Source organism: Lonchura striata, chromosome 1 (assembly GCF_050655825.1).
Source record: "Lonchura striata isolate lonStrDom1 chromosome 1, ASM5065582v1, whole genome shotgun sequence".
Taxonomy (NCBI): Eukaryota; Metazoa; Chordata; class Aves; order Passeriformes; family Estrildidae; genus Lonchura; species Lonchura striata.
Genome location: NC_140703.1, coordinates 117,713,463 through 117,994,499, shown reverse-complemented (window position 1 = coordinate 117,994,499; position 281,037 = coordinate 117,713,463). Strand labels below are relative to the sequence as shown.

Below are 281,037 nucleotides of genomic sequence, written 5' to 3'. Positions count from 1 at the left end.
AGTTGGTTTTAATGTAGTTGGTTTCCTATTTTGTGGAAGAAAGCAAAGTGTTCTGTGTCTTTGCTTTCAGGGAACTCAATCTGAATCACAGTGGAAGGAGACAGTACTTTAAAAATTTAGGTTTAGGTTTAGCTACAGATTTAGGTTAGATGTTGAGAAAAGGTTCTGTCCTTTTTTCCAATCTTTTAGGGAAGTTAGGAACACAAGTACTTTCTCAGTGGGTGTCGTTTTGGGTCTGTTTATATGCTTTGAACAAGAAGCTCTTTATACCCTGGTTTACTCTTTTCCTGCATGAACTGTTGGTCAGCTTTATGTTTGTTTTAACGTGTTCTCTGCATTTATCAAATATAATCACCCCATTCATGCTGCAGCAAGGTCTGTGTTAGGTGAGACCTTGTGATGAAACGAGCAAAATGTCAAGACTTCATTTCCAGTTCAAGACTTTCAAACTCCACAGGCCCTTCTGCAAGAGCTGAACCTTCAGCTCAACAAATTTAACTCATCACCCCCTGATAGTGAGGGGGTGAGGGCTCATCTGATGCCGAGTTTTGCACAGTTAACTGTGGATTCACGTGGTGGGTGGCCAAGCACTTCTCCCCATTTTGCCTCTTTGCTTCTTATTAAATAAGAAGCCCTTATTAAACACAGCTGAAATAGCAGGACTGAAAAAAATAGGTGAGCTGGGGCACAGGGCAGGGAGTGAAAAGTGGGAAGAGGAGAGAAAAAAGCAGAATTTTACCCAGACTAGCTGGGGCTGCCCCCGGATCCCTGGCAGTGCCCAAGGCCAGGCTGGACACTGGGGCTGGAGCAGCCTGGGACAGTGGGAGGTGTCCCTGCCGGGGTGGAATGAAATGAGCTTTAAAATCCTTTCCAACCCGAACCATTCTGGGATTCTATGATTAAACCCAGGCTTTTTCAGCACCTCTTTGCTGTGTTTTTGTTCCCCAGGAGGAGAAACGGCCGAGATGCCGGGGATGTATCCCCCCGGCGAGTACGACCTGGCCGGCTTCGCCGTGGGGGCCGTGGAGCGAGGGCAGATGCTGCCCCAGCTGGACAGGATCACTGAGGGGGACGTGGTCATTGGGGTGGCATCTTCTGGGGTGCACAGCAATGGCTTCAGCCTCGTCAGGAAGATCGTGGAGAAGTCCTCCCTGGATTTCTCCTCCCGTGTCGGTGTCTCCGGGGATCAGACACTGGGTACTTCCTCCTGAGCTTCCCAACAGCTGGCACAGTTATTTTGTCTGGGCCTTTGAAAGTTTTCTCAGGCACAGAAAGGAAAATCATTCCATCTTTAGCGTGGTTTCATCTTCTTTTCCTGGGAGTGACATGTGCAGGGAAGAAGACGGGAGGGGGATAAATACTTAATTATGGGCTAAAAAAAAAAAAGAGGTAGAACTTTGTGCTCCTCTCTAGTACAATGCTCATTACCATCCAAGTTGCTGTTTTGAGATTTCCCCCATTTTATATTGATTCTCATTTCTCTCCATGCTTTTTCCCTCTCCCCTGGGCAGGAGAACTCCTGTTAACCCCAACCAAACTCTACAGCAAGACTCTGCTGCCTGTGCTGCGCTCGGGCCACGTCAAAGCCTACGCCCACATCACCGGAGGGGGCCTGCTGGAAAACATCCCCAGAGTTCTCCCAGAGTCCTTTGGTGTCATTTTAGGTGAGAGAGAAGGAAAGCTGTGGAAAAATCCTCACGTTAATGTGGATTGCTGGGGAAGCCTGTGGCCACACGAGCTGATTTGTGCTCTAGGAGCTGGACTTGTCTGTCTAGAAATGTTTGAGTTTTTCCTTGTACCTGAACCAGAGCCAGTCAAAACTCTTTGTGGTGGAAAGTCTGCTCCCCATTGAATTCCCTCCCCTGGTGGTGTTTGGGATTTGATTTCTTAGGACACTTGCAAAAAGAAAACAACCTTACCACCAATCCCAAATCAGCTGTCACCACTTGCAATTCCCTACAAAATTACTGCAAATTAAATGATACTCATGAAGTTTTCAATTAGCATTCAGAGGTGGTTGTGAGCTCAGGGCAGCTCCTGCTGTTTGGCTTCATTAATGCTCAGCACGTTCCCCTCAGGTGTGCTGGAAAGGGGGAAGGTGAGGCATGGAAAGGGAAATGGCTGGCACAGGTTGTGAGAGCTCATGGGGTTGTACCATAAAATAAGGAATTAACAGGGAGTTCTGAACTCAATAACTGCACATAAATAATTTTCCACTTGTCCACTGATAAATATTCATGTGGATGTGCACCTCTGCTCTGGAGCCAGGCTGGGAGAGCTGGGAATGTTCAGCCTGGAGAGGAGAAGCTCCAGGGAGAGCTCAGAGCCCTGCCAGGGCCTGGAGGGGCTCCAGGAGAGCTGGAGAGGGACTGGGGACAAGGATGGAGGGACAGGAGCCAGGGAATGGCTCCCAGTGCCAGAGGGCAGGGCTGGGTGGGAGATTGGGAATTGGGAATTGTTCCCTGGCAGGGTGGGCAGGGCTGGGATGGAATTCCCAGATTCCCCTGGATCCCTGGCAGTGCCCAGGGCCGGGTTGGACACTGGGGCTGGAGCAGCCTGGGACAGTGGGAGGTGTCCCTGCTGTGGCAGGGGTGGCACTGGGTGGGATTTGGGGTCCCTCCAACACAAACCAGTCTGTGATTCTATGAATCTGTAGAAATTGTGATAGAACCATTTTAAAAGAGAACATAACAATGGAGAAATTTCCTAGCCTTGGAATTCCTTTTCCAGTGCCTTGTCCAGAAGCATTTTTGTGCTGCTGTAAATCATCCTTGCCTGTTTGGAACTGGGGCAGTGGGGGATTTTTGTGACAAATTTTTTCCTCTTAATGCCCCAATAATTGTAGTCCATTGGTAGCAATTTCCACTCTTGATCTGTATTTTCAATTCTCTTCAGATGCTCTCACCTGGAAGATCCCTGAAATCTTTTGCTGGCTCCACAAGGAAGGGAACCTCTCAGAGGAGGAGATGGCTCGGACCTTCAACTGTGGGGTTGGAGCAGTGCTGGTGGTGCAGAAGGACATGGCCCAGCAGGTCCTCAGGGACATCCAGGCACACGAGACCGCCTGGCTCATCGGCAAAGTGGTCTCCCTACAAAAAGGTGATTGCAGCTTGATTTTCCTTGGGGGAAAATTAATCAGAAAGAAAAAGCTGAGGGAAATTCCCTTGCTTGTGAGTTTTCATGAGGTGAAAATCTCTTCACTGGCACTTCCCTGACTTTTTTGTGGGGGTATTGAACTGACAGTTCATTAATGTCTTCCATGGGTGCTTTTCTCCTCTCTCTGTTTCTCCTTTTACTGATACTTTGTTTTGCTTTTTTTTGGGTTTTTCCTTGTAACTTCTCAGGCTCTGACAACGTTAAAGTCCTCAATCTCCATCGGGCCCTGCAAGCAAACAGGTCTCTGTGTGTGCAGAGCCATATCCAGGGCAACATCCAGACAGGCAAAATGAAGGTTGCTGTCCTCATCTCTGGAACAGGTGAGTTCTGCTCTTCGCTGCAGTGGAAACCAGACTGTGGAGAAGGGAACTTCAGCTTGGATTTAAAATCCCTGCAGTTCTCCATGGGCACTCTGGTAGGCTTCTAACAGGCAGGAGAGAGGTTGTGCCTGGATTGATGTCAGTCACAAACCTCTTTTAACCTCTGCTGCAAGCTGAATTGCATCTGTGTTCAGTTTGTCCCCAAACCTCTGCATGAGTGGGAGATTCAAACTCCCACTCTGGTGCCCTGTAGGAACAGCAGCATCATTTCACAGCGGGATCAGAATTTCTTCTTGCCATGTAGGCACTCCAGCTATTCTATTTCCAGTATTCCCAATCACTAAGACCACCAATCCAGTGCTATAAATTACAGCTTCCAAGTGCAGCTGCCAGGAAAGCCTTCAGCTGTCTGAATCAGCTCCCAGCAAGATCAATTAAAAAAGGATTAATGTTTCATCAGAGATGTTTGGTTTGGTCTCCCCCACGGTGCTGCTTATTTAAAGCCTCTTCCAGCTGTTCTTTCTATTTATTCTCAGTATTCTATTTTCTCTCCCCCAGGCACAAACCTGGAAGCTCTCATCAACAGCACAAAGAAAGACACCAGCTATGCACAGATAGTTCTGGTTATCTCCAACAAACCTGGTGTGGAGGGGCTGAGGAAAGCTGAGAGAGCTGGGATTCCTACAAGGGTGAGCATTTCCTTTTTGTAATTAGCCGCCATTGGCTGGGACTCCAGCAGGAAGGTGCTGATGAGTTTTAGGGGGTAACACATGGGCTGAGAGGGAGCCTTGGCTTTTCATTTTTGTTCTGTTGTGAGCTTGTGCCTAGGGGCAAAGTAGCTGACAGTGAAATCCTTCCTTTTCTCCTTGTCTGCCAGCAATCCTGATGCTTTGGGGACAGTTGTTACATTAAACCAGCGGAAAACTTTCAGTTACAGCTTAAACTTTGTCAATTGTTTGACTGCTGGGCACACTGAAGTACCAACCTATTTTATGTGAATTTAATTTTAAAATGACCTGGTGGTGCATTTGAATGGACTAGAGAGGTCACACTCAGTGGGACCTTCCTCTGACTCCCTGGATATTGCCTCAGGTTCTCCAGGAATCATTCCCAGTGCTCCCTGAGCTTCCATGAATGTTGTGTGCCTTGCCTTTGGGTTGCAGATCTGAAATGTTGTCACTTAGAAACCTTTTACTGTCACTTTTCACTGCTGAATATGGACACAGGGACATTCAGAGCTTTGTTCCTTGAATAGTGCTGGGATCTGTGCTGGTGCTCCAGCTCCTCCTTGGGAGGACACAAAGGGCACGAGGGAAATGTGATGTGAGAATCACAGGCACAGACTGGCTTGGCTGGGAAAGAACCTGAAAATCCATCCAGTGCCAACCCCAAGGTTTTTTTTTTATTGGGGAAAAAGCCAGTGTGGGAGAGCTGATGGCCCTGGGGGTTCAGCTGTGAAGGGAGTGGTGGGACAAGCACAGGGACAGAGCCTGCTCAGCCCAGGGCTGGGCTGGGCTCTGCTCCCAAACCCTGCTGTCCCTGTCTCCTGAGCAGCCCTGGCTTTTCCCAAACCATCCCTGGGCCCTGATTAACAGGTGCTTCTCTTGAAGACTGGGTGCTCTAAGTTAGGTAGTGCTGCCTTCTTCCTGCCTAAATTAAGGGATATATCCTGGATGGAAAACACACAACTCAGGCTGGGAGAGCTGAGGATGTTCACCTGGAGAAGGGAAAGCTCCAGAGCCCCTGCCAGGGCCTGAAGGGGCTCCAGGAGAGCTGCAGAGGGACTGGGGACAAGGATGGAGGGACAGGAGCCAGGGAATGGCTCCCACTGCCAGAGGGCAGGGCTGGGTGGGAGACTGGGAATTGGGAATTGCTCCCTGGCAGGGTGGGCAGGGCTGGGATGGAATTCCCAGATTCCCCTGGATCCCTGGCAGTGCCCAGGGCCAGGTTGGACACTGGGGCTGGAGCAGCCTGGCACAGTGGGAGGTGTCCCTGCCATGACAGGGGTGGCACTGGATGAGCTCTGTGGTCCCTTCCCACCCAAACCAGTCCAGGATTCTGGGATTCTATGATTATGAGGTAGGGGCTAGTTTAAAAGTTTGTGATTAGCCTTTTTCCCAAGCTTTTCTGGTATAGTTTTTGCCAAGATTCAACTCCTTATGACTGCCGGAGGCCTCAAAGTGGGTGAAATCTTTGGATGACTTCAGGATGGCTTAAAGCCCTGCATTTGTAGGGTGTTCCGTGGTGTCCAAGTGCTGGGATCAAGGTTGGGCTTATCAAGCCAAACCTGTTTGTTCCAATGATCCCTTTCTGTGGGGAGGAGCACAGGCTCCACTCTGTCTCTCAGCTGTCCATTAAGGAGCTGTTCTTCTTGCTGGAATTGCCACCACATCCCTGCTCCTGTGTTTTGGGCTGCCCCAGGTGGTTGAGCACACGAGGTACCCGAGCCGCGCGGAGTTCGACAGTGCTGTGGACAAAGTCCTTGAGGAGTTCTCGGTGGAGCTGATCTGCCTGGCCGGGTTCATGCGCATCCTCTCGGGTCCTTTTGTCAAGAAATGGGAAGGTGAGCACACCTGGGGGGGCTGTGCATGTGCACAAAGGCATTGCAGAGGTGGTCACCAGGAAAAAGAGAGATGCCACCAGATGAAACAGGATGGTCTTCAAGGTCCCCTTCCAACCCCAGCCATCCCAGGATTCTGTGAAATGAGACTCTTCCCCTCTTGTAGGGAAAAGGATGAAAGAGAAAAGCAGTGCACTTGTGCAGAGGCTGAAGGAAGCCAAGGGCAAACACAGGTCTGGTAGCCTTTGATTTCTTAGAAAATATTTGTAAAAAGGCTGTGAAGACTTTCAGCCTCTGCACATGGGGGTGCAGGGCAGAGGTAAGCACCCAACCACTGAGGAATCCTTCCCCTGACAGAGGAACGGCTCTGGATCCCTGTAAAAACCCCAAACTGAGCAGCATTTTGCAGTTTTGGGTAACAAGCCCTGGCCAATCCCAGGCTACGTGTCAGGAGCTGCCTGAGTCCATGGGTGGGGTATTCCACAGGCAGATCCAGGCTGTGCTTGCTCAGAATATTCACAGTGTCTCCACTCTACTCATCTTTTAGTTTTCCAGCTCTTTGAGAGGCTGGTGACACCTTCAGGGCCTGCTCTCCTGCCCCAGCTGTTATTTTCTCTCCTCCTGTGTTTCCTAGAGATCCTAAGCACACAGAGCAGCTGCTGCTTGCTCTGCTTTGGGGCCAGGGTTACAGCCTGGTCAGCCTGTGCCTTGCAGCTTTCACTGCTCTTTGGTGACTTTTGTGTTCCTCTGGGTGTGCCAGGAACACTTCACACGTGAACTACTTTTCAAACCTCTCTTTAAAATCAGTAGAGCAAAGCAGGCACTCCTGAGAGGCCTTGCTGTGGTTTTGAAGCTCTCAGGTGAAACCAGTCAGGTGAATTGGTTTTGTTTGTCTCCACTCAGGGTCCAGAGATGGAAATGCCTGTGCTGTGGGCAGCTGTCAGGAAGAGACAGAATCTCTCACTCCAAGGGATGTGTTTGGAGAAGAAAGTCTATGTAGAGGAGAGAAAAGAACTTCCTCTAGTGCAGAATCTTGTACAAATAAAGGATTTTAGTGCCTTCTGATTCAGGGACAGAGCACTGATCTTTGTCCTGCACACTGCAGGATTTGCTTTACCTGCATGACTGGTGTGAGAGAAAAGGAAAGACTTTTTCCAGACAGAAGAGTTAAACTCATTTTTTAAATGTCCAGAACTGGATTGAGCTTGAAAACCTGAGCTGGGACCACAAGATGTGAGCTCAGACATTGAGCTCAGCTCAGGGAGCTGGGCCAGCTGCAGGACCCTGTCCTGGCCACGCCTGGCCACTGACCCCCCACCGAATTACCCAGGAAGAATCAATTCCTGCTGCTGCTTTGGTCAAAGCTGCTCCTTTTTCTTTCTCTCTCACTCACAAGGACACGGAGTAGCAGTTATGAAACTCTTTCTTGCTTAAGAGCCCTGAAGTGTGAATTATGGCTGTTAACAAAAGACAGGTTCAAGTGTTAATTGTGAATGTTAACAAAGGACAGGTGAAAACAGAACTAAACAAACCCAAGCAAACAGGAACCCACGTCCCATTCTGATGGGAATTGAAGGCAGAAGAGCAGGGTGGTGTTTCCAGCCAACTGTCCCTGAAACCTTTCGGGCTCAAGCTGCAGGGAGGGAGATGCTGATGCTTAAAAAAGACTTTTATTTAGATATAAAGTGTATCTGAGACATTGTTGGACGTCAGGTGGGACATTTGCCTCCTGTAACTTGCCCAGATCTCCATGAGCAGAGAGTCCCCGTGGTGCTGCCAGGAAGAGAGGAGAGGAGAATGGAGATAATAGAAAGAATTAAATAAATAAAATAATGGTAATAGAAATCCTGGAGCAAAGGAGGCTCAGGGGGACCTTGTGGTTCTCACAGCTCCTGCCAGGAGGGGACAGCCGGGGGGTCGGGCTCTGCTCCAGGAACAGAGACAGGAGGAGAGGGAACGGCCTCAGGCTGGGCCAGGGCAGGCTCAGCTGGGACAGCAGCAGGAATTTCCCCATGGAAAGGGTGCTCAGGCCCTGGCAGGGGCTGCCCAGGGAGCTTTGCAGTGCCCATCCCTGCAGGTGTCCCCTGGAGGTGGCACTGAGTGCTCTGGGCTGGGGACAAGGTGGGCATGGGGCCCAGCTGGGACTCCCTGGGCTGGGAGGGCTTTGCCAGCCTCAGGGACTTTGTGATCAAAGAAGAACAAGATGCTGAGGGAAGGGACAGCTACATCAGCCAATTCGTCATTATTAATCCCTGGGGAAATGTGTTTAGCCATTAATTTTAGCTGCACTCTGCTGTTTCAGACACAGACACTGCAGCACTTGGGGCTGGCTGGCTGCTGGCGTCTTCAAAACTTGTGAAAAATCCTATTCACAAATTATTTTGTTCCTTTGTTGGTTATGGCCCTTTGAGCAGCCTAGAAGTGCTAGAAGTCAATAACCTCAGCTCTGCTCTCCCAGGGAAAATCCTGAACATCCACCCGTCCCTGCTGCCGTCCTTCAAGGGAGCGCACGCGCACAAGCTGGTGCTGCAGGCCGGGGTCAGGGTCACGGGCTGCACCGTGCACTTCGTGGCTGTGAGTACCTCTGCAATCCTCCCCTCTGGACATCTGCACCTCCCCGCCTCTCTGTAATCCTCCACTTCCAACATTCTCCTCTCAGAGCCTCCTGGGAACAGCCCAAACCCTTGTGTTTGGTCGCCTGCCCTCTGTGTTCAGAACTTTCTATCTGGAGGAGGTGGAGATTTGATTGTGACCGTACAGTGCTGGAGTTTGCTGGCTCTGAAGGAGGACTGGAAATGGATCATTTGTCCAGTTTAAGCTTTCCCTAAGGGAACTTTTTCCCTAAGCATCCCACTGCTGCCTTCCACCCACTGGCGTGGGGGAATAGTTAATATAAGGCCTTGGCTAGACCAAAGGCTTTGTTAAACATGGCCCAAAGTTCCTGGATTTTATCCTAAACCTGCCTTGTTTCTTGCTTTCAAGAAAAAGAAAAAAATAGAAACAAACAAACAAAAACCCCACTGGAAATGGCACAGGATTTGTTAAGGAGTGATCTGATGTTTGTGGGAACAGAGCAAAATTTGACAATTTATGCTGGTCAGACCCTAAGTAAAGAGCGAGCAGAGATCTCTCAGCTTCAGAGCCACGTTTTTTCAGGCCAGGGATCATTGGTTCCCTTTTGGTCCCTTCTCAGGGTTCAAAGGTCTCTCCTCTGGCTCGCTTCTCCCTCTGCTACTGGAATCTGTCTTGGGATTTTTACTTTCCCTTGGAAAAAAGAGGGTAGAATAATTTTTCCTGATAGAAGGGAAAACTGAATTCTTCTCTCTATGCCATGATTTGGGGTTTCTCTGTGTGGCAGCTCCTGAGGAACAATTCCTGCTCAGCAGGGATCTGTCCTAGCAGTGTTCCAGGGAAGATCTCCTGGATCCCTGTCCCATGTAGCCCTTGGCTCATTCCCCCTCTGGACTGAATGTCCTGCCCAGCCCAGGGCTTTTCTGGAATAGAACTGTTGCTCCCTGCTGTTCTGCCTCCCTCCTGCTCTCCTCTGAACCCTTCCCAGACTACAGTCAGCCCCAGCACCTGCTCTCCCCATCCCACCATCCCAAATCCCAGTTCCTGCCAGATCCCCGAGGCACCGGGGCACCTCCCCTCCTGTGCCAGCCCCGACCTTGCCGTTGCAGGAGGAGGTGGACGCCGGGGCCATCATCTTCCAGGAGGCCGTGCCGGTGAAGCTGGGGGACACGGAGGCCACGCTGGCCGAGCGGGTGAAGGAGGCCGAGCACCGCGCCTTCCCCGCCGCGCTGCAGCTGGTGGCCAGCGGCGCCGTGCGCGTGGGCGAGGCGGGCAAGATCTACTGGAAATAGAGGCGAGCTCCAGCAGGGCCTGGCACGGGCCAGCACGGGCTCTGCCCTTCCCCTGCCCCGCACGGTTCAAGGCTCAAATCCCAGGAAAGCCAGCAATGGGAATTTCGGGGCTGTTCTCAGAGGGTGCAGCAATGGCTCCTGTGAGTGCCTCCTAATTTTAATCACTTCCTTGGCCAACGTTTAGGTTCTCTTAATTGCTTTCCTAACAACCCAAATGCAGCCAGGTGGATCTGAGCAGCCCTGGGCTGGACCAGAGACAACACTGGAGTCGCTTTCATACAAAATCACAAGCAATGGCCTGGTGGCTGGGAAGTGCACAAGCCTTTTTCACGTGGCCTGTCTCCAGCAGAAGCATTAACTGCCACCTTTGCCAGGTGGGGAATATGTGGAAGTGCTGCTGAATATCCAGCTGTGAAGATGCTGCTGAATATCCAGCTGTTTGCCAGCCATCAGGGCTGTTCCCTAACGGGGACACTCCTTGTGCTGGGCAGTGTTGCTGAGGGAAACTGCAATGGAAGACAGACAAAGGCAGAAACCTCCACTCTAAAAACCTCATCAGACCAGGAAATCTGGCCTCCCAAAACACCAATAATTGGATTTTTCTCCATTTGCTTCCTGGTTTGATGGTGGTGGATCTCATCTGGCCCAGACTCGACACACCCTTTCATTTCCAAACCTGAACCTGCTGTCCATCAGATTCCAGCAGGATTCAGTGTCTGCTGCCCTTTTTCCACAGCATTCCCATGTGAATTCCCATAAATTCCCCTCCAATTTATTTTTTTATGTGAGTAGAAAGACCTGACACAAAGCATGTCCTTGGCTTGTGAAACATTCCTCAGGAATCCTGAAGTGCCTTTATTCTTGGACCAGTGTTTTCACCTGGAATAACACTGAGGGACACCCAGGAATTATGAACATTTGAAAACAACTGGGGGTTTTGTGCAGCTCAACACTTGTGGTTTTCTTTTAATATTTTTTTCATATAGTTATGAAACCATTTTTATGTTCTTACTGAAAGGATCAGGTTTCCCACACACAAAGCAGATGAGGTGGTTTGGAGTTCTCCTTTAGCACAGAGAAAGCTGATTTTATTCTGGGTTATGATGTCCTGACAATAGTCCCATGTTGGCATATTTTCCGTTGGGATTTGAAAAAATAATTTGAAATAAATTAAAAAAAAATAAAATCTATCTACAAGTATTTCCTTGGAATTGATTCCCAGGGCTGTAGTGGGGAGGAGGGAAGGGGCTGTACATGGTGTGCGTCCGTTGGTTGGAGAGGAGGTCACACAGCTCCAGCCAGGGAAGGCAGAGGAAATAAAGCCTTGGAGGGGTGAAATCACTGCCTGTGCAGGGAATCAATACCACATTATTGATCAGAGCAGTTGGATCACTGCCAGAGAGGCCGACAGAGAGATCTCTCCAAATCCAATACCCATCTCCATCACAGGCACCTTGATCCAGATTCTGATATTTTGCCATGTGAGCCTGATGTGAAATGGGATTTCACAGAATCACACAAGGTTTGGGTTGGGAGGGACCTCACAGCCCACCCAGGGCCACCCCTGCCATGGCAGGGACACCTCCCACTGTGCCAGGCTGCTCCAGCGCCAGTGTCCAACCTGGCCTTGGGCACTGCCAGGGATCCAGGGGAAATCTGGGAATTCCATCCCAGCCCTGCCCACCCTGCCAGGGAACAATTCCCAATTCCCAATCTCCCACCCAGCCCTGCCCTCTGGCACTGGGAGCCATTCCCTGGCTCCTGTTCCTCCATCCTTGTCCCCAGTCCCTCTGCAGCTCTCCTGGAGCCCCTCCAGGCCCTGGCAGGGCTCTGAGCTCTCCCTGGAGCTTCTCCTCTCCAGGCTGAGCATTCCCAGCTCTCCCAGCCTGGCTCCAGAGGGGCTCCAGCCCTGGAGCAGCTCTGGGGTTCCTCTGGGCTCTCTCCAGCAGCTCCATGACTTTGTTGTCCCACTCTTGCAGCAGCAGGTTTGGGATTATTCTGGGAAGCTTCTGCTGCTCTGCCACAGAAATGGATCCCTTGGAAGGATGAGTTCCCCTTGGAAACACCAGATCAGTTTTACAGCTCGAGCCCTGTCCATGTTACACATTTTCTCCTTTACAGGTTTAAAAAGAGAATGAAGGAATTCCAAACCTGAAAAGCCAGCCTGGCTCCCACCATGGATTTTCTAAGGGGGCGTAACAAAAGCTAACATCTCAGGGGAAAGGCTGGGAACCGAAACTTGGGATACTGAGACATCCAAGAGAAGGACATGGAGGAGAAGGGAAGAGGAGGGAAAATGAGCAGAGCCCGAGCCCCTCAGGGACCTGCCCAGAGCCCTTCAAGGACCTATCTAGACCCCCTTAGGGTCCAGCCCAGATCCTCTCAGGGATCTGCACAGAGTCTCACAAGGTTCAGCCCAGAGTCCCTTAAGGTCCGACCCAGATCCCCTCAGGGACTGCCCAGATCCCCTCAGGGACTGCCCAGAGCCCCTCAGGGACTGCCCCAGATCCCCTCAGGGACTGCCCCAAATCCCCTCAAGGACTGCCCCAAATCCCCTCAAGGACTGCCCCAAATCCCCTCAGGGACTGCCCAGATCCCCTCAGGGACTGACCTGATCCCCTCAGGTTCCCCCACATCCCCTCAGGGTCCCCAGATCCCCTCAGGGACTGCCCAGATCCCCTCAGGATCCCCCACATCCCCTCAGGGACCCCCAGAGCCCCTCAGGTTCCCCCAGATCCCCTCAGGGTCCCCCAGATCCCCTCAGGTTCCCCCAGAGCCCCTCAGGGACTGCCCAGAGCCCCTCAGGGTCCCCGACATCCCGTCAGGGACTGCCCTGATCCCCTCAGGTTCCCCCACATCCCCTCAGGGTCCCCCACATCCCCTCAGGGACTGCCCTGATCCCCTCAGGATTCCCCAGATCCCCTCAGGTTCCCCCTGATCCCCTCAGGGTCCCGCCCGGAGCCCCTCAGGTCCCCCACATCCCCTCAGGTTCCTCCAGATCCCCTCAGGTTCCCGCACATCCCCTCAGGTTCCCCACATCCCCTCAGGTTCCCCCACATCCCCTCAGGGACCCGCCCAGAGCCCCTCAGGGACCCGCCCACATCCCCTCAGGTTCCCCACATCCCCTCAGGTTCCCCAGATCCCCTCAGGTTCCCCCAGATCCTCTCAGGTCCCCTCAGGTTCCCGCACAGCCCCTCAGGGACCCGCCCAGATCCCCTCGCGTTCCGGCGGCTCCTCGGGCGAGGCCGCTCCGTGCCCCCGCTCCGGGCTCATCCCGCGGCTCTCCCGCCTCCTCCAGCACGTCCTTCCGTGGGCTCCCAGCCAGGCGGCCCCGCTGGCCACCAGCTGCAGGGCCAGGGGGAACGCCCTGAGCTCGGCCTCCTGCAGCCGCTCGCCCAGCGCTGCCTCCGGGTGCCCCGGCCGGGGCAGCGGCTCCCGGCGGATCGCGGCGCCGGCGCCCGGCTCCTCCTGCGGGCACAGAGCGGGGCAAGGGCTGCGGTGTGGCCGTGCGGCAAGAAAGGGTTTCGTCTCCTCCTGCCAGCAGGAGAAATGGGAAGAACCCACCCCAAAATGCAAGGGGAGAAGACAAGGCTTCAAGCAACCCCAGCTGTGCCTGGTCTTTACCGGTGACAATGCCACCCCTTCCCACAGCTGTTACCGCTGCCTGTTTCTGCCCCCAAAAAGAAAAGGAAAAAAGCAAATTGCTAACTTCCTAATTTTCCCAGTTCTGAGGCTACTCACCAGGACGAAATGCACAGTGCAGCCTGTGACTTTGAATCCACTTTCCAGGGGCTCTTGCTGGGCATTTCCATCCTTGATGAGTGGAAAAAGTGATGGAGAAGCATTCAAAATTTTCCCTGGACATCAGTGTGAGAAGAGAAAAAAAAAAAAAAAAAAAAAAAGGAAAAAAAATAAGATAATTTGAACAGAATTTTCTTAAAAATAAAATGAGATGTGATCATCAGTCCAAACCCTGAGCAGCACTGCTCTGCTCTGGGGGAATTCTGCTCTTTCAGAAGCATGGATGCAGCAACATTCCCAAAGGAGCCTGTGCAAGCTGTCAGTGAGTGAGTAACTCCTGAGCGAGGCCTCAGGAGCTGATACTGCTCACCCCTCACTCACTTGGGGCACCCACGGAGCTGTGTCAGGGTGTGCAGGGCACCACGGGAGGGAGAAATCCCTCCTGGGAATGGAGAAATCCATCTTTCTCCCATTTTTCTCCGAGTGGGAATTGCAGGGGCTCAGAGTTCAGCAGGACTCCCCAGCACAGCTCCCTGGCAAAGGATGGGATTGAAGTCCTTCCCTGGGGAAGGCACAGAGCCACCCCACGGCCCCACTTTGCCCCTCTCTCACTGCTGAGGCAGCACAAGGGGTTCCTTGGCAATCCTCAGCCAGAATCCCAATACAATCCCACTGCCAGGGGGATTGGAAGCAGAATCCCAACATAGCCTCACTGCCAGAGGGAAGCAGAATCCCACATTCAGAATTCCCAGACCAGGATTCTCACAGCCCCACTGCCAGAGGAAAGGGAAGCAGAATCCCATATTGAGAATTCCCACACCAGAATGCCCACAGCCCCTCTGAAAGAGGGAAGGAAAGCAGAATCCCATATTCAGAATTCCCACAGCCTCACTGCCAGAGGGAATGGAAGCAGAATCCCATATTCAGAATTCCCACAGCCTCACTGCCAGAGGGAATGGAAGCAGAATCCCATATTCAGAATTCCCACAGCCTCACTGCCAGAGGGAATGGAAGCAGAATCCCATATTGAGAATTCCCACACCAGAATTCCCACAGCCCCACTGCCAGAGGGAAGCACAGGGTTTCCTTCCTGGAATGTCAGCAGTGCCGGCAGGGCTGAGGGATTTAATCAAAGGACAAGGAGCTCTGGCAGTGGAATCCTGGTGAGACCAACCAGCCCTGCTTTAGTTTCTGTTTTCCATTTAATTTCTTACCTTTCCATTTTCGGAGAAAAGGGCTGGACAGAACTCTCATGAACCCTGACAGACAGATGAGCTCCACAGAGAATTCCTCCAGGACTCGGTCAATGGTGCTGTCGAATTCCGAGCGACTCCCGTACAATTTGTGATCAATCACCTGGAGCAGTGAGACACAACAAAAGGTGGGAATGGGCAACAAGTGAGGAACAAACCAGATTAATTCCAGGATGCTCCATGATTTGAAAGGAGGGTGCAGTGAAGTGGGGTCAGTCTTTCTGCCATGTCCCAAGTGAAAGGCGGAGAGGAACTGGCCCTAAATTGCACGAGGGGAGGTTTGGATTGAAGATTAGAAACAATTTTTCCCTTTTAAGAATGGTCAGGCATGGAATGAGTGGCCCAGGGAGGCAGTGGAGTCAGTTGGCCAGGCCCTCTGGGTAAGGGGAGGAGGAGGTCCTTTATTCTTGCCCCACCTCCCATTTTCAGCCCCCCAGGTGAGTGCTGATTCCTGACTCTCCTGAGGACCTGCAAACAAGGGGCTCACAAAACTTTGTGCCCTTACCTGTGAAAATGTGAGTGAATTTTGGTATTACTTTTTTATTTTGAAAAATATCATGTGAATCCAACCCAGGAGCTGAAGAAACTGCTTCAGAACCCTTTCCATGCAGGGACAGCTCTAGCAGAGTTTATTTCCACCTGTGCACAGCTGTAAAAACTGCTCAAACCCACTTGATGTCAGAAGGGGGAGTTCCTGCCTTTGACATCCCGTCATGGAATGTTCTCAGACAATGCTGATGGTCCTTGCCAGGGATTTTTATGGAACTAGCCAGAACAAATTCCTGTCCCAAAGAGCTGCTTTGTGGCCCACAGGCAGGAGAAAACTTGTATGGGACTGGGCACAATGTGAGACACAGGTTTTCATCCTGGAGAAGGTTCCAGGAAGAGCTCAGAGCCCTGCCAGGGCCTGGAGGGGCTCCAGGAGAGCTGCAGAAGGACTGGGGACAAGGATGGAGGGACAGGAGCCAGGGAATGGCTTCAAATTAGGATTTGATGGAATATTGGGAATTGGGAATTGTTCCCTGGCAGGGTGGGCAGGGCTGGGATGGAATTCCCAGATTCCCCTGGATCCCTGGCAGTGCCCAAGGCCAGGTTGGACACTGGGGCTGGAGCAGCCTGGCACAGCGGGAGGTGTCCCTGCCCACGGCTGGGGTGGCACTGGGTGAGATTTGAGGTCCCTCCCAACCCAAAGCATTTTTGGATTCTGTGATTCCAAGGAGGGATAAACTCAGGAGACAACACATTCCTGTGCTCTGCAGAACCTGAAGTTGGGCTTATTTCAGCCTAAGCTTGAGGCTCATGGGCTACAGTTTCAGACCCAAATAATCCATTGAAATCCCTTCCCTGGCATGCAGCACTCACTGCCAAGCTGGGAAAAGGCGCCAGAGCCCAGTGAGGACTCCCAGCTCTGTGCTGCATCCAGGGGAAAAGTTTTACTTTGAAGTGAAACCTCAACGCTCAGCAAGCATTTCCTGAGCAGCCACAGGCTCAGCAGCTGGGAACGGAAAGGAGAAGGGGATGTGTCCTTACTGTTACAGATGGATAATGAGATGATTAGCTCTCCCAATTAAGGGATGAATACTGTGTGTATATTAAGAGAGGCTTTGTTGATGTATAGTTATTATTATTTAAATGTCCTCTCTTGTTCCCAGAGTCCCCTTTTTCTCCCCCTCTGCATTGTTCCCACCTGGGTTGTTTAGGACAGGTAGAAAGAAGCCATGTACATACACCCCTTCCATGGGGCAGCTGGGAATGGAAAAGCTTGTTGCTGGGGGAGGGCATGACAACGCCTGACCTCCAATCAAGTTACAAGAAAGCAATCCACCGAAATACAGCAAAGAAGAGCTGACTGACAGACTTTGGGAAGGGCTCGGGGTGGCTGATGCAACCCCCAGGGGTATAAAAGACTGAGCACCCATCTTGAAGATGAGCCAGCCACCCACGAGGCGGTACCCGGGTACCCACGAGGGCAGCTCCCAGCGCTACAATTTCCCCTTATTTAGTCCTTGTGCTGTAATTTTTGTTGAGGTTTAACAAAGGCTTGAACACTTTCCGAGTGAGCGGCCGCTCCCGGCACTCACCCTGGTGGGGATCCCGGCGCGGGCGGCGCTCCGCAGCTCCTGCACGCCGGGTCTGTTGGAGATGACCAGCACCAGCTGGGCACAGCTGCCCGGCTCCCGGGCGGAGCCGATGAGCGCCGGCAGGGCCGTGCCTCCGGCGGGGAGAGAGCAGAGCGTGGGGGACACCTCAGCACCCACGCTGGGGAGTCCTCCGAGTCCTTTCCCCTCAGGGAAATCCCAGAGCCCTGCCTTGGAGAGACTTCAGTAGAGTTCACCCTAGCTGGAAAGTACTTCCTCGTGGAGTCTTGTACAACAACATGATCCATCCCAGTTCCCTTCCCCGTATGTCCCAAACTCTCCTGGTTTCTCCTTTCCCTGTTCCCTCACTGGCTGTGGTATCCCTGGTGGGTGGCCCCATCTTCCCTGTAGGGCGAGGCCCTTTGCCCTGCCCCTTGTGCCATCCCCTGCTTAAACCTTGTGCACAGCACATGGGCTCATCTTTTGTCCCTGGTTTCCCTTCAGCCTGCTGAAATAAACCTCGCTGGAACTGACCCTGCAAAAGGCCCTTCTGCCCCTCTTGGCTGAGCTGGCTGTGGTATGTTATAGATACACATTATAATGTTGGCTTTTCACAAATAGGAAAGTGGATTCTATATGTGTGGTGTTAAAGCAACTTTGTTATAAAGAGGTGGTTTTTATTTCTGTTGGTAATGAAGCTCAGTGCAATAGCTGCTATCAGTGTGCCTGTGTTAAAATGCCTGCTGGGATGGGATAACACCCAAAGGACACAGGATGAGCACACCTGGACAGATGTGCCAGCCATCAGCACTCGCCCTCTGAAGGCAGTGTGGGCCAGGGCCCAGAACTGGAGGGGATGTAAAAAAGGACTAAAAGCACAATCAAAGAGTAAACATGCTCTAAAAAAGTGCCTCCAAGAAGATAAAATAAACAATTCTTGGAACGTGTAAACTTTGGGGAGAAGTTTACTGTGCATAAGGGTTTATGAATATGCAAAGGGCTGATGTAATGAAAAGGTATTTAAGGGGTGTCCCCGAAGATAAGGGGGTGCTCTTGCCCGAGTAATAACCTTTGCTCTGTGATCCTTGTCTCCCATTGTCCTTTATTGAACTTTTACATTTTCACAGCAGAGTGAACGTGCTTTTCACAGGTGGCTTGACTGTCTTGCCTGAATGCCTCCCCAAGCAGCTTTTCCTGGAGATGCTTAATGGGGATTACAGGCAGCAGCACCCACCAGCCAAACCCCACTCTGCTACACCACAGCCCTGGGAGGGGCTCTCAGCTGCTGCTTGGACAAAGATCTGCTGGTCCACAAACAGGACTGAGGGTGGGGGCACTGATAAAGCTCAGTTTTTAAGCAATGCAACACAACTCCTTGACTTGCAAAGTGAAACCCTGGACTTCGAGGGGTCTGGAGATTCCACTGGAAGAAAGGCCAGGTGGACACACCTGAATCAGCCTCTCCTGTGTGAGGACATTCTCTGTGCCAGGACAAGTGACAACTCACCTGCTCCAGAGACAAGAACAGCCACCTTCACCTTTCTCTTCCCGGGCTGGGGCTGGATCTTGGCAGTGCTGGCGTCCAGCAGCTGCTGGGGGCTGCTTAGCTGCAGGGCCTCTGCAAGATTCTCCACTTCAATGTGAGAACCTGCTCCAAACACATGAGAAAATAGTTAGATTTTACCTTTCCTTCCAAACTTACTTGATGTAGTTTATTAATAATGTTTTAACGACAGGAAATTGTGCCTGCAATGAATTTATGCTGGCACAGATAGAGCTCCAGAGGGATCCCCGGTCTCAGGAGCCGTGCTAGTCTCTGGTGTTACCTGCTCACAGAGTTGTTCACAAAGGCCCAGGCATGGCCTTTGCAAGGATTAGTCCCATCTTTTATACCTCCCATGTTGCAAAAGGACACTAAAAATGAGCTGAGGTGACATTTTGGCTGTCCAAATTCTTGGGTTTCCAGAGGGATTTTGGTTCATGTCCTGCTGGTTGTCAATCAGTGACACACCAGGATTCAGACTGACCATCACCACACATGACTGTACAAAGCTGTGGCCTCTCCTCAACCTTTACTCAGGTCTGTGTGAGCTGGGAATGGCTGGACAGTAGGGGAGCTGATCATCATGAGTGTGGAAAAATATGCCCTGATTTTTGGAACAATCAGCACAGGGATTCCCTGAAGCCTCAGGGAGGGGAAGAGGTTATCCAGGTGCTGCCACTCTGAAACAAGAACTCATTTCTCATTTATTTAATACCGAAATGTAAATGTGGAGGTGTCCAGCAGTCTCCAGCTTAGTGAAACAACAGGAAAGTGGTGTGAACTACACAGACTTTGGAACAGGGAGTCTCTTCAGTCCCACAAGGGACTGCTCACCTGTGTGACAAGGGGAAACCACCTTCCCAATCAGCCAGGCCTCCTGCTGCCTCTGGATGTCCTGGAGAACGTGCTGAGCCAGCTCCTTCTGCACGACCAAGACAGCCCCGATCCCACAGGGAAAGGTCTGAGCCATCTCCTCTGCAGAGAGGTTCCCCTCCTTGTAGAGCCAGCCAAAGATTTCAGGGATCTTCCAGCTGAGAGCATCTGGGAAAGATTGAAATTGGTGTGTGGGCACCACAAATGTTTGTTATTATTTATTATTTACTGTCTGCAATGACAGTGATGTGTCACAAGAGCTGGTAGAGAGCAATTCTTGCTGCCACAGAATCCCAAATCCCCGGGGCTGGAAAAGCCCTCCCAGCCCAGGGAGTCCCAGCTGTGCCCCATGCCCACCTTGTCCCCAGCCCAGAGCACTCAGTGCCACCTCCAGGGGACACCTGCAGGGATGGGCACTGCAAAGCTCCCTGGGCAGCCCCTGCCAGGGCCTGAGCACCCTTTCCATGGGGAAATTGCTGCTGCTGTCCCAGCTGAGGGGACCTTAAAACCCATCTCAATCCATCCTCTGCCATGGGCAGGGACACCTTCCACTATCCCAGGGTGCTCCAAGCCCCAGTGTCCAACCTGGCCTTGGAAATTTCTTTCTTTCCAACTTCATTCTAGAGAAATACAACCCAACACACCCAAGACACCTTTCTTTCCCCCTCCCTACTGTATTTTTATACTCACATGAACATGGTTTTCTTTAGTATTTCAAATGTCTAAATTCTTTTCCCAGTTTTGGCTTCATCAGAAAAAGTCCTGCCTTACTCACAGATGTCAGATGTGGTGGGGAGGCTACCAAAAAGTGCATTAAATGTGTATGTGTGTGTGTGGATAAAATAATGCAAATTTATTGCCCTACCAAACCTCAGTATTTGGTCAAAATGTTTTGTTTGGAGAGGTGTCCTGAAGAACTCAAGATCTACTCCAACACATTTTGTCCTAGAGATGTGCTGCCCTTAATCTTCTCTGGAATTTCCCTTCTCCAACAAACAATGGGGCTCATGACTTGGAATAGGAATGGTTTTGGGAAGCACCCACCTGGGGCTGTTCCCCTCTGCAGGGACGTTTCTGAGGATTCCAGCTGCAGCTGGGAGGTCAAGGCCGTGCTGGGCCTGAGTTCTGTCCCACAGGAGCACCTCAGGTACTCACCCAGGACAGCGCTGAGGTGCTCGGGCAGGAGTCTGGAGATGCCCCCCAGGAGCCCCTCGGCCGTGGGGGCAAAGCCCTTCACGTGCCCCGAGCGAAGGACGGGCAGCAGAGCTGGGCTGAACATCTTCCCTGGGGTCAGCAGAACATCTCCTGCAAACAACAGCCTCAGCTCAGTCCTGTTTTAAAACCTCAGGAGAGGTTTAGAATCAAAATACCACAGACTGGTTTGAATTGAAAGGGAGCTCAAAGCCCACCCAGTGCCACCCCTGCCATGGCAGGGACGCCTTTCACTGTGCCAGGCTGCTCCAGCCCCAGTGTCCAACCTGGCCTTGGGCACTGCCAGGGATCCAGGGCAGCCCCAGCTGCTCTGGGCACCCTGTGCCAGGGCCTGCCCACCCTGCCAGGGAACAATTCCAACCCCATATCCAGCCTAAATGTCCCCTCTCTTCCCCCTTGTCGTGTCCCTCCATCCCTTGCCCCAAGTCCCTCTCCAGCTCTCCTGGAGCCCCTTTAGGAATTGGAAGGGGCTCTGAGCTCTCCCGGAGCCTCCCATTCCCCAGGCTGAAATCAATTAATTTATTTCACAGGCCGTGGGGTGTTTTTGGGAATGCTTCCCTGAGCAGGTTCTCTCCCAGTCCTTGCAGCAGGCCTGGGGAAGGAGGCAGGGGTGCTGCAGGAGAGCAGCGGACCCCAAATGCTGAGGAGCCCGGCCGGATGGGAGCAGCCCTGGCCCTGCACAGCCCGGGGAAGCAGCAGCGCCCACCCAGCGTGGTGTCCCCGCAGCTGCCCGGGGCAGGTGAGGAGCAGTGCAGGGAGGATGTCAGCAGGATGCTCCGCACCACGCCGAAGGCGCGGCCGTGGATGGCGGCAGAGCCCAGCCCCAGGAGCGCGTCCCCCTCCTCGGCTCTCTGCAGCCCCGGCAGCCTCTGGCCCCGCTCCACCGCGCCCACCGCGAACCCGGCCAGGTCACAGTGGCCCGGGGGACACGGAGCTGCCACTTCTGTCACCTCCGCACCTGCAAGGGGAGAGAGCGGTCAGCACCTCCTGCTTCTGCTCGTTTTGGACTCCCAGAAAGGTTTGGGTTGGGAGGGACCTCAAATCCCACCCAGTGCCACCCCTGCCATGGCAGGGACACCTCCCACTGTGCCAGGCTGCTCCAGCCCCACTGTCCAACCTGGCCTTGGGCACTGCCAGGGATCCAGGGGAATCTGGGAATTCCATCCCAGCCCTGCTCACCCTGCCAGGGAACAATTCCCAATTCCCAGTCTCCCACCCAGCCCTGCCCTCCCTCAGCTCAAAGCCATTCTTGTAACACCATTTTAAATTTATGGCATCTCCTGAAGTCAGCAGCACATCCAGGGACACACAGCCCAAGAAGATTCAGATATCTTATTAAATTCTTCTTGGTTTCTTACTTCACCTCAAGACTCCAACAAAACAAAGCTTCATGAAAGAAGTGGTTTTGTCATTATTGTTTCTGGTACTCACATGGCACCTCCCTGAGTATGGGAGAGGGCTTGAAAATATTAACATTGTGGAATGTGAGGCTTCCAGTTCTATTCTCCTTTGTTCAGGGATAAAGAAGGAAGAACAAGGATCCACGTGCACAAACACTAAACCCCATCTTTCTGTGCTGACCCATTTTACAAGAAGGAAGCACAAATTCTCAACTGTTTTTTTCCCACCAAACAGAAACCAACAATTCCAGGGCCACATTCTGCCTCTGCCTCCTGCCAAGTCCATTCCTCTGGTGATAAATTCAACCTCAGCCCCTTCACATCTCAGAGGAGAGGAGGGTCCATACCCAGGAAAGCACAGCCTGCACTCCTGCAAGCCTCAGCTATTCCTTCTTTGATTGTCTCCATCACCTCAGCATTGAGTTTGGCACAGGCCAAATGGCTGAGGAAGAAGAGGGGCTCAGCCCCCTGGGCCAGGAGGTCGTTGACACACAGAGCCACCAGGTCCTGCCCGATGGTGTCGTGTCTTTTACAGACCTGGGCAACCTGCAAGACATGGTGGGAACGAGAAACAGGCAAACTCAATTATTCATCAGTGAAAACAGCAGAAACCTTCTTTTCTCTGAAAGGAATCACTGCAGGACACACATGGAAGATAGAACCTGGTGCATTACCTGGTTGAAATCAAGAGAAAACAGCTAGTTTTCTTGCAGACAGAAAAAGTAAAATCTGTTTTGCTGTTTCTTTTAATATAAATTCAAATTTCAGCCATAGCTACCTAGAAATTGTCATTTTGAGATGTTTTTTTTGTTTGCTTTCTGGAATATTATCACAGAATCATGGAATGATTTGGGTTGGGAGGGACCTTAAAGCACTGCCAGGGATCCAGGGGCAGCTGCAGCTGCTCTGGGAATTCCATCCCAGCCCTGCCCACCCTGCCAGGGAACAATTCCCAATTCCCAATCTCCCACTCAGCCCTGCCCTCTGGCAGTGGGAGCCATTCCCTGGCTCCTGTCCCTCCATCCTTGTCCCCAGTCCCTCTGCAGCTCTCCTGGAGCCCCTCCAGGCCCTGGCAGATCTTTGGTCAAGCACAGACAGTTCCCTCAGGGAAGTTCCTGTCTGTTTTTAGAAATCCTCAGGGTGTTTGCATTTCACAAGTAATAAAACCTGGCTCAGGTGTTGTGGCTCCCATGAAGTTCTGACATTTCCAGCTCTCAGGGGTACCCTGGAGTGTCCTGCTCAGCTCACAGGGCTGCCATGGACAAAGGTGACACAGGGATCACGGAATTATAAAATCAGAGAATTATTTAGGGTGTAAAAGGCCTTTATCATCAGTGGATAAACTTTCACTGACACAGCTCCAGCTGTGCAGAAAAGCCCAGGTTAGAGGGATGGGCGAGGGGAAAACCTGGATAAACACCACTGGATTCCAAAGGGTGAGGGAGCAGCACCCAAACAAAGGCTGGGCTTGGATTCCTGATTGATTTCCCTGGCTGCTGGATTTAGGAGTGCTATGGAAACAGGCACCCCACGGCCTTTGTGCATGACACCACCTCCCTCCCACTGCTCCAGCAGCAATCCTGGCAGGCAGCAGCCAACCTTTCCTTGGCCAAGGAAGAACCTTGGGAGCACAGCTGGGGATGTCTCTGTGCCAAGCAGTTGGAACAAAGACCCACAAGAGCCTGCAGCAATCACTTTTTCATGCTCAGAGGTGCCTGAGGGTCTGAGACTGCCAAAAACCTTTGGGATGACTCTGCTCAATCTCCTGCTGTTCGTTGTCCTGGCATTAAAGGCAGAAATCATTTGAAACAAGGGACATTGCTGTGCTTGACAGTGAAAGGAGCTTCAGATCTCCTGATGGTTGAAAACCTTCTGATTTAATAGATAAATAAATCTCCAGGTCAACTTATCCTGATTCAATACATAAATATACCCCTGGTTCAATTTGTCCCAATTCTCTACATAAATATATTCCTAACTCAGCTTATCCTGTGTGCTCTTGGCTAATTAAAATTCTTTATTTCTCAGCTTCTTTAATGTTTATTTCTTCCATCCTTCCTTTCCCCAGTGCCCTGGCAGAGGTACCTGTTCTCCCTCTCCACACACACTGAGCCTGCCAGTTCTCATTTCAACAACTCCCTGTGCTCCTCCACACAGATCCTCCTCGAAGCCAATGGAACCTCTAATTTAGAGCAGAAATTCTGGGCTTTAGTGCCTCAGGTTTGCAGCTACATTTTGGGCTGCTATCATTTCACCACAAAATATCCACATGCCCAGTGAAGTATGCCCAGGCCTTGCACAAATCACCATTTTCCAAGTGCAGGTGCCCCTGTGGTGGGCTCAGGAGTGTTTGTAGAACTCAGCAGGGTGCAGGTGGTGGGACTGGAACACTGCAACAGCCCTGGCAGCTTGTTGGAACCCTGGCTGCTGAGAATTTCAGACTTTCTGTGCCACCAAACACTGGCCCCCAAGAGAACACTGCGTTTGACCTGAAACTGTGGAGAAAGCTTCCAAAATTAAATGATAAAACTGAAATTATGGGTGCATCATTTAAATAGAATTGTGTAATATCATATGGTAAAAAACCTACAGTTTAAAGTTTTAGCATATAGTAATAGATATAAAACAAGATAAAAGTTTTTAAGCAGAAGCTACTCCTTCTTCTTTACCTTCTTCTTCACCTTCTTCATAGGTTTAAGCAGTATTGTGTAATTAGATAAAAAAATCCACATTATGAGTCACTAGTTAGTTACAAAGTTAAAAGTAAAACTAATTTAAGTGTAATTTCTTAATTAGACACTTTATCCTTAAAAAACCTTATAGAAAGAGAGATACGACTCCATTTTTTACCTTGCATTGTAAAACTCACAACTTGTAAAACTGTAACATAAATAAAAAACTAATAAACATCTTAGTCCAAGATACAACAAGATACAAACATGTAAAGAAACAACATAAAGACATCGAAGTCAGCAAAGAAAAAATCAAATACCAAATAGGGAGGATAAGGAAATGTCTTAATCTTAAGGCTTAAGAAAAACTCTTGTAAAACTATAGGGAAAAACTCTTTTTCCCTATAACAGATGAAAGTATAGAGAGATGAACGTGATCAAACTGATATCAAACAAAAGCCTCCATACCAAAGTTAACAGAAAATAAAGCAGCTGTAATCTAGAGGAAGCTTAAAAAGAGAAAGAGGGGAAAATGATAAGACCCTATACCCCCAGAGAAGAAGTCCTCTATTCCCAGAGATAAAGATGATTTTAGAAATCAATAATAATAATTTAAAAATCATAAAAATCAGCAGCAGGTGACATCAGCTTTGCTGCAGAGGAGCTGCCAGTTACAAACCTGCAGTTTGGGGCCAAGGCCCTTGGTCTGGGACACCAGGATGGGATCATCATAACCAGATGCCCTCAGGTCAAAGAAAGCAGCAAAGCCTCCTCCTTCTGAGCACCCCCCTGCCAGGTACAAACACGGCATGGACTGCATTTATGGGAGATAAAAACCCCCCAAAACTCTCTCCAAGAAAAGAACTGCAAATTATCCCCAAATCCCTGGGGCTGGCAAAGCCCTCCCAGCCCAGGGAGTCCCAGCTGGGCCCCATGCCCACCTTGTCCCCAGCCCAGAGCACTCAGTGCCACCTCCAGGGGACACCTGCAGGGATGGGCACTGCAAAGCTCCCTGGGCAGCCCCTGCCAGGGCCTGAGCACCCTTTCCATGGGGAAATTGCTGCTGCTGTCCCAGCTGAGCCTGCCCTGGCCCAGCCTGAGGCCGTTCCCTCTCCTCCTGTCCCTGTTCCTGGAGCAGAGCCCGACCCCCCGGCTGTCCCCTCCTGGCAGGAGCTGTGAGAGCCACAAGGTCCCCCCGAGCCTCCTTTGCTCCAGGGTTTTAATTACTATTATTTTATTTATTCACTGATTTCCATTATATTCCTCTCCATTCTGCACCTCTAAGAAGCACAATCACCTCCATGGCAAGGCAGGCATTTTTTAATTAATCATGAGAGGAGTGGCAAGAAAAAAATCAGTTTTCTTTCTTTGTGCTGATGCAGGCCCAATTTCCCAAGCTCAGTTTCAATGCCACAAGTGCATTGCCCAACCCCTAGGGATAAAAAAACCAGTATACTGAGGGAATTCCCACATTCTTCCCACATTCTTCAGTCCTACCTGCCCTGGAGCCTCTCACAGCAGATGTTTGTGGCAGACGACTCAAAACCTCCCTGCTTCCAGCTCCCACGTGTCTGTCCTTGTACACCAGGGCCCTGTGGGGAGGCAAGGACGAGCTGGCAGCAGCAGGGACCCTTCTGCAGTGCCCAGCAGAGGTGGCCCAGATGTGAGGGGCAGGGAGGAACATCTGGGCTGCGCTCACGTACAGGGGCTGGCGGAGCAGCCGCAGGCCCCGGTGCCCGATGTCCCTCCTGAAGGTGGCCCCCTGGAAGTGGATGGTGGCCACGCCTCTGTTGGCTTCTCCCAGAGCTTCCATCAGGTCCTGCCTGACAGCAGTGATGGACAGGACTCTGCCACCACTTGTCACCACCCGGCCATCCTTCAGCGCTGTGCCCCCGTGGAACACCTGCAGCCCCAGCTCCTTGGCTTGCAGAAGCCCTGCAAGAACAAAGGGGATCCTCTGAGGCTTCTGAATTGCATTCTCTGCCGACAATCTCAGAATTAAGGTGGGAAGAGCCCTTCAGGGTCATCCAATTGCACCCCAGCCCCACCAGCATCACCCAAACCCTGTCCCCAGGGGCCACACCCAGGCTCCTCCTGAGCACTCCCACAGACAGTGACTCCAAACCTTCCTGGGAGCTCATCCCAAGGTCTCACGCCTCCTGAAGGGAAATTCTCTTTTCCAATCTCCAGCCTGAGCCTCCCCTGGTGCCATTTGAGGTCATTTCCTCTCCTCCTTTCCCTTGGGACACGGCAGCAGAGCCCGACCCCCCGGCTGTCCCCTCCTGTCAGGAGCTGTGCAGAGCAGTGAGGTCCCTCCTGAGCCTCCTTTTCTCAAGCTGAGCCCTCCCAGCTCCCTCAGCTGCTCCTTCCAGGATGTATTTTCCAGACCTTTCCCCAGATCCTTTCCCTTCTGTGGACCAAACACTGAAAATTGAAGTCTTGCATTCAGTCAAGGAACAACAGAAATTTTCACCTTTGCTTTTTTCTGAGAACCAGCATCACCAGTGAAAGACATCCCACTGCACGGGCCCCAGGAATCCCCTTCTGAGCCATCCACTAAAGCATCAAGGAATTCCAGACTGGTTTGGACTGGGAAGAACCTCACAGCCCGTCCAGTGCCACCCCTGCCATGGCAGGGACACTTCCACTGTCCCAGGCTGCTCCAACCTGGCCTTGGGCACTGCCAGGGATCCAGGGGAATCTGGGAATTCCATCCCAGCCCTGCCCACCCTGCCAGGGAACAATTCCCAATTCCCAATCTCCCATCCAGCCCTGTCCTCTGGCAGTGGGAGCCATTCCCCGTGTGCTGTCCCTCCATCCCTGGGAATTGTCTCTCTCCAGCTTTCCTGGGGCTCCTCCAGGCCCTGCCAGGCCACCCTGAGCTCAGCCCAAAGCTTCTCCTGTGCAGGTGAACAATCCCAGCTGTGCCAGCCTTTCCTGCCAGCAGAGCTGCTCCATCCCTCTGCTCATCCTGGAGCCTCCTCTGGGCCCTCTCCTACATGTCCACATCTGGGACACCCCAAAAGTAAAGCAAGAAATCCCACAGGGACAGAAATATGGGATGCAGGAGCCACCACACATATCCCTGCCCTGTGCCAGGAAAGCTGTGCTCTCTCTGGGAGCTGTGGGTGATTTGTGCAGGGTTTTCCTGCAGGAAATCACAATCCACAGCCATTTCCTGCCTGGATTCTCCCCTCTCCCTGACATTCCACCTTCAGTGCTGATGTTACCTCTGCTCTCCCCCACTATTCCATCCTGTCCCCTCCACACAATTCCCTGCAACACCTGGAGCTGGTGCTCCACAAACACTCACAGGTGGCTGCTCGGACACAGGGAAGCAAAACTGTTCAAGGTTTGGGGTTTTTTAGATTCCTATTTTGAGGGAAGAGAAGAGGAGGAACTGCTGCCATCGCCTGGGGAAATGAGAACCAAGCACAGTTTTCTCCTTGCTACAGGCTCAGGGGATTCTCCCCCCTGGCCCTGCTGCAATCCAATCCCTTTGCATCCTGTTTTAAGGAATACTCAAGAAGAGAAAGTTTGCCAAGACATTAAAAGGAGAGAATCACAGAATATCCTGAGCTGGAAGCACACACAGGGATCACCCAGTCCCACCCCTGGCCCTGCACAGGGCACCCCAACAATCCCACCCTGGAAGCATCATCCAAAAATATGTGATTCAGTGTGAAAAAGAGAATAAAAACTAATAAACCCCATGAAACTCTGAAGTGGAAGATAATAACGGAATAATAATATAAGAATTCAATAAATAATAATAATTATAATGATAACATTATAATTAATAAAATAAATACTAAAAGATTATAATAAATAAAGCAATAATAAAAGAATGGATTGAATTCCATTTATTTGATGTCTTTTTCGTGATTAACAAGCAGGGGGTCAGAAACCCTGCCAGGGACAAGGCACCAGAGCATGACCTTGTCCCTGGTTCATGGAGGGTTCCCAGAGAGAAAATGCCAAAAATTGCTGCCAAAATTCAGGAGCCCTGGCCAGGAGCTGAGACCAGGAGAGGGTGGGACTGGCAGGGCAGGAGCTGAGTGGGCAGGAAATGGTTCTGCAACAGTTCCCTCTGTTTATAAACATTGCAAACATCTCAGGAGATCCTGAACCAGGAGTACTGAACAGAGGAAATGGATATTGCATACCTGCATGAATCCTGAATTTCTATATCCAACATCCAAATGGACATTGAGTACCTGCAGGAATCCTGAATTTCTAGATCCAATATCAAATGGATATTGAGTACCTGCAGGAATCCTGAATTTCTACATCCAACATCCAAATGGATATTGAGTACCTGCATGAATCCTGAATTTCTATATCCAATATCAAATGGATATTGATATCTAAATGGATATTGCATACCTGTATGAATTCTGAACATCTATATCCAATATCCAAATGAATATTGAATACCTGCATGAATCCTGAATATCTTTATTCAATATCCAAATGGATATTGATATCTAAGTGGATATTGCATACCTGTATGAATCCTGAATATCTGTATCCAATATCCAAATGGTATTGACATCTAAATGAATATTGAATATATCTGTAGAATCCTGAATATCTATGTTGAATATATATATGGATATTGAATATATATTTCTAATAGCTGTATGAAGATTGAATATCAGTGTCAAACATCCATATGATAATTGAGTATCTGTATCTAACATATGCATAGATATTGGATACCTATGCAAATACCAAACATTTATATCAAATATCTATATTAATATTAAATACCTATATCAAATATTCATATAAATATTGAATACATATATATAATATATATGAATATTTAATATCGAATATCCAAATGAATATTGACTATCTATAGCTAATGTATCTATATAGAATATCTATTCTAATACCTACATGAATATTGAATACCTATCTCTAATATCTAAGTTAATATTGAATACCTACATAAATACAGAATATCCCAATGCCCACCTTGCCCAGACTCTGGAGCCCTGTGAGTAATTAAATAATTAACAAGCCTCCAGAGTTACCTGTTACCTCCATGCCCTTGTCAGAGTCTCCTGGGTATCCTGGGCTGGCCATGACCACACACACAGCAGTTCTGTTCTCCAGCCAGGCTGGCATGCAGCTGCAGAGTCTGCCATCAATTGTTGCTTGAATCACTTCATACAAATCATTTTTAAGCAGAGGGAGAATTACCTGTAGAAAAGTTTTCAGAGTGATGTAAGTTAATTTTTATTTTGCTTGCTTGTTGACATTCACCTTAGGGAAAATTCAGTTGATGGAATACAATCTGTATGTGCCAAGCCAGTAGAGTTGGAAACTCTGGGTTTTAATTTAATTTGCAGCATCTTTTGGCACCAGTCATAAATTTAGAAACATAAGGTGTGGGCTTCTGTAGAAGGAACATTAATTTAGGTCCCTCCCATTCTGATTCTAGCCAGAAAAACAAAATCTGAGGAACAGATTTTTTAAACTAATAAAAAAGCTCACGGGAGCTGACATAATGTTAAGTTACCTCAGATGTTCACATCCAGATCTTTCCCTAGAAATAAACTACAACAGTAAGAGGTAAAAGAATGTAGCATCTTTAATTTTCCAGTGTGTTCCACTCACCTGACACTGGGGGTCCCCAAACTGGCATTTAAAGTTTAAAACCTTCACCCCCTCTTTGGTCAGCATCAAACCTGTTTGCAGCACACCTGGACACAAAGCCAAGAAAATGAACTTAAACATTTCTTTCTTTCTTTCAAGAACTCTGTTAAAATAAATATTTTGGAACATTCTGCAAATCAGAAGGCGTTAGGGGCAAGAGTTCTGCAAGCCATAAGAATTCCCAAATATCCATAAAGGTGACAAGCAGCCACCAGAGGAGCAGGGCACCACAGTTTAAACCCCACAAAGTTCTCTGGCATCGTGCACCCAACTCCATCCTTACTCAACTCCCACTCCACTCTTACTCAGGCATTGTAAAAAAGGCCCCAAAAAGCAGAAGCTGAAGATGTGGGTGGGAGCCCAACTCTTTGGAGGTCTGAGATCTCTTCAGTGCCAACAGCAGCCCTTGGCATCAAATGACACCTGTGGGCACCTGCCTTTCCCAAAACAGCCTCTGGATAAAGATCTGGAGAAAATGGACATTGTTGTATGTAGGAGTGAGCAGTACTGCAGGACTGAAGTATATGTTCTGCCCTGAACTGCAAATAAATCTGTTTTATTAAAAAAAATTTCATAAAATCGTGGTGTTTTAAGGAAACGAGGCCAAAGTACTCTCCCAAAGAGCTGTGAACCAAACGAGTGGGGCTTAACACTGCATGAAAAATGAGCTGCTGCTGGGTTGTTTTTTTAAATCAAATACCATCTGGCATTGAGAAGCAGCCTCTGACCATGGAAGTGGCCTGGATAGGGGCTTACCTTGGTTTTCAGCTGCTCACTCACCTACATAGGCTGCTCCTTCTTGTCTCAAGCTGTCCACGACGTGCTGGAGGATTGCACTCCTGATTTGCTCTAGGAGAGCTTCTGGAACCTGACAACCAGAGGAAAGCCACGAGGCAGGGCTGGGGCAGGAGCAGGGATGGGGCAGGAGCAGGGATGGGGCAGGAGCAGGGATGGGGCAGGAGCAGGGATCCAGGGGCAGCAGCAGGGATCCAGGGGCAGCAGCAGGAGCAGGGATCCAGGGGCAGCTGCAGGGATCCAGGGGCAGCTGCAGGGATCCAGGGGTGGGAGCAGGGATCCAGGGGCGGGAGCAGGGATCCAGGGGTGGGAGCAGGGATCCAGGGGTGGGAGCAGGGATCCAGGGGTGGGAGCAGGGATCCAGGGGTGGGAGCAGGGATCCAGGGGCAGCTGCAGGGATCCAGGGGCAGCTGCAGGGATCCAGGGGTGGGAGCAGGGATCCAGGGGCAGCTGCAGGGATCCAGGGGCAGCTGCAGGGATCCAGGGGCAGCTGCAGGGATCCAGGGGCAGCTGCAGGGATCCAGGGGCAGCTGCAGGGGCTGTACCTGAGGCACGGGGCACAAGGCTCCCATCCCTGCCGTGGTGGGGCCCTGCTCCCCGTCCAGCAGCCGCTTGTGGGGCTGGGCCGGGGGCATGGGGGCCACGGTGACACCGTCGGTGAAGCAGGAGCACTGCGGGGAGAGACACAGACACAGCGGTGACAACACCCTGGGCACGGGGCGAGGCTCAGTTCTGCTGCAAAATGTAGAAATTGCAGAAGCCCAGACTGCAAAGGATATTAAATCCCACCCAGTGCCACCCCTGCCATGGCAGGGACACCTCCCACTGTGCCAGGCTGCTCCAGCCCCAAATCCAACCTGGCCCTGGGCACTGCCAGGGATCCAGGGCAGCCCCAGCTGCTCTGGGCACTCTGTGCCCTTTATGCTCTGAGTAAAGAATTTCTCAGAATCAATTTAGATCCAATAGGATCCGATTATTCTGCTACAAGCCCATTGACCTGAAGGATTAATTGTTTCTTTCTCATGTTTAAATTACCAAGAGAAATGGTGGCTCTCATTACAATTCCCTTTTGATGAATCACATTTTGAGTCACATGGACACATGCCTGTCCTCTGGCATGTGAATAGCCTAAAAGAGGCACTAAATATTAGCACAAAGTTACTGATGTAACAAAAAATAACCAAGGCAGATTTCATAAAAACAAGTTTCAGGTCACTTTATGGGACAAAACCCCCACATTTCCCCCCTAAAATAACCACTGCAATGTCATTATTAATGTAGAAGAAAGATCTACTGACAACATGCATTGGTTAGCATGACACAGGGCTTAGATTGCATGTTATATATATGCAATAGGTATACATTTCTCAAGGTGCAAATAAAGCAAACAAAATTTAAACAATAAACTTGTGTGTTTATACAGAAGCACAGCAATAATGCCAAAATATAAAAGCACATCACACCATCAATACCTACAGAAAGTTCTTCCCCTTGAAGCAGTTCTTCAATAACAACCATCTCTCCAAACATTCTGTCCTGTAAAAGACAGAACAAAACAAAAGAAACCCCCAGTGAGCAGATATAAATCCACTGCCTAAATACTCTCTTAATTTTCTTTTAACAAACAAAAAACCAATGTGTATGAGGAGTGCCAGCTTGCTTGAAGGCCAGCGGGGAAAGCCAATGGAATTTCATTTGGATGTAAGGAGGCAACACTGGAATATTCCTTATCAGGCCTGGGAGACAAGGAACAATTAGAATTTGGAGGGGCAGAGAAGTGGCACCTGAGGCTGGAACAGAAGTTCAGTCACAAAATCTCCCAGCCCTGCCTGGGGGACACGGCTGGAATCTGAGACCCAGGGAAACTCTTGAGTGGAACGACCAATTTCTCCCAGAAATTCTTACCCCCTGCAGCAGGAATGACAAGCTCCCAGAGTACAGAGCACCAAGATTTGCACTGGCAGGGATTAATTAAGGATTTTCCCACCTGCATAATCTCCTGGACAGCTCTGCAGGCCTCCTCCTTGCTGGCTGCAATGGTCACTTCTTTCCTGGCCGCTGGCCCCCGCGCCCGCACCACCCGGGCAGGGAAATCTGTGCTTTAAGGGAAGAGAGGTCAGACATCCCTGCTGCATCCAGGGAATCCAGGGAAGGCACCACTCTGCTCCTGGAACCCCCCCACACTCCCACTGTACCGCCAGAGTTTCCCCACTTACTCCGAAACACAAACTAAATCCAGAAGTTAAAAAAGAACAAAGCATCACGCTGGTAATAAATGGATTTTAACTTCACCCGCTCACCCTCTGGCTTGTGAGCAGCCAAATAAAACATTTTTTGAAGGGCTGAATTTCCTTTTTCCTGAAAGAACACTTCACTCTCCTTTCCACACTATGATTTCTGTTAGGTTAAACCTCAACCCAGTTTATACCACCCAGGCTCCCACCCCTTCTGCCCATCTTGCTGTGCACACCTGGGACAGTTTTCCCTTTGGAGCCTTGCACTTGCTGACAGAGAAGGTGTCGGCCTTGTCTCTGTGTAGCAGCAACATAAACTGGGTGTTCTTACAGAGCAAAACCAGTGAAAAAGTTGGTTTTATTCCCAACCTTCATAAAAAGGGTTTTATTAAAAAAACTCCACAGGTTCCATGAGTTTATCCCACATGGAGCACTTGGCAGCAAGGACAGGGAGTCTGGGAACACACCCACAGGCAAGGAAATGGGACTGTTCTCCTTTAGTTATGGATATCTGACCAAAACCTTCCAAATCATCCTCAGAGAGTGTTTTGCTGGCATCTGTCTGGGTAGAAATTATTCTTAGCCCTTAACTAACTGAAAGATTCATTGAAATATTTTCTTTATGACAATTTTTTGTCTATAAATGACTTATTGAGTATCCTTAAGGAGCAGGTGGAAAAGAAGAGCTGGGAATTCAGAACAGAAAAATCAACCTGCTGCAGTTCACAGAATTGTGAAATCATGAAAGGGTTGGGTTGGAGACACCTCAAAGCCCACCCAGTGCCAGCCCTGCCATGTCAGGGACACCTCCCACTGTGCCAGGCTGCTCCAACCTGGCCTTGGGCACTGCCAGGGATCCAGGGGATTCTCTGGGAATTCCATCCCAGCCCTGCCCACCCTGCCAGGGAACAATTCCCAATTCCCAATCTCCCACCCATCCCTGCCCTCTGGCAGTGGGAGCCATTCCCTGGCTCCTGTCCCTCCATCCTTGTCCCCAGTCCCTCTGCAGCTCTGGAACCCCTCCAGGCCCTGGCAGGGCTCTGAGCTCTCCCTGGAGCTTCTCCTCTCCAGGTTGAACATCTCCAGCTCTCCCAGCTGGCTCCACACCTGCACCTCCATCAGCTGTCTCTAATTACAGTGCTGATTAACCCACACCGTGGGAAGCTCAGGTGGGAGGCAGAGGAGCAGGGGTACCTGGTGATGAACCTGCAGGCCTCCTGGGGCGTGCTGAAGGCTCTCCAGCGCGCCGTGGCGATCCCGTGGCGCTCCAGGAAGGCTTTGCTGGAGCTGCTGTCCGAGGCCAGCTGGGCTGCCCTGGCCCAGGGCCCGAAGCACCGAACTCCTGCTGCCCTCAGGTCATCCACGATCCCTGAGCCACAGAACAGCACAAGCACCAAGGAGGCTCTTGGGGAGCCGGGCGGCAAAAGGGGATTCCCTTCATCCCTGTGTTCCTCCTCCCTTTGTCTCAGGTAATTCATTCACCCTCCAAATGAGGTTCTGAATATCCACTCTCAGGTAATTCATTCACCCTCCAAATGAGGTTCTGAATATCCACTCAGGTAATTCATTCACCCTCCAAATGAGGTTCTGAATATCCACTCAGGTAATTCATTCACCCTCCAAATGAGGTTCTGAATATCCACCCAGGTAATTCATTCACCCTCCAAATGAGGTTCTGAATATCCACTCAGGTAATTCATTCACCCTCCAAATGAGGTTCTGAATATCCACTCAGGTAATTCATTCACCCTCCAAATGAGGTTCTGAATATCCACTCTCAGGTAATTCATTCACCCTCCAAATGAGGTTCTGAATATCCACTGACCCTTCTCAGCCTCTGGTTTTAGGGCTCTTTATCTCTGTGCTTTCCTGAGCACTCCCACAGTTACCCCCCCACCCCCCACCATTTTAATTCAACCTAATTATATTCTTTGATATTATTATGTTACATTCATTTATTATATTATATTATATTATCATAGCATTTATTTCTTTTTTCTATCAAATTAGGTTTATTGAATGATTTTATTAAGTTACCCCCATTTTAATTCAACCTAATTATATCCTTTGATATTATTACGTTACGTTCATTTATTATATTATAATATTATCATACAGTTTATTTATTTTTTCTGTCAAATTAGGTTTATTGAATTATTTTATTAAGTTACCCCCCATTTTAATTCAACCTAATTATATTCTTTGATATTATTATGTTACGTTCATTTATTATATTATAATATTATCATACCGTTTATTTCTTTTTTCTGTCAAATTAGGTTTATTGAATTATTTTATTAAGTTACTCCCCCATTTTAATTCAACCTAATATATTCTTTGATATTATTATGTTATGTTCATTTATTATATTATAATATTATCATACCGTTTATTTATTTTTTTCTGTCAAATTAGGTTTATTGAATTATTTTATTAACTTACCAGCTGCCAAAAGAGCTTCTGGGCCGACTACCACAAGCCCAATGTTGTGGTCTTTGCAGAACTGGGTAACGATAGTGTGATTGCTCACTAATACAGCTGGAAAGGAAAAATAATTAACTGATGGCTGTAAAGCCTAAATAAGGGGCAGGAGATGAAAATGTCTTTTTTCCATCCTCCTAAGAGTGTGATTAAAATCATGAAGCAGCCCACTAAGGGCAAAGTAGAATATCAATGTAATAATAGCAGAGTCCAAAAGGACCCGGGAACAGCTCCAATTTGCACAATTTACTGTTTTTAATACATATCTGCTAACTGATTAAATCTCTTTTACTTGCCATATGTAATCAAGATATATTTTTAAAAGCTGCTTATCAGAACAATAACAATTCAACATCACAAAAAAGCGGCTTATCATAACAATAACAATTTTAGCAATAACAATTTTATTTTTTAAATTGGGAAAGAAACTCAATTTCAACAGCTGAGTAAAGATTCACTTAAAGCATTGGATAGTGCAGCTAAATTTCGCTGAGCAGCCTGGGCAGACACAGAGATGTTTCTGTTCAGATTTAAGAGCTTTGAGCCCTCTGCTTCTGGGTTAAGTTTCACTGGAATTGGTCACAGAATTCAAGCACAAACGTGGAAGAGATGAGGTGTGGAAATGCAGTAGCCTCGCTAGCTTAGGCAGCAAGGCTAAAAACAAACAGGGCAGGGTGTTTTAGGAGGCAGCTCTGAAATTCAGAAACAAAGCACAAAATGAAGAAGGAATCTGTGCCCTCAATCATCTGTGGCACCAGTAAAAGACAGCAACTGGTACCTGCCCAGTTGTTTCGGGGGCAGCCTGTTGGGACCCCAGGAGTGTCAAATCCTCGTTTCCCAGCTCATGCAGCCAAAGGAGGAGTCTGAAATGTGTAGGGTCGAGTTCTCAAGGTTATTTTTCCTTATCTGTAACATTCTTTCTCTGACCTGCCCTGTCTAGAAAGGAAGCCATGGCCATCTGCCTCTTGCCTTAGGTGGGGTTTACATTATATATTCAAAATTACTGTACTATATTTACAATATTGTGCCAATGCCGATCATTTATGTTGGACAGTGTGTCTCTACCTTAAACCAACAGAAAAGTGCCACCATCACACCAAGACATGGAGGGCAAGAAGAAGGAGAAGAAGGTCAGGACATGCCCAAATTCCTCCATCTTGACCCCCTGAATTACATTCTAAAAACCCCAAATTTCTACTTTTCCACCCTGTGTTAATCCAAATATCACACTGCTCAAACCCTTGTGGCTTATAATTCCTCATATAAACTTGGCAACCTTTTCCATGGGCTAAAATTGAAGCCACAAGTATTTTTGACTTTGTGCCAGGGTCTCCAAGCCCCGTGCCAGGGTCTGGAGCCAGCCAGGGCAGCCAGAGGGATGTGCTGGGCTCCAACACAGCTGGTTTGTCCCAGCTGCTGCAGTGCTGATTGCTTGCACTGGGATTTCACCCCCTTCTTTTTACCTGAATTGGAGATTTTCCTGTTGTCAGCTGTGCCTGCGTTTCCTGGAGCCACAAACACGTGTTTGACGTGTGGGGACTGGGCCAACTTCCAGGCCAGGGCGTGCTCCCTGCCCCCGCTGCCGATCACCAGCACCCGCTCAGCCATGGCCCTGCGGAGCACAGCAGCACCACTGCCTCACCAGGGAGCCCAGACAGAGACATCCCACCCACTGCTGCAGGTTCCAGGTGATTTTAACCCCGTTTGTGGCACAAAGGTGCTCGTAGCCACGGGACACGGTGGTTGTGCCAGCAGTGCCACTGGATGGACACAGAATCCCAGAGTCCCAGAATCCCAGAGTCACAGAATCCCAGAGTCACAGAATCCCAGAGTCCCAGAATCCCAGAGTCACAGAATCCCAGAATCCCAGAGTCACAGAATCCCAGAGTCACAGAATCCCAGAGTCCCAGAATCAGAGAATCACAGAATCCCAGAATAATGAGGCTGGAAGAGACCTCTAAGATCATCAAGTCCAACCCATGCCTAACACCTCAACCAGACTATAGCACCAAGTGCCATGTCCAGTCTTTTTTTTAAACACATCCAAAGATGGTGATTCCACCACCTCCCTGGGAAGACAATTCCAGTGCTTTATTATTCTTTCAGTGAAAATTTTTCCCTAATATCCAACCTGCACCTTCCCTGAAGTAGCTGGGGCTGTGTCCTCTGGTTCTGTCAGTGCTGCCTGGTGGGAGAGACCGACCCCACCTGTCTTCACCTCCCTTCAGGGAGTGTAGAGAGCAATGAGGGCACCTCTGAGTCTCCTCTTTGTCTCTATAGGACACGTGAAAGCACAACGTGAGCCACCTGCTATTTGCAAGGTAAAGAAGAAAGTTTATTCCCTGACTCCAACTTTTATACTTTCCCAAAGGTGACATTGGATTGGAGAGTGAATGAGCCACCTCTCCAAAGACATTGGACAAAGCACCAGTACATCAAGTTTCTCCACCCCCATAAAGGAATGCAAAACAATATCTTGTTTATAGAAATTGTGTGGGAAAGTTCTCCAACAGAATGTAAACTCAGAAGGCTTTAGAAAATCTTAAGAATTAGGGTGACACCTCTTCTCCAGGCTGAACAGCCCCAGCTCCTTCAAACATCGGTCACATCAGTCACATCTGGTTGAAATGCACACAACAAATGGGAATTGTCCCCACTTGTTCCAGCAGAGTCAAGATTTCATCTCTTAAGCACACACAGATATGAAATAATTGAGTAAGTTTCATCGGGTCCTTTGTACAACTGCGCAGGACAGGAATAAAAGTGTCATACAAATGCTCTAAAAATATATTTTAATATATTTTATATGTATTTATTTCTGAACAAAAATAAAGAAATCTATATCTAATAAACAAGTGGTAATAAAATATATAAGACAGAACTAAGCAATGAATATCTGTATAATGAATAACTATATAATAAATAAATGTGCAAAAATAAAAATGTAATTGTTGATCTTCTTTTCATATTTAATATAAACATATTTCAGACTGAATGCTGTGATTGGTCTAGAAGCTTTTAAGACTGCAATCATGCTCGGCAATAAATGGCAAAGGCAGATTTTAGGACAGATTTTATCCATGGTCAATTGCTTGGAGGACACTTCAGCAGAGCAGCACATTCAATAAAAGACAACTGTTCATCTCACTGGCACACTGACATTTCAAGCAGTTCCTCAGCAATATTTTGTGGCAGATTAGTTTGGATTTATTTCAGAAATGTTATCATAGGTCACATCTGCAAACTTAATTTCTCCCTGTATGCTGCATGTGGACAAATGTCAGAGAGAAAAATGCATCTCTGAATGTGACCTTTAAGGGGGGTGTTAATGGAGAAACCAGTCCCCAGCCAGGAGAGAGATCATAAATTAAAGGTACCACAGACACCAGCAAGTGCTGCTGCCTTCTCCTGAGGAATCACAGCCCCTGGGTTTAATTCATTGTGCAGCTTCCGAAGGCAAACGGGAGCTAAATGGTGACACTGAGGGAGAATATTCCAGGCAAGATGTTCATAGAGCTGTGATACAGCTAGAATTGTGCTTGGAGCTCCTGAGACAGGATTACACCGCCTTAGCTCACAAAAAAATCCAATTTAACTCTCTCTGTTTCATCGCTCTTGAATTGCCCAAGTACAAAGTCAGGAATTCTCAGAGCCCAGCTCCTGGAACTGCAGAGTTTTGGGGGTTATTTGCTTTTAAATTTCAGCTATTGTGCTCTAGGAGTACAAACACAGAACACATGCTTCATGCTCTACCAGGGACAGACTGATTTCCTTGCAAAAGACTTTTCTTAGCCTTTTTGTTGGGTAACAATCCAGAGTGTCAGGCATTGTCCTTCCTTTTGTCACTGCCTGAGAAATAATCCCTGGAAGTGGCTGTGAATATGAAGATGTGTTACAACTGCTCTAACAAGGGCACCAATGCTCTCTGCGAGGCTCTAGTATGGTACAACAGTTATCAATAAAAAGGAAAGTGGTTTTAAAAGCAATTCTCCCCTCCCATCCCACCCTGCCCATAATCTCACAATTCTGTGAAGTTTGTAAAGAAGAATGAATTAAAGTTCCCAACTGGGAAGACAGTGAGAGTGAGCAGTGCCTCCAGCCCTTTGGGGAAAATTCACTTTCCCATTCCACCTCCCAGGGAGGACACTAAGGAAGTTTTTTGCAAAGCCAAGCAAAACGTGCTGGAAGAGAGGAAATTTGGTCAGTAAGCTGGACCAGGAGGGAAGGCTGGAGAGAGGGACAGAGCTGCTGGAGAAAAAGAGAACTTCAAGGACTCCTGGTGCTGGAAGAAAGACTGGAGAGGACGTCTCAGCGGAATTATTTCCCTTACCGTGTCAGACTCTGCTGTTTGCCCACACAAAAGGAGTCCTCCAGAAGGATCTTCCTCCAGCTCCTGCTTCAGCTCCAAATGATTTCTGATCTCCTAAAGCACAGCATAAGAGGTGGAAGAGGCAGCCAGACCTGCAGCTGTCCTGTCCCCCTTGATCCTCCACCGTCACCGGAGGATCCCCAGCAGCATCCCCTTGGTGCCTCCCACCCTTCAAGTCCTTCCAGTCCTCAGTACTGTGGATACTCCTCTCTCTCCCTCCATCCTCCTTGGTTAAGGTCACAAACAGCTCCTCCCACCAGCCTGTCTGACCATGGAAATAGGATTCAGCCCCAGAGAAAACGCCCCAGGGACAAAGTGTCTCAAAGCTGAGCTCAGCACTCAGATCTCATGCAAGAACAACTGTATATCCCCTAACAGGGGAAGGATCTCAGAGAGGCAGACAAAAAATTATGTTAGAAAAACTTAACAATTTTGTCACTTGTTGCTCTCATCTTTTTGAATGTTTAAATTTGTTTCCTGTGATCTTCTTTGTTTTGGGCACACTGAAGCAAAACTGAGCAGCATCAGGGAAGAACCAACAGCTGGGTCCAAGGCTCCACAATGGTTGTGGAACTCCCGGAGGACTCGCACGCTTCAGCCGTGCACAAAAGCTCCTCTCCTTTCCGAGGCTGCACGGCAGCACACGGGGAGTAAAATCAGAGTTCCTCCTGATTTCCTGCACTTGCCCTCCATCATTTTTCCAGCACCTTCTCCAAGTGCAGGGAGTGAGAGGAGACAGATCAAGTGTGGTTCTGGACAATCTGTTTTCTCTCCAATTTTTCCACTCCTGGCTCAGCTATGAAGTGCCGAGCTGCAGGTGGGAGCACACCTGATATCCTGCAGGCCTCTCCTGTGGGCTGGAGACCCACGGGGCAGCTCCAGCATGAACAATTCCTTTTCCCATTGCAGGAGTCTCCTTTGGTGTGGAAAAGACAGAAAGAAAGAAATTTGTCATCCTTCAGTGATTCCTTTTTAGTTTTAGAAAGCAGAGAAGAGGAGGAGAGGGCCTTGGAAAGGAACAATCCTTCTGTAGCCCCTGCCAGGAGGGGACAGCCGGGGGGTCGGGCTCTGCTCCAGGGAACAGGGACAGGAGGAGAGGGAACGGCCTCAGGCTGGGCCAGGGGAGGCTCAGCTGGGACAGCAGCAGCAATTTCCCCATGGAAAGGGTGCTCAGGCCCTGGCAGGGGCTGCCCAGGGAGCTTTGCAGTGCCCATCCCTGCAGGTGTCCCCTGGAGGTGGCACTGAGTGCTCTGGGCTGGGGACAAGGTGGGCATGGGGCCCAGCTGGGACTCCCTGGGCTGGGAGGGCTTTTCCAGCCCCGGGGATCCTGGGGTTTGGGAGAGTTCTCCCAGCAGAGAGAAAAGGCAGTCCCGGAGAAAGGCCCTGCCCTGGAGCAGCAGAGGAGCAGCCCCGAGGCTGGAGGAGCCAGGAGCGGGCTCCAGGCACGGCTGCTCAGCCCTGAGCCCTGTGGGGCTGCCCAGCAGCAGCAGCAGCAGCAGAGCCCCAGAGCTGCGCTGCTGCTGCGCTGCTGCTGCGCTGCTTTGGGCTCTGCGGCTGCCCAGCCCCGTGCAGCTGCTGCCGCAGGGATGTGCCAGGAGCAGCACAGAGCTGCTGCTGCTGCCTCAGCTGGGGCTGCAGCGGGGGAACCCCTCCCGCCCGGCCCGGGGCTGCTGGAGGCAGGCAGGGCTGCAGGAACAGCCCCGGCCCGGCTCCCCGGCCACGGGCAGCGGCAGAGCGGGGCTCTGCTGCCTTGGCTGTGCTGGCTGCACAGCCCTGCTGCAAAGGGCTGCCCGGCACAGCTCTCTGCCAGCCGGGCTCAGCCTGCGCCTCCCGTTTGCCTGCAGAGAGCAGCGACAGCCCTGCCCCGCCGGCCCGGCCGGGAACTCTCCCGCTGCCGCCGGGGCTGAGCCCGCGCTGCTCGCGGGGCGCTCCGGGGCTCGGGCTGGGACAATCCATCGGCACCTCGGGGAGACAGGACATGGGATCCGGGCACTCTGCTCTGGTGCCCTACAGACTTTATTAGAAACACACAGGTTCTTCAATAACGGGAACAGCGTGGGGTCATTAGAATGCATTGTGATTACAACACATGGTACATTAATGTTTTTATTTCATAACTGTGAAAGAAATATACAATATATAATAAAAATAAATTATTTGCTAGTTTTACTTATTCCTTCAATTTTCTCTTCTTATATAAATTCTTATTCTTATTCCTCATCTTACTATACTTCTTTGCTACTTCTATGTATTTTTATATTCCTATTTCTAATCTTCTTCTTCTTCTTCTTCTACATATTTTAAAATCCTTATTCCTATACCTATTCTTCTTATACATATTTTGATATTCTTATTCCTATTCCTAGGACTCTTCTTCTAAGTATCTCTGAATTCTTATTACTATACATCTTCTATCTATTCTTAAATAAACATTCTCTGTCTTGTCTTTTTAGTCTTCATCTTTGTCTTCTTCCTCTTTGCTATCTTCTCCATCCTATTTGTCTTCATCTTCTTCACTGTCTTTGTCTTCTTCATGTGATAGGTCGTCCTCCTCTTTTTCACAATCTTCGTCTTCTTCATCTGATAGGTCGTCTTCATCTTCTTCATTTTTTTTCTGTGTCATTGTCTTCAACTTTGCCTATGTCGTCTTTGTCGTCTTTGCCGTTGTCCTGTAGTGGTTTGTGCTGAGAGTCTGTTCCAGGAGCCTCTGCTTTGTGCCCCAGAAATGGTTGCTGCACCTTCCAGCCCGGGGCCGGGTGTGTGCGGGGCAGGGATGGGGGAGCTTTGGGCTCTTTGGGTAGGCATTTTCCAAGCCCCACTGCCCAGGCCTTCGTGGCTCTGCCTGGTTGGGTTTTGCTTGGCTTGCTTGGCCCATCCAAAGGCTTTTCTCTTCCCTGGTTTGGAGGAGCTGCAGCAGCAATCTCTGAGCCCCTCGCGCCGAACTGGACAGCTGCTGCTCCGACACAGAGGAGCGGGACTGTCAGGAGTGGTCATCTTCATCTTCTTCCTGTTCTTCACCTTCCTTCTCTTCCTCTTCTTCACTATTTCCCGGGTCTCTTTTACTCCTCAGAGCGTGGCCTGAGGCAGGGACAGCGGAACAGCCCCCGCAGCGCCCGCAGCGCCCGCCTGAAGCGGGAGGGACGTTTCCTGGGGGCAGCCGGCTGCCCGCGGAGGGCCTGGGCTCCCAGCCGGGCAGGCCGGGGGCTGGGGGGGCTGTGCGGGGCAGGCGCCGGCCCTCGGCTGCACGGCTCCTGTGCCGGGCACTCAGCCCAGGCCTCCCGAGGGACGGGCACTGCCAGCCCCTCTGACACACAAACTGTCGATTTTTGGTCTTTGCCATCTTCCGGGGGCAGCTCCAGGAGGCTCACATTGTCCCACTCGTCATCCTCTGGGCACAAGGGCTTGGCCAGGATGACGCGCTCTGGCCAGTTCTCCTGCATGAGCCCCGTGTTGCTGTTGTCTTCCCAGCTGGAGAGGCCTGAGGGTCTGCTGCCATTCCCTCTGGACACATTTAGGCCAATGTATTCTTCCCAGTCCGAAAATTCTTCACAGCTGACAACATCTCCTCTGGACAGCACTCGCTCGATGCATTCATCGCAGTCTGAGGGGTCTTGGGAGCTGCTGACTTCTCCCTGGGAAAGGTCTTGCTCTAAATATTCTTCTGGGCCAGAGAGGTGGTGGCTCCTCATGACTTCCACACCTTCCCAGTGGGGCAGATATTCCCCCATGCACTGTTCAGAGACAGATGCTTTCTGGGAAACTATTGAGTCTCCAACCAGGAAAGGCTCCAGGTCATCCATGAATTGCCAAAATTTCATTTCCCAATCCTCGTCATCTATGCTGTCCTGCACTGCCATCCCTGACCCCACTGCTGCCTCCTCAGCAGCACCAGCCAGGGCAGCAGCTGCCGGCTCGGCCTCCGTGGGACTCTGCAGGGAAGGAGAGGTGCTGGTCAGGGCAGGCTCTGCCTCTGCTGCCACCTCTGTGCCCACGGGGCCGGCAGAGCTGGGCCCCTCTGGGGGACAAGGCTGAGGCTCCTCGTCCCTCCCTGGGCACAAGGGTCTGTCCCAGATCTCAGAGCTGATGTTGTGTCCCCATTGGGGCAGCTCCTGCCTGCTCACATCTTCCTCCCTTTGGGACAGCTTTCGCTCACTCACATCGTCCCACCGGGGCAGCTCTTGGGCTGCAGCGTCTGGTCCTTGGCACAGCTCCCTGCCACTGCTGTCTCTCGCTTGGGACAATTCCAGCTCTCTCCTGTCTTCCCATTGGGACATGTGGGAGAGCACACCTTGTCCCCATGCTGAGAGGTCTTGGTACCTCTCACCTTCCCTCCGGGACATCTCTTGGGCATCATCCCCTTGGGAATCCTCTGGGACAATCAGATCTCTCTGCAGGGACAGCTCGTGGCACCTCTCGTGTTCTCCCCATCCCGTCTCCTGCCGCCCACTCACATCTATTTCCCACTGGGAAATCTCTTGGGTTGTCACACGTTCTTCCCTCTCCCACCCCTCTTGGTACATCTCACTGTCCTCCTCCCACTGGGACAGCTCCTGAGCTCTGATGGTTTCTTCCCCTTCATAGAGCTCTTGGTGTGTCCCCCCTCTGTACTGGGAAACTTCCCAAACTCCCACACGTACCTGGCCTTGGCACAGCTCTTGGCTGCTCCAGGGTCCCCGCCAGGACATTTCTTGGGCTCCTGGAACTCCTCTTGGGCGGGTCTCTTCCACATCTTCCCTCTGGGAAAGCTCATGGTCCATTTTGGCGAAGAGCCTCTCCTCCTCCTCAGTCTGTGACAGTGGCAGGACTGAGCTGCCCACTGCCCCTGACCACGGCTCGCTGGTGGCTTCCAGCCAGCTGGGCAAGGTGCTGTGGGACCGGGAGGTGGAGTTGTCTTTCTCCTCTCTGCTGTCTCTGTCTGTCGCTGTCGGCCGCTGTCGCTGTCGGCGTCTGGCGCAGACAGAGCCAGGGAGCTGCGTCCTCCTCAGAGAGCGGCTCTCCTGGGACTGGGCACCCCAGGGCTCTGCGCCCCTTGGAGACCCTCAGCCCGGGCGGGGCTCCCTGATGTCACAAGGGTCTCTGGCCACCATCACGTCCCACATCACAAAGGGCCGTGACACCATGTGCCGTGTCACAAAGGGCCAGCCCCGGCACCCCAGTGGCAGTGGAGCAGACAGGAACCTGTTGCTGTTTATGTTTATTTAATTAAATTATTGTTAAGTGGTACATTCTGTTGACTGCCCATGTTTCCACCAAGTTGTTTTTTTTCCCTAAGTTGTATACCCCCTTTAAATGCGTCCCACAAATTATTCCCCTCCCTTTGTCCCAGTCCCTTCCCTGCCTATCCAGGTAGCCCTGCCCCTTTTTCCTGAATGTTCCCTGCCACTGAGCTCCAGGGCCAGCCCCTGATTGAAACCCCCACTTGGAAATCCCCTAATCCAGGATGCCCCATTGGCCCCTGTGCCTTTCCCTCTGGTCCTCCTATCCTGATTGTCCCACAGTGTTGATGTAATCCCCTCATTCCTGCCCTGTGGATTCCCTGTTGCTTTTCTGTTTGTGCCCACCGCCTGACATGGATCTGAGCAAAACCCCTTGCAAACGAGGGTGAGGGGCTCTTTTTTATCCTGCTCTCTGTCTTATGAACAAAACAGGCTGGCCATGACACTTGGCTTAAACTATATACGGACATTGAAATGTTAATTTCATAATTGCTCCTGGGAGTCACCTACACCCCCACCCAAACTAGGACTGGAATGCAAAATAACCCAGTGGAATCATGGGAGGGGGTTTTGGGGATGAAAAACACCCCAAAATGAAAAAGATGGGCACAGTGGAGGGGGCTGGATGGGTGTGCTGGTTGCAGAAAAGGGAACCCCATCTCTAGTCTGAGTTTAACCTGTCACTATAACCTGCAGAGGATCAGATTGAACTGGGCTGTGGGAAGCAGGCACAAGGAACCAGACAATCTACCTGGTTTTACCAGGAGGGCAGGAGTGGGGTAGCTGCTGCTGGATCTTGGCAGCAGACTCTGCACATCTCCCCACCCTTTGGCTACCAGTGTGCCAGGAGGAAAGGATAGAGGTCTGCTGATCGTGACTTCAGATACAGACTGGACACCTCTTCACCTCCGGCTACCACTGTGGCACGGAGACTGCAGGGACAGACTCTGCACGCCTTCTTACCCTTCGGCTACCGGAAGAAGCTACAACACCCCCCTGCCGAGGTGACTTTTTAATAAAGAGCTGAACACTGATAAAAGCATAGACCCTGTTCATTTCAAAAACCCCTTGCAAACGAGGGTGAGGGGCTCTTTTTTATCCTGCTCCCTGCACCTCGAATAAACTTTCCCCGTGGAAGCTGAAGGCAAAGAGGCTCCTCCTTCCTCCCTGGCCTGGTCCCTGCCGTGGCTGTAACAGCGTGCAGGGCAGAGCTTGCAGCTCTGCAGGTTCAGCCGTGGGCAAAGCCCAGTCCCCGGCTGTTGGCCGGTCCCGCCGTGGCTGCCGGAGCGCACAGAGCCAGCCCGGGTTCCGGGGGCTCGGGCAGGAGCTGGCCGGGAGCATCCCCGGAGCGGTGTCCTGGCGGGCCCTGCTGTGCCCCGAGCCCTGCGAGGCTTCGGCCCCGCTGGCCCACGGCAGCCCGGCCCCGCAGTGCCGAGCCCTGGCCGTGCGGGCTGCGCTGCCCAGGGCACGAGGAATTGGCCGCACGGCCGTGCCGGGGGCTCGTGGGCAGCGGCTCCAGGAGCCGCGGCAGCCCGGGGAGCAGGGGTGTCCCTCAGGGCTGTGCCCGGGCCCCGGGGCTCGGCCCTGCCCGCAGCAGCGGCACCCGGGGGCAGCGAGCGCGGCCTCGGCGGCCGGGCAGGGCGCGGGCAGCCGAGCGGGGCAGGGGCAGCCCCGAGGCCGGGGCCGTGCCCGGGCACCGGGCCGAGCTGGAGAAGCGGCACCGCCAGAGCCTCCTGCGCTGCCGCGGGGCCGGGGCCCGGCCGCTGCCCCCGGCCCGGGGCAGGGCCCGAGGCAGCGGCTCCTGCGGCTCTCCCCTCGGCCCTGCGGCGCCAGGGCACAGCGGCCGGGCCGGGGCTCGCTCCCTGCTGCCGGCCGGGCGCTGCCGAGGGCTCCCCGCCCGCCGGGGCCGGGGCCGGGCGCTGAGGGAGCGGCGCCGCCATCGCTGCCGCCCTCAGGGGCTCTGAGGGGAGCGCGGCTCCCGCCAGCCCCGCTCCGCCCGCACGGGCAGCCCAAACCTGGAGCACAAAGACACACGGCGCTGCCATTGTGTCCGTGCCCTTCCAATGCACCCGCACAGCGGCCCCGGGGCTGCGCTCGGCCGCGGCAGCAGCGCTCCAGGCCGAGCTCTGTGGGATGTGACACTAAACCCACAGGCTTTAGTCTGCTTGGGAGAGAGAAGTGAATGTTTCAGAATCCTTGGGATAGAAAACCGCTTTTGATTTCACCATTCTTTCGTACATTGGTCTGAAAAAACATCATAAATACTAAACCGGTGTAATTAGATGTCCATGTGGGCCAAAAGCCGTCAAAAGTCTTAAACAAGTAGTTAGCAACATTTCTACTGACAAAAGATTCAATAAAACTAAAAGCTAGGCTATAAAAAATTTACACTGTCCTGTCACCTGTTGCTCTTGCCTTTTACAACTTTTAAATTTGTTTCCTGTGCTCTTCTTTATTTTGGGCACACTGAAGCAAAACTGAGCAGCATCAGGGAAGAACCAACAGCTGGGTCCAAGGCTCCACAATGGCTGTGGAACTCCCGGAATACTCGCACGCTTCAGCCGTGCACAAAAGCTCCTCTCCTTTCCGAGGCTGCACGGCAGAACACGGGGAGTAAAATCAGAGTTCCTCCTGATTTCCTGCACTTGCCCTCCATCATTTATCCAGCAGCTTTTCCAAGTACGGGGAGTGAGAGGAGACAGATCAAGTGTGGTTCTGGACAATCTGTTTTCTCTCCAATTTTTCCACTCCTGGCACAGCTATGAAGTGCTGACCTGCAGGTGGGAGCACACCTGATATCCCGCAGGCCTCTCCTCTGGGCTGGAGCCCCACGGGGCAGCTCCAGCATGAACAATTCCTTTTCCCATTGCAGGAGTCTCCTTTGGTGTGGAAAAGACAGAAAGAAAGGAGAATTCCTACCTACCCCCTCTCTCAATGGCTGCAGAAGTCCTCAAACTTCCTTCCCGCTTGTCATGGTTTGACATCGGCACAATGCCAGTGCCCCCATGAAAATGTAACCTGTCAATTGAATGGTGTGAAATGGAATCGAGAACAAAGCAAAGCAGGCCGAAGCTTAATAACAGGAAAAAACTTTATTAAGCTACTAGTATAAAAGAAAGAAAGGAAGGAAAAAAAAAACACACACAGAGATCAAAATGAAAACCTTGCAAAGCATTCCTCCTCCCACCACCCAAATCCAACAAACCACAGTGAGACACAATCTGGACCTCAATCAGGTTTCCACCCTCCAATCGATACTCCATCCATCGAGGGAACAGAGTCTCTCCAGTGCCACAGACCCCCAAAGAAACACAGCTGGAACACCCTGTGCTTCCATGTCACACATGGCACTGCCCGGAAAAAAAAAAGTTTGCCATGGTGACCCTTCTCCTTTCCATGCACAGTGCTCTCACCACCAATGCATGGATGGACAAACTGCTTTCAGGATTTTTCCTTTTAAGGATGCACTGCCAAGAGGGGAGAAAACAACAGTTCAGTCTTTCATTTTTTGGGACCACATTCCCCCTGGGACCGAGGTTCCAAGAACTGAGATCTTCTTCTCTCCTTCTCTGAGGACAGGGCGCACCACCACAAACCCCCTAATTTTCCTCTGTTCACTCCACTTCTGTCTTTTCCCAGCTGATGCAGGTCTCTTGATTTTGCTCTGGCATCCTCCTAAAATACAGTCTCTCCTGAAGGAGAAGATTGGTTCAGTTTGTGGCCAACAGAGGAAAGTCCTGCCAAAAGCCACTCCTTGTTCCCCTCCCATCTAGAAATTCTCCTTCTAACATCCCAGGGTCCAAGGTGTCCCTCTTCCTCTCTTTCAAACTGAGGAGGGGAAAAAAAAAATTCACAAAGCTTTCATTTCTCAAGGAAGGGTTAAAAGTCCTGACTCCCAGGGATGGCTCGATGTCCAGATTCTCCGACTCCCACAGGCAGCTGGGCACCTTGTGTCTCCCCCTGCTCCTCCTTCCCCACAGTGAAATTGCTGACAGAACTGCTGCTGTCTCTTTCTCTCTCCCTCTCGGGAGACAAACTCTAGGGGGGGGGGGAACAGAGACATCCCAGATTTCCTCCACCCTTCCATCTGCAGGGGCCAGCCCGGTTCCAGTCCCTCCACCCTTGGGATAACCTCAGTCAGGCCATGGGCCTTCCCCTCGCCACCCAGCCACGGCCGGGCAGGGGAGAGTTCTGCACTGCACGCCGACCAGAACCAAAGAGAGCCAGTTCTCCTGGGAATTCTGCTTTTAACCCCTCTGTGTTCCCAGAGGCGTGTCCACCTTCAATTGGTCAATATCCAAATTGACCTCTTCTTTCTGGAAAAATTCTTTTTCCATGTCAAACCACGACACTGCTGCTCCCACAGAGAGAATGCTGGCCTAGGGACTCTCTGCTGTTGGATTTTGGGCACGGGAGGAGGGACACACTTGGATGCCCCTGTGGACACAAAAAACGGGCCAACATGAAGTCCCAAATATTTGTGTGGGATTTGTCATCCTTCAGTGATTCCTTTTTAGTTTTAGAAAGCAGAGAAGAGGAGGAGACGACCTAGGAAAAGAACAATTCTTCTGTAGCCCCTGCCAGGAGGGGAGAGCCGGGGGGGGAGGCTCTGCTCCCAGGGAACAGGGAGAGGAGGAAAGGGAACGGCCTCAGGCTGGGCCAAGGCAGGCTCAGCTGGGACAGCAGCAGCAATTTCCCCATGGAAAGGGTGCTCAGGCCCTGGCAGGGGCTGCCCAGGGAGCTTTGCAGTGCCCATCCCTGCAGGTGTCCCCTGGAGGTGGCACTGAGTGCTCTGGGCTGGGGACAAGGTGGGCATGGGGCCCAGCTGGGACTCCCTGGGCTGGGAGGGCTTTGCCAGCCCCAGGGATCCTGGGGTTTGGGAGAGTTCTCCCAGCAGAGAGAAAAGCCAGTCCCGGAGAAAGGCCCTGCCCTGGAGCAGCAGAGGAGCAGCCCCGAGGCTGGAGGAGCCAGGAGCGGGCTCCAGGCACGGCTGCTCAGCCCTGAGCCCTGTGGGGCTGCCCAGCAGCAGCAGCAGCAGCAGAGCCCCAGAGCTGCGCTGCTGCTGCGCTGCTGCTGCGCTGCTGCTGCGCTGCTTTGGGCTCTGCGGCTGCCCAGCCCCGTGCAGCTGCTGCCGCAGGGATGTGCCAGGAGCAGCACAGAGCTGCTGCTGCTGCCTCAGCTGGGGCTGCAGCGGGGGAACCCCTCCCGCCCGGCCCGGGGCTGCTGGAGGCAGGCAGGGCTGCAGGAACAGCCCCGGCCCGGCTCCCCGGCCACGGGCAGCGGCAGAGCGGGGCTCTGCTGCCTTGGCTGTGCTGGCTGCACAGCCCTGCTGCAAAGGGCTGCCCGGCACAGCTCTCTGCCAGCCGGGCTCAGCCTGCGCCTCCCGTTTGCCTGCAGAGAGCAGCGACAGCCCTGCCCCGCCGGCCCGGCCGGGAACTCTCCCGCTGCCGCCGGGGCTGAGCCCGCGCTGCTCGCGGGGCGCTCCGGGGCTCGGGCTGGGACAATCCATCGGCACCTCGGGGAGACAGGACATGGGATCCGGGCACTCTGCTCTGGTGCCCTACAGACTTTATTAGAAACACAGATTCTTCAATCACGGGAACAGCGTGGGGACATTAGAATGCATTGTGATTACAACACATGGTACATTAATGTTTTTATTTCATAACTGTGAAAGAAATATACAATATGTAATAAAAATAAATTATTTGCTAGTTTTACTTATTCCTTCAATTTTCTCTTCTTATATAAATTCTTCTTCCTCGTCTTACTATACTTCTTTGCTACTTCTATGTATTTTTATATTCCTATTTCTATTCTTCTTCTTCTACTTCTACATATTTTAAAATCGTTATTTTTATTCCTATGCTTCTTCTACATATTTTGAAATTCTTATTCCTATTCCTAGGACTCTTAAGTACCTCTAAATTCTTATAACTATACTTCTTCTATCTATTCTTAAATAAACATTCTCTGTCTTGTCTTTTTAGTCTTCATCTTTGTCTTCTTCCTCTTTTCTATCTGCTCCATCCTGTTTGTCTTCATCTTCTTCACTGTCTTTGTCTTCTTCATTGGACAGGTGGTCCTCCTCTTCTTCACTGTCTTCATCTTCTTCATCTGAGAGGTCGTTTTCATCATCTTCACTGTCTTCTTCATTTGACAGGTTGTCTTCATCTGTGTCATTGTCTTCAAATTTGTCTTTTCTTTGCCGTTGTCCTGGAGCGGTTTGTGCTGAGAGTCTGTTCCAGGAGCCTCTGCTTTGTGCCCCAGAAATGGTTGCTGCACCTTCCAGCCCGGGGCCGGGTGTGTGCGGGGCAGGGATGGGGGAGCTTTGGGCTCTTTGGGTGGGCATTTTCCAAGCCCCACTGCCCAGGCCTTTGTGGCTCTGCCTGGTTGGGTTTTGCTTGGCTTGCTTGGCCCATCCAAAGGCTTTTCTCTTCCCTGGTTTGGAGGAGCTGCAGCAGCAATCTCTGAGCCCCTCGAGCCGAACCGGACAGCTGCTGCTCCGACACAGAGGAGCGGGATTGTCAGGAACGGTGATCTTCATCTTCTTCCTGTTCTTCACCTTCCTTCTCCTCATCTTCTTCACCTTTCTCCATGTCTGTTTCACTCCTCAGAGCGTGGCCTGAGGCAGGGACAGCGGAACAGCCCCCGCAGCGCCCGCAGCGCCCGCCTGAAGCGGGAGGGACGTTTCCTGGGGGCAGCCGGCTGCCCGCGGAGGGCCTGGGCTCCCAGCCGGGCAGGCCGGGGGCTGGGGGGGCTGTGCGGGGCAGGCGCCGGCCCTCGGCTGCACGGCTCCTGTGCCGGGCACTCAGCCCAGGCCTCCCGAGAGACGGGCACTGCCAGCCCCTCTGACACACAAACTTTCCATTTTTGATCCTTGTTGTCTTCTGGGGGCAGCTCCAGGAGGCTCACATTGTCCCACTCGTCGTCCTCTGGGTACAAGGGCTTGGCCAAGATGACGTGCTCGGGCCAGTTCTCCTGCACGAGCCCCGTGTCGCTGTTGTCTTCCCAGCTGGAGACTCCTGAGGGTCTGCTGCCATTCCCGCTGGATGTGTATTCTTCCCAGTCCGAAACATCTGCACTACTGAAGGCTTCTGGGTGCAGCATTCGCTCCATGTATAAGTCCCAGTCTGAGGATTCTTCGGAGCTGCTGAGTTCATCCTCGGAAAGGTCTTGCTCTAAATAAACTTTCTGGCCAGAGATTTCGTGATAGCTCATGACTTTCTCACCTTCTCTGTGGGGCAGATCTTCCTCAGCAGCTCTGGACGGGGCAGCAGCTGCCAGCTCGGTCTCCATGGGACTGCCTGGGGCAGGAGAGGTGCTGGGCAGGGCAGGGGCTGCCTCTGCTGCCACCTCTGTTCCCATGGTGCTGGCAGAGCTGGGCCCCTCGGGGGGAGAAGGCTGGGTGTCCCCCTCCGTCACTGAGCCCACAGGCTTTTGTCCAGCACTGGAGCTCACATTGTCCTCCTTCTGGGACAGCGCTTGGACAAGAGAGAATGTCTCCTGGCAGAGCTCTTCCTCACTGTCGGATTCCCAGAGACTTGCCCAAACCAACGCCTCCACGCTGTCTTCCTCTGCCAGCACTGCCCCTCTCCGCTCTGCCACTGCCCACTCCGGCTCCTCCCCGGGAGCCGGGGCTCCCAGCGGGGCAGACGAGGGACTGGGGGGACTGTGTGGGGAAGGTACCGGGCTCTCTTCCTCACTATCAACATCCCAATCACTGTCAGAAACCAAGGACTCCAGGCTGTATTCCTCTGCCACTGCCCACTCCGGCTCCTCCCCATGGTCCAGGGCTCCCAGCTGGGCAGACAAGGGGCTGGGGGGGCTGTGCGGGGCAGGCACCGGGCTCTCTGCCCTCTCTGCCGGGCCTCTTGCTGCCCCTGCTGGATCCTCCCTTTCCCCCAGCTGCCTCTGTTCCTGCTGCCTCCATCCCTGGATGTGCAGCAGTGCCCAGCTCAGGATCCTAGCACTGATGCTCCAGGCCAAGTCCAGCAGAGCCTGGCTGCAGCCCGGGGCGCTGGGAGGGGCAGGGACCGAGCTCTGTGTCCCTGCTGATGGCAGCTCCTCCCTGGGGGCAGGAGGCTCCGCTGCCTTTTCTGCCTGAGGGACAACAGGCTCAGGGGGCTCCTCCTCCTCCTCAGCAGCTCCAGCCGGGGCAGCAGCTGCCGGCTCGGCCTCCGTGGGACTCTGCAGGGAAGGAGAGGCGCTGGTCAGGGCAGGCTCTGCCTCTGCTGCCACCTCTGTGCCCACGGGGCTGACAGAGCTGGGCCCCTCTGGGGGACAAGGCTGAGGCTCCTCGTCCCTCCCTGGGCACAAGGGTCTGTCCCAGATCTCAGAGCTGATGTTGTGTCCCCATTGGGACAGCTCCTGCCTGCTCACATCTTCCTCCCTTTGGGACAGCTTTTGCTCACTCACATCATCCCACCGGGGCAGCTCTTGGGCTGCAGCCTCTGGTCCTTGGCACAGCTCCCTGCCACTGCTGACTCTCACTTGAGACAATTCCAGCTCTCTCCTGTCTTCCCATTGGGACATGTGGGAGTGCACACCTTGTCCCCATGCTGAGAGGTCTTGGTACCTCTCACCTTCCCTCTGGGAATGCTCTTGGGCATCATCCCATTGGGAATCCTCTGGAACAATCAGATCTCTCTGCAGGGACAGCTCATGGCACCTCTCGTGTTCTCCCAATCCCATCTCCTGCCGCCCACTCACATCTATTTCCCACTGGGAAACCTCTTGGGTTGTCACACATTCTTCCTTCTCTCACCCCTCTTGGTACATCTCACTGTCCTCCTCCCACTGGGACAGCTCCTGAACTCTGATGGTTTCTTCCCCTTCATAGAGCTCTTGGTGTGTCCCCCCTCTGTACGGGGAAACTTCCCAAACTCCCACATGTACCTGGACTTGGTACAGCTCTTGGCTGCTCCTGGCTCCCCGCTGGGACATTTCTTGGACTCCTGGAACTCCTCTTGGGCGGGTCTCTTCCACATCTTCGCTCTGGGAAAGCTCTCGGTCCATTTTGGCGAAGAACTTCTCCTCCTCCTCAGTCTGTGACAGTGGCAGGACTGAGCTGCCCACTGCCCCTGACCACGGCTCGCTGGTGGCTTCCAGCCAGCTGGGCAAGGTGCTGTGGGACCGGGAGGTGGAGTTGTCTTTCTCCTCTCTGCTGTCTCTGTCTGTCGCTGTCGGCCGCTGTCGCTGTCGGCGTCTGGCGCAGACAGAGCCAGGGAGCTGCGTCCTCCTCAGAGAGCGGCTCTCCTGGGACTGGGCACCCCAGGGCTCTGCGCCCCTTGGAGACCCTCAGCCCGGGCGGGGCTCCCTGATGTCACAAGGGTCTCTGGCCACCATCACGGCCCACATCACAAAGGGCCGTGACACCATGTGCCGTGTCACAAAGGGCCACCCCCGGCACCCCAACGGCACTGGAGCAGACAGGAACCTGTTGCTGTTTATGTTTATTTCATTAAGTTATTGTTAAGTGGTACATTCTGTTGACTGCCCATGTTTTCACCAAGTTGTTTTTTTTCCCTAAGTTGTATACTCTCTTTAAATGTGTTCCTCAAATTATTCCCCTCCCTTTGTCCCAGTCCCTTCCCTGCCTGTCCAGGTAATCCTGCCCCTTTTTCCTGAATGTTCCCTGCCACTCAGTCCCTGGGCCAACCCCTGATTGAAACCCCCATTTGTAAATCCCCTAATCCAGGTTGCCCCATTTGCCCCTGGGCCTTTCCCTCTGCTCCCCTGATCCTGATGGTCCCACAGTGTTGATGTAATCCCCTCACTCCTGCCCTGAGGATTCCCTGTTACTTCACTGTTTGTGCCCACCGCCTGACTTGGATCTGAGCAAAACCCCTTGCAAATAATGGTGAGGGCTCTTTTTTATCCTGCTCTCTGTGTTATGAACAAAACAGCCTGGCCATAACACTTGGCTTAAACTATGTACGGACATTGAAATTTTAATTACGTAATTGCTTCTGGGAGTCACCTACACCCCCACCCAAACTAGGACTGGGATGCAAAATAACCCAGTGGAATCATGGGAGGGGGTTTTGGGGCTGAAAAACACCCCAAAATGAAAAAGAGGGGCGCAGTGGAGGGGGCTGGATGGGTGTGCTGGTTGCAGAAAAGGGAACCCCATCTCTAGTCTGAGTTTAACCTGTCACTATAACCTGCAGAGGATCAGATTGAACTGGGCTGTGGGAAGCAGGCACAAGGAACCAGACAATCTACCTGGTTTTACCAGGAGGGCAGGAGTGGGATAGCTGCTGCTGGATCTTGGCAGCAGACTCTGCACATCTCCCCACCCTTTGGCTACCAGTGTGCCAGGAGGAAAGGATAGAGGTCTGCTGATCGTGACTTCAGATACAGACTGGACACCTCTTCACCTCCGGCTACCACTGTGGCACGGAGACTGCAGGGACAGACTCTGCACGCCTTCTTACCCTTCGGCTACCGGAAGAAGCTACAACACCCCCCTGCCGAGGTGACTTTTTAATAAAGAGCTGAACACTGATAAAAGCATAGACACTGTTCATTTCAAAAACCCCTTGCAAACGAGGGTGAGGGGCTCTGTTTTATCCTGCTCTCTGCACCTCGAATAAACTTTCCCCGTGGAAGCTGAAGGCAAAGAGGCTCCTCCTTCCTCCCTGGCCTGGTCCCTGCCGTGGCTGTAACAGCGTGCAGGACAGAGCTTGCAGCTCTGCAGGTTCAGCCGTGGGCAAAGCCCAGTCCCCGGCTGTTGGCCGGTCCCGCCGTGGCTGCCGGAGCGCACAGAGCCAGCCCGGGTTCCGGGGGCTCGGGCAGGAGCCGGCCGGGAGCATCCCCGGAGCGGTGTCCTGGCGGGCCCTGCTGTGCCCCGAGCCCTGCGAGGCTTTGGCCCCGCTGGCCCACGGCAGCCCGGCCCCGCAGTGCCGAGCCCTGGCCGTGCGGGCTGCGCTGCCCAGGGCACGAGGAATTGGCCGCACGGCCGTGCCGGGGGCTCGTGGGCAGCGGCTCCAGGAGCCGCGGCAGCCCGGGGAGCAGGGGTGTCCCTCAGGGCTGTGCCCGGGCCCCGGGGCTCGGCCCTGCCCGCAGCAGCGGCACCCGGGGGCAGCGAGCGCGGCCTCGGCGGCCGGGCAGGGCGTGGGCAGCCGAGCGGGGCAGGGGCAGCCCCGAGGCCGGGGCCGTGCCCGGGCACCGGGCCGAGCTGGAGAAGCGGCACCGCCAGAGCCTCCTGCGCTGCCGCGGGGCCGGGGCCCGGCCGCTGCCCCCGGCCCGGGGCAGGGCCCGAGGCAGCGGCTCCTGCGGCTCTCCCCTCGGCCCTGCGGCGCCACGGCACAGCGGCCGGGCCGGGGCTCGCTCCCTGCTGCCGGTCGGGCGCTGCCGAGGGCTCCCCGCCCGCCGGGGCCGGGGCCGGGCGCTGAGGGAGCGGCGCCGCCATCGCTGCCGCCCTCAGGGGCTCTGAGGGGAGCGCGGCTCCCGCCAGCCCCGCTCCGCCCGCACGGGCAGCGCAAACCTGGAGCACAAAGACACACGGCGCTGCCATTGTGTCCGTGCCCGTCCAATGCACCCGCACACGGCCCCGGGGCTGCGCTCGGCCGCGGCAGCAGCGCTCCAGGCCGAGCTCTGGGAGATGGGACACTAAACCCACAGGCTTTAGTCTGCTTGGGAGAGAGAAATGAGTGTTTCAGAATCCTTGGGATAGAAAACCGCTTTTGATTTCACCATTCTCTCGTACATTGGTCTGAAAAAACTTCATAAATACTAAACCGGTGTAATTAGATGTCCATGTGGGCCAAAAGCCGTCAAAAGTCTTAAACAAGTAGTTAGCAACATTTCTACTGACAAAAGATTCAATAAAACTAAAAGCTAGGCTATAAAAAATTTACACTGTCCTGTCACCTGTTACTCTTGCCTTTTACAACTTTTAAATTTGTTTCCTGTGATCTTTTTTATTTTGGGCACACTGAAGCAAAACTGAGCAGCATCAGGGAAGAACCAACAGCTGGGTCCAAGGCTCCACAATGGTTGTGGAACTCCCGGAGGACTCGCACGCTTCAGCCGTGCACAAAAGCTCCTCTCCTTTCCGAGGCTGCACGGCAGCACACGGGGAGTAAAATCAGAGTTCCTCCTGATTTCCTATACTCGCCCTCCATCATTTTTCCAGCACCTTCTCCAAATGCATGGAGTGAGACGAGACAGATCAAGTGTGGTTCTGGACAATCTGTTTTCTCTCCAATTTTTCCACTCCTGGCACAGCTATGAAGTGCTGACCTGCAGGTGGGAGCACACCTGATATCCTGCAGGCCTCTCCTGTGGGCTGGAGCCCCACGGGGCAGCTCCAGCATGAACAATTCCTTTTTCCATTGCAGGAGTCTCCTTTGGTGTGGAAAAGACAGAAAGAAAGAAGAATTCCTGCCTTCCCCTCTCTCAATGGCTGCAGAAGTCCTGAAACTTCCTTCCCGCTTGTCATGGTTTGACATCGGCACAATGCCAGTGCCCCCATGGAAATGTAACCTGTCAATTGAATGGTGTGAAATGGAATCGAGAACAGAGCAAAGCAGGCCCAAGCTTAATAACAGGAAAAAACTTTATTAAGCTACTAGTATAAAAGAAAGAAAGGAAGGAAAAAAATCCACACACAGAGATCAAAAGGAAAACCTTGCAAAGCATTCCTCCTCCCACCACCCAACTCCAACAAATCACAGTGAGACACAATCTGGACCTCAATCAGGTTTCCACCCTCCAGACAATTGATACTCCATCCATCGAGGGAACAGAGTCTCTCCTGTGCCACAGACCCCCAAAGAAACACAGCTGGAACATCCTGTGCTTCCATGTCACACATATGGCTCTGCCCGGAAAAAAAAAGTTTGCCATGGTGACCCTTCTCCTTTCCATGCACAGTGCTCTCACCACCAATGCATGGATGGACAGACTGCTTTTAAGATTTTTCCTTTCAAGGATGCCCTGCCAAGAGGGGAGAAAACAACAGTTCAGTCTTTCATTTTTTGGGACCACAGTCCCCCCCCATTTCCCCTGGGGCTGAGGGTCCAAGAACTGAGATCTTCTCTCCTTCTCTGAGGACAGGGCGCAGCAGCACAAACCCCCTAATTTTCCTCTGTTCACTCCACTTCTGTCTTTTCCCAGCTGAAGCAGGTCTCTTGACTTTGCTCTGGCATCCTCCTAAAATACAGTCTCTCTTGAAGGAGAAGATTGGTTCAGTTTGTGGCCAACACAGAAAAGTCCTGCCAAAAGCCACTCCTTGTTCCCCTCCCATCTAGAATTTCTCCTTCTAACATGCCAGGATCCAAGGTGTCCCTCTTCCTCTCTTTCAAACTGAGGAGGGGAAAACAAAATTCACAAAGCTTTCATTTCTCAAGGAAGGGTTAAAAGTCCTGACTCCCAGGGATGGCTCGATGTCCAGATTCTCCGACTCCCACAGGCAGCTGGGCACCTTGCGGCTCCCCCTGCTCCTCCTTCCCCACAGTGAAATTGCTGACAGAACTGCTGCTGTCTCTTTCTCTCTCCCTCTTGGGAGACAAACTCTGGAGGGGGGGAACGGAGACATCCCAGATTTCCTCCACCCTTCCATCTGCAGGGGCCAGCCCGGTTCCAGTCCCTCCACCCTTGGGCCTACCTCAGTCAGGCCATGGGCCTTCCCCTCCTCACCCAGCCACGGCTGGGCAGGGGAGAGTTCTGCACTGCACGCCGACCAGAACCAAAGAGAGCCAGTTCTCCTGGGAATTCTGCATTTAACCCCTCTGTGTTCTCAGAGGCGTGTCCACCTTCAATTGGTCAATATCCAAATTGACCTCTTCCTTCTGGAAAAATTCTTTTTCCATGTCAAACCACGACACTGCTGCTCCCACAGAGAGAATGCTGGCCTAGGGACTCTTTGCTGTTGGATTTTAGGCACGGGAGGAGGGACACATTTGGATGCCCCTGTGGACACAAAAAACGGGCCAACATGAAGTCCCAAATATTTGTGTGGGATTTGTCATTTTTCAGTGATTCTTTTTTAGTTTTGGAAAGCAGAGAACAGGAGGAGAAGGCCTAGGAAAGGAACAATCCTTCTGTAGCCCCTGACAGGAGGGGACAGCCGGGGGGTCGGGCTCTGCTCCCAGGGAACAGGGAGAGGAGGAAAGGGAACGGCCTCAGGCTGGGCCAGGGCAGGCTCAGCTGGGACAGCAGCAGCAATTTCCCCATGGAAAGGGTGCTCAGGCCCTGGCAGGGGCTGCCCAGGGAGCTTTGCAGTGCCCATCCCTGCAGGTGTCCCCTGGAGGTGGCACTGAGTGCTCTGGGCTGGGGACAAGGTGGGCATGGGGCCCAGCTGGGACTCCCTGGGCTGGGAGGGCTTTTCCAGCCCTGGGGATCCTGGGGTTTGGGAGAGTTCTCCCAGCAGAGAGAAAAGCCAGTCCCGGAGAAAGGCCCTGCCCGGGAGCAGCAGAGGAGCAGCCCCGAGGCTGGAGGAGCCAGGAGCGGGCTCCAGGCACGGCTGCTCAGCCCTGAGCCCTGTGGGGCTGCCCAGCAGCAGCAGCAGCAGCAGAGCCCCAGAGCTGCGCTGCTGCTGCGCTGCTGCTGCGCTGCTTTGGGCTCTGCGGCTGCCCAGCCCCGTGCAGCTGCTGCCGCAGGGATGTGCCAGGAGCAGCACAGAGCTGCTGCTGCTGCCTCAGCTGGGGCTGCAGCGGGGGAACCCCTCCCGCCCGGCCCGGGGCTGCTGGAGGCAGGCAGGGCTGCAGGAACAGCCCCGGCCCGGCTCCCCGGCCACGGGCAGCGGCAGAGCGGGGCTCTGCTGCCTTGGCTGTGCTGGCTGCACAGCCCTGCTGCAAAGGGCTGCCCGGCACAGCTCTCTGCCAGCCGGGCTCAGCCTGCGCCTCCCGTTTGCCTGCAGAGAGCAGCGACAGCCCTGCCCCGCCGGCCCGGCCGGGAACTCTCCCGCTGCCGCCGGGGCTGAGCCCGCGCTGCTCGAGGGGCGCTCCGGGGATCGGGCTGGGACAATCCATCGGCACCTCGGGGAGACAGGACATGGGATCCGGGCACTCTGCTCTGGTGCCCTACAGACTTTATTAGAAACACACAGGTTCTTCAATCACGGGAACAGCGTGGGGACATTAGAATGCATTGTGATTACAATACATGGTATATTAATGTTTTTATTTCATAACTGTGAAAGAAATATACAATATGTAATAAAAATAAATTATTTGCTAGTTTTACTTATTCCTTCAATTTTCTCTTCTTATATAAATTCTTCTTCCTCGTCTTACTATACTTTGCTCCTTCAATGTATTTTTATATTACTATTTCTATTCTTCTTCTTCTACTTCTACATATTTTAAAATCCTTATTCCTATTCCTATGCTTCTTCAACATATTTTGACATTCTTATTCCTATTCCTAGGACTCTTAAGTACCTCTAAATTCTTATAACTATACTTCTTCTATCTATTCTTAAAGAAACATTCTCTGACTTGTTTTTTTAGTCTTCATCTTTGTCTTCTTCCTCTTTGCTATCTTCTCCATCCTATTTGTCTTCATCTTCTTCACTGTCTTTGTCTTCTTCATGTGATAGGTCGTCCTCCTCTTTTTCACAGTCTTTGTCTTCTTTATCTGATAGGTCGTCTTCATCTTCTTCATTTTTTTTCTGTGTCTTTGTCTTCATCTTTGTCTTTGTCGTCTTTGTCGTCTTTGCCGTTGTCCTGGAGCGGTTTGTGCTGAGAGTCTGTTCCAGGAGCCTCTGCTTTGTGCCCCAGAAATGGTTGCTGCACCTTCCAGCCCGGGGCCGGGTGTGTGCGGGGCAGGGATGGGGGAGCTTTGGGCTCTTTGGGTGGGCATTTTCCAAGCCCCACTGCTCAGGCCTTTGTGGCTCTGCCTGGTTGGGTTTTGCTTGGCTTGCTTGGCCCATCCAAAGGCTTTTCTCTTCCCTGGCTTGGAGGAGCTGCAGCAGCAATCTCTGAGCCCCTCGAGCCGAACCGGACATCTGCTGCCCTTACACAGGGGAGCGGGACTGGCAGGAGAAGTCATCTTCATCTTCTTCCTGTTCTTCACCTTCCTTCTCCTCATCTTCTTCACCTTTCTCCGTGTCTCTTTCAGTCCTCAGAGCGTGGCCTGAGGCAGGGACAGCGGAACAGCCCCCGCAGCGCCCGCAGCGCCCGCCTGAAGCGGGAGGGACGTTTCCTGGGGGCAGCCGGCTGCCCGCGGAGGGCCTGGGCTCCCAGCCGGGCAGGCCGGGGGCTGGGGGGGCTCTGCGGGGCAGGCGCCGGCCCTCGGCTGCACGGCTCCTGTGCCGGGCACTCAGCCCAGGCCTCCCGAGGGACGGGCACTGCCAGCCCCTCTGACACACAAACTTTCCATTTTTGGTCTGTGCTGTCTTCTGGGGGCAGCTCCAGGAGGCTCACATCATCCCACTCCTCGTCCTCTGGGCACAAGTGCTTGGCCAAGATGACGTGCTCGGGCCAGTTCTCCTGCACGAGCCCCGTGTTGCTGTCGTCTTCCGAGCTGGAGACTCCTGAGGGTCTGCTGCCATTCCCTCTGGACACGTTCTGGCCAATGTATTCTTTCCAGTCCGAAAATTCTTCACAGCTGACAACATCTCCTCTGGACAGCACTTGCTCGATGCATTCATCCCAGTCTGAGGGGTCTTGGGAGCTGCTGACTTCTCCCTGGGAAAGGTCTTGGTCGAAATATTCTTCTGAGCCAGAGAGGTGGTGGCTCCTCATGCCTTCCACACCTTCCCAGTGGGGCAGATATTCCCCCATGCACTGTTCAGAGACAGATGCTTTCTGGGACACTATTGAGTCTCCAACCAGGAAAGGCTCCAGGTCATCCATGAATTGCCAAAATTTCATTTCCTCATCCTCGTCATCTATGCTGTCCTGCACTGCCATCCCTGACCCCGCTGCTCCCTCCTCAGCAGCACTGGACATGGCAGCAGCTGCTGGCTCGGCCTCCGTGGGACTGCCATGGGCACGAGAAGCACTGGGCAGGGCAGGGGCTGCCTCTGCTGTCACCTCTGTGCCCATGGTGCTGGCAGAGCTGGGCCCCTCAAGGGGAGAAGGCTGGGTGTCCCCCTCCTTCACTGGGCTGACAGACTTCTCCTCAGAGCTGGAGCTCACATCATCGTTCTTCTGGGACAGCTCTTGGACAAGAGAGAATGTCCCCTGGCAGAGCTCTTCCTCACTGTCTGACTCCCAGAGACTTGCCCAAACCAAGGCCTCCACGCTGTCTTCCTCTGCCAGCTCTGCCCCTCTCCGCTCTGCCACTGCCCACTCCTCCTCCTCCCCGGGAGCCAGGGCTCCCAGCGGGGCAGACGAGGTGCTGGGGGGACTGTGTGGGGAAGGTACCGGGCTCTCTTCCTCACTATCGGCATCCCAATCACTGTCAGAAATCAATGACTCCAGGCTGTATTCCTCTGCCAGCTCTGCCCCTGTCCACTCTGCCACTGCCCAGCCCGGCTCCTCCTCCTCCTCAGCAGCTCCAGCCGGGGCAGCAGCTGCCGGCTCGGCCTCCGTGGGACTCTGCAGGGAAGGAGAGGCGCTGGTCAGGGCAGGCTCTGCCTCTGCTGCCACCTCTGTGCCCACAGGGCTGACAGAGCTGGGCCCCTCTGGGGGACAAGGCTGAGGCTCCTCGTCCCTCACTGGGCACAAGGGTCTGTCCCAGATCTCAGAGCTGATGTTGTGTCCCCATTGGGACAGCTCCTGCCTGCTCACATCTTCCTCCCTTTGGGACAGCTTTTGCTCACTCACATCGTCCCACCGGGGCAGCTCTTGGGCTGCAGCGTCTGGTCCTTGGCACAGCTCCCTGCCACTGCTGACTCCCACTTGGGACAATTCCAGCTCTCTCCTGTCTTCCCATTGGGACATGTGGGAGTGCACACCTTGTCCCCATGCTGAGAGGTCTTGGTACCTCTCACCTTCCCTCTGGGAATGCTCTTGGGCATCATCCCCTTGGGAATCCTCTGGGACACTCAGATCTCTCTGCAGGGACAGCTCGTGGCACCTCTCGTATTCTCCTCATCCCATCTCCTGCCGCCCACTCACATCTATTTCCCACTGGGAAATCTCTTGGGTTGTCACACGTTCTTCCCTCTCCCACCCCTCTTGGTACATCTCACTGTCCTCCTCCCACTGGGACAGCTCCTGAGCTCTGATGGTTTCTTCCTGTTTACAGAGCTCTTGGTGTGTCCCACCTCTGTACTGGGAAACTTCCCAAACTCCCACACGCACCTGGACTTGGTACAGCTCTTGGCTGCTCCTGGCTCCCAGCCGGGACATTCTGTGGTCTCCTGGAACTCCTCTTGGGTGGGTCTCTTCCAAATCTTCCCTCCGGGAAAGCTCACGGTCCATTTTGATGAAGAGCCTCTCCTCCTCCTCAGTCTGTGACAGTGGCAGGACTGAGCTGCCCACTGCCCCTGACCACGGCTCGCTGGTGGCTTCCAGCCAGCTGGGCAAGGTGCTGTGGGACTGGGAGGTGGAGTTGGCTTTCTCCTCTCTGCTGTCTCTGTCTGTCGCTGTCGGCCGCTGTCGCTGTCGGCGTCTGGCGCAGACAGAGCCAGGGAGCTGCGTCCTCCTCAGAGAGCGGCTCTCCTGGGACTGGGCACCCCAGGGCTCTGCGCCCCTTGGAGACCCTCAGCCCGGGCGGGGCTCCCTGATGTCACAAGGGTCTCTGGCCACCATCACAGCCCACATCACAAAGGGCCGTGACACCATGTGCCGTGTCACAAATGGCCAGCCCCGGCACCCCAGTGGCAGTGGAGCAGACAGGAACCTGTTGCTGTTTATGTTTATTTAATTAAATTATTGTTAAGTGGTACATTCTGTTGACTGCCCATGTTTCCACCAAGTTGTTTTTTTTCCCTAAGTTGTATACCCCCTTTAAATGCGTCCCACAAATTATTCCCCTCCCTTTGTCCCAGTCCCTTCCCTGCCTGTCCAGGTAATCCTGCCCCTTTTTCCTGAATGTTCCCTGCCACTGAGCTCCAGGGCCAGCCCCTGATTGAAACCCTCACTTGGAAATCCCCTAATCCAGGATGCCCCATTGGCCCCTGTGCCTTTCCCTCTGGTCCTCCTATCCTGATTGTCCCACAGTGTTGATGTAATCCCCTCATTCCTGCCCTGAGGATTCCCTGTTGCTTTTCTGTTTGTGCCCACCGCCTGACATGGATCTGAGCAAAACCCCTTGCAAACGAGGGTGAGGGCTCTTTTTTATCCTGCTCTCTGTCTTATGAACAAAACAGCCTGGCCATGACACTTGGCTTAAACTATGTACGAACATTGAAACGTTAATTTCATAATTGCTCCTGGGAGTCACCTACACCCCCACCCAAACTAGGACTGGAATGCAAAATAACCCAGTGGAATCATGGGAGGGTGTTTTGGGGATGAAAAACACCCCAAAATGAAAAAGATGGGCACAGTGGAGGGGGCTGGATGGGTGTGCTGGTTGCAGAAAAGGGAACCCCATCTCTAGTCTGAGTTTAACCTGTCACTATAACCTGCAGAGGATCAGATTGAACTGGGCTGTGGGAAGCAGGCACAAGGAACCAGACAATCTACCTGGTTTTACCAGGAGGGCAGGAGTGGGATAGCTGCTGCTGGATCTTGGCAGCAGACTCTGCACATCTCCCCACCCTTTGGCTACCAGTGTGCCAGGAGGAAAGGATAGAGGTCTGCTGATCGTGACTTCAGATACAGACTGGACACCTCTTCACCTCCGGCTACCACTGTGGCACGGAGACTGCAGGGACAGACTCTGCACGCCTTCTTACCCTTCGGCTACCGGAAGAAGCTACAACACCCCCCTGCCGAGGTGACTTTTTAATAAAGAGCTGAACACTGATAAAAGCATAGACCCTGTTCATCTCAAAAACCCCTTGTAAACGAGGGTGAGGGGCTCTTTTTTATCCTGCTCTCTGCACCTCGAATAAACTTTCCCCGTGGAAGCTGAAGGCAAAGAGGCTCCTCCTTCCTCCCTGGCCTGGTCCCTGCCGTGGCTGTAACAGCGTGCAGGGCAGAGCTTGCAGCTCTGCAGGTTCAGCTGTGGGCAAAGCCCAGTCCCCGGCTGTTGGCCGGTCCCGCCGTGGCTGCCGGAGCGCACAGAGCCAGCCCGGGTTCCGGGGGCTCGGGCAGGAGCTGGCCGGGAGCATCCCCGGAGCGGTGTCCTGGCGGGCCCTGCTGTGCCCCGAGCCCTGCGAGGCTTCGGCCCCGCTGGCCCACGGCAGCCCGGCCCCGCAGTGCCGAGCCCTGGCCGTGCGGGCTGCGCTGCCCAGGGCACGAGGAATTGGCCGCACGGCCGTGCCGGGGGCTCGTGGGCAGCGGCTCCAGGAGCCGCGGCAGCCCGGGGAGCAGGGGTGTCCCTCAGGGCTGTGCCCGGGCCCCGGGGCTCGGCCCTGCCCGCAGCAGCGGCACCCGGGGGCAGCGAGTGCGGCCTCGGCGGCCGGGCAGGGCGTGGGCAGCCGAGCGGGGCAGGGGCAGCCCCGAGGCCGGGGCCGTGCCCGGGCCCCGGGCCGAGCTGGAGAAGCGGCACCGCCAGAGCCTCCTGCGCTGCCGCGGGGCCGGGGCCCGGCCGCTGCCCCCGGCCCGGGGCAGGGCCCGAGGCGGCGGCTCCTGCGGCTCTCCCCTCGGCCCTGCGGCGCCAGGGCACAGCGGCCGGGCCGGGGCTCGCTCCCTGCTGCCGGCCGGGCGCTGCCGAGGGCTCCCCGCCCGCCGGGGCCGGGGCCGGGCGCTGAGGGAGCGGCGCCGCCATCGCTGCCGCCCTCAGGGGCTCTGAGGGGAGCGCGGCTCCCGCCAGCCCCGCTCCGCCCGCACGGGCAGCGCAAACCTGGAGCACAAAGACACACGGCGCTGCCATTGTGTCCGTGCCCGTCCAATGCACCCGCACACGGCCCCGGGGCTGCGCTCGGCCGCGGCAGCAGCGCTCCAGGCCGAGCTCTGTGGGATGTGACACTAAACCCACAGGCTTTAGTCTGCTTGGGAGAGAGAAATGAGTGTTTCAGAATCCTTGGGATAGAAAACCGCTTTTGATTTCACCATTCTCTCGTACATTGGTCTGAAAAAACTTCATAAATACTAAACCGGTGTAATTAGATGTCCATGTGGGCCAAAAGCCGTCAAAAGTCCTAAACAAGTAGTTAGCAACATTTCTACTGACAAAAGATTCAATAAAACTAAAAGCTAGGCTATCAAAAATTTACACTGTCCTGTCACCTGTTGCTCTTGCCTTCTACAACTTTTAAATTTGTTTCCTGTGCTCTTCTTTATTTTGGGCACACTGAAGCAAAACTGAGCAGCATCAGGGAAGAACCAACAGCTGGGTCCAAGGCTCCACAATGGCTGTGGAACTCCCGGAGGACTCGCACGCTTCAGCCGTGCACAAAAGCTCCTCTCCTTTCCGAGGCTGCACGGCAGCACACGGGGAGTAAAATCAGAGTTCCTCCTGATTTCCTGCACTTGCCCTCCATCATTTTTCCAGCACCTTCTCCAAATGCAGGGAGTGAGAGGAGACAGATCAAGTGTGGTTCTGGACAATCTGTTTTCTCTCCAATTTTTCCACTCCTGGCACAGCTATGAAGTGCTGACCTGCAGGTGGGAGCACACCTGATATCCTGCAGGCCTCTCCTGTGGGCTGGAGCCCCACGGGGCAGCTCCAGCATGAACAATTCCTTTTCCCATTGCAGGAGTCTACTTTGGTGTGGAAAAGACAGAAAGAAAGAAGAATTCCTGCCTTCCCCTCTCTCATGGGCTGCAGAAGTCCTCAAACTTCTTTCCCGCTTGTCATGGTTTGACATCGGCACAATGCCAGTGTCCCCATGGAAATGTAATCTCTCAACTGAATGGTGTGAAATGGAATCAAGAACAGAGCAAAGTAGGCCCAAGTTTCATAACAGGAAAAAACTTTATTAAGCTACTACTATAAAAGAAAGAAAGGAAGGAGAAAAAAAGAACCACACACAGAGATCAAAAGAAAAACTTTGCAAAGCATTCCTCCTCCCACCACCCAACTCCAACAAACCACAGTGAGACACAATCTGGACCTCAATCAGGTTTCCACCCTCCAATCGATACTCCATCCATCGAGGGAACAGAGTCTCTCCTGTGCCACGGACCAACAAATATACACAGCTGGAACATCCTGTGCTTCCACGTCACACATGGCACTGCCCGGAAAAAAAAGTTTGCCATGGTGACCCTTCTCCTTTCCATGCACAGTGCTCTCACCACCAATGCATGGATGGACAGACTGCTTTTAAGATTTTTCCTTTCAAGGATGCCCTGCCAAGAGGGGAGAAAACAACAGTTCAGTCTTTCATTTTTTGGGACCACAGTCCCCCCCCAATTCCCTTGGGGCCGAGGGTCCAAGAACAGAGATCTTCTTCTCTCCTTCTCTGAGGACAGGGCGCACCAGCACAAACCCACTAATTTTCCTCTGTTCACTCCACTTCTGTCTTTTCCCAGCTGAAGCAGGTCTCTTGATTTTGCTCTGGCATCCTCCTAAAATACAGTCTCTCCTGAAGGAGAAGATTGGTTCAGTTTGTGGCCAACACAGAAAAGTCCAGCCAAAAGCCACTCCTTGTCCCCCTCCCATCTAGAATTTCTTCTTCTAACATCCCAGGGTCCAAGGTGTCCCTCTTCCTCTCTTTCAAACTGAGGAGGGGAAAACAAAATTCACAAAGCTTTCATTTCTCAAGGAAGGGTTAAAAGTCCTGACTCCCAGGGATGGCTCGATGTCCAGATTCTCCGACTCCCACAGGCAGCTGGGCACCTTGTGGCTCCCCCTGCTCCTCCTTCCCCACAGTGAAATTGCTGACAAAACTGCTGCTGTCTCTTTCTCTCTCCCTCTCGGGAGAGAAACTCTGGGGGGGGGGGAACGGAGACATCCCAGATTTCCTCCACCCTTCCATCTGCAGGGGCCAGCACAGTTCCAGTCCCTCCACCCTTGGGCCTACCTCAGTCAGCCCATGGGCCTTCCCCTCCCCACCCAGCCACGGCTGGGCAGGGGAGAGTTCTGCACTGCACCCCGACCAGAACCAAAGAGAGCCAGTTCTCCTGGGAATTCTGCTTTTAACCCCTCTGTGTTCTCAGAGGCGTGTCCACCTTCAATTGGTCAATATCCAAATTGACCTCTTCCTTCTAGAAAAATTCTTTTTCCATGTCAAACCATGATACAGCTGCTCCCACAGAGAGAATGCTGGCCTAGTGACTCTCTGCTGTTGGATTTTTGGCACGGGAGGAGGGAGAAACTTGGATGTCCCTGTGGACACAGGAAACGGGCCAACATCCAGTCCTAAATATTTGTGTGGGATTTGTCATCCTTCAATGATTCCTTTTTAGTTTTGGAAAGCAGAGAACAGGAGGAGAAGGCCTCAGAAAGTAACAATCCTTCTGTAGCCCCTGCCAGGAGGGGACAGCCGGGGGGTCAGGCTCTGCTCCCAGGGAACAGGGAGAGGAGGAAAGGGAACGGCCTCAGGCTGGGCCAGGGCAGGCTCAGCTGGGACAGCAGCAGCAATTTCCCCATGGAAAGGGTGCTCAGGCCCTGGCAGGGGCTGCCCAGGGAGCTTTGCAGTGCCCATCCCTGCAGGTGTCCCCTGGAGGTGGCACTGAGTGCTCTGGGCTGGGGACAAGGTGGGCATGGGGCCCAGCTGGGACTCCCTGGGCTGGGAGGGCTTTTCCAACCTCAGGGATCCTGGGGTTTGTGAGAGTTCTCCCAGCAGAGAGAAAAGCCAGTCCCGGAGAAAGGCCCTGCCCTGGAGCAGCAGAGAAGCAGCCCCGAGGCTGGAGGAGCCAGGAGCGGGCTCCAGGCACGGCTGCTCAGCCCTGAGCCCTGTGGGGCTGCCCAGCAGCAGCAGCAGCAGCAGAGCCCCAGAGCTGCGCTGCTGCTGCGCTGCTGCTGCGCTGCTTTGGGCTCTGCGGCTGCCCAGCCCCGTGCAGCTGCTGCCGCAGGGATGTGCCAGGAGCAGCACAGAGCTGCTGCTGCTGCCTCAGCTGGGGCTGCAGCGGGGGAACCCCTCCCGCCCGGCCCGGGGCTGCTGGAGGCAGGCAGGGCTGCAGGAACAGCCCCGGCCCGGCTCCCCGGCCACGGGCAGCGGCAGAGCGGGGCTCTGCTGCCTTGGCTGTGCTGGCTGCACAGCCCTGCTGCAAAGGGCTGCCCGGCACAGCTCTCTGCCAGCCGGGCTCAGCCTGCGCCTCCCGTTTGCCTGCAGAGAGCAGCGACAGCCCTGCCCCGCCGGCCCGGCCGGGAACTCTCCCGCTGCCGCCGGGGCTGAGCCCGCGCTGCTCGCGGGGCGCTCCGGGGCTCGGGCTGGGACAATCCATCGGCACCTCGGGGAGACAGGACATGGGATCCGGGCACTCTGCTCTGGTGCCCTACAGACTTTATTAGAAACACACAGGTTCTTCAATAACGGGAACAGCGTGGGGTCATTAGAATGCATTGTGATTACAACACACGGTACATTAATGTTTTTATTTCATAACTGTGAAAGAAATATACAATATGTAATAAAAATAAATTATTTGCTAGTTTTACTTATTCCTTCAATTTTCTCTTCTTATATAAATTCTTCTTCCTCGTCTTACTATACTTTGCTACTTCTATGTATTTTTATATTCCTATTTCTATTCTTCTTCTTCTACTTCTACATATTTTAAAATCCTTATTTTTATTCCTATGCTTCTTCTACATATTTTGAAATTCTTATTCCTATCCTAGGACTCTTAAGTACCTCTAAATTCTTATAACTATACTTCTTCTATCTATTCTTAAATAAACATTCTCTGTCTTGTCTTTTTAGTCTTCATCTTTGTCTTCTTCCTCTTTTCTATCTGCTCCATCCTGTTTGTCTTCATCTTCTTCACTGTCTTTGTCTTCTTCATTGGACAGGTGGTCCTCCTCTTCTTCACTGTCTTCATCTTCTTCATCTGAGAGGTCGTTTTCATCATCTTCACTGTCTTCTTCATTTGACAGGTTGTCTTCATCTGTGTCATTGTCTTCAAATTTGTCTTTTCTTTGCCGTTGTCCTGGAGCAGTTTGTGCTGAGAATCAGTTCCAGGAGCCTCTGCTTTGTGCCCCAGAAATGGTTGCTGCACCTTCCAGCCCGGGGCCGGGTGTGTGCGGGGCAGGGATGGGGGAGCTTTGGGCTCTTTGGTTGGGCATTTTCCAAGCCCCACTGCTCAGGCCTTTGTGGCTCTGCCTGGTTGGGTTTTGCTTGGCTTGCTTGGCCCATCCAAAGGCTTTTCTCTTCCCTGGTTTGGAGGAGCTGCAGCAGCAATCTCTGAGCCCCTCGAGCCGAACCGGACAGCTGCTGCTCCGACACAGAGGAGCGGGATTGTCAGAAGCGGTGATCTTCATCTTCTTCCTGTTCTTCACCTTCCTTCTCCTCATCTTCTTCACCTTTCTCCATGTCTCTTTCAGTCCTCAGAGCGTGGCCTGAGGCAGGGACAGCGGAACAGCCCCCGCAGCGCCCGCAGCGCCCGCCTGAAGCGGGAGGGACGTTTCCTGGGGGCAGCCGGCTGCCCGCGGAGGGCCTGGGCTCCCAGCCGGGCAGGCCGGGGGCTGGGGGGGCTGTGCGGGGCAGGCGCCGGCCCTCGGCTGCACGGCTCCTGTGCCGGGCACTCAGCCCAGGCCTCCCGAGGGACGGGCACTGCCAGCCCCTCTGACACACAAACTTTCCATTTTTGATCCTTGTTGTCTTCTGGGGGCAGCTCCAGGAGGCTCACATTGTCCCACTCGTCATCCTCTGCGCACAAGGGCTTGGCCAAGATGACGTGCTCGGGCCAGTTCTGCATGAGCCCCGTGTCGCTGTCGTCTTCCCAGCTGGAGACTCCTGAGGGTCTGCTGCCATTCCCTCTGGACACGTTCTGGCCAATGTATTCTTCCCAGTCTGAAAGTTCTTCACAGCTGAAGACATCTCCTCCACACAGCACTTGCTCCATGCAGTCTTCCCAGTCCGAGCGGTTTTGGGAGCTGCTGACTTCTCCCTGGGACAGGTCTTGGTCGAAATATTTTTCCCAGTCAAAGAGTTGGTGATAACTTGTAACTTCCCCGTGGGGCAGATCTTTCTCTGTGCATTGTGCACAGTAGGATGCTTCGTGGGACAGCTCAGGGACTCCAAGCAGGAAAGGCTCCAGGTCATCCATGAATTGCCAAAATTTCATATCCCAATCCTCGTCATCTATGCTGTCCTGCACTGCCATCCCTGACCCCACTGCTGCCTCCTCAGCAGCTCCGGACGGGGCAGCAGCTGCCGGCTCGGCCTCTGTGGGACTGCCTGGGGCAGGAGAGGCGCTGGGCAGGGCAGGGGCTGCCTCTGCTGCCACCTCTGTGCCCACGGGGCTGGCAGAGCTGGGCCCCTCAGGGGGAGAAGGCTTGGTGTCCCCCTCCTTCAATGGGCCCACAGACTTCTCCCCAGAGCTGGAGCTCACATCTTCCTCCTCCTGGGACAGCTCTTGGGCAAGACAGAATGTCCTCTGGGACAGCTCTGGCTCTATTTCTCCTTCGTCTTCCTCACTATCGGATTTCCAGACACAGTATGAAGCCAAGGACTCCAGGCTGTATTGCTTTGCCAGCACTGGCCCTGCCAGTGCCAACACTGACCACTCCGGCTCTTCCACAGGGGTCAGGGCTCCCAGCGGGGCAGATGAGGGGCTGGGGAGACTGTGTGGGGCAGACACTGGGCTCTCTTCCTCACTATCAGATTTCCAGACACAGTATGAAGCCAAGGACTCCAGGCTGTATTGCTTTGCCAGCACTGGCCCTGCCAGTGCCAACACTGACCACTCCGGCTCTTCCACAGGAGTCAGGGCTGCCAGTGGGGCAGATGAGGGGCTGGGGAGACTGTGTGGGGCAGACACTGGGCTCTCTTCCTCAGTGTCAGATGCCCAGACACAGTATGAAGCCAAGGACTCCAGGCTGTATTGCTTTGCCAGCACTGGCCCTTGCAGTGCCAACACTGACCACTCCGGCTCCTCCCCAGGGTCCAGGGCTCCCAGCTGGGCAGACAAGGGGCTGGGGGGGCTGTGCGGGGCAGGCACCGGGCTCTCTGCCCTCTCTGCCGGGCCTCTTGCTGCCCCTGCTGGATCCTCCCTTTCCCCCAGCTGCCTCTGTTCCTGCTGCCTCCATCCCTGGATGTGCAGCAGTGCCCAGCTCAGGATCCTAGCACTGATGCTCCAGGCCAAGTCCAGCAGAGCCTGGCTGCAGCCCGGGGCGCTGGGAGGGGCAGGGACTGAGCTCTGTGTCCCTGCTGATGGCAGCTCCTCCCTGGGGGCAGGAGGCTCCGCTGCCTTTTCTGCCTGAGGGACAACAGGCTCAGGGGGCTCCTCCTCCTCCTCAGCAGCTCCAGCCGGGGCAGCAGCTGCCGGCTCGGCCTCCGTGGGACTCTGCAGGGAAGGAGAGGCGCTGGTCAGGGCAGGCTCTGCCTCTGCTGCCACCTCTGTGCCCACGGGGCTGGCAGAGCTGGGCCCCTCTGGGGGACAAGGCTGAGGCTCCTCGTCCCTCCCTGGGCACAAGGGTCTGTCCCAGATCTCAGAGCTGATGTTGTGTCCCCATTGGGACAGCTCCTGCCTGCTCACATCTTCCTCCCTTTGGGACAGCTTTCGCTCACTCACATCGTCCCACCGGGGCAGCTCTTGGGCTGCAGCGTCTGGTCCTTGGCACAGCTCCCTGCCACTGCTGACTCCCACTTGGGACAATTCCAGCTCTCTCCTGTCTTCCCATTGGGACATGTGGGAGTGCACACCTTGTCCCCATGCTGAGAGGTCTTGGTACATCTCACCTTCCCTCCGGGAATGCTCTTGGACATCATCCCCTTGGGAATCCTCTGGGACAATCAGATCTCTCTGCAGGGACAGCTCGTGGCACCTCTCGTCTTCTCCCCATCCCATCTCCTGCCGCCCACTCACATCTATTTCCCACTGGGAAATCTCTTGGGTTGTCACACGTTCTTCCCTCTCCCACCCCTCTTGGTACATCTCACTGTCCTCCTCCCACTGGGACAGCTCCTGAGCTCTGATGGTTTCTTCCTGTTTACAGAGCTCTTGGTGTGTCCCCCCTCTGTACTGGGAAACTTCCCAAACTCCCACACGTACCTGGCCTTGGTACAGCTCTTGGCTGCTCCTGGCTCCATGCTGGGACACTTCTTGGTCTCCTGGAACTTCTCTCTGGTGGTTCTCTTCCACATCTTCCCTCCGGGAAAGCTCTCGGTCCATGTCAGCAAAGGTCCTCTCCTCCTCCTCCGTCTGTGACAGAGGCAGGACTGAGCTGCCCACTGCCCCTGACCACGGCTCGCTGGTGGCTTCCAGCCAGCTGGGCAAGGAGCTGTGGGACCGGGAGGTGGAGTTGGCTTTCTCCTCTCTGCTGTCTCTGTCTGTCACTGTCGGCCGCTGTCGCTGTCGGCGTCTGGCGCAGACAGAGCCAGGGAGCTGCGTCCTCCTCAGAGAGCGGCTCTCCTGGGACTGGGCACCCCAGGGCTCTGCGCCCCTTGGAGACCCTCAGCCCGGGCGGGGCTCCCTGATGTCACAAGGGTCTCTGGCCACCATCACGGCCCACATCACAAAGGGCCGTGACACCATGTGCCGTGTCACAAAGGGCCACCCCCGGCACCCCAATGGCACTGGAGCAGACAGGAACCTGCTTCAGTTTATGTTAATAAACTGATAATATATTTAATAAAACAAAAGCTATACCCTTTAAAAAAAAAAAAATCATCTGTAATTATTTCACTGGTTTTTCTGGCTTTTTTAAACATGCCAATTTCTTGTTTCCTCTCATCTGCTTTATTTTGGAAACATCGAAGCACAACTGAGCAACAAGAAGGAGAAAAAGAACACATTTGTACAAGGCTTCTGAATCAAAGTGGAACAAGTGGAGGACTCACACGCTTCAGACGTGTGTGCACATGTGTAGAAAAGCACCTCTCCTTTCTGGGGCTGCATGGCAGCACACAAGGAGTAAAATCAGAGTTGCTCCTGTTCTCACAGGAAAAATGCCTCCTGTGCACACACACACCTGCTGCCACCAACTTAATGAACACAAAACAACAGTGGATTCCAGAAGCTGGCACTTGGTGTATCCATTGTGTCTTCTCCCCATCCCATCTCCTGCCGCCCACTCACATCTATTTCCCACTGGGAAATCTCTTGGGTTGTCACACGTTCTTCCCTCTCCCACCCTTCTTGGTACATCTCACTGTCCTCATCCCCAGGCCCCTCCTCTCGCTGGAGCCCCACCGGGCAGCTCCACCTTGAACAATTCTTTTTCCCATTGCAGGAGTCTCCTTTGGTGTGGAAAAGACAGAAAGGAGAATTCCTGGCATCCCCTCTCTCATGGGGTACAGAAGTCGTCAAAACTCCTTCCTGCTGCTCCCACAGAGAGAATGCTGGCCTAGGGACTCTCTGCTGTTGGATTTTGGGAAGGGAGGAGGGACACACTTGGTTGTCCCTGTGGACACAAGAAATGGGTGAACATCCTGGTCCAAATATTCATGTGTTATAGAGCCATCATGGTTGGAAGAGACCTTCAGGATCATCCAATGCCACCATCATCACTCCAAACCATGTCCCATGAGCTACACCCAGACTCTTCCTGAACACTCCCAGAGGTGCCACTATCTCCCTGGGCAGGTCATCCCAAGGCCTGACCAATCCTCCAGGGATTGTTTTTCTAATCACCATTCTGAACCTCCCCTGGTGCAACTTCAGGCCATTTCCTGCCACCCCTTCCCTCTGTTTGGGCAGTGCAGATCGACCCCCAGAGTTTTCTGGGGAGCCTGGCAGACCCTGGATGCACTGACCCCATTCACCAGCTCCTTCAGTGCTCTTTCCATGTCCTTCCCAGCCACCTTCCCCAGGGTGAGCCACATTTTCAAGTCATGCCATGAATGTTCAGCCACAGCTACAGAAATTTAGGGCAGCTTCAGCATTCTTCCTCCCTCAGGGCTGTGCTTCCCCAACCAAAACACTGGGCACCATCTCCACGAGAAGGAAGGATTTTATTGTTTTCCTGGGACAGGATTCCCTGGGAATGACCAGGACATCTCTTTAGACAGTCTCTCTCATGATTTTGGTGAGTTTCTGGATCTTGGACCTTGTTGACATGTCCACGTACTTCTCCCCAATATTGACAATCATGCCACCAAGGATCGATGGATCAGTCTAAGGAAGGAACATTGAACAGAAAGTTGTTTAGCAGGAGTTTGTTACCATCGGATACAAGTTCCACAGTAGCAAAAAAAAAAAAAAAAAGCTTTTCAGAGGGCCTTTTTAGAGATGATTTTGCTGTCATTGCATTCTAAAGTGAAGATTTTAGAAACTAAAACATCATCATGTCTACAAGAAAGCACAGAACTATGTAACAAAGCAACTAGATTCAATAAAATATTTTTGCTTTTGTAAAAATCAGAGACACAGAAGCTCTGAACATGAACTTATGATAGTTATTTGTAAGTCAAAAATCCAGACCTTAGTCTCCAGCTTCAACACCTCTCCTTTGGCCAAGAACCCATTCAGAACACTTTTCAGTTCAGTGAGGCTGGCATCATCCAAGGGCTGAAAAAAAGAACAGATGAGCAGGAAAATGAATTACTTTAAAATACTCAAATGATAAAATGATAATAAATTATATAATAATATATACTCAAATTATATGATACAAATTTTCTCCTCAGGTCCCTTTGAAGACACATTTCCATCATAACAGGGATAAGCCAAGGACAGCACAGGAACAACAACCACTTTGTGCTCTCCTGATTGCATGAAACATCTTCATGTTAGAAAAAAGAACAGGGGCAGCTCTATGCAGACCAGCCTGACTTTTGTCAGCCCCTGGGTTCACACACAGGAAGGAAAGCTGTGAGTTGCTGAGCTGCAATGGGGTGAAGAGTTTTCATTTTGGAACAGGAACTGCGGGGTATCAGCGCTCTCTTTGCAGCAGTTTGTTCAGCTTGGCAGAGGTGAGACACTCTCACTGCTCTCACAGCAGCTACTTCAATCTCAGAGCGCAGCCTGAACTGGGAGAGGTCTGTCCTTTCTCCCACTCCCTGCTGCCTGGATGCACAGCTCCCCAGCCCACCTGAGCCGTGGTGACCGTGCACACCACCTCCCCTCGGAAGGCGCTCATGATCTTCCCGAAGGCAGAGACGATGCCCGGGGTGTAACGCAGGCGGCCGTTCTCAGCCAGCAGATCTGCAAAACAGCCACGCACCACTTCACTTAACCAGCTTTGTATCTGGAAACTGATAAGCTAACCACTCCTATGACTCCTTCCCGTTTTTCTGGCCAACACATTGCCTCTGGAAACCTCCCTCAGTGCCAATTACCCCATCACAGAGAGGGATTAGTAAGAGAAACTAGCAAACCCCTTCTGCCACCATGACTTCTTTAGGGTAGTTTTTGGTTTTTCATTTTATTTGTTACTATTTCTCACCCTTCAAACGCAGTGGGGTAATTATCAGTTACTCTGGACTTTAGTAAAAGGAACAGGGGAGAAAAAGCCATCATTAAGTCTGATCTCAGACTTCAGGGGTTTTGCTCGCTAGGAGAAATTGAACTCTGGAAGTTGCTCTATTCTGGCCCCTCCATCAACTACTTTCCCACTGAAATTACAGCACACCAGAAAAATTCTCTGCATGCAGAGCAGTTTCCACCATGCTGGCAGTGCCAATGCTTCTCCGGCTTGGACACAAAGCATTTTCACACCCAAAGGAAGCATTTGCTACTTGTATCAGCCTTAGCCACCTAATCAGTGGATGTCTCCTCTTTTCAAAATACAGCCACAGAGGACCCTGGATCTCTCTCCCTTGTAGTCTCCCCTTGAGCCACTGCAACACTGCAGGAGCAGGAACAATCTAGATCTCTGCGAAAGGGATCTGAGTTCGGAGTCACAGCCAAGTGCTCCTCAGCACCACCAGAGGCAGATCCCAGCAGCCAGCAGCTGGATGGCACTGCTGGGATGCTCTCCTGAACCCAGAGGTCACTCACTCATCAGGTTGACAGTGATCGGGGACATCTTCTCTCTTGCCAGGGCGTCGTTCACAGCTTTTTGTTTCACTGAGCTCTTGGTGTGAGGGTTCATCACCACGCTGGACAGCTTGGGGTCCTTCAGGAGACTCTGAGGGGATACACAAGGATGTGACAAACGCCAGGGGTTTTCCTGGCACCACAAAGCCCACCTGGAGCAGCCAAGGCAGGCAACAAGGGCATTCCTGTAATGACAACAAAGAGCTCTGGAGCTGATGGCAAGTGAAATGGCAGCTCCAGCTGGAGAATCAGGGAATGGTTTGGGTTGGAAGGGACCTTAAAGATTGGGTGGACAGAGACACCTTCCACTATCCAAGACTGCTCCACGCCCCATTAAACCTATCCCTGGACACTTCCAGGAGTGAAGCAGCCACAGCTTCTCTGGGCACCCTGTGCCAGGGCCTCCCCACCCTCCTAGGGAACAATTCCTTCCCAATATCCCATTTAAACACCAGGGTCACAAGCAGGCAGTGCAAGCCGGGAGTCTCACAGGTCACAGGAGCAGTCCCACAGCCCCATCCCTCCTGAGGAGCAGCAGGGAACCCTCCCCATTCCCACCCCTGGGAGTTTTGGCTGTGGAACACCTTACCCACACCCGGGTCAGCTCCTTCTCCACCTGCTCCAGCTTCTTCTGCTTGCTGGCTGCCGAGTAGAGGGCGGTGGCATAGCGCCCTTCCAGCCCGTACACCTGGATGGGCGGCTGCGGGAGCCGGGGCGGGCACTGAGCGGGGAACCGGGGAGAGACCCCCTGCCCCCGCCGTGGCCAGCCGGGAGCCACCGTGCACCCCGCCCTCACCGTGCCCACCCCGGCCACCCGCCTGCAGCCCCTCACGACCCCTCACCCTGCCACCTCGACCAGCCTGGACACCTCCCCTAAGCACCTCGGGGACTCCTCGATATCCTCACGACCTCCACCTCCTCACCTCGACCAGCTTAGAGACCCCTCCCGCTCCCCTCAGGACATCCACCCCCCAATCTTCACCAGCCTGGAGACCCCTGCCTCTCCCTTCAGGACACCCAGCCCCCAATCTTTATCTGCTTACAGACCCCTCCCGCTCCCTTCAGGACATCCACCCCCCAATCTTCACCAGCCTGGAGACCCCTCCCGCTGCCTTCAGGCCACCCCAGCCCCTTATCCTCACCCCCTCCCCTCACCTTGACCAGCTTGGTCACCGGTCTCGCCGCCGTCGTACTCAGCTGCCGCACCTGAGGGGGAATAAGGGGGAGAAGAGCGGGGTCGGCGCAGCCCTGGAGGGTCGGAAGGAAGGGGATGCTGGAGGGTGGGAGCCGGCGCTGTTCTCCCCAGAGCCGCCCGGGCCCCGCCGCCCCCCAGTTTCACCTTCAAGACGAGCCCGGCCGCCGCCGCCATCTTGCCCGGCCGCCCCCAGGGTCACCGCGCGCTGCGCAGGCGCGGCGGGCCACGCCCACCCCGGCGCCATTATGGGTGTCTCTTATGCCGCGGGGCACGCTGGGAGCTGTAGTTCCGCCGGGCGGCGCCTGCGAGCTGCGCGCCCCCTGCCGGGCCATCGGGGGAGCGCAGCCCCCGCGCCCGGCCGAGGTCCCTGTGACACCAGTGTCACTGTGTCACCAGTGTCATTGTGCCATCAATGTCCCTGTGTTCCTGTGACACCAGTGTCACTGTGCCACCGGTGTCACTGTGACACCAGTGTCACTGTGTCCCTGTGACACCGGTGTCACTGTGTCATCAGTGTCCCTGTGTCCCTGTGGCACCAGTGTCACTGTGCCACCAGTGTCACTGTGTCCCTGTGACACCAATGTCACTGTGCCGCCAGTGTCCCTGTGACACCGGTGTCACTGTGCCATCAATGTCCCTGTGCCACCAGTGTCCCTGTGGTGTCCCTGTGTCCCTGTGCTGTCCCTGTAGTGTCCCTGTGGTGTCGCTATGTACCAGGTGTCCCTGTGCCCCTGGCATCCCTTTGTCCCCAGTGTCCTTGTGCCCTCAGTGTCACTGTCCTTATCCCCCTAGTGTTCCTGTCCCCACGGTGGCCCAGTGCCCTCCGTGTCCCTGAGCCCTGCTGTCCTCCATGGACTTCTCCAGCATGGGTACTTCCCACAGGATTGGTTCTTCAGGATCAGGCTGCCCCAGTGTGGGTCCTTTCCATGGGGTCATTCCTGCAGGAACTTCTCCCTTTTCCATGGGGTCATTCCTGCAAGAATTGATCCTTTTCCCATGGGGTCATTCCTGCAGGAACTGCCCCAGTGTGGGACCCTTTTCCTATATGATCTCAAGCCCTCCCACCAAACCTGCTCCAGGGGGGCTCCTCTCCTCACTGGGCCTCAGATCCCTGCCAGGAGCTGCTCCAGGGTGGAATTTCCATGGGATTACACCTTTTGTGCATCCCCTGCTCTGGCGTGGACTTCACCAGGAGCTGCAGATGGATTTCATCTCCTCCAGGGCTGCAGGTGGACCTCAGTTCCTCCATGGATTGCAGGTAGATCTCAGTTCCTCCACGGATCTCCAGGAGCTCCAGATGGATTTCAGCTCCTCCATGGATCTCCAGGGAGTGCAGGTGGATCTCAGCTCCTACATGGATCTCCAGGAGTTGCAGGTGGATCTCAGCTCCTCCATGGATCTCCAGGAGCTGCAGGTGGATCTTAGCTCCTCCATGGATCTCCAGGCTGCACCTCAGCCCCACCTGTCCCTCCATTCATGAGGAGCATCCCACAAGTTCTTCCAGACTCAACACTAGCTGTGCTTCCCTCCCAGAAACCTCCAAAACCTGGGATTTATTTCCTCCCCGTGGATGAACTCCATTCCAACACCTCCCAATTCAAAGGACCTTCCAGGTGGGACATACAGATCTGTCCCTCTCTCTGGTGACCCTGAGCAGCTCGCTTAGATCCCTGAAATACCTGGAATGGTTGGCTGATGGATGGATGGATGGATGATGGATGATGGATGGATGGATGGATGATGGATAGATGGATGGATGGATAGATGGATGGATGATGGATGGATGGATGGATGGAGGATGGATGGATGGATGGATGGATGGATGGATGGATGGATGGATGGAGGATGGATGGATGGATGGATGATGGATGGATGGATGGATGGATGGATGGATGAGGGATGGGCTCGCTCCAGGACGCCAGGACAGAGTTCCAGTGGGGCTCAGTGTCCCAGCGGGAATAAAGAAGTGGCTCCAACCTGATTTATTTTGGCTGTCAGGGTTTAATTCCCTGCTCTGTCCCTGGCTGCATTCCGGGGTGACTCTCCAAGGCACAGGGACGGGTTTGAGCCTGGCATAACTGAGACACAACTTGTCAGGCTGGGAGAGCTGGGAATGTTCAACCTGGAGAGGAGAAGCTCCAGGGAGAGCTCAGAACCCTGCCAGGGCCTGGAGGGGCTCCAGGAGAGCTGCAGAGGAACTGGGGACAAGGATGGAGGGACAGGAGCCAGGGAATGGCTCCCACTGCCAGAGGGCAGGGCTGGCTGGGAGATTGGGAATTGGGAATTGTTCCCTGGCAGGGTGGGCAGGGCTGGGATGGAATTCCCAGATTCCCCTGGATCCCTGGCAGTGCCCAGGGCCAGGTTGGACACTGGGGCTGGAGCAGCCTGGGACAGTGGGAGGTGTCCCTGCCATGGCAGGGGTGGCACTGGGTGGGATTTGAGGTCCCTCTCAACCCAAACCCTGCTGTGATTCTATCACTCTGCTTTTCAATATCTTTAAGAACTAAACTACTGAGAAAAGCATGTCTAAAATGTAGAAAAACACTTGTTTTTATTTAATAAAAATGTGGGGTTTTTGATAATGTGCTCACAGTGAAGTTTTCAAAATGATTTATTTTAAGCATGTATTCATATCCCAAATTATTTTATTGTTATTCCAGGACACTCTGTGATCTTGCAGTGTTTTAATAGACAGAAAATCTGACTTTTTTAGGCCAGGGAAGTCACCGAGTGCTGTGGGCACTTTACTGAGCTGGGGATTGGGTCAAAGTCTGATCATGCTTTCAGGAATTAAAATCAGAGCACCTTTCACAGGTTAATTTTGGACAAATAACATCCCCCAGATGATAAAGAGTTTGTACCTTGATGCCTTCCACTGGAAGGAAAATTTAAGCCTGGATAAAACCTGTCCTTGTATTTGGATATCTGTTACAATAATGGACTCCTCCATTGTCACAGATGGGAGGGGTTAGGAGTTTTTTCCTCCTGCAAAGCAATTAAATAATATATTATAAATAAATATTGCCCCTTTGCCATTTCCCTGTGTCCCTGGTTTCAGTCTGGTCACTTAATGAACAAGGTCAGGAGAAACACCTGGAAGAACATTCCCTTGTGGGCCTGTCCCTTTAGTGCTTGTAGGGTTGTGACCTTAAAGTGCTCATTTTAATCATGTGGGGATAGAAAAAATATCCTTTTTTTGTCTCCTGCTGAGTCAGACCACAACTGAGACCATGCAAAGTGTGTTTTATTTTCCTTTCACTGAGAACCCTCCAGAAAGAAGGTGACAATTCTCAGGCCATGGTGGTGCTGGGGAGGTGTTTCCCTCAGGGCCCTGCTTCAGGAGGTGTCCCAAAATCTGGAGCAAGGCTTGTCCAGCTCCACAAACAACTCATGGCATGGAGAGGTGGGAAGAGGAGGTTTTTAACAACCCACCCGAGGTTTTCACAGTGCCACAAAACCTGCTGGGTTCACCCTGCACCGGGCCAGGTCTTTGGAAAGGACCCCAAAAATCCCTCTAATGATTAAACTCCTGAGCCCAGGTTTGGAAGCAGAAAACACCAAATGCTTCTCCCCTTCACCTGAAACCTGAGCTCTGTTGTTCCCCACCTGTTATTCAGGAATTTCACCTGGCTCTGCCCGGGACTGGGCACCTGGGAGTCCCAGAGGAGCCAGGCTGGAGCTGGAAACAACTTCCTGACCAGTTCCTCTGGAAAAAAAAACCTTTGGTGTTTACCAGCAGTGGGGGAATTTTCCTCTCCTGCTGCTCCAGTTCATCCCAGAGAACCTGGCCCCAAAAAGTCAGGGCTGAGCTCACCCCGTCACAACCATGGGCTTGTTCCTGCAGCTGCAGGAGGGGTTGGAGGGGCTTTGTTGGGGTGGGGTTTGTTGGGTTTTTTCCCTCTTTCCCAAGGGTTCCAGAGGCACAGCTGGTGCTGGATCCAGACCGGGGGTGTTTTCCACACTCTGCCCCACAAGCGTTTCCCCTTGGGCAGGTAAATCAAGAGCTCCCTGGGGATGGAGCCTGTGCCCACCCTCCAAACCCCCCCTGCCCAGCACGACCTGACTCATTTCCCCATTCAAAAAGGGTTTTTCACTCAGTGGCAGGGACAGAAAAACTTTAATTTTATTTTTTCCCCTCCAAACCGGAAAGAATGATTGAAAACCCACAAAAACTATCAGGGGAATTCCAAACAGGGGCAATGTCAGTTGAGTTGGGTGACTGAACTCTCTGCCCTCAGCATCACCACACTCCTCTAAAAGCTCTTGATCTGCAAAATCAAGCACCTCAAACCACATTTTCCTGCCCTCCCAGGGAAGTTTCAGGTTAGTGTTGTTTAATAGGAAAAAGATTCATTGTTATTATTTTGTTGTGCATGTGATGCTTCCGGGGGAGCTTGTGGTGGTTGCATTTATTTTCCATGCAACCATTATAAAAGGGGGAGAAACCCATAACCAGGTGCCTGTGGACTTTAAAAAATAATCTAAATTCTTTTAAGATGCTGCAGAACACTCAAAAAAAATAATTTAAAGGTGAGCTGGCTGGGGGAATAAACACTGACTGCAAATCTTTAACTAGGAAAGGTGATGTGGGTCCACTTGGATTGTCTTAGAGATTATTTGATTTATTTGTTTGTCGTATGAGTTTGGCCATGAAATATCAAAGGTAAAAAGAACTGTTTGCGAAACTCTGAGAATAACAGACATGGGGTAGGTGGTACCAAGAGCTGAGTGTCACCATCTCCCCCCTTGGCAGGGGAGCAGGCAGAACGTGGCCCTGAGGCTCAGGGGATTTGGGATCTATTTTCAGCTCCGCTTTGGACCTGCTGATTGGCTTCTAATTATTCCACACCTCAGTTCCCCCATCTGCAAAAAAAGCAAGATACCAGCATCCTTTATAAATAGCTCTCAATTCTGTTGTTGGAACACAGTTTATTAATAGCAGTGGTACCTTCTCACACACGCTGCCAGGGGGAAAAAAAATCAAAAAAATCGTCGTAAATTCACAAATGTCACTCAGATTATGGAAATGTGCAAGTTGGCAGTGGGGGAAATAAAGCAGAGGAGGAGCACCAGGCCTGGTTAGATATTAGGGCTCCAGTTTGTTCATTGCCACAAGAGGGAAGCCAACACTAATAAAATAACTTTATTTCTGCATTAACTGTGGTTATTGTGGAGGGGTTTACCCATTTCAAGGCTGTTGTTTGTCCTCTTTCCTCGTAGCAAACTTGCACTTGATCATATGTCAAAACCCAGAGAACATTATTCCACATTCCCTTTGGTCAATGTCCTGTGAAATGAATTTCATGGATTTGCCTGTTTGAATGGCAAATCCATAAAGCTGAAACAGAAAGTTGGGACAAAACTGAGCTGGCTGCTCTTGTAGTGAATTTTTAAAAAGGCCTCATACAAATAAGGGGAAGTTTGGTGGCTGTGGGGCATGAAAAAATAAAGATGGTGTTTCCCCTCCTGTGGCTGAACATGAGAAATTAAAGACTAATCACAGCCAGAGGTATTTTTAGGAGTTTTTACACCACAGCAGTGACAAATTAATTCAGGAGGTCTTCTGACTCTTGTTCACAACGTGTGTGAGCATCTTCTCTGTGGATTCATCTGTTACAGCAAAGCTGCTCTCACTGGCTCTGCTGAGACCACGGGATCTGCAGATGTGGGGGATTTATGGAGCAGGGAGGAACCTGTGAGAGTCACCCTGGCTCGGGTCACACACTGATGGCATAACCCTGTGGGTCAGGATTTGTCAAAAAATGGTCACCCAGATTCCTCTGGTGGATCTTTTCCTGGCTGTCCTCTGGATCTCTGGGAGATAGGAACATCTGAGAGTCACTGTTGGGGTTTCTGTAGAGCTTTGGAACATTTCTGTCCCTCACAGAGTGGTCAGGCCTTGGGATGAGCTCCCAGGGAGCTTTGGAGTCACTGGAATTGTCCCAGAGGAGTCTGGATGTGGCCTTGGGGACAGGCTTGGGGTGATGCTGGTGGGGCTGGAGTGGCCTGAAGGGTTTTCCCAGCTTGATTCTGGGATTCTGAGAAGATCCAGCAATTCCTAAACTCCACCTCAGGGCAGGTTGGACAAGTCAAAGTCTCTGGTGCTCAGCCTGGAGCAAAGGAGGCTCAGGGTCCCTCATTGCTCTGCACAGCTCCTGCCAGGAGGGGCAGGGACAGGAGGAGAGGAAATGGCCTCAGGTGGCACCAGGGGAGGCTCAGGTTGGAAATTGGGAAAGAAAATTTCCCTGGCAGAGTGGCCAGGCCTTGGGATGAGCTCCCAGGGAGCTTTGGAGTCACTGGAATTGTCCCTGAGGAGTCTGGATGTGGCCTTGGGGACAGGGTTGGGGTGATGCTGGTGGGGCTGGGTGATCCTGGAGGGCTCTTCCCACCCTGGTGATCCTGGGATTGCTGGCAGTGCTCAGAGATCATAATTCCTGGTGTTTGGAAGTCAGGGGTTTTGAGGAATGGCAGAAAAGGGAAGGCAAAGGGGTGCAGAACATCCCCTTTGGTGAGGTTTCCTGTGAAGACCCTGAGGATGTTCCCTGCAAGGGCAGAGAGGGAATCAGGGCAAGGTTGGGAAAGTCACAGACAGGGATTGCAGTCCCCAGAGGACATTTGCATAACGAGCTGCTTTGTGAATTCTTTTTTAATATCTTTTAGGAACATTTTGGGTGTTTTGTTCTCCTCCCCTTCACAGCAGGCAGACATTAAACCTCTTCCCTAAAGAATCTGCTGGGCTCAGAGGAATTATTAGGCTGAAAAGGGGAAACAGCCAGAAATGTTCCCATGGCCCAGGTGAGCAGCCCCCTGTGCCACATTGCTCAGGAATTCCCACACTCCCATCCCTTCTCCTTCCCCCTGGTGCTGCTCCAGGCCTCGTGGATGTGTTTAACTCTGAGGACATGAGCAGTCACACTGGGGAGATTCACATGACTCAAACCATGCACTGGCATAGGGATTTCCTGAATCAAGGGTAGGGGAGAAAATGGCCAGGTTAAAAATAATGCCTGGTTTTTGTCCCTGCTGCCATGCCTTTGACACCAGTGGAATTGTACAGGCCTGAGCGGGGTCCAGCTCCCTCACCTGCCAGTTTCCATTGCTGTGTTTATGGAGGGATAAAAGTCAAGTGTGTGCTTGGCTGGGGGGAATTCAAATCCCTTCGTGTCCTTCAGCACAGGATTGTGCCCGTGGAGAGCTGTTTTCCCATGTCCCCATAGCTCAGATGCTGTCACAGGGGTGGCTGGGGTGACAAAATTGGCCTCTCCTGCCACTTCCCTGCTCCTGCCCCGTGCTGGGATGCTCTGTGACCTTCTCAGGGCAGGAGCCCCTCTTGTCTTTCTTGGGCTCTGGCTGCTTCTCTTTGCATCCTGCACCAGCCCTGCTCTGTTTCAAACCACTGCGAGGTGAGAACTGACATAAAAATGTTACAAGGCACTGCAGAAATCTCTCCTGAGAGCATTTCTCCCTCTTTTCTGTGGCCAGGTACCCACGGGGGGCTTTTTGGAGTCCCCAGACTTTGCCACAGAGACTTGAGCAAGGCCAAACTCACTCTCACGTGCAGCTCCCCCGTGTTTTCCTGCAGATCCCAAAGCGTGTGCCACACCTGCTCCCGAGAATTCCCAAACCTGGGCAGCGGGGAGAGCGAGGGGGAGAAAAACCCACCCCAAAGCATGACCCCGGGCAAAGCAGGGAGAGCGAGGGGGAGAAAACCCACCCCAAAACACGACCCTGGGGCAAACAACGCTGTGCACCCAGGGCTCCCGAGGGATCTCTGACAGGATCTATCTTTAGTCCCACAGTGAGTCACACCATTGTGATGTGACTTTTCGGTTTGTGGAGGTATGAGCCGGGCCATGGCACTGACGGCGAGCGGGAGCATCACGGGATGGAGCTGTAAAATTCCACTGCTCCCTCCTCTCCACCCCAGAGCCCAGCGGCAGCGAGCCGGCGGGCGGGGTGGCACAGGGGTGGCACAGGGGTGGCACAGGGGTGGCACAGGGGTGGCACGGCTCGGCACGGCGGCACGGCTCGGGGTGCCCGCGGCTGGACCAGCCCGGCGCCGGCGCTGCGCGGATGCTGCCGCGTTGCTAAGCGACGTCGCCAGGCAGGGATGCTCAGGGATGCTCCCTCCGACACGCACGGGGTGGCCGAGCTGCTGCCCGGCGGTTCTGCTGCAAAAAGATCCGGTTTTTTGCTCGCCAGAAAGGCACAGGGGTGCTGCCCCCCTCCCGGGTGGGATGGGAGCCACGGGATGCCCGGGACACCAACTCCTGCCTGGCACAGGGGCTGGGCAGCTTGGGGAAAATGGGAATAAACAACACGGGGGTGTGACAGACAGACAGACAGACAGACAGGGACCACCCTGTAACACAGAGCCCCTACTAATTGTTCTTTCACGGATTGATGGGATCACCGAGGGTGGAAAAGCCTTCCCAGACCATCGAGATCCCCACTTTGTCACTGAGTGCCACCTCCAGCCCTTCCTTGGGCACCTCTGGGGTGGCGACTCCAAACCTCCCCCCTGCCCCTCTGTGAGTCCCACGTGTTCGTGTACACAAAACCCACAGACACTGACTGGACACTCTGGGACAGTTCTGAGGCCCTCAGGACGCCAAACCATTGGATGATCCCACCACAAACCAGTGGGGATTTTTTAGCCTGATGGGCGCGGTTTTGGCAGAGCCTCCCTGCCGAGCCCCCTCCTTGAAATGATTCCAGAACCAGCTGCTGCACACAAAAAGAAAAGCCCAGTCCCATTGTGGAAGAAGCTGAGGGGTGTTCTAGAAGCAAAGAGCAGCCAGCCTGGTGCCCAGGGCCACAGAGAGGGTGGCACCTGCAGTGTCCTGTCGCAGGGCGGGAGCGGCCTCTGCTCAGGCCAGGCTTGGAGCACAACCGAAATGCCCACGGCTGAAACGTTCATTTTTTGGGCAGATCGTGGCTGGCAGCAGGTGGTGAGAGGGGAGGGATGCAGAGGAGCTGATAAAAGGCAGCAGACAGCTCCTGGCACGTGAGCCCGGCTGGGTTTTTCCGCTGCGCAGCGTCGGCCGCGCGCGGGGCGTGAGCCAAGCTGGGAGGGAAGCAAGGGAGGAAAACCACACTGGCAGCATCCACAACGGTCTGGGGACAGAGATCAGCAGCTGCCCTGCCCTCGGCTCGCACTTGGAGACACCCCAGCACCAGCCAGACCTGGGGCTGCTTTGGATAAATTTTTGGGGAGCAGCAGTTTCGTTGCGGCTGAGCCCGTCCTGTGCCCGCACAGCCTCCTGCTGCGGCGGGTGGAAGCGGGGAAATCAGGTACAAGTGTAAAATCATCTCCTGGTTCAGGGGTGGGTTGGGATGAAGTAGATCAGAGCAGATTCTGGAGGAGCTGAGGCGCTGCAGAAAGCGCTCTCGTGGCGCTCAGTGGCGTTGGGCCAAGAGCAGAACAAAGGCAGCCACTGAACTTCCATTTTTCACCAAATTGCAGCAGACTGAGGCAGATTTGGCACTCGAGGCTCCTCAGCCCCTCCCTCAGGCTCCTCGAGCCTTGTTTCTACAAAAGGCAAATTTAATAATTCAATTGCAAAAGATGCTCAGGATTTGCACCAAGTGTAGGAAATCCACTGAACACTTTGGAGGGAAAGCCACTGCTACAGGCACATAAAATTCATCCTTCAGGCACAAGGGCCAGCTGCAAATCCTGGGTTTGCAGCTTTTTTTTTTTTTTTTTTGTCAGGTGAGACAAAAACAAATACAGTCTGTCCTTTAAATTTTTTTTTAAACTTCAATTGGAATGATTGCCCAGATAGATTTGCAGCAAGGTATTTCCTCCACGAGACACTTCAACAGAAGCAGCAACAGTAAAACATGAGGGGTAGGAAAAACGTGCAGGATTTCACCATAAGTTTGCAAAGCTTTCTGTCAGCTCATGGAGAACAGAGCTGTGAGTGTGGGGAGGTCCTGGAATTGATTATCCAGGAAAATTTTGGACTTCCCATCTCTGGAAGTGTCCAAGACCAGGCTGGGCAGGGCTCAGAGCAGCCTGGGATTGTGGAAGGTGTCCCTGGCTGTGGCAGGGGGTGGAATTGGATGAGTTTTCAGGTCCCTCCCGACTCAAACCTTGTGTGATTCCATGATTAATACAAATGATGACTTATCCCAGCTCTTCCTGAGGGCTGAGAGTCATCACAAGGAAATTTAGAGGATAAATTGCTCCTTGCCCCCAAACGGTGCCAAATTGGGCACAGAAAGGAGAGCAGTGTTCAGCTGGGCAGAAGCAAAAAAAAAAACAAACAAAAAACAAACAACAACAACAAAAAAAAACCCCACAAGATAATCTCTAATGAAATTGGAAAGAAAAAACAGCCTGAGGGTATTTTCTCTCTGAGTTTCAAGGTAAATACCACTCAGTTTTTGGTATCGTTAATATCTGATTATTACAGCTCCTCTTTAGCAGTGGCCCCACCTGCTTCTGTCTCTGTTTCACCGGCACGTCCCAGCAATTTGCCAGCTGGAGGTTGTGCTCAGAGCTGGAAATAACTGTATCATCATTTCATTAGCACCTGGCTGGGGGAGAGGATCCATTAATCCAGCTCTGGAGGCACCTACTGAGAGAAACGAGGGAGGAGGACCACCGCAGACTCTCCTGTAGTGAAAGGGAAGCTGCAATTATTTCTGGACATTTTTCTACTTCCTCAAACACATCACCACAGCTTCTTTTTTTATTATTCTTTATTTATTTGTTTGTTTATTTATTTAAGTCTCTCCTATTTATTTGCAAGAAGTAAAGTCTGATTGTTTGTTTTGTGCTACAAGGGATGTCACGGCCTCCTTTTTGCTCCGAGTGACTCGGGGTCAATGTAATCTGAAAAACAACTCCAAGAGAATAAACTTGTCACAGATAAATCCCCAGGGACTGAATCTGCTGCTGCTCTCCCTCGAGAACGACTTTGCACGTTTCCCTTTCCTTTTTATCCAGCCTGGTGGATAAAGGAAAAGTCAGCTTGTCCTTTAGCTCTGCTGCTGGGGCCTGGATGTGGGAGGTGTTCTTGGATAAAGGAATTTCTGTGCTGGGAATAGAAGGAATTGATCATTCAAAGGCACTAAAAAGTCACCTTAAACCTGTTTGGACCATCAGGATCATCTCCTCGGCCTTCCTGCAACATTCAGGCCACTGATCCTCAAGTCCAGGTCCAAATTCCTCTCTGGGAAGTGTTTGAGCTCCAAACCAGGCTGTGATCATTTATTTTTTATGTTCATCTTCAAATCTGGCCCTTGGACTTGCTGGTGTGGAGTAGCAAGGTTTGCATACAAAGATGTATTTTAAATATTGCCAGAAGCAGGCTCACATTTATAACTTTTATTAATATATTTATTTAATATATTTAGAATCACTGGATGCATTTAGAATCACAGAATGGTTTGGGTTAAAGACCCTCTGATTCCAACCCCCCTGCCAAGAGCAGGGATGGCATTCACAGATCAGCTTGCTCAGGGCCCCATTTACTGGTTTTATATTTACTTGGAGTTCTACTGCAACATTTATTTATGCCTATATTTCAAATTGCAGGAAATTGAAAAATGAGCCAAAAAAAGAGGTTCATTTTTGTGATGTTTTAATCTTTGTTTATTTGAGGAAAAATTTCCCCTAAGCAGAGAAGAGAAAGAAATCAAGATTTAAAAATTTTTTTTGGTAGATGTAGACATTTCAAGATGTTCTTCCTTTTTTTTTTTTTTTTTTTTTTTTTTTTTTTTTCAATGAGGGGAAAATGAAAACAAAAATAGTATAACTCCTTCCTTTATCCAGTCATTTTTAATAGCAGAGCCCTAAAATCTGGTTTGGAAGAGGGAAGATGTGTTACAGAAATATCTCAGCAGGCATTTTTCTGCCCTGCTCCTGGCCCAGTGACAGTAACACCCTCCTGAATGTTTTTCCAGCACGGGGAAAGCTGCTGATGGCTGGCTTTGAGACCCTGGGCCAATTTTTATTTGTCCCCTGTGGTTGTGTCTGTGTCAGGGCCACCTGACAGGACCAAGCCACGAGTGAAGGACGCACCCAGAAATTCAGGGATGGAGAAGGAGCCACGGAAATGTCCCTGCCTGAGGTTTGTGCTGCTCAGGGCTGGTGGCAGCGCTGCCACAGGAGCTCCTGGCTGGAAAAAAAATCTGTGGGGGAGTGACAGGAGCCAGGGTTTGATGTTCCCCTGTTGTGCAGGGTGTAACCTGAGCCCAGGAAAGCGATGCCAGCGTGTCACTGTGCTCCCAGGGACTCCTCAGCCCTGAAAATGTCCTGCACTCCAGCCTTCTCCCTCTCTTCTGGGCTGGGAAAAAGGCAGAGTTTCACTCTGAGCTGGTGGGCCTCAATGATCACAGGGAATTCTGATCTGTCTGAGCTCTAAAATTGGGCTTGAGGAATTAATTTGTGGCTTAATTCACACAGGAGTTGTTGTCTTGCAGCTCTGCTCACTGTGGTGGTGTTTGGAGGACAGAAGAATGGAATTTCCAACTCCTCGCCCAGGCTCCTGCCACATGAACAAATTAAAATTCTTTTCTGGCCTCCTATCACAGACTCCCCTGGATGAGTTTTGGGGTGCTGCTCGCTCCTTGACAGGTCACTAAAACTCCTGTAAGGTTCTGCCTGAGGCTGGAGGGATCCTGGCACCAAATCCAGGATCCCTGGGGCTGGAAAAGCCCTCCCAGCCCATGGAGTCCCACCTTGTCCCCAGCCCAGAGCACTCAGTGCCACCTCCAGGGGACACCTGCAGGGATGGGCACTCCAAAGCTCCCTGGGCAGCCCCTGCCAGGGCCTGAGCACCCTTTCCATGGGGAAATTCCTGCTGACTCCTTCCTCTCAGCTGTTTTCATCTTCTCCCACAGCTTCTGTTTGTATTTGATGAACCTTTTCAGAGGGCTCTCATTTGATTTATCTTTAAAACATCTTTGAAACCACTGCAATGGTCTGGACAAAGACAACCAAAAAAATTTAAATAATTAATATTTATGAGTTGCATCTTTTAGTTCACTGAGCAGTCCTGAAGAGCAAGTCACAGGAAATGGGGTTGGGAAAATCTATTTGCTCCTCAGCCCCTGTCAGTGCTGGAGCTGCTTCTCCACGGGATATTGTCAAATGCTTTTTCCAGCTAATGTTTAACTGGCCAGATGAAACATTCCCATGTGGGTTCCCGTTGAGGAGGGGTGGGTATTGCAAGAAATGCTGAGAATCCCCCCCTCACTGAGCTCTGCTGCCTTGTGGGAAGGTGCCAGCAAAGGAAAACCAGCACAGAGCACATAAAATCACTGCCCAGAGGTTTGGAACAGCAGCTGGTGGGAAGGAGAAGGATAAAGACCCCATTTGTGGGTGACATTTCTCCAGTCTTTAAATTTAAACAGGGTTAATTTAGAAAGTTCTAGAATGGCCATATCTGTTTCCAGGGGAAAAAAAAAAAAAAAAGCCTGGATTTCTCAATCAGCTCAAATGTCCCTGGCCATATGTATTGGCATTGGGACTCCTCTTTCCACACAAAACTAACCCCAGGATTAGGAACAGCAGTAATTATTTGTTCAAAGTGAAGTCTAGAAATAAACCCCATCAGGATCCAAATCTTGTTAAATATTTTGTGGTGCTGCTGGACAGAAGGAAGACATTTCATATTTGTAGTTATAATTAACTATTAGGAGGGAGAAAATGCTCCTTAAGTTTCCTTCTCTTTTTCTGTCTCCTCTTTCAGAGAGTTTTATGTGGGCAAATTCTACAGCTGGAGAATTGGAGAAAATACTGGAAGAGTGATGGGAGTTAAGAAATGGAATTGTGCAAGTGGTAATGAGATGTAAATTGATATACAGGAAAATAGGAAACACTGCCTGACAACATAGGTCAAAACAAGGAAATCCAGGTTGGACTTTTTGAGATTTAAACAGGATTTTAAGAGAATCTCTTTGTTTGTAACAGAATTAGAAGAAATCTGCCACTGGAGTTGTTTAATGAAAGTCAGTCCACTGTTTAATCAAAATGGCTTGGAGATGGAATCCCCACAGCAAGATCCATAGGAAGTTTTCAAGTTTTACAGAGGGGAGAACAGAGGTTGGAGTGAACCAAGGTGGCAGAGTGTGCAGTGCCTGCTTGTAGAATTTGGATTTTGGCAGAATGTTACGTTGTTTGATGGGGTTTTTCTGTTGATTGTGAAGAGAGCTACATCTACATCAATCTCTGTATCTGTCTATATATCAGGATCTACATATCTATATAAACATAGATCTCTATATCTAATCTATGTATATATCTTTGTATCTCTATATCTCTATATCTCAATCTCTCTATATCTATATACCTTTATATCTATATCATCTATATATCTCTATGTCTATGTCTATGTCTATATCTGTATATCAACATCTATCTATCTATATCTATATCTATATTTATAACTATATATCTATATATCTTTATATATCCATATTTATATATATTATATATCCATATTGATGTATCTGTATTTTTATATCTTTATCTTGATATTTCTATCTCTATATCTATCTTTATACCTATATCTATATACCTATATATCTATATATCTACATATCTCTGTATCGTCTATATATCTCTGTCTATATCCATAGCTATAAATCAATATCTATATATCTATAACTCTATATCTAAATCCATATCTATATTGATATATCTGTATCTCTTTATCTCTATATCTCTAGATCTTTATCTATACACCTGTATCTATATATCTACATATATCTCTATATCATCTATATATATCTATGTCTATGTCTATATCTATATACCAACCTATATATATAACTAGATATCTTTATATATCCATATTTATATCTATATTCTATATCCATATCTATATTGATATATCTGTATTTTTATATATTTATCTTTATATTTCTCTATATATATCTATCTTTATACCTTTATCTCTATGTCTCTATATCTCTATACCTCTATATCTCTATATCTCTATATCTTTATATCTCTATATCTCTATATCTCTATCATCTATATATCTCCATATATATCTCCATATATATATATATATATATATATATATATATATATATAACTCTATATCTATATCTAAACCCATATATATATGAATTTATCTATGTATATTTATGTCTATACCTCTATACCTCTATATCTCTATCTATACACCTGTATCTATATATCTACATATCTACATATCTACATATCTACATATATCTCTGTCTATATCATCTAAATATCTCTGTCTATGTATATAATCTAAATATCTCTATGCCTATATCTATATATCTTCTTATGTCTGTATCTCTATATTTCTCTATTTCTATATCTCTATATCTCTGTATCTCTATATCTCTATATCTCATTTCTGTATCTCTATATCTCTATATCTATCTCTATATCTCTATATCTATCTCTATATCTCTATATCTCTATATTTCTATATTTCTATATCTCTATATCTCTATATCTCTATATCTCTATATCTCTATATCTCTATATCTCTATATCTCTATATCTCTATATCTCTGTATTTCTGTATCTCTATATCTCTATATCTCTATATTTCTATCTCTATATCTCTGTATTTCTGTATCTCTATATCTCTATATCTCTATATCTCTATATCTCTATATCTCTATATCTCTATATCTCTATATCTCTATATCTCTATATCTCTATATTTCTAGATCTCTATCTCTATATATCTATATCTCTATATTTCTGTATCTCTATATCTCTATATCTCTACATCTCATATCTATATCTCTATATTTCTGTATCTCTATAACTCTATATCTCTGCATCTCATATCTATATCTCTATATCTCTATATTTCTGTATCTGTATATCTCTATCTCTATATTTCTATATCTCTATATTTCTGTATCTCTATATCTCTATATCTCTACATCTCATATCTCATATCTATATCTCTATATTTCTGTATCTCTATATCTCTATATCTCTATATTTCTATATCTCTATCCCTATATCTCTGTATTTCTGTATCTCTATATCTCTATCTTCATATTTCTGTATCTCTGTTGATATCTCTGTATCGGTTCCACGCTATCCCCACGTCCATCCCCACAGGCTGTGCAGGGAGTGCTCTCCAGGCCGTGCCTCCCCATGGCTTTCCCCAGTGTCCAGGTGCTCTCTGCTCCCTGCCAACGCCTTTGCAGCTCCTCCGTTCCTGCGTTCCTGCAGGATGAGGGGAGAGACCTTTGGGCTCTCAGGATGGATGAGCCACTCTGAATCACGCGGAAATCAGCGCTGCAATTTCAGCCTCTGCTTCGCTCCTTTCCTTCCCTCCCTCCTCCCATTTTGTAACCTGCCTTTCACAAATGCCACGAGGAGCACGATGATCCCCTTCTGTTCCTCCTCCAAGGCCAGAAAATCACAAATCTGACTCAAACCTGTCTGGTCCTTGTCCTCTCCGAGAGCAGCTCTGACAACTGTTTAAAGTATTCTGGTTGTTACTTGCTTTAGACACTTCTGACATCAAAGCCTTCTTGTGCAGTTCTCCAACATTTCTTAGAGGAAGAGGTTGGAGAACCTGTTGGAATTAACCCAGAGGAGCTCTGGAGCCAGGCTGGGAGAGCTGGGAGTGTTCAACCTGGAGAGGAGAAGCTCCAGGGAGAGCTCAAAGCCCTGCCAGGGCCTGGAGGGGCTCCAGGAGAGCTGCAGAGGGACTGGGGACAAGGATGGAGGGACAGGAGCCAGGGAATGGCTCCCACTGCCAGAGGGCAGGGCTGGGTGGGAGATTGGGAATTGGGAATTGTTCCCTGGCAGGGTGGGCAGGGCTGGGATGGAATTCCCAGAGCAGCTGGGTCTGCCCCTGGATCCCTGGAAGAAAATATCAAAGTTCCCGTTTCTACAGTTCAGCTACAGAAGTGAAAGAGGAAACCATTGGTTGGTTTGATTGGAATTTCTATTCCTGTTATTCCTGCTGGCTGATCCAAGACAATAACAGAACTTTCCTCTGCCCTCTGGGAGCAGAAAGAGGCCACTTTCCCTCTCTGGTTTTTGTTATCATTTTATCACCTCACCAATGCATCCATCAGTTTGTTGGTGATTTTACAGCACAGCTCACAGGCATTCCCAGAGTTGTTTTCTGGAAATGAGTAAAACAAACATCAGGAAGAAAGTTGACACAACATGTTTTGGTTGTTTTTTTTTTTTCCTTTCTTTTAATCACAAAATCTTGCTGGGCACCGATCAATGCTTTTTTAAAACAAGAATTGCTCCAGTTTAAACAAGAAAAGAGACCAAACCACCCAGGGTTTGCTTGTTTTGGACACTGTTCTCGCAGAGGTGTAGCTGGTGAGCATCGTGCCACTTTGATCAGTTGAACAGAGAAAACACATAGCAATGTTCACAACTTATTCTGTCAGCTGCCCAGGCAATTATTTGAAGCTCCTTAGTTCACCTGACCTTTAAAACTTCTTTTAACACACAGTGACATCTGATCAAGTGGAGTGTTAAGGTCAGTTTTTGCTGTCAGAGCAAGGCAGAGCCAGCCTGTTGTGCAAGCAGAGCTGGACATTTAAAGGATGTCATTGTTCTGGGATTGCAAGTGAAGATGACTTAAAAAAATCCAAGACTAAAGGTAATGTGGAATTGAACTGTGGTTTAGAGCCAAATGAACCAAGCCAAAATAAGGCCAAAGATAAGAGTGCTGCCATTTGGCCAGGCCGTGGCCAGTTAAACACAACTCTGGTTGTTTTGTGCTTGAGTCCTGAGAAAATTAAACCTGTAGGAAACATGTGCAGAATCTGGTGGAATATTCCATGACTGGAATATTCCCTTTGGAGCACCTGAAGAGCTTTTCAGACACAGCTGAAGTCAGGTCTAATGGCCAGGGGGGAAAGGCTCCCCTTGTTCCACCCCTGCTTTCCCCTCAGATGAAATTCCCACTGACTTCACTGACAGTTTGTTTTCATGGAATGGTAATTGGATAAACCTCAGGGTCTGACTCAGACAATGGCCCTGTGATCCACCCAGATACAGCAGCTCCTTGGGCTATTTAGGGGAAAAAAGCCTGTTTGGGGTGATATTCTCTTTGAGGAGAAAGACTTCACCCCCTGGCAGCTGTTGCTGTGAGAAGGTTCCTCCTGTCCAAGTGGGGATTCCAGCCCAGGACCCCAGGATGTTCTTCCTTTGGAGATGTGGAAGCTCGAGGTGTGGCAGAGGGACATGGAGCTGCCTTGATCTTGGCTTTCCGTGGTCCGGTGACAGCAGAGATGTTGGTTTGACCAGAAGGGAAGCCAAAAATCTGTTTGCTGCGAGGTCTGTGGTGGATTCCAAAGGCTGGACCAGTTTTAAATCTCACTAAACCCATTATTCAATTCACTGAGGAGAGAACAGGGAGTAAATAGGGAGTAAAACATTCTCCATTTGGTTCCTCTCCACGAGCCACGATAACAATGACACCTGGGATTAAATCTCTTTAGGGATGAGAGCTGGACCTGCCCCATCCCAACCTATCCCAGTGCCCTGGATTGAGGGATTTGGATTGGGGTTCGGGTTGGGGTTGGGATTGGGATTGGGATTGGGATTGTGCCCCAGAGGTGAGAGCCCACCTGCAGAGCTGCCCCAGCCCTGCCCCAGCCCAGGAGGAGCTGGAGCTGCTGCAGAGAGCCCAGAGGAGGCTCCAGGATGAGCAGAGGGATGGAGCAGCTCTGCTGGCAGGAAAGGCTGGCACAGCTGGGATTGTTCACCTGCACAGGAGAAGCTTTGGGCTGAGCTCAGGGTGGCCTGGCAGGGCCTGGAGGAGCCCCAGGAAAGCTGGAGAGAGACAATTTCCAGGGATGGAGGGACAGCACACAGGGAATGGCTCCCACTGCCAGAGGGCAGGGCTCGATGGGAGATTGGGAATTGTTCCCTGGCAGGGTGGGCAGGGCTGGGATGGAATTCCCAGATTCTCCTGGATCCCTGGCAGTGCCCAAGGCCAGGCTGGACACTGGGGCTGGAGCAGCCTGGGACAGTGGGAGGTGTCCCTGCCATGGCAGGGGTGGCACTGGGTGGGATTTGGGGTCCTTCCAACCCAAACCTGTCTGAGATACCCACAGGGGCTTCTCTTTTTCACTTGTTTGTGAAACTTGTGCCACCTCCCTGGCAGCTCTCTCCAGAGAGCAAAGTCCCCACAAAATCCCCACAAAATCCCCACAGAATTCCCACAGAATTCCCATGCCCTGGTTCCAGCCTGGTGTTCTCAGGGCCCTGGGTAGGTGCAGCACATCCTTGTGGTGCCAGATCACAATCAGACTCTGCAAGGGCCTAATTTTCACTTTGATAGCACAGAAAATTCACTGACCTACTAACCCTCCTCTTCCCCCTTGAAACAAAGCACAAAATGCTCCATATTCTTCCTGCCTCACTTTTCTGAAGGAGCATTTTACTCCCAGGTGCCTCTGGTTCTTCTGCTGTGGCTTTGGGCTTCTTCTCAGCCTTGTCCAGCTCACCTTGGTCAGCTTTTTCCCCACCTTTGGACAGCCTGACATAGCTTGGGCCCCACCAGAGTTTTGTCCATTTTCTGTGCTTTTTTCAGGAGACCTGGGAGTGTCCCCATCCACCTTCACCTGGAGCCCTCGAGGTGAGTCTGGGGATTTTGCTCCTTTCCATGTTTCAGGGCATTTCCCTGTGAATTTGTGAGCCCCAAGTTGGGAACTCCCCTGGAGACCCTCCTGGAGCAGTTCTGTGTCAGGAACCAGAGACAATTTGAGCTTTTTCAGTCTTCAGTTTCTGTTTATTGTTACCTTATCAAAACTTCAGCACACTGTCTGCACCGGGCTCTGTGTGCAGGAAAAACAGCACAAAAATGGCCAAAAACCTCCTGTTACAAGGCCTTTTAAACCTAATCAAAAACTAAGCCACACAATTAAAAAGTGACACCTGAATTATTTTCCTTTCTAACCCAAAAACTGATCCCTAAAGACTTACAATGAGGATTTTCCCACCCAATTACAAGATACTACCCAAACCCAAGAAGAAAGAGGAAGAAGAAGAAAGAAGAACTCAGGACAACACCCCATATCCACCACCTTGTATCCATCTATAACAATAAAAATCCTAAACCCTAAATTTCTCACCCATACTCCACTACTCTCTACAATCTCCACAATCCATTTCACACTTTGGTGGTTTCTGGTTCACCTTGAGCCTTTGGGAGTTTTCTCCATGAATGAGATCAAAGTCAGAGCTGCCCTGGGGGTCAGGACAGCCCAGAGCAGACAGAAATATTTCATATTCCCAATGCCCTGGGTTCCCACATTTCCCAGTCCAAACCTCGTACAGCCTTGCCTGAGGGGACAAGGGTGGATTGAAAAGTGGGGTGAGCTCAGGGTGGGGATCAGAGGCACAAAGTCTTGGTGGGTCAGCAGCAGGTCCAGTCCTGCTCAGAGCCTTCATCCCCGGCCTGCCGAGGGGACAGAGGGACTCTGGGCACAGCAGGAGGGAGGAACGAGCTGGGCAGGACCTTGTGCAGCTCAGAAGAGGGGGCAAAAGAGGAAAGACTGGCAGCAGGAGAAGAAAACCTCATTTTCCAGAAGCTGGAAGAGGAACAGGACCTGGAGGTGCTGGTGGCTGCCAAGGTGAGCACGAGGGGGGAAAGGTGACCTGGGCTGTGTCCAGCTGGTGCTGAGGGACTCGGACATCCTGGAACAAGCCAGGAATGGCACAAAGGTGGTGGAAAGGATGGTAACGTGTCCTATGGGGAAGGGCTGGGAGAGCTGGCACTGTGGGAAGGCTCCAGGATCTCATCCACGCCCATGGATCCTGCAGAGAGAGGCAAAGGGACAAAAACGAGCGTGGAATTCCCACGGAATGGTGTTCTGCATCCACATGAAAACCGGGCTAATTCCTCACCTTTCGTGATGTTACAAGGAGTCCTGGCTTGGGTTGAGATACTTCCCTGTTCTAAGAGTGGGAGAAGAAGGAAAGGGGCAGGGCCAGGCTCTGTCCAGTGGGCCCAGTGCCAGAGCTGGGGGCACAAAGGGGAACAGAGGAGATGCCCTCGAAAATCTGGGAACACTCTTCCCTGTGAGTGAAAAGCCCAGGTTGCCCAGAGGAGCTGTTGGAAGCTTTCCATCCCTGGAAATAACCAGAAACCACCTGGACACAATCCTGGGCAGCCAGGGGACCTGGGCCAGGTGCTCTTCCCACCTCAGCCCCTCTGACCCTGGCACAAACTGCCAGGATTGATTTCCCAGCCCGTGCTGCAATAAATGTCCCAGCTCTTGCCAGCCCACAGAGAATTCCAGAGCCACACAGCAGTGCCTGAAAACAAGCTGCTATTTCCCAAATTGCCCCGGATAAAAGCCAGGGTTATCTCACATGTATAAATATTACCACACGTGCAGGTACAATGAAACGGGAGTGAATTTATTTCTCCTCCGAACGAGGAAGGATTACTCAATGAATTAATCTGCAGTGAGTCACCAGGTAAATTTAAGTAATTGCTCACTGTTTCATGTCATAAAAGTGGCAAGCAGAGATTTATGGATAACTGAAGATCTGCTGTTTGATAGCGGGGAACAACCGAGCGCCGCCAGGTGCCACCGTTTGTGTCCCCTGGGGAAGGAGGGCCCTTCCCAAGGTGTGGCCACGTGCCAAGGGACACAAAGGGCTGGAGAAGCTGAGGGTAGAGATCCCCAATCCCACTGTGACAGCAGTGAGGAACCCTGAGGGAGCTGGGGGTGCCCAGCCTGGAGAACAGGAGGCTCAGGGGTGACCTTGTCACTGCCTACAGCTCCTGGAAGGTGCCTGTGCCCAGCTGGGGCTGGGCTCTTTCTCCAGGAGCTGACAGAGCCAGAGCTCACAGCCTCGAGCTGCACCCAGGGAAATCCAGGCTGGACATCAGGGAAAAGTTTTTACAGAAATGGTGACAAAGTTCTGGAGTGGCTGCCCGGGGAGGTGGTGGAGTCACCACCCCTGGGTGTGTTTAACCAAGCCTGGATGTGGCACTGGGTGCCAGGGCTGGGTTGAGGTGCTGGGGCTGGGTTGGACTTGATGGTCTTGAAGGTCTCTTCCAACCCAATGATTCTGGGAATTCTGTGTGAACCAGAGGTGACAGCTGTCCCCAGCTGGTCCCTGAGGTGCTGCTCTGGTGCCATCACAGCCAGAGTCCTCTGCCCTTCCCACCACTCTGGATCCTCTGATTTCAGCTGCAGGGGACAGCAGGAAAGGGTTTTCAAATACATTGATATTTGATATTTTTCAAACCCTTATTAATATTTCATGACCCTGGTCTAATTTTCATGACCAGGGTCATGAAAATTAGAAACTGGAGAGGAGAAGCTTTGGGCTGAGCTCAGGGTGGCCTGGCAGGGCCTGGAGGAGCCCCAGGAAAGCTGGAGAGAGACAATTTCCAGGGATGGAGGGACAGCACACAGGGAATGGCTCCCACTGCCAGAGGGCAGGGGTGGATGGGAGATTGGGAATTGGGAATTGTTCCCTGGCAGGGTGGGCAGGGCTGGGATGGAATTCCCAGAGCAGCTGGGGCTGGCCCTGGATCCCTGGCAGGGCCAGGTTGGACACTGGGCCTGGAGCAGCCTGGGACACACCTCCAGAAAACCTGGCTTTAATCACACCACAGCTGGACAATAACCTGGGGATTTTCCCCCTGTGATGTTTTCCTTCTCCATTGTCATTTTTTCTAAAACAGAGATTTACTGCAGGGCTTCAAGGAGCTGAACTTAAGGTCACTCCCTGAATCTGTGTTCAGTCTTTGCTGATATTCACGGGAGAATGGTAGAGGGACTTGCAACAGAAATCTGAGAGGAATTTTTGAGAAGTGCTCCTCTTTTTCTCACAACTGGAGCGCTCTCAGATCCCAAATCCTGGTTCTGACCTCGCTGGCACCATCATTTTTTTCCTGTAGGGAACATTTGCCTTGCGGGATGGGTGTTGGGGCTTGATGGACACGCTGCCTCATCCGTTGTGGCAGAGCCAGTGCCTCTGCCAGCATCTTCTCCCCAAAATATTCCACACATCCAGCGTGCCCCACGCGCACCAGAGCTGCGTCAAAGAGGTGACGCAGGGAGAAACGCACGCAGCGCCCGTGGCTAAGGATGCCTTCAGCACATCTTCAAAATGCACAGCTACGCACCCAGGACATATTTTGAGGTCTATTATTTAAGGCTGCTATGAATAAAGATTTGTTTTTTTGTGTTGAACATCGTCCTTCCCATTGGAGGGCAGGGCACAGGGGCAGTGGAAATTTTTTGGTGGCGCAGTGGAAATTTTCTTTCTCTTTCTCTTAGGCTGTTTCACACAAATCTGCACTTTGGTCTTTCCACACAGATTAATTCAGTAGCTGCCCTCAGGAAGATTCTTTAAGCAGAAACTTATGTTGTGCTCGTGGCTTCTTGCAAATTCCGAGGACTTCTGCTGGTTTCCAGCAGGTCAGGGGAGATGATTCCACCCCTGTGTCCCACAGGTGAGAGCTCACCTGGAGTGCAGCTCCCAGCCCTGCCCCAGCCCAGGAGGAGCTGGAGCTGCTGCAGAGAGCCCAGAGGAGGCTCCAGGATGAGCAGAGGGATGGAGCAGCTCTGCTGGCAGGAAAGGCTGGCACAGCTGGGATTGTTCACCTGCACAGGAGAAGCTTTGGGCTGAGCTCAGGGTGAGCCCCAGGAAAGCTGGAGAGAGACAATTTCCAGGGATGGAGGGACAGGACACAGGGAATGGCTTAACACTGAGAGAAGGAAGGTTTATATTGGATATTAGGAAGGAATTGTTCCCTGTGATGGAAATGAGGGGTTGGGATGAAATTCCCAGAGCAGCTGGGGCTGTCCCTGGATCCCTGGCAGTGCCCAGGGCCAGGTTGGACACTGGGGCTGGAGCAGCCTGGGGCAGTGGGAGGTGTCCCTGCCATGGCAGGGGTGGCACTGGGTGGGATTTTAAGGTCCTTCCAAATCCAAACCATTCAGGGATTCCGTGTTCCCCCACTAAAACTGAGGGAAGGAGGGAATAACTTTGTTGTTGTGCCTGTTCCCGGATAACATGAGGCATCATTTGGTCCCAGTCTGTGGAATTCCCTCTTTAAAAGCTTTAATTTGCCGAGAGGGATCATTTGCAGTGCTTGAATTCAAGTGCAGAACACCATAAAAACCAGCTGGAGATTGAGACTTTTGGGTGCTTCATCCAGGAGTGAGGATCAAAAAGCCCAAGGGAGAGGCTGGGCAGAGAGAGGAGCCTGTGCAGAGGTGTGGCTGTCCCCTGTCCCAGCAAAGGGAGGATTTAGGGCTCTCACTGAGGACCAGTTGGCTTTTGCCAGTTAATTTCTAACAGGAATGGATGAGTGGGTGAAAAAACAACAAACACAAACGTAAAGAAAGCAATATTAAATAAATGAAACGTTCCACTTTGTGACTCCCCAAGAGAACCCGGGGGAACTGCAGAAAAGCAGGATTGAAAGGGAATGGGAGTTTGTAGCAGAGTAAATACAAATTAACATTAAACTACTGTGAAATTCCCAAGGAATGATATTTTGCATCCACATGAAAACCAGGGTAATTCATCACCTTTAATGATGTTACAAGGAATCCTGGCATGGGTTGAAATACTTCCCTGTTCTGAGAGTGGGAGAAAAATGTTTACCATGAGCACTAAATATGGACATTAATCATTATGTCTGTAATGCCAGGGCAGAACTACTTTCATGCTGCGAATATTCAGCTCAGTATTGAAACATTTAGAGTGAATAGACTGACTGAGACAAGTCTAAAATTCCTAAGGAGCTCATGCAACTGGAGGCAGAGCTGCAGAGAAAACCCCAGACCTCTTCCAATGTTTGGGCAGTGGCTGCTGCTGCTCAGTTTTCACAAGGTGGAAAATGGTTGGAGGAGCAAGAAATGGAACGTGAGGTGAGCTGAGAGTGATTTCACAAAATCTTTTTGGGGCCGAAACAAGGAATGACATCCCCAGAGTCACATTTGCTCTATCTGGGAAGGACAACACAGCCTCTGGGTCAATGGGTGGAATTTTCTCAGCTGGGAGAGACCTCAGAGCCCTGCCAGGGCCTGGAGGGGCTCCAGGAGAGCTGCAGAGGGACTGGGGACAAGGATGGAGGGACAGGAGCCAGGGAATGGCTCCCAGTGCCAGAGGGCAGGGCTGGGTGGGAGATTGGGAATTGGGAATTGTTCCCTGGCAGGGTGGGCAGGGCTGGGATGGAATTCCCAGATTCCCCTGGATCCCTGGCAGTGCCCAGGGCCAGGTTGGACACTGGGGCTGGAGCAGCCTGGGACAGTGGGAGGTGTCCCTGCCATGGTGGAGGGTTGGAATTGGATTATCTTTGAGGTGTCTTCCAACCCAAACCATTCCAGGATTCCGTGACCTTTTGTTTTAGCCTGTTGTGTGGGCAACACCATCTTTTTCAAATTCTAGAGTACAGAATTAAAAACGGAGCCATTTCTTTGACGCCTGCACAACCATAACAGATTTTAAAAACAGGATTTTCATCAAAGCCAACGGGTACCCAGAAATACCCTTTGAACCAGGACCCCTGGCAGTGCCCAAGGCCAGGCTGGGCACTGGGGCTGGAGCAGCCTGGGACAGTGGGAGGTGTCCCCATGGCAGGATGAGCTTTAAGCTCCCTCCCAGGACAGGGATTCCCTGATTCTGTGATCCCTGAGTGCCTCTGTCCCTGCCAGGCTGGGGCCCCTGGAATGATCCCTCATCCCAGCACGTGGCTGCTCTCGTGCTCTGCCCGAGCTCACCTCCCCCAGGGGTGTTGGAGAGGCTCCTCTCCTGCTGGGGTGGTTTTGTTTAGGGGAAATTACCCTGCCAGGCACATGCCCAGATCTGCCTGTTTACATTTTGAAGCTTCTGGGGCTGTGTCCAAAGTCCACTGAAATCACTGGGAGTCTTCCCGTTTATTCCAATGAACTCGGATCGGGCTGGGCATCAACCAGAATGGAGATTTACCCAGGCTCTCCCACCTCTTCCCACTCCTTCCCCTTATTCCAATGAACTCAGATCAGGGTGGGCATCGACCAAAATGGAGATTTACCCAGGCTCTGCCACCTCTTCCCACTCCTTCCTCTTCCCTGGCTTTGCCTCTCCCTCCTCCTCCTCTCCTCATGACACCACTGCCACATAAACCAGAAAGGCTTAACCAAGATTTGTGATATCAGTGACATTTAAAGCCTCCAGAAATCAGGAGCCTCTCCTAATCCCAGGCTTTGTAATCCCCCCTGATTATCCAGGTAATGAGGGGCTGGAGCCAAAGGCATCTCAGCATGTTCAGCGTGTTAATCCGGGCACTAGAAAATTAATGATCCCATTACATTTGCACATTTTCCTGGCTGTCTGAGGGGCTGGAATATTGTGTGATCTTCACTGAATTACTTTTATCAGTCTTATTTGTTTGAGGGCTTGGGTTCTTTTTTAAATTTTTTTTTAAGGTAAAATTGGTGACTTTTTGCAGTATAATTGGCTGAAGTAAAAATTACCAGGCAAATAAACAGAAGTAAGGAAAGGGCAGGGAGGTGAAGATGCACTTCAACATTTTTTAATGTTTCAAGTTCCAGGCTCCAAGCTTAATCCAGGCTATAGAATTGTGGAATGGTTTTGGTCAGAAAGGACTTCAAAGATCATGGGCAGAGTCACCTTCCACCATCTCAGGCTGCTCCAACCTGGCCTTGGAAACTTCCAGGGATCCAGAGGCAGCAATAGCTTCTCTGGGCAATGTGAAGGTGATTTTGGAAGCATGGAGAGGCTCTGGAGAAGGTGACCAGTGAGGCTGACAGAGCTTCTCTTGCCCCAGCCTGGGGATTTCTCCTCTTTTTTAGCCCTGGGCATCCTTTGGCATTCCCACGTGTCCTGTTTGTCCTGGCTGGCGAGGGCTGGGGATGTTTTACACCCTGGAACAGGAGTTTTACCTGCCCCACGGGGCTGCCTTTGGGCCAGAGCAGCAGAAGTGGCCCTGGCAGGGGTGTGAGACACAACCATGGCTTGGAGCCACCTTTGTCCCTGCCCTGGTGGCCCCTCTGCTGTGCCCAGGAGTGGGGGAGCTCAGGGATTTGGGATGGAAGCTGTGACTGGCCAAGAATCCCTGGAGAAAGGGAGACATTTGAGTGATAATTCTGATCAGAGCTGCATGATTTTAATCAGCTCCTCCTTACAAGGACTTGCAAAGACCAATGGCCTGCGTGGTGTGATCCTGAGCAGAGGATTTTGTTTAACTTAGTGGGGATGCTCAGGGAGCAGAGCTTTGGAAATTGGATAAAACTCAGCAGATCTGGAGAGGCTCTGTTTACATGTGTGTGTAAATCCTGGAGTCTTGGGCTGAGCCAACTGAGGGCTGCAAAGGCCTCACACACTGTAGATTATCCTATTTTATTCCAGCACTTTTTATCCTAAGAGTGGCTTATTGCTGACTAATTTCTAAATATTATCCAAAACGTTGGTACAGATGTATCCAAATGTTTTTGCTTATTTACAATTATCTTCACCCCATGGTTTCAGGCCTGGAATTGGGAGCCTGAGTCATGGGAATGCTCTTGCATCCCCGTTATCTGCCCACATAAAGTTAAGCAGGTTTGCAGGAACAGGCCTGGCAGGGTTAATTAGATCCTGGAAGGGTTAATTAGACCCTCCCTATCACCAGGAGGTAAAAACTTGATAGCTAGGCTTGAGAATGAAAAAGGGAAGAGGTTTTCCTAATTTAAAGCAGGAACTTGTGACTTTTCACAGCTTATTTCCCAAAAAAGCCTGGGGAAAGGGGGTTTCACTGACAGGGCGCTTCCCCCAGCGCACAGCATCACCTCAAACCAGCAGTTATGTTCCTCAGAAGCAGCTCCCTTAAATTTTTAATCAACTTTTGGCAGCTGCTTTCATGCTGCCGAGCGGTTCATCAATGTTTCAGCCAAGTGTCACATTTCCCTGGCACAGCTTTGGCACCTCGGGATCCTGCAGGGGCACGGCCGGGAGGGTGCCAGGGCCTGGGCATGTGGGAGGGATGCAGGGATGCAGGGATGCAGGGATGAAGGGATTCAGGGATGAAGGGATGCAGGGATGAAGGGATGCAGGGATGCAGGGGTGCAGGGATGCAGGGATGCAGGGATGCAGGGATGCAGGATTGCAGGGATGCAGGGATTCAGGGATGCAGGGATGCAGGGATTCAGGGATGCAGGGATGAAGGGATTCAGGGATGCAGGGATGAAGGGATTCAGGGATGCAGGGATGCAGGGATGCAGGGATGCAGGGATGCAGGGATGAAGGGATTCAGGGATGCAGGGATGCAGGGATGCAGGGATGCAGGGAATGCAGGGGTGCAGGGATTCAAGGATGCAGGGATGTAGGGATGCAGGGATTCAGGGATGCAGGGATTCAGAGATTCAGGGATGCAGGGATGCAGGGAATGCAGGGGTGCAGGGATTCAAGGATGCAGGGACTCAGGGATGCAGGGATTCAGGGATTCAGAAATTCAGGGATGCAGAGATGCAGGGGTGCAGGGATTCAAGGATGCAGGGATGTTGGGATGCAGGGATTCAGGGATGCAGGGATTCAGAGATTCAGAGATTCAGGGATGCAGGGATTCAGGGATGCAGGGATTCAGAGATTCAGGGATGCAGGGATGCAGGGATGCAGGGATGCAGGGATGCAGGGATGCAGGGATACAGGGATGCAGGGATGCAGGGTTGCAGGGATGCAGGGATGCAGGGATGCAGGGAAAGCCCCCTTGGGGCAGCCTGCTGGGGGTGAAGCCCCTCAGAGCTGCTGCCCTGGGAATTCTGGAGTTTTCCCTGCTGGAGGGTGGCAATGGCAGGGATTTTCTGGGAGCACCGGTGATGTTTGTGAGGAGCAGAAAAAAGCACGGATGAGACAACAGCAGGGACTTGAGCAGGGGGTCCTGGATGTGCTGGGAAGTGCAGGAGCAGCAGGGCTGCAGTGCAGACAGGGAACATCCAAAACAAAAAAAACCCCAGGGAATCTGGGATCCCCCCAAAAAAAACCCCAGGGAATCGGGGATCAGCTGCGGCCCAAGGCACAGCAGCTCCTGCAGGGAGGGCTGAGATGATGAGGTGGGAGTGAGTGATGAAGGATTGTGCTCAGCAGGAGGGAAGCAGTTTGCTTCCCTCATTGCTCATTCCCAAGCACTCTAATGTTTGGGTGGTATTTCAGTGGCAGGGTTTTTGTAAGGGAAGTGTGATGTTGTTTTATGGGGTGCCAGCCAGATCCCACTGAGCCACGCTCTCAATCCTCAGCCTTCTTAGTCACAGTTTTTTCAAGAGGGAATTCAGCTGCTCAGAAAGTTATGTTTCTGAGTGTTTCAACATTATCACTGCTGAGGACTGGCCTGCATTTCCATTTTTGTGCCAGGAGAGCTGTCTCAGGCAGAAATGTGGGGTTTTATGGGTTGCTGTTGCTGTAATAAAGGAGCAGCCCTTCGTGCTGCCCCAAACCTTTCGTGTTTTACCAGAAGGCACCAATTTTCTAAGCAGTCCACACATTTCATCTGCACTCATTGCTGAGCACTTCAGGACAACCCAACGAGGCATTTAGGACACTTTCCTTCAGCTGCACAGAAACAACAGTGCAGAGAGTTGAATTTCAAAGGAATACTTCATTTCCCCCTTTCCTTGCTGTCCCTCCCCCAGGTCGAGCTAGCAGGAGATTGTCGAGCACCATGTCAGCAAGATCTCCTGGTGATTGCTTCCCCATGAGGAAAAAAAAAAAAATAGTTCTGAATCCTCAGAAAACAGCTTTTTTCATGATGGCCCAGCTTTTAATCCGTGATTTCAGGCTCCAGTGGTTGGCCTAAGCCGTAATAAACCACACTTGGAACCAGATTGCTCAAGCTGAAGGAACTGAAATTGAACCTGTGTGATTTAAAGCCAAAATACCTGCTCAGGACAGAGGCTTTTGGAGCAGCAATAATGCTCGGAGAGGCAAAGAGCTGAAGGCCAAGCACGTGCCAGCTCTGGGGCAGGATTTGGCTTCATCCCCTCTCAGAGGTTTTGGGATGTGCTCTGCATCCCAGTCCTGGCTGCAGTGGTCACTCAGGAGTGGTGTTTTCTCTGGGAACATCCCTGCCCAAGGAGTTATTTTGCATTCATTGCTATTTCTGACTGCACAAAACGAGGGGGTTGGATTTTAGACCTGATTCTGTCAGGGCAGACTTTAGGGCTTGGAATGTGCAGCTCTCCTGTCTGGACACTGTGACCCTGCCCAACTTCCCTCCAGCAGCTGCACCCACATTCTGCACTGTCCAAAAATAGGTCAGATTTCAGACACTTAATTGTCATTAATTTTTCAGAGAGCCCCCTGTGCCAGGGGTCACGTTCCCCAGGCTGCCAGGGGTGCCCAGGGGTGCCCAGGGTGGGATTATTGGGGGCTCTGGGCAGGGCCAGGGGCTGGAATTCCGTGATCCTTGTGGGGCCCTTCCAGCTCGGGATGCTCTGTGATTCCCTGACCCGTCAGATTCTGAGCTCACCCATCTGCTGATGAACTGGGAAAACTGGGAAAGAACTTGGCAGCATTCTGCAGCCTCTGATTTGCTCTCTAGGTAAATTTTAAGGTCAAGATTTTGACAGTTTCTCTGATTTTGAGGTTAAATTGCAGCGATCAAGTGAAGAGGGTGGCTGCTTGTCACAATTAAAGTGATTCTGTTCCTTCTAACTTGCTTGAAGAATGAGTTCCCAATCCTGTTTATAAAATTATGAACAGCCTCCAATTCAATTTGGGAGAGGGGCAGGGCTGAGGTGGGATAGTGCAAGAAATTCAGATTCTCTGATTTTGCAAGAAATTAAATAAATTCAATAAACTCAATAAGCCAAATAAATTCAAGAAATTCAAGAGATTCAAGAAATTCAGAAATCCAGTTCCCCAGATTTTGCAAGAAATCCTGTTTCTCTGATTTTGAGTTAAATTGCAGTGACCAAGTGAAGAGGGTGGCTGCTTGTCAGGATTAAAGTGACTTTGTGTTCCTTCTAACTGTGGTCATTGCTTGAAGAATGAGCTCCTAATCCTATTTATAAAATGATGAACAGCCTCCAATTCAATTTGGGAGAGGGGCAGGGCTGAGGTGGGATAGTGCAAGGAATTAAATTTATCTGATTTTGCAAGGAATTCAAGAAATAATTCAGAAATCCAGTTTCTCTGATTTTGCAAGAAATTCTGTTTCCAGAAGTTCAAGAAATTCAAGAAATTCAGAAATCCAGTTCCCCAGATTTTGCAAGAAATCCTGTTTCTCTGATTTTGAGTTAAATTGCAGTGACCAAGTGAAGAGGGTGGCTGCTTGTCAGGATTAAAGTGACTTTGAGTTCCTTCTAGCTGTGTTTGTTGCTTGAAGAATGAGCTCCTAATCCTGTTTTTAAAATGATGAACAGCCTCCAATTCCAATTTGGGAGAGGGACAAGGCTGAGGTGGGATGTGCAAGAAATCCAGGGAGTCACTGGCAGGAGAGAGGGAAGCAAGGCCCCAAAATTAACTGCCCACTTTAGATACAGGAGCAAAATATAACAACAGCAAAAACCTCCAATTCCCTGAGGGATGTGGTGAGCTGGAAACCTGCTCTCTGTACCCTGTGATATTCTGGACCTGTGTTACACAGTGAAATAAAAGTGACTCAGTGCCAGAATTTATTTTAGAAATGCCATTAAAATGCTCTTTAAAAGCAAAATAAAACCAAGAGACACATGATCAGCATGGAGCAATTATTAGGAAAACTACACGGATCCAGCATAAAATATTTTATTAAATACAAAGCAAATCAATCTTCGTTGTGAGTAAGAATTAAGTCACCAAATGAATCCCAGCTCTAGAAGGCAGAATAGGAAGTTTTGCTCTAAATTTCACCTAAATTACTGTAGGTGAGTATTTAAGGATTGGAAACTGCTGGATGTTTAATAGCTGGTTCAAAGGGTATTTTTGGATACCTGTTGGCTTTGATGAAAATCCTGTTTTAAATCTGTCATGGTTGCACAGGGGTCAAAGAAATGGCTCAGTTTTTAATTCTGTACTTTAGAATTTGAAAAAGATGGTGTTGCCCGCACAACAGGCTAAAACAAAAGGTCACGGAATCCTGGAATGGTTTGGGTTGGAAGACACCTCAAAGATAATCCAATTCCAACCCTCCACCATGGCAGGGACACCTCCCACTGTCCCAGGTTGCTCCAGCCTGGCCTTGGGCACTGCCAGAGATCCAGGGACAGCCCCAGCTGTGCCAGGGGCTGCCCACCCTGCCAGGGGGGATATTTTTCCTAATATCTGATCTAAACCTGTAATTTTTCACTTGGAAGCCATTCCCTGTGTGCTGTCCCTCCATCCCTGGAAATTGTCTCTCTCCAGCTTTCCTGGGGCTCCTCCAGGCCCTGCCAGGCCACCCTGAGCTCAGCCCAAAGCTTCTCCTGTGCAGGTGAACAATCCCAGCTGTGCCAGCCTTTCCTGCCAGCAGAGCTGCTCCATCCCTCTAAAGGGCTGAAGATTCTATTTTTAAAATCTCTTGCAGTTGTACTTGTGCGAAGCAAACAGCTCCACTTCCACTTCTGCGCCTTAAAAATCAAAGAGATTAAATTGCACACAGGTCTGGTTCAAACAAAATATCACTGAATCGTGAAAGATCACGGAATGGTGGAATGGTTTGGGTTGGAAAGCTTTTCAAAGCCCACCCAGTGCCACCCCAGCCATGGCAGGGACACCTCCCACTGTCCCAGGCTGCTCCAAGCCCAATGTCCAACCTGGCCCTGGGCACTGCCAGGGATCCAGGGCATCCCCAGCTCCCGCTGTGCCAGGTTTTGGTGAGGGGAGCAGTTCTATGAAGAAGCAGCTTTGCTCCTGTGAGGTTTCACCCTCTTTTTCCCAAGCACAGATTTTCCTGAAGCCTCTCCCACCTCCCGGGCAGGCTCCTGGCCCTGGGTGTCCCTGAAGGTGCTGGATTCTCCCTCCCTGCTCCGCGGGGCCGCTGGTCCCACACCTCTCCCCTGCCACAGACAGCTCAGCTCTCACCCTTGCAACCTCCCTTCCCTGCCACTTTTAGCAGAAGTGCAGCACAGCTTTGCCATGTTTTTGTGGGAACAAGCAACAGGATCATCACCAGAGCTCGGTGCTCTCGGGGAAGCAGAGGAAGGAGGAGGAGAAGGAGCCTGCAAACCCCATGGGAGAGAAACACTTCGGCCCTCGGCCTCTTCCCTTCGCCTCCGGAGCAGGGCTGGAAGGGCAGAGCACACGTGGCCGCTTTCCTGGTGCTGCTTCCCAAATTTTTCAGCCTGGAGAAGGCAGGTGATGGATTACTCAGCCACTGAGGGAGCTGCTGGAACGTGGCTGCTGCAAGTTGCTCTTCCCCAAGTGGCTCTGGGATCCCTCGGGATGTTTGCTGACCCAAAAGCCTCTTCTGCCTCACCCTTAAATTCGGGGGCTGCTCTGCTCTGTCTCCCTCGGGGCCAGGCAGCTTTGCCTTGAATTAGGTCACTCTCAACCAGTGTCAACTTGGAGTAGCCTTGCTGAAGCTGGCAGTCTAAAAAAACAACAACAAAAGAAAAAAAAAATAATAAATGGAAATATTTTCCATGCCACAGAGACTATTGGTCTGTGACCCACCAAAATATCCAAAATCCAGATGCATCAGACCAATTCTGATGAAGTTGGCATGGTCTTATCTGGGTCAATTGTCTTAACAAGACATTATGTCACCCGTTAGGGGAAAATACAATCTAAACCCCCTAAAAATAACTAATGGGAAAAACCTTGCACAACAAAGCCAGTGGCACATCAGAAAAATAAAAATAAATTCAGACTCATGATATATTTAATCATCTGTATTTATTCCTCTGCTAATCTAAATACAGGCGAATGTTCTTTTTCTTCTTGGAAACGAGGCAATTCTGGAAAATTTCATATTTTAGGCAGCTCTTTGAACAGCTTTTCTCCCCAAACTTCAATTTTGTTACTTGTTAGGAGGAAAACCATTGGAATGAAAGAAATTTGCATTGTATATAAGTGATTTTACCATACCAGCTCTGTCCCCTGGGCTCTCAGGCACCAGAGAAATCTCATTTTTGTATTTTGCCACAGAAGGAGAATTTGGATTTTATGCCAATCCCTCTGAAGAAGATGGGAGCAAAGACAAGGGAGGCCCAGGAAGAAGAGAAAGGCAGAGAGGGCTCTGCAGGTGTGTGTGTCCATGCAGAACATCCTGCACATGGAAATATTTTGCAGTGGTGATGGACAAAGCCTCCAAAATCCCCGATCCATTGGGAAGTTGCCCAGCCACCAACTTCCAGGGGTTTTGTGTGAAAAATCCATCGGGGGAAAAACCTGAGAGGGGGAAAGCCCCAAAGCAGCATCCTGCAGGTTCCTCAGGGGACAATCTCTGCTCTGGGCAGGGACAGATCCTGGCTGGGGCTGGGCCTGGAGGGATTTAGGGTGGATTTTAGGGAAAGGCTCTTCCCCAGAGGTGCTGGCACTGCCCAGGGAATGGGCACGGCCCCGAGGCTGCCAGAGCTGCAGGAGCCTTTGGCCAACGCTGCCCAGGGTGGGGTTGGTGGGGGTCTGGCACTGGGGGATCCCTGGGGGTTTATTCCCACTCAGGATATTCCATAATTCCATGAAATAGGTGTTGAATCCAAGCATGTGGGGAGTTTTTCCAGCCCAGCCTGAATTTGAGAGGAAGAAGGCAAAAAGTGGGGTTGTGTGTCTGTGACACCGAGGAGACCAAAGGGATCCTGTGATCCCTCATCCCAGCAGAATCCAGAAAACCCAGAAAATTTTCATTGAGGAGATGCCTTGGAGCACAGAGATGATGGAATCATGGAATGGTTTGGGTTGGGAGGGACCTCAGAGCCCACCCAGTGCCACCCCTGCCATGGCAGGGACACCTCCCACTGTGCCAGGCTGCTCCAGCCCCAGTGTCCAACCTGGCCTTGGGCACTGCCAGGGATCCAGGGGAATCTGGGAATTCCATCCCAGCCCTGCTCACCCTGCCAGGGAACAATTCCTGCCCAAAATCCCACCTGAAGCTCCTGTCAGTTTAAGGCCATTCCCTGTGTCCTATCACTCCAAACCCTCCTGAAAGATAAAACATTTCAGATGTCTTGGAGTTCTTGAGGCTCTTGAAAAAGATTGTTTGAAGCTTTTTTCTTTTGCTAAATGGATTTGAGATTTAGTTGGATTAGAGCCTTAATAAATACCTACAGTGTTTGTCTTTCATCTGGGAAATGTTTGCCTGCTTTTAAATAGGCTGTTCTTGTTTGCTCCAGTGTTGTCATGCTGATGGGAGCCTTTGGAAACAGGAATTCTGCACTTAATTCAATGAAAGGATTTGGAAACCTGAGGCTCCAGCTCGCCTCAAATATAACTGGGAGAAATCCAGAGTAGCAGGCCTTTATTTCATTGCTGGGGAAGCAGCAGGGGAGCAGCTCCTTGACAATTTTTGATGTCTGGATGACTTTTTTATGTGCCTCAGGACAGTTTGTGGTAGTGTAGCTATTATTTTTAAAGCTCAGCCCTGGCCAGAGGGCAGCTGTGCTGTTCCACGTGGTGGGAAAACCCAGCAGTGCTTCCCTGGGAGATGATTCCTCCTTCTGCCCCTCTGCTCCTGGGATCCCACCTGGAGTGCAGCTCCCAGCCCTGCCCCAGCCCAGGAGGAGCTGCAGAGAGCCCAGGGGAGGCTCCAGGATGAGCAGAGGGATGGAGCAGCTCTGCTGGCAGGAAAGGCTGGCACAGCTGGGATTGTTCACCTGCACAGGAGAAGCTTTGGGCTGAGCTCAGGGTGGCCTGGCAGGGCCTGGAGGAGCCCCAGGAAAGCTGGAGAGAGACAATTTCCAGGGATGGAGGGACAGGAGCTGGGGAATGGCTCCCAGTGCCAGAGGGCAGGGCTGGGATGGGAGATTGGGAATTGGGAATTGTTCCCTGGCAGGGTGGGCAGGGCTGGGATGGAATTCCCAGATTCCCCTGGATCCCTGGCAGTGCCCAGGGCCAGGCTGGACACTGGGGCTGGAGCAGCCTGGGACAGTGGGAGGTGTCCCTGCCATGGCAGGGGTGGCACTGGGTGGGCTTTGAGGTATTTCCAACCCAACCCAACCCAACCCAACCCAACCCATTCCCGTGTCCCCACGTGGGTTTACGGCTGTGCACTGGTGTCATGGGAGGGTTTCTCACCAACAAAGCCAAGGTGGAAGATACTGGGGGGAATGTCAGGATCTGCTGCTGGGAATGCCAAAACCTGCTGGTGGCACTGCCAGGATCTACTGGTGGCACTGCCAGGACCTGCTGGTGCACGGTGGCCCAGAGATGAGCAGGGTGGGACAGTGCCAGGCTGCCCAGGGAAGCTGTGCCAGCCCTGCAGGGAGATGCCTTTTCCATCATTGCCTGTCCCTTTGCAGAGCAGCTCAACATTGAACTTCTGGGGTTGAATCCATGGTGGGAAACTCCTGGACCTGGGGATTTTCCATCCTGGGCAGCTCCCAGGTGGTCAGCAGCAGGGACACAGGGACACAGGGACAACAGGATGGGCTTCCTCTCCCCCTTGGAAAAATGCTGGTGGAGCCAGTTTGGCTCAGCTTCAGTCCAGGATTGTGACCTTTCTTCTCCAAGGGACATTTGGGCAGCTTTTCAGTGTCCTCCAGGCCTGTGGTTTTGCTCCAAGGAGCTGTGAAGGTCACAGGGCAGCTCAGGTGCCACCACCCTCCCTTCAACACTCCTGCCTTTGTCACCCGATCCCTCGGGACTGCAGGGATGGGACTGGGTTTCATCAAGCCTGATGAAAACAGCTGGGAGAGAAGGGTTTGTTTCTGCTCTCAAAATCTTATCAAAGAGCTGTATTGAGCTTTAAAAGAGAGAATTTGGGGGCTGTGAGGCAATTTTGACACTGAACTGGGTGGCTGCAGCAGTTCTGGAGAGGTCAGTCCTGGGAGTGACTGGATCTGGAGTGTGCAAATCTCACAGGATAATTAATAGAAATTAATAAGATTTATTGCTGCTTTTGAAGACGCCTCTTTCTCTGGTTACAATAATAAAAAGAATCCCCTTTGCCCGGCCCTTGTCTACTCATGTGACCAAAAAACAGATGGAAAAAGCAAGGAGAAAGGAGAGAAACAAAGGACATGAAAGGATCCTGATCACCCAATAATCCCTGGTGTTGATATATTGTCCACCTGCTCCTTCTCAGGTGATTTGCAGGCACAAACAATAGTTCAGCTCCTGTTTTTCCACAAAAATCTCTTTGGATACAGCCTTCAGTTGTCTTTTTTTCCCTTCATTTTTCCCCCTGGAGCAGGACAGCAGCCACAGGTCGGTGTCAGGCACACAAAGAAGGAACCAGAAGGTCCAAGCCAGAGTGGGAAGCGAGCAGGGAAAATGTTCTGTGATCCTGGGAGCTGCCAGGCTGAGCACTTTGGGCAAACAGAGGTGTTCTTCTCCATGTCACTTTAATAGCTGATGATTAAATCAGAAGGAAAAGAGGGCAGGCAAGAGGATTTTATTATTAAGAGGGATGAGAAGGAAAAATTGTGTGATCTCCTAGGACAGATCACACACCCAGGGCTAAACTTGTCGCAACAGAATCAGGTTGATTCATGAGGCCGTGTGCTGGGTGTAATTAGACCTTAGTTAAAAATGAAACAACAACAAAAAAAAAAAAAAAAAAAAAGGAAAATAATAAAAAAAAGAGAATGGTTTTAAGGTTGAGCCACAGCAGAGCTCAATCCTGCCCAAATTAGGGAGGAAGGAACTCGGCTGAAGGGCCCTGAGTCGCAGAGCTCCGCGTGGCCAAAGCCAGATTCCTCAGGATGGTGCAGGCAGAACCTTCTGGAAATAAAACACACCCAGAGGCAGCTGTGGTGCTCACAAAGGCACCAAGGCAGCCACCCCCAGCCCACAGCCCACGGGGGCTCTGGAGTGTCCCCGTGCGAGGCGGGGATTTTGGGATTGCCCAGAAGCTGGAAAAGAGGCCCCTCCATCTGCTGAGCAGCACTGGGCAGGATGGAGCCAAGAGATGACTTAAGTGCTGTGAAAAGAATCCGAGTTTTTCCAGAGTGGCTGAGCATCCCCCTGAGATCAGGGCAGGGGGAAATGCCCGGCCCCAGCCCCGCTGGGAGCACCGAGGGCCGAGCTCCTCCCTGTGCTCAGGAGCTGGGAAGGGCTGCCAGGTCCTGCTCAGCTTCATTCCCATCCCTGCGTGAACAACACCAATCACTGTTTTTTTTAAATCTAAAAAGTTTATCAGCAGTAGTTATAAAAAAATAGTAATAAAATTAGAGCAATAAAAATTTGGACAATGAGGATTAGGACACTTTGAGACAGTAAAAAGCAAAGAATTACGGATGTCCGGATGTTTTTGGACACTGAGCTGCCAAAACCATGCCTTGTGAACAAAGGAATAACCCTTAAAAGCAACAGCCTGTTGCATATTCATATATCTCATACATGATGCATAAATTCCTTGGAAATTATGATTTTTTTCTGGTTTTTGTCAACTTCTTCCCTTAATCCTGGTGGTTCTGTAAAGATGGAGAGAAGGTGGAAGAATGTTTGTCTTTTCTGATAAGGAGACTGTAACTTTTTACATTTCCTGTTGCTCTTATCTCTGTGTGAAGAGTTTCTTGATTATCTTATCCGTTTTCTTCAGCTAGTAAAAAATATCTTACATCGCAGAGTTTCTGTTTTAACATCATGTTATAACCTAAAAGTGTATTTAATACACTACTTAAAAATGATTAATACAGTATTACAAAATAACCCTCTGTAAGACATACAGTGTTCCATTTAATATTTGTGAAGAGCCAATCATAAAATACGCATTCTTCACACCTGCAAAATCCAAAAAGCCTGAAAGGATCTGGCCAAATCCTTCCTGAGAGATGGCAACTCCAGCCTGAGCAGAGGATTGCTCCTAAATGCAGGGATGGGATTCAAACACACGGCCTGGAATTTCTGGTGCCCCAGAGGTTTGTGAGCTGGATCAGGAGTGGGAGGCAAATTCAGCTGGTGGTGCCTCTGTCCCAGCCCCACACCTGCAGCGTGGAATTCCTGAGTTTTCTTTATGGAACAGCAGAAGTTCAGGCCCTTCCACACTGCTAAATATTCAAATCTGAGCTATTGATGATTCCAAAATTACAGAAAGTCTCTGTCTGTCAGCCCCGCTGCCAAAGCAGAAGCCATAATTGGTCTGTGCTGTTTCCAGGTTGTTTATTCTGTTTATCTCTCACATGTTCTGCTGCCCTGCCCAGCTCTGTCCTGCAGGGCAGCGTGTGGGGCTCTGCCCTCAGTGGGATGTGACAAACATTCAATACCAGAAACTCCCTGGGCTGGATTTACAAGAACGTGCCAATATCTGTCACCTACGTTGGACAGTGTGTCCCCAGCCTGAACCAACAGAAAAATGCCAACACCACAGAGAGACATGGAGGGCATGAAGAAGGAGAAAAAGGACAAGGCACACCCAATTTCCTCCAGCTTGTCCCCTTTGGACCCCTCATCTAGAATCCTCAAATTTTACTTTTGCACCTGTGCCACACTTAATTATTACTGATATCAAACACTCAGAGCTGGTAATTCATCCTGTAAGATTGGAAACTCTTTTCCATGGCCAGAGATCACAGCCAGTGTCTCTGGGGGCTCTGTCCAGGGGGTTCCTGACCCCTGCCAGGGTCCCAGGGCAGCCAGAGGGAAGCCCTGGATTCCCACACTAAATCCATGGATTTGTTCCCCTCTCCCTCGTCCTGCATTAAATTGTGATTATTGGTAATGCTCATCCTCCTGTGAGAAATGATACTCACCTTCAAAAATTTAAAAGGTTTATTAAAACCTTATCAAAATATGAAGAAGAGTGAATAGAGAAAATATTGCAGCACCAGGAGCAGAGGGTTTTTCCCACCAGGTACTCACTCAAACCATGGAGATTTCACCTTTGAACCCTTTGGCCCCTCCCAAAGTTCTGCCCATCCCCTCCTCCTTCACTGGCCAGTGGTAGAGATAATTTCCTGACAATTGGAGACCAGGTGCTGCCACAGTAACAATCCCTCCCTCCCAAATTTCCCAAACTGCCCTGATAACAGCACAAGGGGTGGTAAAACATAACTATAAATCTATAAAACTTCCCCTAACCAATATACATGCTATTTGCATTTTAATTGTGAGAGTCAACCGTGGCATTACTCATCTCTCACACTCCTCTGCCAGCTCAAACCCCCCCTCGGAGGGAGGATTCCAGCTGGGTCACTCCTGCTGTTCCCAATCCCAGCTGGGAATGCACTGGGGGAAGGCATGGGAGGCACTGGCTGGGAAGGGACACAGACAGCTCGGGCTGCCAGGAGTGTTGGGAAACATCCTGATCCATTTCCATGCTCACAGATGCCTGGCACAGCCTGGTAAAAATAATAAATCAGCTAAAATTTTAAGTACTATTTCTTTACATTATCAACAAACAGAAAAAAAATATTATAAAGAGGAAAAAAATATTCTAAGTGTCTTATTCCAATTCTTATTAGCTGGTCTTTTAATTATTGTTAATTAATTTTTCTTTATACCCTTTTGAAGTTTTAAATCTACTTTACCTTTCTCCTAATCCTACCGAAAAATATACCAAAAACACAAAAGCAAAACAAAACACAAACAAAAACAAAACCAAAAAACCCACCCAAAAAACCACCAATAATTAACCAAAAAGCCATCAAAATTAACAAAATCTCATATTAACAAACCAAAACACTACACTGTGCCTCGCTGATGGCACCATCGAGTGTCTGGAATTCTGGCAGTTAAAAATGTGCAAATCAGAGGTGTTTTCTGTCCCCACAAATCCCCAAATCCCCGGGGCTGGCAAAGCCCTCCCAGCCCAGGGAGTCCCAGCTGGGCCCCATGCCCACCTTGTCCCCAGCCCAGAGCACTCAGTGCCACCTCCAGGGGACACCTGCAGGGATGGGCACTGCAAAGCTCCCTGGGCAGCCCCTGCCAGGGCCTGAGCACCCTTTCCATGGGGAAATTGCTCCTGATGAAGAAATTCTTCCACATGAGTGAATTGCCCCTTTAAACATCAAACAGCTTTTGTCATTATTTTCTTCCAATAGAAACCTGGTCCAAAAAGTTTTGACCAATTATTCCTTCTTTTCCCACCGTTTTCCCCTTCCAGAGCTTGGCTCTTGCCTGACGTGTTTGTCTTTGCTGGTGTCATTGTCACAGCCCTGCCTGGGGCACATTTTTTGCATGGCCATTGTTGTCCCTCAGCCTGGTGACTTCGTGGGGGTGCTGGGCAGCAGAGCCCTGCTCTGAACAGAAATTGCTGATAATTAATGCTCTGGTTGTGCCCGTGCCAGCTGATTCTGTAAAACCAGAATGGAAAAAACAGCAACAACCTGGTGTTTGTGAGCCCAGAGAGGGACAGAACTGAGAGGGAAAAGGAGGCTCAGGGGGGACCTTGTGGCTCTGCACAGCTCCTGCAAGGAGAGGAGGGGAAAAAATGAGAGGAAATGACCTCAAATGGCACCAGGGGAGGCTCAGGTTGGAGATTGGGAAAGGAAATTTCCCTGGCAGAGTGGCCAGGCCTTGGGATGAGCTCCCAGGGAGCTTTGGAGTCACTGGAATTGTCCCTGAGGAGTCTGGATGTGGCCTTGGGGACAGGGTTTGGGTGATGCTGGTGGGGCTGGTGGTCCTGAAGGGTTTTCCCAGCTTGATTCTGGGATTCTGAGAAGATCCAGCACTTCCTAAACTCCACCTTTCAGGGCAGGTTGGACAAGTCAAACTCTCTGGTGCTCAGCCTGGAGCAAAGGAGGCTCAGGGTCCCTCATTGCTCTGCACAGCTCCTGCCAGGAGGGGCAGGGACAGGAGGAGAGGAAATGGCCTCAGGTGGCACCAGGGGAGGCTCAGGTTTTTAAAACAGCTCCTGTGAAACTGAACAAAAAATGGTCACCCAGATTCCTCTGGTGGATCTTTTCCTGGCTGTCCTCTGGATCTCTGGGAGACAGGAACATCTGAGAGTCGCTGTTGGGGTTTCTGTAGAGCTTTGGAACATTTCTGTCCCTCACAGAGGGGCCAGGCCTTGGGATGAGCTCCCAGGGAGCTTTGGAGTCACTGGAATTGTCCCCGAGGAGTCTGGATGTGGCCTTGGGGACAGGCTTGGGGTGATGCTGGTGGGGCTGGAGTGGCCTGAAGGGTTTTCCCAGCTTGATTCTGGGATTCTGAGAAGATCCAGCACTTCCTAAACTCCTTTAGGGCAGGTTGGACAAGTCAAGCTCTGTGATGCTGCCCTGGGCCAGGGTTTTGCTGATCTCAGCTCATCCAACTCCTCCCTCCATGACCATTCCCTGCTGATGTCCTGCTCTGCCTGGGTGTCCCTGGTCACACCAGTGATGGTGTTGCCCCCCAAGCACAGGAAAGGCCACCAGGATGTCAGGGTGGAGGGGAACATCGATGGGAATGTGCATGGGGGGAAGAGGAGGAGTCAGGAATGTTCACCAGGGGAAAAGCCTGGCTGGTGGTGATCACAGAGCCCCTGACACACAGCTGGAGGGGCTGATGGCACCTTGGAATCCCCAAATCCACGGCACCTGGGCAAGCCACCTCTGCCTCGTGCCATGTCATGGTTTGTGAGGGGAGTAAAGATGTCCTGGGGGCCTGGTGTCAGGGACGAGAGGAATGTGACTGGATTGGTCAGAGGGGTGGAGAAGCTCTGCTGGGAGAACTGGGAATGTTCACCTGGAGAGGAGAAGCTCCAGGGAGAGCTCAGAGCCCTGCCAGGGCCTGGAGGGGCTCCAGGAGAGCTGCAGAGGGACTGGGGACAAGGATGGAGGGACAGGAGCCAGGGAATGGCTTCAAAGTAGGATTTGATGGGAGACTGGGAAGAAATTCTTCCCTGGGAAGGTGAGAAGGGGCTGGGATGGAATTCCCAGATTCCCCTGGATCCCTGGCAGTGCCCAAGGCCAGGTTGGACACTGGGGCTGGAGCAGCCTGGCACAGTGGGAGGTGTCCCTGCCAGGGCAGGGGTGGCACTGGATGATTTTGAGGTCACTCCCAACCCAAACCCTGCTGTGATTCCAGCATGTCTGAGGGGGATTTTCAGTCCTTTTCCACCCCACAGAGGCAGGCTCTGCACTGATCCCAAGCTCTCTGTCCCTGCTGGCTCTTTGGAATATCGATGTTTACGCTCCACAAGCAACTCGGAACTGAATCCTGCTTTCTCCTCAGCATTGATCCTTAAATAGGAAAAGCACAAACCAGAGCCTCCATATCCATGGAAACATGGTGCTTCAGCTCCTACGAGTCAACAAACACACCAGGAATTATTTCGCTGTCATTCTTACAACTTCATCACTTAATGGTGTTAAGAGACCCTTGGCTCCTCTGGTTGATTGTTATCTGTCATTTCTGGTTAAATAATTCTGTCAAGAGGATATCATTGCCTGAAATTTCATGTTCTCATCTCCAAAGTAACACCTACCACACGCTGCTGGATTAAGTGTTATTTGAGGTTTAAAATTGGGTGGATAGACAGATAAATAGATGGATATTTTGTTGAGGCGCGGCATGCGCTCCTCGCCGCGGCACTCCGAGCCGTGCTGGGCGGTGAGGGAAGAGAACGGGCGGCCGCTTTCCCCCGCAAGCTCTGCAGTTTCAGTTCGTGGCGCGCAGGGACAGACGAAGGCGACACAGGACTTGGGGGGGGAACGAGATGGTTTTATTCCATGAGCCCCAAGACCCCGGCGGGCGGGGGGGCAAAGGTTTTATACAGAACTCAGGAGGACGGGTGTAGGAACAGTAACCAATGAGGGAATAGCAGGGGAGGAGTTTAGGGCAGAACTAACATCTGGAAGCTGAGGAGGGGGCTAGAATGAATGACAGGGAAGGTTCTAGGGAAAGGGGCAGGGAAAGGGGGGTTGGGGGGGGAAACAGATATTAAACAAATATCAAATGAAAGAAAAACACACCACCGCATCTCCCTCTTTTACTTTACAAAAAGAAGGAGAATTTTGTGGTTTAAGCAAATTAATAAAACATGCAAATAATATAAAATCATATGATAACATTGTAAATTATTTAAAGGACATGAAAGACACATTATTGCATTTATAGGGCAGGAAGAGTAGTAACAGCTTAAATTAGACACAAGACTGCACAAAACTTGCTGTTTTGCTGTTCTGAGTAACAATTTAAAATAATGTAAATAATGTAAATAATTGAAATAGAATGAAATAATTGACAGAAATTAAACTAAAAAATTTAATTAGAATGATTAAAATTATAACTATCTAATTTGAATAAAATAATTAAATGGAATTATTGGAATTAAATATAATAAAAGATCAACTAAATATAACTAATAAATTTTTAAATTTCGCAGCAATGCAGCAAGCCTGAAGCGATATAGTAGCTGAGTGATTCCTGTAGCAATAATGGTTAAACACAGCCTTTAAGTTAAAAAATATCAGAAAAGACTGAATTAATTATAATTATAACAAAACAACTTAATATAAAATCAAATTGTAACATTACATATTATTAAAAAAACATAAATTGAAAGACATTAAAAAATGATAAACTAATTGTGATTATAACATATGAAACATATAAAAACTTCATTTGGAGTATATAAAATTGTCTTAAATGAGAGTCCAAATTAAGGGTACAAAGCACAGCAGGATTTGTGACTTCATCTGATTTAGAATTTGCTGCGTCGCGGCGTTTGCGATGTTCAGCTTCTTAAATTCTTAAAGCAGAGTCAGCGGATAACGGCGCTTGTTTTAAAGCAGAGTCAGCGGATAGCGATGTGGTTTGTTCAATTTGAATGTCCGTTTGAGAGGTGGGCATAATATCTTGAGTAATAATTAACTGGGATGATTTTTTTTTTTTTCTATAAAATATAACTCAACAAACAGATTATTCAAAAATAATCAAAAGCAAAAAGAGGAATTCGTAGTTAAATAAAAAGGAGTATTGGGTAGGGTACATTAAGGAATAGGATCGGGGAATCAGACAATCACTTAATTAGTGATTGCCATGATTAACAGGGGGTATCGGTAAGGGGTGGACCGGGGCGCCGCCATTTCAGGGGGAAGACAAAATGACGGATCCTCAGTCCCGGGTTTCGGCTCCATTTCCTCGGGAGAAGATCCCTCCCGACCCTCCCCCCGGAGGACGAGCCCGAAGAAGGATGGGGAATATCCAACCCCGCCTCCCCACAACAGGGACTAGCCTCGTGCAGGGACGGTGCAGGGCTATTGGGGGAGAAATGGGACTGGCGGGAAGCCAGGGGCGGAAAAGAAGGGTCAAGGCGGGAAAGCGGGTCCCGAGTGGCGTGGCCAGCGCCATCTTGAGAGGGGGTGCCAGATACACTGCACTTGGCCTGAGCAGTGTCCGGCAGGGCACTTGGGGCGGCTCGGCCACAGCAATCCCCAAGGGAGGATAGGAAAGGGTTTTAGGAAAGTCCGAGGGGATGGGGATATAGGGAGCTTCACAGAAGCAAAAAGGGGAAATTTATAGGAGGGGGGGGGGGCCGCCCGACGCAGCTGGATGTCGGCGCAATGCGTGGGTGTAAAGGGCCCCTTTTAACAACTCTCCTATAGCTAACGTGTCGTCTTCTTAGCTGATCCCTACTGGTGTCTTTTCTACCCCCTCCGTCCAGCCCAGAATGGGGAGGGGAGGATAGAGAAGACAACTTTTTCGAGGAGAAGAAAAAGCGATCTAATCTAGGTCCCCACAGAAGACTAGGCGAAGGATAGCACTCAGTGCTAGCTTCCCCCAGAAAAAGAAAACCCACCCGCTTGCCAAGGACATGCAAGGCTACAGCCCCAGTCTGGGCGCAGACGGGGGTTAAAACGCGAGAAAAAAAAGGTGGCAGACCCAGCCGCCCGTCGGGGCGACCCCCACCCCGTGTAGCCTACCTTACCTTGCAGGCTCGGACGGAGATGGCTTGAATCTTCTCCTCGACTCGATGGAAAAGTCGCGCTAAAAACTGGGGATGTTCCTTCCCGGTTTTGGCCCTTCCGGAAGCCTGGGTGTTCCCGTTAAACCAAGACTCGTCCCCGAAGCCTTGGTTTCGGCCACTATCAGCCTCCGGTGGTCTCGCTGCAGATGCTGACCGAGGAATGAACCTCTTCTCGGTCAGCCCCTCTTCAGGCTCCCCCGAGCCGCTGCCAAAACCGCTCTCTGTGTCCTCGGGTAAGTCTGCCCGCCAAAAAGCTCTGCAGCCCGGCTGCCCGTGCAGCGCGGCTGCTCCCGGGCGGGAAGATGGCGAGAACAAAGAGGGTCCCGGAGCGTCAGTTTTTCGCTCGGCGCTCAGCTCCTCTTAGCATCAGGCAGAGCTTTTACGGCCGTAGATGTTCCTCTTCCCTCCTTCTTCTTCTGTGAGGCGGGCGCCCCCACGAATTTGCCCGTTTTTTCTACAAGACGAAGGAGGGAACCATCCTCTCGCTACCATATGTTGAGGCGCGGCATGCGCTCCTCGCCGCGGCACTCCGAGCCGTGCTGGGCGGTGAGGGAAGAGAACGGGCGGCCGCTTTCCCCCGCAAGCTCTGCAGTTTCAGTTCGTGGCGCGCAGGGACAGACGAAGGCGACACAGGACTTGGGGGGGGAACGAGATGGTTTTATTCCATGAGCCCCAAGACCCCGGCGGGCGGGGGGGCAAAGGTTTTATACAGAACTCAGGAGGACGGGTGTAGGAACAGTAACCAATGAGGGAATAGCAGGGGAGGAGTTTAGGGCAGAACTAACATCTGGAAGCTGAGGAGGGGGCTAGAATGAATGACAGGGAAGGTTCTAGGGAAAGGGGCAGGGAAAGGGGGGTTGGGGGGGGAAACAGATATTAAACAAATATCAAATGAAAGAAAAACACACCACCGCAATATTTGGTCTCTTTGTTCCCTCTCAGATATTTTGTCTCTTTTTTTTTCCCCTCTCAGTCATTTTTTAACTGGAGATATAAGCGAGTTCTGTGGCTTTGTTGTAACCCTGGTAAAGCTTTTCACTCTTTTTTTTTTTTTTTTTTTTTTTGTCATATTGGTCTTTCACTCGGAGGTGAAAGCAGCTTTTTGGAAATCACAAACAAAACCAGCATTTCAAAATGGAAAAGGCAGCAAGCATCTGGGTCTGGCAGGGCTGATTTATGCACAAACATGCTTTTTTTTTTACTGGTGGAACTGGTTTGAACAGAGAGCAGAACTGCTACTGGGAATGGTGGCTTTTCTGGTTACCTCAGACTTTTGGGGGGCAAATTTGGAGAGGGACTTTGGACAAGGGCATGGGGTAAGACCAGGGAATGGGTTTAAGGTGGAAGAAGGCAGGGTTAGCTGGGGTTTGGGGGTCAATTCTTCTCTGTGAGGGTGGGGAGGTGCTGGCAGAGAGAAGCTTTGGCTGCCCCATCCCTGGAAGTGTCCAAGAGCAGCTTGGATGGGGCTGGGAGCAGCCTGGGACAATGGGAGGTGTCCCTGCCACGGCAGGGGTGGCACTGGATGGGCTTTAAGGTCCCTTCCCACCCAAACCATCCTGGGATTCCCCATATGGAACAAACTCGGTTTATCCATCAGCTGATGGCAGCCAAAAAGTGTTGGAAAACCCAGAAGGGAGAAGGAATGAGACTGTCTGATCTCCTTAGCAGAGCCTGCAGGAGATTCCTGAGAGCACCGAGTGGTCCCACGGGTGCCACACAAAGGGCTCATAAACAAGGGAACCTTTATTGCAGAAAAGTTTCCACTGCAGCGAGTCCTCCTCTGGTCCATAAAAGGGCATAAATTGGCTCTTTCATTCCAGAAAAAATAAAATGCCTTCCCACTTGATAGCACCAAGGGCAGGAGCCAGCTCTGCTTTAAGGTGTTTACAGGATTAGGAACTCGGGGAAGGCAGGGGAGGAGGAGGAGGAGGAGCCCAGGCTGCCCTGGATGCTGCCTCACCTGCCTGGCCCTACATAATCCATTGTTTTTATTTCCAAAAAACCCAAACCAAACCACCTTCGTGCTTTAAAAACCACTGGCAGAAGAGCCACTCTAAGAAACACACTGGGCTTGCTGCAGCCTGACAAGAGGAGTTCCAAGGGTTGTTCTTTTCTTCTCCTTCTTTTTGGTTTTTCGCATGAGAAAATAACCCGGCATTCCAACGACATCGCTTGGCAGAAGGGGATTCGGAGTGCTCCAACTGGAGGTTCAATAAATCAGGAGAAGAATTGGCTCTGTCACTCCATAAACTCTTGGGCATTTGCTTTTCCTACCCTTTGGAAGTGGCTGGCTGCTCTCTCAGGCACGCCGCTGGTGACGCAGCCATGGCTTCATCACGACACGCTCCGCTGAAGGGAAAAGCAGGAGCACATTCTGTGGCACAGACACACTGCATTTTTCACAGGTTTCCTCGCAGCCTGATGAAAACGGGAGAGTTTGTTTCCCATTTCCAGGATTGCCTCGCTTCTCCTTCCTTTTAGTTTTTAATTATTTGGAAAAATCCGAGGGCAATCTGACACCTCGCAGCAGGCGCTGCTGTGAACATGATCTTTCTGTGCTGGTGTGTGGAAGGAATGCACAACAAAGGAGCTACAAAAGCTCTGTAAATATACATTGCCTGCTCTGGCAGAGAAGATTCTGTCTGATTAGCTCCCTGCTCCTGCTGTAAACAATATTCTCCTTTTATTGAACAGTCCAAGCCCTCCTGAACCCAATTAAAAGCTTCTCAGGTGTGCCCAGTGAGCAAAATTTGGGTGCATGGGTGCATCAGGAATTTCTGCCATTAGAGGTCTTAAACCTGAGTACAATTTTCTGTCCACAGAGGACACAAAATTTGTGTTTGCCTAGCCTCAGAGGCTCTCACTATATGAAAGCATCATTGTTTCTCCAAATGTTATGGCAAAAGCACGACTGGAATTGCAGCGTTTCTAAATATTTTGCCTAATTAGTCTGTTGGGAAGAATTTGAACTCCACTTGTCCTGGATGTGAATGTGGAGTGTTGACCAAACCCCAAACATGTTTGCTGGCCAGCAGGGTCACTATCCCCAGACAGATGCAAATCCCAAGGGATACTTTTCAGGGATCCTTTCTTCCCAGCTTTTACATCTTGGGGTTTTTGGATTCTGAACCAGGAGTGACTTGAATTCCAAGGCCAGGTCTTCCCCCCTTGGCTTAGAAATGAAACTGAAGGCATTTCCATAGCCAGTGACCCAGGGAAAGATTATATCCTGAAAATTCAGCTGTTCCCCTCTGCTGGGCCTGTCAGAGGAGCATCCCCTGATGGGCTATTCCTCACCTTATCCAACCCAAAATTTACTTCTTGTGGTAGAAAAAGCAGCTGCTTTCCCACAGAAGAGAAGGGGTTTTCCCTCATATTCCCCAGGAGGTACTGGGAGGGCTGGAAGCAGCGAGGGCAGATCAAAGGGTTTTGTGTGGTGGTCCTTAAGGTCCCCTCCAAGCCAAGGCATTCCCCTTCTGCCCAGAATTGCCCTGGTCAGCTGAGACAGGGGCTGTGAAATACCCACTGAGCTCTGGACACCAAAACCTCTTCCAGGTTTTGGAAACCTGGGAAGCTTTCCAAAAGATCCAGGAGATCCAGGGGAGATCAAGGTCTCCCTTCTGGGTGGCTTTGGCTGCCTGCTGCACACCTGGATCGTGGGCACCTGCAGGGGAATCCCTCTCAGCTCGGGCAGCTGATCCAGGCCCTGATCCCTTCCAGGGGAGGCCCAGAATTCCCCACAATTTCCAGTCCATGGATGAAATCCCTGTGCAAGCCAAAAGTCCCCGTGCTGAGGCGTGGGTGTGCAGGGCTGCAGTGAGCACGGGGTCATGAATCATGGAATGCTTTGGGTGGGATGGGACCTCAAATCCCACCCAGTGCCACCCCTGCCATGGCAGGGACACCTCCCACTGTGCCAGGCTGCTCCAGCCCCAGTGTCCAACCTGGCCTTGGGCACTGCCAGGGATCCAGGGGAATCTGGGAATTCCATCCCAGCCCTGCCCACCCTGCCAGGGAACAATTCCCAAATCCCAATCTCCCACCCAGCCCTGCCCTCTGGCAGTGGGAGCCATTCTCTGGCTCCTGTCCCTCCAGACCCAAACCCATGGGCTGAGCTGCTGTCACCTGGTGAATGAATGAACAAATTCTCAATAAATCTAATTCCTATTAGATTCACTCCTGCCTCCCGCTGCTGTTCCCTCTTCCTGTTGCTCCCTGACCCCCTTTTGCTCCTCTCTGTTTCAACCCTTTCCCTGCTGAGGAGCAGAAAATCCCACCCTCCACCTCCTGCTGCCCGTTTTCCCCTCATCCCTCTCCACGAGGATTCCACAGTGCAGAGGCAGGACTGGCCCTGTGACTGTGGAGAAGCCAGGACAGGGCAGAGTTATCTCACTGATAGTGGGGCCAAGGGCACCTGGAAATCTCAGCTCCAATGTGCAGAGGAAGCCAAAGGAGCTCACTGGGACCACGGGAATTTTTCCAGCTCCAGGGTTGTTTTCTGCTCCCATTTTCACACCTGGACATGGATGGACTTGCAGGGCAGTCGTGATTCAGAGAATCACAGAGTAATGGAGTCACAGAATCAGAGTCACAGAGTCACAGCATCACAGAATTCACAGAGTCACAGAATTCCCAGAATCACTGGGTTGGAAGAGACCTTCAGGATCATCAAGTCCAACCCAGCCCCAGCACCTCAACCCAGCCCTGGCACCCAGTGCCACATCCAGGCTTGGTTAAACACACCCAGGGGTGGTGACTCCACCACCTCCCTGGGCAGCCACTCCAGAACTTTGTCACCATTTCTGTAAAAAACTTTTTCCTAATATCCAACCTGTATTTCCCCTGGCCCAGCTTGAGACTGTGTCCTCTGGTTCTTCCAAGTCACTTTTTGATGTGTCTTTGGAAACACCTGGGGACAGAGGAAATGGGCCTGCCTGGCTTCCAGCTCAGGAGCCACAGCATTTTTTTCCTGAATATCCAACACTAATTCCAGCCACATCCCAGCTCTAATTCCAGCCCCACAGCCCAGCTCTAATTCCAGCCCCTCATCCCAGCTCTAATTCCAGCCCCACATCCCAGCTCTAATTCCAGTCCCTTGGGCCCTGCTCTGACCTCCTGCACACAAGGACAGACAGACATGGACAGACAGGGACACACAGGGACACACAGGGACACACAGGGCTCAGGCCCCTCTCAGCTGGGGCTTCTCCCCAAGCTGAGCAGTCCCAGCTCCCTCAGCCTCTCCTGAGCATTTCAAGATCCAAGAACTCCTGTAATCCATGCTGGGGGTGTTCAGAATCCTGTGCACCGTGACAACAGATTGGTCACACACAAATAAATAAATACCTCGGGAATGAGCGTGTGGTAAATCCAGCAAAATGAGTGCGAGGCATCAAAATTAGCAAGGAACTAAAATTGGGGGGATTTCCTCCTTAAGGGGGAAAACCAGCCAAGAAATCCTGCATTAGTGCAGCTTGTTAAATCAGCAACCTGTTGTGTCTGATCTTGTAAGGCTGGGAGCAGCTTTCCCATTTCCCTGGGCTCCTCTGGGCTTGTTAACACAGGCTCTGCCATTCCTTCTCCGAGGAATTTTAATGCATGAATTTCTTCTCCATTTCACTGTGGTCAGGGTTAATTCTCTGAGATACCTCTGCTGCAGGTAAAGCATCTTTTAGCCCCAGCACCCAGGTAATTTTATCCATAAAACATCCCCGAGTTTTATGCTTGGAGCAGAGAATAATCATGAGATCTCTGAGGTCTCCTGGAGGTGCTGCTTAACAAATGCAGGAGAATTTGTGCCTCCAGAATCTCTTCTGCTCGAGTCAATAAAGCAATGAGCAGTGTTATTTCTGCACGTAGTTCATGTTTGGGGTCAATTATTCCTTGGTTATGTTCTCATGTGCCCCAAGGCTCCTGCCCAGGAGCTGCAATGTGCTCTTTTATTTCAGGAAGTTTGCAGAGAGGTTTGCAGCAAATGGCCCATGGCAAACCCTCCTGCTAATCTTTCACACGCTCCAAACTTTGGGTTCAAGGAAGGACAAATCCCTTCTTCATGGAATTGATCAGTTCTTCCTTTCACTTCCCCAAATTTGACCCATAAAAACCAGAATCTGGCCATTCTTTGTTAGAGCTGCTGGTGGCCCTGTCGTGGTCTGTGCCACCAGGTCTGTGTGAGTGTCATCGTTCAGGACAGCTTCTGCTCCTCGTGTTCCTCAGGATTCCCCAGCCTGGGATTGTCTTTCCAAGAGTGACCTGGGGTTTAGGATGTCTCATTTCTGAGGGGTCGTGTTCAGATTGAGCATGGAATGGATGGAGAATGGAAAATGGACAATGGGATGGGAACAATTCATCCAGGGATTCCCAGACAGCTCAAACTCCACCACAAATCCTGGAGGGACAGGACACAGGGAGTGGCTCCAGAGGGCAGGGCTGGGTGGGAGATTGGGAATTGGGAATTGTTCCCTGGCAGGGTGGGCAGGGCTGGGATGGAATTCCCAGATTCCCCTGGATCCCTGGCAGTGCCCAAGGCCAGGTTGGACCCTGGGGCTGGAGCAGCCTGGGACAGTGGGAGGTGTCCCTGCCATGGCTGGGTGGCACTGGGTGGGATTTGAGGTCCTTCCAACCCAAACTATTCCATGGGTCTCTGAGATACCTGGGATTTCAATTTGGGACCAAAGGAGTCCTCAGAGTGTCACCCACCCAGCAGAAAGCCAGGCTGGAGTGAGCCCTGCTTGAAGGGCTGCAGGGTGGCTGCTGCTCCTGGAACTTCTCACTCTTATTGCAAATACCAACACCCCTCATCAGGGAAGTGGCACTTAGGGACAGGGTTTGGGGTGATGCTGGTGGTGCTGGGGTGGCACTGGCAGAGCCTGAAGGGCTCTTCCCACCCTGATGATTCTGGGATGGTGTCAGATCACTTGGCTGATCGTGGTTTTAGTCTCTCTGGGATGTTTCCCTTTGATAGGCAAGGTGAGTGGAAGTGACAAACTTCAGCAAATTTTAATTTTCTCATTTCATACCAGCCTAGCTGTGAGTTCAAAGGGACTCTTCCAACACCTTGGGTGTGCACCTGAGCTGTGGAGCACCTGCCTACAAGCAGGGAATAGGGAACACAAATAGGCAGCGAGGGGAAGCAGTGATTCATCTCAATTTGTAGAACTGTAATTTGTAAAACTGAGGCTTTTACAAGTCTTTGATAGCAGAGATTGCTGGGACCGAGTCCATCTGGGATGATGAACTCATAAATAACATTTGGGGTCTAAATTAAGAGCTGGGCTGTGGCGTTGGCTGCCCCCTGAGAAAGAGGGCAGGGCAGCACAGATGGTGGAGATGCTGAGTGAGAAGTGCTGACCCTTCCTGCAGCCTCAGGGCCCAGCCAGACTCTGCTCCTCCCTACGAGGTCCTGCTGGGAGCAGCCTGTGCTCCGAGGCAGCTCCTGGCACCTAAAAACCAGCCAGTGGGGCATTTCTGGTGTCAGATGTGTGTCCTTAGCAGGGCAGGGATTGTCCCTTGAGGGCTGTGCCCGGTTCTGGTCCTGCAGGAGAGACCTGAAGGGGCTGGAGCGTGTCCAGGGCAGGGAACGGAGCTGGGAAGGGGCTGGAGAATTCCTGAGGGAGCTGGGAAGAGGCTGGAGAGTTCCTGAGGGAGCTGGGAAGGGAATGGAGAGTTCCTGAGGGAGCTGGGAAGGGAATGGAGAGTTCCTGAGGAGCTGGGAAGGGGCTGGAGAGTCCCTGAGGGAGCTGGGAAGGGGCTGGAGAGTTCCTGAGGGAGCTGGGAAGGGGCTGGAGAGTTCCTGAGGGAGCTGGGAAGGGAATGGAGAGTTCCTGAGGGAGCTGGGAAGGGAATGGAGAGTTCCTGAGGAGCTGGGAAGGGGCTGGAGAGTCCCTGAGGGAGCTGGGAAGGGGCTGGAGAGTTCCTGAGGGAGCTGGGAAGGGGCTGAGCTGGAGCAAAGGAGGCTCAGGGGGACCTTGTGGCTCTCACAGCTCCTGCCAGGAGGGGACAGCCGGGGGGTCGGGCTCTGCTCCAGGGAACAGGGACAGGAGGAGAGGGAACGGCCTCAGGCTGGGCCAGGGCAGGCTCAGCTGGGACAGCAGCAGCAATTTCCCCATGGAAAGGGTGCTCAGGCCCTGGCAGGGGCTGCCCAGGGAGCTTTGCAGTGCCCATCCCTGCAGGTGTGCCCTGGAGGTGGCACTGAGTGCTCTGGGCTGGGGACAAGGTGGGCATGGGGCCCAGCTGGGACTCCCTGGGCTGGGAGGGCTTTGCCAGCCCCGGGGATTTGGGGATTCTCTAATTCTGGGAAATTGGCTGAGTTGCCACTGCAGCTCCTTCCAGTTTGGAGTCCCCAAGGCTGCAGGGACACTGCTGAGTGTCCTCTCAGGGCTGGGCTTGCCCAGACTGGGAAGGAATTGGGAAGGAATCTGTGACCTCCCAGCCTGGAGCTCCCATCAGCAGCTCCTCTGCTCAGGGCTGTGGGTGCCTTTAGGACAGAATCCAGGGGGCCAGGCTGGCACCAAACTCCCCACGAACACTTTTCACCATCAGGAAAAACACGGGAAGTGAGCGCTCTGCTGGAGTTCTGTGCGGGGAAGCCAGGCTGGAAGTGGAGGGATTTGGGATTTGGGGTCCCAGGGACATAACCCAAGCCAGGGAGGGGCAGAGTTCGCAGGGGCTGTGCACAAGCCAGCCCTGGGAGTGCTTGAGCTTGGCTTAAAACAAAACTGCAAATCCTCTCAGTTCTTGCTCTGGGAGCAGGAGGAGCAGAGGCAGCTCAGCAGCAGCCTCAGCACGGCCTGAGGGGACCAGGCTTCCTCCCTGTCCCCTCCTGGCTGCTCCCAGGGCTGGCAGGGCAGAATTTGGGAATGCAGGGATGGTGTGCTCAGGGCTCTCCTCGCTGCTGGGGTTCCAGCTGCACCCCAGCACAGCTCCTGGAGGGTCAATCCCTTGTGCTGGGGATGAAAAAGGTGCATTTATTGACAGAAGGCCTTGATGCAAGCTTAGAATCCTGGAATCTCCTGAGCTGGAAGGACCCAGAGGGATCATTGATCCAAACCCTGGCCCTGCACAGACACCCAACAATCCCCCCTGTGCATCCCTGGGTGTGCTGTCCAAACCAGACCCTTCCCCATCCTGTGCCCCTCCTTTGTACACTCCTCAGGAGCTTTATCTGAACCCATTTTCTGTTGAGGTGCCCAAAACTCCAGACGGTTCCGGGCACCGAATCCAGCTGGAATCTCTCTGGGGGTGTCACAGCCCAGGTGCTCCAGCCCTGGAGATGGCAGATCCAGAGTGGAAAATCCGTGTGATGCTCAGCCAGCCTCCCTCCCCTCTCCCAGTGCCCCCATTCCTTTCCATAGACGAGCTGGTGGAGAGGAGAAAAAAAATAAATATTTTGGGCTAAGGCTGCTGAGTCATTAACCATGTGATGGAAACAATTCCTGCAGTTCTCACCGCCAGCTCCACCTCCAGCCTCCCAGGAGCTGGGGGCTGCTGCAGTGCTGTCCCTCCTCCTCCTCCTCCCAGCCTTTTGTGTTCCCAGTGCTCTGTCCACAGGCAGCAATGGGAATCTGCTCCATGACTCATCCCTGGGCACTCTGATAACGCTCCCTGCTCAGACCTTTCACATCTAACACAGTTGGGAGAGCCTGAAATAAGGATTTGGGGCAGGGGAGAGAGATTAGCTCCCAATGGCTTCTCTTTAGTGCATTTAAATCTATAAAAATATAAATATAAAATATGTATTTAAATGAGGAGCTGAAAGCTAACTTTGAATGAATGGACCTCAGCTTGGCCCCTACAATTGCAAATGTGAATTTTCCATCTCTCCCTGCCCTTGCACCATCCTGGATAGAGGTGGGGACATCCTGCAGAGGTGGTTTGCATAGAGAAAGGCTGTTTGTGCACTTCAGGAGGTGCAGGAAGAGCTTTTGTGCATGCAAACCACCAGCTCCATTTGGCAAATGTGTCATTAAGTGGTGGTTTGTCACAGCTTTTTTGCCTCCCTCCCTTCCAAATGCCTGTGTACACAGGATTGAAATGCTCTGAGAGCTGCTGGGTGGAACAGGATTTTCAGATTCTCCAGAAATTTATATTTACTTCCATCTAACAATGAAAATTGCTTACAGTGCACAACTTCCAGCCTATTATGGATTAAAATGCATTTTGGAAATCTCTCCAGATTCCTGGCACATTTATTACGACAACTCCAAAGTACAGAGCGTTTGGAATCTTTAATCTTCCCATTCCTGTAATAAGAAAAGTTGTATAATCCATCTCTGAAGGACAAATCCATATGAAAATACTGGGAGTGAGTCCTGAGAGCAGGATTTCTCCCTCTGAAACCTCTCGTGCTTATCCAGCCAGGAAAAGCCTCTCATTTTCTCCCATTATCACATTTGCTTGCTCGTGCAAAAGCCCTCATGGAATTCAGAAGTCTCTTCCATTTTCCTCTTCCACAGCCCTTTTTCCTTCCTTTTTCCTTCGGGGTGGGCAGAGACGTGGTGGGGGTGAGGAGCTGTGGCTGCCCCTGGATCGCTGGCAGTGCCCAAGGCCAGGCTGGACACTGGGGCTGGAGCAGCCTGGGACAGTGGGAGGTGTCCCCATGGCAGGGCTGGGCTGAAATGAACTTTTAGGTCCCTCCCAACCCAAATGGGTTGGGATTCCATGATTCTATGAAAATGCCATTAAACTTTAGAAGTTTGGGATGGAAAGGGCTCTGCCAGAGAAAGGTTCCTCCTGCTGGGACCACAGTAAGTTCAGCAAACAGGGAAGAGGAGGAAACTCCATTCTTTAACTCTGCCTTTCCACCAGCTTGTCCATCCCTGGGCTTCCCAGGTCATGAATCATGGAGTGCTTTGGGTGGGATGGGACCTCAAATCCCACCCAGTGCCACCCCTGCCACGGCAGGGACACCTCCCACTGTCCCAGGCTGCTCCAGCCCCAGTGTCCAACCTGGCCTTGGGCACTGCCAGGGATCCAGGGGAATCTGGGAATTCCATCCCAGCCCTGCCCACCCTGCCAGGGAACAATTCCCAATTCCCAATCTCCCACCCAGCCCTGCCCTCTGGCAGTGGGAGCCATTCCCTGGCTCCTGTTCCTCCATCCTTGTCCCCAGTCCCTCTGCAGCTCTCCTGGAGCCCCTCCAGGCCCTGGCAGGGCTCTGAGCTCTCCCTGGAGCTTCTCCTCTCCAGGTGAACATTCCCAGCTCTGCCAGGCTGGCTCCAGAGGGGCTCCAGCCCTGGAGCAGCCCCGGGGCTCCTCTGGGCTCTCTGCAGCTCCTGCTGTGGTGGGGCAGCTCTGCAGGTGAGCTCTCACCTGAGCAGGGCAGAATTCCCTCCCTTGTCCTGCTCCAGCCCAGGATCCCTTTGCCCTGCTGGGCTGTCAGAATTTATTGCCTCTTTTCCAGTTCACCTCCAAGAACTTGGCCCCTGCAAATCCGACAAATGCACGGAGGAAAATTCCACTGAACAAAGGGGTTTTCGCTTTCTCCTCGCTCCAGACGCTGCTCTCAGAGCAGGTGGTGCCAAGTTACATAATTACAAATATTGGTCCTCCTTCTCCCATTCCTGGGTCCTGCACAAAAGGGATTTGTGGTGTGGAAGGGCAGCTGGAGAGCAAGAAACTCAAGGATCGTTCTCCAGGGGGGAGAACAGCTGGAGCCGGGCTGGGGACAAAGAGAAAACAGTATTTTCTGGAGAAAACAGTATTTTCTGGAGAGGTGGGTTGTTCCAGGATCGTCTGTGGAGGGATCTTTGGATGTGACACAACATAAAAAATGTCCAGCTTGGATTCTCCCAGGCTTCAGCCATTGTGTGTTGCCCACTAAATTTGGGAAATCAAAGGGAATCTGCTGCAACTGGAACAGTTTCCCCTGGGTGAGGTGATATTATGGAAAAAACAAAACAAAACAAAACAAAGAAACAAACCTGGGATTGAGCCTTGCAGGACTTCAAAACTTGGAGTGCCCTTTGCTGTGTGATATTTGTGTTTATAATTTTATCTCGAGATAGAGCCAGAGCTGTTTCTCTCCCTGCCAAAGGAAACGATAGATATAAGTCATCCACCAAAAAGTGAGGCCTGGGGCCGTTGTTTATGTGATATGGAACAATTTCATTATTGTTAATTATTTATTTTGGCAGGGCTACAAAGTGGTAAAAGCCCTTTTTAAAAAAAAAAAAAAAAGACAGGCTAGATAGCAAACTTCAAGCATTCCAGTTTCTTTGGCATTTTCACACTGGTCAGTGTTCAGATTTCATGTGACAAGCCCAGGAATGGAAGCTGAAAAAGGATAAATTTTATCTTAGCCCTCTGCTAAAGGGCATTTGTTGCTTCCTGTGGATTTCTAAGGGCAATTTTCCTGCTGTTTCCAGTGTGACTCTCAGAGCCCATCAGCAAACAGGCCAGAGCTGCTGCTTCTTGCAGGAAATGAAATTCTGATTTCTTCGTTGCTGTTACACTGTGTGCTCATCACCTGCAGCATCCTGACCACCCTTGCAGCAGGTGGAACACGGCTCCACCTCAGTTCAAGCCACCAAAAACCAAAATTCCCGTGGTGCTGCAGTCCCACAGGTGATGCTGATGCTGCCACCAAAGCTGTGGCAGCTCCTGGTCTGTGCTGCTCCTTCACCCTCTTCTCATTCCACCCATCCCTGCTTGGTCCTGAAAATGAAATAAGGCCCAGAACTCCTCCAGGAACACAGAATCTTGGAATAGCTTGAGGAAATAAGGACTTGGGGCAGGGGGGAGGGATTAGCTCCCAATGGTTTCTCTTTAATACATTTAAATTTATAAAATGGTCCCTACTGCAAGGCACCTGCAGGATAATCAATCCCAGCCCAGACCCCACCAACCCCAGCCTGGGCATCCCTGGCAGTGCTGCCCAAAGGCTCCTGCAGCTCTGGCAGCCTCGGGGCCGTGCCCATTCCCTGGGCAGTGCCAGCACCTCTGGGGAAGAGCCTTTCCCTAAAACCCACCCTAAATCCCTCCAGGCCCAGCTCCTGTCAGCTCCCAGGGAGCAGAGATGGGAGCTGGCCCTCAGGAGGAGCTGCAGCCCCTGCTGGGTCTCCCTCTGCTCCAGCTGGACGATCCAAGCTCCCTCAGCTGCTCCTTGTTGGCTCTTCCAGGCCCTTCCCCATCTTTGTGGCCTCTCCAAGGCCTCTCCCTGTGTGTGCCAGCACAGCTGTGCCACATCTGCCTGGCAGTGACGGCACAGATCCCCCCCAGGCTGCAGCCCTGTCGGAATCTGGGGTATTGATGATTCCAGAATTTAGGAAGTCTCTGTCTGTCAGCCCCGCTGCCAAAGCAGAAGCCATAATTGGTCTGTGCTGGTTTCCAGGTTGTTTATTCTGTTGATCTCTCACATGTTCTGCTGCCCTGCCCAGCTCTGTCCTGCAGGGCAGCGTGTGGGGCTCTGCCCTCAGTGGGATGTGACAAACATCAAATACCAGAAACTCCCTGGGCTGCATTTACAAGAACATGCCAATATCTGTCACCTACGTTGGACAGTGTGTCCCCAGCCTGAACCAACAGAAAAATGCCAACACCACAGTGAGACATGGAGGGCATGAAGAAGGAGAAAAAGGACAAGGCACACCCAATTTCCTCCAGCTTGTCCCCTTTGGACCCTCATCTAGAATCCTAAAATTTTACTTTTGCAATTGTGCCACACTTAATTATTACTGATATCAAACCCTCAGAGCTGGTAATTCATCCTGTGAGATTGCAAACTCTTTTCCATGGACAGAGATCACAGCCAGTGTCTCTGGGGGCTCTGTCCAGGGGGTTCCTGACCCCTGCCAGGGTCCCAGGGCAGCCAGGGGGATGCTCTGGATTCCCACCCAGCCCCAGTCACCCGTGCACAGAGGGTCTGGCCTGTGTCTCGCTGCCTCTTCCCGGAGCTCCTGGCACAGCCGGTGGCATTGCCACGGAAATGCCCGTGGCCAGCCCCGACAGCGCTGCCACTCCATCCCCTGGCACCTCCTGCATCCCTGTGCCGGCAGCCAGGGACGTGGCAATTGTCACCAGCCACGTGTGGGCACGGGGACCTGGGCAGGTGAGGGGTGAGGGGCTGGGGCAGCACAGACAGCGAGTCCTGGCAGGGTTGTGGCACCGCGGGGACGTCGCCCGCTGCCCGTCCCGTGCCCCAGCCCCGGGCTTGGCGTGGCCACCCCTCCATGGCTGAGGAGACAAGGTGTGGGCTCTCAGTGCCCAGGCTGGTGGTGCCAAGGGAAAGGTGCCAGCCTTGCCAGCTGCTGCAGCGTTGCCAGGGGTTAATCCTGGGCTTTGCTGCCCCAGGAACGGGAGGGAGGTGTTGGGGACTTTCTGTTTTCTCTGGGGTTGCCATGAGAACTTGGGAACGGGGCACGTTAGGGAGGCACCAGCAAAAGAAGTGATGCTGGGAATTGCTGATGGTGGGAGATCCTCCAGGTCGGGACAGGGACGGAACTGTGCAGAGTCCCCAAACGCAGGAAGGAGTTGCTGTTACTCCCCGAGTTCTTCTGCTGAGGAAAGCACGAGTTGTTCTGCCTGGCAGCCTTGGAAGTGCTTATTACACAACACAGAGGGTTCCACATCCCATAAAGCAATGCCACAGGTCATTGTTTCACTTTTTGTATCTCATTTCGACATGGGAACTACTAAAATATTCTCTTTTTTTTTTTTTTGGTGTATCAGCACTCACACCATCTCTGCAAGGGGGTCTCTGACTTCCCGCTTCCCTGCAAATGTTGCTGTATTTTCCACAGGTTGTTTTGCAGATGTATTTCCTGCAGGAATGGTTCTCTGTTTTATTTAATTTGGGAGATAAATCCCCACATTTGGAACACACAGAGTTTTGTTCTGCTTCACCTCAATTTCGGTAGCATGGAGACCACAACTGCCCTGAACTCATTGCAAGTGCCAGTGTCAGGTGGATCAGCTTCCACTAAAATAAAAATGTTTGGATGTTTTCCAGACATTGTAGCCACTGAAACAAGTCAGGAAAATCTGTATTTTAATATTTTAACAGGATGCACTGCTGAGGATCATTGTGGTACCTCGTAAAGGGAATTATAGCAGCAGGAATATCCTGCAAGGGACCCTCAGGACCATCCTGCCCTGCACAGACACCCCAAAACTCCCAGGCTGTGCCTGCTGAGGGACAGTCCCCTGCCATTGTCCCCTGCTGGGCAGCGCAGTGGGAGTGTTTGGGCACACAAGGACACGCCTGGCAGAGCTGGGCTTTGCTGCCAGGCTGGGACTTGCTTCCCTTGGTGAGCCAGGCTCAGCACCCCCTGCTCCTGCCAGGCCTGCTGGGCTGGGCAATTGGCTGTGAAATGGCCCAGCAGGGCCAGCAGGGCTGCAAATGGAAAGGGAATCCTGATTTTCTTGGAAGTTAAGGAGTGAGAGGTGCTGGATGTGGGATGGTGTCAATAGGAAATGATGTTGGCAATTGTTTTCATCTGTGGGAATTGTACAGTCATGGAATGGGTTGGGTTGGAAGGACTTTAAATTCTACCCAGTGCCACCCTCACCATGGCAGGGACACCTCCCACTGTGCCAGGCTGCTCCAGCCCCAGTGTCCAACCTGGCCTTGGGCACTGCCAGGGATCCAGGGGAATCTGGGAATTCCATCCCAGCCCTGCCCACCCTGCCAGGGAACAATCCCTAATTCCCAATACTCCATCAGATCCTACTCTGAAGCCATTCCCTGTGTCCTGTCCCTTTATCCCTTGTCCCCAGTCCCTCTCCAGCTCTTCTGGGGTCCATTTAGGCCCTGGAAGGGGCTGAGCTCTCCATTGTTGGCTGTATAATTTTTGGTGGGTATTTTTTTTTTTTCTTTTTTTTTTTTTTAAGGTTAAGATCCTGAGAGAGGTTTCTGAGTTTTTATTTGGAGTGTGGCAGAAAGAGCTGAGCCTCTGGCCCTGGCACAGGTGCCCAGAGCAGCTGGGGCTGCCCCTGGATCCCTGGCAGTGCCCAAGGCCAGGCTGGACACTGGGGCTGGACACAGGGACAGTGGGAGGTGTCCCTGCCATGGCAGGGGTGGAACTGGATGATCTTTAAGGTGGCACTGGGTGGGATTTGAGCTCCTCCCAACCCAAATTGTCCTGTGGTTCTGTGAAGCTGATTTTTACCCACTCACATTTGCCTGCTGCATTTTTCCTTTGTTGCTTCCCAGTGAATAAAAACTCCAGGCTGAGCTGGAGCTTTCTCCCTCTTCCAGATGAGCCAGAGCTCATCCTGCACTGCCCTGGAGAAACTTTCCTGCAAATTCCTGGGAAAGCTCAGGTGCCATCAGGGCACTGAGGCTGGAGAGGCCCCTTGGGAGGAGCTGCAGCCCATGGTGAGCTCTGACCTCAGTCCTGAACCCCAAAACTCCCAAATCTTTCATATCTGGGAGGGGGGTTCAGCACAATCTCCTGCCTTTTACTTTCAGCTTGGAAGCCTGGCTGAGTGGGGGGGTTGAAGCACTCTCAAAAAGATATTTTACTACTCAATTCCCATCCAGGCAGGAACAGAAATTACCAGAAATTTTGGAATGGTTTGAGAACAACTGTGATTAAGTTCTCCAAGCTGGTCGAATTGCCAGGTGATTTAATCCCCCAGGTCGATGATATCAGTGACATCCAACACCTGAGCTCCTGATCTTTGTAAAGCAGAGTATCTTTGCACAAATGTTAGCTGGAGGAATTAACACCTGCATTAATCACCAGCACAAACTGAGTTGGAGGCTTCTGATGATATTCTGTGGCATCTGCTGCAGGTTGAACAGGAGTAAATGGATTATCCACAAGATTTTAAATTATTCACTTTGCACCAAACAATTTCCTTAATATATTGTTGCAAGGACTAAATTCCTTTGGAATGTGACTCCAGTGAGCTCTGTCCACTGACTTGGGGAAAAACATGGGATCCTGTTTGTCAGTTGAAATTTTAAATTTTGAATTGTCACCGTGTAATAAAGAAACCAAAAGTAACAGCAAGGCCTTTTGTTGGCCCCAGGATGATTTTTTTCTGCCTGGCAGCAGCAAAGGAGATGCTCAATGAATCCACTTTATGTCATTCCAAGAGAGAATTCCTGAATCTTGTGGAATCAATGATGTGGGATCTGCAACTCTTCTCCAGCTGGGTAGTGCTGGGCGGACTGGATGATCCTGAAGTTCTCTTCCAATTTTGTGTTTCCAGGATTTCTCATCTATTATTTCCACCATCTCTACACTGACCTGTGGAGGTTTCTTTTGCTTTTTTTTTCTGGGGATTTCTTGGACAAAACCACTTGAGGGTGTTCTGGATCATGGAATATTTAAATGGAATTGGTCTTCAAATGAAAATCCAAACATTTCCTGTTCCATCAGAAGTCCTGCACAAGGGGTGAACTCTTGGAAGCACCAGGCTCACTGTGCCTGGAGCATGGAGGGACCTGCAGGTGGGCAGCAGCTCCATGAGAGCTGGAGCAAAGACACAACTCCAGATGGATTTTCCAAGACCTGAAAATGCTGAAGAAATGCCTGAAATCTGCATTTTCTGCCCAGACACACTTTTTGAATGTAAAAAGAATTTTTGAATGAAAAAAAGAATGAATGTTCAGGAAAACCTGCTGCAGAAATTGTCTCTGTAAAAAGAAAAGAGAGACAGAGCCTGGCTGACTATTCACCACTTCAATAAACTGGAATTTGGGAAGAGCCACCATGATCAGGGAAGTAGAAGACAGGTGGGATCCACTGGAACAAGGGAGAAATAATTTTTCTTGATTTTTTTTTTTCTCATGTATTTCCCACATTCTGAGCATTTCTGCTGGATATCAGCACTATGAACAGCAACATGGCTTTTGCATGTGTGATTTTCTAAGGGTGAAGGGATCAAACCTACTCACTTTTCCAAATTAATCTGGGCTAGGGATTCCTCAGAGAAAATGTAGGTTTAAACTTGATTAAATTGGATCAGTTGATTCATGATCTTCTATTTGCACAAGACAATTTATGAGCAGCAAATTCCTGCCCAGAGAAGAGGACAAACAGCTGGAAAAGCAGAGAGAGGCTTCTGGGGGAGGCGTCATTTTAATTGCAGGAATTCCATTATCACATCCCCAGCACGGGGAGGATTGCTCAGCATGACCTCAGAGCCCTCTGGAAGGAGCTGCAGTGGCAACTCAGCCAAATTCCCAGAATCACAGAATCCCCAAATCCCTGGGGCTGGCAAAGCCCTCCCAGCCCAGGGAGTCCCAGCTGGGCCCCATGCCCACCTTGTCCCCAGCCCAGAGCACTCAGTGCCACCTCCAGGGGACACCTGCAGGGATGGGCACTGCAAAGCTCCCTGGGCAGCCCCTGCCAGGGCCTGAGCACCCTTTCCATGGGGAAATTGCTGCTGCTGGCCCAGCTGAGCCTGCCCTGGCCCAGCCTGAGGCCGTTCCCTCTCCTCCTGTCCCTGTTCCTGGAGCAGAGCCTGACCCCCCGGCTGTCCCCTCCTGGCAGGAGCTGTGAGAGCCACAAGGTCCCCCTGAGCCTCCTTTGCTCCAGCTCAGCCCCTTCCCAGCTCCCTCAGGAACTCTCCAGCCCCTTCCCAGCTCCCTCAGGAACTCTCCATTCCCTTCCCAGCTCCCTCAGGAACTCTCCAGCCCCTTCCCAGCTCCCTCAGGAACTCTCCAGCCCCTTCCCAGCTCCCTCAGCCCCTCCTGGGGCTCCAGCCCCTTCCCCAGCTCCTTGTACCTCTGCTGCTTTTCCTTGCCTTGGCTCTTTTACCTCCTAAATATCTGCAGAGGGATCCAACCAAAGCCATTCCTCAGGTTCCTGACCAAACCTCTCGTTCCCTGGCAGAGCTGCAGTGCCAGTCCCTGGTTGTCTCCCAGGTGATGGGATTGCAGGCTGCTCTTGCCAAAAATGCACACGATGCAGCCTGCCTTGGTTTAGTTATTTATTTCTCTGTCTTTTTTTTTTATTTTTGCACAAGGCACCAACACAGCTTAACATCCTTTTTCTCACCTGCAGCAGGAAAGCACTGAAGCAGAAATTCAGCCATTCTGGCACCGTCTGTGTCTGTTTGCAATCACCGAAGGCACAAAGAGACCTCAAGAAATTATCTGGGACTCAGAAACCTTTCAATGCTTGCATCTTAGAGCTGAATTTTCTCTTTTTTTCCTGCGTTGGGGTTGCTGGAAAGAACTTCCTGGGAGCTGAGGGATGCTTCACCCATGGACAGCACCCTCAGGATGTCTCCAGCTCCAGATATCACCTGAGCTTTTCAAATCTATTTCTGCAGCTTTTTAGGTACATTTGTCTCAAAGCTTCTTCCCTCAGGGCTTCCCCAACACACCAATAATCTGTGGTGCTTTTTCCAGCTGCATTTAATGCCCTCAATGCCTTCAAGGCTTCCTTAACTCCCTAACTAGGAAGTTTTCCCTTAAATCCAGCAGAAACTCTAATTCTGGATATTTAAGCTCCCTGCTCCCCTCCAAGCATTGAGATTTCCTGCTGCCTTCTACCTGTTACATATTTGAAGACTCTTCTCATGTTTCTTCTCTGTCCTATTTTCTCTTGATTAAAACAACCAAACCCAGAGCTTTGAGATTGCCCTCCAGGGTCAGCGTTTTTACAGACTTTCAGCACCTTTTTGTCACTCAGGGCTTTCCCTAATTGGCCTGGTGAGGAAGTTGGAGACCACACTGGGGTTTCTCGAGTTCAGTGACCAAAGGGAATTGTTCATTTTTCACTTTCAGGCCTCCCCAGGGCTGAGTGGGAGTGCAGGGATTACTCCACACGTCCCAGCCAGCCTGTTTAGACATTTCAGGACAATCCTTGCTTTCCCACATCGTCATTAATTCCCAGGGAGCTCAAGCTCTTCCAAAATCCCCACAGATTTTTGTCCAGGTTTTTTGCCTTGTTGGCTCCTTCCACTGGGAGATTTATTCTTATTTAAAACTGAGTTTACGCCTGCACTGAATCCTGCTGTTTTTCTTCAAGGAAAATTCTTCAATTCTTCAAGGATCAAGATGTTAATTCTGGAAGAACTTCCCCACTCAATCCTTCATCCTCCAAAAAACAAGGAAAACGGGGTATGGCACAAAGCCAGTGCAGGGCATCTGCAAGAATTCCTTCCATCCTTTTTCCACACCAACAGCAATCCCTCTTGGAGGGTTTTTGATGTTTCAAACAGCTGAGTTCACCTTACAATGGTTTCATTTTAGTTCCCTCAGCGGAGGCTGTGCTGAAAGCCTCGCTCCAGTCAAGATATGCAATATCTATTGTCCATAAGAGCTGCTACTTGTCAGGGGAGGAAATGAGCCTGGCTGGGCAGGATTTGTTCCTGGCAAATCATTCTTGGCCTCCACTTATCATTTCATTATTTCCCAGGCACAAAAGAAAACTTTGTTTCATTATTTATTTCCAGAAATTTCCAGGAATTCAAGTTGGGCTGTTTTCTCCTCCGACATTCCCCAAGCTGTTTTTTTTTTTTTTCCACTCTGCAGCACCTGTCCCTGCTCCTCTTCCCTTTTCCAGGTGTGGGAAGGGATTCCTTGTGGATTCCTCTAGGATTCAGTCAGTCCTCCATGTCCTCTCAGCTGGTTTCTGCCAGGTCTGGCTGACTGGAAAAACCCCAACTCGCCGAAATGTTCTGCTCTGCTCTCTCTGTTCTCCGTGGTTACTCAATGGACCATTGTTCATTCTCCTTGCTGAGGAGTGAGGAGAAAAAGCCATCAATCATTTTGGCATTCCCTGTCTCACCTCTTCCCATCCTGGAGGAAGAGCACATCTGTTTCTCACAATTTTCTTGCTTCAGCTCCTAAAGAACAGCCACACCTACCTGGAATTCTCTCTTCCCTTTCCTAATTACATCTATTTTATTAGTTTTCACTCTTACAGGCTTCTGCTTTTATTGCTGTTCCCAGTTTGCTGGAGTGCCTGCTCACACTGGAGGTAATGAGCCACTGATTGGGATTTAATTGAGTTGTGGCCTGAAGATGGGACACAGGAACCAAAGGTGTGCCTGGGGTGGCCCTGCAGCTTCTCCCAGTCTCCCTTTGCCTAGAGCTGTTCCCTCATCAGGGAACAATGGAATGTTTGGGTTGGAGGGATCTTCAAGTTCATCCAACCCCGTGTCACAACAACTTTCCCAACCATGCTGGGTTTAGGTTTTTTTGGGCAGGACACTTCTGGGATATCAGGATAAACAGCAGGAAGGTGCCCCTTCCTCCCCTTTCCATGGAAAAGAACCATCAGCCATAAACAGGTTTTGTTTCCTCCTGGGTGTGATGGGTTTGAGATGGGCTGGAATTACCTGCAGTTGAAGATTCTGGTTCCTGAGTTTGAGACAGTGAAGAGTTCAAGTGAATATTTCAAGAAACTGCTGCATTCCTCATTTCAGAGCACTTCACAAGTGTAGCACCAATTGAATTTATTCCATCTGGGATCATTCAGCACTTCTGCAATGAGACCACAAAATGTCAATTCAGACACTCAGAAACTGGGAGGGTGAAATTCAAGGCCACCTGCAAGAAGTGTGGTTTAACTGACTCGTGCAGCCCCACCCGAGTAAGGAAGGAGGGATTCAATCCCTTCCTAAAACACATCCCAGCTGGTTTAAACCCAAGAGCTCATCCTTTTCCACATAATCCCCTGCAAATTCACTGCTCATCTTCTGTCTGCTGAAACAAATGTGGAAAAACTTCTGGAGACAGCAGCCTCCTCCACTATGTCATCCTGACACAGCTCCAGAGCGGCTCCACCCTGAAAAATAAATGTGGCACAGAGCCCATGGAAAAGAAAAGTGGGCAATTATCTACTTTGCATATGCAGATGCAAAGGAGAGGAAGGAGAAATAACGCTCCTCATTATGTGGTATTGATTTTGCAACCTAGTCCTCATTTAAAGCAGATTGGATGTGTGCAATTATGCAGCTTTTTAAAAGTAAACAGCGAAAAGAATCCAAACTCCTTCCATCGTGTGCAAGCATCACATTGTGGCAGATGGACACAGAGCTGCTGGAGCAATTCCAGAGGAGGCACCAGGAGGAGCAGAGGGATGGAGGAAAGGCTGGGAGAGCTGGGATTGTTCACCTGGAGAGGAGAAGCTTTGGGGTGACCAAAGGGAAATGCCTGAAGGGAGGCTACAAGATCCATGGAATGTTTGGGCTGGAGGGACCTCAAATCCCACCCAGTGCCACCCCTGCCATGGCAGGGACACCTCCCACTGTGCCAGGCTGCTCCAGCCCCAGTGTCCAACCTGGCCCTGGGCACTGCCAGGGATTCAGGGACAGCCCCAGCTGCTCTGGGAATTCCATCCCAGCCCCTCACTTCCATTACAGGGAACAATTCCTTCGTAATATCCAAAATAAGCCTTCCTTCTCTCAGTGTGAAGCCATTCCCTGTGTGCTGTCCCTCCATCCCTGGAAATTGTCTCTCTCCAGCTTTCCTGGGGCTCCTCCAGGCCCTGCCAGGCCACCCTGAGCTCAGCCCAAAGCTTCTCCTGTGCAGGTGAACAATCCCAGCTGTGCCAGCCTTTCCTGCCAGCAGAGCTGCTCCATCCCTCTGCTCATCCTGGAGCCTCCTCTGGACACACAAATCCATGATTCTTCCTGTTCTCTTTTAGCTCATTCATCTTTCCCTGTCCTAATCTTTCCCAAATCTAACCTTTCTTCATCCCAGTCTTTTTCCCTCTCTTCTCCTCCCTTTCCTTTTCCCCTCTCTTTCACATCCTCTCACTAGACCCTGAATCCTAAACCCATCTGAAATGGGTGGTGTTTAAGGGAAAAATTCCTGGAGAAGTGAGGAAACAGCAGGGAGAACAGGCCTGCACCTGTCCCACACCCCTGCCCACAGCCAGGCAAACAAAACCTCACCCAGCAGCGCAATTCCTCTTTCCACAGGCAATTCCTGTTTCCTACCAGCACCTCCAAATATCTCTCCTGACCTGGGGCTAGAGATAACCAGTGTCCCAGCCCTAAACCTGTGATAAATTTTGATTTTATTTTGATATTGAGTGATGTGCCATAGGTGGAAATTAAAGTTTTCAATCAGAGAATTGGCTTTCTGTGGTGTAGAAAGGCCCTGGTGCAAAATGAGATTTTGTACAGTGTAGTCAGGAGACTGCTAAAACCAAAAATAGCTGTGGTTAGAGAAGTTCTGAATGGTGATTTTGAGCTCCTAGAAGTGCCAACTTTTGTCTTTCATTTTCACCCTTAACTACCATGCTGGGCCAGCTTCTTTGTCAGGAGCCTCTGAGATACTGCAGGACATATTTCCATGGAATCTCAGAATTACTGAGGTTGGAAATGCCCTCCCAGATGATCGAGTCCAAGCTGTGAGCCCCTTCCAGGGCCTGAGCACCCTTTCCATGGGGAAATTGCTGCTGCTGTCCCAGCTGAGCCTGCCCTGGCACAGCCTGAGGACATTTCCCCTTGTCCTGTCCCTGTTCCCTGGGAGCAGAGCCCCACTTTGCTACAAGCCTCAAACATTCCCAACATCTTTCCCAAAGAAAACCTTGGCATGTGCATATGGAATGCACGAGGACGTATTTTTATCTTGTGCTTTATTACAAAGGGTGATGTATTAAGGGTGGAATTTCATCCATGCTCTCTGTGCTGCTCTTTGGGATAGGGATGGATGGGATAGACACCAGGATGCAGAGAGGGTGGCTGGCCCAAATTGCAGCACGAAAAAGCCAGGACATTTTGCATGACACTTATTACTTAAATAAAGTAAATAAAATCTGTTAGGGGAGTTTTTATTTCCTTATTGAGTATTCGGGGCACAGTCACGACTCGTTGTTCAGACCATCCTCTCTAACCTTGTGCTTTTAAATATTAAATATTACATTTCCTACAGTCTTTGGATGCTTTTGGAGGAAAAACCAAGCTTGTGAGATTCAAGGGAGCTCGGAGATGGTGGACACCTTGGATTGGTGGGGAAAGATCTGGGGATCATCCTGCCATAAAGGGATGGAAGGGCTGGAATGTGTCCAGGGAAGGGACTGGAAAACTCCTGAGGGAGCTGTGGGGGCTCAGCTTGAGAAAAGGAGGCTCAGGAGGGACCTCACTGCTCTGCACAGCTCCTGACAGGAGGGGCAGTGAGGGGGTCGGGCTCTGCTGCCGTGTCCCAAGGGAAAGGAGGAGAGGAAATGACCTCAAATGGCACCAGGGGAGGCTCAGGTTGGAGATTGGGAAAGAGAATTTCCCTGGCAGAGTGGTCAGACCTTGGGATGAGCTGCCCAGGGAGCTTTGGAGTCACTGGAATTGTCCCCGAGGAGTCTGGATGTGGCCTTGGGGACAGGGTTGGGGTGATGCTGGTGGGGCACTGGATGGTCCTGAAGAGCTCTTCCCACATTCCTGGTGATTCTAGGATTTTGGGATGCTCCATGAGGTGCCCACACACGTGTGACAGACAGGTGTAGTCACTACCTGTTTTGCTGATGTGCACAAGAGACCCTCAGACACCCAGATCTCATTCCAGGGATATCAAACACCCACCTGGGAATGGGTTTATGAGGTCTCAGAATCAAATGTTTCTGCTGGGAGCAAATCCCATCACGGACAAAAATGGACTTGGGCTCAGGCTGATACTTGGGGAGTCTTGAGACAGCTTTAAATACAGCTGGGGGGAGATTCCCAAAAAGGGGAGGGGTTGTCCATGCAGATGTGTATTTAGGGAGATTCCATGTGGAATGGAGTCAGGAGTGAGACTGAACAGAAACTGTAAATTTACATCCTACTGGGAATCCCATATTGGCATTTGAAAGCAGCACTGAGAGGATGACAGGGATTGAATGTTTCCTCTTCTTCTGCCAGAGGAGTGTTTGAAGGAGGTGGAGCATTGGAATAACTGGGAATTAGAGCTCCCCCCACTCCTTCCTGCCCCTGGCCAAAATGTGACAGCTCCAAATGTGACAAAGAGAAGATCACAGGTCACCTGTGGCTGCAGAAGGAGCACCTGGAGGGTGGGAATGGCTGATGTGGGAGCAGCAGGGATACCTGGGCATTCCCACCTCACCTGGATTTCCTCCTGAGCTTGCCAGGCACATGTTCAGAATAAGGAAGAAGCTCAGGCCAGACAGCAGTGTACTAGAAACCAAACAGGGAAGCAAAGTAAAGGGAACAAACCCAGGGAGGGTTTGCATTGTGAACACCAACAGGCAGTAAATTCTCCCTGTCAGCTGCCTGGCAATTACTGCCTGAGCACGGAGGGCTGGGAGCTTGGGAATACCTGTAAACACTTCTGCACGGGCAATTTGTCTTGTAGCAGTACCCAAAACAGCTCCCAGGACTCGCACAGCCCTCGTGCCTGGAGGGCACAGGATGCCTGGGGAACCACGGGGAGCTCACACCTGCCTGAGATGAGGAAGGCCCACAGCAGCACCGGGGCTGGCTGAGCTGCAAGTCCTGCTGAAAAGCGCTGGGAGGAGTTTTCCACTTCCATTCCTGCCCTCGGGATCCGTGGCACCGACTGTGGCAGCCTCCCCGTGCAGGCAGAGCAGAATTCTGCAAACATCCCTGGCGATGGAAAGGGCACAGCTGGGGCACCCAGGGAAGGTGTTGAGGCCTCTCTGGGTGGGCTGGGGCTGGGAATCCGGTGATATTTCATTAAAATTGTTTAATTTGAAGATCTGTTGCTTTCTCTGCTTCCCCTTGGGCACGGTGGGGCCACGCTCTCATCCCTCTTTCCTGAGGATGGGATCGAGCAGTGAGTGCTTCAACAGCTTGGGCAGAAACTTGATTGTTTCCGAGTGCTAAGGGCTGTGCCAAAGCCAGCTCGTTGGGCATCGGTGCGAGGGAAGGGAGGGACAAATCTGTGCTGTGGGCAAGACAAAGAGCGTTCAAACAAAGCCCCAGGCCCCTCAAAAATGTTCTTTAGTGGGAGCAAGTGGTGCAGCCTCCAGCACAGGGATCTGTGTCACTGACCTTGGTGGCTGCACGTGAGCACCGGGCCAGGGGCGCGTGCCAGGCTGGAAATGTGTGTCCAGAACCTCCCTCGCGGGGAGGACTCAGGCACCAAGGCCAGACATGGAGCTTCTCCTTCATCCTGCAGCTCCTCGGGCCTCCTCACCCTGGCACATCCACCCGAGAGCCGCTCACCCCATGGCTGTGACTGCAGGTGTCCTGAGGATGGGTCCTGGGTGCCCTGAGGATGGGCCAGGAGCTGGGGGTGACCTGAGGATGGGCAAGGTCCTGGGTGCCCTGAGGATGGGTCCTGGGTGCCCTGAGGATAGGGCAGGAGCTGGGGGTGACCTGAGGATGAGGAAGGTCCTGGGCGTGATCTGAGGATGGGCAAGGTCCTGGGGGTGCCCTGAGGATGGGCAAGGTCCTGGAAGTGCACTGAGGATGGGGCAGGAGCTGGGGGTGCCATGAGGATGGGGGAAGTCCTGGGGGTGACCTGAGGATGGGGAAGGTCCTGGATGAGGACTGAGGTGCACTGAGGAGCTGGGAACGGGCACGTCCTGGGGGCGCAGAGGTGCACTGAGCATGAGGAAGGTTCTGGAAGGTGCCAGGTTGGCCGCAGCCTGACGTAACCTGGCCCCGTGGAAGGTGTCTGTGCCCACGGCAGCGGGTTGAACGGGGTGATTCTGCATGTCCCGTCCCACCTGAGCCTTTCAGAGCGGCGGTGACACAGGTGGGGTGTCCCACTTGTGTGAAGTGTCCCAGTGACACGGGTGGGGTGTCCCAGTGACATGAGTGGGGTGTCCCAGTGACACGGGTAGGGTGTCCCGGTGACATGAGTGGGGTGTCCCACATGTGTGAAGTGTCCTGGTGACACGGGTGGGGTATCCCACACGCATGAGGTGTCCCGGTGACACAGGTGGAGTGTCCCACATGTTCAGGGTGTCCTGGTGACACAGGTGGGGTGTCCCACAGGTGCAGGGTGTCCCAGTGACACGGGTGGGTGTCCCAGTGATGACCCGGGTCCTGCTAACACGGGTGAGTGTCCCGGTGACCTGGGTGGGTGTCCCGGTGCTGACCCGGGTCCCACTGACTGACCCGGGTGGGTGTCCCGGTGACCCGGGTGGGTATCCCTGTGACCCGGGTGGGTGTCCCGGTGCTGACCCGGTCTCGGTGACCCAGGTCGGTGTCCCAGTGTCCCGGGTGGGCGTCCCACTGTCCCGGGTGGGTGTCCCACTGTCCCGGGTGGGTGTCCCTGTGACCTGGGTGGGTGTCCCGGTGCTGACCCGGGTCCCGGTGACACGGGTGTGTGTCCCGGTGCTGACCCGGGTGGGTGTCCCGGTGCTGACCCGGGTCCCGGTGACCCGGGTGAGTGTCCCGGTGCTGACCTGGGTGGGTGTCCTGGTGCTGTCCCGGGTCCCGGTGACACGGGTGGGTGTCCCGGTGCCGACCCGGGTGTGTGTCCCTGTGACCCGGGTGTGTGTCCCGGTGCTGTCCCGGGTGCGTGTCCCACTGTCCCGGGTGTGTGTCCCACTGTCCCGGGTGTGTGTCCCGGTGACCCGGGTGGGTATCCCGGTGACCCGGGTGTGTGTCCTGGTGCCGACCCGGGTCCCGGTGCCGTCCCGGGTGGGTGTCCCGGTGACACGGGTGTGTGTCCCGGTGTCCCGGGTGTGTGTCCCGGTGCTGACCCGGGTGTGTGTCCCGGTGTCCCGGGTGTGTGTCCCGGTGCTGTCCCGGGTGTGTGTCCCGGTGACACGGGTGTGTGTCCCGGTGCTGTCCCGGGTCCCGGTGCTGTCCCGGGTGTGTGTCCCGGTGCTGACCCGGGTGGGTATCCCAGTGACCCGGGTGTGTGTCCCGGTGCTGTCCCGGGTCCCGGTGCCGTCCCGGGTGTGTGTCCCGGTGACACGGGTGTGTGTCCCGGTGCTGACCCGGGTCCCGGTGCTGTCCCGGGTGTGTGTCCCGGTGCCGACCCGGGTGTGTGTGTCCCGGTGACCCGGGTGTGTGTCCCGGTGCTGTCCCGGGTGTGTGTCCCTGTGACCCGGGTGTGTGTCCCGATGCTGTGCCGGGTGTGTGTCCCGGTGCTGACCCGGGTGGGTGTCCCACTGTCCCGGGTGTGTGTCCCGGTGCCGTCCCGGGTGTGTGTCCCGGTGTCCCGGGTGTGTGTCCCGGTGACCCGGGTGTGTGTCCCGGTGCTGTCCCGGGTCCCGGTGCCGTCCCGGGTGTGTGTCCCGGTGTCCCGGGTGTGTGTCCCGGTGCTGACCCGGGTCCCGGTGCTGTCCCGGGTGTGTGTCCCGGTGTCCCGGGTGTGTGTCCCGGTGCTGTCCCGGGTGTGTGTCCCTGTGACCCGGGTGTGTGTCCCGGCGCTGTCCCGGGTGTGTGTCCCGGCGCTGTCCCGGGTGTGTGTCCCGGTGCTGACCCGGGTGTGTGTCCCGGTGCTGTCCTGGGTGGGTGTCCCTGTGACCCGGGTGTGTGTCCCGGTGCTGACCCGGGTCCCGGTGCCGTCCCGGGTGTGTGTCCCGGTGTCCCGGGTGTGTGTCCCGGTGCCGACCCGGGTCTCGGTGCCGTCCCGGGTGTGTGTCCCTGTGACCCGGGTGTGTGTCCCGGTCCGACCCGCTCCCGCCGCTGCTCTCCCTCAGCGCGGCGCGGCCCGAGCCGCCCGCCGCGCGCGGCCCCCCCGCGGCGCTCCGCGCGCGGCCCCGGCCGGCAGTGAGCGCGGCCCGCCCGGGCGGGGGGGCGGCGCAGTGGAAATTTCCACTCCCTGCAGCAGCAGCAGCGGCGGCCGCGGCCGCTCGGGCGGCTCGGCGGGGCCGGGGGCGGCGCCGGCCGCGGGGGCAGCGCGGGGAGGGCCCGGCCGCGGCCGCGCGGGGGTCCCGGCCCTCAGGCCGCGGTGCGGGGCAGCCCCGGCGCGGCGGGGGCGGCGCTTGGCGCGGGCAGGGCCGGCGCGGCCGAGCGTGCGCAGCTCCTGCGCCCTTTAAGCCGCGCCGCCCCTGCCCGTACGGGCGTCTGAGCCGCGGGAGCCGCGCGGGAAGGAGCCGCCACAGCGCCGGGACGCGCCTTCCTCCACCTCCTCATCCTCATCCTCCTCCTGTCCCCCCCGCTCCTCCTCTCCGGCCTCGCCGCAGCCCCCCTCCTCCCCACCCGTGCCCCGCTCCTCCCGCCACTGCCAGCTCTGAGATGCCCCGCTATGAACTGGCTTTGATCCTGAAAGCCATGCAGAGGGTGAGTGAGGGAGAGGAGACGGGAGGAAGGGAGGGAGGCAGGTGGGACTGGCAGACCCCCGCCCGATCCCCGCCTCGCCCCGTGCCGTGGCCGCGCTGTCCCCGCGGTGGCCCGGCCGGCCCCGGCCCCGCAGTGCCGCAGCGCGCCCCGGGCTCCGCGGGGCTCGCCCATCGCCGCGTCCCTGCCCTCGCAGCCTCGGCTGAGCCGCTGCCCCCGAGCCGCAGTCCCCTCTCCCCCTCCCCTCCGCTCCGCAGGTAAGCAGATCCCACGCTCTCCGAGCGGCAGCGATGCGGTTTTGCTCGCCCGTCCCCTCCCTCCGTGCCCGGAGCAGGTGAAGCCGGCCCTTGCCGTGCCCCTGCCGCCGCATCCCCCTCTCCCTCTGCAGCACCAGCGCTCTCCATCCCCCTCCCCGCACCTGCGCTGGTGCGCACCTCCTCGGCCGCCCTGGGCTCCGCGAAGCCTCGGGGCGAGGGGAAAGCGGAGGATTGGCTCCGGCCAGCTCCCAGCCCGGGGTGCCACCTTCCCCCCCGTGTGCCAGGGCAGTGCCAAGGATGGGGTTGTGCCCGCAGCAGTTGAGCGGGGCCGATAGGCCGGGGCCGTATCGCCCCCGGGAAGGGGCGCTGGGGGTGTCAGCAGCCGTTGCCGCTGTTTTTTGGCAGCGCGGTGATAACGGAGCTCGGTTAAATGATGCTCTTCCCATTCGGCAGGAGCTGAGTCAATACGTGGGGGAAGGGGGGGTGGTGGGAATGGGGGATGTGTGTGCGTAAAAATAATAATAAAATAAGGCCATCTCCGTGTGGATGGGAGGTTTATTTGGTAAATAACAGCTGATACTGGCCCTTCTCTAGTACCTTCTATAGCCTTTGTTTATCTGCTACTTTCCAGCTTAATATGCGGTGCTGGTGTTGGAATGTAGCAGCATTTACGCTGGGCTGGAGCCCTCTGATCCAGCCCGGCGTGGATACTCTGCTTGGATTTACCCTTCATTCCCACCAGCACCATTTCCCACCGGGCAGCAGCTCAGCAGCGTGGCCGTGGTTTTTTGGGAATTACGGAGCACGTCTGGTGTGCCGCATGCACTAGTACATTTCCATTCATTTTACATGGACCATCCACATGTCGGGGCTGGCTTTTTTTCTTTTTTTTTTTTTTTAATATATTTTTCCCCGTGGTTTAGCTGCAGAAGCTGTAGTAGAGACATCTCACCTGGGTCCTCTAGTGGAGAAACGCAGCAGCAGGGAGAAAGCCGAGTGACATTGCTGCACCAGCTCACCCGGGCACAAAATACGCTGCTTTTCCACTTGCTTGTCAGCGTATCATTTCTGTCCGATTTTTAATTTTTTGTTCCTTTCCACACCTCTCCCCTTGGGTGGATGAGGCAGAGATGCTTTTTGTAGCCGTGCTGTTGATGGGGGAGATGCTTTAAGCCAGGCAGGCACTCGGAATGCAGGACAGGACAGCAAGCGTAGCAAATCTGCCATAATACTGAGGCAGGAATAAACTGACTTCTCTGAAAGGATGCCATGGAGTGCTCTCTGCTGGAAAGGCTCTCTGGTTTCTAGGATCTGGCCACGGAGATGCAGGGATAAGCTTTTAGCTGTAAGATGCTTCTAATGAACATCAGTGCACTCAGGATTTAACATCTGCAACCTTTGCCTCTTTGAAGTTGGACTCTCCAGCATGTTCTTTCCACATGGATGTACCTTTAAAGGGTTGTTTTTTTTTTAGCTCTGTGATTATGTCTAAACGTTTCAGTTTGTGCTGGTGTTTTTAACCCACCCTTGTTGTAAGTCTAAAATTTAGAGTCTGTCTGTAGGTGCTGCTATTTTCATGCTGTTTTCAGCACACCGGGTCTGGGTGCTTTTTCATTTCCCAGTATTTTGCTGCTCCTGCCTTTCTTGTGCCCTGAGAACACTTGGAAATATTTTCTCGAGTGGTTTTATGCTCCATGGTGCTGCTGGACCTTGGCTGGGGGGTGCTCTAATGACCCCTGTAAGCTGTGCATAATCCTGGCTGTAATACTGAATTAAATGAGGCAAAATATAAGGATCATAAGCCAGTCTGAAATAGTGGAATGAGTCCGTAACTCATTCCTGTAGAAGAATAAACATTTCTTTTCCACACTGGTGACAGCACCTGGGCAGGTGTTCCCTGTCAGTCCCTCTGCATGTCCTGGTGCTATCTGAGCAAGTGCTGACTCTTCTTTTGGTGTCTGTGATGTCCTTCCTCACCTGTGGCAGGTCCCCTGTCCTCCAAAAAGAACCCCAAACCCTTGTCACTTGGCTTTCCTTTGCCTTAGGGCTTGTCCTCAACTTCTCGGAGCTCTCTGCCGTGCAAACCTCAGCCTGGAGGCTTTGCTGCCTCTCTTCAGAGGCAAACTTGGTGCTTCTGTAGGGTTTCCCCCACCTACAACTTTCTTTTAATAGTTCCCTTGGCATTCTCAGGGATCCAGAATAACTCCCTCCAGTTTATTTTTGTTACTTTAAGCCCTGTTGTGCCCAGCCCTGCTCGTGTCCAAGTCAGGGATCCTTTCCTGTTCTTCTCCTCCGTGTGGCATCTGTTGGGAGGGTCCCAGGGCAGCACACCCCATCCATCCTGCCTGATGCTCTCCTCAGGCTTGGCAGGCTCCAGAGCCTCTTCAGTTCTCCTTTTGTGCCTTAAAAATGCAGCACCCAAGAGCTTTGGGGATGGGAAAACTTTCACTTTGCGCTGGTTCCACTTACCAGCCTTTGTCTCTGGTTGTCTGTATGGACTTGCCACAAAAAGTCAGGATTTTATTCTAAAGTCAAAGCTGGGCAGCTCTTCTTTGTCCTGATTTGTGAGACAATGGAATTGGACTAAAACCACTGTATTTTTATATACGAAAACACAGGATATTTTATATACTCTTTATATATAATTTTTCATCAACAGAGCCTCCAGGTAGTGACTCTTAGGAAAAGAACAATAAAAGCCCTAAAAGCCACCCTAAAATAAACAAATCTCCTTTCTCTGTGGTGTATTTGGAGGGTGAGGGGTTTGTGTTGCTGCTTGTGAGTTCGAGGAGGAGATGCTTTGGGCAGAGCAAGGTGTGAGCACACGGAGGTGAAATGATTCATTTTGCCCATTGTGTTGCTTTCCACACTGCAGCACAGAAAGAACAAATGCTGGGGGAAGCTTGGTGGCAGATTTGTTATCATCAGTGTTGTCCAGGTGTTTGCAAACCAAACCTTTACTTGCCCACAGCAGCCCCAGCCAAGCCCTGCAGCTGTGCTGGAGGGGAAGGTGCAAAATGAAGACACAGCTGTCCATGGCCTGAATTCCCTGTTCATAACCAAAACTGAGTTTTTAAGAATTCCTGATTTTCTCCCGTCTTCGGCTCTGAGTGGGGGATTGTGGTGGAGCAGCACCTTCAGGAGGGAAGGGCAGTGAATCCCCAGGAGTGAATCTGCAGGAATTCTCACTGGCTGGAAGAGCAGGGCTCTGCAGGGAGCTCTGAAACTCCCTGGGAAGGAAGGAAGAGCTGGAAATGGTTTCCTGCTGCTCCAAGGCTGTTCGTGCAGCGTGACTGTTGGGTGGCAGTGCCAGACCTCCAAGGAGGCTGGGACACAAGAGTGGGAATCCCACAGTCCTTGAGCTTGGAAAAGACCTCCAGGATGGAGTCCAGCCTTTGACTGATCCCCACCTTGTCACCCAGAGCAGAGCACAGGGACACCCGTCCTCAGCAGCACCCCTTTGTAACTGGAACTGATGGGCACTTTGTAAATAGCTCACGAGTATTTCACTAAAAACTAGGAAATTCATCAATATTTTATTAGCAGTGTGCTCATCTTCACCTATGACGAAGTTCAAACTCAGAGTCATAATCTAAAACCTAACCACTTGTTTTTCAGCAAATACCTGGACTAGGAGACCCATCCACCCACTTCTGGAATCCCAGAGTGGTTTGGGTTGGAAGGGGTCTTAAAAATCACCTTGTTCCACATGGCAGGGACACCTTTCACTATCCCAGGTCACGGCAAGCCCTGTCCAACCTGGCCTTGGACACTTCCAAATAATAATAATAATAATAATAATAATAATCCTGCAGTGAATGTGTGCTCTCATTTCTCCAGCCATGTTCTCACAGCACAGCTTGTCTTCAGCAGCTGTTTGTTGCTTTTGGAGTGGGTTGCCGTGTTTCCAAAATTCCCTACCTGCCGTGTGGAGATTGTTGGCTATTTTGGGAAGGCCAAAGTAAATGGGCAGTAGTGTTGCTTGACATCTTGACTATTCCACTTAATTGCTGTGTAGGCAGCTGCAGCAACTGGGCTTTTGATGTCTCAGTTGCCAGGAAGGAGGGGGAGAGAAGGAAGCAGGAAGATACTGGGTTTATTTTATTTCCTTTCCTTTCTGGTGAACCACCTGCTCTTCCAATGGAATTGTGCATCTTCCCCACCCCTCTTCCTAGATGAGCAGGTTAAAATGACAGACACAAAAGTTTTTTCCTCTGTTCCCACTGGCATTTTCAGTAGGCTGGAACAGGCTCTTGAGCCTGGCAGGGAGGGATCCTGGAGCTGGGGGTGGTGCTGGGAAGGAGACCAAAGCCTTGGAACTAAAATCCAGGATCAGAAAGCAGCAAGATCCAGCACTGCCTCTGCTGGAGGAGTCACCTTTTTGTTTTCTGCCTTGAACATTCCATAACAAGAACTGGGTTTTGGAGAGTGTGGTGTAGACAGCTTTTGGGAACGATACCCTCTTGCCTGATATTTGACATTTTCAGTCTTGGAAGAGCTGGAATTTTTGCCAAGTGTGGCATACGTGCCTGGGACTGCAGAATAGTTGAAGCCTAATTTCAGTTTCTTGCAGGCCCCTGGTGGGATTTCAGTGGGGTTTGGCCAGTCCCTCTTCAGGGGACAGCAGTGGGGGTTAAACCTTTGACTTGAAACTTCTCTGGGCTGCCCCTGGTTGCTCCTCAGCAGTGAACTCTTTGCTCCTGGTTGGGTTTGGTTCCTGCTGTGAACAGGGAGGTGTTGGTAACTTCAGCGTGAGCAGACTGTGTCCCTGAACTCTTGGGAGAACCCTTTGTGCTGAGCAGCATTAATCTCTGATTGTTGGAAAGCCCTGAGACGTGACCGACTCCTGGAAAAGTTGTCCATTGTAGCACTGAGGAGAAACTGCTCCTTCAGCTCACATGTGTCTGTGTTTTCTGTCTCCTAACTTCATCAGTTCCATGCTTTGGAATGATGGAAGCTCTGCTTTTCTCCATGTGTTCTTTCAGGAGCTGATTTCTCCAGTTCCCTTATCCCAGAACCATCATTGCCACACAAAAACTGCTTTGGCAGTTGTTAAGTTGTTGGTTGTTGGCAAGTAATTTATCTTCCTTTTTTTTTTTTTTTTTTTTTTTTTTTTTTTTTTTCTTTGCCCAGAGAAGCTGTGGCTGCCCCTGAATCCCTGGAAATGTCCAAAGTCAGGTTGGAGCAGCCTGGGACAGTGGAAGGTGTCCCTGCCATGGCAGAGGTGGCACTGGATGGACTTTAAGGTCTTTCCGACCCAAACCATTCCATGATTTTATGATTTGTCAGGCTCCATCTATGGCAGGCTGATATCTCCTGGAGCCACAGCCACCCACACCTCCCTGATTGCAAATGTGGGATGAAGGAAGAGCTGTTTGTGTGGAAGCAGTTGCTTGGTAGAGCTTCATGTCCCACCCTCTGTGTCATCTGAGGGCAGCAGGAACCTCTGGGCACCAGGTTATTCTCTGGAAAAATTCCTGCCCTGTGGAGCAGCAGCAGTATTCCCAGTGGGCATGGTGGAGCTGATTAAAAAGGTGAATGCAGGGAAAACTAAAAATACAGAAAGAGATGCAAAATATGACTAGTTATGGAGAAGTGGAACAGGAAATATTGGAAATAAATATGTGGAAAGTAAGGCAAGATGTGAAGACCTGTCCTTCCTGTGGAGCACTGGTGCAAATATGGGTGCTGAAAATTAGATTGTAGAGAAAATTCATCACCCTGGTGAGGAGAAGGGCAGGAAGGAAGTGGATGGTGTAAAGGGAGGGTCGTGAACCCAAGAAATAGCATGGAGGAACTGCAGAAATACTGTTGTTCTGCTATTTTTTACTCCTGGTTTGTCCACTTGCAAGGCAATCCTTGTGTTCAGTCCGGCAAATATCTAAGGAATAATTAAAAGCCAGGTCCATGCAGAGGAGGGAATGAGTTCAGTGGAGTTGGTGTTTTTGAAAAAGAAACCAGTGTTCAGTAGCTTTTAATAGATATATTCTGCATCAAGCTTTGTAATTAGCATTAATTGTTTTAGAACCAACAGAATTTTATTGAACTCTGGTTTTGGTGTCTTGAAATCTCTTAAGAAGGATCACAAGTCTTGAAACAGCACCCAGCTGACTGGGAAGCGTGGAGAGCCTCAAATTCTTGGCCTATGTATGTTCCTGAACTTCTGTCTCACCTATCAATAATCCTGGGGGTGCTTTATATTCTTCCAAAGATTGTGGGCAGCCAGAAATGTGATGGGAATTTGGGGAAGTCTTAAAGAAGCTTAATGAGTCTGGGTTTTTTTGGGTGGTGGTGGTGTTTTTTTTTGTGTGTGTGGTTTTTTTTTTTTTCTTCCTAGAAATTTGAAGAAGAATTTCTTCCTGGTATCTTGCCCAGTTTCATGAGGACTGACACTTCTCCTTTCTCATTTCCCAAGTAACTTCTGCACTGTCCCAGCCAAAATCCTCCTCAAATGGGATGAACCAGCACATTTTTTAGGCTGGGATTATCCAGCTCCTGCTGAGTGATGATCACCACCAGCTGCATCACAGCATTGAGCTTCCAGCTGAAGGAAAGGGCATCCTCAGTAGTGGCAGAGATTTTGCAGCATTTCTGATATTTGCTTCTGAAAAGGTGATAACCTTGTCCAGAGAACTGAAGTGGTCCCAGTTCCACTCCTGAAATCAAATTCTTGGCTGTTGAGCCTTGTCTGACCCATTCTCTTGCTGCTGCTCTGGTGACCAAGTCTTCATCTCCTTCATCCCTGCCATGGCAGTGAAATGTTTGTGCTGCTGCGTTTTGGGTTGCCAAAAAAACAGGATTTGAGCCTTGGCACTCAGAGTCTTGCTGCACCTTCCACTGCAGTGTGACCTGGCAGGGAAATCTTGCCTGCTGCTGTGTGATGCCAGAACCTTCCAGTTTTTGCCAGCCCCTTCCCACTTCCTTGGAAATGTTTGGCTTTTTGCCCTCTGGTGCCCTTGGTTTTGCTGTTGTCCACGTGGCTTCTGGGTTGTCTCTGCCCCTTTTGCTTTCAGTTCCTGTGGAAAAGAACTGTGTCCTGTGGAGGGGGATGTCACCTCTCTGTGGTTTCCTTGCTGGGCTGGGCTTTGTGGTGACAAACTGAGCTCAGGAGGGCCCTGCTGGAGCTGCAGCCGAGGCAGGAGAGGTTCTGCAAGGCCAATTCCTTGGCAGCTTCTGCTCCCTTCGCAGAATTCCAGAGCTTGGAAAAGCCCTCTGAGACCATGGAGTCCCAGCTGTGCCCCATGCCCACCTTGTCCCCAGCCCAGAGCACTCAGTGCCACCTCCAGGCCTTCCTTGGGGACTCCAAACCTCCCTGGACAGCCCCTGCCAGTTCCTTTCCATGAAGAAATTCCTCCAGATAACATTTGTCACCCATGGAAACATAAACCAATTCTTTGGGCAGACAAGGGGCAAAGGAAGGTATTAACTTCTTATTTTCTTTAAATTGATAATTGATGGATTAATCTCCTGGGTATGATGGTTATCCTGTCTAGGTAGGTCTGGAGAAGACAGAATTTCTCTCTGGTATCTCTGTATTTTAATAGATAAAAAGGGACTTTTTGTCTCCTTCCCTCTGTCCCCAGCTTACCCCCCTTGCCCTGTAGGTGTTTGGAGTTCTGGGAAAAACAGTGGAAGCAAATCAGTTCCTTATTCCTGCTGGAGTGCTGGGGACTGGCTCTTGGCAAAGGGAACCAGCCAAGTGTGAATGTCACAGGCAGTGGCACGAAGTGGCTCGGGGAGGGTGATGCAGATTCTGCAAACATCCATTTTCTCTTGCTTTGCAAGGCTGGAGCTTTTCTTGTGTCCACTGACTGCTGGAGTGTCCTTCCTGTGCCTTCTCCCCCTCCTTCATTTGTGACTTGGTAGGACACTGAAATAGGTGCATTTTTTTGGGATGAGGGGGGGAAATGGTTTAAAAAACCCCAAGGATGACAACTAAATGATGTCCTGCTCTAACAGTGTCAGTCCCAATGCCCTTGAGCTCCAGTTGGCCTCGCATCACTCCAGGTCCTGCTCTGTAATTGTCCACTGCACACCCCATTTCTGACTGGCACTCAGTTCTCTGTGTCTCTTGCTCTGGGGTTATTTATTTCTCTCATGTCTCCCTCAGCAGTTGTGTAGAAAAGAATCCAGAAGAATTTATGCTGGAACAAGCTGCTTTTTTGTGCTGCTGCAGTAAAACGAAGACCAGAGCTGGAGTGATTCCTGACCAAAACAAAAGTTCCTTGCGTGTTCGTAACAGCTCCTTTGAGTGAGTGACTTGTTCCTTGCACCTCAAATTGGATTGTTTTCATAGTGGTGATTTTTGGAGTTGGTTCCTGAGTTCTCCAGACCAGCAGGAGGTCCATGTGGTGGTGATGCAGAGTGTGACCAACAGGTTCAGCCAGGTGGGCTCAGGGAACCTGGAAATGTGGCCCTTCCCTGCTGCAGCCTCTGGAGTTCAGGGCTGGCCTGGCATCCCCAGCAGCTCCAGTTATTTATTGGGTGCTCCAGGTCAACTTCTGCCTTCCCTGTCTGCCCCAGGGGGGTTCCTGGCACATTCCTCTGCCCCAGCTCCTGATTTTCAGGGAAAAGCCTAGAACTGCTGCCCTGGATGCTGAGGGCTCTGTTGAGCAGCTGCCAAGGATAGCCCCTGCTTCCTCAAGGGCATGTGCTACATAATTTATGTATCACTTACTCCATGAAGAGCTTCAGTGCTCCTTTTTTTGTGTTCTGGAGTGCTGCAGTAAATGGAACAAAGCTTTTCCTCCTTTTTTTTTTTTTTTTTTTTTTCCCCTAAGAGATGTTTTTCCTTCTGTTTACTGTGGAGCAGTGGATAAGTAAGAACTCACTGGTGTGTCCATGGCCAGAGGTGTGAGGAGCCTGGAAAACACACTCAGGGGGTTGCACATGGTACAGACCCCACTCAAGGCACGAGACTTCAGGTATTTATTAATTTTTCTGTGGCAGAGGTAATATTTTCCACCATCCTGGCAATCTGGTCAGATTTCTTCCACACAGCAGAGCTGTTCAGTAGGTGAAGTGCTGCAGACCTGATTTCGAATACTCTTGCTGGGAGGTGGAGAGGGAAAATGTTGGTCCCAAGAAATAATCTGAAAACTGTGAGCAAAGCACTTAATTTGCTAACAGTGGACACTCCTGTGGGATAGGTGGGCATCTGCATCCCTAAATTAACCCTTAAAACACCAGGATTGGTGAGGAGAAAAGGAAAGTCAGCTCAGACACTTCCCATCTGCCAAAAAGCCAAGAGAACTGAGAAGAAATAGTGGCTTCAGAGCTGGAGCAGTTGGATCCTGGCATGTTTTAATCACCCATTTTATTAGAAAAGCACTGTGGAGAAAGTTTTCCTTTAGAACAATCGTACAAATTTCTCCTCAAAATCCCACCCTGGGTCTGCTTCACATTATGAAATCTCTCTTCAGGGACTTGCTTGGGATTTTTTTTTTCCCTTAAGGAACAGGCTGGGTGTTGGAGAGACATATGCATTGTTTCACCAGAGCTGCAGCCTCTATTTCCAGACAAGAGGGAAGCACATTGTTTTGTGTCTTTGATATGATCCAGCCAGAAAACAGCCTCAGGGAAGAAAATTCCCAGTCCTTGGCAGCAGCACTGTCTTTCTGCCTTTTTTTTTTCCCTCCCTCTGTCAGTGCCACAATGTTCACTGTTCTAATAACTCAAGACTAAACTCACATGGGGCATCTCAAAAGTCCTTTGTAAGACTTGAGGTCAGAACTTGCTGAAAGTTCAGAGGGACGAGTCTCATTTTCCTAATGAAGAAAAGTTCCAGGGTTATTTTGGAATTAGGTCTGAGAAACTGGTACAAGAAGCTACTTCAGTGCTGTAATTTAGTGACAGTGCAGCAGATTTGTGGTGGCTGCTGAAAACTTTTCACCTTCCAGCTCAGGCAAACTGAGCCCTGCAAAAAAACCCCTCAGGTGTTGGTGACAAAGGGCAGGGTTCAGCTCTCTGAAATTTGATTATTTCAGGTGCATGGTCTGGCTGTATCATCCTATGGAAGACACTCCAGGAACTTCACTTCTGGTTTATTTTGGTTGGAATGAGCCCCCTGGAGCTGAAGTGACTTTATTGAGGAATGTCACAGTTTATTTGAGGGCAGCTGCATCTAATGCTGACACACTTCTCAGAGAGTCTGGATGCTGGAATTACAGAAGGTTTGGATTCCCAGGGACCTCAAAGCCCATCCAGTCCCACCCCCAGGGCAGGGACACCTTCCATTAGCCCATCCAGCCTAGCCTTGGACATTCCCAAGGATCCAGGGCAGCCACATCTTCCCTGTTAATATCCTGTTTATAGAAACACTCTGGATACTTCTGGTATGAAACTGAATTGATTTTAACAGATATTTTTGTGATTTTTTCCATATTGCTCTGTAGGATATTTGTGACAGGTCACTGATGAACCTTCAGGGAAGATGGTGGGGCGTGAGCTCAAGTTAAAATCAAATATTTTTTAGTAACGAGAAGGACAACAGAACATTAAAAATATTAATTATTACAATTTCCTTATCTGGCTGCTCTTCTGGTTTTCTGTATAGCGGATTTTCTTTTTTGTCAAATCTCTTCTTCCCTTTGTCTTAAAATATTTATAGTTTTGGTATAAACATAACGTAGTTGAAAAATTAGCTGAATATAGCAAAAGACACAACACTATTAAAGTGTTGCTCCAAAGTGCTTAAAACTAAGAATAGTCCATTAAACTTGGCTCTGGTTGCATCATCTGATGTGAAGTGTTTATAATTTTGGGTTGGATTAAGCTATTAGACCATTTAACTACTCCTGTATTTGCGGGTGGGGAGAAATGTGAATTATTCTGTGGAAGAATTGAAAATACATCTGTGGTTTGAGGCTTCTAAGGAATGATAAATTTAGCCCAGTGCTGTAATCAGTCCGTTTTGTGCCATTCTCCTTAGTCTCTCATTATTGGCTGTAATTCCAGCAGAAGGAATATCTCTATTCTCAAGTGGGTTTGTGGTGCTGGGGGGGAGCCCTTATTTTTATTTTTTTAAGTTTTTCTCCTGAAAACCAGCTGAACCATACAAACGACACAGTGGTGGATTTCTCCTTAAGTTTGAAGGTTGAAGTTGTGTCTTGCTGGGAGCTATTTTTACAATCTGTGAGGACTTGCACGTTTTTACCTCAGCACCGTTGCTGCCTTTAACACAACATGTGCATTTTCAACCTTAACTGTCTTGGAATCTGAAATGGTTTTATTGACCCTTTAAACAAACCCAATATATGGCAGGGATACTAAATATAAATATCCCTAACAAAGAAACCAACCAAACATTAGAATATGCTATCAGGCTGTTTGTATTAATGATTAATTAATGGGGGAATGGGAGCTTCAGCCTCGTGCCAGAGAGTGAACTGGAAAGGGGATGCCTGGAGCTGATGCTTGTAGGATTTGTGAGATTTTATGGCCAGAGAAAAAACCCAGTGTTGGTTTTCTTGTGCTTTAACCAGTGTGTGGGAAAGAGGAGTGGAGTCGGACCCTGTTCCTCACCTTCTGTAGTAATCTCATTATTGCTACTAAAGGTTTGTGTTCTCATCTTTAGACTGACCCTGTTTTTTTGCTTTGGTCTTCCCTTCCCATAGCCCTTGGGTGTAGGAAATGGAAGAATCCCATGTCCAGCTCTCTCTAAACCCATTGGAAGCCTCTGGGTTGGTAGAGGGCACTGAAGCCCTGGCACAGGTGCCCAGAGCAGCTGGGGCTGCCCTGGATCCCTGGCAGTGCCCAAGGCCAGGTTGGACACTGGGGCTGGAGCAGCCTGGCACAGTGGGAGGTGTCCCTGCCATGGCAGGGGTGGCACTGGGTGGGATTTGAGGTCCCTCCATCCCAAACCATTCCATGATTCTGTGGTACGTCCCAAGGCGTAAACAAGAGCTGGGAGCACATCCCAAATCCATGAGGGAGCCACCATGCAGCTCCTCAGTGCCCCTTCCTCTGCCACCAAGTTTTCATTTTCCCCTTCCCTCCACTTCCAGCATTTTGGTCCTGCTTGCCAAAATGTTTCCTGATGTGTTTGGGAGCTGACAGGTGGGATTGGGAATTCGGGAAGAGCGCGACAGGGAAGGTTTTGCCTCCATATCTTCCAGCTCTCTATGATGGGATGGGAATGGATGCTGGAAGGGCATTTCCTGGCATCCTTCCAGCTGCCAGAACCCACCCAGTGTTCCCTCCTGTGCCTCTGGTGCTTCCACAAAACCCCAGGTGTGGGTGTCCAAAGGCACTGGCCCTAAAGTGGGATGTCAGGTGGAGTTTTGCTTCTGCCACTTGCTGGAATGGGATGTTTTCTCCCCTTGGATCACGTGGATGTGTATGGAGATCTTTCCAAGTGAAAAATAACCCTGTGATTATCTGTACCCCAGACAGGAGCAAATGCACCTCAAAACCTGCAGAATAACCCTGGTTCTCCAGCTGATTTAAAATGGATGTTGGTTTTTGACAGTGCTGTGACCTCACTTTGATTTTTCTAGCAGCCTGCTGGTGTCTCAGGTGCTTTCCTGTGGTGCCAGGATCTCCCAGGACTTGGGGGGTGCAGTGCAGGAAATGCTGAGCCAGGTTTGGGCTCCATAGCCATTCTCATTTGTTTGGTTATTTTAATTTTATTTTCCTAAGATTGCTGGAAAGAGGAAGATCTGGTTAGTGGCTTGAGAAGGATACTTGTGAGACACCAGAGTAAAGAAAAAGAAAATGTGTTTTTGTTGCTTGCTGTGTTCTGGGGAATTTGGGTCACTCAATCCTCCCGAATCGCTGCGTCTCTGAAGGTACCTGTAACCATTGAAGTTAACTTGTGAAAGGCTTTTACCACTTTAGCCCTACAAATATTGAATGATGTCTGTTATGGATTGCAGGAAATATAAAGGGGGAAAAATCTGTGGTGTTCAGTGATTTGTTTTACTACACTTCAAATTTTTTCTCATTACTTCATGAAATTCCTCTCTAATTCAATCTTTGTCTTTTGTCTTTGCTGCCTTGCAGGGTTGGTACAGTAGGCCTCACTAAACTTAGCTGCAACTAAGAATTTCTCCTACATCAACTGAGTTAAGGCTGATGCTCTTGTGGAATGTGGATTAAAAGTGCGTGCTAAGTTCCCAAATTTGAGAAGCGGAGAAAAGTAAATGTACCACTGCCACCAGCATCAGGACAGCAAACCAAGGGACAAAGAATTTGACCCGCTGTGTTGATTTTGGTTAAAACTGGTTCACGTGGTGCTTAAGAGACGTTGGCTGGGGGGCGAGAAGTGGACGTCAGCGAAGGCTTTTTGGTTACAAAATGAGGGCTTCTTTGGAGCCAGCAGACATTGCCATTGTGGCCCTGTACTTCGTGCTTGTAATGTGCATAGGTTTCTTTGCCATGTGGAAAAACAATCGGAGCACCGTGAGTGGCTACTTTTTGGCAGGGCGTTCTATGACCTGGGTAGCTATCGGGGCCTCGTTGTTTGTGAGCAATATTGGAAGTGAACATTTCATTGGGCTCGCAGGATCTGGAGCGGCGAGCGGATTCGCCGTAGGCGCGTGGGAGTTCAACGCCTTAATGCTTTTGCAGCTTTTGGGATGGGTCTTCGTGCCAGTCTACATCCGGTCGGGAGTGTACACCATGCCCGAATACTTGTCCAAGCGGTTCGGAGGGCATAGGATTCAAATCTATTTTGCAGCGTTGTCTCTACTTCTTTATATCTTCACCAAACTCTCGGTTGACTTGTATTCAGGGGCGCTTTTTATCCAAGAGTCCCTAGGGTGGAACCTCTACCTGTCGGTGATCCTGCTGATCGGAATGACGGCGCTGCTGACTGTGACCGGAGGGCTGGTGGCCGTCATCTACACGGACACCCTCCAAGCGCTGCTTATGATCATCGGGGCCCTCACACTCATGATCATAAGCCTCATGGAGGTCGGTGGGTTTGAAGAAGTGAAAAGGAGGTACATGTTGGCGTCACCAAACATCACCTCCATCCTCCTAACCTACAACATCTCCAACACCAACTCCTGCAACGTCAGCCCAAAGCCCGACTCCCTCAAAATGCTGCGCGAGCCGACGGACGAAGACATTCCCTGGCCTGGATTTCTGCTGGGACAGACCCCGGCCTCAGTGTGGTACTGGTGCGCCGACCAAGTCATAGTGCAGAGAGTTCTGGCTGCCAAAAACATCGCTCACGCCAAAGGCTCCACCCTCATGGCCGGCTTCTTGAAGCTGCTGCCCATGTTCATCATCGTGGTGCCGGGGATGATCTCCCGCATCCTGTTTGTGGACGACATCGCCTGCATCAACCCCGAGCACTGCTTCCAGGTGTGCGGGAGCAGGGCCGGCTGCTCCAACATCGCCTACCCGCGCCTGGTGATGAACCTGGTGCCCGTGGGGCTGCGCGGGCTCATGATGGCCGTGATGATCGCCGCCCTGATGAGCGACCTGGACTCCATCTTCAACAGCGCCAGCACCATCTTCACGCTCGATGTCTACAAGCTCATCCGGAAGAGCGCGACCTCCCGGGAGCTCATGATCGTGGGCAGGGTCTTCGTGGCCTTCATGGTGGTGATCAGCATCGCCTGGGTGCCCATCATCGTGGAGATGCAGGGCGGGCAGATGTACCTGTACATCCAGGAGGTGGCGGATTACCTGACCCCGCCGGTGGCCGCCCTGTTCCTCATGGCCATCTTCTGGAAGCGTTGCAACGAGCAGGGCGCTTTCTACGGCGGCATGGCCGGGTTCGTCCTGGGCGCCATCCGGCTGATCCTGGCCTTCTTCTACCGCGCTCCCGAGTGCGACCAGCCGGACAGCAGGCCCGGCTTCATCAAGAACATCCATTACATGTACGTGGCCACGGCCCTGTTCTGGATCACCGGGGCCGTGACGGTCGTGGTGAGCCTGCTCACGCCGCCGCCCACCAAGGAGCAGGTGAGGACCACCACCTTCTGGGCCCTGTGGAAGCGCGGCGCGCCGGAGAGCGCCGGCAAGGGGGAGCTGTACCAGGCGCAGGAGAAGAGCATCCTCAAGTGCAACGAGAACGCCATCCACATCATTCCCAACGGGAAGTCGGAGGAGAACATTAAAAACGTGAAGCCGGAGGACATCAACCTCCTGGTGACGTGCAGGGATGACAGCAACCCGGTGATCTCGGTGAGCCACTCCGAGGTGGAGACGCCCGTGGATTGTTATTCCAACGGACAGGCGGCCCTGATGGGGGAGAAAAAGCACGAGGAGGAGGAGGGGACTGACAACAGGGCGAGACATTTGAAATTCATAGATTGGTTCTGTGGCTTTAAAAGTAAAAACGTAAACAAGAGAGTGGTTCGGGAGGTCGAGGAGGAGACTGTTTGTTTACAAATGCTGGAAGAGACTCCAAAAGTTAAACTATTACTAAATACTGGACTGGTCTGTGTCTGTTCGCTTGGAATCTTCATGTTTGTCTACTTCTCTTTGTGAGTGAATAGTGAACTTTTAAGGGTATGGCTTAAACATACAGAAGTTGATACAGGTCTCTGGAGATTTTTGGTTTTTCCTTTCTTTTCTTTTCAAACAACATAACCACAACCCAGGCATTGTTTACGCTATAATTGTAAGATCAACTCAGCTTTAGCCTATTTTGAGACCATTTGAGATGTGTTGTCCTCCCTCTGCTGAAAGCAGAACCTGTCCTGTGGTGGCTTTTTCTTTTTTCCCTTTTGTGTTGTTTCTTTTTTTTGTTTTTTCCATTTGCAGCACTAACCTTTTGTTTTTCTGTGTATAAATATACCAAAGGCAGGCAGGTGGCTGTGTTTGAAGTCAGGCAGTTACAGCTCAGTCAGCATTAAGTGAAGATAACAGGTAATCAGTTACCAGTGTGTAAAATCTGAGTGATTAAAGCTGTGTCAAAAGATTTTTAGATGCAGAGCTGTGATGCACATTTATAAAATCATTGTATTACCTTGGCCAACTTAGCACTTCTTAATTGCACTCACTGCTTTCTTTTCTTTTTTCAGTTTCTCATTTTTCTTCTGGCAACAACAGGAAGCTGTTTTGTCTCATTTTACAGCACTTAAAACATGATAGCTCTTAGCAGCTTTCTGCCTTTTTTTTTTATTCTTTGTAAGGAAATTTTGTCTTTTCATTTTTATCCACTGTAAATTCCACTGCTGAAAAGTTTCTGTATTAAAAAAAAAAAAAAGAAAAAAGAGAAAAATCTAAAACAAAAATAAGCCTGGAGATGACAAACTGTCAATAGAGGAGGACAAAACAGAAATACTCTTTCTGTGGGGTTTTGTAGTATATTGAAATTGAAGAATCACAGAATTCTTGGGGTGGATTTGGGATGTCCCTGGGCAGCTGTTCCAGGGCTCTGGAACAGCTCTTTCCACCTCCAGGAAAGAAATTTTTCCTCAGGTTTGGATAGAATTTCTTGAGGTCCAGTAAATGTCCAAAAAAATTCATTCAGCCTCTCCAGCCTCTGAACCTTTAGGATGTTTGGATTAGCTTCTTTTTAGGGAAAAATCTGTTTGTAGGTTCTACCATATGGGAAATAAAGAACCATGAGGCTTTGCATGTCTTGAAAAACCGTTTTTCACCCTGCAGAAGCATTTTCCTCTGCTGTAGATGGGAGGAATCCCAGAGGAGGAAGAGGAGGAAGCCCCAGTGCTGCAGGGGGAGAACAGCTGTGAAGGGGAGGAAGGGGAAATGGGGGAGAGAGGTGAAAGTGCTCCTTGTTTTCCAGAGTCCTTTTGCCCCATGTCTTCTCCCACTTCCCCTTTCACCCTGTCAAACTTCCTTTCTGTTTTTTGAGGAATCCCAGAATCCCTGAGCTTGGAAAAAGCCCTCAGTGATCATTGGGTTCCAGCTGTGCCCAATCCCCACCTCGTCACCTAGCCCGGAGTGCCGCGTTCCTCGGACACCTCCAGGGCTGGGCACTCCAGCAGCTCCCTGGGCAGCCCCTTCCCATGAGTGACCTTTGTGTGAAGACATTTCCTCCTTCCCTCCCTCCTCAGAGCCATCCCGAGGGATTCGGTGTCGGGAGACAGGGAGCGCGTGCAACCACAAATCTGTGTCGGCAATTGAGGTCTGTCCTGTCCTCAGGATTTTTCCAAAAGCCTGAATTCCTCCCAGGCAGTCACAGCTATTTGTAGGTCTCCAGATCCAGAGGATGTTTCTTCCAGATGGACGGATGGATGGATGCCCAGGCAGGGATGAGCAGTTCCCAGGTGGGGAGGATGTGTGTGCAGCAGGTTGGTGCTCCCATCCTTCCCCAAGCCGAGCGGGGTCCTGGTTTTGGGAGCAGAGCCCACCAGTATTAAACTCCTTCCCTCTCCAGGACAGTGGTCATATCCAGGCTTTCCATGGAAATAATTCCTCCAGTTCTCTTTGCTCCTGAACCTGAGCTCATTCAGGAGAGCACAGACTAGCTGGGCCAAAATCGGGCTGAGGGACCATTGTGAGCGTTCACCAAAACCAGTTCAGGGGTCCAGCACCGTTTCCTTGGCACACAAACGAGAACCAATTCCCGTGGGGGAAACCATTTTGTAGAGATGAAATTTGGGCCAATCCTGCCTTTGACTGCTGGAGAAAGTTTGCTTTTCCAGTGGTGCCATCCACACGGCTCCTAGTAGATAATTTCCAATATGTATTTTCAGATAAAAAGATTCACTTCTGTTTTTGGGGTGGTTTTGTTTGTTTTGGTGGTGTTTTAATATCAGTTGAATCTCATTCATTCCAAAACCTTTACCAGAGGCTGAGCTGCTCCACTTTTCTCCACTTGGTTTAGTTGTTGCTGCTGGGAAGTAAAATTACTCCAAAGTGGAAAACTTGGAGTGTTGTTGCAATATATGTAGAGAGGAGTCAGCATACGTGGTGTTGATGTTGCTGCCAATGGGACAAAACACATTTTCTTATGATTTGTGTGGCCACAGCTTAATTTGGGAAAACATTTAAAATCCTTAAATGTGGTGTGTGAAATTAACGGCATCTCAAGTTTTGCTTCCTTAGTGGGCTGAGCTGTGAAGGATGGTTTGATGTAAAAGCAGGGAATTGTTTCCATACGGGATAAAATCACTTAGGGCAATGTTTGATCGTAGTGGGATGAAGAATAACTTGTCGAAGGTAAAGAAAATTCTCTCTTGAGAAGGTTGGGATGTGGCTCAGACGCCTGGTTTTGACCCATGTCCGCTGGGAGCTCGGCACGATTTTGGAGCAGCGGCTGGCACTGGGATTTTCTAGGCTGCTCCTCGCTGTCCAGCGCCGTGCCAGCGCCTGGGAAGCCAGCTTAGCTCAGGGACCCTTTGGCCGGGCTCCATCGCCCCCCGCGCTGTCCCCAGGGTGCCTTACGCGGGTGCGGCTGGAGAGGCGCCGCCGGCGCTTCTTCCAACGCCTTCTCCCTGCTGCTTCCACCCCTCCGCCCCTCCCGGGCCCTGTGCTCCTCCGAGAGGACCCTTGGAAGGGTTGGCAGGTGGAATTCCATCCTGCTCGTGTGGTTGGATCCACGAGGAGCTGGTCCTTGGCCGCGCGAGGGAGTCCAGTCCTTCAGGACTGCGCCGCGGAGCCCGAGGTGCTCCATCTCCCACCTCCTTTATTCTCCCTTCTGCTGCACTAACGAGCTGCCCCGTTAATCACGCTGCTAATTGGCAGGCAGGATCATCGTGGGGTATTAATCTGCCTCCCCGCCCCATCTTTGGACCTGGAATTGTGAAGCTTTTTAAGCAAATTCTTTCTCCAGTGCTTTTTCTCTTCAGGTGTTTCCGAGGTGTTTCGTGCGCTCCTCTTCAGCCTCATTGTGTCGTAGAGATCCTGGAAGTTGCTGATGCTCTTTGCTGCGTAAAACCACTTAATAAAAGGCCTTTATTATTAAATAAAGATATTTCTAAGGTTCCAAACAAGCTGCCTGCTGGCGAGAAGGACCTTGTGTAGGAGAAGGGATTTTTTATAGCGTAAACAAGCCTTTGCTGAAGGGGAAAGTTGATGATTTTGGGGTTAAACACCCATTTTTTGGTCCAGCAGAACCACAGAGTGGACAGTCAGTTCCATGATTTTTTTTTTTTGCCTGGCCCCCTCCTCCTGGGTGGGGCTGGTTGTGCTTCTGTCTTGCAGCAATGGGTTTATTTATTATTGCCTTGAGCTTAGGATGACAAATCTTGGAAAACTGAGTTTGGAATGACAGCTTTTTTTCTTCTTGTTATTTCCCTTAACTTATTTTTTCTGGAAAGATATTTGAATTTTGCTCCTGGAAATGGTAGAAGCCTTTTATTAAAAAAATTAATAAAAAAAAAAAAAAGAAGAGGCTTCTTGAGAGTGTAATAGTGAATTTTTGGAGACTGTTTTTATTTAAGTTTTTTTAAATGGCTGATTTGATGCTACTCTCTGCCAAAGTTTAGAGCTTTTTTTTCTTGTTGTTGTTTAATTTTTTAAAAAATAATTTTTCCTGTTTAGCTTTTAGGGAAAGGAAACAGTGCGAGACTGTAAGAAATAAAAATGGCCTTCAGTATATTCCTTATATTGTGTATTTTTTACTTCTCCACTTGTGTGTTCCCTGATCCCAGAAGGGCCAGGATGAGACTTCTGTTGAGAGTCATGAGCCCTGTAACCAAGCAGAGAAAAGGATTTATTTCCACGAGGTTACAGTGGAGGGGGCAGAGCCACCCAGGGAGCTCTGCCAGCACTTAAAAGATGCTTACAACTTTAAAACAGCTTTATTTTTTTTATATATCTATTTTTTTAAATCCTGAGATATAGGAGGTGTTGGGAATTGCTCCCTTTCAGAGGACAGAGACATGGAAGAAGCTGGAGTTGCCAAGCTCCAGCTTTCTCAAGGAAATCTTTGGATTTAGCATGTACAGAGAAGCAAAATTACTCATCTGTTAATTTGGTATTCTGTATGTTCTGTGCCCTTAAGTGTAATTGTTTTGAAAATAAAACTAACCTTGTTACGTGATGTTAAAAAGCAGACTTCTGTGCAATGTTTTAATTTTTTTGGTTTTTTTAAAGAAAATGTTTGTATATAATTAAATGGTTTAATGTGCTTTAATTGGCCTAAGGTAAAGAGTAGTCCTAGAATGTAAAACATATATAATTAGAATTTCTGATTTCACTGTGAGATCTCTGAACTCTTGTTTTTTTGTTTTGTGTTTTTTTTTTTATTTTATTTTATTTTATTTTTGCAAAGTGGTTTTGTTTTGTTTACAAAACACTTTCTCTTTGATTTCTTTCCTGGTGTTGGTTTCAAGGCATTTGCTTCACTTCTGTTCCAATCTTGAACTCATGGTATAGTGACATCTGGTGACACTTGGCATTCTCAGTTCCACTGTGTAAAGTCAGACACTTTGAGCAAAACTGGCGGTGAAATGACAATTCTGTGTCTAGGAATTCACGCTTTTAAAATGAGGTGGTTATAAAAATAGTTGCTGTGCAAAATGTTAGTAGTCTTCTTCAAGAAGAAAGCAAAATTTTCTAATCTCACTCGAGCAGTCTCTTCATTCATCATCTTCTTTTTTAAAGCACAGTGTCAAAGTGATGCTGCTTTACCTTGTATCTCTGAGAAAAATGTTTTTTTAGATATCTGTGAAGTATTTTTGGGTTTTGTTGCTGTTGTATTTTTCTGCAGATTTTATATAAAATACCAGTTAATAAACTGCCTTTTTTCTGTTGGTTTTTTTTAACTCTCTAAAATACATTTCAGACCAAAACCAAATGATATCATATAGCATTTGAAACCTGCCTTTTTCCTTGTCCCTTGGTTGTTTTTTTGGAAATAAGCCAAATGGGCATGTAGATAAGATCACTATAATGGAACCAGGTCTCTTTTGGTAAAGTGTTATTTAAAGGTCTGTTAAGATCTTATAAGACAATATACTGAAAAAAAAAAAAAAACCTTTACTGTAGTAGGAATATAGATTTAGAAGTGTTAATGAGATTAATACAGCTTAATTATATTGTAAGTTGCTACTGTCCTTAATGACAAGCTTTTTGTCATAGAAACGATGTATGATAAATTAATTTTGGTCTAGTGTATAGAATTATCATATTGCTATCAATCTTTGAAGTAAATCTGATGCAAAATTTTCATAGTTTGCATTGCTGGCCCTGTGTATACTGTTCTTTGTATACTGTATGCATTTTATTTTGCCTCCTGCATTAGTCTTCAAACTAAAACTCTTATTAGAGAGTATTTGGATACTTTCAGACTGTGTTTCTTGCAGTTTACATTCCTTTACCATGGCATTTTGTCCTGTCTCAAAGTATTGTATGGAAATGTTTCAAACTTCTGTACAAAGTTTCAATAAAAATAGAGAAAAAAAAAAAATCCAAAAAAAACCAAACCGACCAAGCCACCAGAACAGAGATTTTTGGAGTATTTTACTCTCAGTAAGCCCTGCGTCCCTGTAGGTAAAGATGATTCCTGCTTCTCCTGGTTATTCCAAAGGCAAAGCCAAACTGGGTTCTTGGAGACTGCAAGGAGAACTTGGGGATCCCAAATCCTGAGTTTGGCCACTGGTTTTGGGAGGTGGGGCTGGGCTCAGGGCACAAAACAGGAGTGAACCCCCCTTTAGCAGAGGAATCTGCTTGGATATTGTGAAAAATTCCTTTTTTTGTTTGTTTTATCTTTAAATATCCTGTTCGATTTCTGCTTAAGCAATTCTTGAGTGGGAGCAGCAGCTTCTTACTGACTCTGGGGTTAAAACATCAGCACATTTTGTGAGCAGAGCCCTGAATCTCCCACTTCCTTCTCCTCATCCCTGTCCCCCCATAAATCCATGATGAACATGCTGGGAATCATAAATTTCTTGTCCAGTGTTGGTGGTTCAGCAAGGAGATGGGCAGGCCTGGTGTTAAATTAGGGATTAATCTTCCTTTGGAGATGGGTGCAGGCTGTTAAACCCAGAATTTGAGCTGCAGACAAAACAAATTAAACCAGATTTTTCATTCATTCTCTTCTGCTGCTGTGAAGTAAAAGAAAAATGGAAATTTTGCTCTTGTTTTGTTTCAAGGGGTGGATAAGAAACATTTTTTGACAGGAAAATTTGGGTTTGGGATGAAAAATAAGCATTTTCCTGCCTTACAGGCTTGGTTTGGATTTGCGTTTTCCGGGAGGGAGCGTTTTCATGAGTTAACTATTAATTAACCGGTTCCATAATTAGTTGATTAGGTGTTTACTCAGTGAGCAGCTTTCCAGGTCAGTGATTCTCAAAGAGGATCAAGCAGCCTCTTTGTCACCAGCTGGTTCTGTTTGTGTTGGCCAAACCTCGCTCCCCAGTTTCCTGCTCTTTGGGGTTTTGGGTGTGAGGGCTTGGCCCAGGTGGGTTCTGGGCAGGATTTGTGTAGAAAATCCCACAGAGATGGTGGCAATGAGGTCTTTTCCTGCAGGGCATTCCCTTCCTGGGGTGTGGCTGCCTCAGTTTCCCTGTGGATGTTGTGGTGCTGGGAAAGGGAACGAGCCAGGAGGTTTCACCCCTGGCCCTTCTCTTTTCACTTCAGTCAGGTTGTGCTCAGGGATTTGGTTTTTTGGGTGTTTTGGGCTTTATTTTTGAGGTGTTGGTGGAGTGATAGACGAGAATTTATAACCCTTTGTCAGCTGTGATTCTTATATTGACCTGACTCCTGTTGTGAGATAGTTTTGTGTATCCCGGGATTTATCTGACAGAATTTGAGCAAGATTCCCTCTTCGATTGGTGAAAACATTGTGACTTCCACCTTAAACCTTTTTCTGCTCCAGAGCCAAGCATGTTTGTGTTCTGCAAAAGAAGGAGGATTTAAAAATTACAGCTGTGGTCCTCAAAAAATGCTGTGGAGGGTTTTTTACTCACTGTGTTCAGCTTTGTCCTGGGGCAGCGGTGAGGATCTGCAGGATGGGCACAAGAGCTGCATGTCCAGAGCCAGCTCTGATCCCTGAAAATCCCTCTCCTGGAAGGGACAGGTGGCTCAGACCAGTCTGGGTGGGACAAGAGGCCGCTGGCAGCTGGGCTGGATGAGGAATTGTGTGTCCAGCAGGAGCAGGGCAGGGATTGTCCCTCTGGGCTGGCTCGGAGAGGCCCCTCCAGGGCTGTGCCCAGTTCTGGTCCTGCAGGAGAGACCTGGAGGGGCTGGAGCGTGTCCAGGGCAGGGAACGGAGCTGGGAAGGGGCTGGAGAATCCCTGAGGGAGCTGGGAAGGGACTGGAGAGTTCCTGAGGGAGCTGGGAAGGGGCTGGAGAGTTCCTGAGGGAGCTGGGAAGGGAATGGAGAGTTCCTGAGGGAGCTGGGAAGGGGCTGGAGAGTTCCTGAGGAGCTGGGAAGGGGCTGGAGAGTTCCTGAGGGAGCTGGGAAGGGGCTGGAGAGTTCCTGAGGGAGCTGGGAAGGGGCTGGAGAGTTCCTGAGGGAGCTGGGAAGGGGCTGAGCCTGGAGCAAAGGAGGCTCAGGGGGACCTTGTGGCTCTCACAGCTCCTGCCAGGAGGGGACAGCCGGGGGGTCGGGCTCTGCTCCAGGAACAGGGACAGGAGGAGAGGGAACGGCCTCAGGCTGGGCCAGGGCAGGCTCAGCTGGGACAGCAGCAGCAATTTCCCCATGGAAAGGGTGCTCAGGCCCTGGCAGGGGCTGCCCAGGGAGCTTTGCAGTGCCCATCCCTGCAGGTGTCCCCTGGAGGTGGCACTGAGTGCTCTGGGTGGGGACAAGGTGGGCATGGGGCCCAGCTGGGACTCCCTGGGCTGGGAGGGCTTTGCCAGCCCCAGGGATTTGGGGATTCTCTAATTCTGGGAATTTGGCTGATTTTCCACTCCAGCTCTTTCCAGAGCTGGGACAGGGACCCCAACTGACCATGGGGACATCCCAGCCCCTGTGGTGTCGTGCCCAGTCTGTAAAACTGGGGAACAATGAGGATAAAGGGGAGATATTCCCTCCATGCCTTTTTTTTTTGTTTTGTTTGGATTTCATTATTTTTCCATTCCACTCTTAATTAAGCTTAATGAACGTACAAAGTAAATTGATGAAATATATTCACATCAAAAAGTCATGGCTGGAACACATCTTGGAGTTCCTGGGGAGCTCTTCCTCAGCAGGTTCCTGATAAGGAGAATTTTGCAGTGTTGCTTCGAAGCCCTTAATAGAATGTGGTATGGTTGGAAGAAGAGTTGGAGTTTCTGGAGTTTCAGTGAAGGTGTTTAATTAATTCTGGGGTTTAATTGATTCTGCCTGGAAGGTTGAGGGCTCTCCATCCCTGGAGAGGAACCCTGCCAAGGCCAGGTTGGACCTGGGACTGTGGAAAGTGTCCCTGCCATGGCACTGGATGATCCCAAATCCCTTCTGACCCAAACCCTTCTGAGACATTGTGGCCAATTGTTGATTTAACTGTTCCCAGTAATAAACCATTGAAACCCTAAATCATGGAGGATTTGGTCACTGTTTATTTCAGATTTAAAAGGCACCTTTTTAGGCTTCTTTTTAGAAATTCTTAAGAATTTCACCTCTCTGAAATGAATTAAATTCAGTGGTGGGATTGCTATTTTAACTATGAGTTGGTATTTATAGAGTACTTGTATTCCTTAGATTTTAATTTAATTTCTTCTGTAACTTCCTTTGATCTTAAAAGATGAGTTAAAAACTTGAAAAATCCATCATGGAATTCAGATTCTTTGAAGAAGAAAGGTGGATTTGGGAACAGAAGAGTTCAGGCATCACTTTGAGTTTAAAAGTTGCTGCTTCCTCTTCATCCAGGTCCATGTGCTTTGTATTCACATCTGGTTCTTTGCCTTACACACCATCCAAATGCTAATTAAAATCTGCTTGGAGGATGGGGTGTTCATTTTAACTCAGAATTAATATTGATCACTTCCCCCCAAGTTATTTTTGGTGACGTGCCTGCTGTAACTTTCTAGTTGCCATTTCTGGAATGGTCTCTCCTGCTCCTGTGTTCACCCAGCGTGGGCTGGGAGCATGGAAAGCTTCTCAGGAGCACCTGGGCTTTCCCATTTGTCATTTATTCTGTCTTGGGAAAGTTGTTCTGTTGTAGATACAGAACCCTCTGTCCCTGCATCCTGCTGTCCCTGAAGTGATCCAGGTCTGGAGCTCCAAGAAAGGTGTGGGAATTTGGGATGAGCCAGGCTGGGAGAGCTGGGAATGTTCAAGCTGGAGAGGAGAAGCTCCAGGGAGAGCTCAGAGCCCTGCCAGGGCCTGGAGGGGCTCCAGGAGAGCTGCAGAGGGACTGGGGACAAGGATGGAGGGACAGGAGCCAGGGAATGGCTCCCACTGCCAGAGGGCAGGGCTGGGTGGGAGATTGGGAATTGGGAATTGTTCTCTGGCAGGGTGGGCAGGGCTGGGTGGGAGATTGGGAATTGGGAATTGTTCCCTGGCAGGGTGGGCAGGGCTGGGATGGAATTCCCAGATTCCCCTGGATCCCTGGCAGTACCCCAGGCCAGGTTGGACACTGGGGCTGGAGCAGCCTGGGACAGTGGGAGGTGTCCCTGCCAGGGCAGGGATGGCACTGGGTGGGATTTGGGGTCCCTCCCAACCCAATCCAGTCTGGGATCTCTCCCAGCCCTGAACTTCCGGCAGGTTTTGAGAGTCCTCCCATTCCCCTGCTCCATTGCCAGCCAGCCTGCTCCAGCACATCCCAATTTTCCCAGGGCTTCGGCACAGCTCCCACATCTGTTTCCTTGGGATGCTGCATTTTTCTGGATTTTAACCTTTCCTGACTGCCCTGAGTGGTTGTGCTTGACCCGGGGCTGCTACTCTGGTTTGTTGATGCTTTTACAGTAATTGCAGAGTTTTTAATCATTTTCACTAATAATTTCTAATGTTTTATTAAGTAGTAAATGACAGCAATGAAATGGTTTTTTCCTCTTAGTTTTGCTGCTTGGAATTGGATTTTACCTTCTTTGATTTCCACCTCAGTAAATAATCCCAGACCAACCTTTTGTAACTGCTGAGCAACCAAAAAAAAGACATCATTTTATCCTGCTGTTACTACATTGAAGGGATAATCAAGCAATTGGGATGGAGTTATTCCTGATTATAATTTGGGATGTGCCCACTGACTTTAAATGCTTCCTGTTGGACTGAGCAAGTGGCCAGAAGAACTTGAGAGCTGTCCTAGCCCTAAAACTACTGAGGATTTGGTGTTTGCTTCCTTTTCTCTCTCCAAAGACTCTTCTTGGAGGAGGTTTTGGTGGTTGACAAAGCTTTTTTTGTAGCCAGTGCTGGATTTTCTATCCCTTGGACATTTCTGGAGGCAATGAGATGGAAAAAGGAGCAGTGGAGCCGAGTCCTTTCACACAGCCCTGGTTCCAGGCGGGTGGCTCCTCGTTTATTGGGAGGCAGCAGCATTCCAAGGGCTTTGTTTCCATGTTTGGTTTGTCTCCAAGCTGCTCTCTGAGCTTCATGGCTGATGGTCATGCCTGAAGCCACTTTGCCACCAGGGAATTCCCATTTTTTCCTGATTTTCCTTCCTTTATGCCCTTCCTGGTTGCCAGGTGACACCTGTGGGACTGATAGAACCCAAAATGGGAGCATTTTTGTTCCCTCTGATACACAATGTCCCCTCAGGACAAGGTGGTTGGTGCTGCTTTGATGGTTCTTTAGGGGAATTTGTGGCTTTAATCCTGGGGAGAAGGGATGGGGCACCCCCAGCTGTGCATGGAACAGCTCCCTGCTCTTGGGTGGCATTGTGCTGAGCTGACAGACCATGAGGAGAGAGGGAGAGGCCAGAATCACACAGCTGCTGAGGCTGGAGAAGAACCTTTAAGAAGATCCAGTCCAGCCATGGACCAGCCCCAGTGGTGTGCTCACCTTTAAACCACATCCTCAGGGGCCACAACCCCAAATTTCTGGGACACCTGCAGGGATGGGCACTGCAAAGCTCCCTGGGCAGCCCCTGCCAGGGCCTGAGCACCCTTTCCATGGGGAAATTGCTGCTGCTGTCCCAGCTGAGCCTGCCCTGGCCCAGCCTGAGGCCGTTCCCTCTCCTCCTGTCCCTGTTCCTGGAGCAGAGCCCGACCCCCCGGCTGTCCCCTCCTGGCAGGAGCTGTGAGAGCCACAAGGTCCCCCTGAGCCTCCTTTGCTCCAGGCTCAGCCCCTTCCCAGCTCCCTCAGGAACTCTCCAGCCCCTTCAGCTCCCTCAGGAACTCTCCAGCTCCTTCCCAGCTCCTCAGGAACTCTCCATTCCCTTCCCAGCTCCCTCAGGGGCTCTCCAGCCCCTTCCCAGCTCCCTCAGGAACTCTCCAGCCCCTTCCCAGCTCCCTCAGGAACTCTCCAGCCCCTTCCCAGCTCCCTCAGGAACTCTCCAGCCCCTCCAGGTATCTCCTGCAGGACCAGAACTGGGCACAGGCTTTGAGATGGGGCCAACTGAGGACAAAGTGCTCAGGGTATCCCCTCACCTGTGGCTGGTGTGACACCTGGGGCTGTGTTTGCCTTGGTGGCAACTGTGGAGTCAACAGGTTTCTTCTGGGCATCTCCAAAATATGTGGGGGTGGAGGGGTGGGGAGCTCAGAGACAGAAGTGCTTTGGTTTCTTCTTCCAGGAGCCTTCAGCCCTGGGTGTCCCTGTGTGTCCCAGTCTGTCCCAGTCTGTCCCTGTGTCCCTGTGTGTCCCAGTCTGTCCCTGTGTGTCCCTGTCTGTCTATCCCAGTCTGTCCCTGTGTGTCCCAGTCTGTCCCTGTGTGTCCCAGTCTGTCCCAGTCTGTCCCTGTGTCCCTGTGTGTCCCTGTGTGTCTCTGTGTGTCCCTGTGTGTCCCAGTCTGTCCCTGTCTGTGTGTCCCAGTCTGTCCCAGTCTGTCCCTGTGTGTCCCTGTGTGCAGGAGGTCAGAGCAGCCCCAGAGCCCCGGGCAGGGGCTGAGCCCAGCAATTCCCTGCACAGGAGGCACAACTCCTGCCCTGGGCAGGGACCGAGCTGGAACAGAGCCAGAGAGGGGCTGGAGGCTCCTCCCTGGGACATTCCCAAATATCCTCAATCCATGCCCTGGGCTCGGGGGTGATCCCAGGTGAGCTCTGTGGGCCCTCCCAGGGTTCTGCACCTTTCCAGAGCAAGGTGGCAACTTGTGACCCGCTGATGTGGCCCGAGGTCACTGCCAAAGTTCCCCAGGGCTGAGAGCAGCTGGGAGTGGCTCTGGTTTGCCCGTGGGGGCAGGAGGGTGTCCAGAGCTGGAATTCCAAACCAGCCCATCCGTGCTCTTGGGAGCTCTTCCTTGTCCCCTCTGGAGCAGCAGCTCCCATTGTCTCCTCTTCCCTCCCCACGGCTGTGGGGCTGGAATTAGAGCTGGGATGTGGGGCTGGAATTAGAGCTGGGATGTGGGGCTGGAATTAGAGCTGGGATGTGGGGCTGGAATTAGAGCTGGGATGTGGAGCTGGAATTAGAGCTGGGATGTGGGGCTGGAATTAGAGCTGGGATGTGGGGCTGGAATTAGAGCTGGGCTGTGGGCTGGAATTAGTGTTGGATATTCAGGAAAAAAATGCTGTGGCTCCCAAACTGGGAGCCAGGCAGGCCCATTTCCTCTGTCCCAAATTGGGCTGGCTCTGAGGCAGACCAAGGAACCTGTGTCTGTGGATCTCTGAGTTAGCAGAGTTCAGCTTATTTTTAGTTTGGGTGATGGCTTTAGGCAAGCCAGGACAAACCATGGCAATTTTGGGAGAGGGAGAATGAGAGGGATTATAGTGACAAGCTTTCCAACCCAACAATTAGTTGATGTTTTCAGAGTACGGCCACAAGTGGGGAAGGTTGCAAATTTTACAATCCTGAATGTAGAAATCTGTGGCTTGCTTTTCTTGTTCTTTCTCCCTGGTTTTGTTTTTAAATACATGGGGCTCAAATCCTTGGCCTCGCTGTGTTCAGGAGCTGCACCTCACGTTGGCTTTGCAGCCACTCAGGGAATGTGCTGATCCCTGGGCGTGTGGAGCAGAGACAAAAAGCTTCTGTGCCACTTGTGGGTGAGGGATGGAGGGCAGGGAGTTTACCCAGCAACGTTTCATTGAATTTAAATCTGCATGGAGGTTAGGAAGGGTTTGTCACTGCTCTCCACAACTCCCTGGAATGAGTTTTGGAAGGGCTGCCAGAGCTCCAGGAGCATTTGGACCCTGTGCCAGGGGTTGCTGGATCAGTGATCCCTGTGGGTCCCTTCCAGCCCAGAGTATCCTGTGGTTCCCTAAGTGTTACACAGGTGCTGTGCAAATAAGGATGTAAATAATAGGTATAATTTATATATAATGCTGTTGATTGTTGTCTCCATATCAAGCCATGGATCTGTGTTTTCCCCACACTGATCACTTGAATTATTAATGAACAACAACGGTGCAAGGACCCCAAAATTGTTCCAAATCCATAATTTTCCTTTGCTAGGAATATTGACTTGTGCAAGGCACAGACCCAGCGATTCCAGGTGAGTCAAATCCATGAACTCATCTTCTTTTTGCTGGAGCCTGAGTTGGAAATGACAGGAAATTTTGCTGAGGAATTGCCTGGTCCTAAAAATTCTCTCCCCAAATGCTTCCACTTTGTCTTCTTGGGTTTTGCAGCACCCCTCTCCACGTGCTGAGCCGTGCAAGTGCAGCTGTCCTTCCCAGCACATAAAATAGCCAGATTCCTAGGAATTTCTCACTTTTCTTTCTTTCTTTTCAAGCCTGAGACAGCTGCCGTGCTCAAACGCACCGTTGAGGCTCTGATGGAGAGAGGAGCCATCGTGAGGAACCTGGAAAACCTGGGGGAGAGGTCTCTGCCTTACAAAATCTCCAAGCACAAGGAGCGCCACAAGAGAGGAGGGTACGTGGTGATGCCTTCCCCTTAAATCCTGGCAGTGCTGCTCCTGCAAAATGGACATCAGGATCTGCCCTTTGGTCTTCCTGCTGCTTTTTTGGGTTGCAGGTGGGACCTGGGAGGCCTCTCAGCAAGGTGCTGGGTGGTTGTTGGGGGTGTGTGTGTCCTGTGTGTTTTATTTGGGTGTTTTATTCTGAGTGCTGTCAGTTTTGAGGTGGTGTTTGCACTGCAGAACTTCCCCCAACATAAACAACACTATTATTTTTTAAATAACTATTTTTAGGCTGTTTTCTGATAAAGCTCAAATTAATCTGCTAGTTGGCAGGATGGGTTCCTTTCCTCCAGTGTTAATAATTAACATGGGAAGAAAATGCCCTGTAAGTGTTTCTTGTAGTGTGTAAAGTGCCCTTGGCTGTGATTCTGACACAGTTTTGGGGTTTGATGAAGTCCAGAATCATGGAATGGATTGAGCTGGGAGGGATTTTAGGGATCATCCCATCCCACCCCTGCCATGGCAGGGACACCTCCCACTGTGCCAGGCTGCTCCAGCCCCAGTGTCCAACCTGGCCTTGGGCACTGCCAGGGATCCTGGTTCAAAGGGTATTTCTGAGTACCCGTTGGCTTTGATGAAAATCCTGATTTTAAAATCTGTTATGGTTGTGCAGGGGTCAAAAAAATGGCTCAGTTTTTAATTCTGTACTTTAGAATTTGAAAATGATGGTGTTGCCCACACAACAGGCTAAAACAAAAGGTCACGGAATCCTGGAATGGTTTGGGTTGGAAGACACCTCAAAGATAATCCAATTCCAACCCTCCACCATGGCTGCTCCAGCCCCAGTGTCCAACCTGGCCTTGGGCACTGCCAGGGATCCAGGGGAATCTGGGAATTCCATCCCAGCCCTGCCCACCCTGCCAGGGAACAATTCCCAATTCCCAATCTCCCACCCAGCCCTGCCCTCTGGCAGTGGGAGCCATTCCCTGGCTCCTGTCCCTCCATCCTTGTCCCCAGTCCCTCTGCAGCTCTCCTGGAGCCCCTCCAGGCCCTGGCAGGGCTCTGAGCTCTCCCTGGAGCTTCTCCTCTCCAGGTTGAACATTCCCAGCTCTCCCAGCCCCTCACTTAAGGGTATTTAGAGGGAATAATCCTGTGTTTTATGGAAACACCCTAAGTGGGAAGGAGCACTGGGCTGCCCCACAGTGCACAGGGAGGTGCTGCAGGCTCCATCCCCTGCCCAGGGTGGTTTTTTGCTCCTTGAGGCCACCCATGAAATGGCTGCTGCCTCTCCCAAGATGTTGCTAAGCAACTCCCACTGCTGGGGCTGCCTCCTCCAAATACCAATTAACCATCTCCTCCCGATGCTGCAGAGCTTGGCCAGCCCCGCTCCTCCTCGAGGGGCTCTGGGGAAGCTCAGGGGGCTCCAGAGCTGCAAATTCCTCCTTGGAGCAGCTCTCTAGGGGTGACTCCTGGTTTCTTTCCCTCTTCTGAGCACCTTGTGGTGCTCCTGCCAAGTGGGAATGGTGAGGGCTGCCAGGGGAAGGGGGGATCTCCACGTCACTCCTGTTCATCAGCCTGGGCAAGAGGAACTTCAGGGAGAACTCAGAGCCCTTCCAGAACCTTAAGGTGCCACACTGCGACACAAAAAAACTCACACACTCACTCAAGATGCAAAAGAAGGATACGAGGAAGTTTTATTTCTGACTTCACAATATATAAAATTCCAAAAGTGGCAGTGGATTGGAGGGTGAAACTGCCACCTCTCCAACCACACTGATCAAACCAACAGCCCATCAATTCTCTCACAAAGAAGAATGCAAAACAATCATTATTTACATGAACAGCGTGTGAGAATTCCAGTAGAAATATGTAAATATCAGAAGGTATAGAAAACTTCTGACAGAACTTTAAAACTTTTAAAAGGGCAGGGTGACATTAAGGAATGCTTTAAAAAGGAGGAAAGGGGAATTTCTCTGAGAACATGTAGTGGCAGATGGGGGAATGGCTCCCCACTGCCAGGGGGCAGGGCTGGATGGGATACTGGAGAGGATTCCTCCCTGTGGAGGTGATGAGGCCCTGGCACAGATTCCCTGGAGAAATGGCTTCTCTTCATCTCTTCTCCAAAGTTCTGGAGATGCTGGCTCCTGTCTTCTCTTGAGGAACCCAAAACCTGACCTGCAGAAGTGCTGCCACCCAAGCCAAGAACTCTCATCCAACCTCTCCCTTTCAGCACCCAAAATCAGTGGAATTTCATCCCTCTTCCTTAGTTCCCCACTGCACAAGGAGAGGAACACCACCTTGTATTGTGCCCTTGGAAAAGGCTTTAATGTTTATGAAATGCTTCTGCTCCCAGCAGGATGAGGTAATCACTAATTCTGTCCTGAGACCAGAATTTCTCAGCTCCCATGGGCATTCAACAGGATTTCATCCTGCATTGCAAAACTGGCAGGGTCAGGCCATGGTTTGAAAAAAAAAAACCTATATGGAGCAGGAGAGCAAAACAGGCATGGGCACAATGGCAGTGCCTGAAGTGGAGTCAGGGTTGGGTTTGGAGGGACCTTAAAATTCACCCAGTGCCACCCATGCCATGGCAGGGACACCTCCCACTGTCCCAGGCTGCTCCAGCCCCAGTGTCCAACCTGGCCTTGGGCACTGCCAGGGATCCAGGGGCAGCCCCAGCTGCTCTGGGAATTCCATCCCAGCCCCTCACTTCCATTACAGGGAACAATTCCTTCCTAATATCCAATATAAACCTTCCTTCTCTCACTTTGAAGCCATTCCCTGTGTGCTGTCCCTCCATCCCTGGAAATTGTCTCTCTCCAGCTTTCCTGGGGCTCCTCCAGGCCCTGCCAGGCCACCCTGAGCTCAGCCCAAAGCTTCTCCTGTGCAGGTGAACAATCCCAGCTGTGCCAGCCTTTCCTGCCAGCAGAGCTGCTCCATCCCTCTGCTCATCCTGGAGCCTCCCCTGGGCTCTCTGCAGCAGCTCCAGCTCCTCCTGGGCTGGGGCAGGGCTGGGACAGGGCTGGGACAGCTCGGCAGGTGGGCTCAGGGGCACAATCCCAATCCCAGTCCCAATCCCAACCCCAGTCCCTCTCCTAATGCCCAGCAGAGCTCAGGAGTCTCTGGGATGGAACAGATCCAGCTCTCACCCCTCAGCACTTCCAAACCCTCCCAGAAATCCTCCCAAACCCCTCCTTGTGTGCAGGGCCCTCAGAGCAGGTGGATTTGATGTGCTGAGTAAAACAAGGTTTTAGTAACCAATAATTGCAGCCTTCAACCACCAGATCAAAGCCACCTCCTCTGCTCCTCCTCCTCCTCCTCCCAGGTCAGGTGTCCCCAAATATTTCTCAGTCTCTTCCTGCCCTCCCAGGATGTTGGAATCTGAGCTATTGATGACTCCGAGATTGTAGAAAGTCTCTGAGCCCTGCAGCCAAAAAATAAGTTGTAATTATTCTGTGCTGGTTTCCAGGTTGTTTATTCTGTTGATCTCTCACATGTTCTGCTGCCCTGCCCAGCTCTGTCCTGCAGGGCAGCGTGTGGGGCTCTGCCCTCAGTGGGATGTGACAAACATTCAATACCAGAAACTCCCTGGGCTGCATTTACAAGAACGTGCCAATATCTGTCACCTACGTTGGACAGTGTGTCCCCAGCCTGAACCAACAGAAAAATGCCAACACCACAGTGAGACATGGAGGGCATGAAGAAGGAGAAAAAGGACAAGGCACACCCAATTTCCTCCAGCTTGTCCCTTTGGACCCCTCATCTAGAATCCTAAAATTTTACTTTTGCACCTGTGCCACACTTAATTATTACTGATATCAAACCCTCAGAGCTGGTAGTTGATCCTGTAAGATTGAAAACTCTTTTCCATGGCCAGAGATCACAGCCAGTGTCTCTGGGGGCTCTGTCCAGGGGGGTTCCTGAGCCCTGCCAGGGTCCCAGGGCAGCCAGGGGGATGCTCTGGATTCCCACAGACAGGAACCCCCCCCAGATGCTCTGGATTGCTGAGAGGAGAAGGAATTGGGATTAGTGCTCCAGGAAATCCTTTGTGAGCCTTTCTTTGGGATCCCGAACTCCAGACACAGCATGGGGAGGCTGTTGGTCAGTACCTGGGAATTCCAGAGATTGGATTCCTGGAGGTTTTCCTGTGGAATTTGCAGCTCCATGGACAGGCAGGGTGGATTCCTGCTGGGCCATCCATTGAGTTTTGGGGAGTTGATCAGGAATTCTCACCCAGGAATTTCCATTTGGAGAATTAATCAGGAATTCTCACCCAGGAATTCCCATTTTGGGGAGTTTATCTCCACACGTGCCTGGGAGATTTTCTGCAGGAGGAGAATTCCAGGGTCCCTGAGGATCGAGGGGCACACAAAAGCATCCAAGGGGTCAGGAGGCAGAAATTCCAGGATTTTCCAAAACATTCAGGAAATCAAACATTATCCATCAATAGGAAATAATAAATCGGTTTTTGTGCCACCTTATAAAATCAGCCAGTTTTTACAGCAGCTGTAAAAAATAATATTTTTTTTTTTTAATAGACAAAGTTAAATAGAAAATAAACAACTTTTACAAAACCTCCCCAAGCTCCTGGACTTTCTCTGAAATCCTGGAATCTTTTCTCCCTCCCATCCAATTTCTAATTCTCCTCTGTCCCTTTTAGAGCAGGTTGGTGTGGAGTGGGACATTGGATAATCCAGAATATTCCACTTTTCCTTAGTCTTGGTTTATTTCAAATTAATTTAAGAGGCCTCTGTGAGAATTCAAATGAGTGTCTGGGGGGAGCATCTTGAATCTTCCAAAGCTTTTAATTTTTTGCTTGTTTGAGGTTTTAAATTTTTTTTTTATTTTATTTTCCTGACTCTTAGAGCTTTAACTGATTTATTTTCATATAGCATGTAGTTAGTTGGAGATTTGGGATGGACACTCAATTCTTGGACCTCCTGGCTGGTAAATTATATGAAAATGAATTTAATTATATTAAAATTATATAAATTATATTTAAGTAATTATAATTTTAATATATAATTTATATTAGTTTATGTAATTTAATTGTATCAATTATATATAATTATATAAAAATCAATGGAATGGGGCTTGGACTCAGCTGGGCTGCTGGAAGGTTCCCTGCCCATGGAATGATCTTTAACTTCCCTCCCAACCCAAACCATTCTGTGATTTTCTGGGCAAAGCTTGTGCAGGTTTTGGTGGTGATTTCAGATGTAGGGAAAGAGTTGAAATAGAAAATACAAATGGATAAATCAGCAGGGGGGATGGTTTGCCCTTAAAAAAGGGCTTTTTTCCTTGAGCTCTGGGGTGCTCCAGCATCATCTGGGGTATTGGGGATATAAAGTGAATAAAGGCATGTTACAAATTTAACATATCCAGGAGGCTTCACAGAGAAAAGGAATTTTCTGGCAATTGCTGTGTAAAAGAGATTTCTCCAAGCCTGCCAAGGGGGATTTTGGCTCTCAGCTGTCACTGGCTGGAGCAGTTTTACTCTCCTGAAGCCCTCAAACCCTACAAACGATGGAATTATCCTCCAAACAATGGGATAACCCCACAAACAATGGGATTATTCCCTCTCAGGAGATCCTGCTCATTGAGGAGGTGTTAAAATTTAGGTTTTTCTCTTAAATGCATCTCTTTGGGCATCCTGCTCCTTTTGTTTTATTTTTTTTTTTTAAGACCTAATATTGGCAGGTTTTGCCTGTAGGTCATTATGAAAATGAGTTTTGGGAGTTGTGTGGATTCATTAAAGAATCAAGACTTTTCAATCCCTGATTTACTGATCTTTAAACTGAATCAGCCACACATTCACATTCATTTTATTCATAGTGGAACACGAGTATTTTGGTTTTTAAGTATTTCAGTGAGCGATTTGAAATGGTAACAATTCAGGTATGGAAATTTAGGTGAGACTTTGAGCCTGACTTGCCCAGAATGCGAAAAACTGGGGGAAAAATGTATTTAAATAAAGATTCCCAACCTTGGTGCCAAGTATTTCTTTCCCTCACCACTACTTGTTATTAATGAGCTGCATTTCACTCTCTTTTAAGGTGTTTTTTTTGGTCCCAGAGGTGTTTCTGTCTGGCACAAACAGAAGCAAACTGATTTAAATAAGGTGTGTGCCAGGCTGTGAATGCAAGGAATGTTCAGCTCAGGCTCTGCTTGAGATGCTCCAGGAGCTCTCCAGGCTGGGGCTGGCTGAGGACAGCAGAGCAGATCCGGTCAGGCCTGAGCTGGAGCAGATTCCAACTGGTTGTAAAGTGATAGGAGCACACTGAGGGGGGAGTTTCACCTTGGGGATGATCCAAAGGCAGCTCCAAAACAACCTGGGGAAAAAAAAAAAAATGGGATTCACACATTCCTTTGGGAAGGTGATGGCCCCAGGGATTTGCAGGTCAGGAATTTGTGAAGCTGCAGGAGTTGGGATGGGGCATTGGGAGAGGAACTTGGAATGCTGGGGCTTGGAATGAAGAGTTTTTGGTGATTTTTAGCCTTCCTCCAGTGCCATTTCCATTCTTAACTCTGGAGCAAAGGTGATGGAGCTCAGCCTGCTCAGGGTTTGGGAACTGATGGAGCACCAGGGACTTTCCTCCTCCTTGGTTTTGGGATGTGTGGGATTCCCTCTGTTACATCTGCCTGGGACACAGGAATGTTTTCACCTCACAACATTTTCATCATTTCATTCACTTTATTGATTGAGTTGCACATTGATTTCTGTGGAATTGCCCAAGGCCAGGTTGGACACTGGGCTTGGAGCAGCCTGGGACAGTGGGAGGTGTCCCTGCCATGGCACTGGATGAGTTTAAATTCCCTTCCAACCCAACCCATTCAATGACTTACGAGTTCTCCAGCAAAACTCTGATTATCCATGACAATTTCCATGTTCTATTTGCCAGTTTTTCATTGCCTTGTTGTTTTTTTTTTTTTCCCTTGCTTTCAAATTTGATTTTGAAAAGATGGCAATTTTCTTTTGTTATTTGCTTGCTTTGCCTCTTCATCTTTTTGTTTTGCTCCTCACTCACAGTTGTCTCCTCAGCCCCCATGTTCTCTGAAATAGCAAACCCAGGGCTTGCTTTTGTTCTTGCTGAACTGCATTTTGGGAATTTATCAGGAATTGTCACCCAGGAATTGCCACCCAGGAATTGCATTTTGGGGAGTTGATCAGGAATGATCACCCAGGAATTCCATTTGGAGACTTGATCAGGAATTCTTATCCAGGAATTGCATATTGGGGAGTTTATCAGGAACTGTATTTTGGGAGTTGATCAGGAATTCTCATCCAAAAATTGCATTTTTGGGCGGTTGATCAGGAATTCTCACTCAGGAATTGCATTTTGGGGAGTTTATCTTGGGGGATTTTCTGCAGGAGGAGAATTCCAGGGTCCCTGAGGATCGAGGGGTGCAGAACAGCATCCAAGGGGTCAGAAGGAGGCAGAAATTCCAGATGGCTTTTCCAAAGCAGCTGCCAGGACAGGCTCTTGTTTCCAGAACCCAAACCAGCAGGAATGGATGGTTATTGAGAGGAATAATTCAATAAGTGACCAAGGAGTCATGGGATGTTCGGGCTGGAAGGGATCCTGGAGACCATCCCATTCCACCCCAACACCTTCCCCTCTCCCAGGCTGCTCCAAGCCCCATCCAACCTGGACATTTCCAGGCATGAGGAATCCCCAACCTCTCTGGACACCCCCTTTTATTTTTTTTTTTTTTACTCTTGTGGAAACATTTCCATGTAAATTTTCTGACATGTTCAGGCTTTGCCTCTCCCCACAAAGCAGCCGAGCTTTGGGAGTTGCACAATTCCTTTTTAAACCCGGTGCTTGTGGCAGGATGAAATTTTCCACGTGGATGGGAGAGGTTGAAGTGCCCTCTGATCATCCCCACCGCCTGGCTGTAATTTGATTGCCTGGATTTGCAGGACTGAAATAATGGTTACCTGCCAGAAATGTTCTCTGGAGCGTTCACAGGTTTGAACAACCCTCTCCCCACCCTTTATCGAACCCAAATTATGCAGAGTTAATATTTTTTCTTTATTCTCCCAACGTGTTTGGCCTTGCTCTCGAGTCGAGCCTCTTGATGCTTTTCATGGCTCTTGAAGACCAAAGAGAGCAAAACAAAAACAGATAAAAGGAGCTGCAATTTTCCCTTACTTAACCTCCCCCCAAAATAAATTCAAACTGAGTGCCCGACCCAACTTGTTGTTGCTGTTTGGATTTTAGAACATCTTGAGCTGTTTGGGCACAAAGGTGTCTTGGCTCTGCAGTGCACTTGGGTGAGAATAAAAGCAGCTGGAATATTTGTGGATTTAAGGGCATTTGAAGTGTTTTCTGCTCAGCTGATTGTCTTCTTCCACTAGATGGGGCTTTCTTCATTGATGAGTCCAACCACCACTGAGTCTTCATCCTTTTCCCCACGGAAGCCTGGATGTGCCTCAAGGCTCAAAGCCCTGGAATGTTTGGGATGTTTTTCCTTTTCCACCTTACCTGTGGAGGTGCCCTTTGGAATTTTGGTGCTTTTTAGAGGCCTGGAGCAAAGCTGGTGATGTGGAGGCACCAGAATCCACCAAATCCTTGTGCAAGCTCCTTGACTGAGTGTGGTGGCCACTGGACTTGGTGGGGTGGCAACCAGCCACCATTTGGGGAGGGTTGACTTTAATTTTTTTTTTTCCCTTAATTATCTTTAAATTAATGAAACATCTTTCCATGGTTCAATTAGCTGAACAACAGGTGCCTGTGGATGGAATTTGGGAAATGCCATTCCTGGGGCTGTGGATGCATCCCTCCCCAAACTCTCTGTGGATCATTCCCATCATTGCTGTGGCACAGTTTGGTGATGAAAATCCAATTTTTGGTTTTCATCTGGTCCTTCCCAGATTTTCAAGGAGCTTCCACTGCCATACTTTTAAAAGCTAAAGGCAACACTTGTCCTGGTCCTTCTGACAGTCCTGATAGTGAGCTTGCCCTGCTGAGGAGGGGCAAAGCAAATTCCCCCATTTCCATGGTCCTAAAAATGAACATTCAGGTAGCAAAAAAAAAAAAAATTTAAAAAAATAAAATTATTTTTGAGTAATTACCTTAATGAGGCCAACGTGGAGCTCCTCCTGCTCCTGCTGTGGTTTCCTCCAGGTGTTTTCTGCTCCTTTTCACCTCTGCTGTTCCTCAGAACATTTTCTTTCCCTTGGGTCTTCCACCTTCACACAAGGGAGACATTTTGGGGCCAAAACCTTGGGACCCCACAGCCTCTTCCAAGGCCACCATACCTTCACTGTTCCCCTTGGCTCAGAGCTCTATTCCTGGAGGGCTTCAAAGGGAATTTTCATCCAGCATCCTTGAAATCCTACCCTGGCCATCTGAAAGCAACAGATCTGAGCATCCTTAGGACTCAAGCTTCAAACAATTTCTGCTTGAATATGGTAAATTCCAGAAATGAAACCTGGCTCTTTGTTTTGTCCTCTTTTTTTAATTTTTTTTTTTTATTTTCCTCATATACAAAGGCACGTCCTCTTTTATTTGAGACCATCTTATATTTTAATTTCTTTTGGAGTTAATGCATTGTTTTAACGTGTTCCAGTCTGCTCCCCTGCATTTAAATCATCTTCGTGTTTGCAGTCAAGCAGGAGGACAAAAATAACTGTGGGCTCATGGTGAATCAGTGGAATTTTCCTGCATTTCTCCCCTGGTGACTCCTAGAGAGCACAAATGCTTTTTGCATTTCTGTCTGCAAGAACGAGGTGGTTTCCCTGCTGCATTCCTGTATTTTTCCCTGGCTTTGTCTCTCTGGGATTTGGGGTTGTTTACTCCACAAACAGCAGTGTTGTGGGGTCACAGATCACTGCCTGCAGTGAAGGTTTGAGGGTTTAAAAACCCCCTGGCAGCTGATTTCAGTGAGGACATTTGAGGGGAAGGGGTTCACATCTCCTCAGGGATGTCATTGTCCATTGTGCTGCTCATTGTTTTTCCAGACCTTCTTTCTTTCCTGAAGAAATCAAAATTATTTTTTTTTCATGGTGCTTCTTTCTCCCTTCTCTCTCTTTTTTGTTGTTTTTTTTTTTTGTTTTGTTGTGGCAGAGAGAAGCAACCTTGCTCACGCTGGAGAGAGGTGGTTGTTTTTGAAACCCCACGTTTTTCCCAGTGCCTGCAATTTTGATAAAATACCTTTTCCTGAGAGGAGTCAGAAAGATCTGCTGGAACAGCTCATCCTCCCTTCCCCCCCTTCTCCTTGGCTTATCAACAGTGCGTCAGTGGAAATTTCCACCCTTTGCTAATGGCAGAGAAAGCAAAAGTTGCAAAGCAGCCTTTGGAGGGAAGGAGGGGAAAATAAAAATAAAAATAAAAAAATACAAAACCCAAAACAAACCCAAAAAAAACCCAACCCTCTTGCCGTTTTAGGAGCACAATGAAGATGAGAGCTGGGCAGAAATGGAATTAAATTCTGGCTGCAGAGTGGGATCAGCTGGAATTGCTCCCCCATCCTCCCTACTGCTAGGTGAGAGGATTTGGAAGGCTGCTTCCCAGGGAGGAGAGTTCAAGTGTCATCTGCTGAATTCACCAGTGGGCTCTAATGGCTTTACCAGAGAACCCCACAATCCCAGATTTTGGTGCTGGGGGTGCATCCTTTGATCCTGCTGGGCTGCACTTCCATCAAATTGGCTGGAAAATGGTTCCTGTCCCTAAACTCCAACCCTGGTGGCATCTCTGCATTGTGGAGCCACGGGGCAGTGGGCAGCCCAAAAGCCAGATTTTGTTGCTGTGGGGATTTGTGAGGAGGAGCGAGCCCAGCAGAATTCCTCCAAATCCCTGGGACATTCCTGCAGGCCGGGCTCCCTGGAATGCTGGGCTGGCATGGGCTGGCACTGGGACAGCCAGGCACAGCCCATTCCAGCTGGGCACCTCTCCTGCCTCGGCATTGGGGGTGTCAGGTGGCATTTTTACCATGCCACCCCTCCCGTAAGGCATTCTGGACTTTCTGGAAAGGATTTGGGGATGAGTTGAGGCTGTGACGTGGATGCTGCTGTGACATCAGGGTGCTGGCTGAGGAAAAGTGTTGTTCCCATGTTTTCCAGGCATGGATTCTGCAATCCAGCAGTGCTGCCTGAGTCATTCCTGGCCCCATGGGGCTCTTGGGGTGCAAGATTTGGGATGTGATGCAAAAACCAAACCCAGTGCAGCCTGAAGGGCACGAGCAGGGCTTGTTCTCTATTTCCCCTTCAGATTCCCAGTTCCCTTCCGACCTTGGGACTTTCCAGGATTTCCTTTGTGAACATGGGATGCTCCTGCTGTAGTTGACTAAGGAGGAATCCAAAATTCCTGCAGAGCAAAGTCCTCTCTGTCAGGGGCAGTTTTGAGATGAAATTGGGGTGTCTGGTCCTGGTTGGACAATGTGTCTTCATTTAAAGGATGTCACTTTTGGGTTCTGTGGTGCTCCGTGTGGAGGTGGGCTTGGAGAAATGTGGGATTCTGGAATGGTTTGGGTTGGAAGGGACCTCAAAACCCATCCAAGGAATGGTTTGGGTTGCCAGGGACACCTCCCACTGTCCCAGGTGCTCCAGCCCCAGTGTCCAGCCTGGCCCTGGGCACTGCCAGGGATCCAGGGGCAGCCCCAGCTGCTCTGGGAATTCCATCCCAGCCCTGCCCACCCTGCCAGGGAACAATTCCCAATTCCCAAAAGCTCATCCAGCCCTTCTCCTGTGAACTGTTGTGAATGAACCAGCACTGCCACGAAAGCTGGAACCAGAACTTTGTCATCCCTTTCTCTGGTTTGGAGAGACAATTGCCAAGGGCTGGAGGGACAGGACCCAGGGAATAGCTTCCCACTGCCAGAGGGCAGGACTGGATGGGATTTTGGGAAGGAAGTGATGCACAGGGTCTGTTGTATCCCCTGGAACAGGGCAGGGAGGTGCAGGATACCCCTTTGCTCCCTCCGGTGTGCTGGAGCTGGAAAAACCTCCTGGAAAACTCCAGCTGAGCTCCTGAAGAAGCTGCAGATCTTCAGGAAAGGGATTTATTGCAGAAATAATTTTGGTGATTGAGAGATCAGCGGGGAGCCACGTCCTGCTCCTCGCAGGGTGGTGGTGGCTGTTCCCTCATGGATGTCAGGAGAGCTGGGGGGACACCAAAGGGTTCCCTGGGGATCTGAGACCTGGCACAGGGACAGCACCAGGGAGCAGCTGGGGCTGTGCAGGAGGGATTTAGGGTGGGTTTTAGGGAAAGGCTCTTCCCCAGAGGTGCTGGCACTGCCCAGGGAATGGGCACAGCCCCGAGGCTGCCAGAGCTGCAGGAGCCTTTGGCCAGCGCTGCCAGGGATGCCCAGGGTGGGGTTGGTGGGGGTCTGGCACTGGGGGAATCCCTGTGGGTTTATTCCCACTCAGGATTTTCCCTGGTTCAATTCCCACTCAGGATATTCCATGGCTCAGTTCCCACTCAAAATATCCCATGGTTCAATTCCCACTCAGATATTCCATGGCTCAGTTTCCACTCAGGATTTTCCATTGTTCAATTCCCACTCAGATATTCCATGGTTCAGTTCCCACTCAGGATTTTCCATGGTTCAGTTCCCACTCAGGATATTCCATGGTTCAATTCCCACTCAGGATTTTCCATGGTTCAATTCCCACTCAGGATTTTCCATGGTTCAATTCCCACTCAGATATTCCATGGTTCAGTTCTCACTCAGGATTTTCCATGGTTCAATTCCCACTCAGGATATTCCATAGCTCAATTCCCCCTCAGGATATTCCATGGTTCAATTCCCACTCAGGATATTCCATAGTTCAATTCCCACTCAGGATTTTCCATGGTTCAATTCCCACTCAGGATATTCCAGGAGTCCCACCAAGGTCAGCCCTGCTGGATGCTCAGCTCCTCCAGCAGAGTGAGGATTTAAGCCACATTCACATCTCAGCTGTGATTTGGGATAAATTCACCTCTTTGCATTTTTTTAATATTTCTTTTTCACATTCCCATTCAGCTCCAGGCAGAGCTTTGCAGGAAGGGATCTCTGTGTGTGTGGACGAGCTTGAGGTGGCTCCCACTGGGATCTGTTCCCCAAAAACCCATCAGGAATTCCAGGAAGGAGCTGCTCCTGCCATCCTGCCTTGTCTTAAAAACTGTCCAGGTCAGGATATGGGGATGAATGGAAGAGGGAAAAGCAAAGTCCTCAACAGCTGTAAGGATCTGAAATACAAACAATTATCAAAACTGTAAGCCAAAGCTTAGAATTAAACATAAGATTTGATCTAAGGCCTTAGAAAAACCTTCCAAACTTAAGCTGAAAGTGAGATTGTAAATTTATAGTTTAAAACAGAAACACATTAAACTAACAAAAACAAATTTTAGAGTTTTGGAGTTTAAAATATTTTTTAAAAGCTACAAAAATAAACAGAGACATTAGAATACAGTGCTATAAGTTTCTAATAAGTTTCTATAAGTTTCTAATAAGTTTCTGTAAGTTACTAATCATAACATGATTAGCTAAGAAATCTTACACTGTAAAGTAAGTCCATATGAAAAAATATTTAAAGATGAAGTCAAAAACACAAATATCCTTGTTAGCAATATTTTATTAATTAATAAAGCCTTTAAAAATCTCATAACTACAAGTCTTACAGCCTTCTGAACTATACTTCATATATAGTGAGCTGAACTCACCTTTCCTGTCTGTATAGAACATAAAAAAATAAATCACATCACCAACAACAATTCCAAAATCCCATCTCTAACTTCTTCAAAACTCCTTCAAAAATCCCCATAAATCTCCTTGGGTCAGCAGTGCTGGACAGAGCTCTGGGAGTGTTGGGACAACATTCCCAGGGAAAAAACTGGAATTGTTGAATTGTTGGGGGTCTGGGCATGGCCTGGATGATCCTATGGGGCATCTTCCAGCTCAGGATATTCCACGATGCCAACAGAATTCAGCTGAACTTTTCATCACTGAAATCAAACTAACACTGAGCTTTTATTTCAAACAGTCTGGGCACCAAAATGTGAGAAAAAAACTTGGGAATTCTCATTTTATCAAAAACACCACAGGAGCACAAAAAACTCAGGACCTCTCATTTACAAAAAAAAAAAAAAAAAACCAAAGGAGCAGAAAAAAACTTAGGAACTCGTTTCAAAAATCCACCAGAAGAATTCCTTTAATTGCAGCCCAGGTATTTCGGATTTTGTTCCTGCCCAGTTATTTTTTGGTTGATTTTGTTCCTGCCCAGGTACTTTTTGGCTGATTTTGATCTTGCCCAGATATTTTGGTTGATTTTATTCCTGCCCAGGTATTTTTTTGGTTGATTTTGTCCAGCCCAGGTACTTTTTGGTTGATTTTGTTCTTGCCCAGATATTTTGGTTGATTTGGTCTTGCCCAGGTATTTTTTGGGTTGATTTTGTTTTTGCCCAGATATTTTGGTTGGTTTTGTCCAGCCCAGGTATTTTGGTTGATTTTATTCCTGCCCAGGTATTTTGGATTTTGTTCCTGCACAAGTATTTTGGTTGAATTTATTTCTGCCAAGGCATTTTAGATTTTTTTTTTTCCTTGCCCAGGAATTTTTGTTGATTTTGTTCCTGCCCAGGTATTTTGGCTGATTTTGGTGTGTTTCTCATTGCAGGTATTTTCTGATAGACCTCGAGGCCCCCCCTTCCCTGGTGTCCCCCATGATGGACCACCTGGGCCGGGACATCGATGTCATCAGGAGAGCTTTCCTCAAACACCCCGTGGCCAAGGCAGAAGAATGCAGTGGCATCCTCCCAGCCAGCCCTGAGGAGAAACTCTCTGCCAGGAAAAACTGAAAATCCCAAACATTTCAAACCGTTTTTAACCCGATTTTAATTGGAAAAGAATTTTTATAAATCCTATCCATCCAAAAAAAAAAAAAAAAAAAATCACTTTTGGGCATGGGGTGTGTGTGGTCTGTCGCAGTATCTTCATTATTGTAACAATTGAGGTTTCTTTTTGTGCAAAATAATTGGGAGAGTTTTAATCTGGGTGCTTATCTTGCTGTTTGACAACTCTGCAAATTGATTTGATTTTCTCTCGGAGCATTACATTGATAATGAAGATTTCTCCAGCAGCAGGATGCTATAAATAGCATTTTTTTTTTCCCAGAGATTACTCCAGAATATGGATATTTACATGAGAGATTAAGAAGTCTGCAGTGTAAATATAGAACTAGAGGATGTGATTTGGTGGGGGTTTGTTTTGGGGGCAAAAAAGGCAATAAACGTGTGGTTAAAAGCAAAACCTGACACTTTTTCTTTTTACATTAAATATTAAAAAATCCCAAAACTTTCACTGCCAAAAAGCCACCTCGTGGTCCTCGAGGTGAGTAATGTTCAAAGCACAGGTAAAAATTCCTTTTTTGGTAAAGCCAGAAAATTCCAGGTGGGAATTAGAGATTCCCCAAGCTTTTGTAGGAGCAGGAGAATCAAAGACGTTTTGTTTTGTGTGTTCATGTGTCTTTTTTGCCTTTCTTGTGTTGAAAACAGGAGGAAAATCAGTGATATTATTGTTATATATAAAGACCTCCTGCTCTCTGATGTAAATCCAGTGGCTGGATCATTCCTAGGGAGGTTTTCTGCTCTTTTTTTTTCCTTAGATGTGGAATTTTGGAAAGGAAAAAAAAAACAGTTCTTCTGAATATCTTATTTTTTTAAATGCGTTAGGGAAAAAAAATAACATTTTATTTTTCCCTACATCTTCCTTTAAGAGTTATGAATGTCTGGATTTGTGGGGTTTGTTTGAGGATATTTTCATCATAGGCTTTTTAAAATTTAAATTTGCTCTTTTTTCTTTACATTCTCTTTTTTTCCCCTATTTTTTTTTTTCCTTTCTTTTAATTTTCTTTTTTTCTTGGAAAAATAAACGAGACACTCCCTGAAGGTGAATTTGTTTTAGAGGTGCTTTTATTGCTGTGCTTGCTGCCTGCTCCAGGCAGAACTTTCCTTATCCAGGATTTTTCCTGGTGGGATAGACCTGCCCCAGGTTTGGCTCCCTGAGCTGCCCTCACTGCTGAAAATTCACATTTTAGGTGTAAAAAGTGCCAGCTGCAAGAATGTGCCTTACTCAGGGGTTTCTCCAAAGGTTTTCTTAAACAAAATGTGGACAGAAAATTGGAGTTTAAAGGGATTTTGCCTCAAACCTGGAATTTGGATTAAGGCACTACACAGAATTTGTATATTCCTGTTTTCCCACAGTAATTGAAGTTGTGAGATAGCAAGGAACTCTCCTGCCAAATTTTGTGGGATTTTCTTTTGAAATTCACCCCAATAACTTCTTAGAGCTGTTGAACAGCGAAGCAGAATTAATAAGAAATACTCAATTTCCTCCTAAGAAAAGATTCTCTCACACTCTGCATTAACACGCTGCTAGTTTTCAGTGCAGGGCTGCAGATTTTTTATATTTTTTTGAAAGTTCAACTCTTCAAAATTCAGTTAAAGCAACCAGATTCTCAATGATTGGACATGTCAAAGTCTCTCCAAGTCCACAGCATTCTTCAATAGGGCTTAAAATTGTTATATAGGGGAAAAAAAGGAATATTTGAGAAAGGAAAGGAAAGGAAAGGAAAGGAAAGGAAAGGAAAGGAAAGGAAAGGAAAGGAAAGGAAAGGAAAGGAAAGGAAAGGAAAGGAAAGGAAAGGAAAGGAAAGGAAAGGAAAGGAAAGGAAAGGAAAGGAAAGGAAAGGAAAGGAGAAAAGAAAAGAAAGAAAAGAGAGAAAGAGAAAGAAAGAAAGAAGGAAAGAAAGAGAGAAAGAGAGAAAGAAAGAAAGAAAGAAAAGAAAGAAAGAAAAGAAAGAAAGAAAGAAAGAAAGAAAGAAAGAAAGAAAGAAAGAAAGAAAGAAAGGAAAGAAAGAGAGAAAGAAAAAAAGAAAGAAAGAAAAGAAAGAAAGAAAAGAAAGAAAGAAAAGAAAGAAAGAAAAGAAAGAAAGAAAAAGAAAGAAAGAAAAGAAAGAAAGAAAAAGAAAGAAAGAAAATAAAGAAAGAAAAAGAAAGAAAGAAAAGAATTTGATTTTGGTATGTAAACCAGGGCTGCTGGGGTCAGAACTTTCTCGTAGGATGTGACCAGGTTATTTCTGCCCAAAGAGTCGCCCGGGATGGGTCCAGCACTGCCAGGATCTCCATTCTCTCATGGAATCACAAACTGGTTCGGGTGGGGAGGAGTTTTAGGGATTATCCCACCCCACCCCTGCCATGGCAGGGACACCTCCCACTGTCCCAGGCTGCTCCAGCCCCAGTGTCCAACCTGGCCTTGGGCACTGCCAGGGATCCAGGGGCAGCCCCAGCTGCTCTGGGCACCCTGTGCCAGGGCCTGCCCACCCTCAGGATAAAGAATTCCTTCCTAAAATCCCATCAAAATCTCCTCCCTGTCAGTTTGAATCAATTCCACTTTTCAGGCTCCTTTCAGCTTCTGGAAAGCTGCAATTTTAAGACAACCCCTCCTCCCCAGCTATTTTCAACTTACAGCCTGGAAGCACAGGCTTAAAACTCATCAGCATTGTTTAAAATATGAGAGGTTTTAATTTGAGATTTTATGATTCACTTCTCTCCAGCTTGGGTGCTGGCAGGATTTTCCTGGAACATCCCACTGAAGAGCCCTTGGAAAAACACAAAATTCCAGCAAATGAGAGGATTGCTAAGGAGGCAACACTGAGGGAAGAGGGGGAGCTTGGCACTGACGGATTCCAGGTTCGAGGAAGTTTTCCTGGGAGGGCTTTAATCCCTGCTGGGCTGGGGCTGTGCTTGGGCTGCCAAGTTGGGTGTGTGTGGAGGGTGCTGCTGGCTCAGGAAAATCCTGAGGGGAGTTTTGTGGGATACTGAGATTGCACTGAATCTGTAGGAGGCCCCTGGCTGAGTTTTGTAGGAACAGAGGAGTTGGGGATGCTCAGGGAAGCTGTGGCTGCTCCCTGGAAGTGTCCAAGGTTGGGCTGGATGTGGCTTGGAGCAGCCTGGGCTAGTGGAAGGTGTCAGGGAATGGGATGGGATGATTTAAATTCCCTCCCTACCTAAACCATTCCATAATTCCATGTATCCTGACACTACGATGCACTTTATCCCAAGAGGAATCCCTCAGCCAGCTGAGCAGAGTTGGGAATTCTGCTGGTGAAGACACACGAAGCTTCTCTTGGTGGAGACATCCCACATTCCTTGGGGAATGCCCAGCTCCTGCAGGGCTCTCCAGAGCTGCTGCCTGGGCTGGTGAGCTCAGCTCAGCTCAGCTCAGCTCAGCCTGGTGCTGGGGGCAGCAGTGAGGGTCACAGGTAGGGAGGAGAAGGTTTCCAGCTGGGTTCTCCCTCCCCAGTTCCCCTCGGAAGCAGCAGAGGAGCTCGTGGCACGCTCAGGGTCCTTGCAGCCTGGTGATGCCTTCTGAGGGCTGACTTGGAACAGGGACTGGGCAGAGTTAAGGAAAGAAGGAGGGATTTAATAAGAGGCTTTAATAGATCTGCCTTGGACAACACAACCCAAAATGGCCCCAAAATGGACAACTGGTCACGGGGGCTCTCCCTGGGATCAGTTCTGCTCCATTGGCACCTTGGAGTTCATTGTCCCATTCCAGCTCCAGCCCATCAGTCCCACCCTGCTTGTTTTTCTCTCTCCAGCCCACGGTGTTTGTGCTCCTGGGCTGAGGTTTGGATCATTTGTCCTTGGTGCCCAGCTGGAGCAGGAATTGTTTTGTCTCTGCTCTGTGCACAGAGCTCAGCATCCCCTGATATGAAGCTGAGACCCACACACTAAAGCAGCACAGAATGTGGAAAATAGAAAAGTTGAAACCTGAGGCATCACAGCTGCTCTCTGTTTTTGGGGGACAAGCAGCATGACAATGTCACAGGGTCTGTTCCATGTGTGGCCACTGGGACCTGGCAGAGACAGGAGGCAACCAGGAGCAGGAGCTCGTTATCCTAAAGATGCACAGGAACCATTCCCACTCTTCTGCCCTGGGAATGGCAGGAATGAAATATTCCTTAAGGATGGGAGGACTTCAGGAGTGCTCCTGGCACGGGCAAGAAGGATCCTCCAAGTTGCCCACTCTGAGGGTAGGATACTCCCAGTTGTCCAAGCCACTGGAAAGAACAGAGAGTTTGCTTTGGTAATCCCTGGAATCCCCTATAAACAATTCCCAGCTCTCTACTGAGAAAAAACAATTCCAGAAGAGCTGTACCCAGCCCAAGGGGAAGAGAAACAAAACCAAAAGTGACCTGGTGCTGCTCAGATCCCTCCCAGCTGCACCGGGAAGTTTGGGATTGCTGCCAGGGAAAGCAGGATGATCACCAGGGAGGCAAAGCTGCAGAATCTTGGTCTGGAAAAAGTTTTCCAAGAAGTTTTCCAAGAAACTCCAGGGCCAAAGGCTTTGTTTGTTGTGCAGGCCATGGCAGGGCTGGAGGGGGGTTGGGTGTGTTGGGTCATGCTCAGCTCCTCATCCCTGGCACTGCCCAGGGCCAGGTTGGACACGGGCTGGAGCAGCCTGGGACAGTGGGAGGTGTCCCCATGACAGGAGTGGAACAAGGTGAGTTTGAGGTTCCTTCCAGCACAAACCATTCCATGATTCCATGACTTTCCCTTCTTTTCTGTCTTCTATCATCTGTCTTTATCTCAGCCCACAAGTCTTCCCTTTTTCCAGTTCTCTCTCCATGCCCTGGGAGTGCCCCTGTGCCCTGGTGGGTGCCAGGTTCAACCACGACGTCCTTGTTGGTGCCCAACGTGGTGCTCCAAGGCTTGAGATCCCAGAATCCCAGAATCCCAGCATGATCAGGTTTGGAAGGGACCTCTGGAGATCACCCAGACAGGGTCACCCTGAGCAGGTGACACAGGGACACATCCAGGTGGGCTTGGGATGGCTCCAGAGCAGGGGAATCCATCACCTCCCTGGGCAGCTGCTCCAGAGCTCCATGGAAAGAGGTTCCTCCTCTGTCTGGGGTGGAATTTATTGTGTTGTAGTTTCATGGCCACTTCTCCTTGTCCTGTCACTGGCACCGCTGGAAATACAACAAAATTCTGACTGGAATGTGCTAAAACGGATTTATTAAGAGTATTTTTTGCATCGGTTTCTCAGTCTCTGGTCACAATGGTGATTTCTTTGCTCTCAGAGCTGTGGTGTTCCCAGAGCTGCTCCAGGTTATTGTAAATGCAGGCGAACCCAATGGGAAGAAATGCTGATGTGTGACTCAGTTCAGAAGGCTGAATGATTTCCTTATTATAACTAGACTATGATACATTAATATACTATTTAAAGGAGATACTAAAACTACATCCTACTTTCTCTAACTCTAACCCAACTCGTGACCCTCTCTGCGAGCCCAGCCCCAGGTGGGTTGGATTGGCCACCAGGCTCAAACAATCCTCACCAGAATCCAACTAAGCAACACCCCAGGGAAACAATTCTCCAAACACATTCCACATGGGAAAACAAGGAGCAGAAACAGAAATTTTTTTCCCTTCCATTTCTCTCTGTGCACCTCTATGAAAATCCTGAGACGGAGAGAGAAATGTGCTTGCCACACCAGGTGACACCTCCCTGGCTGTGGTTGCTCCCTGTTTGTCCCTCTGAGGGTTGGGTGCAGGGTCCCACTTTTCTGGAACGCTGCTTTGTCAGGTGAGAAAATTCCTGGTGGTGGGACTAACCCAGAGCGCTGTGCTGATCTCTGCGTGCTGGGAGCCATCACGTGGAGCTACAGAATCACAGAATTCCAGAGTGGGTTGAGTTGGGTTTGGTTGGGTTGGGTTGGCTTGCGTTGGATTGGGAGGGATTTTAGGGATCACCCAGTGCCACCCCTGCCATGGCAGGGACACCTCCCACTGTCCCAGGCTGCTCCAGCCTCAGTGTCCAACCTGGCCTTGGGCACTGCCAGGGATCCAGGGGAATCTGGGAATTCCATCCCAGCCCTGACCACCCTGCCAGGGAACAATTCCCAATTCCCAATCTCCCACCCAACCCTGCCCTCTGGCAGTGGGAGCCATTCCCTGGCTCCTGTCCCTCCATCCTTGTCCCCATCCCTCTGCAGCTCTCCTGGAGCCCTTTAGGTGCTGATTTCCCAGATTTCCCTGTGCTGGGAGGGTGAAAGGCTGCTGAGAAATCCAGCATTTCTCCCTGTGTGTGATGTTCTGCTCCTCAGCCCTCTCTGACTGAGCAAGCCGAGTGGCCGGGAGCGGGTTGGAGACCCCAGCATCCCAATCCCGCTGCCTGGGACATTCCTGGTGGCCTCGGGGAGCTCTAAAAACAGCTGTGGTCTAAAAGCCCTCCCTAATTGCACTGCGAGGAGCACGAGCCCCCTCCCAGGGTTATTCTGGTGGGAATTGCACAGTCCCTCAGCGCTGGCATTTAGGGCAGGACAATAGTGGTGCTGCCCATGTGAGAACCCACAGGAATGCGCTGGGTTCTTTCAGCCCCGGCCAGACCACAGGGCCCGGCCGGGCTCCCGTGGCAGGGGGGGCACCCAGAGCTGTTTGCTGAGGGAGTTTTGGGAGGATGGAATCCAGTCCAGGGGTTCACCAAGGTGCCTCGCTCCTGCAGACACGTGCAGAGCTTTCTTTTCATACAGAATCCCAAATCCCCGGGGCTGGCAAAGCCCTCCCAGCCCAGGGAGTCCCAGCTGGGCCCCATGCCCACCTTGTCCCCAGCCCAGAGCACTCAGTGCCACCTCCAGGGGACACCTGCAGGGATGGGCACTGCAAAGCTCCCTGGGCAGCCCCTGCCAGGGCCTGAGCACCCTTTCCATGGGGAAATTGCTGCTGCTGTCCCAGCTGAGCCTGCCCTGGCCCAGCCTGAGGCTGTTCCCTCTCCTCCTGTCCCTGTTCCTGGAGCAGAGCCCGACCCCCCGGCTGTCCCCTCCTGGCAGGAGCTGTGAGAGCCACAAGGTCCCCCTGAGCCTCCTTTGCTCCAGCTCAGCCCCTTCCCAGCTCCCTCAGGAACTCTCCAGCCCCTTCCCAGCTCCCTCAGGAACTCTCCATTCCCTTCCCAGCTCCCTCAGAAACTCTCCATTCCCTTCCCAGCTCCTCAGGAACTCTCCAGCCCCTTCCCAGCTCCCTCAGGAACTCTCCAGCCCCTTCCCAGCTCCCTCAGGAACTCTCCAGCCCCTTCCCAGCTCCAGCCCCTCCAGGTCTCTCCTGCAGGAGCCAGGGAGTTGAAGTTTTATTTCCATTTCATTGATTTTTCCTTGGATTGGGGGGTGAACCTGTGCTCACTTTGCTTTTCCCTGATTTTCCCCAAGTTGATTTCTCTCCAACTCAACATCTTACTTGATTCCATCCAGCTCCAACACTCAGAGCTTCCTACAGAATTCTCCTGAAAGATTCCAAGCAAACATTCCTTGGAAAACAATGAAAAAGCAACCCGTGGCAGAGAGAAGACTTTCCAGGTGTCCAATTAACTTTAATGAGCTTTCTGCTCTTTTTGTGTCCCTTATTTGAAAATCCTTGGTGGGGTTGGAAAAGCCCTCCCAGCCCAGGGAGTCCCAGCTGGGCCCCATGCCCACCTTGTCCCCAGCCCAGAGCACTCAGTGCCACCTCCAGGGGTGTTTTGGGAGTTTTGGGAAGGCTGCTGGATTCTCCAGGCTGCAGTGGCTTAGGGAAGCTTAGGGAGAGATGAAGGTTTTTTGTAGTTCAGATAAAGAGGTTCCATTTGTTGGTGACATCTCTCAAGGTGCTGGCCGTGCCTGGGAGCTCAGACAGGACTGAGAGGGAAATGCCTGGGCCCTCTTTTGTCCCTTGGCCAGATCAAGTTTTTCTCTGGTGCTTTCTTCTTAGTATTTTTTTTTTAATTGGTATACAGAAGTCCAATTTCAGTTTTTAATTTGAGCCTCATTGACAGGAACCAAACCAATCCTATTCCTCTGACAGGAAACTGCACTCTGGAAGTATTTGCACTTTGTTTGCTTTCAAGCTGCATCAGGTGTCTCCTATAATTAAATTTATTTCCACCTATTCTTCTTCACTCCTCCCATCTCCCCTGCAGTGCATTCCTGAGGCAATTGCAGCTCTTTGGAATTCTTCTCATGGAGTGTTTCTGTCATTGCCAATGGCCAGGGAGCTGCTTGAGGAATGTTCTGTCCCTGAATTTCAGGGGATGAGCCCAGGAGTGCCCAGGTGGCCAAGAAGGCCAAGAACATCCTGGGTTGGATGAGGAATTGTGTGTCCAGCAGGAGCAGGGCAGGGATTGTCCCTGTGGGATGAGGATCCTCAAGGGCTGTGCCCAGTTCTGGTCCTGCAGGAGAGACCTGGAGGGGCTGGAGCGTGTCCAGGGCAGGGAACGGAGCTGGGAAGGGGCTGGAGAGTTCCTGAGGGAGCTGGGAAGGGGCTGGAGAGTTCCTGAGGGAGCTGGGAAGGGGCTGGAGAATCCCTGAGGGAGCTGGGAAGGGAATGGAGAGTTCCTGAGGGAGCTGGGAAGGGGCTGAGCCTGGAGCAAAGGAGGCTCAGGTGGACCTTGTGGTTCTCACAGCTCCTGCCAGGAGGGGCAGGGAAAGGAGGAGAAGAAATGGCCTCGAATTGCACCAAAAGAGGTTCAGATTGGAGACTGGAGAATACTTTTTCCCTCACAGAGTGGCCAGGCCTTGGGATGAGCTCCCAGGGAGGTTTGGAGTCACTGGAATTGTCCCAGAGGAGTCTGGATGTGGCCTTGGGGACAGAGTTTGGGTGATGCTGGTGCTGCTGGGTGTCCTGAAAGGCTCTTCCCACCTCAGTATTCCTGGGATTCTGGGATATTCCCTGCAGAGATTATGGAGCAGATCCATTCCCAGTAACCACCATTTTTATTGGAATGTTTTCCTCTGAGATCAGGGCAATATTGAGATACAAATTAAGCATCCTGTAGCCTCCAATGTTTGTTTTCCTCCTGAGACTCTGTGGGGTTCTGCTGTCACTGTCCCTGATCCCATCCCACCCTGGAATCTGCCTGGAGCAGGTTCTCCAAATCCAGCCTTGACCATGAAGCTGCTCCTGGAGATTGGAGGTCTCTTCTCCATCTCCATCTCCATCTCCATCTCCATCTCCATCTCCATCTCCATCTCCATCTCCATCTCCATCTCCATCTCCATCTCCATCTCCATCTCCATCTATCTCCTTCTCCTTCTCCTTCTCCTTCTCCTTCTCCTTCTCCTTCTCCTTCTCCTTCTCCTTCTCCTTCTCCTTCTCCTTCTCCCCATTTATCCCTACAAACCCTTCCTCTTCCAGGTGGGCAAAGTGGGAACCATGGAACAGTTTGGGTCAGAAGGAACTTTAATGATCCTCTCATTCCAACCCCTGGCCAAGGGCGGGGACACCTTCTGCTATCCCAGATTCATTTCTTCTCAATTTTACCTCTTTTATTCTCTTCTAATTGCTGAGGATGTTGCTTTGGAAAATCCTGGTGGATCCTGGGAATGTGATGGTGGCCCCACATCGCTGCCCACACCCCAAAGGATTTTTGAATTCCTGCAAACCGCACCTTTATTTCATTATGTCATTTTTTACATCCTAATTAAAAAATCTTCAGGATCATTTGGACAGGGTGGGATTTGGGGATGCCTGCAGCGGCGCTGGGTGATCCCTGCCACTCAGGATATTCTGGGATTCCATGAAAATCTTTCCCTACAAAGGAAGACTCGTGTTGAGGCTGCACATTGATTCCAGTTCTCCTGGAATTTGAAATTATCCCGGAGTATCCCAGGTCACCTGAAGGGGAACCCTGGAGATAAGGGGAGCTCGTTCATGAGGAGCGACACAGAAGCGTTGCAGAAATGAGGAGAATTTGGAATAATGGGGGTTTTTATCACTTCCTTCCCTTTGAGGGACACAATTCCTGAGCCAATTCCTATTTTATTGCTGCTCTCCCAGAAGTGGCCGCTCCACCTTCAAAGGGAGATGTTTTTACCACCCAGCTGGAGCCAGATTTGGGATCAGAAATCGCTGCAGAATCAAAGAGATCGCAGCTCTTTTCCTCCTGCTGCACCTACTGTGTGAGAAACAACCTCGTTTTCCATAATTGCGCCGTGAATTTTTATTGGTAAATCTTTTTTATTCTGTTCTAGTTTGTATTTTTCAGGATTTTCAGTTATTTCTGGGAATTTTTGGGGAAATAACCTTGTTGTATATAGTTGTAGTGGGGGGTTTGATTTAAAAATTTAATAATTTAAAAATATAAAAAATCAAAAAGTTAAAAACTTTAGTATGTTTTATTTTGTATTTTTTCAGGGCTTTCCGTTATTTCTGGGAATTGCTGGGAAAATAACCTTATTTTATGTAATTGTAGTGGGGGGTTGATTTAAAAATTTTAAAATGTTAGCATCCTGTTTTATTTTGTATTTTTCACAGTTTTCAGCTATTTCTGGGAATTGTTGGGGAAATAACCTTATTTTATGTAATTGTAGTGGGGGTTTTGATTTAAAAATATTTTTGTGTTGTGTTTTGGGTTTTTTTGTATTTTCAGGGCTTTCAGTTATTTCTGGGAATTGTTGGGGAAATAACCTTACTTTATATAATTGTAGTGGGGATTTTGCTTTTAAAGTAATTTTTATCGTGTTTTATTTTGTATTTTTCACAATTTTCATCTATTTCTGAGTATTGTATGTGGTGTTGTATACACAGAGTGACACCCAGTTCAAACATCCCATCAGTCCCATTTGATTCTTTAATTTGATTCTCAAATAATTTAGAGTAACTTCTGGTTAGGGCTGACAGAAATATTTAATTTTCCTTTATTTTCTGTGTCAAAGCACCAAACTACCCCATGAGGGAAAAAAAAAGATGTTTTGATCAGTGCCAGGCAGCAACTGCCCTTAATGCTGTTAAAAATAGCGTTTTTGGGTAAAAGAGAAGGAGATTTAGATGATGCTGTGTCATGTTGTGACATGCTGGAATTAGTCAGTGCATAATTCCACTGAGTAGTCATGAAATAACAGGAAAATAGGAAGTAAGAGAATTTCCATAAGGTAGGATAGAGTTTAAAATGAAGGTTGAAAGGTTTATAGTGGACTCTGGGAACAACGGAAGCAATTAAAACCAGGTTTAATTCTTGTTTTCTTCCAGATTGGGCATTTCTTAGGAAATTGGTGGGGAACTTCCATGGAATCTTGGAAAATCCTGAGTGGGAATAAACCCCCAGGGATCCCCCAGTGCCAGACCCCCAAAATCCCACCCTGGGCATCCCTGGCAGCGCTGGCCAAAGGCTCCTGCAGCTCTGGCAGCCTCGGGGCCGTGCCCATTCCCTGGGCAGTGCCAGCACCTCTGGGGAAGAGCCTTTCCCTAAAACCCACCCTAAATCCCTCCTGGCCCAGCTCCAGCTGCTCCCTCTGCTTTAACACTTGGGTTAATCCCAGAATTAAAAATGTCAAAACTTTGACGAGAAAAGAAGTTTGGAGTTTTGGACAGTTCTGAAATGAAGGTTCGTGGTTGGAACCTTCAAAGATAAAAAGATGATCTCAGGTAATTTTCTATTTCTTGTCCATATTTTATGATTTCATAATGCCCCAAAAAGCTGTGGCTGCTCCTGGATCCCTGGCAGTGCCCAAGGCCAGGTTGGACACTGGGGCTGGAGCAGCCTGGCACAGTGGGAGGTGTCCCCATGGCAGGGGTGGCACTGGGTGGGATTTGAGCTCCCTTCAACCCAAATCCTTCTGGGATTCCAACTGAAGTCTGAGCCTGCAGGTGAGCAGAGGATGGTGCTGGAATGGTCACACGTGGCCCTGGCCTCTCCTTTCCCCTGGAATTCTCCTGGAAGTGACGGCAGCTGCAGCTGTGCCTGATGGATCGTCTGAGAACCAACCAAACTGGGAAACAATCCTGCAGCTGAGCGAGAGAAATGTGGAATTGTGGATGGGTTGGGATGGGAGGGACATCAAAGCTCATCCCATCCCACCCCTGCCCTGGCAGGGACACCTCCCACTGTCCCAGGCTGCTCCAGCCCCAGTGTCCAACCTGGCCTTGGGCACTGCCAGGGATCCAGGGGCAGCCCCAGCTGCTCTGGGAATTCCATCCCAGCCCCTTTTTTCCCTCTCAGGAAAGGATTTTTGCAGGACTCCATTTGAGTGAAGTTCTGGGAAGACCTTGTTCTCCTTTTCCAACTGGTTTAACTCTGAGCTCTGGTGGTGTTTGACTTGGTTCAACTTCCTGAAAAAGATCCAGACCTGTGCAGCCTCCCAGGATTGAAACAGGGCCTGGGTTTAATGGATTTATTTCTTTCTGTAAGGACCTGATGCGATTTCACCCAGGCTCAGCAAGGCAAACCTGCAAAGTGGTTTAAACTCAGTGCTGGGCTGGAGCCTAAACCACAGAATCTCAGGATGGGTGAGGCTGGGAGGGCCCACAGAGCTCACCTGGGATCACCCCCGAGCCCAGGGCATGGATTGAGGATATTTGGGAATGTCCCAGGGAGGAGCCTCCAGCCCCTCTCTGGCTCTGTTCCAGCTCGGTCCCTGCCCAGGGCAGGAGTTGTGCCTCCTGTGCAGGGAATTGCTGGGCTCAGCCCCTGCCCGGGGCTCTGGGGCTGCTCTGACCTCCTGCACACAGGGACAGACAGACAGGGACAGACTGGGACAGACTGGGACACACAGGGACAGACTGGGACAGACAGGGACACACAGGGACAGACTGGGACACACAGGGACACAGGGACAGACTGGGACACACAGGGACAGACTGGGACACACTGGGACACACAGGGACAGGGACAGACAGGGACACACTGGGACACACAGGGACAGACTGGGACACACTGGGACACACAGGGACAGGGACAGACAGGGACACACTGGGACACACAGGGACAGACTGGGACACACTGGGACAGACTGGGACACACAGGGACACAGGGACAGACTGGGACACACAGGGACAGACTGGGACACACAGGGACAGACTGGGACACACAGGGACACAGGGACAGACTGGGACAGACTGGGACAGACAGGGACACACTGGGACACACAGGGACAGGGACAGACAGGGACACACTGGGACACACAGGGACAGACTGGGACACACTGGGACAGACTGGGACACACAGGGACACACAGGGACACACAGGGGTTGCAGGATTTCCATTGTTGCCCCAAGCCAAGAGCAGAACGCACCAAGTGAAGATGAAGAAGTGAAGTTGCTCCAAACCCTTCTGCTGACCTGAACCATGGAGACAAACTCTGCACAGACCTCGAGCTGGTTTCTTGGAATACTTTGGGCTATTTCATTTTCAAGCTCCAGTTGGGCTCTTCTGATCTCCCTCTCCTCTCTTGCTCCCAGTCATTTATCATTCCCTTCATCAGGAGTCGTTTTCCAAACTCGCCACTGCCTGCTAGGGCAGCCTGAACCCTCCTGGAGCTCCCCAAGGAGCCATCTGCCCTTCCTCAGGCCTTTCATTAATGAGCTCCCCTCGGTGATGACTCGGGGTGGCCCCAGGTGCCGTTTCTGTTCCCTAATTTCCCTGATTTGTGCATCTGAGCACAGAGTCCCTGTGCAGCTCCCCTCCCTCCCCTTGGGCCAATTGGACATTTCGGGCTGGCTTTGTCAGAGTTGATTATTTCAGCCTTTCCTTAAGCAGCCTTGTTCCACAAGTGTCATTTCTCCTCTATTGTTCCCTGCTCCTCGGTCTCCTCGGCTGGGAAGCAAAGCAGGACCAGCAATTGCTGGCAGCTGCTTCCTGCCTGGAACGAGGGCATGGAAGGGGCTCCTGGAGTGTTCCAGGAGTGGAGCAGGGCTGGGACACTTCACCTGGAGGGAGAACCTTGCTCAGTGTCGGGGTCTGGGTGTTGGGCTGACCCCAAGAGTGTAAAACTCCCTGTTCTCCCGTGCAGCCAAAGGAGGAGTCTGAACGTGCAGGATCAGCTTCTCAAGGCTGTTTATTTTCCCTTAGCCAGAACATTCTTTCTCCAACCTGCTGAGCTCTGGCCAGCAGCTCGGCCATGGCATTCTGTCTGCCCTCAGGGGGTGTTTGCATTTTATACCAAAAACTGCCTGGGCCATGTTTGCAATAACGTGCCAATATCTGATATTTATGTTGGACAGTGTGTCTGTGCCTTAAACCAACAGAAAAGTGCCACCATCACAGCAAGGCATGGAGGACAAGAAGAAGGAGAAGAAGGTCAGGACATGCCCAAATCCCTCCATCTTGTACCCCTGAATCACATTCTAAAAATCCCAAAATTCTACTTTTCCACCCTTATCAATTCACTTATCCCACTACTCAAACCCTTGTGGCTTGTTATTCCTCATACCAAGTTTGCAACCTCTCCCACAGGCTAAAATCGAACTCACAGGTGTTTTTGACTTTGTTCCAGGGTCTCCAAGCCCCATGCCAGGGTCTGGGGCCAGCCAGGGCAGCCAGAGGGATGTGCTGGGCTCTGGGTTCATATCTGCCCTCCCAGGATTGGAGCAGTGTAGGGAAGGCAGCTCAGCAGCCAGGAAAAGTCACCTCAGAGGGAATCCCAAGATGTTTTGGGTTGGAAGGGATTTTAAGGATCACCCAGTGCCACCCCTGCCATGGGCAAGGACACCTCCCACTGTGCCAGGCATCCCCAAGTGCCACCCAACCTGGCCTTGGAAATGAGAACTTTTCCAAGTGCCTTTATTTTCAATCTAAGGTTGTAGGAAGCATTTGGGAATTGCCCTCCTTGGCCACCTCCCAGCTCAGACCTTGTCAAGTTCCCTTTCCAGAGGTTCCTTTGGAGGTGGATTTGCATGTCCCAGCCTGGCTTTTGCACTGCACAATCCCATGGATGGTGATCTGGGAACAGCTCCCTGAGGTGTGACCTCGTGGGTGCTCAGCAACTGGGAGTCCTGGGAAGGACTGGATTCCTTCCTAGAAAATTCTGGCTGTTCTGGCATCTTCCAGCTCACCCTTTGCAGCCTCATATCCAGAATGGGGCAGGTGGATAAAGCTGGAATCCCAAATTGTAACATCAAAATTGCCTCATTTTCCCCACAGGAAAGGTGTGGAGCTCTTGGAACAAATCCAGAGGAAGCCACAGAGCTGCTCCAGGGCTGGAGCCAGGCTGGCAGAGCTGGGAATGTTCAACCTGGAGAGGAGAAGCTCCAGGGAGAGCTCAGAGCCCTGCCAGGGCCTGGAGGGGCTCCAGGAGAGCTGCAGAGGGACTGGGGACAAGGATGGAGGGACAGGAGCCAGGAAATGGCTCCCACTGCCAGAGGGCAGGGCAGGATGGGAGATTGGGAATTGGGAATTGTTCCCTGGCAGGGTGGGCAGGGCTGGGATGGAATTCCCAGATTCCCCTGGATCCCTGGCAGTGCCCAGGTTGGACACTGGGGCTGGAGCAGCCTGGCACAGTGGGAGGTGTCCCTGCCGTGGATCTGGATGAGCTTTAAGGTCCTTCCCAACCCAAACCATTCCATGATTCCATAAGTTTGGTCCTGCCTACAGCAGCAGCTTAACTAAAGCCCTGGCTGGGAGCACCTGTGGGCTGGGCTTTATGGCTGGAAGACCCCAAAAACACATTCCATGGAATTCTGGGCTTTACCTGACACAGCAAATTTTTACTTCCCTACAAAAACCCCTTTGGCTGGGAACAAAAGTGTCCTGGCAACTCCTGGTCCTGGTGAGTGTGCCTGGGGTGGGACTTTAGACTCAGAGGATTCCTCAGGAGCTCTCCCACTTGGGCATGTTTTCCCTGATTGCAGGGTGAAGGATTTTGGGATTTTGGGAGCTCTGAGGCAGAGGGGAGCCCTGCTCCTAGGGGATTCTTTGGGGCTCCCAGCAGGCCAAGGTGGGGATTTTGGCTCCTGCTCTTCCTGCTTGGCCCTCTGAGGTGCCAGTGTGTGTTTGATTCCTGGGACGATGATGTCTGAGACAGTCCATCCCAATTTTCTCGAGTTGGGCTCTAATTAAGGCTGGGCAGGCAGAGGTAGAGCAGACAAGGTGAGATTGTTTGCTCCTTACCCAGCTGGCTGTTCCAAAGGGAATTGCTGCTGCTCCAGGTGCTGCCAGCTCCTCCTCTGACCCCAGGCATTCCAGATCTTCCATCCTGGATGGAATTTCCCTGTTCTTCAGCTGGAAAAGTGTAACAAGCTCAGGTTTCCCTTCCAACTGAGCCTTTACTGAGGCAAAATTGAATTATTGTGTTCATTGCTCCTTTATGGGCTGATAAAGAGCTGTCACAGTGCATGGATTAAGCCTTGGACTGCTGGATTTTTCCCTTTTTATTTTTTTTTTATTTCCTGAGGAATCTCAAGCCTCACATCCCCTCTTGGGTTTTTTCCCCTAAATGAATGAGGTATCACTTGAGGTTGAAACCTAAACTGCTGCCCCCCTCCCTTCCCCCCGAGGAGAGGTTGGATTCAGCTCATCCTCTTGCCTCCAAACCTCAGTGCCTTGGATATTCAATGACATTCCAGCCTGGACCACACCAGCAGCTCTGTGCTGGGCATCTCAATTCCAGAGCTGGCCACTTCTCCCTTCAGTCCCTCCTGTCATGTGGGCTCTGCGGCGCTGCAGGGCAATGCTTGACCTAAAAAATGAAGGAATTATTTTCAGATGTCCCCCAAGAGTGGCACTTCCAGCCCTGGCGAAGTGGTGGCATCTCAGAACAATTGATTGGAAGAAGTGGTGGCAGCTTTCCCAGAAAATGCACTCCCTGGCACGGAGCTGGGGGAGGTTTCCTTGCTGAGGAGGAGACTCCATGTGGGAACTGCCAGGGGACAGTGGGAAGTGGAGCTTGGATGGTTGTCAACCCCCTGATCCCAGGAAATGAGAATCCTGGGAATTTTCTGGCTCAGGTAGGGAGGAGGAATCAATGGAGGAAGACTGGGAGCTTCCTGAGCTTCCAGAGTTTGGGGTTTAAAACCTTTTCTGAGCTCTCCTCGCCGTGTGCTCCACCAGCCAGGGGCTCTCCTTACCCAAGTGCCTTTTATTTCCATTTTAAGGTGGTAGAAGGTAGATGGAACTTGCCCTCCTTGTCTGCCCAGCAGCTCAGGACTCTCCAAGTTCCCTTTTCAGAGTGATTTGGAGGTGGATTTGAATATTCCAGCCTGCACAATTTGACAACTGGGAACAGTAATAGTAGTTATTATTATTATTATCTTTATTATGAACTTTATTGTCCTTATCTTTGTTGTTATTATTGTTATGATTATTTTGAGTTATTATCAGGTTATTATTTAGTTGTGAAGAAGGAGAAGGAGAAGAAAGAGAAGAAGAAGAAGAGAGGGAAGAAGAAGGAGAAAGAAAGAAGAGAAGAAGGAGGAGAAAAAGAAGAAAAAAAGAAGAAAAAGAAAGAAAGAAGAAGGATAAGAAGAAGAAGGAGGACAAGAAGAAAGAGGAGAAGGAGAAGAAGAAGAAAAGAAGAAGGAGAAGAAGGAGGAGAAGAACATGGAGGAGAAGAAGGAAAAGAAGAAGAAAGAGACGAAGAAGAAAATAAGAAGAGGGAGAAGAAGTTATTACCTCACTGGTGCTCAACAACTGGGAACATGCAGGCAGTTCCTGATAAGAACTGGAAAGGACTGGGAGGGTTTCAGCTCAGGAGTTTGGGCTTGTCCCAAACAGGGATATGAGGCAGGAAAAGTGCTCTGGGCAGGGATGGACATCTGGAGCTCCTGGGGTTGAAATTGGGGTTATGCTGCCTCATTATGGGAATTTGCTGAATCCCGAAGTTCTCCCTGGGGAATGATGCAGATAAGGCTGGGAATGGTGGAAAACTGCAGAGCCACAAGGTCCCCCTGAGCCTCCTTTGCTCCAGGCTCAGCCCCTTCCCAGCTCCCTCAGGAACTCTCCAGCCCCTTCCCAGCTCCCTCAGGAACTCTCCATTCCCTTCCCAGCTCCCTCAGGGATTTTCCAGCCCCTTCCCAGCTCCTCAGGAACTCTCCAGCCCCTTCCCAGCTCCCTCAGGAACTCTCCAGCCCCTTCCCGGCTCCCTCAGGAACTCTCCAGCCCCTTCCCGGCTCCCTCAGGAACTCTCCAGCCCCTTCCCGGCTCCCTCAGGAACTCTCCAGCCCCTTCCCGGCTCCCTCAGGAACTCTCCAGCCCCTTCCCAGCTCCCTCAGGAACTCTCCAGCCCCTTCCCGGCTCCCTCAGGAACTCTCCATTCCCTTCCCGGCTCCCTCAGGAACTCTCCATTCCCTTCCCGGCTCCCTCAGGAACTCTCCATTCCCTTCCCAGCTCCCTCAGGGATTTTCCAGCCCCTTCCCAGCTCCTCAGGAACTCTCCATTCCCTTCCCAGCTCCCTCAGGAATTCTCCAGCCCCTTCCCAGCTCCCTCAGGAACTCTCCAGCCCCTTCCCAGCTCCCTCAGGAATTCTCCAGCCCCTTCCCAGCTCCATTCCCTGCCCTGGACACGCTCCAGCCCCTCCAGGTCTCTTCTGCAGGACCAGAACTGGGCACAACCACAATGGGAATTCCTGCCAGTGGATCTGCCAGGCAGGAGGGTGCTCCTGGCTGGGACAATGCAGGTGTGGGATCTCACTTTAGGATTTTCTTTGCCAAACATTGAAATTCCCTCACTGGGACAATGAGGCAAACAGAAGCTTCATCTCCAGGGAAGTGCAGCATTTCCCAGCTTTTCTGTAGTGTTGTTTCTGTACTGTCTCTTCCCTTGTCTGAGCCCAAAATCCCACACTGGGAAGGGAAGCAGAGCTGTCAAGTGCATGGAACTGGGGAGCCAGGCTGGGAATGAGCCTGGTGCTGCTGAGGAAGGTGTGGAAATGTCCCTGTGATGGGACAGAAATCCTGACTGAGGTGGCAACGGAGCCACCAGGGCTGGGCCTGGCTGCTGGGTTGCACCAGGTCGGGAAATCCAGGATGGGAGGGAGGGCTGGGAAGAGCCTTTCTGGGAGTTTGGCTCTGCACCCACGTGTGGGAAACCTCCAAACCTCCACCCTGGGAATTCTGTTGGTTTTTATTCCTGGCAGAGGGTGGTGGGGAGGGAGAAGTATGGGGATGATGTTCCTGGATGTGTCCTGGAGCTCAGGGAGGACAAATCTCCAGGGCTCCAGACACAGAGGGTGTTGCTGGAATTGTTTTGAGGTGAATGGGGGAAAACAGCCAAGTGCTGGGTCCTGCCCTTGGGTCACAACAACCCTGGGGAGCTCCAGGCTGGGCAGAGGGGCTGGAAAGCTGGAAAAGGCCCTGGGGGTGCTGTGCCAGGGGCTGGACACGAGCCCAGGGGTGCCCAGGGGAGCAAGAGGCCGCTGGCAGCTGGGCTGGATGAGGAATTGTGTGTCCAGCACGAGCAGGGCAGGGATTGTCCCTCTGGGCTGGCTCGGAGAGGCCCCTCCAGGGCTGTGCCCAGTTCTGGTCCTGCAGGAGAGACCTGGAGGGGCTGGAGCGTGTCCAGGGCAGGGAACGGAGCTGGGAAGGGGCTGGAGAGTTCCTGAGGGAGCTGGGAAGGGGCTGGAGAGTTCCTGAGGGAGCTGGGAAGGGGCTGGAGAGTCCCTGAGGGAGCTGGGAAGGGAATGGAGAGTTCCTGAGGGAGCTGGGAAGGGGCTGGAGAGTCCCTGAGGGAGCTGGGAAGGGGCTGGAGAGTTCCTGAGGGAGCTGGGAAGGGAATGGAGAGTTCCTGAGGGAGCTGGGAAGGGGCTGGAGAGTTCCTGGGGGAGCTGGGAAGGGGCTGGAGAGTTCCTCAGGGAGCTGGGAAGGGGCTGAGCCTGGAGCAAAGGAGGCTCAGGGGGACCTTGTGGCTCTCACAGCTCCTGCCAGGAGGGGACAGCCGGGGGGTCGGGCTCTGCTCCAGGAACAGGGACAGGAGGAGAGGGAACGGCCTCAGGCTGGGCCAGGGCAGGCTCTGCTGGGACAGCAGCAGCAATTTCCCCATGGAAAGGGTGCTCAGGCCCTGGCAGGGGCTGCCCAGGGAGCTTTGCAGTGCCCATCCCTGCAGGTGTCCCCTGGAGGTGGCACTGAGTGCTCTGGGCTGGGGACAAGGTGGGCATGGGGCCCAGCTGGGACTCCCTGGGCTTTTCCCAGGGATTTGGGATCTGTGGAATTTCACATTTTGAACCTCTCTGCTCTGTGTGGGCAGAGAAGGACCCTGACCTGTCTGGCAGCAGTGCTGGCTCAGCCTGACCCCCTGTCACTCTTTGTTATCAGCTCATTATCAGTTTTCTTGCTGATAACAGCTCCAAGACCCGCCTTGGTTCCCTGGCCTTTGGGTTGCACCAGAAATCTTCTATTGAAAAGTTTTTCACGCGCCATTAGTGCCCCAGAGAAGTTCCTGAGCAAGGCTACCCCAAAATATTTAGCATTTCCATGAACTCCCCTCTGCTGCTTCTGGGATTTGCAGTCCTTGAACTCCATCAACATTTTACTTCCAATTCATGCTTGACCTGGAACTTCTCCAGAGGCTGAATCCTGCCCTGGGCTGACTCTGCCAGCTCGGTGGAAATTTTAAAGTAGGTGATTGGAGATGTGCATTTAAACTTCACCAAGTGCTGGATTCTGGAGCCGCCTCATCTCATGGAAGGCCCCAGCAGGACTGGAAAAAATGTGTGTGCCTCCCTCTTATCTCCAGGAATATCCAGAGAATAATCCTGGTTTTTACAAAATATGGTTGTGCTCTCTGCCCCAGTGAGTTCCTGTGGCAGGAAATTCCCCAGGCTGGCTCTGGACCTCTTTGGGAAGGATCTCCTTTCACTAGTCCCAAGTGGATGGAGCTGGAATCTCCTCCAGGGTGTGCCTGTGGCTCCTCAGGGGTATTCATGGGGGTATTAATGTGGGTATTCATGTGGGTATTATCATCTGAGCAGCAGCAAAGCACAAATCTGGTGAGGAGCGAGTGATTTTCTCCAACAGAATAGAGTTTTTCAATCTTGCTGTAATCCTGCTCTTTAACCTCATCAGCCAGGATGACTTTTTAATATCATTTGTGTCCAGAAAATTGAAATCTAGAAAATAGAAAATAGCAGGCTTTTTGGTGTTTTTTTTTTTTTTTTTTTTAATTTTTTTGTTGTTGTTGTTTTGTTTGTGTTTTGTTTTTGTTTTTGGTTTTTTTTTTGCTTTTTTTTTGTTTTTTTTTGGTTTTTTTTTTGTTTTTTTTTCTGGGACAGAGGAATGAGTAAGAGAAAAACCATTAGTCTGCAACCTGAATTGTGGCCCTCTCATCCCACACACTTGTGCACAGTCATGCTGCAGCTGGAAAACCAAATATCAGGATGGGAGGCCTTGACTAAATCACTCATCAGGTTTCAACTTGGAATTAAATCCATTTCTGGCCAATCTGTGACAATGTGACACCACGGGAACTTCATGGGCTGCACTTCAAGTGCAAATCTCAATTTTTGCTGCATTTGGCCACAAAGTTTGGTGCAGTTCAGGCCTTGTTCCAGTGTCACTTGGAGGGCACAGGGATTTTGTTCTTTTCCCTTTGTGCTCCAGAATTGTTGGCTCAGATGGGAAAGAGCTGTGTTGGCATCCAGGTGAGCTGTGCACAGATTTCCTGCTGGCTGTGAGCAAATCCCAGGGGAATTTCAGTGGTGGGGAAAAGTCAGCTTGGGAGAATGCTGGAATGGAGTCGTGGATTGTTTCAGATGGAAGAGTCTGGAAAGGGCATCCAATCCCATCTGCCATGGCTGGGGATGCCACTCACTCTCCCAGGTGGCCTTGGGCACTGCCAGGGATCCAGGGGAATCTGGGAATTCCATCCCAGCCCTGCCCACCCTGCCAGGGAACAATTCCCAATTCCCAATCTCCCATCCAACCCTGCCCTCTGGCAGTGGGAGCCATTCCCTGTGTGCTGTCCCTCCATCCCTGGAAATTGTCTCTCTCCAGCTTTCCTGGGGCTCCTCCAGGCCCTGCCAGGCCACCCTGAGCTCAGCCCAAAGCTTCTCCTGTGCAGGTGAACAATCCCAGCTGTGCCAGCCTTTCCTGCCAGCAGAGCTGCTCCATCCCTCTGCTCATCCTGGAGCCTCCTCTGGGCTCTCTGCAGCAGCTCCAGCTCCTCCTGGGCTGGGGCAGGGCTGGGGCAGCTCTGCAGGTGGGCTCTCACCTGAGGGGCACAATCCAAATCCCAATCCTAATCCTAATCCCAATCCCAATCCCAATCCCAATCCCAATCTCAAATCCCAATTCCAATCCCAATTCCAATTCCAATTCCAATTCCAATTCCAATCCCAATCCGAATCCCAATCCCAATCACAATCACAATCCAAATCACAATCACAATCCCAAATCCCAATTCCAATTCCAATTCCAATTCCAATTCCAATCCCAATCCCAATTCCAATTCCAATTCCAATTCCAATTCCAATTCCAATTCCAATCCCAATACGAATCCCAATCCCAATCCCAATCACAATCACAATCCAAATCACAATCACAATCCCAAATCCCAATTCCAATTCCAATTCCAATTCCAATTCCAATTCCAATTCCAATCCCAATTCCAATTCCAATTCCAATCCCAATTCCAATTCCAATTCCAATTCCAATTCCAATTCCAATTCCAATTCCAATCCCAATCCCAATCCCAATCCCAATCCCTCTCCTGATCCCCAGGGCATGGGGGGCTCTGGGCTGGGGCAGGTCCAGCTCTCCCAGGGCTGCTCCATCTGCTCATCCCAGCCTGGATTGATCCCAGGGGTTGTCCCAATCCACGTTCAGCACCAGCACTCGGTTTTTCCCAAAGGATCCCCAGGCCAGGAGCTGCTGCCAGGGAAGTGCCATGGGGAACCATTCCTGCCCCTCTCCAGCTCTGCCCAGACACTTTCATCGCTCCAATTTCCTAACCAGGCAAGGACATTGTCTGCCCTGCCCTGAGGGAAGTGTTGTGAAAATAAAGAAATAGGAATTGTGAAAATAAAGGAATTGGAGTTGTGCAAGGGCAGAGAAGCAGCTTTTCAAAGGTGTTTATTCAAATACAGACAAATATGTAGGGCAGTAGAAGCAAACACTCCCAGCAATGCTGGCCTCATTATTCCAAACTCCATTTAAAGCTCTGGCTGCATTTTTGGGCTCCTGAAGAAACTGAGGAGTGTTTAGCCCTTGGAAAAGCCTTGGAATGACATCCAGAGAGGAGTCAGTAAGGAAGAGAACAAGTGTACGTTTAAGGATATGAGGAAGTTTATTGTGGGAGATAAGGATTTTGTTTGGAGGCAATTGGAATTGTGTGCTGTAAAATAATATTTGCTAACACTGGATGGTTGTGGGAAAACAAACTGTGGAAAAGTTGGGAGAGTCTGGCTGGTGCCACATGTGGAGGGAGCATGGGCTGGAGGAAAAACCTCCCAGGGTTGTGTCATTAAAAGCTCTTATCTGAGGGTGTTGATGGGAGAGAGGGACCTGAGGCTTCTGCAACCCTGCTGTGGGTTTGGAAGGAGTCATTCCCTGAGCAGATTCCTGGGTTGTTTGGGAAATCACAGGAAAGGGATTGGGTGGCAAGATGGAGCCAGGTGGGATCAGGCTCTGCTCCAGGAACAGGGAGAGGAGGAGAGGGAACGGCCTCAGGCTGGGCAGGGCAGGCTCAGCTGGGACAGCAGCAGCAATTTCCCCATGGAAAGGGTGCTCAGGCCCTGGCAGGGGCTGCCCAGGGAGCTTTGCAGTGCCCATCCCTGCAGGTGTCCCCTGGAGGTGGCACTGAGTGCTCTGGGCTGGGGACAAGGTGGGCATGGGGCCCAGCTGGGACTCCCTGGGCTGGGAGGGCTTTGCCAGCCCCGGGAATTCCAGGATTCCATGAACATTTCACTGCTGAAATTAAGGAAGTCTCCTAAGGACCTGTGTTTTCTCTAAGATTTATAATGAAATTCACTTGGACTTTGAAGGTAGAAGATAAAACCGTGACACAGATAAACCAAATTTCAGGCTTCTGTTACATTTTCAGATCCTGGGAATAGCAAAGCTCTCCAGAGGGAAATTCCTTCCAGTGATACAACGATTCACCAACTCTCCTGCTGGGAAACAGCACAATGAAATCAGCGGAACCTTTCAAAACAAATAAGAAACAGAATTTTACCTGAGTTCAGTGCCTATCATGCCAAATTTCATCCCAAATTCCTGAAGTTTGCTGAGGTGACAGATCCAGAAAATCACCTTGTGCTGTTTCACTCCTTGCCAGCTCCTGCTGATCCCAGTTGGACTTGGTGCTGTTGGTTTCTTTTCCAGCTTCCCCCTCTGCAGAACCCTTGGGATTTGAGATGCATTTCAGAATTTGGCCTTCCAAACCCAGGGCACCAAGTGGGCCTGGCTGCCTCCCAGGCCATGTGTGTGAGAATTGCTTTTTTATTCCTCTTTGGAATGTGGTCAGTTTATTAGATGTCCCCACACCCTTTCTCTGCAGGAGTCACTTCATTTCTTTGTGAGCTTTGCTGTTAAACTGTGCATAATTTGGGGTTTTTACTGTTCTCCCCCCGCTTTTGAGGCCGCTTTGTGAGTTTTGAAAAGATGTTAATTTTCCTTTTGTTGTTTTCTGTCGACCACTTAATCCTTTCCCATTCCAATTGTTTTTCTTATTGCTCTCCTCCAACTTTTCCGTTGTTTGAAATGTCTGTCATCCCAAACTCGCCTTTGTTCTCCCAACAATGATTTTGGGAGGCTCCCTGCTGAGGAACATTCCAAATGTGTGTGTGGCTGTGGATGGGGGATTTTGGCCTTCCCTGCTCTTTGACGCCTCTCCCTCCCTCATCTGGGCTATCAGCAGATCCCAGCAGCTCCAGCCCTTCCCTTGGAATCTGATTGCCAGGCAGAATCACCAGCAGCTGGATCTCCCTCAGACCCCACCAGGGTGGGTTCATTTTATCAGTTTTGGGCTGATTATAACTCCACTTTAGCTCAGAAAATGAACTGAAGTCTCCCAAGCCTCCCAGCAGCTCACATTCAGGAGCTGTGTCCTTATCCTTCCTACCAAATGGAAGCAATCCAAAATCGTGATTCATTCCCTCAAAAAGAATGGAGAACAGGCTGAAATGCCTGGGGGCATTTTCTGATCAGAGGGGAAGCCCAGATATTTATCAGGTACTAAAATATTTTCCTTTCATCTCAAAGAATTTCACCTCAAAAGACCTCAGTCCCTCACAACCATCTCCAAAGGTGTGGGAATCACAGCTGGGGGGAATTCTGAGAGTTTTAGGGTGGCAAGGGCTGGATCTTAAAGGTATTTGGGTGCCCAGGGTTAGGTAACAGCACTGTTATCTCCCTGAGCCTAGAGTGGAGATCCTTAACTCAGTTCCAATCCAGGCCCTGCAAGAATTCAGTAACTAAAGAGCCACTGGATGAAAATGGGACAGGGATGCTCCATTATTATCTCCAGGTGGATGAGTGGAAGTGCCAAACAGGAGGAGAGGATTTAGGACTGTGGCTGCTGCAGGCACAGAGAAGCCTCTGTAAAGAGACAGGGTTTTTTTTGGGGATGGGCGGAATTCAAGGAATCTGCTTGGAATTTCTTGGAAGCTTCTGGGAAACTTGGTGTTGGATTAATTTCCATGGATTTTGAAGCAGTGGGATTTGAAAGTCTTGGTACCCACATCAAAATTACAGCTTCTGCTCACTGCTGTAACAGCTCAGCATTTCCAGGATTTTATCCTGCATGGATATGGCTTTGGAATGGGAATCACTGAGCTGCTCCAAAAATGGGCTACTTTAGGAAGATTCATCACCCACATTTGCCATTCCCACCCAAAATGGTTTCATCCCTTTTAAAAGCAAATTTGGGATTGGCCATGAGGCTTTTAAATGTGTGGCCTTCCACCAAACCATCCTGGAGAAGAATTCCCGAGGGAATGCTGCAGAACACCAACGATTCCATCCAGGATCTGCCTCTGGGGATTGGAACTGGATTACAGAGGGCAGATTCTCACTCTCACCATGGAAAACTGGAAATCCTGGGAGAAATCCAATTTTTCCGGGGTGTTTAAGTCAACAGCTGGGCTTGGAGCAGCTGAAGTTGGGTGGTTGCAGTGACATCTGCTCACTGCAATGTGTCACAGAATCATGGAATGGTTTGGAAGAACCTTAAGGATCATCCCATCCCACCCCTGCCATGGCCAGGGACACATTTCAGTGTCCCAGGATGCTCCAAGCCTGTCCAAGCTGGGTTTGGACACCTCCAGCTTCTCCTACCCCACCACCACACCCTCTACACAACTGGAGACATCCCACCTGCAGGGAAAAGTTTTTCTCCTTCCCTGAAATGGTGTCAGTTCCCTAAGGATCCTCCCAGCCCTGCTTTGGACAACTCTGAGTCCCAGGTGAGGCAACAACTTTGCCTGGAGGAAACTTTTAACCTTGGGGGTGTCTCTGAGCTGGAGACAACCTGAGCTTCCAGGAGAACTGAGCAGCAATTTCTCTGGGATTCTGGCTCCATGAGAAGGGACTTTTCCAGGACACGAGGTTGGGAATCACTCCCTGCTGCAGCTCAGGAGTTGTCCCGTGGCAGATACAATCTTCCCTCAGTAAATTTATTAAATGCACAAACACAAAGACTCCCTTTGGACAATTAGGATCACGAGGGAGGGGCTGGGAAGATGATTGCTCCCTCCTGGGAAGAGATGAAAGCCTCCAGTGGGAAAGAGAAGAGATTTTTCCTGATAGATCTTCAGATTAAACCCGAGGGGCTGCTTGAGCTGGAAGTCTGCCTTCTGTTTTGTATCAATAACTGGATTTCAGATGCTTGGCTCCCACTCCTGTTTGTAGGTAATGGTTCTCTGCTGAGCTCCCTCTGCTTTCTTGGGGGTGGATTAGGACGTAATTAAATATGAGGAACTCTAACGAAAACCATGGGTCTATCAAAGCAAATTAATTGCTGGGTCTGGTTTGGAGCTTGGGAGAATCACTGCAAACAATGGATTTGTTCCATCTTCCCTGAGTACTTCACTTCTGCCCTGTCTATTTGCAGCAGAATCCTGGGATTTGCTGCAAGCAAACAGAAAATCATAATTTTCTTGTGCAAACATAAAGGAGAGGGAGCTCCTCATGTTTATTCTTGCCTCTGTGGCAACTACTTGGTGTGAAGTCTACTTAAGCCTCTCTTTCACTACTAGAGATGGAAAAGGAGCCTTCTTGGAAATGAGAACCAGGGAATTTCCCTCCTGTTGCAGCTGCAATCAGAGTTTGTTAAAAGGCAAATAATTAATGTCTGGCCAGTGGGGCATCACTGAAGATTCACTGAGTTCTGCAGAGACAGGAATTCAGGAGGAATCAGAGCCAGGGTGGGTTTGGTCCATGGCTCCATGGGCGAGCCCAGCTGCTGGAACGTGGCACTTCCCAAGGCTGCCCATGGAATGGCAGAGCTGCTCTGTGGGACTGGGCAGGGAGGGGTTTCTGCCAAAGACAGATGTTTGAATGTAAGAAAAACTGAAAATTCAGGCGATGTTGGGAAAGGTCTTTGTGTTTTGAGATGAATTAGAAGGTGAATGAGTTGCCACTGTCCCATCTTTGCCTGTCCTTAGGCTCAGCCCATCCTTTAGTGATTGCTGCATCTGGAGAGGCTGAAGAGCAGCTGGAACAGAGCCAAAGGAGGTCTGGCTGCCCCAAATCCAATTCCCTCAGTTCCTGTGGTTGCTGGAATTCGGGATGTGCTTCTTGCACTCGGAGGTGTGTGTGCTGATGAAGGGTTTTGGAGCTGCCCTTGTTCCCTTTTTGGCTGTTTCATCATTTGAAAGGAGAGGGAAATGTTTGCCCCCAACACCACGAGCCCTGGACAGACCAGCTGGATCCTGTGGTGGGAGGGAGGAGGAGCAGGGCAGCATCCACCTGGATTTCTGCTGCCCTTGGACAGCGCTTGGCATGCCTGGCTCTCCCGAATGTCCACACTGGGGTTGGCTCTCCAAAGGTTTGAGGAAATCTCCCATCCTTGGGCTGCTGGCAGGGATAGGACAGTGGGACAACCAGCACTGGAGCTTTTGACCACACAGCTGGAAATCCTCTGGGAATTCTCTGGTCTTTCCATGTGAAAATGAGGGAAAAAAATATTCCACTCCAATACTAAATGTGGCTTTCCTTTCCTCAATTTGTTTGCTGAGTCCACTTCCCTGGGTGAGTGCACAATGAACACAATATTATGAACAGAAATATTATGAACAGAATGATGAGCAGAAATCTCCCTGAGTTCTCCAGGTTTCCTCTCACTTTCTGCAAAGAGGGATAGATTTGCCATGGAATTCTGTGGGAGGAGAACCAGCCTTGAACACTCAATTATCAGCTCATCATAAAGACCAATTCTACAGATTATTTCCCCTCTGGCATGGTTCTGGTTTAGGCTAAAAGCACTCCCAGTTTAACCCAGTGTGGGAATCCAGAGCTTCCCTCTGGCTGCCCTGGGACCCTGGCAGGGGTCAGGAACCCCCCTGGACAGAGCCCCCAGAGACACTGGCTGTGATCTCTGGCCATGGAAAAGAGTTTTCAATCTTACAGGATCAATTACCAGTTCTGAGGGTTTGATATCAGTAATAATTAAGTGTGGCACAAGCGCAAAAGTAAAATTTTAGGATTCTAGATGAGGGGTCCAAAGGGGACAAGATGGAGGAAATTGGGTGTGTCCTGTCCTTTTTCTCCTTCTTCATGCCCTCCATGTGTCACTGTGGTGTTGGCATTTTTCTGTTGGTTCAGGCTGGGGACACACTGTCCAACGTAGGTGACAGATATTGGCACGTTCTTGTAAATGCAGCCCAGGGAGTTTCTGGTATTGAATGTTTGTCACATCCCACTGAGGGCAGAGCCCCACACGCTGCCCTGCAGGACAGAGCTGGGCAGGGCAGCAGAACATGTGAGAGATAAACAGAATAAACAACGTGGAAACCAGCACAGACCAATTATGGCTTCTGCTTTGGCAGGGGGCTGACAGACAGAGACTTTTACAATCTCAGAATCATCAATAGCTCAGATTCCGACAACCCAGAGATGGATGTGACCTCCAGCATGGAAAGCCTGGTTGATGGTGAATGATCAAATATTCTGGGAAAAGATTCCTCCCTGTGAGGGTGGGCAGGCCCTGGCACAGCTGGGGCTGCCCCTGGATCCCTGGCAGTGCCCAAGGCCAGGTTGGACACTGGGGCTGGAGCAGCCTGGCACAGTGGGAGGTGTCCCTGCCATGGCAGGGGTGGGATGGGATGAGCTTTGATGTCCCTCCCATCCCAACCCATCCACAATTCCACATTTCTCTCGCTCAGCTGCAGGATTGTTTCCCAGTTTGGTTGGTTCTCAGACGATCCATCAGGCACAGCTGCAGCTGCCGTCACTTCCAGGAGAATTCCAGGGGAAAGGAGAGGCCAGGGCCACGTGTGACCATTCCAGCACCATCCTCTGCTCACCTGCAGACTCAGACTTCAGTTGGAATCCCAGAAGGTTTGGGTTGAAGGGAGCTCAAATCCCACCCAGTGCCACCCCTGCCATGGCAGGGACCCCTCCCACTGTGCCAGGCTGCTCCAGCCCCAGTGTCCAACCTGGCCTTGGGCACTGCCAGGGATCCAGGGGAATCTGGGAATTCCATCCCAGCCCTGCCCACCCTGCCAGGGAACAATTCCCAATTCCCAATCTCCCACCCAGCCCTGCCCTCTGGCAGTGGGAGCCATTCCCTGGCTCCTGTCCCTCCATCCTTGTCCCCAGTCCCTCTGCAGCTCTCCTGGAGCCCCTCCAGGCCCTGGCAGGGCTCTGAGCTCTCTCTGGAGCTTCTCCTCTCCAGGTGAACATTCCCAGCTCTCCCTGGAGCTTCTCCCCTCCAGGTGAGCAGAACAAGAATAGTCCAACAATATAAAAGTGCATTTTTATAGAAGGCTCCTCATTCCTGGAATTTGAAATTCAAAGTGGCTTTTTCAATGAAGTCCTTGAATTTCTTTGGTAAAAATATAAGGCTTTAATTTCATCGTCTTGTTTTCCATGGGGAAAACAGAGCTAAAATGTCTTGACTGTGTCTGGCAGCCTAAATTTACACACACTGTTTTTTGAGAAGCTCGTTGTCATCTGGCTTCCTGAATTTTTGGGATTATATTTTATTTTTATTGTGGAAAAGTGGAAAAGAATTAATGGAGAGGATTGAAAAATTCAGCGGAAAACTGAAAATTAATTAAATTCAAATGAATGAAAATATATGTGTTTAGCCAATATGGCTTTTTTAACATAAAACCAACTTGGAATTCCAAATGTGTCCTGAAAAGAATCCCTGGCTTAGTTTCTACTGGAACACATTAGTTCAGACTAATTTTAGGTTGGCTCCTGGGCTGGCTCTGGGATCCAGAGTGAAAACCTGCTGCCCAGCACGATCCTGGACACGGGAATCAGGCTCCTGCTCCCAACTTCCTTTTGGAAGAACCTCTCCCTGCCCCTTTCCCATCTGCTGTGCCCAGGGAGAAAACCTGGATGCTTTGAGACATCCTGTGTTGGTTTTGCTCCCTGAGAAAAATGGGATTAGGCAAGGAATTGAATGAAGATATTTTCTGGGACCACTGGGATTTGCTGCAGGGATTTGTTAATTGAAGAAGGTCGGATAAAATTGCTCCCTGTGTTTCTCTCTGTGTGAGAGAAATAAAGGGAAAGTTGGTGTGAAAAGCTAATATTCCCCAAAATATTCCTGCCCAGGATTCTGTGGTGTCTTTCCCTGGAATTCTCTGTCATTTCTGGCATTTTTTTATGCCTCCCAAGGCATTGTTCTCTCACAACTTCATAATTCCTCCCCTACACTGAATGTTGGGAAGAAATTCCTCCCTGGGAAGGTGCTGAGGGGCTGGGATGGAATTCCCAGAGCAGCTGGGGCTGCCCCTGGATCCCTGGCAGTGCCCAAGGCCAGGTTGGACATTGGGACAGTGGGAGGTGTCCCTGCCGTGGGAATGGAATGATCCTTAAAATCCCTTCCACCCCAAACTATTCCATGATTCCACATCCAAACAACACCTTGTGCCATAATGGCCCTGGATCCACTACATCTCTTCCCATTTTTAAGGCTGGAATTTCAATAATTTGTTCTTGCCAAGCCCAGTAAAACTGCATAGATCATCTTCTAGGAAGTGGAAAAATGGGAGTTTTATTTAATGGGAATTTCTGCTTTCCAGGGCTCCCTGTCTTGCTGGCAGCTCTGTAATTCCCCTCATTTTTCCAGGGAATGCTGTGATTTCTATTTCCCAGCCACTCAAGGCTCCCAGGTTCCTGCTGCTGGCTCCTCCTCATGCCAGGGATTTCCACAGATCCTGATGATTTTGAAATCCTTAATTTGCCAGAAATCCTTAATTTGTTAGAAATCAATAATCTGTTAGAATTCCACAATTTGTTAGAAGGCGCTAATTTGTCAGAAATCCATAATTTGTCAGAAATCTCCTTAACCTGTGTTTCCCACCTTGTCTTTTCCTTGGGAATATTAAATCCAAGTTAACTCTCTCTCTGTGAACGCACAATCTGACACCTCTGTGGAATTTCCCACATGCCTGCTTGGAAAAGCACCACTTTTACTCCTCTAATTTATTTTTATTGCCTTTATCCCTCATCACTCAACATTCCCTTGGATTCCTGGGCTTTCCCTGCTCCATTCCCTATCTGTGAGTTTGTGAGACCCAAGCTGGGAACTCCCTGGCAGGGGAGACCCTCCTGGAGCAGTTCTGTGTCAGGAACCAGAGACAATTTGGATTTTTCAGTCTTCAGCTTCTGTTTATTGTTACCTTATCAAAACTTCAGCACGCTGTCTGCACCGGGCTCTGTGTGCAGGAAAAACAGCACAAAAATGGCCAAAAACCTCCTGTTACAAGGCCTTTTAAACCTGATCAAAAAGTAAGCTACCCAATTAAGAAGTGACACCTGAATTATTTTCCTTTCTAACCCAAAAACTGACCCCTAAAGACCCACATGAGGATTTTCCCACCCAATTACAAGATACCACCTAAACCCAAGAAGAAAGAGGAAGAAGAAGAAACAGGAACTCAAGACAACACCCCATATCCACCATCTTGTATCCATCTATAACAATAAAAATCCTAAACCCTGAATTTCTCACCCATACTCCACTACTCTCTACAATCTCTACAATCCATTTCACACTTTGGTGGTTTCTGGTTCACCTTGAGCCTTTGGAAGTTTTCTCCATGAGTGAGGTCAAAGTCAGAGCTGCCCTGGGGGTCAGGACAGCCCAGAGCAGACAGAAATATTCCATATTCCCAATGCCCTGGGTTCCCACACTTATCCTTGGCTCTGTTTTGGCTCCTGGGATGTGCACGAGCCCTCTTTGATGTTCTGGCCACTCAGGGCTCTATTTTGCATCCAGAGGTTGCATCCAGACCTTTCTTTGGAATCTTGTGGCTTCCCAGTGCACTTTCAATGGAGTCTCCACCACTATTCCCAATTCTCTTCCTAGAAACTTCACCTCCAGCTGCTGGACTCTGATCTCCTGAGGTCCATTGTTTCTTTGCTGCTGTTCCCACAGCTCCTTTTCCTTGGAATACTGAACTCTGTCCCTTTATCCCAATGATCTCCCAGTTTGTCACTTGTCCCTCATTTGGAACTGAGCAAAAAACCCATCCCAGCCACCCCAACCTTCTCCAAATCCCATCCCAAGCTGCACTCAGCTGCTCCAGGCACTTCTCCCACTGCATTCCTTGTCCAAGAGTTTTCCATGTCCCACCAGATATTCCTGGGATATCTCCTTTGTCCCTCTCTCCTTTTTAAAGTGGTTTTTAGGAGCTTTTAAAAGTGACATTGGTGCCATTTTCCCAGCTGTTTTTAACCTGATTAACCTGATGTTCAACAATCTCTTTCCTTTTTTTTCTTTTTTTTCTTTCTTCATGGAATCATGGATCTCTCTCCTGGATGAACCTCCACAATTATCCCTGCCTCTCCTTCCTCTGGTGCTGCTCTGAATTTGTCCTTCCTGTGATTTTTGCCTATGTTTGGCCTTTAAGGAATGATCTCCCCTCTGGATAATCCAAATCCTGCTCTCCATCGTGTCCCTGAGCTCCCCAAAGCCACAGAAACCCAGCAGGAGCTGATGTTTGGAGAAATTAATCCCTAAAACTTCTCCTCCTCTTCTTTTCTGGGGTTTGTTTTGGTTTTGTTGTTGTTTGCTTTGTAACCCCCAACAACACAAAAAGAACCCTGGATTATCCCACCAAAATTCCTGCAATAAAAGCTCTCTAATCCCAGCCCTTGGCTCCTTCTCAATCAGCAGATTCCCAATTTAGGGGGAAACATCTCCTTTTGCTTCTGCTTAAATTCTTGAATGCTGAAAAACGAAATCTTATTCCAGACAGAGGGAAGTTTTCCTCCCACTGTGGATTCCCAGCTGGATTTTGCAGGGCTGCACGTGGAGCCAGGCTCTGGCTCTGCTGTGGGCAGCGAGGGCAGGGGAACATCCCTGGAATCCTTCACTTGAGGATAATAATCCTGCAAACGAGGATCCCAGGCCTCAGGGAAGGCAAAGGGAGCTCCGTTGCACCAGGAATTTCCTCTTGCTCGTGGTTATAGTTTTGGCCAAGCCAAGTTTCTCTTTCCAGATTAAGAAATCTGGTGATGTTTCAAGATTTTTTTTTTCTGTTAAACAGAACTGGAAGAAAAATGTCCCCTCAGAACATGTCTGGGTGTCCCTTTGTCACTTCTCTCTTCCTCTGGGATCATTTTTGGTCTCTTTTCCATTCTTACATTGCTCACAATACTTCAGAATATTATAATATATGTTTATTGTGGATTCCTTCACTTCTTTTTTTTCACCCTCTTTATTTCCTTCCCACTTCCATATTCTTGGAATCAGCCTGAGAGGATAAGGAACCATAGGATGGTTTGGGCTGTGATATTAAAGATCATCCCATTCCAACCCCAGATACAACGACCTGCTCGGAACTGGAGCTGAATTTAATCCCTGCCCTTCACAATCACCTCCAAAACACTTCAAGCACAGCATTCCTCACTTTGGGATTGCACTTGGACCTCAATCCTACAGAAACAGGAAATATCTCTAGGAATTTTAAGGACAGGCTTCTTAACAGAGCCTGTAGGACACAAGGTGAGGGGGTTAAATTAAAAGTGAATTCAGATCAGATCTAAGGAAGATTTTTTTTTTTACAGTGAGGGTGGAAAAACGCTGGAAAAGATTGTCCAGAGAGGTTGTGGAGGCCTCACCCACATGGATGGAGTTTTAGGATCTTGGAGGTGTTTCTGTTTATTGCAGAGGGGAGGTTGGACTAGAAAATCCCTTCCAAACCATGATTTCATTAAACTTTGGACCCTCCATGACTTCCTCTTGCTGAGGGATGGGAAGAGAGGCCTTCCCAGGTGTGTGGAATCAGGAATGTGGGTGGATCCACCTGGGAAAAGGAGAGGAAAAGGGGAAATGGCAGGAATTCCCAAACTTTTCCCCTCTGCCTGAGGGATGGGGAGGTGCAGGTGGGGAAAGGGAACCCTGTGGCCATGTGGGAATTAGGATGGAAGAAAAATTGGGAATGAGAAGGGCAGAGTGAGGGTGAGAGCTCAGACTGAGTGCAGTGTCCTGTTTGGGAATTTCCAACTTGGGAAATTCCTGTTTGGGAATTCCCAACTTCATCCTAATCCTTGTTGTCCCTCCCAGGGAGTGCCTGATGGGAATTGAGCGTCCTCAATGGGGATTTCCCTCTCAACATGGACCCACAGGGGAATTGCCCAGCTGGGCCTCCTGGAAGCAGCCCTGGGAATGGGATGATCCTTGTGGGGTGTGTGTGTTGTGTCCAGGGATCCCAGTGGGGCAGGAGCTGGACAAAGCCCTCGGGAACACGTCCCTGGATGAAGGAGCACAGGGGTGAGTGCTGCTGGGGGTGTGGAGGGCTGCGGGGTGTTGGGATTGTCCCAGCTCAGGTTGGGGGCTCTGGTGGGGACAGGGATGTTCTCTGTGTTCTGGGAATTGGGGTGTTCCTGCTCTGCCAGTAGCACTGGGTGAAAATTCCAAAATTGGAATTTCTGCTTCCCCGTCGTCCTCCACGCTCAGCTGTGAGCTGCTTCAGAAAAATCACAGAATCCTGGAAGATCCTGAGCTGGAAGGGATCCACAGGGTCCCCAGTGCCAGCCCTGCCCTGCCCAGACCCACCAACCCCATCCTGGGCATCCCTGGCAGCGCTGGCCAAAGGCTCCTGGAGCTCTGGCAGCCTCGGGGCCGTGCCCATTCCCTGGGCAGTGCCAGCACCTCTGGGGAAGAGCCTTTCCCTAAAATCCACCCTAAATCCTTCCTGGGCCAGCCCCAGCCGCTCCCTGGAGCCCATCAGGCCACAGGAGCAGTTCCATGTTTGATCAGCCCGTTTGACAACTGGGGAAAAGGACTGATCCAAAGAGGATTAAAGGTGAACAGGCTGGAGGGGTTTGTTTTTTGAAATAAGTGTTTCTTAGAACACTGGGAGCTGACCCTTAATTTGTTCCATTTTTACATTAAGCTGGGAAAAGTAAATGGATTTTCCAATCCAATAGTATTTCTTTTGTTCTAGCTTGTTGGGGAATTTACCTTCCCAAGGATTTGGAGCAGCAGAGATGCAAATACTCCAGGAATTCCTCACTACTCGCCTTATCCTGTGTGCTCAGACATCCCAAACTCTGGGAATGTTTCTTTTTACAATCAGCAGAAGTTTTGCTGGATGTTAAAATGTTATTTTTCCACCCACTTTGCTGACAGCCAGGAGGTTCCTTTCCTTGGAGGAGAGGGGATCTCTGGAAGGATCAAAGTCAATCTTTTTCCTACTTCTCTCCCAGAAACCAACAGCCCTGAAATGGAGTCCCTGGATGCAGAGCTGCCTTCAGGGCAGCACAAGCTCATTGTAACAGGCCAGAACAGAATAAATATTATTGGATTGGAAAATCCATTTACTTTTCCCAGCTTAATGTAAAAATGGAACGAATTAAGGGTCAGCTCCCAGTGTTCTAAGAAACACTTATTTCAAAGAACAAACCCCTCCAGCTTGTTCACCTTTAATCCTCTTTGGATCAGTCCCTGTCTGCTCTGGAGCTGAGATTTCAAATTCAGCAATTTTCCTTTGCTTTCACTGGACTGGGAGCTGGGATATTCCAGGATAAAGGGCTCCATTGATTTGGAATTCTCCCTGGGGTTTGCCATGGTGTCCCTTAGGATTGGTGGCCACCTCCTGCAAGGATTGTCTATGGCAGGCACATTCTTCTCTGTCTCAGGATTTTTCATAGAGGAGCACAGAGAGAAGAAAGAGAAAACAATTTCTGTTTCTGCTCCTTGTTTTCCCACATGGAATGTGTGTGGAGAATTGTTTCCCTGGGGTGTTGCTTGGTTGGATTCTGGTGAGGATTGTTTGAGCCTCGTGGCCAATCCAACCCACCTGGGGCTGGGCTCTCAGAGAGGGTCAAGAGTTGGGAGTTAGAAAAGTAGGTTTGTAGTTTTAGTGTCTCCTTTAAATAGTATATTAATGTATTTTAGCATAGTTATAATAAAGAGATCATTCAGCCTTCTGAACTGGAGTCACACATCAGCATTTCTTCCCACCAGGTTCACCTGCATTTACAATAATTTTTTGGTTTTTGGGCTCCTGTTGCCAGATCCCCACTGCTGCCACTTCTGAGGGTCCCCTGAAGGATCAGCAGCTGCAGGAGATGCTGACAATTTTTCCAGAGGCAGATTTGGGCTGGAACTGCACCTTTTCAGTGCTCACACGGGGCTGCTTTCCACTTGGAGAGGGGATGGCTCAGAGGAGCTCCTCCCTCTGCCTTCTGTGCCTGTGAACATCTCCCAGATGTTGAGCACTGGACAAATTTAGCTCTGCACAGGGGATGTGGCATCCCAGCACGTACTCAGGGTTCTCCTGGAGGGAATGGGGAAGCTGGGATTATCCTGGACAGAGGAGGATCCACTCGATGTTGTGCTGTGAGAACCATTTCTCGGGTGACCTCTGGAGCGATGGTGAGGGCCAGGCAGGAGCAAACAGCAGCTAAATTTGGCAGAGGCCTTAAAAACGTTTCCCATTTTGTTTGACAAATGTCCAGGAGATGGGAAAGAATTCCTCCCTGCCTATTGGGAAACCTCAGCCCATGGAAACCCTTCTCCAGCACTGAAGCTGGGTGGCTTTTCCAGCAGTTTCTCCCAAGCAGCACTTGAGTATCTTCATTATTCCCTGTTCTATTTTTGATTTGTGTATCGCCAGGATCTCCTTTGGAGGTCCTATCACAACAACCAGCCCTGGTGGTTGCTTTGAAGTTGCACCTGGCACTTCTGAGTCATCCCAGTAGGCCAGGTTGGAGTTGGGAAAGAGCTGGAATGTGCAGCTCCTTACTTTAACACCGATGTTTTCGGGTCGGTGGAGATGGCAGGGAAACGTCTGAAGTGCAGGAGGCACCTGACATGGGGGCAGATTTTGCTTTTTCCACCTCACTGGAGGCATCTAGAAGCATAATCTTCCGCTCCTTTGGCTTTCCATGGAAGCAGGATTTGCCTGGTGAAAGCTGGGAGGAGTTTGAGCCTTTTCCAGCCTTTTCCTGGTGTCCTGGGCCAGGGAGGGGATTCTGCCCCCCTGCTCTGCCCTCCTGAGATCCCACCTGGGACAGTGGGAACAATCCTGGTGCTTCCAGCGTGAGAAGGATGTGGAAGTTGGAGCAGATCCAGAGGAGGCCGCAAAATTCCTAAAGGGACTGGAGCAGCTCCCCTATGGAGCCAGGCTGGGAGAGCTGGGAATGTTCAGCCTGGAGAGGACAACCGTGTGTGGAGACCTCACAGCAAATTCCAGGGTCTGAAGGGGCTCCAGGGAACATGGAAAGGGACTTTTCATCAGGAATTGGAGGGACAGGGCACAGGGAATGGCTCCCACTGCCAGAGGGCAGGGCTGGATGGGAGATTGGGAATTGTTCCCTGGCAGGGTGGGCAGGGCTGGGATGGATTTCCCACATTCCCCTGGATCCCTGGCAGTGCCCAAGGCCAGGTTGGACACTGGGGCTGGAGCAGCCTGGACAGTGGGAGGTGTCCCTGCCATGGCTGGGTGGCACTGGGTGGGCTGTGAGGTCCATTCCCACCCAAACCATTCCCTGATTCCGTGATGCTGTGAGCCTGGCTTTGTGTGCATCCACAGCTTTGGGGCTTGGCCAGCACCAGGTGGGACCTGCAGGAATGGCCAGGGGTTGTTTGTGTCAGTGAGGTGAGGACAGTGACCCTGACATCCTGAGGGTTTTCCTTGACTGTCTCCTCCATCACAGCAGGGATATCTCCCACCCCTTTCCTCTCACCTGCTCTTCAGGCAGCACCAAACCAAGGAGTTGTTCCTGTAGAAAATCTGCTCCAACAGAGCAGGAATGTGAAAATTCTGCTAAAACCACTTATTTTTCCCACTAATACCTATGGATGCCACAGGATACCCTGCAGGGTTTCAGGGATTCTGCCCTGCCCTGTGTGATGCTCCTGCTCTCCCTGAAATCCCCAGCATTCCCAGGCTCCTGCAGGATGAAAGGCCCTCCACGTGGGTGAGTTATCATTATTTGTTATTATCCTCTCCCTGATCCACTTGGGAAGACAGATGTGCATTCCTTCCCCCCCACCCCTCCCTCCCTTCCCCGACAACTGATGAAACATGAAAATCACTTCTTAGGGAAAGAAAAAACAAAACAAAACAAAACAAAAAAAAAACCCAGCCACAAAGTCACCACAATTCATTGGGAGCTCATTGGTTCCTAATCTCTGAAAATGAGCCAGGTCAAACAGCCACAGCTCCTCTGATAAATTGTTATTCTTGGGGATTTCATCTTCCATGGAAAAGTACTGGAGCTCCTCTCAGCCTGGCAGCAGCATCCAGCAGTGGAAAATTGGAGAGCTCCAGCTGCAGGGAGAGTGTTCAGGGCAGTATTTTTTACATTTTTACATGCCTCGGCTCCTTCTGGCTTCCCTGAGGAAAACAAGGCTGGCCAGCCCGGGGACCTCCTGTGCTGTGCAGGGAGAAGCTGCTCCTCTGGAATGAGGTGCTGAATGGAAAAGAGAGCTCAGTGCACAGCTGGAGAGACAGGCAGGTTGGAGAGGGAATGCTCGGGAATTCTCCCTCCAGCAGAGCTTAGGGCTAGAACTCCAGTTGAATTGTCTCTGCCTTTGAGGTGTTTATTCCCTTGTTCTCACTCCCTGTGGTGACAATTAACAAACGCTGGAGCCAGGGCTGGCTTCACTCAGGGAGGAATTCCCTGCTGGAATTTCTGAGGGCTGGGACAGCAACAGAAGGCACCAGGACTGTGGAGCAGGTGTGGATTGTTCCCCTGCTCCATGGAATCTCCAGAGGGTGATTCCCAGTGAAAGTGCAGGGAAAAGGCTCTGTGATCTCCTTTTGGTTCTGGGGGGTCTCACCTGAGTGGGAGAATCAACAAATCCCAAATCCCAACCCCAACTGATTTGGGAGGGATTTTAGGGATCATCCAATGCCATCTGTGCCATGGAGACACCTTCCACTGTCCCAGGCTCCTCCAGCCCCAGTGTCCAACCTGGCCTTGGGCACTGCCAGGTGTGGGAATCCAGAGCTTCCCTCTGGCTGCCCTGGGACCCTGGCAGGGGTCAGGGACCCCCCTGGACAGAGCCCCCAGAGACACTGGCTGTGATCTCTGCCCATGAAAAAGAGTTTTCAATCTTACAGGATCAATTACCAGCTCTGAGCGTTTGATATCAGTAATAATTAAGTGTGGCACGGGTGCAAAAGTAAAATTTTAAGTTTCTAGATGAGGGGTCCAAAGGGGACAAGCTGGAGGAAATTGGGTGTGCCTTGTCCTTTTTCTCCTTCTTCATGCCCTCCATGTCTCACTGTGGTGTTGGCATTTTTCTGTTGGTTCAGGCTGGGGACACACTGTCCAACGTAGGTGACAGATATTGGCACGTTCTTGTAAATCCAGCCCAGGGAGTTTCTGGTATTTAATGTTTGTCACATCCCACTGAGGGCAGAGCCCCACACGCTGCCCTGCAGGACAGAGCTGGGCAGGGCAGCAGAACATGTGAGAGATAAACAGAATAAACAACCTGGAACCAGCACAGACCAATTATGGCTTCTGCTTTGGCAGGGGGCTGACAGACAGAGACTTTCTACAATCCTGGAATCATCAATAGCTCAGATTCCGACAGCAGGGATCCAGGGGCAGCCCCAGCTGCTCTGGGAATTCCATCCCAGCCCCTGCCCACCGTGCCAGAGAACAATTCCTTCCCAAAGCCAGCTCTCAGTGTGCCAGGCCTGTCTGTTTTTCCAAACACTCCTTCCTCCAAGTTTTTGGGGTGCTTCCCTGCTCTGGAATTGGCCTTGGCAGCAGCTCTGGCCTCTGAAGTGTTTGTGAGCATCCCCACAGCCACTGGGGGTGAAAGCTGGCTGTGCCCCCAGCCCTCCTGCTGCCCCAGGACACTCTTGGGATGCCAGAAGAAGTAGGGAAGCATCCAAAGGGTGCCAGAGCAGGATGCTGCCAGTTTTTGTTGTGTATTCCCTCTCGTGACAGGCACGAGGATGTGCAGGGACAGGTAGAACACAGGAAGCTCTCCTGCATCTCCCTCATTTTTAACAATCTTGGATCATCTCAGCAGTTCCGGGTCAAGCAGCCACCTCAGAGTGGTGTTTTTGGGGAAGACTTGCCTGGATGAGTTCAGCCATTCCCAAGAATAAAAATGACATTGATTTCTCCACGCTGCATTAAAACCAAAATGATTCCAGGGGTTCTGCTGAGAAGCTTTGATGTTTCCATGCTCGGATTTCACAGTGGGATGCCACAGGGTCAGGGCCATGCCTTCTGCTGGTTTTCCAAGATTAACTGCCCCTATTTGTCTCACTCCCAGAATTTGACAGATGTGTGTAGCCAGTGGAGAGATTTTGAGAACTCGTCCCTGAGGAATGTTCAGAGCACGACTTCAGGAGCTCAGGAGAAGTTTGGAGGTGGCTTGGGAATGCTGCCGTGTTTGGCATAGAGCTGAGGGCAGAAAAAAGGGGTTGGGGCCTCCAGAAATTAAAATGGTGGGATTTTTCTGGATTAAGACTTCTTCCCTCTTGTAGGAATATTCTTCCACTCCCTTTCCCCCTCTGACAAGAACATGGATCTGCACTGGGAGTCACCACAACTCGTCCTCAGTGACTGGATGTTATTCCCAAACCAGCCAGAAGCTTTTCCCTCAGTGGGACCAAACCTGGCCCTCATTTTGAGTTTGAAGAGGACCAAATCCCCTGTGAATCCCAGGGGGGAAGATTCAAAAAGCTTTTTATTTTTAAATTTCTTTAGCCATTGTGTCCATGTCCTGTTATCCCAGATAATGGTGTTTTGACTAACTGGGAAGGCAGTGGTGCTCTCCACCTCAAAACAGGCCTCAAAAATTCCAGTGCAGAGCAAAACAGTTTGGTTTGGGTTTTGATCTTACAGTGGGATTCAGCCTGAGCAATGTTTTTCCTGCTTTATCTCCACGATAAACATTGGAAACTGCTCTTGCTGATAGGATACCTGGAAGCTGTTTTGCTGTTGGAGAGCTCCAGAACCTTCTTTTCCTTATTTATGACCCTGCCAGGAGCAGCTGGGGGCTGACAAAGATCAGGGAGCTCTGCACACCTCAAGGTTATTCCCAATTGTTTAATTCCTTGTTTTTTATCACCCTGGGGACTGACAGCCCTTCCCTTGCTGCTTCTTTTCTACTCCTTCATCCCACCTCAGCAGCCAGAGGAATCTTTATTGTGTTGTGTCATTATTTCCATTATTATTTACTGCTCAGTTTGATTCATACCTCCAATTAATGCAAATTTGCCTCCAATTAATGCAAATTTAAACCCAATCTTGTTTAATCTCCTCCTGCCAGGCTCACCCACCTGGCTGCATGGTCCCAGAGCAGATTTCCTGCTGGTTGATCCCGAAACTCCCCCTGTCTGACACCTCCTAAGAGCTGCCTGGATTGGTGAGTGCTGAACTACTCCAGATCAGGATTTAGGGATTAATTTTTTAGGAATTAATTGTAATTCCTGGTTTTTGTGTATGAATATTATTTATCCTACTTTAAGGAGCCATTAAACATGAAAAAAAACAAGGAGCTGTGTCTTCACAGGGGTTAAAAAAACTGGGAGCTGCTTCTAAACACTCCTTGCCCCAAGTTGCCATTGCAGGAGTTCCATCCCGTTTCCCACCTGGGAAAATCAGGCAATAAAAACAACTTTTATTGGGAATTGCAGGTCCTCACTGTTGGGAATGTGCCCCAACACAAAGGGCTGGAGGAGCCCTTTGCTCCAAATGGAATTCCAAATGAAATCCCATCCTCCAGGACACAAAAATCCTGAAAAAACAACTCCAGCAAGACTCCAGGAGTCCCTGTTCTCCTGGTAGGCTGAAGTGTGATTTCTGATGCATTCCTGTAGAATCGTGGAATATTTGGAGCTGGAAGGACCTACAAGGATCATCCAGTCCTGCCCTGACGCCCCAACAATCCCACCCTGTCCCTCTGAGGATTGTCCAAATATCCAGCTTTTTTTTGCCTTTTTTTTCCACCCCCTGGTCACTTCTTTCAGAGCAGAGGTGAATTTTGCTTCCCAAACAAATGCAGTTCTTGAAATGAAACCCCAAAAATGTCATCTTTTGGTAACTGAAGATTTCTGAGGGATGCTTTCTTGCTGAACAACAATGAACTAAGAAGGGGTTGGGAAATGAACATTTTCTCTGTTTTCTCATTCTTTTGGATGAAGCCAACTGTAAAAAAAAAATAGTAAAAAAAATTAAGTTTTTTGGGTAATGAATGGTAAATTATTCATGACTTTTTGGAAGAGGAAACAACAATGTGCCTTCTGTGAATATGAAGTCCAAGTAACCTTAGGGGGATGGGTTGGGCAGCGTGAGTCACACACAGGTTTTGAATTATTGATGTTCCCCAAGTGCCAGAGCTCTGCCCTGGGTGTCCCAGGCCCTCCCAGGCAGGTGGAACGAGCTCCTGCAGCTCCATAGGTGTCTGCACGATGGATCCCACGGCAGCACACGCAGGAATTTGGGCTTGCCAAAGCCTTTGTAGCCCTGCTTTTCCCAGGGGCTGCTGTGAGGATGGGAATATTTCCACGTGTCCCATCTGGAGCTCTCCTTGAGGGCACCTTCAGCCTGGGAAAGGGGACTGGGGGAGGTTGGGATGGAAAAAGGAATGAAACTGGTTGTGTGTTGTCCACCCCATTGTGGTTTCTGGGTACACAGTGTCCCTTTCTGTGACACAGCCCCTCGTGCTGGGCAGCTCTTCATTGTTCCTGGGTCATTCCCAGCCTCCAAAGGATGACCCCAGGCCCCTTTTGCTCCAAACCATCCAAACCCTGCAGAGATTCCTCCCTCATGGGTTTGCTTAGCTCCACTTTGCTTTAATTTCAGGAGCAGGAGAGTGCTGAGATAAACCCTGCCCTTCTGGAAAAGCTCCTGCTCTGGGGAGGGCTCTCCAAAGGGAATTCCAGTGGTCAGCAGCCCTTGGAATACTGGGGAGCTTCATCCTTGTGTTTTGTGAAGGCAAGAGAAGATTTGACAAATCTTCTATTATGAACAGAATGATGAGCAGAAACCTCCCTGATTTCTCCAGGTTTCCTCTCACTTTCTTCAAACAGGGATAGATTTGCCATGGAATTCTGTGGGAGGAGAATCAGCCTTGAACACTGAATTATCATAAAGACCAATTCTACAGATTATTTCCCCTTTGGCATGGTTCTGGTTTGTGCTAAAAGCACTCCCAGTTTAACCCAGTTTGCAGAGATGGGATGTGACCTCCAGCATGGAAAGCGTGATTGGTGGTGAGTGATCAAATATTCTGGGAAAAGATTCCTCCCTGGCAGGGTGGGCAGGCCTGGCACAGGGTGCCCAGAGCAGCTGGGGCTGCCCCTGGATCCCTGGCAGTGCCCAAGGCCAGCTTGGATGAGGCTGGGAGCAGCCTGGGACAATGGAAGTGGCACGAGATGATCTTTAAGGTCCATTCCAACCCAAACCATTCCATGGTTCCGTAATTCCATGATTCTCTCCCTGGGAGAATCTGCAGGATGACTCTGCCAAGGTGACTGGGGAGGTTGTGCTGGAATTGTTTTGAAGGAAAGTCTGAGAATTATCTCCAGTCTGAGGAATTTCAGGAGTCACCACCAAGCTCTGCACAGTATTGCTCATTCTTCCTCATCCCTGTGCCTGTGGTTATCCCAACAGTGAATAAATCTTTGGAATGGGAAGAACCCCTGTCCCAGGCCATTCCTGAGGGGAAGCTGTAACATCAGAGTGGCCTTGGAAGCTGTGGGAAAAGGGGACGTGTGTCACAAGCTGCAGGATTCAGGATTTAGCAGGAGGTGATAACCTTATTTCTAATCAGAAAAGATCATATGAGCATATTGAATGATCATATTTGGGTTATTTAATATTATGGATTAAAATGAATTCAAATCTTTGCCATCTGTTCCTGCAAAAGGTGATTTTTGTCACTGCTGTGGGAAGGACAGGGCTGAGCTGGTGACACTCCAGGGCAGTGGCTCTGCTGGCCTGGATCCCATCAGGTCAGCAGAACCCCAGGATCACCAAGGTGGGAAGAGCCCTTCAGGATCATCCAGTGCTGTCGGAATCTGAGCTATTGATGATCCCGAGATTGTAGAAAGTCTCTGTCTGTCAGCCCCCTGCCAAAGCAGAAGCCATAATTGGTCTGTGCTGGTTTCCAGGTTGTTTATTCTGTTTATCTCTCACATGTTCTGCTGCCCTGCCCAGCTCTGTCCTGCAGGGCAGCGTGTGGGGCTCTGCCCTCAGTGGGATGTGACAAACATTAAATACCAGAAACTCCCTGGGCTGCATTTACAAGAACGTGCCAATATCTGTCACCTACGTTGGACAGTGTGTCCCCAGCCTGAACCAACAGAAAAATGCCAACACCACAGTGAGACATGGAGGGCATGAAGGAGGAGAAAAAGGACAAGGCACACCCAATTTCCTCCAGCTTGTCCCCTTTGGACCCCTCATCTAGAATCCTAAAATTTTACTTTTGCACCCGTGCCACACTTAATTATTACTGATATCAAACACTCAGAGCTGGTAATTGATCCTGTAAGATTGAAAACTCTTTTCCATGGCCAGAGATCACAGCCAGTGTCTCTGGGGGCTCTGTCCAGGGGGGTTCCTGACCCCTGCCAGGGTCCCAGACCTGTCAGGACAGCCAGAGGGAAGCTCTGGATTCCCACCCAGTGCCACTCCAGCCCCACCAGCATCACCCCAACCCTGTCCCCAAGGCCACATCCAGACTCCTCTGGGACAATTCCAGTGACTCCAAACCTCCCTGGGCAGCTCATCCCTAGGCCTGACCACTCTGCCAGTGAAATTTCCTCTCCTTTCTCATCTGAACCTCCCTCTTTCCATCCCCATTCCCTCTCAAGAGTAGGGTTTTTCCAAGGAAAGCTCTGCTCCTTGGGAGGCAACCTTGGACTGACCTGGGGTTTGCATTCCCTGGCTTCTCCCAATATTCTGGATGCTCAGACCTGGAGATTCTGCTTAAAACAGGGACTTCTCAAGGGTCTGGATGCTCAAATCTGGAGATTCTGCTTAAAACAGGGACTTCAGGCAATCCTGCTGTCTCTTGACTGCGATGGAGCAAATGTTTCCCTGCAAATAAACCCAGAAGGTTTCAGGACTAAGCTTTTCAAGCATGAAATGCCAGAAATATCAACCCAAAAATGCACAATTTTTATTTTTACAGCTCCATCAAATGATCCATGCTGGTTGTAGCTATTCCCTCAGCCCCTACACGAGTCTGCCTTCATTTACTGCTCCCCTTTGTTCCCATCCAAAGCTTTTATGGGCTGAGCTCTCTCTGCTTTCCGTGTTTATAAACCCCGGTGATGTCTTGGGAGTTGTTTGAACAATAATAGGGAGTAAATAGCAGTAATTTGGGCTAAAATGCTGCAAATTATTTACTTCAGAGTCCTCTCAGGGGCTTGATTGAGCACTATTTGATTTGGGAGTGCAGCTTTGTGTGACACGAGGTGACAAAGGTCTGGGCGAGCTCTTGAGCTGGAATTCAGCCAGGTGAGGATGTTTCCACCCTTATTAATCCCTGAAGGGTTATTTTCCCCAGATCTCTGTGATATAAACCTGGAATTTGCAGGAGAAGTATATAAATAAAAGTCTAGAAGACATATTCTCTTTTTTTTTTGTTGAGGTAAATGTGGGTTGTGGATGAGCTGGGTCAGCTGGAAAGTGTCTGGAGATGGGAACTTCCAAAGTCTGGGGGGAGATGTCTCTCCCAGCAAAGGCAGCTTGGCCAAATTTCAGTAAAATATTTAAATAAATTAACTTTCAACTTTCTTGCCCAAATTGAGACGCAATTTTTCAATACAGTAAATTTCAACTTTCTTGCCCAAATTAAAATACTATTTTAAAATAAATTAAATCTAAACTCCCCATATTTTCAGTACAGCCTTTAAAAGAAATCAGATTTCAACTTTATTGCTTTAATTTAAAAACAAATTTTAAATAAATTAAATTTCAACTTTCTTGCCTTAATTTAAATACCATCTTTAAATACCTTAAATTTCAACTTTCTTGCCCAAATTGAAACACCTGTTGGAGGCTGGGATGAATCCTGCCATGCACAGCAGCTGCCTATGAGAAAAGCCTGGCTCAGGGACTGCTGATTTTCCTAGGGAGAGCAAACATTCCCTAATCCTGACTCCGAGGGTTTGATGCCCAAGGTGAGGAATATTTCTGAAGGAAAAAATTGTTGCAGAAAATCCCAGAATGGGGGAGATTGGAAGGGCCCCCAGTGGTCACCTGGTGCCACCTCCCAACTCCAGCAACACCTCGTTTTTTTCCCATTTTTTCCAGCTTTTCTGGATTTGGTGTTCAAGAAATTATCCACAGAAAGAACTATCCGAGGCAAAAGTGATTTTCCAGGCTTGTGTTTGGGAGCAGCAGAAAAGCTGGCAGAGGTTCTGCTTTCAAAGGCAGGTACAGGATTTAATCTTCTCGGAAATCAGTCAGAAATCCCCACCTCAGCCCACCTGGGGCACACAGAAGGTCTCTGTGGCCATGATCTGAAGCAGCTGGCTAAAAAAGGACAATAAAACTTTATCCCTGTGTGTGAGAAAGACCCGAATCCTTTTTTTTTTTTCTTTTTTTGAGGCTCATCCCCTGGATAATGATCAGGTAGCCCCAGGAGCTGAATGCCAGGAATGCTCGAGGGAGTAAAACTGGGTTTAGGGATGGAAGGGCTGGAGGAAGAGCTGGATTTAACAGAATATTGAGTTGTTCAGAGCAAGGTGTTACTACTTGCCTCCAGGCAAAAGCTTTGCTCTGGAGGAAGTTCCACGGGAGGGAAAAAAATAGATGAGTGGAGTGACTTCACTTCTCCAAAGTGGAGTCACTGTGCAAGAGAAAAAGCAAGGAACCCCCAGAAATAGTTAAATTTGTCCTGAAAAAAAACAAGCTGGACTGACAGGAGGGGGAGACTCAGGAACTGTGAGCAGGAAAGAGTTTTCTGTCATTGGTTGCTGCTTGTTTTTTCCTGGAAACAGGACTTGGTGGGCACACTTTGTAAATAGGATGTCACCAAAGGATCTCTCTGACGCTGGCACTGTTTTTGTTTTTTTTTTTTTTTTTACTCCTTCTGTAAACAAGCCCAAGAGCAACTGATTCTAAGAGTGAGAGTGAATTTGCTCCTCAGGAAAAAAACAGGAGTTGCTCGAAGGAAAAAAGCATCAAAAATATGATTTGTGGCCTGGTTTTTATTTAGATCGGGATGGAGGATAAGAAATCTCTATATTTGGCTTCAATCCTTGATGGGAGAAGTGAAAAAAAAAATTAAAAAGAAAGCGGGGGGACCATCAGAAGTAAGGAGCTGAGAAAATTTAGGTTCCAGGCCCATCCAGAGGAGCCTTTCCAAGATAAATGAAGCAATCTGTGGATGTTGAGCTGGGCTCGGATTTACAGCCCCAGATGTGGAAGGAGGCTGAGAACACTTCACACAGCTGTGGAATTTGCCAGGGAGACTGAACCTCCCTTTGGAGCAGCTCCCCGGGAAGGGAAGCAGACAAAAAAAAGGTGGAATTCAACTGCTGGGAGCTCTGTTAGTCCAGACTTGCTCCTGGGAGGCATCAAAGGCAAAAAGCAACTGGAGCTTGTCTGGGAGATGTTTTCTCCTGGAAACTTTATTAAATTTGCCTCGGCAAGCAAGAGGATCATGCAGGAATCCAGGGAAGCTGTCCAGCTAATTGCTGGGGTGAGAATGAAGAAAAATTGTCCAGAAGAGGCTTGTTGGAACTTCAAAGCCGGCCAAGAGAGGGAAGCACAGTTCCTGAGTGAAAATTCCCTGAAATCCAAGCTACTGAAGTGCACTTTGGGTGTCCAGAGGTGCATCTGGGAGCTCTTTGAGCTGGGAGAAGTCCACAGGAGCTGAGCTTGGGGGCCTTGAGTTCCTCCTGCATCAGGATGGCAAAAGGAACTCAAGGCCCAGCAAGAGGCAGCCCAGGCCATGTGGAAAGGTGTTGGAGCCCAGCACGTCCCTCTGGCTGCCTCCAGACCTGGCAGGGGGCTCATGGACCTTGGCAAGAAGTCAAAACCACCTGTGGCTTCGATTTTAGCCTGTGGAAAAAGCTGCCAACTTTGTGTGAGGAATTGCAGGCCACAGGGGTTTTATCGGTGTGGCGTTTGAGCTAACACAGGGTGGAAAAGTAGAATTTGGGGGCTTTTAGAATGGGGTTCAAGGGGGTACAAGATGGAGGGATTTGGGCATGTCCTGACCTTCTTCTTTTTGTCCTCCATGTCTTGCTGTGATGGTGACACTTTTCTATTGGTTTAGGATAGGGACACACTCTCCAATATGGGTGATGGGAATTGGTAATAAATTGTAAACACACACATATAGTTTTTGGTATATAAGGTGGGAGTTGCCCAAGGCTCAGGGCAGATGGCCACGGGCTCCTTGCTAGGCAGAGCTGGGCAGGTCAGAGAGAGAATGTTTAGATAAGAAATGAACAACCTTGAAAACACAATCAGAACCATTCCAGGCTCCTCCTTTGGCTGAGTGGGCCTAGGGAGCAAAGACTCTGCAGGATCTCGGGGTCACCCTGACCCTTAGGAGCCCCGAGAGAAAGGGACAGAAGAGAGGGAAGAGTGGTTTGAATTCCCTAATAACATGTTAGGCTTGGAGAGCTTAGAGAATCATGGAATGGTTTGGATTGGGAGGGATTTTAAAGATGATCTCATTCCACCTTCCACTATCCCAGGTTGCTCCAAGCCCCATCCAACCTGGCCTTGGGCACTTCCAAGGATGGGAATGTTCCCTGCTCCTCACTGTGCCTTCTTCTTGCTGGCAGGGAGGTGAAACACCTGAGATGTGGAGAATGGAGAAGTCCTGCCAGCCGTGGCTTTTCCCAGGATTTGCAGTTTGTTCCTGCACAGAACTGGGAGCTTGCCATGACACAGCTTCCTCTGTCAGAGCCACAACGAGGAAACTTCCAGCGAGGAACACCCTGGTGGTCCCCACAGCCAAGATGGGAACTGGGAATGCTCCATGGAAGCAGCCCCAGCATGGCCTGATGGACTGAAATGTAAATTTTAAGGAATTTAGATATTTTAGAGGAGCTAAGATTTTAGTTAGAGATAAGCCTTACTAGACTTAATTAAAATAAATGAGTAGGCCTTGATGAAGTTAAGAGTTAGTAGTTAACTAATAATGGATTGTTTGTCAGCACAATGTTTGGTTAGCTGGGTTTATAATGAAGAATACACAAACTGACAAAGAGCTTTTAGGAACATCAGACAATTGTGGGCCTCCTCTGTTCTGAAACCAACTGAAGACAAGGAATGGGAGTTCTACCAAGAGTTCATTTGTCATATTTGCATTGAAAAGGTAGAAAGGTCAGAACGAGGAAGACTTCATTGACTTCCTCATTTTGGGACCCCTCCCCATGAAAGGGACACCGACCCATTTCAAGGAACAAACCACATATGGTTAATAGCTTTTGAAATGATTAGCATAAATGATTAGGAATGGGATGTACCAAAATGATGAATATGGATTTGTATTTTGGGTATTCAATACTTGTATGGATAAAAGGGCTCTGTAATCACCTGGAAGCTGCGGTGTGGATTTGGGAGTGATCCCACACACAATAAACACAATAAACACACACTTTCTAACTTTAAACTGTTAGAGAGTTTTTGTCCGTCACAGCTGGGTATCGGTACTAGATCAATATCCATATTTTTTTAACAAATCAGGATGGGTTCAGGGAAAGCTGCTTGGAACCTCTGCAGCTATTTTCTCACATTCATAAACCCTGATGTAAGCAGATGTTCCGGAGGAAGTGGGAGGGCCAGACAATCCTGAAGGATTTCAGGCTCTCCTATTTGGGGAGTCCCCAAGGGAAGGACTGGTGAAAGAATTTGTTTGGACAGTTCCTAAAATAAAGGGACCCTGGGCCAGAGTGTTGAAGGAATAGAAATAACGGCAGCAGGAATCCTCCCCTTTCCAGCAGGGCTCCTCACAGGATGGATGTGGAACACACCAGCCTGGGATTTGACCAGGAAGACTTGGAAAAGTTTTTTAAGCCCTGTGTGGGAGCAGCCTTTGGACATGGGAATAGGACTCCTGGTGGATCCATGTGACAGGGGAGGAGGAATGGATGGAAGAGCTGCCTCTGCCTTTCCATGCAGGAGAGAGGTCTCCACTGAGGGTGGGAATTTGAAGTTCCAAAAATCCACCCTGACAGCTGGGTGCCCACGCAGCTGGTGATATCCAAACCTGCTCCATCCCTGGTGGTTTGCTCCAGATGAAAACAGGAACCCTCCTTTCCCAAGGGTTCTGGCAGCCCTGGCTTTGTGGAAATGCTGGAGATGGGAAGGCATTGGAGAAGAGCTCCAGGGTGCTCCCAGCTCAGCGTGGCTCCTCTCCTCTGGTGGGTTTGGGAAGGGAATCCAGCTGGATCTTCCTTGTGCTCAACCAGACCTGCATGGAAAAGCCTGGGAGAGCTTTCAGTGGCTTCTTTCTCCTCGCTGGGCCAGTTTCCATCCTCTTTGTGGCTCAAGTTCCTCTGGGAGCACCTGGAGAATTTCATTCCTGGGGCAGCTGCTTGTCCCACGGAGGGGACACCAGGACCATCCATCAGCAGGAGCAGCTGTCAACCCATCGGGTTGAGAGTTCATGGAATCATGGAATGGGTTGGGTTGGAGAAGCCTTAAAGCTCATCCAGTTCCACTGGGTTCATGGACACCTCCCACTGTGCCAGGCTGCTCCAGCCCCAGTGTCCAACCTGGCCTTGGGCACTGCCAGGGATCCAGGGGCAGCCACAGCTGCTCTGGGCACACCGTGCCAGGGCCTGCCCACCCTCCCAGGGAGGAATTGCTATGGAAGATCCAAATTCCTTTTGGAATATCCAAGTTCTTATCTCCTCTCCTGGTCTCCCATCTCCTGGGTCATGTGAATGCCTTGTCCCAGACCCCAGTGTTGTTTTTTGGGTTCACCTCAGGTGTTGGGAAGGTGAGGGATCCCTTCAGCTACTGTTCCAAAATCCCTGGAGGTTTATCCTGCACTTTGTTCAGCTCTGATTCCACAAAAAACTGGATTTAATCCAAGTACTCAAGAGTTGCTCTCAATGATCCTGTGGGTCCCTTCCAGCTCAGAATATTTTGTGTTCTCCTTCTTTTCTGTTTTGCCCTGACTGTTCTGTCTCTGAATTGGGTAATTAACATCTTTCTTAAAACATCCAGAACGTGAGGCAGCACCAGAGCCACTCTGGCAACCCAACAAGTGAAAACCCCTGGAAGATTTAATGCCCTTGTTCCTTCTCCTGTGGTAAAATGTCAGAATTTGAGGAGAAAAAGTGTTTTCAGCTGTGCACTGAAGGGGTTTGATTTAAGTGACCGCAATTTCAGACTCTCAATTGTGTTCTCATTCCCCCTCTCTCTTTCTTTACAAACAGCCTGGTATCATTTATTTCAAATTCTCCCTGTTTTCATTGGAATGCAGTTAATTGGCTTGGAAATAGGATAATCTCTTGAAGAAAAACATGCTTAGCAGGGAAAGAACTCCTTTAAAGGTTGGCAAAAAAAGCAGATTATGGTCAAATTCTTCGAATGCTCCATTGAGCCAAACCCTGTTGGAATTGGTCAAATCTTGCTATCACAGGGTGCTGTTTTTATGATTATTTATGTTGATTATTAATGAATGTATAGCTGTGAGAGCTTAATTAGCCCTGCTCTTGTAGAGCCAGAGAATGTTCACAGCAACAGCACAAACCACACACAGTTGCCTGCGTTGGAGTTGGAGCAGGGAAGGAAAAATTCCTGGGTTTCAAGCAAAACCCTTTGGCCCAAGAACCTTTCATCAAATCTTCAGGAATAACTTGTTTGGTTTGGGTCCCCCCTGTCCCCGTATCCCACAAATCCCCCCATGGATTATGGAGAGGCTGGAATGAGGCTTGGGGTTTGCTCTGGAACGCTGGGTCAGGGGCTGGAAGTCAGGGCTAGGATGGATTTCCATGTTCCTGGCTGGCCACAGGCATTGTCTGGGGGGATGGATGGGCACAGCAATGTTATCTCATCCTGAATCCCAAAACCCCAGGATCATTGAGGTTGGAATCACAGAATGGTTTGGATTGGAAGGGGCTTTAAAGCCAACCCAGTGCCACCCCTGCCATGGCAGGGACACCTCCCACTGTGCCAGGCTGCTCCAGCCCCAGTGTCCAACCTGGCCTTGGGCACTGCCAGGGATCCGGGGCAGCCCCAGCTGCTCTGGGAATTCCATCCCAGCCCCTTTTTTTCCCTCACAGGGAAGGATTTCTTCCCAACATCCCATCCATCTCTGCCCTCTGGCAGCCTAAAATTCCCCCTTGTCCTGTACATGCCCATATAAAAAGTCCTTCCCCATCCATGTGGAAACAGAAAGATGCTGGGATCATCAGGGAAGCAGAATCAGAGAATCCCAGAAGGATTTGTGTTGGAAAGAGCCTTAAAAATCATCCAGGTCCTCCCCAGCCTGGCCCTGCAGCTGGAGTTGGGTATGGAAGAAGTGCCCAGATCCTCCTGAGAAGGGCACAGCCTTTGCTGGGACAGAGGAGTGGAACCACCCCCAAATTCCTGCATTTTAGGGAGAAAAGTCCTTCTGGATCTCAAGCCACGGGGCTGGGAACAGGTGAGCTCAGCGGGTCAGGCCCCTCTGGGGGACACTTTGCTGTCACCCCTGTCCTGACAGGAACAGCTCACCCAGGATGGGCTGGAGGGACATGGGGAGGTGCTCGAGGAAGGAACGGGAGCAGGAATGGAGGAAAAGGAACAGGGATTTAGGGGTTTGTCCTGGAAGAGGGACAGGGATTTAAGGGTTTGTTCTTGGAAGAGAAGGGGGACAGGGATTTAGGGATTTATTATGGGAAGAGAAGGGGGACAGGGATTTAGAGATTTGTTATGGGAAGAGAAGAAGGACAGGGATTTAGGGGTTTGTTCCTGGAAGAGAAGAGGAATAGGAATTTAAGGCTTATCCTGGAAGAGAAGGGGGACAGGGATTTAGGGGTTTGTTCCTGGAAAAGAAAGAGAGGAGAGGAGAGGAGAGGAGAGGAGAGGAGAGGAGAGGAGAGGAGAGGAGAGGAGAGGAGAGGAGAGGAGAGGAGAGGAGAGGAGAGGAGAGGAGAGGAGAGGAGAGGAGAGGAGAGAGAAGAGAAGAGAAGAGAAGAGAAGAGAAGAGAAGAGAAGAGAAGAGAAGAGAAGAGAAGAGAAGAGAAGAGAAGAGAAGAGAAGAGAAGAGAAGAGAAGAGAAGAGAAGAGAAGAGAAGAGAAGAGAAGAGAAGAGAAGAGAAGAGAAGAGAAGAGAAGAGAAGGAGAGGGATTTAGGGTTTCTCGTGGGAAGAGAACAGGGATTTAGGGGTTTATTCCAGAGCATTGGCAGGCAGTGGAGGAGGGTAGGGAGAGCTGAGCTCGCCAGGTTCTTCCAGGGCCTGTGAGGTTGCTGTGGAGGGAGAGCTTGGGAGAGCTCCTGGGACCTGGCTTGGAGCTCAGGATTATTTATTAGGAGCATTCCAGGCTGGGATCAGGGCTCCACTGCTGCCTTTCCCTTCCAGAGCTCACAAATCACTGCTGCTGTCTCTGTCCCTTCCAGAGCCTCCACAGTCTGAGTGAATCATCCCTAAGGAAACCAGGATTTTCTTATTAAGCCTTTGGAAGCGACAGACTGAAAATAAAGCTCAGCAACATCTTGATTTAGCTTTTTTTTAATGAAGTGCTGGGAATGTGAATAACATTTGCTCTCCACATCCAACAAGGAGCTGGGAATCTGCCCTGCCTGATTTGCTGAATCATTCCTGGGCTTGGAATGCCGGTTCTGGCACAATGGGAAGAAGAGGAGGTCACTCAGGAGAAAGGGGGATGGCGCAGAAGGGAATTCCAGCAGGGAATGATGTTTCCAGGTGAGGAGGGGTGCTAAGATGGGCTCAGCTCAGAGCTTGTAGGCTCTGATAAACCAGTTTGGGGGTTTCTTTGCCACTGGGGTGTGAAGGAACCTTCCCAGCCATGGTTTGGAGCTCCCTGCACATTCCAGAACTTTTCACCTGCTCCTGCTTTTCCCTGGTAGTCACCTGTGTCCTGCTGCCTGGAGAGGGAGGGAAAGAGAAGATCTGGAGCAAGTCTGACAGGCCAGGGAGGAGGAAATCCGGGATTTATCCATGTCCAAGGTAATGGAGCAGATTAAAGCTCCTAAAATCCCTCCCAGCTGCTTCTCTTGGTCATATTCCCAACCTTTCATGTTCCCTTTCTGTGGCAATCCCAGGAATACTCTGTTTTTTTGGGATGGTTTGTCCCAGATTCATGGATTGATTTGGTTTGGAAAAAACCTTCAAAGATCCTTTTATTCCACCCCTGCCATGGCAGGGACACCTCCCACTGTCCCAGGCTGCTCCAAGCCCAGTGTCCAACCTGGCCTGGGACATTTCCAGGGATCCAGGGGCAGCCACATTGGAGCTGTTCCAGCGCCTCTCCATTCTCATCCCAAAAAATATCTTGCTCATGTCCAATTTAAATCTGCTTTTTGTCAATCCAGACCCTAGGAAGATGTCTGTGTCCATCTTTTTTAGGAACATCCTTCATATATTGGAAGTGCAGAAGGTCTCCCTGCAGCCTTTTCTTTTCCAACCCCAACTCTCCCATTTTTTTCTTTATTAGAGGTACTTCAGCCTTCCCAATTTCCCTGTGGAATCCTCAATTTTGTGGCCTCCTCTGGACCATCTATAAGTGGTTTGGCTCCCCTCAAAAAAAATGTCCACCAATGATGATTTATAATCAATGAAATTTATTTCAATTCTTCTTGAAATCTATGGCAATTCCAAGGAGGGTCGTAGTAAAAAACAAATATTTAAAAAAAAAATCACAAAAACATCATTAGGATAATTGCACCATAATTTGCTCCATCAATTCCAGAGTGGTGTGTGTTTTTTCCTTGTTTTTTCCCTTAAAAAAGAAAGATGGATAAATGGGTAGAAAGCCACGCAAAACCAACACAAAATAAACAAACAACAGTAAAAAGCCCTCATGATTTTTTAGCCAAATGTTTGGCTGTTGTTAATTAGGGGAATCTGGATTTTCTGGCTGACTTCTGGCTGAATTCCCACAGGGAATAAGGAGCCATATGTCCTTAACTAGGACCAACCTGCCAAAGACTGGCTTTGTTTCTCGAGGCAATCTGGGGGAATTTAACACCAGAAAAAAAGGAAAAAGATAGATAAAAACATACAGAAACCCCCAATTTAATCCCCCCCCCTTTTTTTTCCTTGTTGCCCAGGGAAGCAGCACAATGGTTAAAAGCTGTGAAGGAAGAGATGGGAGCCTGGTGAGAATTTTTTATTTAGGTAAATGTGCTAATTGTGAACTTTTAAATGAAATAAAATACTCTGAAATTCCTTTTAGTCTTATTTCTAGCCTGATTTTGTGCCTGGACAAAATTCCTTAAAAATCCAATTATTTTTATGTACAAATGAACATAATTTGTGGGCAAAACTAATTTTTATTTCAAATTCTGTAACTTTACCAGTCCAACTGCCTTTTATAAAACCCTAGGCTTGATTTTTTCTCTGGAACACAGTTCCTGCATGGAATTATCCTGTTCCACCAGAAAATAATTCCTTGGTGCATTTGTCCAAGGGGGAAAACTGTAATATCACTATAAATATAATAATAATAAAAAAAATCACTGTTGACTTCATTTCATAAAACTGCTGCTGAGCATCCTCAGCTTCTGACAATCCAAGGAAAACAGGCCTGGAAGCTAAACCAGCAAAATTATCCATGGGAATAAAGGGAATGTAGGAAAAGAAGGGAATGTAGGGAATGTAGAAAATGTAAGGAATGAAGAGAATGTAGGGAATGTAGGGAATATAGGGAATAAAGGGAATGGAGGGAATGGAGGGCTCTCCCAATCCCATTCTGGGATTCTGTGCTGTTTCCCCTCTCCCAGTCAGGAGCCACATCCCAATATTTAAACAGACCCCCCCATCAAACATAACGAGGAGCCTCTTGTTCCAAGTGTTCATAATTCCTAGAAATTCCAAGTGGCCACTGGAGTAACTCAAAGGAGCTCCAGGTTGTGCTGAGGGAATATTAAAAGTTGGATTTGTGGTTCCAAAGCAGCTGCCAATCTCCTCCTGGGCTCATCCAAACTTTCCTCTCTGTTTACCTGTTCTGAAGAGCTTCCCACACTTAGGAACTCCCACTGGGATAAATATTCCTTGAGGAGATTCCCAAACACCTCTTGAGGAGAATTCCAAACATCCCTAGAGGAGATTCCGAAACAGCTCTTGAGGAGATTCCCAAACAGCTCTTGAGGAGATTCCCAAGTATGCCTGGTGGAGATTCCCAAACACTTCTTGAGGAGATCCCCAAATCCCTCTTGAGGAGATTCCCAAACATCCCCAGAGGAGATTCCCATTATTGGGATAAGCATGGCCTCAGTTCCAGATGACTCAACTCTGTCCTGGCTTAATTAAGGACTTTTTAGCTCTGAGGGTATTGGAATTAAGCCTGGTCTATCCCTTCCCTTCCCTTCCCTTCCCTTCCCTTCCCTTCCCTTCCCTTCCCTTCCCTTCCCTTCCCTTCCCTTCCCTTCCCTTCCCTTCCCTTCCCTTCCCTTCCCTTCCCTTCCCTTCCCTTCCCTTCCCTTCCCTTCCCTTCCCTTCCCTTCCCTTCCCTTCCCTTCCCTTCCCTTCCCTTCCCTTCCCTTCCCTTCCCTTCCCTTCCCTTCCCTTCCCTTCCCTTCCCTTCCCTTCCCTTCCCTTCCCTTCCCTTCCCTTCCCTTTACATTAATCCAAGAGTCTCCTTCACTGCCAGCCAGGGAATTCTGGGGGAATTGAATATCTTGGTAATTCCTGTCAAGTTTGTTTCAAAAGGTTGCAGTGAAAATGCAAAGTTAGTGAATACACAAGTGTGGTTTCCTTAAAAAAAAAAAAAAAGGATAAAAATTTCATTAAAAATAATTTATGCATCCATTTATGTGATTAACCCAGTGGTTTATTATTGGTATCACTGATATCTGCAATGATTTCAAGAAAATTAAATGGTATTTTATAAATTAGGGTGACAGGAGGATTTGGAAATTTAAAATGTATCTTGAATTTCCTCCTCAAGGAAAAAATAAAGTGTATTCCAAGAAATCAGCAAAATCAGGATGTTTAGAAAATGGAAAAGTGTTTGCAAAATTTATGTTTTGGGTATTATTATTTATAGTCTTTATCTTTTACAGCAATGCTTTGCATAAAATAATTATATTTTAAATCATTTTTAGTTCTGAGGGAAGAAGAGAGTGAAAAATGGGATTTTAAAAATTGATTTATTTTAATTAATCCTCATCAGAGATAAGAAAGAACAGCTTTATTTGGCATTGGAGACAGCAAATAATTCTCCTAAACAGCAGCTCAGCAGGACACACAAACATCTCTAAACATGGGACAATTCCCTGAAAAATCAGCTTTTTTTCCTTTTATTTTGAAACAGGATCTTCTAAATTGTAAAACTTCCACTGTTAAACCCCATAAAAGTGATGGAACTGGGGTATTCCTCATGGATAAAAGGATTTAGGTAATTAACAGGCCAATTAAGCAGTAAGGGGTCTTGGGCCGAGCTGATTTTCCTCATTTTTGATGTTGTGCAGCTCTGGGGTTTAGGAGTTCTCTGGGATGGAAATGGGACCTGTCCTCTAAAATGGGATTCTGGCCCACGGGGATGTTCAACTGGAGGGGAGAAGGCTCCAGGCAGGTGGATAAAGCTGGAATCCCAAATCCTAACATCAAATCAAAATTGCCTCATTTTCCCCACCAGAAAGGTCTGGAGATCTGGGAACAAATCCAGAGGAAACCGCAGAGCTTCTCCAGGGCTGGAGCCAGGCTGGGAGAGCTGGGAATGTTCACCTGGAGAGGAGAAGCTCCAGGGAGAGCTCAGAGCCCTGCCAGGACCTGGAGGGGCTCCAGGAGAGCTGCAGAGGGACTGGGGACAAGGATGGAGGGACAGGAGCCAGGGAATGGCTCCCACTGCCAGAGGGCAGGGCTGGGTGGGAGATTGGGAACTGGGAATTGTTCCCTGGCAGGGTGGGCAGGGCTGGGATGGAATTCCCAGATTCCCCTGGATCCCTGGCAGTGCCCAGGGCCAGGTTGGACCATCCTGGCACAGTGGGAGGTGTCCCTGCCATGTGTCTCAGGTTCAGCTGGGTGTGAGTTCTGTCACCATCTGTCAGAGGTGGGGCAGTTCTCTGCTGCTCACTGGGCAGATTTTTCTTTATCTCTCCCACAGCCAATCCTCCCTCCAGGAGATCTCTTCTGTCCATGGGCCATCAATTATTAAATATCTTCTGTCCATGGCCACTGAGTGTCCCTGCATGGCTGAGAAAATTCCATCATCCCTGGGGAGATGTTCTGCCCAGGGGAGGAGCCAAACATTCCTACCTGGATCCAATCTGACCTGGGAACAGCACAGCAGCCTCTGCCCCCTGCATTCCCAAGGGAGCAGCTTTCTCCCCCACTGCATTCCCAAGGGAGCAGCTTTCTTCCCCCTGCATTCCCAGAGGAGCAGCTTTCTCCCCCACTGCATTCCCAAGGGAGCAGCTTTCTTCCCCCTGCATTCCCAGAGGAGCAGCTTCCTTCCCCCTGCATTCCCAGAGGAGCAGCTTCCTTCCCCCTGCATTCCCAGAGGAGCAGCTTTCTTCCCCCTGCATTCCCAGAGGAGCCCAGGCCCATCTCCCCCAGCCCTGGAGCTCCAGAGGAAAACTCCCCCCTTGTGCAAATCCTGCTCCAGCAGAAGCACAGCTGGCACTGCAGGAGGGCTGAGCCACCCTGGGATGGGGCTGAGCCACCTCCCTGACCCACAGGGGACAGGGCTGCTCTGACTCTGGCAGTCTTTTCTTGTACTATTTCATTTGTATTTTTAATTTTCCTACTAAAGAACTGTTATTCCTGCTCCCATATCTTTGCCCGAGACCCCCTTAATTTCAAATTTAGAACAATTCAGAGGGGGTTTGCATTTTCCATGTCAAGGGAGGCTCCTGCCTTCCTCAGCAGACACCTGGCTTTTGAAACCCAGACACCAGGGAAGGGAATGGAACAGGATGATCCTTAAAATCCCCTCCACCCCAAACCATTCCATGACTCCGTGAAAACCTGGTTTGCATCATCTCTTCCAGAGTGTCAGGTAAGTCCTTGAAAGAGGAAGAAGGGATTTTTAAGGAGGAAAAAACAGGAGGAAACAAAGCAGGATCCTTCATTTTTCCACAAAAGAACAGACCCAGTTTAACCCTTCCCTTACCAGCACGGCTGTAATTGTGTCTTGATTGTGCAGTGCAAACAAAAACTCGTTAACACCTGGACTAATGAATCCCAGGAAGGCTCTGGAGTGTTCCAGCTGCACTTGGAAAGACACGGATCCTGCTCTTCATTCTTTGTGTCGCACATCTCCAAGACAAACCCTCTGCCAGGGGGGCACGGGGATGACACAGGGACCCCTCATCCCTCTGGAGATCCAAAGTCAGGCATTTCTGGGATTTTTTTTGCCCACATTTTCAGGCTGTACTTTTTAAATCCCATAAACACTTCCGGCAAAGACTGGAGTAGCCCCAGCACCAGGAGCTGAGAGCTCTTCACAAGATTGATTATCAGTTGTCAGGTGTTTCATCACCTCTGAGGGAGCTGAGGCCTCATGGAAGGAAAGGCCTAAAAAATTGGTGGAAAGCAAAGTTTTAAAGCAGGTTTTAGGAGAACTAAAAGGTTTCCCAGAGAAGCTGTGGCTGGATCCCTGGAAATGTCCCAGGCCAGCTTGGACGGGGCTTGGAGCAGCCTGGGGCAGTGGAAGGTGTCTCTGCCATGGCAGGGGTGGAATGGGATGATCCTTAATGTCCCTCCCAACCCATTCAGTGATTCCATGATTCCAACGCTGATTAAATCCCAAATTATGGTGTGTGTGTGTGTGTGTTTGGGTGGTTTTTTAACTACAGAGGATAAAAAATCTCCTAGCCTGAGGAAAATCCTCAAAAGGAACAAAGATTTTCCACCCTCTGGAATAACTGGGATGAGGAATTACTTCACAGTGATACAAAAGGGCAGGATACGAAGTGAAAATAAAGAAGTTCCTTTGTGTGTCAAGATGTTTCTCCAGCTGCAAAGCCCCAGGAGATGTTCCTTGTCCTGCTAAAAAGAACAAGGAATTCAGGACATAAACCTGGATCCAGGGAAGAGCTGCTTCTGTGCCTGCTCCCCACATTTTACTGTTAGTGAGGAGTGGAGCTGGTTTGGATTTCTCCTGCTCCTCGTGGCAACTCCCAGAGGCCTTCCACAGCAGAGGGAAAATGTCCATGGACCAGCCCTGATGGACTGGGGACACCACTACAGGACTGGGGTTGACAACAGGAGAACCTCCTGGAGGTGGGATTTGTTCACAGGAGGCTGCAGCTCCCAACAAATTTCCTGAGTGGTTCTGGAAAGCAAAGTTGGGTTCTCAGAGCAGCTACAAACAAACCCTGAGGAGATAAAAACAGCGCTCTTGTGCTTTTTGGCTTCTTTCCCTTCCTTTTTCTGCCTCTTTTCCCAGTTCTCAGATGTTTCTGGGCATTGTCCAGCAATTCATTCCTCACATCTGTTCATGGTTCATCCACTTTCCTTCCTTTTCCTCTTGCACTCCTTTTGCCTTTTTATATTTGGCTCCATTCCCCCCCTCAGTTCCTGATTCTGCTTCCAATGGATTCCCTTTTTCCCCTAGATTGATTTTTTTCCCCTCAGGCTTGATGTCTCCATGATTTCCTCATGTGAAAACTGAAAGCAGAGATTTGATTTCCATGAAGTCCCTTCCTCTTCTGGAATTCTTTGCTCCCTCTTTCCCAGAAGTGAGTTTTTCAAATTCCTTAGAAACACCAAGCAATTCTCCTTCCCTGAGATGTGTCCAGCCACCAGAGGAAATTGTTAATTGCTGCTTTCCACCCTCGATCTCAAGGAAAGAAAATCCAGCAGACAACAGTTTTGCTCTTGTATTTTATTCCATGTGGGATCAGCAGGATGAACTCTGATAAATTCAGGGTTTTCCTTGCAGATTTTGCTTTGGAAGCTCCCAGGGATGGTGAGGTTGGCCTGTTTTTTTCCAGGCTCACAGAATGATTTGGGTTCATGGATAATCCACTCCCACCTCCTTCCATGGGCTGGGAAACTCCACAAAATCCCTCCCTCCAATCCCAACCCTCCCTCCTTGCTCACACCCCCTCCTCCTTCCACCATGAGGATTCATCCCTGTTGGTTTTCCCAAATGTTCTCCAAGCCCTTCCTCCCTGGGGTTCCTCTTTAAAGAAGAGACGTTGGAGAGTGGGGATTTACAGAGATGGGAATTACAGAGTTGGGATTTGCAGAGCTGGGATTTACAGAGTTGGGATTTGCAGTGTGGGGATTTACAGAGATGGGATTTGCAAAAATGGGATTTGCAGAGTTGGGATTTAGTGTGGTGATTTACAGAGCTGGAGTTTAGAGAGTTGGGATTTACAGAGTTGGGATTTGCAGTATGGGGATTTACAGAGTTGGGATTTACAGTGTGGGGATTTACAGAGTTGGGATTAACAGAGCTGGGATTTGCAGAGCTGGGATTTAGTGTGGGGATTTGCAGAGCTGGAGTTTAGAGAGTTGGGATTTACAGATTTGGGATTTTCAATGTGACAATTTACAGAGTTGAGATTTATAGAGTTGGGATTTACAAAACTGGGATTTGCAGAGCTGGGATTTACTGAGTTGGGATTTGCAGAGCTGGGGTTTTCAGAGCTGGGATTTACAGAGTGGGGATTTACAGAGTTGGGATTAACAGAGCTGGGATTTGCAGAGCTGGGATTTAGTGTGGGGATTTGCAGAGCTGGGATTAGGAGATCTGGGATTTACAGATTTGGGATTTGCAGGTTTAATATTTACAAAACTGGGATTTACAGAGTTGGGATTTGCAGAACTGGGATTTACAGAGTTGGGACTTGCAGTGTGGGGATTTGCAGAACTGGGATTTACAGTGGGAACCTCCATCCTCTCCATGCTCCTTCCCACACCTTATCCATGATCCACAAGCTCTGCTCCAGGCTCAGCTGCCTCCCAAGCCTAACCCAGTCCTTGTGATCATTCCTGGGCTCATCCCAGACTCAGGGCCAGGAGTGGGACTGAATAATTCTTGTAGGATCCCAGCTAACTCTGGGATTCTCTGGGATATCTGGCACTTGAGGAGGTGGGGCTGTGCTGCCATGAGCAAACTCCCAAAGCCTTTTCATTGCCTGGAAAAAATTCCGGGTCCTGGGGGAAATGCAGTGATTGAAATCTTTGGAAAATGAAACGTCATTTTTCCTTTCTTTTTTTTTTCTCTTTTGAGGGGGTGGTTTTATTTTGTTTTCTTTTTCTTTTTTTTTTTTTTTTTCCTGGTTTTTTTGTGTATTTTGGGTTTTTTTCTTTTTTTTTGGGGGGGGTGGGGGTGTTTGTGTTTATTTGTTTCTTTGGTTTGGTTTTTTATTGTTTGTTTGGATGGTTTTTAATTCTGATTGCGCCAACTAAAACTCTTTCCATCTTTCCATCAAAACCTTCCTTTTATTTCCCATCCAGAACATCCAGTCCCTGAGCAAGTGTGTATAAAATTAAGTCCAAGGTGTTTCCAAATGCTTCTGGAGGTATTTCAGGGTGAGATCCTGCTCCTTCCTGCACCTTCATGGGATCACTCTTGCCTAGCTCTGAGCAGAATTTGGCCTCAGAGCTGGACATAAATGATCCAATAAATAACCAGGACAAATGGTTTACTGGGAGAGCAGAACACCCTTCGGTGCCAAACTTGGAATAATTTCCCATCTGGATGGTCACCTCAGCTTCTCTGCAGCAAAAACAGAAATAGCAAATGGAATCTGTGCTTTTGATGTTCATGTTGGATGGGGAGTTTGCACAGGAGTGAAATGCTGGGAGTTGGGCCTGGCTTTAGGGACACCGAGGCCACATTTTATCCATCTTTATTCTGTGATGGATAAGAAGAAAGAAGAGCTCTTCAGCTCTAAAATTTATTTTATACTCCTTTCGCTACCTGCTGGCCACTCTTTCTCCTGGGAGGAGGAAGGTGCCATGGAAATATACCTGCCCATGTTGGATTAAATGATCCTTCAGCCCTTTCCAAACCAACCATTCCATGATTCCTTTAGTGAAGGACAGACTTGGAAAGGTGAGGTTTGGTCCACGTAAACTCCCATTTCTGGTGTTCACACTTTGGCCTGGAGGATCTTCCTGGGAAGCCCAAAGCACCAGTGCCAAATGAAGCTTTTATCCACGGATAAACTTGGAGCGGGGTTATTCCATCCATTGCACCGGTGATTGCTGTGGCAGACAGAAATCTCCTTTTTCCTGTCACTGATATGTTCTTTGTGGCTGCTCAAATGGTCAAAACAGTCCCTTGGGTAGAAGGGGGAAAGAAATCTAGGAAAAACTTTAAATATTATTTGCATTTCCTGGAAAACAGAGAGCTTCTGAGGGAGATGAAAGGAATCCATGGAATTGTTCTGGCCAAGAGGCCAAGGAGACACCCCCAGCACTGCAGGTGGCCTGGCTGCAGCTCCTCCAGAATTCCAGCAGCGCCCTGGAAATCCATCCCAGAGCTGCAGCCAGAGCCAGGGCACTCCCAAAGGGACAAGGATCCTTTCCTGTGGGAATTGATCAAGATTCTGTGGGATTTTTGCATGTTCTTCCCATGGGAAATGAGGGTGCAGCAGCTTCAGCCAGGACTGGGACAGGGCTGGAGTGTGGATATCAGAAATCAAGTTTTGGGGTGATTCCCATTGGGGGAATCCAGAGATGTTTGGGGAATTTAGGAGCAATTCCTGAGGAGATCCAGCAGGGCAGCGTGTGGATGGGGCAGGAAGTTCCACAAGGAGCAATTTGTGCCCAAAATTCCTGCAGTGCCCAAGTTCTGAGGCACCACAACCTCCTGAGCATCCCCAAGGCCCTGCTCCGCTCCTGGCACCCCTGATCCCTGATAAGGGTCAGTGACCCAAAAATCCAAAAAAACCTTGGGATTTTTCAAACGTTTTCATTTCAAAATTTCCTTAAAAACACCTTGGAGAAGTGATTTGGCTGCGCTGAGAGCTCCAATGGCTGAATTTTTTACTGGAGTGAGACTTCACAAAATGGAGTCTGGCTGTGAGGGATAAATGAACCTCGAGGAGCTCCTGCCAACCCCAAATTAATTTGGGATTTGGGAAGAGCCACCTTCCACCACTGGAACATTGAATTCTTTAGGGAGAGGGGAATTAAAAATTCCTGGATAAAGCCAGGCTGAGGTGGGAGGGAGAAAATCCTTCCCTGCTGGCAGAAATTTGTGGCCTACCCAGGGCAGGGATGTTGTTTTCAGGTGACAATTTCTGCCTCTTGTCCCTTCATTTTTTTCTGTCACCTCCTGGGTTCTCTTCTCGTTCCATTTTCCTCGTGGTTTATTTTTATGTATTTATAGATTTTTTATAATCTGTTTTATAAGATAATATTTTATATTGTTTTAATATAATTTTCTATATCCACGCACACACATTGGCTTTCCATCCCTCCAGCAAAAAATACGTTTTATGACAGGTTCATCCCTTTCACTCCTCAATTCCAGGCCTCTGGGAGAAGGAAAATGAATTTATTCCATCACTAAGGGAAGGAGGTGATTTTGGGAATGGTTGTGTGCTTAAAAATATTCCCAAAGCTGGGAAGTCTGGGTTATTTCCTATTGCCTATCAATCTTGTCCGTCATTCCAAAAGTTATTTGCCAACTCCTGGATCATTCTCAGGCCCTCTTTTTCCTTCTATTTTCCTTCCCACAGCCTTCATGAAGTGTCATGTCAAACTCACCCAATTCCTTCAGCCAAAAACACAAACAAACCCCAAATAGGATTTAAAAAAAGGGGGAAAAAACAGGAATATTTTGACTGTCCTAAAGTGAAACATTCCCATTTTTGCAATTCCCAGTAACAAACAGCTCTGAGTGAGCCAGGATTTAATTTCAAATAAAATGGACTTGTTTCCCTTTGGATTAAATCCAACATCTCCCTTGGCCTCTGGGGTTTTCCAGCCTCAATGTTTGGGTTTCTGCAAATAAATACAGGAAAAAGTTCCTATTTCAGCTGGAGTGGAAGTGATAAGAGGATTTGATAAGACCTGCTGCATAACTGGAGTGTCAGGAATATGCTGCCATTGCTGCTGGTTGTCCCAGGGGATGGGGCACTGCAGAGTCCTGAAGAATTAAGGACAAATTAAGGAAAAAATTAATGAAAAATTAAGGGAAAATCCCCTTTATTCCCCCAGTCATCCCAACATTCTCTCTTTAACCTCACAGGGAATATATTTTATTTTCCATGTCATTATCAAATGATGGTTTTCCATCCTTTTATCCATCTTAATTTGGTAAAAAGTAAAGAACCATCCTGGCTGAGAACTATTTAGTAATAATTAGTAATATTTTGTAATAAGCTAGTAATAATTTGACACGAATTCCACACCCTAAAAACTGATTGAAGGAATGCTTTCTAATTTCCAGATTATTTTAAAAGCCACTCACATGTTTGGCTACTTCCTTTATTTTTAGAAAGAGCCACAAATCAAATTATGAATACATAGAGAGAAGACAAATACAGCTGCGATTATTATTATCATATTTTTATTTATTTATTTATTTATTTATTTATTTATTTAGTACCAGCTGGAGTCAGATCCCACATTTTCAGAATGATACAAAAAGTTTTCCTCCTGAAAGCCATGTTTTAAGGGATGCTCTGCCCCACTTCTGATCTTTGATGATTCCCATTCAGATTGTTCTTTATTTCCTTACAACTCCCAAGGGGTTGTTTTCCTTATTACTGAGTATTTTATTAGTGAGAATAATATTATTAAACGCTAAAAGTATTATTAAATCAGATTTTTCTTGCTCTTTCAGGTGTCTCAGGATCTTTTTTTGCATCCCTGGGCAGAGGAAATGTTCCCAGGAGATATTGGAACATAATAATAATAATAATAATAATAATAATAATAATAATAATAATAATTATAATTATTATTTTGTCTTTACATGTTAATAAATAATAATAATAAGAGTAGCTTCAGTTCCTTCATTCTTTAATTCCAGTGTTTTGCTGTGCTCTTCATGGATTTGTGGCAATAAATTGAGGAAAGCAATGGCAGTGGGAAGGCAGCAATCCCAGTCTGAATTCCTAATTTGTGATTTGCTCATTCCAGAATAAAAAGTGTAGGGAATGATGCAAAAAATCGGGAGTTATTTGAATTTAGAGCGTGAGAGGATGCACAGCTCCCTCCTCCCCTTCCTGCTCCCAAACTTCAGCTCCAGACAATCAAATCCCAACACAGAGAAACAAATTCCTGGGAATTTTCCTCTGGAATTACATCCCATCTGTCCGAGGCGCAGGAGCCAGCCTTGGGAAGGGGGAATTTCTGGGATCACTGAATTTCTTCAGTGCTGCTCATTTTTTTTGTTGTTATTCTCAAAAGTTCTGGAGGTCCCCCACAATCCGGGGTTGTTTTATGGGGACTTTTAGGAGGAGACAGGAGCAGCCCAGAGGGATTTTCCCAGAGGGATTGTGGATTCCCCATCCCTGGAGTGTCAGAGAAAGATGCAGAAAAACAGAAAAGAAATTAATTTGGAACTATTGGGCAGTTTGGGATGGGCAGGGGGGATTTCCCTGCCTCTCCATGGACGTGGGGCCAGGGAAGTTGATGGGGATGTGATCCCTCAGGAGAGGGCAGCTGCTAGGCTGGGAAGGCAAAGCCAGCTCACCAGGGGGAAATTCTTCCCAAATTTGTTGTGTAATCCTTGGTTTGGGTTGGAAAGGGACCTGAAGGATCACCCAGTGCCACCCCTGCCATGGCAGGGACACCTCCCACTGTCCCAGGCTGCTCCAAATCCCAGTGTCCAACCTGGAACTGAACATTCCAGGATCCAGGGGCAGCCCCAGCTGCTCTGGGAATTCCATCCCAGCCCTGCCCACACTGCCAGGGAACAATTCCCAGTTCCCAATATCCCACCTAACTCTATTTTCCTGCAGTTTAAACCATTCCCCCTTGTCCTGTCCCTCCACACTCCTGTGACAAATCCCTCTCCATCCCCTGCACACTCTGGAAGTCCCATTAAGGATTTCCAGGCTGTGTTTTTCCCTGGATCCCACTCCCTGTCCCATGTGGTGCTCACATGGCCGGGATTCGTTCCTTGTCCAGCTGCCGGGCTGAGCATTCCCTGCTCCCACCCCTTTTCCTGCTCCCCACACCTCATCTGTGCTGCATCACCTTTTCTTTTTCTATTTTTCACATTCTGTGCTGCTTTAATGTGCACTTCTGAGCTTCATTTAGGGGATGCTGAGCTCTGTGCACAGAGCAGAGACAAAACAATTCCTGCTCCAGCTGGGCACCAAGGACAAATGATCCAAACCTCAGGCCAGGAGCACAAACAGCGTGGGCTGGAGAGAGAAAAACAAGCAGGGTGGGACTGATGGGCTGGAGCTGGAATGGGACAATGAACTCCAAGGTGCCAATGGAGCAGAACTGATCCCAGGGAGAGCCCCGGGAGCGCTCGTGCATTTTGGGACCATTTTGGGTCATTTGGGTGCAGCCCTGGCTGGGCTCTGGTGCTGCCCAAGGTGCATCCATGGAGGCATTTTCATAAATCTTTATAAATATATATATTAAAATATATTTTAATAAATGGTTAAATTTCATTATTATTATGTTATTAAATTTATTCTAACACAATAATAAATAATATAATAATATATAATAAATATATTCTATAATTGATATATTAAATTAATAATGTAATTATTTATGTATAATTAATATATTAATACTATAATGATTTACTGTTAAATTATTATTTATTTTGTGTTTACTATTATAATAAATCTACTTTAACTCTCTCCGGCCTCTGTTCTAGGCCAGCCTTCCCAAGGCATCACTGGTGTCCTGTGTTTGTCCCTCATCCCAGGCAGCTTCCCGAGGTTTCCATCCCCCTGGAGCACCGGCTGCTCTCCCTGCTCCCGCAGGGATGTGCTGGATATCCTGGCACAGCTGGATGTCATGGCACAGCTGGATATCATGGCACAGCTGGATGTCATGGCACAGCTGGATATCATGGCACAGCTGGATATCGTGGCACAGCTGGATATCCTGGCACAGATGGATGTCATGGCACAGCTGGATATCGTGGCACAGCTGGATATCCTGGCACAGATGGATGTCATGGCACAGCTGGATATCATGGCACAGCTGGATGTCATGGCACAGCTGGATATCATGGCACAGCTGGATATCGTGGCACAGCTGGATATCCTGGCACAGATGGATGTCATGGCACAGCTGGATATCGTGGCACAGCTGGATATCCTGGCACAGCTTGGATATCCTGACACAGCTGGGATATCCTGGCACAGCTGGATATCCTGGCACAGCTGGGATATCCTGGCACAGCTTGGATATCCTGGCACAGCTGGATATCCTGGCACAACTGGGATATCCTGGCACAGCTTGGATATCCTGACACAACTGGGATGTCCTGGCACAGCTGGATATCCTAGCACAGCTGGATGTCCTGGCACAGCTGGATCCTGTGCAGCCCCACCCCACCCTGGGCTCCCCAGATCTCAGAGGGACTTTGAAGCCATTCCAGCCTTTCCCTTGGATTTTTTACTTCCCTTTGCTTTTCCTTTCCCTTGCAGCCGAGTCCTTGCTTGGGTTTTGCCACAGGGTGGGAGGAGCTGGAGCATCCCAAGAGCTCCACAGGTGTCTTGGGGGATTTTGCCTCAGTCCTCAGGGATCTGAGGGATTTCTGAGGCGTTGTGTGCCAAGGACTGAGAGAGAAGCAGGAATGGGGTGACAAGAGCAGGAGGAAAGGGATGGCAAGGAAAACCCGGAGCAGGAAATCACCTCTGAGGGCAATTTTCTTACACGGGACAGGGAATATTTGGGTTGATGGCTCATCTGCTGGTTTTCCAGGCGTTTCATGGATGTTTCTCCTGGTGCCAACAAGATCCGTGGGCCCAGAGAAAGGGAAGGCACCTTTGGAATCCAGGAGATCCGAGGAAAACCAGGTTAATGTGGATGTAGATCCATGCTGGCCAACCCAGCCTGAGGAATGCCTGAGATTTTCCAGTGGTTCTGGGACCTTCTCAGGATTGGAGGAGCCGGTGGGAATTCCTGAAATAACCCTTTTGTGCCAGAAAACTCTGGGCAGTTCATGAACCTTTCAGCAACGAGGATTGTGCACAACCTTAGAAGAGCAACAGAGCTTTCCCAAAGCCTGGAGATAACCCTGGGCTGGGATGATCCCATGGGAATCACGGATGCCCACCCCAATTTCCCAAACTGCCCCAAGGGACTCCGGGAGAGGAAGAGCTGAAATTAAAGAAGGTCAGGTTGTCTTGGCCAAAGTGAAACTCCCTCCCCAGCAAAGTCTGAAGCTCCAAGGACTTCACCTCCAAAGAGGTGCTGGTTGACATCCTGCATTCCCAAGGTTGTAGGTGGCACTGGGATCCGGCTGGATCCCAAAATAAGCAGGAAATAACTGAGCAGTGACCAAACCTCCCTAGAGCAGCAGGAATTTGTCCTTCCCTCCCACTCTGCCATAGCACAGAGGGCGACAAACACTGGGATACTTCTAAAATTCATCCCTAGGGAATCATCCAAATCATCAAAAACCTCTCCCAGCAAGGAAAGCTCTGCTCTTATCTTTGTTAGGGAACAGGAATAAGCACAACAGTTTTTTAACTAAAACAAAAAATAATCCCTAAATGGTAATTTTTCTTTTTCTTAAAACTATTTAAGAAATAGCTTTACTACTATTTACTACTACTCTCAACTAAACACCCAATAAACCACCACCAACTCACGCCTATAACCCACCAAACCAAGCCTAAGCCACATTTATTACACCAACAAACCAAATAAAAAACCTAAATAAACCGACAACCCACAAAAAAACCTTTCTAAGTTTATCATCTCTTCAAAGCAACCAAAAATTTTATTATTTAATATTTTCTAATGCTAATAAATACTTTACCTACTAAATAAACATTTTCCCCCACTTTTCTCCAAAAAAATATTTTCCCAAACAATTAAAAAAAAAAAACAACACTTAAATCTACTTCCTAAAAAAAACCCTTTAAAAATTTTCTCCCAAATTTACCCTGAACCAAACCAGATCTTTATTCCCCTGCTGAAATTCCTGTGCTTATTTTAGACCTTTGTTAATGAGTTCCGCCCTGGGAATTCCAGAGGTGTTCAAATGCTCAGCTGCCACTGGCCAGGCCCAAATTTAAACCTCATTTAAAGTTCACGAAAGGCATAAAAAAAGGGGAATAAATGGGGAAAAAGAAAGGGAAACTGTCTGCAGTTCTGCTCTCAGGAGCTCTGGCAGTGTTGGACTCTCCAAAATGATTGGCGATAATTCGGGAATTTTGTGCGGAGATGAGCGGGGAGATTTTCCCAACCCCTCCATTTCCCAGGCTGAGGTTGATAAATTTGTGTCACTCTGAGTCATTCCTCAGCCACAAGGACAAAGGGACTTGGGATGGAGCCTTTTCAATCAATTTTTGTTCCTTCTGTGCAGGATTTGCTGGAAAATCCAGGCATGGGAAGCCTCCATCTCCCTCTGGAGGAAGGAATTGCTGCCAGTTCCAGGGGCTGTGCTTTTCCAGTGCCAGCTGTTCCAATATTCCTGGAATTATCCCAGTGTTGATTCAACATTTTCAATTTATTGAAATAGCTTTTCTATTACTGGAATTCCAAGAGTTGGGCGCTTAAAACACAGAGCAAAAAGCTTTGGTTCCAACTGAACAGTCCAAACGATTCCAGCGGAAAAGAGAAGAAAATTCCATGGGATGGGGAAAAGCACCTGAGTGACTGTGGCGATTTTAGCTTGAATTGAGTGGAAAACCTAATTTTCTGTAGTGGTTTTGGTTTGCTAATTGGAGATTTTTGAGACTGAATTTGCAATTTTGAGATGTGAATTTGCAATTTTGAGATGTGAGTTTGCAATTCTGAGATTGAATTTGCAATTTTGAGATTGGATTTTCAATATTTGAGATTTGAATTGGCAATATTTGAGATTGAATTTGCAACATTTGAGATTGGATTTGCAATTTAGAGATTTGGATTTGCAATATTTGAGATTGAATTTGCAATATTTGAGATTGGATTTGCAATTTAGAGATTTGGATTTGCAATATTTGAGATTGAATTTGCAATATTTGAGATTTTGAGATTTGCAATTTTGAGATTTGAATTTGCAATTTTGAGATTGAATTTGCAATTTTGAGATTTAATTTGCAATTCTGAGATTTTAATTTGCAATATTTGAGATTGAATTTGCAATATTTGAGATTTAAATTTGCAATATTTGAGATTTGAATTTGCAATTCTGAGATTTGAATTTGTAATATTTGAGATTGAATTTGCAATATTTGAGATTTCTTGGCCAATGTATGAAATGGGTGTGGCGTGTTTAGTGCTGGTTAATTACTAATGTATTTACTTGTTGTGAGGTAGGATTAGGAGAAAGATCAAGCAGGTTTAAAACCTTAAAAGGGTATCAAGAAAAATGAATTAACAGTAACTAAAAGAAAGAATAATAAGAATCTGAACCAAATTTTCACAACACTTCTCCTCCCCCCACAACCCTTTCTTTTCTACTGACAATGTAAAGAAACAAAACCACCACAGCCACCAAATGATGAAGAGACACAGCTCTTAAAAATCCAACATTTTTTTCCATGGTTTTCCAGAAATCCCTCTCATCCAGCCCTGGGTGCCTCTTTTGCTCAGTTTTGTCTCTTCACATCCACCAGCTCAGCTGATTTATGACCACTCAAAACCTTTTTTTTTTTTAATTTCTGCCTCAGCTCCATAAAGCTCCAAATCATTCCCTGAGGTTTTAATTCCTTCTCCTCCAGGGAAGGGAAGTTTCCAGAAATGTGGATATTCTGGGAAAGCCTCTGGTTTGAATTCTTCACCCAAAGGGGTGGAGATGCCTCCCAAAAAAAGGATTGAGTAAAAGAACTGAGGGATACCTCAGGAAAGATCCAACTCAGGAGCCAGGTGTTCATTTTCCCTCTCCCAAGTTTATCCCAGGGAAAAAGGAAGCTGGGAATATCTGGAATGCTTTCAGCTGGATACTTTTCTCCCTTCAAAGGCAATTTTCTTGCAGCTGAAATAACAAAAAAAAAAGTGAAATCCTTCCAGTACCCCACAGAAAAAGGGTGGAAGAGGAGGGTAAAAATCCAACGGATTATTTGGAAGCTGTTCTGGATGCTCCTTGCTTTCCTGAGGGGAGGAAGGACCTAGGATATATTTTTATTCCCTTTGATTGTCTTTAATAAGATTTATCAGATCTTTTAGTCCAAGGATTGTCCTGACACCAGTTCCCAGCCAGTTCTGTTGGGAGGACAAGCTGGGAATTGTCAGCAGGTGGGATATGAAAGTGTTTTGGGTTCTTTTTCCAGTCCTGGTTTTCCCACCAAAACCCGCTTGTGCATCCCAAATCTCAGGGATATCGGCACACTGGGATTCTTGTTCTCACCAGTTTCTCCCTCAAAAGCCTGGAACCAACCCGTGGTTTCCTCATCTGGCATGGCTGAAGCTCTCCAGAAAGCCCAGCTTTGGCCCTGGGGGTTCTCTTGGGAGCCATTGCTCCCAGGGCTTTGAAACTGGATTTAAAATGTCAGGGAATTCCAGACAGGGTTGGGTTGGAAGGGACCTTAAAATTCACCCAGTGCTACCCCAGCCATGGCAGGGACACCTCCCACTGTCCCAGGCTGCTCCAGCCCCAGTGTCCAGCCTGGCCTTGGGCACTGCCAGGGATCCAGGGGAATCTGGGAATTCCATCCCAGCCCCTCATTTCCATCACAGGGAACAATTCCTTCCTAATATCCAATATAAACCTTCCTTCTCTCACTTTGAGGCCATTCCCTGTGTGCTGTCCCTCCATCCCTGGAAATTGTCTCTCTCCAGCTTTCCTGGGGCTCACCCTGAGCTCAGCCCAAAGCTTCTCCTGTGCAGGTGAACAATCCCAGCTGTGCCAGCCTTTCCTGCCAGCAGAGCTGCTCCATCCCTCTGCTCATCCTGGAGCCTCCTCTGGGCTCTCTGCAGCAGCTCCAGCTCCTCCTGGGCTGGGGCAGGGCTGGGGCAGCTCTGCAGGTGGGATCTCACCTGAGCAGGGCACAATCCCAATCCCAATCCCTCTCCTGATCCCCAGCTGGGGCTCAGCCCAGAATAATCCCAATCTTCTGGTCCATTCCAAGAATCCAAGCTCTGACCTCCTCCAATCCGTGACTCATGCACTGCAGGAAGAGGAAGGTGTGAGGATTGATGAGCTGCCTCACTGTCCACTGCCCCCAAGCCTCTGCAATCAGCTCAGCTGCAGCCCTTGGAGCCCTTCCCAAGGCTTGATCCCAATCACGGCCCTGCACCTGGCCCAGCTTTCTCCTTGGGACAATATGTGGCCAAATTTATTGTGGCAGCTTTGTTTTCTTTCTTTCCATTCCCCTCTTCTTCCCCTGGGAGTTCACTGGATCCTTCCTAGGATGAGCCCAGAGCACATCCATGGAAGGGATTGTGCGGGAGAGGCCGGGCAGGAGGGCTGGGAGCATCCAGCTGTGTCCTGCTCCCCTGCTCTGGTGGCCTTGGCTGGAGAGGGACTCGTGCCTCAGACCACCCACAGACCAGCCTGGCTCCTTCCTGGGATCATGGAGCCAGCACGGAACACCTGGAAGTGGGAATTCTGTGTCCTTCACATGGGCAGCACCAGGGAGCAGCTGGGGCTGGCCCAGGAGGGATTTAGGGTGGGTTTTAGGGAAAGGCTCTTCCCCAGAGGTGCTGGCACTGCCCAGGGAATGGGCACGGCCCCGAGGCTGCCAGAGCTGCAGGAGCCTTTGGCCAGCGCTGCCAGGGATGCCCAGGGTGGGATTTTGGGGTTCTGGCACTGGGGGATCCCTGGGGGTTTATTCCCACCCGGGATTTTCCATGATTCCATTATTTGGCAGCCCTGGGGGGACATCTCTGGAGGTGAATCCAGGCAGGATTTCCGCTCTCTGCTCGCTCTGGTGGGGTTTTCCACACTGTGCTTGAACCTCCCCTTGCTTTTGTGATTTCATTTTGCAGCCTTGCTTTTCTTCCCAAGTGGGGAAAGCATCAGGAGTCACAAGGATGCTCCGAGAGTGCTCTGAGGGTGATGCTCATCCTTTATTCCTCACTCTTTTGGTAATATGGACCTAGATTTCCACATTTAATACCAAAGGAGCTGCATGGCAGAAAAAAATGCTCCAAAAAAAACCTGTGGATATGAAGAAAAACCCTGAGTTAAAGGCAGCTTATCAGGACCAGCTGCTGCTTATCACCAATGCTCCATCTGCTCCATCTGCTTAGCATAAATAATTCCTTTATTTTTTTATTGGTGTCCTATGGTCCATCCAAACAATGAGCAAAAAGAGAAACTGTAAATAAATTTTACAGTGTCACTAAGAGCATTCACATTAAGGGGAACTATTTTGAGGCGACGCCAGTCCTTAATAAATTGCTTTTATTCGGGTGTTTTTACAAGGGGAAAAGAAGAAAAAAGCAGGAACAATGGAAGAATGGAAACTGCTTCATCACTCCTTTTAATAATAAATATTCCCAGGCTGTTCTCCTCGCAAAGGAGGGGCTTTTATTTTTGCTTTTTTATTTTGGTGTCCATCTGAAAGGCAGGAACATAAAAAAGCCCCTGAGCCAGCTGGCTGAGCTCCCTTCCTGCAGTTTTCCCTGGATTTCTGGGCTGTGCTGCCAACCCTGGGGCTGAACGGGCACCTTGGGCTCACCTGGGCAGCCCAGGGGGATTCCAGATCCAAAGCTCAGCCTTTGGAAGGAGGAAAGTCTTTCCCAGCTGCTGAATTCCCCCAGAAGGATTCCCAGTGTCCTAATTCCCAGCTATGGCACTGGTTTTGCTTGAATTTGTTGGATATGGCATCCCACAGTCCATTCCAGCCAGAATTCCACCCAACCATCCCCATGTTCCCCTGGAGTTCCAGCTCATCCTTCCTGGAGCAGCATCTCCTGCCTGCTCCTGGTTTAACTCTCCAGGACAATGTGGATTTTACAAGGAAATCCCTGAGTAGCAATGAGATTTCATGGAAAACCCGAATTTTGGGCAGCACTCAGCACAGATTCCCACAGAATTCCTGTCACTGAATATGGGAATAGGGGTTCACAGTCCAAGGGGTCCAGCAAAATTCCTTTCTTTTCCTCTTTTTCCAATTATTAATTTCTATTTTAAGGATGAGAAACTTGATCTGTGTCTATTTTACAGCCCTCATGTGTTTAATTCCTGCCTGCAGGGATTCCGGGAAGCTTTTCCTGTCATCTCCAAACCTGAAGGCATCCTGGAATGGCAGGGGTGGGGTATGGGACGTGTGGCTGTCCTGGAAATGTGACATCAGAATGACGGATACCCCACCAGGGCTGGAAAATCCAGTCCAAGGCTGACCTTGGCAGGTCCTGGACCCCCAGGCAGGAGCAGGGAAACACTGGAAAAAAATCCAGAGGATTCAGCTTTCAAAGGGGTGAAAATAATCACGGAGTCATGGGATGGTTTGGGTTGGAAGGGACCTTAAACTTCATAGCAGGAATACCTCCCACTGTGCCAGTGTCCAACCTGGCCTTGGGCACTGCCAGGGATCCAGGGGCAGCCCCAGCTGCTCTGGGAATTCCATCCCAGCCCCTCATTTCCATCACAGGGAACAATTCCTTCCTAATATCCAAAATAAGCCTTCCTTCTCTCAGTGTTAAGCCATTCCCTGTGTGCTGTCCCTCCATGTCCTGGAAATTGTCTCTCTCCAGCTTTCCTGGGGCTCCTCCAGGCCCTGCCAGGCCACCCTGAGCTCAGCCCAAAGCTTCTCCTGTGCAGGTGAACAATCCCAGCTGTGCCAGCCTTTCCTGCCAGCAGAGCTGCTCCATCCCTCTGCTCATCCTGGAGCCTCCTCTGGGCTCTCTGCAGCAGCTCCAGCTCCTGCTGGGCTGGGGCAGCTCTGCAGGTGGGATCTCACCTGAGCCCAGGGGCAGGAGACCCTCACTGAAGCCCAGATTTGGTTTTTGAGCCACTTCTCCTCAAGACCTGTAGTTTATTTTCTCTTTTATTTTATTTCACTGCCTGGCACTGGCTGCAGTTCCCTTTTTCCCTAAATGCACCTGGATTGGGATTCTTAATGAACACGACTTTTGTTGCTCTTGGCCCTGGAGTGTGAGCAGCTTGCTCCAATATTTCTCTTTTTTATGGATGTCCATGTGAGTTTAATAAAGTTTTCTTGTCTGCTCAAGCTCTGTTGTTGTCTCCTCACTTGTAGGGAAGTGGGGAGCTGTGCCAGGACTTTTCCTATTGAGGTCCAACAAAACACTGACCCGTGGAGCCAAAGGAATAATGGAGCCCCCTGTGGCCCTAAAGCAGCACTGGGAGCTTCATTAAAATTGATCTGGAATTCAGCAATTAATCAACACTCAGCCAAAACAATGCAGTCAATTAATCAGGCACAAAAGGCCCCGTGCAGATCACAGGCCCAAGGTTTGGATAAAACCCAAGCCCAAGAGAAACTCTCAGCTCTCGGTTGATAGGGAAGGCCCGGGATGTTTCAGCACGTGTAATTAGCAATCAATGACTCATTAGAGCTGCCCCACCAAGCAAACGGGGAGCACATCCCAGGGCTCTGACTCCCTCTGGATCACTGGGCCCTTATTCCATTTTTAAAGCCTTTTCGGGCTGTGCAAAAGGCAAAGAGCTCGTTCAGGCCCAGGGACTGTGGGGTCAGGCCCAGACCAGTGGGATATCATGGAATCATGGAATTCCTGAGGGAAAGGAACCCCCAGGGATCCCCCAGTGCCAGACCCCCAAAAATCCCACCCTGGGCATCCCTGGCAGCGCTGCCCAAAGGCTCCTGCAGCTCTGGCAGCCTCGGGGCCGTGCCCATTCCCTGGGTGTTGGAACTCCAAATGTCTCTCAGACATTTTTGGAGGTTCCAGGCCTTGGTCAGAAGCATTTTAGACCCTGACAGGCAGCTGGAAAGAGCTGTGATTTTGAGTTTGAGCCATGGAATGAATTACCAACTTTGGAGGTGGAACAAACAGTCACAAAGGGTTAGATGGGATAGTAAAAGTAGTTACAAAACAGAGGGGAAATTATTTTAGTATTCTACAGGGGGGTTTTAGCACCTGTCCAGGGGGTTTTCACTTTGTACATGGGGGTCAGAAGTTCTAAGATGGAGGAAAGTGGGCTGATCCTGTTCTTCCTCCTTCTTCTTCCTTGCCTCCATGTTCTTGGTGATGTTGGCACTCACAGATTGGTTTAGAGTAGAAAAACACTTGGCAACGTAGGTAGTAGGTATTGGGGAAAAACTGTAAACATGGAACACGTAATATATCATATAAAAGAGAGCAACAGCCCTGGGCGGGGGGAGAGAAGAAGAAGACACAGACAGAGAGGATGTCAAGGTGTGTGTGTGCCTCTGCCTGGGCTGCTGACCAAGCAGCCGCGGCCCGAGAAGAAAATCTTTTAGGTAACTGACTATTAATAAACTGCCTTGAGACCAAACAGCAAAAGCCTGCGCAGTTTTTCTTTAGAATAACGGGTTGGAGGAGAAATTTCACCACCACATGAGACCCCAGAATAAGGCCGGGGTTCCCACACCTGGGCAGCCTGGGCAGTGCCAGCACCTCTGGGGAAGAGCCTTTCCCTAAAACCCACCCTAAATCCCTCCTGGGCCAGCCCCAGCTGCTCCCCTGGTGCTGTTCCTCTGAGGAAGCTCTGCCCTCAGGCTCCTCTGCTCCCACTCCTGCTGGATTTGTCCTTTCCCTGTTGGATAAACCCCCTTTGTGCACAAATCCCAAACTCGCTGGGTGCAGCTCCAGCTGCCACATCCGACAGGGAGAGGATGGCAACGTCCTCCATGGACTGTCCCAAGCTCCCAGGGCAGGGCTGGGTGGGAGATTGGGAGTTGGGAATTGTTCCCTGGCAGGGTGGGCAGGGCTGGGATGGAATTCCCAGATTCCCCTGGATCCCTGGCAGTGCCCAAGGCCAGGTTGGACACTGGGGCTGGAGCAGCCTGGCACAGTGGGAGGTGTCCCTGCCATGGCAGGGGTGGCACTGGGTGGGATTTGAGGTCCCTCCAACCCAAACCATCCCATGGTTCTGTCTCTGCCCTGCTCTTCTCTGTTACTCTCCCTCCTTTTCCTGTTCCCACAGCTCGGGCAGGACAATCCCATCCCAAAATTCTTCTCAGTGTGCGGGGAAACACCTGATGGAGCTTCCCACAGCCTGGGATGCTGCTGGAACTCCAGGTGCTGGGGTCTCCCCAGGTGGGGAGAGGCTGCTGTGGAGCTGCTCAAACCCAGAGGTTTCCAGTGAAATTCCAGCCAGGATTTCCTGTATCCATGCAGCTGCAATTCCTGAGTTTTTTCCTCCTCTTCTGCAGGATCTGGCTGATCTGGCTGTGCCCTGGATGATGTTTGGAAGAACATCCAGCAGAAGCTGCCCAGCACTCCTGGAGCTGCTGGTGGCTGTGCTGGGAGCCCACCAAGGGCAATATTTGCTTCCAATTCCAACCAGGAAGCTCCAAGCAGCTCCAGCTTGCAGGGAGTGTGGGATGTGGGAACAGGGAGATGCTGGAACGCTGCTCCAGGGCTTCTCCACCCTCCAGGCTTGGCTGCCCTGAGCAGGGAGGAGCTGCTGCCACTGGAGAGCTCCAGAGAGCTGCTCCCACCTGGGGAAATGGGATTTGGCTTTTCCAGGGAAGGGAGGTGGGTGCTGCTGGCAGGAATGGGACCATCAGCCCTCAGCCCATCATCTCTGCCTGTTTTAATTGGATTTTGTGATCCAAACAATCCCAACTGTTCCATGTGCTGTGGACAAGGAGGAGACAGCATTTATCATGTTCTTTGTGGGGCAGGGAAAGTAATTTTGCTTTCCTTCTACAGCAAATCCTCATTTGGCACTGGCAGGGTCACCATTCACAGGGAATTTTTGGAAGGATCAGATTCCAGAGCCTGAGGCTTCTTTTCCAGAGGGATTTAGCAGCAGGAGGAGACCAAGGGATGCCCAGCAAGGTCCCTCCTTTCCTGAGCAGCGACCAAGCTAAGGTGGCTTCCTGCACCAGGGGACCACAGCCAGGTCCTGCTGTAGGTGAACTTCCCAAATAAACCTCCCCATTCCATGACTTAAAACCCATCCAGAAAATGGGAATCCAGGCAGGATTCAAATTCACAACTGGCATTTCACTGCTACTCTTGAGGTGAGCCCTTTTTTTTCAATTATAATTAAAAAGTCATAACCTTGAGGGATGTGAAAGGAATTAGGGGCATGGAGGGGACACTCCAGTCATTCCTGACGCAGCAGATTTGGCTCCTTTTAAATGTGAAGCTTTCATGACCAAATTTTCAGGATAAGGAGAGAAGTTCCATCTTTCCAAAGGCCAGTTTGTGCTGCCACCAGTGTCACATAAACCAGTGTCACATAAACCCAGCTGGCTCCAAGCCTGGAGATGCAGCAGCAGCAATGCTGCAGATGATGCAGTAACGAAATAATTTGGTTATTTCATGTACTCAGGTCATGCTGGCTAAGCAGGATATAATTATATTTAAAAATACAGGAGATTTTACCTATTGGATATTTACAAATGATAGCATAAATCCATAGGAGATTTTTTAAAGTGTATTTTAAGTGTTTAGTAATAATGTGCTGCTCTGGGCACCCTGGGTTCCTCCCAGGGAACAATTCCCAATTCCCAATCTCCCACCCAGCCCTGCCCTCTGGCAGTGGGAGCCATTCCCTGGGTCTTGTCCCTCCATCCTTGTCCAAATCCCTCTCCAGCTCTCCTGGAGCCTCTGGAGCAGCTCTGCTGCAGCTGAAATTCCTCCCCAGGAGTCTCAGTTTCCCTGCTCTGAAGGGCTGCCACACATCTGTTATTGTGCTTATTTATCTGTCACTCCTTCTCCCCCAGGGAATGGCCCCTCTCCCACCTGGAAATGGTGACTTGGCAGCTTCCAGGTTTTTCCTGAGAGCTCCCAGCTGCCTGGATGTCAGCCTGGGCAGGCAGAAGGTGCTGCTTGGTGCTGGTCAGGGAGCAGAGCAGCACAAAAGGGCCTTGTTGAGCTCTGGGGGTGTTTGGCTTCTCCATGGGAGCTGTGCCATGGATCTCTTTCGTGGCTGGCTGCAAAGGATGGATTCAGTGCTAAGTTCAGCATCCCCAGCTCTCAGGGAGGATGAGGGAGCATCTCCAGAGGGATTTGGGGAGATCCAGTGCTGGTCAGGGGCTCTGGAACAGTTCCAAGCCCAAAGGAGGACAAATATCCCAGCTGGGAGCACATCCTTCAAATTCACATCCTGCCGGGCTCCTCTGAGCCCCACTCCTGCTCTTTTCAGGGACAAATCCCAAAGATCCCAAAGTGTCCCTCTGCAGGTGAGGTGGTCCCAGCAGGAGGGACCCTGCCACTGCCAGGGCCACTCTGGGCTGGATGTGACTTTTGCCATGTGAGCCACCCAGTCCCCAGGATGGAGCAGGAACGTTTCCCCATTCTGGATTCTCCTTTCCCCACAATCCCCAAGTTTGGAGCAGGGACATTTCCCCATTTTGGATTCTCCTTTCCCCCCAACCCCAGGTTTGGAGCAGGGATATTTCCCCATTTTGGATTCTCCTTTCCCCCCAATCCCCAGGTTTGGAGCAGGAACGTTTCCCCATTCTGGATTCTCCTTTCCCTGCAATCCCCAAGTTTGGAGCAGGGACATTTCCCCATTTTGGATTCTCCTTTCCCCCCAATCCCCAGGTTTGGAGCAGGAACGTTTCCCCATTATGGATTCTCCATTCCCCCCAATCCCCAGGTTTGGAGCAGGGACATTTCCCCATTATGGATTTTCATTCCCCCCAATCCCCAGGTTTGGAGCAGGAACGTTTCCCCATTATGGATTCTCCTTTCCCTGCAATCCCCAAGTTTGGAGCAGGGACATTTCCCCATTTTGGATTTTCATTCCCCCCAATCCCCAGGTTTGGAGCAGGGATATTTCCCCATTTTGGATTCTCCTTTCCCCCCAATCCCCAGGGATGGAGCAGGGACATTTCCTCATTTTGAATTCTTTCCCTGCAATCCCCAAGTTTGGAGCAGGGACATTTCCTCATTTTGAATTCTTTCCCTGCAATCCCCAAGTTTGGAGCAGGGACATTTCCTCATTTTGGATTTTCCTTTCCTCACAACCCCAGGTTTGGAGCAGGGACATTTCCCCATTTTGGATTCTCCCTTTCTCCAATCCCCAGGAATGGAGCAGGGACATTTCCCCATTTTGGATTCTTTCCCTGCAATCCCCAGGATGGAGCAGAGACATTTCCCACCTTGGTTTCCCTCTTTCCCCCACCCTGCTGTGCCCATTTCTTGTGGAAGCTGCATCTCCAGAGGGTTCCCACCAGTGAGTCAAGTGGTCAAAGCCATTCCAAGAGTCATCTGGGCTGGCTCTGCTGGAATTCTGAGGTTATTCCTCCTCCCTCTTGCCGGGCAGGATGTGCCACAGATAAATCCAGAAAAATAATCTGCTTTAAAAGCAGCCCAGGATGGACTTGTTGCCTCTTCCTCCTTTGTTGGAATTTGAGGTATTGATGATTCTGAGATTGTAAAAAGTCTCTGTCTTTTTGCCTTGTTGTCAAAGAAGAAGCCATAATTCGTCCATGTTGTTTTTAAAGTTGTTTATTTTTACTTATTTCTAAAATGTTCTGCTGCCCTGATGCAGCTCTGTCCTGCAGGGCAGCGTGTGGGGCTCTGCCCTCAGTAAGATACTACAAACATTATATACTAGAAATTATGTGTGCTATATTTACAATAATGTGCCAATATCTATTATCTACATTGAACAGTGTGTCTCCAGCCTAAACTAATAGAAAAATGCCAACACTACCGTAAAATATAGAAAGCATTAAAAAAAAAAAAAGATAAGACACACCTAAGTTCTTTCATCTTGTCCCCTTTAAACCTTTAATCTAAAAACTTAAAATTTTACATTTACACCTGTGCCACACTTAATTATTACTTATATCAAACACTCAAAGCTTATAATTTATCCCATAAAATTAAAAACTCTTTTCCATAAACAAAAATCAGAGACAGTGTCTCTCAGAGCTCTATACAGGGGGGTTCCTAACCCCCTGCCAAAGTCCCAAGCCCTCCAAAGCAGCCAAAGAAAAGCCCTAAATTCCCACATTCCTTCAGTCTGCACTTGCCCACAGGGTTCTCCTTTCCCTCCCTTCCATGAGCTGGAATTTTCCTGTTGATCCCATTTCAGGAGCCACAAAAAGCCTGTCACTAACCTGAGCGAGGCCTCCCAGCACCTGAAGGAGCCAAGAAAGATGGAGAGAAAATAAAATGG

General features: G+C 50.1%; 6 protein-coding genes and 4 long non-coding RNA genes across 21 annotated transcripts in view; 5 read left to right on the top strand and 5 right to left on the bottom strand.

Moving 5' to 3' along the window:
- The window catches only part of GART (phosphoribosylglycinamide formyltransferase, phosphoribosylglycinamide synthetase, phosphoribosylaminoimidazole synthetase), a 37,199-nt gene extending 26,110 nt beyond the window's left edge, over nt 1-11,089 (top strand). For all 8 annotated transcript variants that reach the window (XM_085587549.1, XM_085587547.1, XM_085587544.1 and 5 more), the window contains 8 exons: nt 949-1,197; nt 1,512-1,664; nt 2,896-3,099; nt 3,345-3,476; nt 4,035-4,165; nt 5,898-6,039; nt 8,495-8,610; nt 9,717-11,089. In XM_085587549.1, the coding sequence (XP_085443675.1) occupies nt 949-1,197; nt 1,512-1,664; nt 2,896-3,099; nt 3,345-3,476; nt 4,035-4,165; nt 5,898-6,039; nt 8,495-8,610; nt 9,717-9,899 (1,310 nt within the window). In that variant the 3' untranslated portion in view covers nt 9,900-11,089. The remainder of the gene's footprint in view (nt 1-948; nt 1,198-1,511; nt 1,665-2,895; nt 3,100-3,344; nt 3,477-4,034; nt 4,166-5,897; nt 6,040-8,494; nt 8,611-9,716) is intronic.
- Nucleotides 11,090-13,074: 1,985 nt separating this feature from the next.
- Nucleotides 13,075-40,315, bottom strand: LOC110479231 (trifunctional purine biosynthetic protein adenosine-3). Its single transcript, XM_085587515.1, has 22 exons — nt 40,179-40,315; nt 37,312-37,460; nt 35,810-35,905; nt 34,562-34,736; nt 33,121-33,232; nt 32,610-32,669; nt 31,679-31,804; nt 31,119-31,206; nt 30,300-30,385; nt 29,714-29,882; nt 26,375-26,606; nt 26,169-26,263; nt 25,351-25,460; nt 22,347-22,545; nt 21,306-21,557; nt 20,543-20,692; nt 19,349-19,555; nt 18,479-18,619; nt 16,975-17,105; nt 14,855-14,996; nt 13,641-13,756; nt 13,075-13,367 (listed from the first exon to the last, which is right to left on the bottom strand). The coding sequence occupies exons 2-22, from the start codon at nt 37,454-37,456 to the stop codon at nt 13,095-13,097; spliced, it is 3,105 nt and encodes a 1,034-aa protein (XP_085443641.1). The 5' UTR covers nt 37,457-37,460; nt 40,179-40,315; the 3' UTR covers nt 13,075-13,094.
- A 7,675-nt stretch (nt 40,316-47,990) lies between these two features.
- Nucleotides 47,991-73,681, bottom strand: LOC146768861 (uncharacterized). Its single transcript, XM_085588551.1, has 11 exons — nt 72,622-73,681; nt 70,975-72,396; nt 70,309-70,425; nt 63,637-63,786; nt 61,618-62,982; nt 54,332-54,481; nt 52,895-53,236; nt 52,294-52,627; nt 51,999-52,058; nt 51,533-51,649; nt 47,991-48,025 (listed from the first exon to the last, which is right to left on the bottom strand). The coding sequence occupies exons 1-11, from the start codon at nt 73,609-73,611 to the stop codon at nt 47,991-47,993; spliced, it is 5,082 nt and encodes a 1,693-aa protein (XP_085444677.1). The 5' UTR covers nt 73,612-73,681.
- Nucleotides 73,682-75,373: 1,692 nt separating this feature from the next.
- ATP5PO (ATP synthase peripheral stalk subunit OSCP) lies at nt 75,374-78,813 on the bottom strand. Its single transcript, XM_021546345.4, has 7 exons — nt 78,758-78,813; nt 78,574-78,624; nt 78,008-78,118; nt 77,380-77,509; nt 76,472-76,584; nt 75,862-75,948; nt 75,374-75,555 (listed from the first exon to the last, which is right to left on the bottom strand). Exons 1-7 carry the CDS (start codon nt 78,785-78,787, stop codon nt 75,442-75,444), a joined length of 636 nt encoding a protein of 211 aa, XP_021402020.1. The 5' UTR covers nt 78,788-78,813; the 3' UTR covers nt 75,374-75,441.
- Nucleotides 78,814-97,169: 18,356 nt separating this feature from the next.
- Nucleotides 97,170-101,770, top strand: LOC146768860 (uncharacterized). Its single transcript, XR_014950103.1, has 2 exons — nt 97,170-100,037; nt 101,476-101,770. It is a non-coding gene; the product is annotated as an uncharacterized LOC146768860 (long non-coding RNA).
- Nucleotides 101,771-122,183: 20,413 nt separating this feature from the next.
- Nucleotides 122,184-250,830, bottom strand: LOC146768858 (uncharacterized). 3 transcript variants are annotated; one of them, XR_014950098.1, is made up of 4 exons: nt 249,393-250,803; nt 145,696-146,639; nt 136,374-145,090; nt 122,184-136,269 (listed from the first exon to the last, which is right to left on the bottom strand). It is a non-coding gene; the product is annotated as an uncharacterized LOC146768858 (long non-coding RNA). The 3 variants fall into 3 exon arrangements; XR_014950097.1 differs by having other exon boundaries at nt 122,184-134,926; nt 135,859-145,090; nt 249,393-250,800; XR_014950096.1 differs by having other exon boundaries at nt 122,184-145,090; nt 249,393-250,830.
- Nucleotides 153,284-175,072, top strand: SLC5A3 (solute carrier family 5 member 3). 3 transcript variants are annotated; one of them, XM_085587375.1, is made up of 3 exons: nt 153,284-153,504; nt 161,872-162,009; nt 166,761-175,072. In XM_085587375.1, the coding sequence occupies exon 3, from the start codon at nt 167,055-167,057 to the stop codon at nt 169,200-169,202; it is 2,148 nt and encodes a 715-aa protein (XP_085443501.1). In that variant the 5' UTR covers nt 153,284-153,504; nt 161,872-162,009; nt 166,761-167,054; the 3' UTR covers nt 169,203-175,072. The 3 variants fall into 3 exon arrangements, with proteins under 3 accessions (XP_085443501.1, XP_031361691.2, XP_085443506.1); XM_031505831.3 differs by lacking the exon at nt 161,872-162,009; XM_085587380.1 differs by lacking the exons at nt 153,284-153,504; nt 161,872-162,009 and adding an exon at nt 153,740-153,758.
- MRPS6 (mitochondrial ribosomal protein S6) lies at nt 153,284-198,670 on the top strand. Its single transcript, XM_021546342.4, has 3 exons — nt 153,284-153,504; nt 183,311-183,450; nt 198,039-198,670. The coding sequence occupies exons 1-3, from the start codon at nt 153,460-153,462 to the stop codon at nt 198,217-198,219; spliced, it is 366 nt and encodes a 121-aa protein (XP_021402017.1). The 5' UTR covers nt 153,284-153,459; the 3' UTR covers nt 198,220-198,670.
- Nucleotides 185,106-194,296, bottom strand: LOC110479229 (uncharacterized). The gene is made up of 2 exons (XR_002466892.4): nt 192,516-194,296; nt 185,106-189,768 (listed from the first exon to the last, which is right to left on the bottom strand). It is a non-coding gene; the product is annotated as an uncharacterized LOC110479229 (long non-coding RNA).
- On the top strand, nt 204,184-209,818 carry LOC146768859 (uncharacterized). The gene is made up of 2 exons (XR_014957255.1): nt 204,184-208,396; nt 209,419-209,818. It is a non-coding gene; the product is annotated as an uncharacterized LOC146768859 (long non-coding RNA).
- Nucleotides 250,831-281,037: the final 30,207 nt, after the last annotated feature.

Bases quoted from the DNA above. Each gene is read 5' to 3' on its own strand.
- ATP5PO (XM_021546345.4), bottom strand. From the start codon at position 78,787: ATGGCGGCGGCGGCCGGGCTCGTCTTGAAG. The intron at 76,585-77,379 runs GTGAGTGACCTC...GCTGTTTTGCAG, and splicing joins GATCACTGTCAACCTGATGA to ATCTGCTGGCTGAGAACGGC. The intron at 75,949-76,471 runs GTGGGCTGGGGA...TCTTTTTTTCAG, and splicing joins GCACGGTCACCACGGCTCAG to CCCTTGGATGATGCCAGCCT.
- LOC110479231 (XM_085587515.1), bottom strand. From the start codon at position 37,456: ATGGCTGAGCGGGTGCTGGTGATCGGCAGCGGGGGCAGGGAGCACGCC. The intron at 34,737-35,809 runs GTAAGTTAATAA...TCTGTGGCTCAG, and splicing joins AGAAGCTCTTTTGGCAGCTG to GGATCGTGGATGACCTGAGG. The intron at 19,556-20,542 runs GTGAGTACCTGA...AATCTTTCCCAG, and splicing joins GCACCTCAGCGCTGTCCTGG to ATGCTCTCAGCTGGAAGATC.
- MRPS6 (XM_021546342.4), top strand. From the start codon at position 153,460: ATGCCCCGCTATGAACTGGCTTTGATCCTGAAAGCCATGCAGAGG. The intron at 153,505-183,310 runs GTGAGTGAGGGA...TTTCTTTTCAAG, and splicing joins TCCTGAAAGCCATGCAGAGG to CCTGAGACAGCTGCCGTGCT. The intron at 183,451-198,038 runs GTACGTGGTGAT...TTCTCATTGCAG, and splicing joins GAGCGCCACAAGAGAGGAGG to GTATTTTCTGATAGACCTCG.
- LOC146768861 (XM_085588551.1), bottom strand. From the start codon at position 73,611: ATGGACCGAGAGCTTTCCCGGAGGGAAGATGTGGAAGAGAACCACCAG. The intron at 72,397-72,621 runs CCTCCCAGCGCC...TTGTCTGCCCAG, and splicing joins CACAGAGCTCAGTCCCTGCC to CTGGGAGCCCTGGACCCTGG. The intron at 51,650-51,998 runs GTGAAGAACAGG...AAACCGCTCCAG, and splicing joins AGAAGATGAGGAGAAGGAAG to GACAACGGCAAAGAAAAGAC.
- SLC5A3 (XM_031505831.3), top strand. From the start codon at position 167,055: ATGAGGGCTTCTTTGGAGCCAGCAGACATTGCCATTGTGGCCCTGTAC.